Source organism: Lichenostomus cassidix, chromosome 9, assembly GCF_008360975.1.
Source record: "Lichenostomus cassidix isolate B80296 chromosome 9, HeHo_3.0, whole genome shotgun sequence".
In the NCBI taxonomy this organism is placed as follows: domain Eukaryota; kingdom Metazoa; phylum Chordata; class Aves; order Passeriformes; family Meliphagidae; genus Lichenostomus; species Lichenostomus cassidix.
Genome location: NC_139490.1, coordinates 22,434,943 through 22,646,756, shown reverse-complemented (window position 1 = coordinate 22,646,756; position 211,814 = coordinate 22,434,943). Strand labels below are relative to the sequence as shown.

Sequence of the window (211,814 nt, the reverse complement as noted above, 5' to 3'; positions counted from 1 at the left end):
CGGATTTGGGCCATTTTATTTCCTGCCCCCCCACCCCATCATTTATAAAAGAAATTACCAGGAAAGGCAGGTTTGAAGCACACTTGAACAGGGATGAGGATCTTCAGACAGTTCAAATGGCTCCAGCAATGCAGCCCAAGCCATGAAAAGCAGGAGCAGATGCCCCAAAGGCATTGGAGCCACTCAGCCTCTCCCCAACAGCCTTTGACAGCAGCAAAGAAACCCAACATCATGGTGGGGCATTGTGGGGATGCTTGTGAAGGTCACAGCTCAGCCTCTGCCCCTGCACCACCCTCCCTCCTCTCATCTTCCTTCCCCACTCCTCTCCCTCCCCAAGTGTCCACCCAGCAGTGGTTTTGGGAAGGTCCCTGGGATCACTGGCTTTGGAAACCACAGCAAGTCTGGGCAAGGAGAGGAACCACACTGCCAACAACCCATCATCCAAGCCCTCCCCTCCTCCCCCCCAAAACTGCCCTGCTCTTGGGCAGCCTGCCTCAGAACTGCCCCCAGTTCAACTCTTTTTACCCCAATTCTCCCTGCAGATGACAAGACAATCTCACATCTTGCACCTCAAGTGAACAGATGACTTTCCTCGAATAACAGGGGATGAAAAGTTCTTTAAGAGTCTCATCAATTAGTAGTGTTGTTCTCATGAATGTTGACCTCTGCCAGCAACAAAGTGCTGGTCAAAGCTACTCATCACTGCAGAACCAACCCTCAAATACTTCACATCACCATCCAACTCATTTCTGTCCACCTCCCCTCCTTCTGTGCTTCTCAGAAGTTGGGAAACCAGTAGAGTTTTCTCTTTAGAAACAAAACCTCACGAGGACCCAGCGACTAAACCCAAACCCAGTCCCTGGAAGAGACCCACTGGATTATGAGACACAGACTGGTAAAACTGGGGAAGAAATTCCAACATCTTTTCCTTCCTCCAGAAAATCGATTTTTTCCCTTCTTTTCAAGCATTGTAAGAGTTGGGCCTTGGGAAATAAACATTCCAAGGTTTAAAAACTATTTCCCACCCATTGCTTTTAATTCTGCCCACAGCACATCCTGCTGTTGTGGGACATTTAACTCAGGCTGAAGAGGAGCTGGGAGCTGTTGATTCCAAGGACAACTGGGATTAAATAATGCCAGGGGCTCATTCCCTCCTTCATGTTAGTGCTGACAGCAGACTCCACACAGCTTTGCAGGGCTGCTCTTCTAGGAACAAAACTACCTAAAAATTCTAATATTCCCACTGAAAACCCCTTTTCTGTAGCTGGAACATCAGTGCCTTTCTAAATAAAACTTGTTTTCAGGCCTTCAAATGCAGCTATTTAAATGGGGGGTTTAGCCATGGGCCAGGAACAAGCTGGCACTTCCTGAGTTCAGTAAAAATAAACACTCCCCAAAAACACTGAAGGGTCCCAAGAGCTGAGCAGAGCCACCCTGGCTCCCTCACTGTTTTTACCCTCAAAGAGGCAATAGCTAAAAAAAAAGAATTAGAAGGTTATTTAAGCTTTCACTGGGCAAGGGGTGGATTAGAGCTCCCCTGGAGCAGTTCCCAGCTGCTGGGAGAAGGCAGCAGGAACCCCAGGCAGGTTTCCCTTCCTGGGCAGGCAGGGAAAAGTGGTCCAAGAGATCCAAGAGTTAATTGTGCTTCGTGAAAAGACCTGAATCCTTAGAGTAAGCATTCACTGGGAGGAAAAAATAACAAAGATGGGTCATCCTTGGCTCTAGAAACCTCAAGGAATTCCAGGAGACATCTGTCCCAAGAAGGTCAGCCCTGCATGTCTCCCCTCCAGACCATTCTGAGGAGCTGCCCTGAGTCCCAGCAGTATCTTCCCTGTTGATCCACAGTTGTACCAAGCTGGATTCATCGTTCCCAAGCCCTCCAGGAAACACCAGGAGCTGGAGCTGTGCAATGAGCATTTTGTGGAAATCAAAATTGAGCCATTTCTGTGCCTTGGGACAGACTGTCTGCTCTTCCCACCCCACTGACTCAATACAGCTCCAAAGCAGAAGTCTGGAGGACTGTTAAATGTCTGAAGAATGAGCAACCTGTAACTGCCCACTGGGAAAATCCCATTAAAAAACCCAAACCATCAGTGTCTTGAGGCTGTTTCAACACTCAGGGCAGCTGGGATTTGAAGTCTTGATGGATTGGACTTTATGATCTTAAAAGGTCTTTTCCAACCTTATCAATTCTAAATTATGGAGGACATTCCTACTGCAGCCACTGGTTGGGAAGAGCATGAGGAGCTGTGTCAGCACTGCCCTGCTCCCTCCAAACAGGCTGCAGGTAGAGAATTCACACAAAGTCATAATTCTCACTTGGTATTTTCCCCCCTCAAGGAAAAGAAATCCTTCCTCAGGCTGGATTTGAAGTAGGGAAAAGAACTCTTGGAAAAACCTGCTTCCTCCACACATCTGGAGAGCAACAACCAGAGTTTGGCTGAGCTCAGCAAACTTTTACATTGCTTTCTCACATGACTGAGGACAGCTGTTTATATTAAAAATAATCTTGAGAGCAAAATGCAAGTTATATATAAAAAAGGGGGAAATGCAGGTGTGCAAATCCCTGGCAGGAGAGATCTATGGACACCACTGTGAAAATACTGCTGCTGAGGATCCCCAGTTTTCACCCATCCTGATTTTAACCAGTCTGTTACTGGGGCAGTCCAAACAGCTTTGCAGTAACTCACTGCAGCCAAACAGCAGCCTGGAAAAGGGAGAAAGCACTGCCTCCAAATTTACTGTCTTATAGGACTATGTTTTAAACACCCAATCTTGAACAAACTGATCTCAAACAAATGGGGCTGCTCTTGGGTTTAGTCTCAAGCAGTATGTGAAAGGGATGAGCAAATTCACTCAAGACTTCAGAGGATTTATCAAGGACTTGCAACTTTCAGCTGTGCAAACCAAAATCCTGACAATCCTCAGTTCCACTAAGCACCTTCTCCTATCCTCTTTTCTCCCCCAAAATTAAATGCCAAATCACTTAAATGCAGTGCTAGGGAACACCAGCTTCAATGCACAAAGGGTGGATTATATAGAAAGACAAAGACACTACAACAAACTGATAACCCTGAAGAGACAGTCTGTGCAAACCAACATTCTCATGTCTGGGTGAAGCAGCTGCTGGAGACAAGTGGTTTCTTCACTTCCCTTTGTCAGAGTATGAGCAAAGCTTGTACAACATGCAAGAAAGGGGAAGAGCTCCTTTCCCAACTGCACACGGGAAGCACAGGACATGCAAGTCGTTGTCATTCACAACTGAGGCAGAAACTTCATCCAGAAACAACTGACTTGGATTCAACCCCACATAAATCCCTCCATGTCCTTGGCTTTAGCTTGACTGGCAAGCCAACACCCCACAGACTTTTTGTAGGTTCAGTGGGGAAAAAAAGTGACTCTGCAGCCTTGGGGGGCCAAGAGGCACCACAGATCTCATCTCAAGTCCTCAGAGAGCTGCTGACACCCAGTGCCCTCATTTCCAAACGCTGAGCAGCAGAGATGGAGCAAACCTGGGAGCCAAATCTTCCCTGCAGGCAGCAGGACAGCTCAGCTCCCATGTTTCCCATGCTGTAACATTTATAATGTAAATAATAAACAATCATAAAATTTTAAAAGAAACAGGCTGGTATAGCATAAAATTATATCCACCATCATTAAAGCATTCATAAGGAGCTTAGTTACAAATACATTCTGTTAATCTCAGTAAAACATGAACTCTTTCAGATACTCTCATCTTCAAAGGGATAAACTCATGACAAGGAAAAGGGGGCAAAAACCCCAAATGTTTTTTAAAAGTTTATTTCTAGCCCTGAAAGAACAGTTATTAAACAAAGTCAACAAATACAGTAGTTAATATTGCAGTAACAATTAAATAACATAATGGGATTAAATTACACAAAAGGCAACATTAACATCTGAAGACAGTTAAAAAAATAAAAAGAAAGCTTGCACCTACTTCCATTCCCATCAACAGCATAAGGAACAGAGGGAAAAACAGACCAGAGAGATTTACTGACTCAATTCCAGCTGGAGAGACCCTTAATTACATTTTTGCTCCCTCCCCAGCCCCTCTGACAATGGGACCCATCTGCTGTAGCCAAACCTTTGCACCTCCCTGCACAGAGAGCCAGGGGGAAAAGCTCCAATTAGTCTCATTAACACCTAAGGCAGGGTAAAGTGCACAATCCCATGGTTGTTTTTAACAAGAACTCTGGTTTATTCTACGATAACATCATCCCAGGAATCTCACATTCCCTGCACATTTGCACCTCAGCCACAAGCTGCCCGACTGACCACACAGGACACTTCACAGGGATCACATCTGATCCCCACTCGGGACCTTGGCTGGGCACCCTACAGGGATGCAGGGAATCCCAACATTCAGATGCAGCTCATCCCTTCCCATCATTTCCTCCAGCTCTGGCTGCTCTCCACCTGCCCCAGTGACACAGCAGAGCTGAACAGAGCTTTCCCAGCTTTCCCCAGCCAGGGAAAACCCACGGCTTGGAGTTTCTAACCTTGCAGACACCCTCGGCAAAGCGATGCCCGACGCTCCAGACACAAAACCACAGCACAAAAACCTTCTCCTGGCTCTCCTCCCCTGCCAGCCCCACCTCTGATCCCCATGGAAACCTCACCACACAACAGCTGCTGTGCAGGGACAGGGAGATGCTGGCACTTCCCAGCCTCCCAGGTCACACACAGTTTGGGAACTTTGGGATTGGGCCAAGTTCTGTGCATTGGGATGGCTGAATCTTCGGAAATCGTCTCCTAAGTAGACTAAATTGGACAAATTTTGCAATATATGTTTTAAACCGTTCTCATTCACCAATAAAAGTGAACTAATAAGTTAAAATTACTTATGATTTGTTTTCTTTCTATTAAAAAAAGCTAAATTTATCTAGATTGTGCCATTAAAAAAAAAAAAAAAGAAAAAGATGAAAGAAAGAAAAGCTCCCAGTTTAACTCTGGCACAGGAGTTTCACCAAGTCCATTGCCAGCAATGGACAAAGAGGGAACCACTGGTACAACAGGTTTTTTCCTCAGCCAAGCCTCCTCACTGCTCCATTTGACCAGGGAGCCAAGACACATTCAAACCAGGGTGATTACAGCGCCCACGGCTCATAACAAACCTTTTTCCAGAGAAATGCACTTGGATTTCCTTACCTGGAGTGAGACACTTCCTCGAATTTAAAATTTAAAGCCATAACTGTTCTTATACTTACAGCTAGAGAGATTTATCCCTGTGAGGAGCAGTTAAGATAATTAACCCAACACAGATTTTTAACTCCCACACAGGAGCAGAACACAAGCTGAACCTGCCCAACAAGGCACTCTGCTGGCCCCACATGACCCCCAGGAGCTGTGGGACCCCAGCCCTGCTCCCCTCCACCAGCACCCCAAAATCTGCCTGGCTGCTCTCACCTGGACATTAGTTTTGTCATACCTTGGCTACCAGTCCCCAAAATGTCATTCTCTCTATACAGATGCTGAAATTCTCTGAAAATGACTTCTCTCCCCTGCCAGCAATGCTTGGAAAAGTGTGCAAAAATTTTTAATCAGGGTCCTCTGTCCACACCCAACCATAGCTCTGTCTGTCCCAGGCCCTGCCCCACTGGGAATGCAAGACAATCCCATTAAAATCATGGTTGTTCTTTCACAGACTCGTTTGGCACATTGGTACTACAGTTGGCTCTTCTTTAAACACTTGGGGAGGTTGAAATGCATAGACTGTAGCACTAGAAGGGGCACAGGCTCTGCCAAACTCGCCCCTGGCAACACCCCAAGAACTCAACTGCTCAGGTTGTCGCTGTCCTTCAGAAGGAGGCACTTTTTGTTGTGTTGAAGGGTTGGCTGCAGCCATCCTGGCTGGTACAACGTCCTTGGTGACAAGGATCAGTGTGACATGGCTCCTTGGCCCTGAACCAGCTGGTCCAACAGGCCCCACGATGGTCTGACAGCACTGCTTCCCCTTTGCTTCATCTCACAACTTTGGCATCTCCAGGTGTTCATCATCTTCTGTTCAGATCATGTTTCCAAAATCCTGTAACGTCAGTGTCCTCAGATCTGCTTATTTGTTCTTCTGGTTTCATTAGTACAAATGGAGCACATACAAAACTGGAAAAAAATAGCTCTAATACTTTAAACTCTGACAACTCCATAGGTTGATGCATTATTTGCTTGGCAGGGTCGGGGAAGGGGGAAATTACAACATATACAAAAATGTATTTGATACAAAGGAGGGAAATGTAAAATTAAAAAAGTCAAAGGCACCAGCATAACTTCCAAAGCCCAAGTCAGAGCACAGATACATGTTTGTGAACCACCCACTGCACCAAGCACATTATCCCTCAAGCTTCTGGCCAACAAGTCTAACAGGGAAAAAAGAGCAGACAGGAAGACAGCTGGAATTTTTTCTTGCCCTGACTAGAACTGATCATTTGATCATAAATAAAGTATCTGACCCCAACCTACATATCCATAACCCACATCCAAAGACTCGACTGATCATTATGGTTCTACAAAGAGGCCACATTTTTGATTTAAAAAAACATCCACAGAGCACAGGCATGAGAAACAGCTGAATACTTCTCTTCACCCCCCCCTTATTAATCTTAAAAAGTGAAAACCATTTCCATACATTACGACTCCTTAAGTAACCGAGTTGTCGATTCTACAGTACAGCGACAGCTACTCCGGAACAGAAACGAGGGGCAAGATGTACCTTCACATTCGCCACACCTGCCGTGAATCTGGGCATTGGGAGCTTCCCACAGGGATTGCAGGCAGAGGGGAGGAAGAGGAGAGTCAAAGAGATCAGCAGGTAAAATTAGTACTGCTCTCTGAAAGCTTGAATCTGTCATTCAAGTATTGAAAGTACCCAGAGGGTACAACGGGAGCTGTTACAGCGAAGTTGTTAAAACCCCTTAAAGCCCTGGGCACAGCAAGTGGCATTTCTGGGCTGTCTGGGAAAAAAAATAAATCAGAATAAAAAACCCCACAAAGGCCAGTAATTCAGCCCTCCATTCCTTCTGGACCCCACACAGGGATCTCTAGAGTCGCCACAATGTATTTTGGGTGTCTTCTGGATGAGAGTTTCTTCCCTTTTGCAGACGCTTCCCACCCCCACAAAAATCCCTTCCCTCCCCCCCGAAGTGTAACAATTTCATATATTATAAAGATTTGTAAAACACAAACAAACAAAAAGGAAGAAGGCCGTGGCAGGATGTTAGCGGTTACTCTTCATTGCTTCTTTGGCTGCCAGGATCAGTGGCGTCAAGCTGGACAGAGGTTTGGCCAGTTTCAAGAAGGGATGCTGCCAGGAAGAGACAAAAACGGGAAACCAGTGAGAGACACGCTTTTAAAGGTTTGATTTCCAGCAGGATTCATGTTTCTAGGCAGGAATGACTCTGCATTTGAACTGCTGACTTGTTTCACGTGTTTCCCCTGATGGTTACAAGGACAAGGTGATCCCAAGCTGGCCAGGGTCACACTGCCTTGCCCAATGGAGTTTCTCCTGGAGTATCTCACTGTTTTTTGAAAAGGTGAGTATTGAAGCTGCACTTGCAATGAGCAAAACAAAGATCTAAACAAGAAATAATCCAAGAAAGATAAGGAGCAGCAGCTGGCTTTACTGGGAAAGCCTCTACCATCTGCCTCAGAGCTACTCCTTGTTCTCCACAGGAATGGCAGGAGTGACTCTCATTCCTTCACACAGTGCTGCCCACAAGCAGATCTCATTTAACAAATCAGCAGTGCCCAGAAAGTATTTAAAATCAAAAATAAAAGAAGAAATGGTGGCTCCATCTGCTGAGCTCATAGAGCAAAACCCTGGGGAAAAGGGAAACTTTCCTTTTCAGGGCTTGAACACTGATATCAGACCAGCAAGTTATTTTATCAGGAGCTCTGAGGAGGACATTTGCAAGTAGAAGTATAAAAAGCAATGCTAATGTTATCAATGGCCACCTCCTGAAGGGAGTTCCTAAACTGCTGGATGCTTTGGCAGTGGCAGAGTGAAGGCATAGATTATGATGGAACAACTTTGGAGTGCATCATAAATATTTGATGACTGCAGTTCCTACCAACTGCTTTCATTACAGCTCTCAGGAGAAAACACCAAAAAGAAAAGGTGCCAGTCAGTGGTGTGGTTCATCCCAGGCTGGCCTGACTTTGCCTTCTGGCCCTCACACTGTGAGAAGCTGAGTCTCACCTGTAGCAAGTCTTTGGCTGATCCTCTTTTCTCCACATCCATCTCCAAACATCGGTTCAAGAAATCCCGGAATATTGGCGACAGTTTCTCGGGGTTCTGCAGCTCTGGTGTGCCATTAGTTGCTATCAAATATAAAGCCTGTAAAATGAGGAATAACATATAACCAAAAGCAAGCTTCAAAAGATGCCAAACTGACCTGCCTGGTGGCAAGACCTCAGATGAGAGGGCTCTGCAGCCTACTTCTCCTCAGCTCCAGAGATTAAAAATGTAAAAATGCCACAATTGTAGCCACTCATGACCTATTCTTGCCAGTTGTAAAATAATACTCAAAATCTTCTGGCAACAGATACTGACCTTAGCGGAGAAAATACCAGGTTGTGACACAGCAGCACTTTTTATAAACTCACAGATTTACTTTCCCTAAACTATCACGGAGGCCTGAGGTCAAAGTCCTGTGTTTTAGCTACAGACAGGCAAATCTTCTGAATACAATCACAGACTGGTTCAGGTTGAAACAAACCTTAAAGCCCATCTTGTTCCACCCCATGCCATAGGCAGGGACACCTTCCACTACCCCAGGTTATTCTGAGCCCCATCCAACCTGGCACTGGACACTTGCAGGGATGGGGAGTCAGGGTGAGCCTGACTACAAATTCAAGACAGCTTTCTTCCTCTGGAAGAATTTTCTCATACTGTTGAAGCCTGTTGGCTTTTTCATTTCATCTTCAATGCAGACACAATTACTGAACAATTACTGACAGTGGTGAACACCCAGCTCCAGCAACGCCAGGGCTTCTTACCCTCAGGGGGTTCTCGTTGAGGTACGGGGGTTCTCCTTCCACCATCTCAATAGCCATGATGCCCAGGGACCAGATATCCACTTTGGGGCCGTAGGCTTTCCGTGTGACCACCTCAGGAGCCATCCAGTACGGAGTGCCCACCATGGTGCTGCGCTTGCTCTGCTCGGGGGTGATCTGGGCACAGAACCCAAAGTCGGCTGCAGGACAACACAAGGTGAAGAGGTTAAACTGCTGCACCCCAAGAAGTGGCTTTCCTAGAAGACTTCTCTATTGCTACACACAGATTTCATTGAGAGGGGCTTGGGGGAAGTTTCTTCTTTCCTCCCCCACTACATTCTCTGGATTAAAAAAGCCAACGTGCAATGAAGATACGAAACCTGAAGGTGCTTAAGCAGGGCAGAATTCCGTGGAGTGAAGACAAGGCTTTTGTCCTCTGGAAACAAGAATTACCCTGTAGAAGAATGGTGTTTTGCCCAGTCCTTCCTTCAAGAATTCCAGAATGGTAACAGCCAAAAGAAGCAATCAAGCAGAACACAGGCAGAGCGCGTTCTGCACGTGGTGTGTTACACAGCCTGAACTAGAAGAAATCCATCCACAATCCATGGCTTCTGCCCTGCTAAACAGACTGTACTTGTGCAGCTACTGAGGTCAACATTTCACAGCACTTTGGCCATCTATACAGGTACTACAGCCGACAGACACGGAAACAAGGCTCCAGGGAAGTGCAGTGCTACCCCACTCAGCAGCAGGAACCTGGACAAACAAACCTTTCCACAAGGTAACTACCAAAGAGAACAACCACACTCAAGAAAACGAGAAAAGTCACCTATTCCTATAGCCTTCAGGTGCAGCAGCAATGCATGTCCCATCATGTTACTTTATCCAGCTGCAGCACTCCCACTTCCCAGGCATGTAAAGCATCAATAAGAACACAGTTAAGGCGACAGATATTACTTTATCATTGACACTAAGTTAGAGAAAGAGAGAGAGAGAGGGAGAGAAAGAGAGAGAGAAATTTAAATTTCGAAGTGATTTTGGAAGTGTCATGCCAAGCAGTGCTAAGGAAAGAGCCAAGTCATGGAAGTGCCAAGTTGTACCAAGACCATTTAACAAAGAACTACCCCACCCTGACAGTCAAAATGCTGCCTTAAAAAAAAACCAAAACCAAACAGAAATCAAACCTATAGGAGTCACCAAGTTCCTCCTGCACTTTTTGGCCTTATCAAGGTGGCACAGTCACCTCCCAGCACGGCTCATTTCTGTGACCAGCCCAGGGAGGCAGCTGCAGAGTGCTCTCCCAGCCTCCCAGCCAGGCCTCCAGCCACCAGCACAGAGAAAGAACACAGGCAGGAATCCAGTTTGACATGTGCAGCTGCAGTCGTGACACCTGTCCTGTCACCAGACTCCCTCAGAGAAGGGGAAGAGTTTAAAAAGAAGGTGAAGCTTCTCCCACCCTAAACTATTGCTAAAGCAGTATAATCACACAGCCCCAGAAGAGCTTGTTCAACACTGATTACACCACCTCCCCTTCACACAGGGCATTTGTGCAGCTGGCTCCTGTCTCCTCCTGTGTCTCCTTCCTCCTCATCCTCCCCCGATCTGCTGGGGTGATGATTTTGACTCAGCTGCTAACACTTTGGCAACTTTGCTTTGCTTTGACACCTCTTTTGCAATTTTGATCCTTCTCCAGCTAACTCCTCTCATCCACATCCTCTGCTGTAATTGCTCACTTCTCCTCAGCCTCTGAATCCACAGTCTGTGCACAAACACATCACATCCTTAAAAAGAAAATTCCCTATGCAAGCCAGCAGTGCATCCAACAATGCTGGTATGCAAATCAGGTTGCTCGTAATCTTTCTTCACACTCCATCTCATAAATAAAATGAGACTGCAAACCATCTAGAATAAGGAATATTGCTAAGACACATTTTCATAGCACTTCAAATTCCTACTAAAAACACTTTTTACTTCCCAACTTTCTGCCTTAACTCTTTGATTGTTATATGCTTTGTGCATTCCTGCATACCAGAAAGGCAGATCATACACCTCTTTAATACACCTCTTTCTCAACAGTCCTGACAGCTACCAGTGGTTTCACGTAATTTTTATTTACACACATCAGAAAAGGATTTACTTGTACACAAGCCCATGCATGCATAATAATTACCTGAAAAGCAAGTAGTTTCTTTTGTCATGAAAAGGCACAGGGTAAGACTAGATTGCATTAAATGACCAATAATGCCCAATTATCTTGTTAGTGGCCTTGTAATGAATGGGGCAGAGCATTTATATCAAGTCATGACATCCTAACAAAGCCATTGCAGTTTGCTGCAACTTTGCTCTTGCAATTCTTCCCATTTTGCTTCACTGTCTGGTACCAGTTACTTCCCATTTACCAACGTATTCATGGGGCCACAGGTTTGCCTCAACATCCTTCCATGGGGCCAACATGTCCACAGCCCCAGCCTGAGGGCCCTCAGAGTATCAGTACCTGCTGCCTGACACATATTTATAACAGAATTGATTGCTATTACTCATAGTCAATAAAAATCCACCTCCAATCTCCCTGCCAATTCTCTTTCTACTGATTTATACACTCTGAGCAAGAGATTGCTGGAGAAGGGAACACAGACCATGAAACAAGTGTCTGCTACTCACTGAGTTTAACTGATCCATCCATTCCTAACAGCACATTGTCACTCTTTATGTCCCTGTGGATGACCTGGTTGGCGTGGAGGAACTCGAGTGCTTGCAAGCACTGGACAGGAGAGAAAAAAAAACAACATTCAGCATCAAGGAACACAACTGCTGTATGAGAACACAAATTCAAAGCCATGTTCACACCCTCAGTCAGCTCTGAGTGCAAGAATATAAAGGTATTATTGAAAATAACCAGCAGAGGAAGCTCTTGGGCTAAAAAAACTACGCTCCAGATTTCAGGTCAAAAATCATTTCACTATGGAATTTCCCTGTCTGATGCGTCCTTTTCCCTGTCAAATGCATCCTTTAAACTCCTCATCACCCGAGATGCTCTCAGAAATTCCTGATGTTAATTTTGGTACATCCCACAGATTCTACAGTGGAACCATGAAGGATTAAGTGAGAGCTTTTTAGGCTGAGGTCACACCAAGAGGAATTGGGGAGGCTTCACTCCCAACATCCACACAACTTCTCCAGTGAAGGCTGTAAAACATCTTCATTCTGAAAGGCATTAATACTGGTTTGTATTGTTTTCAGATGAAAACTTTTCACACTAACTTTCTGCCCAAAACTGTAATGAAATTTACTTTTGTTATTTGAGAATAAAAGGCAAAAGAAAAAAAGCCAGATTTTTCTCTTTCCATCTAAGCAGAACATTTGCCATTTGCAGCTTGGCACAGATGTCCCCGCTGAGTTTTTTTTAATCTTGGTTTGCTTTAGCAAAGCAACACTGATTTGCAAAATTAAATGCATCTACAACACCAGGCAGCAGAGTTTTGATGAAGTACAATAGTTCAATATTTGACTTCTTCTGCAGAAAAGTTCATTACTGTCACAGTAAATAGTTACTCTTTTGGTTCTCTGCTTCCAGCTCCGGTTTCTCTGGAAACCATTCCCTGTCCATACATGTTCCTGTGCAAGTTTGCTTTCCCTCCCCTCCCTTGGGGTGAGTCACAAAAAAAGTCGTCATGCTGATGGAGTCAGATGGGCTTTTTAAAAGCCTCTGATCCTCCAGCACAGCAGATAACACAATCCTCCTTCTGCCATGATAAATCAAGCCCAAGCTGGATGTTGGCACTGGCTCAGGGCAGAAACCACTGCTAAGTTGTGATATCAGCTGCTTTTAATGCTTTCATTTGAAAACTTACTGCAACCTTAAAATTACACCAGCTACAACCTTCTGGGGAATTATTTTCCTGAGAAATACATAAAGAAAGCTTAACTGGCACAGAACTACAGATTTCACACATTATGGGAACGACTGAAGTGGGAAAGGAATACTCTGCATTCAGTTCATCTTTATTTTAGTATATGTTTCTTAATGTACTCCTGTTTCAGCAGCTCCACTTTCACACTGTGAGCAAACACAGCTTCCCCCTTCGTCCTTCTGGAAAACACTTCAAAGCTTTCAGGAGTTTTTTTGGTTTTTTTCTCATTTCTACATTACCCACACATGAACATGCAGATTTTTTTTAGTGCCTCTGAATGTTCTTTGTTAGTCCAAGTTAAAAAGCCATTCCTTTCAGCTCCTAAACTTCTCTATTGCTCCTCCCTGAACTTCATTCATGTTGCTCTGCTAATAATAGTCCACATTACTCATATTTTTCTATTAACATGGTCAGCAGGATGAGGCACCCCAGGTACCAAACCCATGGACTTTATTTGCTCCATCACCAAACATTCCCAAACACCCACCTCAAACACCACTGTAGCTCTTTTGTGTTACACCTTGCAAAGCCCAGTTTTCTCAGTTAACCTAATTTTGTTCTTTTCTGTAACTGTAATATTGATTTCTGCTCATGGTACCATTCATTCTTTACTCAATGGCTTCAGCAGCAATTGTTGCAATTAGTGCTAACCTGAGCATGCCATAAAAATCAGGGGAATAGAGAGCACCTTCATTCCTCAAGCCAGCACCTCCACACTCACCTCTCTGCAGACAGCAGCTATCTGTGCTTCATCCATACACGTCTCTGTGACCACATCTGTTAGAGAGCCTCCAGCCAGGTACTCCATCACCACAAACAATTCATCCCCTACGAGGTAACTACAAAGGGAAAACCAAAAGCATGTCCCTGTGCCATCACAGTGACAGTCTACATACAGACTCATTTGCTTCCAAGACCCTTAGGTACAGGAAGAGCAGGTCTGGGTGAAGGATAACCTCCTGTAACCCTCAGAATGAGCAATCAGCCAACTGGCTGCATTTACCTGTCCAGGAAGTTGACTATGTTGGGGTTCTTTAGCTCCTTCATTACCAAGATCTCATTAATAATCAGCTCCTTCTTGGGCTGTTTCTGCAAATTGATCTGTTTAATGGCCACCTGAATAGGGTGAAATAAAACAGCAATGTCAAACCTCAGTAGCCAAACCTTTCAGTCACTCTTAATACAGCGAAAAGGCAGAAGGAATCCTGTAACTCCTGTTCTAAAGGAGTTTAGAACAGTTTGTGGCTGGCAAGTTGTTTATTTATCAGCATACAACTTAAAAGAATGCAGCTTGAAGCACACAACTTCTGCTCATGGCCAACATCATCCTCTTGCAGCTGAAAGGATCCACAAACAGTAACAGAGGCCAGAACAGACAGCAAAGGAACATTCAGGAGATAAAAAGACATTCACCCAATTCCACATCAACAGTCCTGAAGCAGAAGAGAATCCTGTAGCAACTCAGAGAGAAAGTCTGAACCTTCCAATGCAAGGTGAGGCAATTTGTTGTTCTCTATTCTGGCCTAATTGGTGTTTGGGTATAAGGAACACTGGGAGGCAGAAGGAATTCCTCTGAAAGCCATTAACTCAATGAACTATCTCAGAGACAAGGGAAAATAAAGACCAAATTTATCCATGAAATAATCTAACAAGGACAAATACTACAGAGCTTAAAATGGAGAAGAATCATCCCAGCTCTGTTAACTCCAACACTCTGAGGAAGCAGTTTGGAGTTCTGCAAGACAACCTGCCCATGACTCCAAAACCAAGCACAAGAACCAGCATAATCCTGTAGAAATGACTGTTGTTACATTGCCAAGGACATTAAAGGAAGAGATTCTCATCATTCTGTGGCAAAATTACTATGACTGGAGGAGGAGCAGTTTGCTGAGGATCTCGTGGGAGTTTGGAATGGAGACCTCAGGGAGCAGATATTCCACAACCCTTCTTGGGCTCCTGTGTTGTGCCTGATCATCCTGACTGGGAGGGAAAAAAATTTCAACACCTAACTCGAATACTCAAGTATTGCTGATGCCATCAGTTTAACTAAGAGGGTCTGGAGAAACCAAGGGATAAAAGCAAAGAATAGGATTTGGAGAAGATATTCTGACTACAGCAGGGCATCACATGAGACAAGCTGCTTCCATAGAGAGACACAGCCAAGGGTGCAAAGACTAAACAAAGTTTTATTTCCGAAAACACAGGACACCAATGCCTGCAATTCCTGAAGGATAAACCATTTTCCAAACTCATTTCTGGAACACCTCACTCCCTCTGCTTTTCACTGGAAAGACAAATCTCTATTTTTAGCTTTCATCATCTGATTACTACAGAACAAGGCACACACTGTTACAGCTGACTATGACAAACAGATCTGAGAGGTGATAGCAGCAATGGGAGCCACTGAAGGAAATTAGTCAAATCATTCTGGCCACCTACAGAAGAACATTTAAACAAGAAATGAACACAGGAATCTTACCTCCTGCCCTGTTGCCACATCAATAGCTGTGAAAACTGTACCTGAAGCCCTGTGAAGAGAAAGCAAAATGTTACAGCAAGTTGCATCTCCCTGCGTAACAAACACATGTGAACAGCCAAGTCACAAACACAAAATTGTTTCAGTTTCCAGTTCAAAACTTCCACCACTGTGCAAGGCTTTCACTGTTTATTTACTTTGTTTGTTGCCCAGAGAAGCTGTGGCTACCCCATCCCTGGAAGAGTTCAAGGCCAGGCTGGACAGGGCTTGGAGCCACCTGGTCCAGTGAAAGGTGTCCCTGCCCATGACAGGTAGTGGAACTTTAAGGGATGGGCTTTAAGGTCTGTTCTCACCCAAACCAGGGTGGGATTCTATGATTTATCACTGCCAAATGCAGCCAACACCTCTGCCTGCACAGTAAGTGGTGTGAGGCAGAGAACAGCACCCTGCTGCTAACACTGCCCCTCTAGGAATAAAAGCTGGGGTGAACACTTACCCCTGCCCAATTTTTTCATATCTGGTGTATTTTTTCTTGGGATCTCCTATGCTTACAATAGTGCCTGAAAGAAAAAAAAAAATCAAAAAGTCAAGCCAGTCCCACTGTCCCCCAGTAGCAGGGCTGGCCTGGCCCAAGACAAGCCCAAGAGTGGGTCAGCTCAAGTAACAAAGCTGCTGCACCAACAGCCAAAGCTGCACAGGAACATGAACAGAGTGAAAAACCATCAACAAGATGGTCATGGAACAAGCAACAGCAGAAACTATTTTGTGTTGCTATGGTTTGCATGAAGTTCAGCTGTGATACTGTGATCTGCATGTAAGATACAAACCCAAATCTGTTCTATCATTGTTTTCCACCCAACAGGGCATTACAAACCACCAGAGCCTATGCAGCGCTCTCAGCTGCTGCTGCTGCACACAGAACTACCCGAGCACTGGGGGTAGTTACACAAAATATGGCTTTCATATTCCTCCCCAACTCCCAAAGCCTTTGTTTATCTGAAATGAAGGCACCTACGTAGTTTTTCCATGATATCTTCATCTGACATCTTGGTCTTCTTTTTCTGCTTGTCCCCCGCTTTGGTGGCACTGTCGGCGCAGGTGTCACCCGAGGGGGCAGGGATGGGGTCAATGACAGAGCGGGTGTAAATCTGGAAAGGGAGAGCAGAGACCTGAGCACCTGCTCTGCCATCACTGACCTTCAGATGAAACCCAGCACAGAGCTGCAAAGATCCCCAAGCATCATTTAGGAATAGGTATGAGGCAGAAATTAGAGCTGAGACACACTAAAATCCCATAAATCAAGATGCTGGCAACATTACTGACCTCTGAAAGAGACCCAGACATCTCCTGAACAGAGTGGATGCCAGGAGATTCCACCTCAGTTTTTTATCTGCTTATTCTTTACAACCCATACTAGTTAACAGAGCAGAAATCACTATTTAATAGTGAGATCAACTCCTACTAAAATCTAAAAGAAAAATATTCATGACTGACATGAAAAGAAGGATGAAATTCCCAAATATTTCCCAATTGTCCCCAATTTAGGTTTTTCTCAAAGGAATTTAATTTTCTCCTGAGCTGTTCACAGACATACACAGCTACTCTAGAAATAATCAGCTGTAGACCTCTCACCTTTTATCTGTCTACATCCCAAAAGTGGGAAATTATAAAGCAAAATCCCTTGACAAATAAACATAATTCACATTTTCAATCGTGGAAAAAGTGGTGAACAAAAGAGAAGCAAAAAGTACAGCTGCCACAGCCAAAAGAAGGAGCTGGAGTAAATGGGATCCCTGGGACACCACAACCAAGGTGTGTAAATCAAAGCTGCCCTAAAACTTAATGAACAACTTCTCAAGCATTTCACTGTTCCTCTAGTGCTGATGACTTTGTGAGTGAAATAAGCTTTCGAATCTAAAATTTGCATTAGTTGGGGTTTAGGTAGTGTACTTGGAGAGGCTACCACACTGCAATCCAATCAAATATAGGAAAGCAAATACATTGCTTTGTGCTGTGCAAAGTTACACAAATAGCCTACAGGGGTTTTTCAGGAATAAAAAACTTCCTCCTCACATGTTGGGGTGAAGGATAAGGACAACTGGATATCTTCAATACAAGCTGACAAACAACTTGACAAATTTCAATGACCTCAGAGGTCTTTTCCAACCTAAATGATCCTATGATTCTATTAACTACAGGATTTCTGATCCAACTGATATCCAGAAATCAAGTCTTTTCTTAGCAAATTTAAAAAAGAAAACTTTTCCCTAAAAACTTACAGCAGCTCATTGCTCAAATAAAACCTTTCCTTAAAAAGCAGAAGTTCTGCCATGCTGAGAAATGCAGGTCTGTCAATTTTACAACTGCTCACCGATTTTGTGTGATCTGGCCGTGGAGCAATCACAGGAGGAGGAGCTTCTTCATCATCCTCATCATCATCTGGCACAGTTGTTGATGGTTCTGAACCTTTGGCATTGGTCTACATTTTTACCAAAGTTTCAAAAAGACAAATAAACAAATTGTCTCTCCCGCAGTATAAAAGACTTCATAGCTTTTTTTCTTCATGTTAAGATAAAATAATTTAATGTAAATAATTTGATGTAAAAATAATAATAATTTGATGTAAAAAAAAATAACTTAAACCACTCAACCTATCCTTAAGTTATTACCTTTCATTATGAGACTCAAATACTGTTACTCTAGTGAAATATGCCATTGACCATGCAAATCTATGTTTTAGTCCACAAAAAAATCCTAATTTTTATACTTTTCTTCTTTATCCAGTTTAATACTTCAAGATTCAGAATATAACAAATACAGAAGACCTTAACTTGTATGCATCTAAGAATATCCAAATAACAGTAAATTCACTCACCATTGGCGTTCCTGAAGGGAAACCGTCTTTTTCTAAAGAGGACAAATAGCAGAATACATAAAATCATCAGAAGAAAAAAAGAAAAGTGAACTTTGTAGAGTACAGGATAAGAATATTACAAAGCCTTATTACAAAGCTACTTTCAGAAAGGATTTGAAAGAAAAGTAGGTAAAACTGCACCTGTTTGTGGGACAGTCCTTCTCTCAGCCCCCCAGCATAGGTCCCCATTGAGGAGTCCCAGATTATTCTGCATCGCTGATGTCACCAGCTGGTGACATCAAGTTCACAGACAGCTGTGAGGAGCAATGCCTCCAGCACAAAACCAGTTCATCCCAGTCCCAGCGCCCCAGCTTGATAAACACAGCCCATTCAAGTTCATTTTGGCTGCTATTCTGAATTATCCAGTTCCCTTTCTTCCCCTCTCCACTTAAAACAGGAAATTAACTGGACAACACCAGTTTCCAGTAAGTTTTAAATCCATCTTCGAATATTTGTGCCTCATTGAAATGCACCTTGCTTTCAGCACTTGAATCTGATTTATCATGCTGACAGAAAGGAAGACAGTGCTCCAAATTCCCAACTCCAGTGTCTTGCACACTTGGCTCTCACCTGGAGCAGAAAAACTCAGATATTTCTGTTTTGCTGTGTCTTTGGAGTCATAGAATTTCAGCACATCTAGTACCGCCTGGGGGTTTTTCTTCTGTTCTAGCTTGGTGATATTTGAGGTCTGAAGCAACCGAGCCCATTGTTCTGGCATTCCCTGGAAAAACAGGGGATTTTAAGCATCCTTGTTGTATTTTGAAGGTTTTTTAAAAGCAAAACAAATCTCTTCCCTCTATAAAAAGCATAACATGCACAGCCTTAGGCACACGAGCAAGTAGGATGAGGAGCCAAAACACAGATCACAGTGCCCACACAGCAGCACTTCTTCCAGGTGTGCTGGGCCAGAGTGGGAATACAAAAACTCTCAACAGATCCAGTGTTACCCACTAAAGACAGCAGACTGAAGAGGATTTGACAGGGAGGGCTCTCCCAGGGGACACAAAGCATCAAATGTCACACTGGCCCTGCAGAAGCAGTAACAGGTCACAGTGTGCTCTACAAACACACAGGAAAATTCCTTCTTTGGTGGAAACAAAGCCTAACTCCCACTGTATTCTACAGCTCTGCCTTGGCTTCACTGCAGCACCGACCCGTGGTGTTTCCTGAGCTACTCCAAGGCAGGAATACTCACAGTGAACTCTCCAGTAACAGCATCAAAGCCAACATGGATGGTATGTTCAAAATCTGATGGTGGGGAGATTTCTGGCCTTTCCTTTTCCTTCTTCTTGCTTCCTGAAAAAGACATTCAAAGATCTTGATGTTAGAAAGAAATTCTTTCCTGTAGGGTGGGGAGGCCCTGGCACAGGGTGCCCAGAGAAGCTGTGGCTGCCCCTGGATCCCTGGAAATGTCCAAGGCCAGGTCTTGGAGCAGCCTGGGACAGTGGAAGGTGTCTCTGCCATGGCAGGGGGTGGCACTGGATGAGCTTTAAGGTCCCTTCCAGTCCCAGCCATGCTGGTATTCCATGATTCCAAGAGCCAACACCTTGTTCCATTAAATTATTTATACCATGGCAGCAAGAAGAGAAGAGATTAGGAGCACTGGAGTGCTCTGTTGAGCACATGAAATCCACACATATTAAATGTTTACAATGCAAAAAAGAACATTTTAATATAGATTAAGAACAGCAGAAAAGACAACTTCAGTTCAACCTCAAGTTCACCCTAAAGACACTTAAAACTCAGTTGCCTCACTGCTTCAATTCAAGGTAATTAATGCAAAGTAGGACTTCCTGTGATGAAGATAAGAGTTTATAGCCTCAGAGCAATTACCTAATTTAAATTAAAAGGGAAAAAAAGCATGGTAAGTACCAGAAGCAGGAACAGATAATTAGAAGGACCATGTGCACAATACAACCTAGGCTGAATTGAATTTATAACATGTTTTCTAACACCTGGGGCTTCAGATTTTTGTTTGCTTGTTTTGGGAGTTTTCGACGGGGCGGGGTGGGGAGGAGGTTCAGGGGTTGGGTTTTTTATTTTATTTTTCGGCTTTGTTTCTAAATTCACCTTAAAAAGTCCTCTTGTTTTAACACAGAAAAAGCAGGTAAACCAGCACCCTCTTCATGACTCCACAGCCAGCAAAGATGGTGCTGCTCAGAGCCAGGAATTCATCTGAAATCCCCTCAGGCTGGCGGGAAGGGAAGGGAAGGGAAGGACAGGGAGCGAGGACAATACTGCCGAACGAAAAGCCATGTGGGCTGCCTGCAGCTGAACAATGCCGTGGAAAGACACGGCTGTTATAAACAGGATATCTTTAATATGGCTGCACAGGGCAGAGCCAAAAAGCAAACGGGCTGGCAGACGTTTCGGTAACAGTGCTCAGGCACGGCACAGGAGAAACTGGCTGCTGTGAGAAGCAAGGAAAGCACCAATCCTTCCCCATTTCTTGCAGCTTTTTATGTGGAAGCAAGGGGGAATGTAGATAGATAGACAGATAGATAGATAGATAGATAGATAGATAAAGTTGTATTCCTCAGGAAGGCTCCTGTTTGGGAGCACTTGACGTGCACTGAACAGGAGCACGTGCTGCGTAAATAAACCCACTCCTTCCAAAAATACACCAATCCCACGAGCAGGCAAGGCAAGGAGACTAAAACCCACTGCTCTGCCCACAGGAACAGCAGAGCAGCACTTCAAACAAACAGCCCCAGCCAGAGGCAAGCCCGGTGAGTCATGTGCTGGCAGGACATCCTCCAGCTCTGAGAACAAGGCCACTGAGAGGCCACGCTGCTCCAGGCCCTGGCTCGGCCTGCAGCAGCTTGGGACTGGAATGGGAATCCCTTCAGTGAAGGGCAGTGCTGCTTTCAAACTGCACATGGGGGGTCTTTCTGCTGACATGGATGAGCCCCAAGGAGCAAAGTCTGTAAGGAGGATGGGAAAAGCTGCTTCAGGCTGGTGGCAGCACCCCAGGAGAGACTCCCAGCCCTCTGAATTTGGGTGCTGTCAGCTTGGTGTGGTGCAACATGTCTGGAGGAGGTTCTGCCTTAGCCCTTCAATCCTGCAGAAACAGGTGTTTTACCATTTTATTATTGGTCATGGGACCCAGAATTTGGCCCTTGGGCCTACAGAGACAGCAGCATCCCCTTGTTCCCAAAGACACACAGTCCTTTGGAAGGATCTGGTGAGCTGGAGAAATGCTGTCTGATTAAGAAGGTGCCCCAAATACAACCAGATTCTTCTCTTCCCCAAATGAAGCCACAAGCACTCAGCAAGGTGTCACCCTTGGTATCTCCCGGGCAAATCCATCCTCAGGCTTCCCACCAGCCAAATTTTCTGTACACAAGGCAAGAAATGCAGCTGTTTCCCAACAGCTGGAGGTAGCAGGCTGCTGACTCCAGATGTGCACCTGGAGCTGCTGAGCCCCAGCTGAAACCACACCAAAACGTGCCTCAGGCATGTGACATGCAGGATCTGGGTGATGCCCTCAGCACCTCCTTTAATACTTTGTGCCCAAAAATTTCTGGTTTTAGGGGACTATTTTAAAGCTTTCCAAAACCACACAAGGTTCCTTTGACTTCAGAAGTCAAGCCAAGGAAACTCACGGCAATGAAGTACTCTAGTAAGAAGATGACTATCGCTTCATTTATCCTAAACAATGGAACCAGGGGGGAAAAAACCCTCCATGAGTGGTGATTAAATAATCCCTTCCAACCCTTATGATTATTTCAGCATAGAACTAGCTCAGACTTGGGGCAGAAACTGTGTAATTGCTAAATCTCTTCATCTGCAAGTCCCCCAAAGCACAAGAACCTCCCAAGAGAGGATCTGGGAGCAGATGAGGCTGGCCAGGAGGGACCTTGCAAAATCATATGGACAGAGATGTGCAGACAAAGCCAAACAACATTCCTGGATAATGGCAAGGATTTTTTCATTTTCTGAAAAGGGGAACTGAACATTTTTGTAGTGATTTTTTAATTTATGCACTGCCTGAAGAAATTTTTCCCATGACAAAATTTCTTCCCCAGGTTGACGGGTTATTTTGCATCTAGTCCCAATGCATTTTTTAAATCAGGGCAGGAAGTTAGTATTTCTGTAAAGCTTCCCAGCAGCTGAATTTAAAGAAAAGAAGGATTTAAATGGGCATTTCTGGGGAGGGTGCGTCCCAGCCATGCTAATGAACAAAACAACTAACATCTGACTATTGTGTGAGTGCCAGAAAGACAGTGTGCCCACTTCTGTTCTGCTAACATTTGACAGCCAGTTTTGCAGTCTTGAGGGCCAAAATCCCTTCTCTGGATATTTACATTAGCCTTGCTGGGGATCATCCAATAGACAAGTTTCTTCCAAATTAAAAAATATAAACTTTCAGATATTTTCTTTCAGTTAGGTAATTCAATTTCCATTTTTCCTAATATCTTGCCATGCAGAAAAAACTGCTTTTTTTCAGGAGGACATTACTTGAAATACTTTTTAACATCTAGAAAACACAAACTGACACCCATTTCCTCTGAAATGTAGTTTTCACAGCAGAAATTCTTTCTTCCATTTTAGTTCACAACACTAAGTAACAGTAGGTAGATCCTAAATAAATATGCAGAATAATTTCCCTAAATTTGGTGCATGTCAATATTTAGAGTGGTCTGAATAAGCTTGATAGGACTCCAAAGCAACTTCAGATGAGCCAATTTTAGATAATTAATTCTAACTTTAGATAATTCTTCAATCACCTCTCCATTCCTGCAACGAAGAAAGAAACCCACCATCAAAACAAGAGAAAATGTTCATGGAGAAAAAAGGTGCTATGGAATGTCACAAAGCTCTCCAGCTGTACTTGCACCCAGCACCCACTTGCTTTCATAATTCACTTGTGATACTAATTCAGAGCAAGAAAAACCTTCCTTCACATGGGGTTATGTTCTGCTTCATTATGTCCCTGTTTGTGAAAGGGCTCAAATACTCTGATGAACCACCAATGCAACAGCATAAAGACAAGTGCCATCCCAGCTCCTAAACTGCTCTCTTTGCCTGAAGATGGACAGATCTGATCCATGAGATTCCCCTGCAGAACTCATTGTGACAAATGGTGGGTATTTCCTTCCATGACCAACAAATTAATGGTAAAACACCATTATTTCTGAAGAATTGAAGAACCTGCTCCAGATATGTGGCACTGCACTGAGCTGATAGCACCCAAACCTGCCACCTTCAGCACCCAAATTCAGCACCCTCAGAGAGCTGGAGTCTCCCTTGGGGTGCTGCCATCAACCTGTAGTAGCTTCTCATGTTCTCCTTACAGACTTTGCTCTTCAGGACTCACCTAAAAGAGCACAAAGACCACCACTGCTACTGCTGTAGCCCAGCCACAGACAGGCTATTTCACAATAAATAACCTTGTGAAACAGCTATTCTGCCTCCAAAAGCTACACTGGCCAAACCTTTCCATCCTCCAAAAAGGAAAACACACCTACTGTTGAGAGCAGAAAGCCAGATTTTGGAAACAGAGGGAAGCCTGTCTCTCAGGATTTGATATCCAGGGAGAGGCATGGCTGCAGAGCTGCTCACACAGCTGAGTGAGAGCAAAAACCAGCCCTGGGGAAAACACTCAGCCAAGAGAATAATCAACCAGAGGAGCAAAATCTCTTGAAAAAAGCAAACCTGTGTCAGCATGACTGAACCAGTCCTGCCCAGCACACCAGCAGTGAGGCACAGGGAGCCAAGAGCACAACCAGAAGGCATCAAGAGCAGCAGGGTTCTCCCCACAGTGCACATTAAAAGTAATGTTAACTAGTAGATTAATAAAATGCTTAGCAGATTCAGGTCAGGCTTAAGGCCCTGTGCAGTTTTATCATCCCAGATGTTAGAAGGTATTTCTGTCTATGCACTATTTTGTTGTACACAGACACACGTTACGGAGAGCCAGGATGAAGGGCTTCACTGCTGTACATACATTTCCCACACAGCAAAGAGGACAAACAACACACAAATACAGCCTAGTATTCAATATAGCCATTTTTTCTCAGAAATAACTGTTTTCACAGCAACCTGGGTTTTTCCCCACTAGTAATCAATCCTAACAGTGCAGTTCCACAGACAAAAAGATGTAATTTCTCTCAGTTTTCCCTCATGCAACTGTACCTTCACCACTACTGACTTCTTTTAAAACTCCCCAAGGTGCCACATAAATGATCATCACCATGAAGTAACTTCCAAACCAGCTGGGTGCCCAGTTAAAACTAGAAATCTGTATTTAAGTAGCATGATCCCCAAGAATGCCAAACATCAATTAGGGTTGTTTGGAAATGCATTACTTCAAACTGGGCAGCAAACAGGGGGTGGTTTTCCAATCCCCTACACTTGGGCAGGCTGGAATCTGACATCTAAAGCACCACCAGAACTTACAAGGAGAACTTACACAAGTAGCAGTGGGGAAAAAAAGAGGCATCTTACCTTTTTCATTGCTATAGAATATGGAGATGATTTTACTCCTGGGTTTTCTCTCTTCTGGGACAGAGGGCAGGGGTTTATAGCTGTGGTTGGTCACCAACTGATCCTTGCCCCCTGCACTGAAGATAGCACTGCTCATCCGGACGGGAGGGGCAGGGGGTTTGTCTTCCAGTTCTCCGTTGTCAGACATGGTGCTCAATAGCTAGGGGAAGCCCTGCAAGAGAAATGTTGTTTTAACATAGGGAAAGAGCATGGAGTACATGAACATACCATTTCTTCTGTTGGCAGAAGGGAAGGAGGCGTGAATTCAAGTCTGAGGAACGCAGACACTGACGCCTCCACCAAAGGAAGCAAATCCCTTCCTCATTCCCATTTCTGGGCCACCCATTCATTTGTGCCAGCAGCAGCATTTGTGGGATGGAGCGACAAACATTGCCAGTGATAAAAGTAACCCAAACCAACTGAACAAATTCCCAGATCTGGTTCTCTGCTCACACAAAGGGCCTAAGTAAGACATTCTTTAAGGATAGCTCTAGCCCAAAAAGCTTCAATCTCCAGTACCAAGCAGCTTTAAAAGCCTTAGATGCTTTCCTGCTTGTCATTTATCAGACAAGATCTGGGGGACAAAGGAACAGCTTATGTTTGTCAGTCATAATTCAGCACACTCTCCATACTGTTGCATTCAGAACATCTCTACCCAAATCACACAGCCCACAGTAAAGAGCACTGAGATCCACAGGATGAACTCCACTTCTGAATGAGGCTTGCATTGCTTCCCCACTTGGTGCCAAACTTTCTCCACTTGCAGAAAATAACATCTAGTATCACCACAATCCTCTTTGAATCCTCAACAAAAACATGAGTGAAAACACGGACAAACAGCTGCTAAAGCTACGACCACAGCACAATAAAACATCTACGTGACACATTCCCCATTCAAAAAATGTCTGCTACTATTTCCTCCCTCCTTGTAGTATCTTGGAGGTTTTTCTCTGATCACCAGGAAACAGGCAGCCTCTCTGTTACAGAGTAAAGAGCACAAAGGAAGATGTACAGAAACCACCTCTCACTGACAGGTAACAAACAGAAACAAATGTACCCCCAGTTCTTCTGTTCACTCAAATAACAAGCTGCCTCTTTGGAACAGGAGCCAACACATCTGTGTTGGCCTCCTCCTCCTTCTCCTCTCACAACAGTTTGGGAAATAAATGGTCTCCTGGTGCCCACCAACTTCCCATCACATCCCAAGGCATGCCTCACATTATCAGTGTCATTCACAAGAGCCATACAAGACAGGGCAATCCTCTCTCCATTACTGTGCTCCCAACAACACAACACAACACCTGCATCCTGCCCAGCAGCAGAACTAAAACAATGTGGGATGTCATTCCCTGTCATCTCACAGGGTGGGTGAATGCTGCCAAATCCCAACAGAGGGACACAAGTCAGGCCAGCAGCCTGGACTGGAGCAGCACTCTGGTTTATGTTGTGAAGCTCAAGGAGATTAATTAGCTCCATAAATGCCCATGAAAGCACATAATTTCTGTCAAATATCATCAGAGGCACGAGGAGCACAATGCTCTGGCAGGGCAGTAGAAACTGCACATGTGCTGGTTGCTCCATGACTTGGAGATCAGGAGGAAGAGCACCCCAAGCTGTGCAGCACCCACCTACACAGACCTATCCTGCAGCCCTTTCCTGATGATGGAATTACAAACACACCAGCCTGAACGTGGCTGCAGGGATGCAGTGGTGAATCAGGCAGTGACTCCCAACACTCTTCCAAATCCGCTTACTGACTGCTCTTTCAGATGTTGCAAGTTATCTACAATGTCTTGCTTTCCAATATCTGCACTGTAATATGGGGGAAAAGAGTTAATATCCTGCAAGCCAACAGCAGGTCTGAGCAGCCAACCCACAAAGATTTTAATTCCAAATGCTTCCCTTACAAGACACTGTTTGCAGCAAGCACATGCCACCCATTTAAGATGTATAAATCAAATAAAGTATTTGCCTTATAAATGTATATATACAATACATCCACCAAACCAAACTGATATATTCATATATATGTATATATTCCTATACATGTGTATTCATATATAGAGATATAGATTGAAGTTGGGTTTGGAGTGATGGCATAATCTGTGTCCCTTCTGTTAATCAAACCTCAGAAAAGAGCAGGACACAGGGTCCTTAGCTATTCAAATGGGGACAGATGAAACAAAGAATTCCTTCTTTGGAACAAATGCAATCAGAGAGCTAAATAAATCATAGCAGGTAAATAAGTGTACCACACAACTTGTATGCCAAAATGATACACTATGTGAAGAAAGCAACATCATGAGTAGCCTTCTATATTTTTCTAAAACAAACCCTATTATTTCCTCCAGTTTTTCTGAGCTGTCTGATAAGAGCAAGAGCAGGATGTAAGGATAAACAACTCACCTGCATCTGAAACTGGACAAGAACAGACTTGGCCCTCCAAACCCACATCAATTCCCCACATGCTCCCTTGGAGAGTCCAGCCAACAAACTACCAATGCTGTAATGTGGTATTCAGGTTACAATTTAAAAAAAAAAAAAAATTAACTGCACTTCTGTTGATGTAATTTTAAAATAAAATTCTCACTCTAGTAAAGATCCTTTCCTGCTGACCCAAGCAGCTCATCACATACACATTCTTGATCCAAAACAAATTATTCCTTAGTATCCTGTGTGTCCGAGAGAAGATGGAAGAAGGATACAAAAATCCAAATCTATTTCAGACAATCAGGCACTTCAAGGAGCTGGTGTACCACAGATGTTGGTGTAGCAGCATCTGAGCAGAACCCTCAGAGCTGCAGCTCTGATCAGCTGCTGACTGCTCACAGTGTGCAGAGAGAGCCTTGACCTCTCTCAAAGAACAGCCCAGGGGCTCCACAGCAGAAAAAACAACCTGTGGGGCTGGTGGAGCAAACTGGAGTGACAGAAAGAGCTCAGGCATCAACTTCCCACCTCAGGGACTGAATCCAGCACCAAAATCCTTCCAGCTCATTAATCCTGTGGTCTAGGAAAACCTCAGCGCTAAGGAAAAATTTAAACCAGGACTTCTTTAATAACACATAGTAGAATTTCTGAGTGGCTGTTTCAAAGATCATTGTTAAAATAAAGCACTGAATTCAAACTCAGTTTGCACAAAGGCCCATTTCAATGCACAGCAGCTTTGAATTCATCATTTAGATAAATGACAACAGCTCCAGTCACGCCAAGCACGTCACGAAGCACAAGTTCCGATCCTTCAGCCATCATCGGAAGTGAAAAATCAATCATTTTGTCCAGGTTCAGATCCAAACAGCTCTCCTTCTTCTGCACTCAGCCAAAGAAGAGAGCAGTTCCCCTCTCCTTTATCCTTATCCTGCCTGCATCATGCAAGGAAAATTTTCCACGGCATCAGGAAGTATTTGGAAATTGCTACGGAGGTTTGGCTTTATGGGTAATGATGGAGGAGGGATTTTAAAAAAGGAAAATTTAAAGAGTGCAAATACCCCTCTGAAGCTCCATTTGTGCTCTCTCAACCCTCCAAGAGGAGAAGGAGCCTGTTGAGATCCCAGCAGGCAGACGGAATCACTCCTGCACCATCACCCACGTGCCTGCCCTGCTGATTCATTCCTTGTGCAGGGAATTGCAAAGACATGGGGAATTATTTTCCAGTGCCTGCCAGGAGTCTGTAACCCAGCAAAGGCGATGTCAGGTTCATATTTCTCTGACAGAATCAGACAACACAAGTAATGGTGGGGTTTTTTTAGCCTGGCTGAAAGCCATTTACTAAAATAGTTAACCCGAGTTTGAACAGCCTCACTAAAGTATGCTAAAGGTAACACATGGAAGAGGGATTCACTTTCATCTTTGCCAGTGAAGGAAATTCCAGTAATAATAATGCATTCAAGCACATCAGCAACTCCCCCACAATCACTACTCACACTACATTTAATACAAGAACTAGAAAGCAATGGATTGAACCACAGAGACGAGCTGAGAAGCTGCAAATAATACTTAACTACAGCCTTCAGACAGGCTCAGTCCCACCACAGGACACGAGTGCAGCCCATTACACTCCCACAAAAACAGACACAAAAAGAGCTAAAAGCTTTTCTCCCCACAGCTCTGCTGCTTAACCCACAAAACACATTCACAGGTGCCAGTGCTGGTGACCTCAGGGTTCATTCTCAGCCCTCACACCCACATGACACACCTCCCAGCTGCTGTCCCCTCCTGACAAAGGCTTCTTGCCCTGCATTGGGGCAGTGAAAATTAAGTGCTCTCTCCATCCTAAGCAGCCAAAGAACAACTGTGCTCTCCTGCAGAGGCAGCAGCAAGTGTCCAGCAGGGTCTGGGTGTCCTAAATCACTCACCAGCAATGCTAAAGACCTACAGCCAGGCTCCTCATAACTGCACCTCCTCCCTCCCATCAAATCATTTAGCCTGGAAATGATCTCGCAGATCATTGAGTCCAACAGTTAACTCAGCACCATTAGCCTTCCCACCTTTGCCCAGGGAGGATGAGGCAAGACATGCCCAGGTCCCTCCCAGCCCCTGAAGGGACCTGCCCACGATGCTCACGTGTGCTGAGTTTCATTTTTATAATCTACATCCGGCTGCTAACTACCTTTCCTCTTTTGGGGATGGAAAGGGCCCGAAAACTCAAGGTCACAGACAGGCCACAGGAGAGACACAGCCATTCCTGTCACTGTCACTGCCACTGATGGGAAAACACCCAGAAACACAACCCTGACAGTGACTGAAAGCTGAAGTAAAAGTGAGGATTGGGCAGTGCTTTCAGAAAGCTGACAAACACGCACTGCTGCAGCACTTCAGTCTGAATGCTTTGGCTTTGACTGGCCTTTTTTTGTTGTTTGTCCCCCTCAGTTCCCCTTGTGTGAGCATAAAGCTGGGCTGCTTCCTGGAGGACTTCCTAAGCACAGCTCTTGTGCAGGCTGTGGCTCCCTCGTGATGGGGATGGAGCCTGACACGCACTCCCATCCCTGAGCTGTGCTCGGCTCCTCTGACTCCTAGAAAAGGACAAACGTTCTTCCTCTCAAACTTGTCTGCGGACAAGGAAAGGAAATAGAAGGAAAAAAAGGAATAAGAGGACAAAAGGAAATAAAATAAAATTGCTGTCAATCATTCTCCTATCTGCTGTGGTGCATACTCACATGTTCCCCGGAGCACTCGTATTTGAGCAGATTCAGTTTTAAATCCAGATTACAGTGCACACAGATGAGCCTTATAAAGCCCTGAGCCGGGGTAGGAAGATGGTACCATGTGTCAAATCAAACAGCTGGTATAGAAAGGTCTCACATCACAATGACCTGAATTTGTCTTCTTAAGATATTCAAATTAATGTATTTGAGCAGTCTAGGCTGCACCTGTATTTCACTGCCAGGGATGTGATGGAAAACTACATTGGACTACTACTTGGAAAAAGAAACCAAAACAAAACACACCCAGCTCAGAGCTGCTTGATAACGTGTCCCTAAATTCCAGCTCCTGGCACACAATATTGTGCTTTACACTGCCACTGGCCTCTGAGGAGCCAGACCTGAATCAGCGAAATACAGCAAATAAATCTGTGACAAGAGCTTCAGAGAGCTGCAGACTGAACTCAGCTCTTTATTGCAGGTAAAGATTACTCATTTACTATCAGCAGCGCAACACAGAAGGAGCAGCACAACCATCACATTTAAGCCCATTTGGCAGGGTTGACAAAAAAGGAGAAGTAACAAATTTCAGGCTAACAAGGCATTAAGAAACATAACCCCTTTGCTTTTGATGTGCCACTACAGCTGCAGGATACTTTTGGGACAACACCTGAACTGCACAACACTTGGGCCACTGACACAGCTTGAAGGCAGCACAGCATAACTGTCTGTGGTCTGACAGAAGGAAGTGAAGAAAAGAGAACAGGCCAAAAATGAAGGAAGGGCTGCTGGTGGGTGCAGTCCCTGCAGAGGACAGCAGGGCTAAGAAGAATGAGTTATCACTGCAGCATCTCCAGGCAGCAGCTTCACCCCTTCCCACGGGGCCTTATGGGGCCACTGGCAACACTTGTCACTGCATCCAGGCCAGCCACGAGCAGGGCAGAGGAAAAGAGAAAAGATGTCCAGGAAACAGATCTCCAAGGCAGAAGGTGTCACGTGAAAAAGAGCACAGAGCCAGCAAGAACAATGCGAGAGCTACTGTGTGATGCTCCAAGAAAAGGCTGCTGTAACAAGGCAGATTTAAGATAGTCGTGTCCCATTCTTGCTTTATATTATAAAAATCCTTGCTAAAAATGGCTGGAGGCTCATTGCCATTGCCCCCAGTGGGTTTGGTAGTTTGCTTATACACAGCCTCCCCACACCACCACCTCTTAATACCTGAAAATCACCTTACTGGAAGAGATGAGACTTGATGCTTCATTATTCTGGCAAAGAGGTGAAGTTTTTAACTGGAGATTGGAGGGCTGCTCACTTCATCAGATTAATCAGATTTTGGAGTCCAAAAGTAGAAGGACAAGTCTCCATGGGTATTCTTCTTTTCTCCCTGCCCCCCTCCTTTTTTTTTTTTCAAAGGCTCCTGTTGAGCAATAGATTTCCTGTGATTAGCTCACTTAGTGCTGATTATAGCTCACTTCCTCCCAGGGATTAGCAGAAAGCAGCTTTCGGACAAGTTTTTATTCAGATGGTGCTACCTAGCCACAGCTTCCTGCCTCATCACTCTGCCTCTTAGCTGAGCAGCTCAACAGCTTGAAATTATTTCACTGCTGCAGAGAAATTCACAAAAGCAGCACATCTCAGACTGTCTTCTCCATGAAAAACAAAACAAGTCTTTGGGGACGTCTAGCTTGCCAACTTGAAGCATTTGGATCCACGAGATTTATTTAATCAGCTCCAAAAAGGAGTTTTTTGGAACAGAATGAGCCTACCTTCAGAGACTGAAAATACTTATCTCATCATTTCGACCGAGAAAACTGTGCAAAAAACCCAGCAGTGGCAGACAAAGAATTACTTTCTTGCAGACTTGGCAAACGTAGTCGCAGATCTTCTGCCTGCCAAGAGAGGACTCGAGCAAAAGCACGGACAAGAGTAACAGTGATAGCGGCCAGGAAGAGGCAGCAGGATCATCTGTTCCACCTTGGCTTATTGGAAACACGTGAGATGCTCCAAAGAAACAGGCGGCGCTCAGAGCCAGCCCTCCTCTGGAAATGCAGGCACCAACCTCCATGGGGTTGCTGAAACCTCTCCTGCCAGTTTAGGGCTCTCAGGAAAGAGGATTTGGTCAGTGCCAGACTGCACACTCGTGAAAACCAAGTTATTTTTATTTATTTTTCTTTATAGGGAGCACAGAGGAGCCCGTGCTAACCTAGAATACTCCAAACAAGCTCAGCTTCCCTAATTTACAACCCCAAAAAGGCAAGATGCTCACCCTTCAAACAATGCAGTTGAGAGAAAAGCTGCAAAAAAACCCAGAAATAAAAAATATCTCAGCCAAACCAATTTGTCATTAAGATTTCCAAAGGGATACAGTAATCAAACCAACCAGCATGAAGTTTATAAACAGGTCAGGTCCCTCCTTCCCATCTTCCCTTCACTGCTACATGTGGCAAAGGGAACACACAATATTCCCACTCTTAACAAATGTGTAAGGAGAACCTCAGACTGATTTGGCAAAACCAGTCTGGATGACACACAGAACATACCTAGCTAAATTTTTCTAATTTGTCTTTTTCCAGCCCCCCAATTTCCTTATGATTTTTGCTGAGTCACACAAATAGAAGGGAAACACAGCACAAACAACTGCTCTTTAATTGCCAAGTGATAAAGAGATTTGGGGGAAAAAAGAAGATGAAAATCATGGTCAAATGGAAGGAATAAAAAAGCAGAGAGGAAATTAGCACAGAAGGAAGAATAGCCAAAACTGTAATAGATGTGCTTACCACAAACTGAGTTACATAAGACAAATGTCCTATTGAGGGGGTATTTGAAAGGGCTCTTAAGGCTTCCTAAAGGAAAATATTCTTCAAACCCATTGCCAAAGTCCATTACAACCTGGAGCAACTACTGACTCCATAAGGCACTGAGCAGATGTGCAAAGTCTTGCACTAAAAATGAGCAACTGGGCTGCAAAAATGTCATTTTTGAAATAAAGAGATCTCAGCCTTTTGAGGATCACTGTGACTCAAAAAGATAAACAGGGAAAATCTGAGTGGGCCGAGACTAGCACCAAGATGTGCAAGAGTCCTGGTAAAAGCCCATTAGTAACAGAAAATTTAAGCAAATTAACACTATTTGGCTCACTGAACACTGGGGCCACCTGTACCTTATGATTCATCTGCCCTTTGTCCCTTGAAACCTGCAGAGCACTCAACGCCCACCTGAGATCTCACTTCTGCTTCACAAAATCAGTGTGGCTCTGCTGAACTGTGTTGGCATTTTACCACCAGCAAACCAGGAGCCTCTTCTCTGCTCCACCACCTCTGAAACCTTCAGACACCACGGGTGACAGTGCCAGATGGGCCTCAAAAGTGACTTCCCAACTGCCTGCATTTCCCATTTCCCCAAAGTCTGGCTGGAAAACTCACTTGGGAAGGCAACTGATGACACAGAAACAATCCAGAGGGATGAACTGATGGACAGGGGTGGCCATTCCCACCTTTCTCTGAGGCAGCCCTTGCAGGAACACAGAGGCCTAAGGAGTGTGGTGGAGGAGGAATGAAATCAAGAAGGATCCAAGGATCCATTCCCCCTGGGGAGTTGCCGCCTACCCACCGAATTCAGGCCGCACTCGGTTTTATCCAGCCTGCAGCCAGAGTTTTCCTTCAAGGAACCATTGTGCAAAGATGCATGATGATAACACGTGCTCCAAGGTGTCTGAACCAGCCTGTTCAGCACTCAACAAGGAAATTATCCTCGCTCTGCCTGCTGAAAATCCTGAGTCAACTAAAGGCAGCCGAGGCAGCCGGCGGCGGGCACAGCACATGCAAATCCATGAGTCGAGGTGTTCGTGCTTACTCATATTTCACCAGCGAGCAGACACTCTGCAGCTTTTATTTTTATAGCTGAGGTTTTCCAAAGATCAAAGGAGAATAGGGAAAAGGGCAAGTAGGGAAAGTTTACAAGAAAATTAAAAAAAAAAAAAAAAAAAAAAAGAAGTCTGCATCTTGTTGTTGAGATTTTCTCTTAATTAAAGCTGACATTTACAGGCAGGGAGGGACTGCACATTCCAGAGCAAAAGTTATTTGACTAAAGGCTGCCCTGCACGAGGCACCTGTAGAGTTAGGAGCACTTCTGTGTTAATAACAGCACTCCCAGCTCTTTAACCTGGAGATTCACCACACAACAGAGCTCTAAAAACGTCAGGCTGCTGGCAAAGTGCCCGAGGGTGACCAGTAACCCCGACAGAGAACAAAAGTGCTTTTTTAACCTTTTTTTTAACCTCTGGCAATATTATTGGGCCAATGTAAAAAAGTAAAACAAGGGCATGGCTTCCCCATCCAGATTAGAGGTAACTGGAAAGAGGAGAGGTAACACAAAGTGTGTATGAGAGTGGCAAAACCAGAAAGAATTCAAGGTTAAGGGATGCAGTGCTCTCTCATCACTGGTAGAGCTGTCAAATGTCAGCTAAGGGAAAAATGAATAATAAGGGAAAAGACAAAGGGGAAAGATGAAATGTCTCCCTCCAGAAGAGCTCTCTTTTTCACAGGCACTCAGAATAGAGCTCTTTGTTTCTCTCTAGTGGCTGCCCAAAGCTTGCTCCAGCCGCAGTTAACCAGTGGATAGTGGGAACTTCAGCTCAGCAGAGCAGCCTGGGGCCAAACCTTTGACTCTTCTCACAGCGAGTGCCAACCTGCCATAAAATGCCACAGTGGGGAATCCCAGGGGACACCAGTACAGCTGCCAACCAGACAGACAGTCACAGCCCCTGGTTAAGGTTCCCCAGTTTGCTGAAACCCCTGCACGACCCAAGCTCAAGATGCTCCCTTTCTCATGCCCACACTGGACACAAATTCAGCCAGAGAGAGCAAAGGCTCCAAGAAATCAAATGCAGGAGCTGTGAATACCAAAAGCACTTGAGCATGGCAAAAACAAACCCCCCACCGAGAGACAGCCTGGTGGACACGGCTCATTTCCCAAGTGTATTCCAGCAGCACCACACAGAAACTGGAGACCATTTCTCCTGGGACACTTATAGTCCATTTGTGCCACAACAAACCACACTGACTTCTTCAAACATGGAAACTTGTACAGGAGTAGGGATCCCTGCAGCATCCCACTTCTGCACCAGGAAGGTCACAGCTGATAGCTGGGAAAGCTGTTGGTGGAAGGGACATTAAAGCTCATCCAGTTCCACCCCCTGCCATGGCAGAGACACCTCCCACTATCCCAGGTTGCTCCAAGCCCTGTCCAGCCTGGCCTTGGACACTTCCAGGGATCCAGGGGCAGCCACAGCTTCTCTGGGCACCCTGTGCCAGGGCCTCACAGGGAAGAATTTCTCCCCAATATCCCATCTAAATCTCTCCTCTTTTATTGTAAAACCACTCCCTGCTCTACTATTGCAATCTGCCCATTTAAAAAGTCTCTCCTTTTTTACAATTCCCCTTTAGGCATTGGAAGGTCTCCCCTGGAGCCTTTTCTTCTCCAGGCTGGACACCTCCAGCTCAGCCAAACTGTGTCCAGAGTAGAGAATCTCCACCTCTCAGAGCATCTCTGTGGCCTCCTCTGGGCTTACTCTAACAGGTCCACATCTCTTCTGCTGAGGACTCCAGAGAGGGATGCAATATTCCCAGTGGGATCTTTTAATTACTTAATGAGAAAGCAACACACTCAGGAAGGGTCACCCCATTACTTCCCTGCCAACAGCAACTCAGGATGAAATCAGATCTTAGTAAAATACTCAAAGAGCTCAGCAGCGAAAGCTCGTTCACACTTCTGCCACAGCTGCTGCACAAGTGTCTCCAGACTGTCACATTCAGAGACAACTTCATTACACTGACGAGGTTTGAAGTTTTACAGATTTTATACAAGGACACAAGTCCTTATTTTATTTTTTCCTGGCATATTTAAGTCTATTAGGAGAGGTGAAGTACCTAGATGAGATATGCAACCAATTCTGCCGCCAGTGCACAGCACCCCAGGCAACCCCTTCCCCATTATTTCAAGACAAAATAAACAGTACAGAAAATACAAAGGCAAACTGCCACAAACTCAAATCCTCCTGAATACTCAGACACAATTTTGAACATTAGACCTGGATTGCTCAACAGAAAAATGAAATCCTATTATACTGTTTTCCTTAAAAAAGGGGAAACATGAGCAAGGCAAAGGTGCTCTGGAACTCACTTGCTCCAATTCAGACTCCAGTACTACTTTTGTGACACTGCCCAAGTTTTCCTGGTGTGCTGTTACAGATTTTCTACTTTAAAATTACTTGCACACATACAAGCAGCTAATTCACATACAGCTTAATGCAGCAAATTCCCTGAAATTTGGGCTAATGTTCTCGTGTGCCTTTCAGGGAGCCAGAGCACTCATTTGGACAGTGGAAATAACGATTTTAAAACACTGGCTGCCAGAAGGAGTTTTTAAACTAACTTTCTAATTTTTCTTTTTTAAGTCATTCCTAGTAAGACTACCTCTCTCACTCTTCTTGCACACAAACAAGTTTTTATCAAAAATGCCAAAGAAAATTAATCCAAACCAACTAGAACTGGTGCACAGGCTACAAATCAAAATATATTAAACTGCCAAAAAAGCATGAAACTATATCGTAATTCAAAATATGTAAGTAATTCTTAGGCTGATGTGGAAATTCATTTTTGCCAAACTTACAGGACAACTACAGGAGTCAGTAAGTAGGGAAAAAACATGAATAGCCCCAACATGTGTGTTAATATGACCCCATACACTTCTTACAATTCACAAATCAAATGTATGATAAAAATACCTTAAACATAGATATTTAAATAAAAGTACAATGGCTTAAACGCCAATTGAGAGTGGTTAAACAAATTGAACTTTCTAAGTGATTTAATACATCCCACCAACATTAGTACACTTTGAGGGAGTTACTATCCATGGCTGTTTATGCACGATGCTGCAGCACCACTGCCACAAAAATTGATTTTACTGCTCAAGAATGAAGCACTTTCTAAAAAATAAAAATACAAAATGAAGAGCACAGTTACCAACGGAATAGAAAACTACAACCAGGCAGGATAACCAGCACCCTGGGAATCTGAAGAGCTTCCAAAGGAAGCTGTCAAGTTAACATAATATTGAAACAGTTGACAAAACATAATATCGCACTCAGAAAGCTCCAAAAGACTTGAAAAAAACCTACTTATATTGTTGTACAAATTCTGAGTTTAACACATAAGCATAGGTAACCACCTATAGCCTGTTCAATAAACCATGAATAACATTCCTACAGGCAATACAGTAGCTGCTACCAGCGAGGGTGAACATAGAAAGAAAGGCATAAAACATTTTTTCTACAACAAATGAGCACGGAAGATTTACAATTTTTCTGTTTATGAAAATACAAATACCTGTATTTTTAAATAAAAAAGCTATTATTCTCCTCTCATAAAACTTATTGTAACTATGGAAGAAGGCCATAGCTTTAGAAGTGGTCAGCTTTCCAAGAGTTTGTCATCTAAAGGAAAATTTTCTCAGGTCCTTTCAATTGTTAAGAAAACAGGAAGCAAATTTCAGCAAGCCATTTCAATAGAGCAAAACAGAGATACAGATCTCTATGAAACTTGGCAGCAAAGGGAGAGCCCACAAAATATCAGTTTGAGCAGCCCCTGGCCACCAGTCTGTCCCACTCTGCTCACTGGAAAATGGCTCATAATGCACTGTTGACCAGCTGTGGCTGCCCCTGGATCCCTGGAAGTGTCCAAGGCCAGGTTGGACAGGGCTTGGAGCAACCTGGGATAGTGGAAGGTGTCCCTGTCCCTGGCAGAGGGTGGCACTGGATGGGCTTTCAGGCTCCTTCCAACCCAAACCATCCCAGGATTGTGTGACCAGGGACGTGTGAGCGCAGAGACAGCGAGTGAGAAACCAACAGAAAGCACTGCTGGCACCCACAGCTTGTTTAGGACATTAAAAACATGATCAAGAGAAAGGGACAATGAGGATCCTGAGTGCTGAGGATTATAGACAAGTTATTTGACAAAACCTTTCAGGGCTGGGCAGCAAAAGCTGCTTCAGCAGAGCAGGAAACACAAGCACTCTTGTTCATCAGAGCAGTACAGAATCAAAGTCACATCTACTTCCACTCTTGACCAAGATCCTCAAAACAAAGGGATTTCTCCAGTTCAGATGAGTTTGAATTTAGAAAGCTGGCATCTCGCTTTGGAAGTGCTGAGGAAGTAAAGTACACCCACCATCAATCTCTTAGCCGAGTGTGACCTGGCAAGAAGGTGCTGCGAAAGACTTATTGCCAAAGAGCTTCAATCCCAGAGCAAGGCAGATCTCCCAGGAGCCCTGCCCAAGGTGGTACAAGATAAAACTCAGTGCCAACCATGTGTCTGACAAGTAGCTCATAGCAGCAATGAGGGAATGAAAAACACTGATTTAAATCCTGATGGTGCTTGTAAAGATGTTGTTTTGCTGGAGTAACAAAGTCATCACCACCATGAATTAAACCAAATTAAAAATCATTTCATCTCAGTATTATCACTTACTCTTCATTATTTCAGTTTATTACCTAGCCCTTCTTTCTACTTTTTTAAGACACTAAAACGTTATTATATGAGATGCTCCAAGTCCTATTCAGACTGATGTGGATGTATAGGTTTACCAGGAGTCTTAACTTCTTCCACAGCAGAACTCCATCCAGATTTACCAAGACTGAGTACATTTCCTTGTGCAAAAAGACCTTCCAGGACACACACAACAAGCCAAGGAGAACGAGAATGATGCCTCTCAGAAGTAAAATATTTTACAATGGAATAATTATTAATGAATAAGAAAATAAAAGACATCACAACCACACATTAAAATACACAGCCCTCCTTGCAAAGAAACCATCCAAACCAGCTCTGCTGAACTATCCTGAATTTTTATATTCCATTTCCAGCAGCTACCTGGGAAAATAATCTACATCTAAAAATCTCAACATCTATTCCCTCTAAAAAAAATAAATATGAAATATATATATATAAAATCCATGTAAATGGGCTGAAAAGAAAAAGCAGTGGTCACAAAAGCAACGAGTCCCCAGCCAGCACATACTTTGGTTACTGCAAAATAGCCTCATCCCAAAAATCAGGAGGACGTACTTGTCTGAATTTCCTGGCTGCAGCAGTCAAGGCTCTCTTTACCACAAAGAATTACTTCCTAAGCCTGGACACTGGTATCAAAGAGCCTTAGCACGTTGGCATCAGATTAAAATTAACTGTTCCTGTTGCTAAATAGCTTTGAAAATCCTGGCTTTCACTCTTCTCTTTGCTTTTTCCACTCAGGAGTAGAAGCAGAAAATATTTCACACTTGGTGATAATGCCCCAGCTCTGACAAATTAAAGATTTCACATAATTTATTTTTGTAATAGTGACAGCTAGCATTTCACACATTGAAAATAAAAGGCTGTTTCAAAGCAAAAAAAATCATTCAACAATATTAGAGACCTATTTGCTATGCCACAGAAAGCAATGGCAGCATTTTGTGAGGAGATCTTGTTCATTTTTGTGTTTGATCTGAAGCAACATTCCCAAAAGCTCAGCAAACACATGAAAAAGGCAGGAGGAGCAGAAAGCCAGACACACTCCCAGGTTATTACAAACCATTAGTGTCAGATCACTCAGCAAGATTGCCAAGCCAAGTTTTAACATCAGGGATTCCTTTTCCAGCAGTCAATTCCCTGACGTGGATTCCAAAGGCAGGGAATGCCATAGAGGGACACTGGGATGACTGGAACAACTGGTTTGGGGCCAGGGGAGAGCAAAACTGTGGCTGGTGCCACTTGCCCAGGTGGCACCAAGTTACAACCCCACGGTCATGGATTTTTGTGAAAATTAATGCCAGCAAGTGGATTTAATGTCCTGGTAAAATCTCAAGCACTCAGCTTACTTAAAACAAGTATAAAATATCAAGTTCACCTTTTAAGTAATGGTTTTGAATTTTAAAAGTTGCTCACTTTCAAACATTAAGGTAACTTACTAAACCATCGGGTTTTTCTCACCCTAAAGCAGATAATTCACAAGCTGAAGTGTACTTTCAATTAAGCTCCTGCCAATGAGCTATTTCCACAAGAATCTCCCCAGCCAGGTCCTGCCTGGAGCCCAAATCCCCAGATCCCTTTAAAACAGGATGGCTTTTTGCTCTAGACAGGCTTAGAGGAAAGATATTGTCATTCTTCCAGATTCTCAGTTTATTGGAGACCTTTCAAAAGGAAATGGGTTAAATATTCAAAGGTGATTCTGAAAAGCATCTTCCAGAAGCAGCTGTTTCTTGCTTTTGTCCAGGAGATACCTCTGCTAGCTAAAGCAGTTCTGAAATTACTGTAAATGAAAAACTAATGCAAAATGACTCCTTCAAAGACATGAAACAACTTTTGCTAATTAGCAGAGAGAACAGCCTCTGCTGTTCAGAACTCAGATTCAAATATCACTCAACTTTGGGCTACACTAAAACCAGTGCAGGGCTCAGAACTTTTGGGAAACAATGACTTACCAATTATACAAAGCTCCCAGCATTTCCATGAATCTTAAAAACACTGTATTCCCCTAGAAAGGTGTATTCATTCAAACAATTCTGAGCACCAATACATCATTAGCAACTGAAGTGAAGATTTTTAAAAGCATTTTGAAATTCACAAACAGAAATTAGATATATCCATCTGAGAATTTTGAAATCCACTTGCTGTGCCTGAAGGGAAAGAGTTGTTGCACTAATTTTTAGAGCTTTTCAAGGTACTGTAACTTTTAGAGAGCATGAGGAATTCCTTCTGCAAATTCACAGTGTATCCTATCAAAATTTATCTCAACAGAAAAACTGAAACTCAGGTTTAAGTCATCTTCTTAACACTTACATCCCTGCCTGCCAGGTGAGACATTTTCAAAGCCTGGTTAATCCCCATTTCCAGCTGAAAAAAAATAGAAAGAAGCTGAGAAAACATTAAGAATGATCCACTTAAAACACTGGCAAGTCAGGTAGAGAACTAGGACCAAAACCAGCATTTCCTGCTCTCAGTGAGAGACACTGCCCACCGCACCAGCCAAAATACAAACACTAAAATGTGTATTTTCCCTTTAAAGGAAATAACTTTACCAGCATTAGGTAAAATCATGCCCTGAGCTCTCTTGGGCAATGAAGTAAAGACTGAACACAAACGCTGAGCTCCATCTCCTCCTCACATACCTGGCAGGTCACTAGGAGATTTTGTCTCACCTGAAGACATCTACCACCTCTCACCTGCATTTAAATGCAAATAGGAGCTTTCTAAAGTCTTATCAAGCTCAAGAAACGGGAAGGCACAGCACCATAAGAATCCTGAGGCCTCCAGGGAACGCTGCAGTGTTTCCTTGCTACAATGAGCCAGTGCCCTGCCCAAGGGTTTCTTGTCCTTTGCCCCTGGGTGAGTGCTCTGGACTCCTTCTCTCTTCCCCACCTACTCCTGACAGCTGGCAGGTGTTGCCTCCACCATGGAGCTTTCCGGGTCGAGCTGCCCTTGCCAAGAGGCAGAACCAATCCTGCTCTGCCCTAACTGGACTTTATCTTTGCTGGGAGCCAGCCTGGCAGCTCAGCCTGGCAGCCAAGTGACTGGTTATCTCCAGGAGGGCAAGCAGCAGCCTCGCCAGTGGCAACGTTCAAGGCACCTGCAAAGGTTTGGTCCCTGGTGCTGCCAAGGCAGGTACAAACACCTCTCCCAGGGGACACTGTGCCCTCCAAGCTCAGGGCCAGACAGGCACGTTTCATTTAGATTTAGGAGGGAGGTGCCTGCATGGAAACTGGAAGTGGAGCATGGTGCAGCCTTCCTGAATCAATCCGAGCCCAAAGGAGTGCCTTTGCTTTGATCACAGCAACCAGATTTCTAGGAAAAGATGGAAAAGCTCCACAACCACCTCACTCTGGCCTTTTCCCAGCTGCCAGCAGCGATCAGGATGTGTGGAATCCATGGTGCCTGGCTGCTCCAGCTCCCTCCTTCCCCCTGCTCTCCCCATCACCAGGCCTCTGCTTCCATCTCCCCAGGGATGCCTGGGAGGCTCAGCTCCCTCCCGAGCTGTCCCGGTGTGTGAGGAGCTCTGCTGGAGCTGTCCCTGGGCTGGGCCATCCCCAGCAGCCTCTGTGACTCGGGCTTGTTTGCAGAACAAAGAGCTGCTTCACGGGCACGGCAGTAACTGTGTGTGGTGAGGAACGAGAAAGTACTGGCACAAGCCTCAGAGCCCAGAAACCTCCTCATGCAGCAAGCAGATAAAAGGGGGAAAAACCCAAACAAAACCAACCCAAGACAGATGAGAGGGCGCTGAAGCAGAAGTATCTTACTAATAACACAGACCTAGATTGGGGTGCCAAAGGCTTTTCTTGTCACAAGAGCAAAACCTGCAGCATCAATCAATACCCTTAATTCCTGAAGTTATTTCTAAACCAAAGGTGCTTGAATAATTTTCCCTTTTAAACATAACCAAAATGCTGACCAATAACACAAGCACACTTGGGAACTTAAAAGGGTATTAATTGAAAATACCCCCAAGATTGAAGCTGCCATACATGGTTGAAGCATCCACCCACCTACCCCACCATCCAGAGAGGAAGCATGAGCAGGTGCTCTGGGAATAAACTCCAGCAGTGAGCCAAAGGTCCAAGCTGTATCCCAGCACAGATTTCATCCCAGTAAATCAGCCTCTGATGAGCAGCTGCCCAGCAGAGCACACACCTTGGATGCACTGAACATGCTGCATGGTGATAAAAAGTGCAAAATATGCAGACAGAGCCAATATTCCACAGTTAACAGCCTGGTATTTTTGTTTTAACAACCACATCTGTACAAGGATGAGCCAAATTCCACATGCAGCTCAGCACAGAAAAGCCAGGTTACTCTCCCTCAAGCATTTCTGTCTTGACCTCCAGAACTGCAATACCCAACCAGTGAACTTTAGAGCAAGGTTTTTCCTGCCTCTAAAATACATTACCCCGTGCATTTTGTTTAAAGTGCTCTTACTATCTCAAAGATTCTACACAAAAACTCATTAAACAAATACTCCGCATTTTCATATTTCTGCTTTCCTTCTATTTTATTTCAGTCTGTAATGATATTCCGTGGTAACATATGCCTTAACCTGCCTCCACAATATTCCTGTGAGTTTAATTGCTTTGGTCTCCAAAATGAAGAAAGTGAAGTACAAAGTAGCTAATCCCTGGTTTTTTGGGAGATACCACCCCAGGACTCCCATTATGAGGACACTCCAACTGCAAAGCAAATCTCAGACCCTCTAGAGCAGGCCCTGCTTTTTGAAGTATAAAAAACCCACCAAAAAAAGGCAAAACCAAAGACAGAAATTATAAAAACGTCACCATACACCATGTTTGAATTGCACCTAACACTGCTATTACTGCAGGACAATGTTTATATTATATATCGAGACATCACTGGCTGTAGGGCAGCTCGTGAACTGGTTTATTTTGGCTACAGCAAAGCACAGCCTTGCTCCTCGAAAGCAGCCGATGAACTCACTGCTCCCAAACCAGCCTCTGGGCAGCTGCCACACGGACCAGGCTAAAGCAACTTTACTCTCCTTGCTCCCCACTGCCATTTACCTACTAAAGAGTACATTTAGATCAGGTATTAGCAGGAAATTGTTCCCTGTGACAGAGGAGAGGCCCTGGCACAGGGTGCCCAGAGAAGCTGTGGCTGCCCCTGGATCCCTGGCAGTGTCCAAAGCCAGGCTGAACAGGGCTTGGAGCAACCTGGGACAGTGGGAGGTGTCCCTGCCATGGCAGGGGTGGCACTGGATGAGCTCTAAGGTCCTTTCCAACCCGAACCACCCTGCATTTCTGTGATTCTAACCCATCCCGCCTGGCTTTGGACGGGATAAATGCAAAAAGCAGCCACAGAACAAGGCAGAAACACAGGGAGGAGTACAGCCTGCGGGCCCCGCGGAGCAGCAGCTCTTCCCAGGGATGAGAGCCGCGGGTGCCAGCAGCGGGCAGCGGGCTCTGACAGCCGCGGGGCCCGAGCGCGGCTGGCCCGCAGGGATTCGGAGCGGAGCCCAGCAAAGCCGCGCTGCCCCGCGGTACCGGGTTCTGCCCCGCGTTACCGGGCTCTACCCCGCGTTACCGGGACTCTACTCCGCTGCCCGGGGCTGTACCCCGCTGCCCGGGGCTGTACCCCGCTGCCCGGGGCTCTGCCCCGCTGCCCGGGGCTGTACTCCGCTGCCCGGGGCTGTACTCCGCTGCCCGAGGCTCGCAGCGCTGCCGGGGGCGGGGGCCGAGGCGGGGCCCGGCGGGGCCCGCAGGAAGCGGGGCCGAGCCGCGGGGCCGCGGGCGGGGGCGGCGGGAGCGGGCCGGGGGGAGCACGGGAGAGCGAGGGAAGGAGCGGGGGGCGATCCGCGCCCCGGGAGCGCCCGCCGCAGGCCCGGCCCGGCCGGGGCCGCACAAAGGGCGGGGGGCGCGGCCGGCAGGTGGGAGCGGACTCACCGGGTGCGGCGGCGCCGCCGCCTCGGCGGACGGACGGAGGGACGGGCGGCGGGACGGACGGAGCGGGGCTGAACGGGGCGGCGGCGGGACCGGGAGCCGGCGGGGCGGCGGCGGCGGGGCCGGAGGGGAAGCGGAACCGCCGCGCGTGGCCACAGCCCGCGGGGGCGGGACGGGGCGGAGCACTGCTGCGGGGGCACCGCCCGCCGCCCGCCGGAAGCTGAGTTACCGCGGGGCATGACGGGAGTTGTAGTCCGCTCCTTGCTGGGGGAGTGGGTTTTATAAAATAGAAATAGTGTTTAGGGTTACTTATTTATATATTGTTATGTATATAAAATATTCTATTTCTTTGGATCACAACTAGAGAAAAATAAAAAAGCCTAACAGCATTAAAAAGTTAGTTCTATTTATTATATACATAATATTTTATATAAATATCATATACTATATATGTTATATACATATTTATCTAATTTATACATAAATCATATTTATATAACGTGTTTTATAATAAACTTTATACATATACACACACATTATATGTGATACAATAATATATACAGTATCCATAAATACATCTATTTCATGTACATAATCTATATAATATGCAATATATAATACATTATATAGAATTAATTTTATGCATAATATATTACATATAACAAATGTAACATTTATTATACAATACATATAATATATAAAATATATTATATATAGCATTTACTATATCATGTGTAATATATGTTGTATTATTATATATGTTATATATAAAAATGTATCTTATATATATAATATTTATCTTTTTCTAGGCTGCCCTAGGATCTCTTATTTTCCTCTGGCTGTGGGCAACAACCAGCTGCAGGGGGTAAAGGCCACCACCCTAAAAAATCCAGCATCAAATCCAGCATCCATCTAAACTGGCTCTCCTCCACGCTCCCTTCCATCTTGTGGTGTTAAATTAGAGTTTCTTTCCTTGATGCTTTGCTCTGTGAGGAAAACCAGCTCAGCCCCACGCAGAGGCTGTGGCTCAGTGTCCCCTCCAGGTGTGTCCTGGCTCTCAGAGGTACAGCCCTTCCTGCCCCAGAGTGTGGAGGTGTCAGAGCACCACAGGGCTTCATGGAGTCATGGAATGGTTTGGGTGGAAGCGACCTTAAAGATCATCCCATTCCATCCCTGCCACGGCAGGGACACCTTCCACCAGCCCATGGTGCTCCAAGCCCCATCCAGGGACACTTCCAGGGATCCAGGGCCATCCACAGCTTCTCTGGGCACCCTGCTCCTGTTCCCCTCTGTGCTCTGCTGGCTCTTCCTTTTGCACTGGAAGGGGCTCGTTTTGTATCTTTTGTATTACAGCTGAGGGCAAATTAACCCTTCTGCCACCAACCTCTCCGAGCCCACCTGGCACAGGGGTCACACTGCTGGTGACAGCAGCAGGACAGAGCCACTCTGCACAAGGCTTCCAAGGATACACAGTTTCCAAGGGATGCAGGAGGAACACAGCTGGGAAAGCGGCATACATGCCATCAAGGCTTCTCCCCCAAAATTCCTGCGATCCATTTAATCCTCCACGTGATTCCTCCATGCTCCCGCCTGCCCTGGGGGTGGATCTCACCTCCTCTGCCCGCCCAGGTTTGAAGCAACATCCCATTTTCCTTTCTGAAGGAGCAGGACACACACCAGGCAGCTCCTCCTCCCCAGGTCTTGGGGAAAAGGATCCGTGGACACCTCAGTCTTCCATGCAGGTCCAGGCACATCCGAATTTCCAGCTTGTATTTTTTTGTGTTATACCCATTTCTTTGTGATTCAGAAAGCCTTAATTCCTAACATGGCCTTTAACACCCCATCCCCCTTTTTTCCCCTGCTCTGATTCAGTCCTTACACACATTAATGATGGGAATGTTTGTGTCCAACCCTTGTAGTGGGGTTTTCTTGCCAAGAACTCCTGAACAACTCATTCCTGTATTCCAAAACTGCCAGAATTTTTGCACAGGCCTTACAGCTCCTCCTCTGGTCTCTGTGATCCCTGTGGGGCTGGCACTTCAGTCCTCCTGCATGGCACACCTGCTAAATTCTGTGCTGGCTTAGTGACAGCAGTTTCTGCTCTGAGAGAGAGATTCACTGGCAGATTCCTTTGTAATTAACACTGCTATAGTTACCAAACTTATTTATAACTTGTAAGGAAAACCGTATCTGCTATATTTATAACACAAACACTGTGGATTTCAAAACAGCAAATATTTGCCTAAACAAAACCCACCCCTTGTGAGGCTCTGCCATTCCTCTCATATTTTACATTAATCAGAATCAATTACTTAAATTCAGTTGAAAAGGTGATTGATGGGAATCTTCATATATACTTTACTTCCATATTTTTTCTCATTTGCCCAGAAGACATTCCCCTTCCCTTTCCCCAGGCTCTGTCAGGGAGATTGATTTAGCTGAGGGATTCAACCTGTGGTTTTCCACAGGTGCTACCTGGTGTTAGAAAGCAGGCAATGAACTCCTGTCACTCAGCTCTAGCAATCTGGAATGCTGCCACTCATTCAGTCCATGTCAGGCTACAACACAAAGTTACCTACGTTAAGACAGAGCACAGGAACAAACTGAGCTCTGGGAATTAAAAATACCACTTGGAGACAAGAGATACAGTGCTGGTCCCAGTACTGACAGGGTTAAACAGCCCCAAATCTCTCTTTGATTGTTTCCACCCTGCTGTGGAACAAGAGGAGCTCTCTGCTGTATTCCAGCAGGAGAAAGATGCCCAAGGGGTCCTGAGGCTACAGCTGGACAGTGATGGAAGGCTGCACACCGAGCCATTAAAAGGAATTGTCATTCACCCCCTCATGCACATCATTCCCTAAATCACCTGCTTTACTAATTTACTCGAGGTTTATCAGGAATAAAAGCTGCTCTGCACACGGGGGTTACCGTGGGCTCCCGGTGCCACCTACTGACAACTGCAGACAGCACGGAGCTCTGCTGCTCCAGAGCCTCTCGGCTTTTCCATTGGGTAATTTCCTCTCCATTTCCTTCTATTGATCCACTGTCCTGGAGACTGAATGTAGGTCTTCTAAATATTTGCTTCCAGTCACTATCCCGTCCCCCACTTTCATCTTCCAAGGGTCTCTTTCCACTCATGAAATAAGGTGAAATTTTTTCAAACTTTTAAAACTCTTTCAACTGTGACCAGTTGTTCAGCCTGGAGGAAAGGAGGCTCGGGGGACCTTGTGGCTCTGCACAACTCCTGACAGGAGGGGGCAGCCAGGTGGGGGCTGAGCTCTGCTTCCAGGGAACAAGGGACAGGAGGAGAGGAAACAGCCTGAAGTTGTGCCAGGGGAGGTTCCAGTCGGATATTAGGAAAGGTTCGTCTTGGGAAGGGCTGTCCAGGCACAGAAGCACAACTGCCCAGGGCAGTGCTGGAGTCCCCATCCCTGGAGAGATTCTAAAACCATGTGGATATGGCACTTGAGGCCATGAGTTAGGATTGGCTTTGGCAGTGCTGGGGGAATGGTTAGACCTACGATCTCTGATGGCTTTTCCAACCTTAATGATTCTGTGATTCTAATTTGACCAAGAGCAACCAATCCCTCCCAGTTATCAGAATGGGAGAGATTACTGACCTGTTCCAGGTACACACAGAATGTCTCATAATTCAGAAACTTTAATGACTCAATAATGTTTTTCATACCCTTAATAACCAATCCCTGAGACAAGAAACACAAACACCTCTGCAAGAGGCAGCACCATATCGGAAGCAGGCTTTGGGCCAGGAGGAGGGAATAGGAGCCCCAAATCCACCCCTGACTGTTGCCCCATTGCCCACAGCAGTGCTTTCAGGTTTTTTAGGCTTTTTCCTACCCTCCATCTGCTTTGGACATCGATAACACATCCAAATTGTCTTCTGGGCTGTGGAAGGCATTTGCAAGCTCTATGAGCCAAAGGAACTATAACCCATTATGGGACCCTTGCACCCCCTAAGACATAAATAACAGTAGACTAGGATCCATTCAGGAATCTGGTGTAATATCCAGTTAGTTCTGCTGGATGGAGGTCAGACATTCCTCAGGTCACTGGGAGAAGTGTCCATACTTGCAGGCAGCAGCGAGGATCAGGCCAGAGCTGAGCCCTGTGGTGAGCAGGGTCAGGGCACACACCAGGGAACTGTGCTCCCTGAGCCCCACAGGAACCCTCAGCATTGATTCCTTGGATGCCTACAAAGAAAAATAAATGGATAACATGCACTTGACCAGCTGTTTCTTTTTGACTGCAACCAAGAGGATTAGAAACCAGACCCTGATTTAATCAGCCCTTGTCTAAGGCTTCTTCTGGGATTCTTCAACATCAGAACCAGGATGAGACATCCCCTTAATTCACAGCAAACACAGTGCCAGCCACTGCTGCACTGCACAGCTCAGGAGATGGACCTGCTCCCATCTGTATCCCTGCATCTCTGCTCCTACTCCAGCTTTGCCACTGAGGGTATGTAGGGAATATTGCACAGAGAGCATCTCCCACAGATCACTGAGGGACACATTTCTCCACAGCCAACAACTATTTTCGCAGATGCAGGAAGCTGCAAAATGTTTATGGACAACAGTTGTTCCAGCTGTCTACAGGTATTTTAAATATAGAAGGCGCATGTGTTAGAATAACAACAGATTATTTTATGGTATAAATTAGTCTAGTTTCTGAATCTCTACATTACCGTGGCACTTTTGAGCACCAAAAACAGTTGTTGGCCATACTAAAGATCCAACTTTCCTTGGTTTTGAACACAGTAAGAAACTTCACCTTTTCCTAAATACTCACCCAACCAGATAACAACCAAACAAATAGAAGTGGCCTTTTTTCAGGATGCTATTCCTTAAATCTTTGCAGTTTTACCACTACTTTAGTTAGATCTTCATTTCCCACCTACCTTGCTACTCCTCTGAAGCACCAACATTGTAAAGACTTTTCTTAATTTGATCAGTGCCAATTATATCCTAGGATTCCAAGTAAACTAGTATGGAAAAAACAAAGGTCAGGAGAGCAACCATGGTAAAGAGCCAGAAGAGCACAAGGTGAGTGTGAACATGGCAGAAGGGCAGGATGACCCCCACTGAAAGCCAGTCAGAAAGGAAGAAAGGAGCTTGCCAAAGGGAGAACCACCCAACTAGTCTTCTACTGATTAATTCCTGTGCTATGAAAGGTGCAAATCACAGCAAAAAGGCAGCAGTTGTTAAAAAGAACCAGAACTCACAGGTCTGTGTTTTGTGCTGTGCCACTGACAGGGAGCAGTGTTTTCAGATGAGCAGGGAGTGTCCACTTCAGCAGGTTCCCAGCACTCTGCAGACAGGTGACCTAGGGAAGGCATTCCTGCATCACCAGGAGCCAGGCAGGATAAGCAATCCAGCCTGCAAGTCTTTTCCAAAAAAAGGATCTTTTTCCCCACAACTTGACAGAATCTATTCCCTGGGAGCCACCTGGTAAAACATCTCTACATGGTCAAAGTGATGCTGGGCAGTCCTTGCTATGAAGTTTATAACTCTTCCCTTCCTAATACAGCAGATACCCAAGAAAGAATCTCACCTGTGTGGTGTCTTGGTCCTTCTGTCCTTAACAGAATTCCTGATTAATCTATAGATCTCTCAACTTTAGCCATACAGCTAAAGTTGTAAGCCATTCTTCCATTTCTCTTCTTGGCCTCCTGTCAACTCATAAAAGATCTCTCTTCCAATACTTTAAATCCTTTCCCATTAATAATGTTTTCCTGCTCATGAGTAGTAAATGTGGCAAAAAACCAGAAAGATTTAACGCCCCTTTTTTAAGTGACTATGTAGTCTTGCCTGCCTCTGCTTATCCCAGAAAATCATCACTCAAATGATGCACAAGTGAAGAAAAAGGAGTTGAAAACCATTAGTGTGTTTGACTTGGCAGGAATGATTTTGTGAAGGGACAGAAAAGTTGTAACAAAAATAGATGATTTCATGGTTCACATAACTTGAGATATTCATTGCTAGTGGATATCAGGTTCTTGTTTCATCAGAGTTTGAGACCCTGACCATTCCATGCTTCAGGCACAGTTTCCTACATTCCCCCTTTATATAAAGGGAGAATGTTAGAAAGCATCTGAATCCTCTGATTACTCTAAATAGGTGACAGTGGATATTGAACACTGCCTGCACAGCTCCAGCTGCCAAGGGAAATATGGTCAGAGGAGGGGGCCTTTGGCAAACCAGGCCCTGCTGGGATCATGACAAACATGGATCGTGACAGCTGCCATGTCTTCCAGCTGGAAGATCCCAAGCAGCACAGGGATACAATAGCAACAGCACAACACAGAGCAGTCTCTGACAAAGCCCTGCCTTTGGCCAGGCAGCAGCACCCAGTGAGGAAGACAACGAGGTCTTTATCAGGGCCACGCTTTCCCCCCATGTTCTACAGAGAGCTCTGTCTCACACAGAACCAGATTCCAAGCTCTGAATTGCCCAAGAACATCAATGAGAATCTCACTGTGGCAGCAGCAGAGCAGCACTTCTGGGCTCTCCAGAACAACCAAGGCTTCCCCTGTCCCCTGGGCCGGCCGGTGGTAGCGCGCGTGCACGGGAATGGCAGCTTGGAAACAGCGGGAGCAGCGCGCATCCCGCTCCAGGAACAGCAGCACAACCACAGCCCTGGCTGAGTACTCTGGAGCCTCCACATCAATGTCAGCAGGAGTCAACACTGCCTGAAGGGGAGAGATAGAGGTGTGCTTGGGATTGAAATCGATACAAGGCGGGCAAAGCATTTCCCTCATTCTGTTTTCTAACACTGAACTTGATTTTGTGGTCAGGAAGATCGAGTTGGAAATTCCAGCCTTGAGCTGCTCCTTTTCAAGAGCCTTCAAAATACCTTTTCAAGACCCTTCCAGTGAGTGATTCCCACAAGTGAGACGTTTACAGTGTCACTGTGCCTACAGCCAAACCTGTGAGGCGTCAGCTCAATGATGTGTGTAAGCAAGGCCTGACCTGCACCTCAGGCATCTCAGGGGCACACAGCCTTAGCATCCATGTTTTAGCCAAATTAAGTGCTTAAGGAGACCAAAGCCACAGCCTTTGCACATCTCTCTACCTAAAATGTGAAGCAAAGACTGGAAAGCAGCATAGAAAGCTGGGATGAAAATGAAGCTGGGAAGCTGCTCAGTCCAAATGCACCACGTGTGACTTAGAGCTCACCAGCACCTCTCTGGGGGTTTCCCTTCCACCTTCTCAACCTGAGACCCTTTACCACAGCTGCTCCCCTGGGGCTAAGAGAGGAGCAGCAGCTCTCTGGTGTGAGAACATCAGCAGCACAGGGCCAGGGGATGCTGAATGAGCTGAGCTACAAGGAGACACCAGGAAGATGACACTGTTTGGCATCTCCTTCCAGTAATTAACAACCTTGGTTCAATGAGCCAGATAACGACCAGATATTACAGTTCCCTGAGTCCTTATCTGAGTCACTGCCAGATCTCCTGGCGCTGGGGGCATTACCTGTGTTAGATTGTGCTGCTGCAGTGCTGCCAGCTCGTAGGGATCCACGTAGATTCCTGGTGGAAGATGCATTCTAGCTGCCACTGCACATCCTCCTGCATCCTCCCCAAGCTCTACCTTCACCAGCAGGTCCCTTCAAACAGAAACAGAAGCAAAATGTTTATACCCACACTTCAAAAGTCAGGACAAAACCCCCCGGAGACATTTCTCAGATGAGATGAGAGGCAGTTCTCACACTGTGTGCAACTAATTCAGATCACACTTCCCTGTCCAGCCATGCTCTCCTTCACCCCAACTCCACATCCATGACCAAAAAGAAGTTTCACTTCTTTATAAATGTCTCAGAATTGTCAGTGGCCTCCACACAAGTTTTAGAAAGGGGCCTTCTATTCTCCCTCCACTACAGCCTTGATCTTGTAACACATTCCTGACACATGCCCAGGGATCATGGCTCAGGAAGTTGATACAACTGCACATGAACAGAAGACAAGCTTCTTCCCAAAGAAAACCACATGGCACATTAAGCTGACGGAGGACAGGGTGAGGACTCACCTGTGAAACCCCTCCTTCAGGAGCTCCTGGGTGACACTGGTGTCCCGACAGACCGCCTGCACATCTAAGGTGACACAGAGCCAACAGTGTAACAGCACAGTGATACCAGGGGCTGGCAACTTCAACAAGAGAGGCTTTATAACTCATGAACGCCTCATCTGCAAAACCTCTCACAGCAGAAGGCAAACAGTATTGTGATCAAAGTGCAGAACAGGTTTGTTGGTTCACTGACCGAGCCATACTTCCCAAATCCAGAGTCACAGGATGGATTGGCTTGGACGAGACCTTCAAGCCCATCTTGTTCCACCCCTCTGCTTTGAGCAGCGACTCCTTCCCCAAGACCAGGGTGCTCCAGGTCTGGCCTTGAACACTGCCCTTGAAGCGGCAGCCACAGCTTCCCTGGGCAACCTCTGCCAGGGCCTTACACCCTCACAGGGAACAATTCCCTCCCGGTAACCAATCTAGCCCTGCTCTGTGGCAGTGGGAAGCCATTCCCCCTTGTCCTGTCCCTCCATCCCTTGTCCCAAGTCCCTCTCCAGCTCTCCTGGAGCCCCTTTAGGCACTGGAAGGGGCTCTAAGGTCTCCTGGAGCCTTTTCTCCGTGCGGAACACCCCCAACTCTTTCAGCCTGTCTCCAGAGGACAGAGGCCGCCCCCGCCCTCCCTGCCCGGTCCGGTCCCGCACGGGTACTCACGGAGGGCGCAGAGCAGCGCGCCCAGCCCGGCCCCGAGCCGCACCGCCTCCCGCCGCCCGCCCGCCATGGCGGCCCGCTCCGCACGGCCCTGCTCGGCCTGCCCGCAGCGCCGCCTGACCGCGCGGGGCCCGCCTGCCCCTTGTTTCTCGGCGCAGCGTCTCGCAGGCATTAGTGTGGGCAGCCCTAAGGGGGCCTTCAGCAGAGGGAGCCTTCGCCGCCGGAGCTCCGCGGCGGCGCTGTAGCCATGGCAACCAGCCGGGGAGGCGGGGCCGGCCCGGGGGAGGAGCAGAAAGAGGGAGAAGCGGGTTCCTGTGCCGGCAGAGGTGAGGGGACGGGCCGAGGGTGAAGGGAGACAGGAAGGTCATAGAGCGGGTTCGGGGGAGGCTGCAGAGGTGCTGAAGGGTCTGCAGCATCTCTGTGCCCAGGAAAGGCTGAGGGAGCTGGGCTGTTCAGCCTCCAGAGGAGCCCAGCTGACAGAGGCCCTCAGCCCTGGGTGTCCCTGTGTGCAGGGAGGGTCACAGCAGGGACCACGCTCTGCTCCAGGGAGCTGGCCATGGCACCAGAGGAACGGGCAGAACTGATGCCCAGGAAGTTCCCCCTGGACAGAGGCAGAACTTTCCTGGGCAGTGACTGAGCCCTGAACAGAGACCAGAGGCTGTGGAGTCTCCCTCACTGGAGATATTCCAGAGCTGTCCAGACACACTGCTGTGCCATGTGCTCTGGGATGGTCCTGCTGGAGCAGGGAGGTGGGACCAGGTGAGCCACTGTGGTCCCTTCCAGCCTCACCCACTCTGGGATTATGGGAGAGGCAGGAGGGACCAACCTTGTCCTGCCCACTGCCGGTCGTGTTCAGAGTTCGGGCCTCCGCCATACCCCCCGGGCCGCGGAAAGCGGCTTTGAACAGCACCGGCCCGGCCATAAGACACCCCCGGCTGTGCTGCTGAGCCGCTGGAAGCTGCCCGTCAGCGAAGGGCTCAGCGCGGGTTACCTGCAGATCCTCTTTACCGCAGATCCAAAGAGCTGCTCACGTTTGTATTTCTCGTTTATGTAGAATCCCAGAATGGTTTGGGTCGGAGGCACCTTAAGGCTCATCCAGTTCCACCCCGTGCCATAGCAGAGACACTTTCTACTACACCACATTGCTCCAAACCCTGTCCAACCTCAGCTTGGAAATTTTCACTATTGAGGACATTACTGCAAGTTTGAACTCTTTCCTGTGTGATTTTTTACAAAGGAAGAAGAGTTTCCAGCTTTGCCTCAAAGTAGCTTCTGAACATTAATGTGATTTTTCTTGATTTGGAGAAATACATTGATTTTTTTGGGGGTAAAATATTTTATTTTGTCTTACTGCAATCTGTAGGGTAGTTGGAGATCACTTTCATGTTTGACATATTTTCACATGTGTAAAACAAAAATAAAAGTAACACGTGCACTCAGTGCTGTCCACTGAGCTGGGAAACAGGATCTGCAGCAGATTCAGATTTTTAAGTCTTCTTTAATTTAATTTCATAATTCATTTCCCTGTGTTTAAGGCCCTTGCTGGGAGCTTAAATGCTGTGATTTTGCTGAACTTTACTCCTGACAAAAAGACCCGCACTGAGAGACTCTGACACCTGTTTTCCTATTTCCCCATTTTCCAGGGAGTGGTGTCATTGCTGAGGGCCCTGATGACACCACAGCCAGTGCCACAATGACATTCACTGCACAGAAGTGTGGGATCTGCTTCCAGCCCCCATCCATCATCCTCATCTACAGAGATGACAGCCAGGAGAAGACTCGCCAGCGCATCATGCCCGTCAGGAATTTCTCCAAGTTCTCAGGTGAGGTGCATTCCTTCCCATCTGGTCCCCTCCAGACACATGGAGAGGAACTCACTGGTAACAGCATTGTTAGTAACCACTGAGTATCCTCCTAGCAGTGTGCAGGGGGGGCTGTTTTGGGGTAGTGTTGTCTCCCTGAGGAGCCCAAGGCTGCATCTCAACCTGGGCATCTCTCTGAGCCTGGAGGGTTTGGAGAGACCCCCTGGGAGGGTTTGGGAGATCTGTGTGTGGGAAGAGGTTTGTTGCAGCTGCAGGGGCTCGTGTTGGCTCTCCCCAGACTGCAGCAGGGCTGCCGAGCAGCTGAAGAACAACCCTCGGCACAAGGCCTACCTGGAAGGGGTCTCACTGCGTCAGCTCCAGAAGCTCTACAGCTTGCTGAGAGGCCATTTGGAAGGACACAGCCTGGCTGAGAGCTTGGAAAAGTTTCAGCAGGAAGAGACCATTGACCCAGAGGAGGATCTGAACAAACTGGATGACAAGGAACTGGCCAAAAGGAAGAGCATCATGGATGAGCTCTTTGAAAAGAACAGGAAGAAGAAGGATGACCCTGACTTCGTTTACAACATCGAGGTAGACTTCCCACAGGATGAGCAGCTGGAGTCCTGTGGCTGGGACTTGGATTCAGATGGAGAAATCTGATTCCAAAGATGTCCTGATGGACAGTTCAGAGACAAATCTCAGCATCCCAGCAGAGAGGACAATGTCATCGTGCACATTCTGCCCCACAGAACTGATGCACATTAGCTTAGGAGAACCTGAGGGACACAGCAATCCCAGGCTTAAGTGAGCTTTGTTTAAGAAGCCAGACTTGATTAAATGGAAACTGGGCAGCTGAAATTGTTGGGTGGTTTTAGTCTTTTCCTACATAAAAGAATTTTAAATTATTTAATCTTTCAATTTTTTTACATTTCAGTCAGCTTCAGCTGAAAATGAAGCATTAAATATTCATGTCCTGAAGACACTGTTAAAGCTGAACTGTACAAACAGGGTGATTATTATTGCCTGCTGGGAAGTTAAATATGTATCAGTCATTCTGGATAAATCAACTCTGCATTGAGGATATTACTCTCACATTTCCCTAGCGATGCTTAAATCTCCAGCTTTAGCTTACAGAAAAATAAATCCTCACATTTAAGAAAAGGAATATCTTGAAAATGAATTAGTCTTGAAAGTACTTTTGAAAACACTATGATTTCAAATTGCTGCAGTGGGATGGTTGGTTCCTTACACTGCTGAATGATGCTTCCTCAAAAGTGCTCAGTTCTGGGAAAATGTGGTTAAAGTATCCAAAAAGAACAGAGTGGTAGAAGGTCAAAGGCTGGGGGTGGTTCTAGAGTAAAGCAAAACCTTTAGTCATCCCACTGAAGGTTTTAATCCAGCTGTCTGCCTTGGCTGATCTGTACTAGATCACTCATGTAAGAATTTATCTCATGTAAGAACTGGAGGACTAAGATTAGGATTCTTTGGGAAATTTTACAACTCCAAAAGCTTCCTGGGTTTTGGCTTTCTGAGCCCAGGCAGCTGTGAGGGCTGTGGGTGGGATGGGTCTTCATCCCAAACTGAGGGGCCTCAGCAAACTGCTGCCTCAGATAACTAAGACGAGTGGCTGGAGGGGCTCTCTTCATGCACCCCAAAATTTTCACTGCTGTGAAGAACATGCAACTAGTGTCAGTTAAACCACAGTGCTTTTCCATCACTAGAGAGGACAAGGGAGCTCATCTTGGCCGAGGAGGTCTTCAGTTAGGAGACAAATGGAAGCTGATGCCTCACTTGCCATAATTAAGAAAATCTAAAGGCTGGCTCAGCTCTCCCAGGACCAGAAAGGGCATGCAGGGGTCTGGCACAGGCCTTGCCTCAACTATTGCAACATAACAGCACAGAAAGATCTCCCACCTAGGAGGGAGGGGGCCACCCCTGGGACCTCCCCTCCACTCCCAGCCTGCCCCCAGCTTCCTCCTGGCTGGGCTCAGAGGACGTCGCCTGTGCCCAGCTCCAGGCATGGCCTCCTCACCAGTGAGAGCCACCTGAGGCCAAACAAGTGCCTGGATCATGGGGTTCCTACAGGCCCATTCCTCCAGCCCACCCCAGCCCTTCAGCATGGAGCCCTACTGGTCTGCCCAGATTGGGATCCTCTGTGAACTTGACAGCAAGGCTCTTCACAGGCACCTTTAGATCATGCATAAAGACAAGAAATGGAACAGATCCCAAAACAGTCCCCTCAGCAGCCTCCTGCTAGAGCACATCCTACTGACCACAGCCCTCTGCTCTTCATTCCCACTGATCCTCACCTGCCTGGCTGCCCACCCATCCACACTGTGACATCCACACTTGGATGAAGAATGCTGTGGGACATAGTGTCCAAAGCCTTGCTGAGGCAGATGGAATCCTCCACTCTCCCCTCACCTACAGATCCATCTGTTTCATCCTGAGAGGAAAGCATGTTGGGCAGGCATGATTTACCCTCAGCAGTCCATGCTGATTTCTTCCAGCCACCCTCTTTTTCTAGAAATGTGCTCCAAAGAAAGAACATTATTTCCATGGTTTTCCTGATGTGAAGAGTGTTGGGAACATGGTTCCCAACATGAACATTCCTGGATCTGATGCTCCCTGTGATGTCCTTTTGGCTGTTACTGAAGCTGGGTGGGACCTTGGGTTCTCCACTCACCAAGGACCTTCCCTGATCACCTTGGCCTCACAAAGATGGTGAGAGCAGCTTTGTAAGGACTCTGAAAGTGGAATCTCCTCTTGCTGCCCTGACATCTCGTTCACATCACAGCTCCAGGTGAGCCTCAGCATCCCAGCCACAGTGCTGAGGGAACGTTAAGTATCCCCATCAGCTCTATACAACTGAGAACACCACCCATGCCCTGGGCAGTGCCGGGTGCCCGGGTTCCTCCCTATATGTTCTCCCGTGGCTGCACCCCACACCCCTCACCGGATGGAGCAGCAGCATTGCCATGGCAGTGAAGAGGACACACTCCCTGCTCTGAGCCCATTCCCAGCACCAGGGAGAGGGGAGCTCCCAGGGACACTGCTCACCCTGCCAACGGGGAGACGCCGGAACGCACCCAGGGGACAGTGCAGGGATGCATTTATAGGTCACTGCTGTCCCCCAGGGTGCAGCTTACGGGCAAAAGAAGGGCTGAAAGAGGCTGAGGGATTCCCCAGTTGGGGCCTGGTTTGGGTTTGCCTATTTCAGTCTAAAATTGGAGCTGAAAGTGGCCATTTCCGAGCCAGATCTGACAGCTGGGTTTCCAGAGCCTTTACTGCACTCGGCCCTGGTGGAGCTGCCAGCTGGTCTAGCAGTGTCTGACCCACACCGTTTTCCAGCCTTGCACAGCCACCAGCCACACAAAGCTCCCCTGTGACCCCAATCCCCATCCCACACCTATGCCTAGGAGGTTTGCCATACTGCCAGCCTCGGCTCCCCCTGCCTGCACCATCCCTGGCATCCTCCTGGCCCCACGCCAGCCTTGGGCATCTCCCTCCATCACCTCCCAGGACAACTCCACTGGTTTTGAGGCCCAACACACCCCACATCACCAGCTGAGCCCACCCATGGCCAGGCAAGGACAAGCCCCTGGCATTGCCACTCCAACACTGTTGCACACTTTCCTGTGCTCCATCCCCATTAAACATATTTCACTGGAAAAATCCTGATAGTGCCACAGGAATAAAGCCACTCCAGTTCTCAGCAGGGCTTCTGAGTTAACACAAACCACCATCACTTCTCCTTTTCCCTCTCAGTGACCCCCGAGGAACAGAGCAGCACTTCCCCAGGTAGAGTTTGGTGCTCCAGGAGAGCCAGAGTGTGCTGTGACCAGAGCTGGGTGGAGGAATCCCCCAGCACTGCTGGAGTGGAGCTTGCACAACAAGGAGGAAGGATGTCTCTTGCTTCCTTTGTATGTTTAATCCAGCAGTCACTGGAGAAAAATAAATCCGTGATAAAATATCGCCAAGGGACATAATTTACTCTCCTGCTTTTCAATCCAAGGGATATAATTTACTCTCCTGCTTTTCAATCAATATTTCACATCGTTGCAACTTGGGCTGGTTTTAGTGGACTTTTCTAACCCAGACCGTGACTTAGTGAAGAAAAAACACCCCCAAATGTATCTTTCAGCCCTGCTGACCATGCCTATCTTATCAGCACACACGGTGCTCACCCAGGGCTGCCTGCGAGTTTGGCAGTGTTGGGAAGAGCAGTGTGGAAAGCTGTGGCTACAGATACCCTTCTCCACAGCACTCAGGTGATGTTTGCCCCAGCCTGGGGCACTCTGTGGAAGCTGGTTGCAGATACGCAGGACATTTTGGGTTGTATATAGGTGGGAATAAATAAAGGGAACTGCCTGAAGGGGAGGAAAAACACCGCTGGAGAAAACAGTCACAGAATCCCAGAATGCTCTGGGTTGGAAAGGACCTTAAAAACCCATCTGGTTACAACCCCTGTCATGGGCAGGGACGTTTTTCTCTAGGCCAGATTGCTTCATATCCCATCCAACCTGGCCTGGAACACTTCCAGGGATGGGGCATCCACAGATTCTCTGGGCAACCTGTCCTTTCAGCCAAGAGGTTGTTTCACATCGTGTCCGCTCAGCTGTCACCAACACCAGCTCAAGGCTTCTGCTAAAGACATGTTCCTTGAGGATTCCCAGTGCTCCATCACCAGACACGGCCCCACAGCCTTTGGGGGGCAGGAATGGCAGCTCTCCCAGCACCTCCTGTCCTGCATCCATCACGTTTCCATCTTAACCATTTCAGAGGGGTTATCACCTGTAACCCTGCCCACTCATATTGACCATTCCCGAGCCTTTCCTCCTCCTCAGCCATCAGTAAGGGCCAGACGACACCCCACACCGGGTTTTCACCATTTTCAGCAGCTTCTCCTTGAGCATGAGGAAGACCACCACGAAGGCCACCAGGAGCGTCAGGCAGGTGGGCAGAGCCAGCACCAGGTAGAGCAGCGCCAGGTCAGCCGTCTGCCAGCGGCAGCTCTGCAGGACGGGCTGGGGCAGCGCGCTGGGGCTCAGCTTTTGGGAGCCGTGGCTGCAGGTCACCTCCCGCCCGTCGGGGACGTGCAGCCCCTCCGCCTGCTGCAGGGCGTCCCACCAGCCCAGCGTGCAGCAGTTGTAGGGGTTTCGGCTGAGGTAGAGCTCCCGCAGGCTCCTCCCCAGCGGCAGCTGCGCCACGTCTGGCAGCGCCGGGAGGCAGTTGTCCCGCAGGTCCAGTGTCCGCAGCCTCAGGGCGCCCAGCGAGGTGGGGAATGCAGCCAAGGAATTCCCTGAAAGGTCCAAGCACACGAGGCTGTTCAGGGCAGAGAAATCCACGGCGCTAGAGGAGAGGCTGGTGTTCCTCAGAGACAGCACCTGCAGTGTCAGGAAAAGGTCCTGCAGCCACCCCCGGTCCCCGGACAGCGCCTGGCGGTTGTCGGAGAGGTCCAGGTGCATCAGCGACGTCCCCCGGAAGGGACGGCCGCCCAGCCCCTGCAGACCACAGCCGGCCAAGGACAGATGGGTCAAGGTCTCCACACCCCTGATGTCCACACAGGGGACACTCCCAGCCTCACCTGGCTGGGGACAGAGGTCAACCCGGTTGCGGCTGAGGTCCACGGTAGTGATGTTCCTGGTGCGGGTGAAAATCCCGGGAGGAAGTGCCCGCAGCCTGTTGGTGCTGAGGTTGAAGAGCTGCAGGCTGGGCAGGATGTCCCCAACACCTACCTTCACCCCCAGCTCCACCAGCTTGTTCTGGCTGAGGTCCAGCTCTGTCAGCATGGCCAAGGGGTCCTCCTCTGGCAGGTGAAATGCTTCCAGGCAGTTCTGGTTGAGCTTCAGCTGTGTCAGGGAGGGCATCTGGGACAAGAAATCGTCCGGCAGGCCCCAGACCTGGTTCTGGCTCAAGTCCAGGAGGCGTAGGGAGGAAAGATTGCTGTAGCAGAGCTCATCCCAGAGCCTGACCGTCGTGATGTTGGTGGAGTTGCCATTGATGATCAGGAACTGCACGGTGACATTGGCCAGGGAGGTGCCATTGGGGAGGCGCTGGTAGAAGCTCATCCTGTTGTCCTGCAGCAGCAAGGAGTGCAGCTTGCTCTGCCGGGGCAGCACAGGGAAGAACAGGAGGCGGTTGTGGGACAGGTCCAGCACCTCCAGCTCAAAAAGATCATCACTTTCCAGGGTCAGAAACCATTCAATGTTGTTATTGCTGGCATTGAGCACCCTGAGCTGGGTCAGGTCGAATCCCACCAGACACGGGAGGTAGTTATAAGCTATGTTGAGCCTCTGCAGCCTCTGCAGCCCTTCAAAAGCTTGGTCAATCTCAAAGATGTAGTTCCTTTCCAGGTTCAGCTCCAGCAGCTTTGTCAGGTTTGTGAAGACATATGAGTCCAACCTCATGATGACATTCCTGGCCACAGACAGGGACTCCAAGGTAGGGAGGTTTGAGACCAAAACCGACACCATGTCCTCGGTGAGCTGATTTCCAGCCAGATCCAGCGTCCTCAAGGCTGGCAGAGCAGAAAGAGCAGCTGCTGTCAGCGAGTAGTTGGTGAAGAGCAGGTTGTCTGTCAAGGAGAGCACCTGCAGGCCTTGGCTGCTGAGGAAGGCACGGGGCTCAATGAGCTCCAGCCGGTTCCTGGTCAAGCTGAGACGCCAGAGCTGGGGGTACAGGAGCAGAGAGGCATTGCCCAGGACCCGGATAGTGTTGTCATCAAGCAACAGCTCCTCGGTATCCCCTCGGAGGTTTCCTGGGACAGAGCTCAGCCATCTCCCAGTGCAGTCCATGATGCTCTGGACCTGAAGGAAGAGGATATGTAACAGCACTCTGAGGGGCAGGAGATGGAGAGGGAGAAGTCTGGGGGGCAGAATGAGGGTGGAGGAGGTGGCTCTTTGGTTATAGCCTTGGCACACCAGTCCTCTCCAAGCCAGTGGTTGGGATGGAGAAGGTGTGGAGATGCTGAGTTGCCTGGGCTTTGCCAGACAGGACCAAGCACTCAGAGGGGTGAGGGTTCACAGCAGAGGACTTACGAGCTCACAGCCCCCAGGAGATGCTGCCCAGGCTGCGTCCACCCTGCTTCCCCATCCCACTGCCAGGAGGAGCAGAAGCAGAGAGAGACCAGGGAGCGGGGCCTCCATCTCAGTGGTGGCACTCCTGTGGAGAGGGAGACAGAGGTGAGAAGGTCAGAAGCTGCAAACTGTTCACCCCAAAAGGCCCAGGCAACCTGGGCCACCACGAGAAGGGGCAAAGGGCCTTGGGACTGAGCCCACCCACCCCAGCAGAAACCCCTGTGGGGCTCCCCTGGTCTGAGCCTGGAGGGCAGGGGCAGAGCAGGGACAGGGGCGGCAGCTCAGTCCCACCCAGAGCAGCACACGTGCTGAAGGCACTGTCAGTGCTGCACAGCTGCTCATGAAGGCCATTGAGCTGCATCCCTCAAGCAGGGTGTCACCCCAGCAGGGCTCATGTCCCCCCTGTCAGCACCAAACCCTCCCCCGGGGGCACCACCTCACCCAGCCCTCACCAAGTGCCCCCAGTGCCCATCCCTGCTGGGGGCCCTCCCAGGCAAGCTGAGGCTCTCCAGCAGGAGCTGTCCTGTTACCCACCTGGTGGGACTGGAGCTGACGGCATTTGCATCTGGGGAAAAGCTGAAACTCAGGCAAATGAGCAGCAAGGGCTCAGCGAGTGTTTGGCATGCAGCACTTCACAGCTGCCACTGTGTGAAGGAGAAACAGGGTTATTTTGGGCAGCCCAGGTAGCCAGAGCCTGGCAGGACAGAGGGAGCAGGGCATGTCCTGGGCTGTGTCCTTCCTTGGGACAGCCAAAGTATTGAGCTGGTGCCTTTATTACTCTGGGGGGGATGGAGATGAAGCCCCCCTTCCCCAGACTGCAGCTGACACACAGCACTTTTGCCCTCTCAAGTCCTTGGTCTCCAGCAGCACCTCATACCCAGGCACGCTGGCAGGAGAGAGACCCTGCTGTGTCCTTGCTGCACCCGAAAAACCCTGGGTTTGCCCCTGGCTCCTGAACCCCTCTGTAGGAACTCACATTTTCCTTCACCCAGCTCAGCCTTTCTTGGCTTCTTCCAACACCAGAAGCGCCTCCATCCCCGCAGTGCTCCCTGGAGCTGCAGGGACAGCACCTGCCTGGCCAGGAGAGCAGGCAGCAGCCCCGGCAGGAAACCCTTGCCCGCAGCCCTACACCAGAGCCCACATCCAAGAGCTCTGGGAGCTCCTGGGCTGCTCCCCATGCTTCACACCAGCCCCAGCATGGGCCCACACAGCCGCAGCCCTTCGAGCGTGGGCATCAGTGACACGTGGCCACCACACATCCTCAGACTGGCCCAGGGGCTCCCCAAAACCCCCAGGGTTTTCGGCCGGCACAGGTATTGGGGGCAGCTACTCACCGTGTGGTATGGCGGGTGGGCTTTGGCACAGTCCATCCCGCAGGCCTGGGGGGCTCCTGGGGCCAGGGCCGGGGTGACCGTGCGGGTCCCTGTGCCACCCGCGGGTCGCTGTCCCACCCGCCCTGCCCTCGCTGCGAGCACCAAGATAGGCTTTGCGGAAGGAGCCAACGGAAACTGCAGTCACATGGAGGCAGCGAGCACGGCCCAGCTCTGCTCTCTGAGCTCACTGAGCTCAGCACTCCCAGCCCGGGTCATGCCCTCGCACACGGCAAGGAGGAACCACGGGCTCTGGGTGGGCAGAGAGGGGTGTGGGGGAACCAGCCCCACTGGGGTCACACAGCTCCTGGGGACGAGCCAGCGCTGGGGACAAGCCTTGCGTGGTGACTTCTCTGTGCAGCTCCAGCAGCAGAGCCCCTGCTTGGGTTTCTGGGGATGGTTCTGCCCCCAGTCGTGTCCCCCAGCCATGCCATCGATCCTGTGGGGTGGAGAAATGCTGGGGTACCCCCACCCTGCCAGGCCGTGTGGCCCCCAAACTCCAGAAACCAGCATAAATTACCAGGCAGATCATATTCTTGCCTTCCCCCTAAATTTCATTTCTTCTCTGGGAGGAGGCCCACCTCTCCCATGTTACTCACAAAAAAGCCCTGTGGTTTCATTTCCTCCATTTTCAAGGAAGTTTGACGTATAAAAATCAAGAAGGAGAAGAGAGAAGTGAACAGGAGTGGCAGAAGCTCACAGCAGGGCAAAATTCCCATGGCATTGCTCAAGGGCACATGAAAGGCTGAGATCAGCTGATGACCACAACCCCCTCATCCCAAACCCCTCACCTGGCCCTTGAAGACATGGGAGCTGGCAGAGCTGTAAAACTGGAGCATCCTCAGCCGTGACCACACTGCACTCACTGGATCTGGAGGCTCCTGGGAGAGCTTCTGATGAGATTCCTTCTCGTGGTGCCACCATCAAGGTGATGCCCTGATGGTCAAACCGGCTTCCTCCTGCAGCCCAGCAGGAACTGGGAGAGAAAACAGCCTGCTTCATTGCCTGCTTTGCCCCCAGCCCATCCCCAAAGCCAAGCCAGCTCAGCCCCCATCCCCAGCAGCAACATGGGCTGGGAGAGCCCCCCGCATGGCCCAGCCAGGTTTCCCCCACCCTGCTGTCCCTGGAAAGCAGCCCCACTCCCGGGTTGACCCCACAGCTCTGTGCTGGGGCATCGGCAGCAGCACTGCTGCTCACACTTTCCCCACATCCTGCAGTAGGGTGGTTCTGAGAACATCCTGAAGCTGCTGCTTGCTCCCCTCCTTCCCTCACACCCCCACCCTGCCCTCCCACTAAGGACTGGGTGTGTGCTTTGAGAGGGGTAATTTATTTTTTTTAATATCAGCACAGTAAAGGGACATCTGCCAGGAGCTGCACCTCTGATCAGCTCTTCAGGAGGCTCCAATCCAGCTCGATGGCCCAGGTGGGTAAAACTGAAGGAGACTCAGCTGCTCAGAGCCATGTCCCAATGTGCAGCTGCAATTCCTGCAGCTGTAGGAGAGGACTGGGAATCCCCACATGGTTTTACATGCTGTGAGCTCCTTCCGCTCCTCCCACCTCCTCTTCCTCCAAACCATCTTTTTCCCTTAACAACCTTCAAATTGTCAAGTACAAACCAAGAGCAAAGCTGTGACAAGAGGGCAGGCTCCCGGTTTCCCCTGGAATGCTGCGCCCGGTGCAGGACCCTCGGGGAACTGCAGCAGGAAACAGCAACCCCATCGCTGAATGAGAGTTTTCCTGCAGGAAATGTGATTTATTCCTGAGTGGAAGCACCAGGAAAAGGTCACTCATGGTTCACAAAGCAGCAGGACCTGGTGAGTGGGGGAAAAGTGAAAAATAACTGTTTCTCCATGGGCTTCCTTGACTCCCACTGGGATGGAGAACTGGAGAGAATTAAACACGTGGTTCTGCAAGGGATGATGGTGCAAAGCATCATTAATTTAATTTATTTTATTTAATCGCCTGCTCTGGATAAAACAAGGGAAGCTCGAGGTCTCCTGTATGCCAGGAGCTGCCAGCAGCAGTAGCTGCCTCTAATTTAAGAGGAACTGTGAACACAAAAAAGAAAACAGAATTTGTTACATGGGCAAAAGGGAAGAGCTAAAATGGACAGCTCAATGCCTGAACTTTAAACTTGAGCTCTAGAGTTTCATGTGGCTGAATTTCCCAATGGGAATCCACCCAGTTTAACTCCATGGAGTGGCTAGGGACGTGTCCCATGCCAGGATGGTGCATTGCTGCACAGGAGCATTGCTCACAGAGCCCCAGCAGTGCAGCAGGACTGGAGCTCTGCAGGAAGCACAACTCCCCTCGGGGCAGTTCCTGCAGGGGAAACCAGGGGACAAAAATCGAGGATTTATAATCAGCCTCAAAACCACTTTTTCCCCCGAGTTGTGGCCAAACCACCACCCTGCTGCTTTCCCTGGGTCCAAGGAAAGGCACCTGCCAGCTCTTGCATTAGTCACTAAAGCTCCAGGCTCTGGTTTTGCAGTGACTTGTGTGTCTGAGAGCTCCTGGAGCCCTAGCACCCTCCTGTGGGAAAATTCCCCCACCTCACTCCTGCTCCCATTCCAGCAGCTGCCCACACTCCTGGCTCCTTCTGCTCCACAATTTCACATTTAGCCACAGCCAAGCTCAGCCTTTCGCCCCTATTCCACAGAATCACAGGATGGCCTGGGTTGGAAGGGACATTAAAGCCCATCTTGTTCCACCCCCTGCCATGGGCAGGGACACCTTCCACTGTCCCAGGTTGCTCCAAGCCCTGTCCAACTTGGCTTTGACACTTCCAGGGATCCAGGGGCAGCCACAGCTTCTCTGGGTACCCTGTGCCAGGGACTCCCCACTCTCACAGCCAAGAATTTCTTCTATATATTTCCAGGTGTCAGGAATCTCCGAGCTCTTGCCAGGTTTTCTGATGGAAAACAGGGTTCAAAGAAGACTTCTTTGAAGCCAGGATTAGTTCTGGGTTGTTCTGAGGAGAGCCCTGGGCTTGCTCGCCCACCCTTGGAGCATTGTGCTAGCTGCCAACACCAGAGGAGCTGGGGCTGTGGGGGATCAGGGAGGAGGCAATAACCCCCCAGACTGACAACAGGAAACAAGCCTGCAGGGATACAGGTGAGCTGCAGCACAAACAACTGGGAAAATGATGTCTTGGGGCTTGGAGGACACTTGATCAAGGACCTGAACACCAATCAGGAGCCCCACACAGCAAGAACTTCATAAAGGATCCCACCTCTGACCCCTCAGTCCCCAAAAGGTGTCCATTCCCACTGTCGGACTCAGAAGAAATGTAGGAACACGTTCCAGTGGGAAGCAAACCCATGTTCCTGAGAGCACAGGGTGGGAAGGGAAGAGGGGAGCTGGTCAGTGGCTCGGCCACAGCCCCTTTCCAGACCCCACCCGATTCCTTCCCGCAGGCAGGTCCAGCCCACACAGCTCCACCCGCGGTTACTGCTCTTCCCCATCAGCCTGTAAATGAGGAGGAAGCGGCAGGAGAGGGAAAGCTGCAGAAGGGATCTCATTTCCCCCTGTTCCCACCCTGCAGCCAGGCTCCAGCACCTCTCACAGCCGTTGCACAGCCACCATGCCCAGCCTAAGGTTTGAGGGCTCCTCGGGATTCACCAGCAGCAGGCTGAGGTGAACCTCCTCCTGGGAGAGCAGGAGAGCATCCAGATCACATGGTGTCCAGAGCACAGCATGCAGCAGGGTGTATCAGAGGCTGGAGCAGCAGAGCCTTGGATTTCTGAGCAACTGAAAGCCAAGTATATCCACTCCCTATGATCTGAGACAGTCCAGATGCTCTGGACAATGGCATCTGTAGGAGAAGCCAGTGCCCGAAGTCAGAAAAGACCTCTGATCCTTTGCCAAGAGTGGTTGTGGCTGCCCCTGGATCCCTGGAGGTGTCCAAGGCCAGGCTGGACAGGGCTTGGACCAACCTGGGATAGTGCAAGTTGTCCCTACCCATGGAAGGGGTGGAACAAGATGGGCTTTAATGTCCCTTCCAATCCAAACCATCCTGTGATTCCATGGTTTTCCTCCTATATCTCCTCAAGGGCTGGAAAACCCCACAACCAGGTTGCTTTTTCTACTTTGGACTTTGATTGCAGTTAGACCTGAAGGTGCTGCCCAAGCTTTTCCCGCAAGATTGCCAAATGTGTGGATAAAGTGACCTTTTTTGGTACTGTACAATAAAATAAAGCATTGAAAGCAATAAAACCCTGTGACCCATCTACTCCAGCACATTAACCAAAGTTTTTTATCATAGAATCATGGAATGGTTTGGGTTTCGGAAGGGACATTAAAGGCCATCTTGTTCCACCCCCTGCCATGGGAGGGACACCTTCCACTATCCTAGGTTGCTCCAAGCCCTGTCCAACCTGGCATGGAACATTTCCAGGGATCCAGGGGCAGCCACAGCTTCTCTGGACAACCTGTGCCAGGAGAGAAGAATTTCTTCCTAGTATCAAATCCAAACCTCCTCTCTGTCGGTTTTGAGCCTAAAACTCTCAGGGCTGGAAGCAGTAAGTCACCAGAAGGAGAAGGTTTGGACAAGTCACTGCTGTGACATCATTCAGGAATGCAAATTGTGACAAAAAAAACCTGCTCCCATCTGCAGCCCCACAAACTCCCTCCCTGCTGCCATTCTGCTTCAGAGAAGTGAGTAATTCTGTCATGAATGTGTAGGGAAGTGAAACTCTCTCAGCTCCTTGCAGAGCTCAGCATGTCCCACCCGGCTTCCCCTCTGGCCAGAAGGGCCAACATCCCTGTGCCACAGCCTGGTCTGGCAGGCAGATCTTCTGGAAGTAAATTCATGCTACAAAGTCTTCTTTTCCCAGGTTTTCAGCCGTGGGGCTCAGCATCCCTGCTTTCCAGCATGCTACCTGAGGGACAAGGGACAAAGCCTATCTGTGGGATTTGAGGTTTGGAGCACATTCTTGCACTTAGGACACCTTCCTTGGTCTTGGGAAAGAAAACAGGAAAACTACCAGGATATGTTTCTGTGGATTTAAAAAAACTGTCTAGCATATGAGATCATTGCTGTATCAGAAATGCCATCCCTGCAGCCCTACCTGGGAAACTCAGAGCAGTTCCACCTCTCAATCTGGGACCTGAATCAGCACAGGAGTGCAGGAGAGGGGAGGTTCAGCCAGATGCACAATCAATACATAGATCCCTCCTGCTCTCCACGGTCCTGCCGGGAAGAGCATCTCATGCTGCCAGTAAACAGAGCACAGCACTGTGGGGTGAGGTAAGCAAGCAAAACCACCTGCTTTCCCTCCTGCACACTCTCCTGAGTCCCACTGATGTTCCAGCTCTGATCCAGTTCTGCTCGTGTCAATTATTTTTCCAGGAATAGATAAAATCTTATGCTGAAGCTGAAATAAGATCTCTTGGCTGCTTCCAAAGCAAGATCCCACCCTCCAGCTCTGCTTTTGCACAAGACCCTGCAGAAGGGCTCAGATGTCCAATTGTCAGATGGGATCTGATATAAGGAGAGTGGCGTCTGTCACCTGAGCGCAGAAAAAAACAAAACAAAAAGCTATCAAAGAAACCCAAAAGGTGATTTGGAAGTGGCAAAGAGCCTGGTCTAGTGGAAGGTATCCCTGCCCATGACAGGGGGTGGAACTGGATGAGTCCTTTCCAAGCCAAACCAATCTGGGATTGCATGGAAAGTGTTAACCCCTGCAGTATTTTAATATGGTACAGAAAACATCTTGGCCAACATCGATTTCCTTACTAGCAGGTTTGTCCAGCACTTTATAAAGCCACATATCAGAGCTGGCAGAGTTTACTCTCTTAAATTGCTATTTAAAAATGATGGGACATGGCTGAGTTCTCCTAAGCATGGGAAGCTCCAGATTAAAAAGCCAAAATAAATCAAGCAGGCATGAAACCACTGCAGGTAACTCACAGCACACCTGCCAGTGCAGGCATGAGGGGAAAATCCATTCGATTCCTGACTTGGTAAAATTGCAGAAGAATGAACAACACTTGTAATATACAGTGAGTTTTATTTAAAAATCTCTTTTCAATTACTTTGATTTTTATTCAATTGCAATGGATTTTTTTAAAATACTCTTTTGCTGATATCACTATTTCCTCATCATAAACATCTGAGGGGAAGAAAAGCAAGTCTGGGAAAAAGTGGACCTTCAACAGCAACTCTGACATTTTGTTTGAGCCTCTCAAATCCATTTCAATCCTTTAAGGTGAACGTGGAGCTTTGGCTCAGTTTGGTGTCACTAAAAAGCATTTTCTGAAATGCAAATATTTGCTTAGTCTAATTTCAGGACCCAGGGTTCAAATGAAGGAGTGAACTTAATTCTGTGTTCATGATCCACTTCTGTTGAAGGCTTTTTGTTTGGTTTGGTTTTTGAAAACGACAAGAAGTAATTGCTAAGTGAGAAGGTTCCACATTAAAAACATTTATTTTGCTCAGTACTTGTTTGCGCACAAGTCAAACCATTTTTTCCCCCGAGTTGTGACCCACAACAGCTCCCACAGCCTTGCTCTCTTGAGGAGAGATGGGAAAGTTCCTTCAGAAGTCACACAGCATCATCCAGCAACAGGAAAAAACCTGCTTAAGGCATGAATTAGCAAGTCCAGCAGCACTGCAGGAAAAGCTGTGTTCATTCACTGCTTCATTCATTCTTCTTTAAGTCATACTCTAGCACAAGGTGGGCTACTGTCACTTATAGGGTCAAACATGTCCACTGTCAACCCTCTGAAAACCCACTTTGTAAGGAAGGATCTTAGTGCAGATTTCAATAATGCAGTTTGCTGTCTGCAGATTTCACTGCACATAAGAGAAAAAAAATTCCCTTACACATCCAAGAGCTATTTATAACATGTAAAAACTGCAATATCCACATGGAAATACATAGGTTAAGGAACGACTGAGGGCTGCTCACCTCTCAAATACTTCTGCATGATCAGACTGTGATCAGGCCCAGTGTTATTTTAACTCATTGCTGCTGTCATCAACCCAGTGAAAATGGAAGAGAAAAAAAAAAAATAGAGGCAGCCATCTGGAAACACACCCGTGTGCTCAGGGAATTTAGAAATGTAGATCAGAGATAAGCAGGGAGAAAAGTTGGGTTTCTCACTGAGGCGGGCAGGGAAGAGCACAGCCACACTGGAGGTGCAGAGCCACAGCACCAGGGCCATCTGCTCCTGCCTGGGTTTGTCACCTGAAGCGTGGCCAGGAGGGACAGGACTGAGTGGCCTTTGCCAGGGGGAGGTGCACAGTGGGCTCCTAAAAATATACACTCACTGCAGCATTTTAACTGGGATAAAAGCATTTTCCAGGAGGGAGTTTCCCATGCCATCCTGATTTATCAGTTTGTCCAGCAGCACCTGAGGAGTGACACAAGTGGCTTCGGGTCACCACTAAGGCCAGGAACAGCCTCTGTCCCCAAACAGTGACCATATTGAGCTCCTCACCTCCTCAGAGATATGACAGGGACAGAGGACCAACTGCTCAGCTCCCAACAGATTTCACTGCACACTAAAACCACAAGGAATTTTTATCAATGCTCACTTATCCCAAAATCCTGGAGGATTCTGAAGTCAAGACCTGTGAGTCTGACTGATTTCTGTTATGGGGGCTGTGAACACTTGATGTTCCCCCTGACCAAAGCAGTTAAACCCCTTCTCAAGGAAGGAAAAATACCCCAAATAACTGCTCAGATGACCCTAAGGTACCTCAGGCTAAAAAAACAACTCTCTCTTCTTGGCAAGCGAACACCACACCCCTCTGCTAATGAAGGAGGTGTCAGCCAAGATTTACTGCTTAAAAGCAAACTCTTGGTGCAGAGAATTTGGAAAGTGCCTCAGAGCTTACAGCTACAATACTTCTTCCTAAAAGCACTGTGAAATATGGAACTTCCATAGGAAAGCTAAGGAAACAGCAGGAAGCTGATGGGGGAAGATCCCCCAGTGCAGCAGCAGGGCAGTGACCACACCACCCCAACTCCAATCCTGAGGCCTCCAGCAGTCAGGAATGCCTTTCCCACAGTCATGAAAGAGCATCCCTGTTTCAGAGGATGCAATTTGCCAAGCACAGCTATCAGATCCCTGAATTTCCAAGCCCTTGTTAACCACTCATCAGACTCTCTCTTTCCCAGCAGTCACACAGCAAATCTCACAGGCCCAACACCTCCATCCTCTTGGTGGACCAAACTGCAATTCCCTTCTTCCTACCTGTGGGATTCCACAGGTGCCATTCCAACAATCCACACCGATATATCCTTCTGAATGATAGCAGAGTTTATTTTAATATTTTGTACAGCCAGCATTGGTCTCCAGGAATAAGTTATAATCTTACATAAGTGAGTCCACCCAAACCCACCCTTAAGGAATGTTCAACTTTCAGCATTTCTGATTTAGAGGGAAATTATTTAGAGGGCAAGATGCAGTCTGAAGAATGGGAATCAATCTGAATTTGTGATTAAAACTCCTCGGAATTCTCAGGGTTTCCTTGCCTCTAACTGGATCATGGACAATCACAGAGGTTGTATCTTTCAGGACTGCACTGAGAATACATTCATCCCGGGGACTATTTATTTATTTTCTTCAACTGGGCAGGGTTTTGTTTCCTTTATCCCCAACTCTATGCCCCACGGTTCTGCTCTGCAGACACACTTTACAGTCCAGTACAATCAATGCCTGTAACAGATTTGTCCGGGAGGTACTTGGATGCTCATCCCACATCCTTTATTTGGCTGTTCTCAGCACCACCTAAAACACCTCCATTGCTCTCAGCACATTCTGTCTGATGCAGCAGGAGGAACAGACCTTGATTTGCCTTTCAGCAATGAACACACAAAACAAATAAATACTTTAAAATCCTTTAAATGGTAACAACTTACACAGTTCCAGGGCAGAACCTGGTGATCTACCCAGTCAAAAGCACTCCAAGGCAAAGCCTCTCTCACCTCCTTGCACTGCTCTCTTTGAGGGACAGGGAGGGGGATAAGCACCAGCCCAAGAGGAATTCCTCTCTCTTCCATGCTCAGAGAATTGCCAGTCTCTGACACCAAGCAACTCACATTCTCTGGCGCAAAAAAAAAAAAAAAAAAAAAGAAAAAAAAGAGGTGATATAAACATTTCCTTCTCTCCAAAAAGCAGCTCTGGCAAATGCCAACCAGCACTAAACCAGAGTCATGAGGCAGCTGTGGGGCTCACAGCTTTCCTGCCCTGTTAAAGAGCCCTCCTGGGGCTCCCTACAGACCTTCCAGCCTCACAGGACAGAGGTTTGACCACAAGTTCCTCCTCACTACACCTGGCAGCTTCCCTGCCTGCACATGCAAGCACACAAACATGCCTGGGGGGTCTGTACATGGCTTTGAGAAAACTGGTGCAAGTGAAGAGCACAAACACTGAATGTGATCCAGAATCCCCATCAACGGGCTGGTGAGAGTTTTACTTGTCCTGGGCAGCTGAATGTTCGGGCACTGAGGGATTTGATTCAGTTAAGAAAGGTTCAGGCAAGCCTTAAAGCCTTATAAAGCCACTGAAGCTGAAGACAAGGTCTGGTTGCAGAAGCCCAATGCTCCTTCCACATTATTTTGAGACGTTTCACAGCAGTGATCAGCAAGGGTAAGAATGCTTTGAAAAGGTGGCATTTTGGAGGTGGAAAGGAAGGCAAGCTCAGTGCTGTGCTCAGCCTTCCCTGCCCAAGGGAAGCGCAAGTTCTGGTGAAAGGAAATTTGAGGGGAAAACGTTTTGTGTTTCCTACAGAGAACAAACCTGTCACTGAAGCCATGGAAACTTTCACAGGAAACAACCCAAAGCAGCACCGCACTCCACAAGAGCATCCCAAAACACGTCACAACAGAACTGCACTGACATGAACGCTGTACACCTGCCCCAGGTGTGTGCTCTGGTGCCAAGGAGGGGGGTGATTTTTTCCCTTTAAGAAATTCTGTCCCAGTTAGAATAAAGCAAACCCTTTCTTTTAACTGTCCTTTTCAATGTTTTCTTTATATACAACCCTTAAAATACACTTAAAAATAGCTGCACACGTGTTGTATGGTTATACCAGAGAAGGGCAGTGGCACAGAGTGTGCCTCTCAGGACATTAAAAACTGTGAATACCCCCAGCAGCCCCGCTCTGCTCCAGCCCCCACGCTGGCCCCAAGGAGGGAAGGAACAAAGGAACAAGCAGTTTGGAAATGGGAGTCTCTCACAAAACAAGCCACTTACAAATCCCAGGGTAATTTCCTCAAGCATTTCTGTATCAAGTCCTTTCTTAAATGTTTGAGGTCACACTGCCATTTTAGCAAGGAAATCTGTTGCAACATGCATGTGTCAGCTTCCCACTCAACCAACTGCAGCCCTGAGGATTTTTCTGGCCTGGTAGGAAGAGGAAATGTAACACAATTTCTGAAGTACGGCTGGTCCTCCGTTTCCAAACTCCATGTGGTTCCCTCGATGGCTCTTGGACACACCCCCAGACCTTTTTGTTGTTTTTTTTCCTCTAACACACATTTCCCTCTAACCAACATGCAGATTTCTCCTCCCAAACATCCACATCTCGACGTCCCAATGAAACAATCCACGTCATCCATCCAGAGGTTTTCCCAGGTAGACCAAAGTCACTTCTGTGTTACCATACACAGCAGAAACTGCTGGATACAGGCAAACTTTTGGCAGTCCTCTGAAGGCAACTCCCAAGAACTCATAGCCCCTCTCAAACGCTAATGTTTTGTCTTCCATGTCCAGGATAACTCGAATTCTTTCACCTATCTGGAAAACAGAGACAGGAGGGGGAGTAAAAATAATACACAGAAAGAGTCAGCATGTTCAGATGGAGACAAAAATAACACAAAGTGCAATGCAGCAGAGAATTTTGAAGCAAGGCTTTCCTGTGTCTCATGACTGATTGCTCTTATGATTGATGATGGGAATTTCTCCAGTTCACCATAATCCTGAGTGCCTCTGAAGCAGGACAGCCTGTATCCACCACCTATTTATGATAATAAACATGACCCTTCCCATATAAACCTGTGAGAAGTTTATACTTCTAACTCAGTACTACTCTCATAGCACCTGAGAGCAGATACTATGTAGCATTTGCTTTGGGAATAAGGCAGAGCTTTGGAATCTTTGCAATGGTCTCCAAGTTACCTGAACTCTCTGTTCAGCTGCAGCAACTGCTCTGTGAGGAACATTTTTAAAGACAATGGATTTGTTTAAGAAAGGCAAGTGCCACCTACAAAAAATCCCAGAATAGACTAATATGCAGGTGCTATGCTGACAGAGGTGTTCCCTCCCCAGTGCAGAAGGAAATTCCAGTATAAAATGTAAAATGAAAACCCTAATATATATATATATATATATACACACACACACAAGTGAAGCAAACATTGACCACAGCAGAGCCTTGGATCCAGGCAGGCCCAGAGCTCCCTGCATTTATCTATTACACATTATTTCAGACATCAATATAAGTCCCAGAGAACAGCCACAAGCACAGCAGGTGCCATACAAACTCCTGACTCTTCTCCAGCCAGCCCCAGCACTGGGAATTTCTTCCAGCCAACACTAACACACACATTTGTTTCCTCTAAGTATGTTTTCTATGAGCAGATCACTGCACATGTCTTAATAAACACAAAATATGCCAAAGGATCACTGATTTGAACTTTCACATAAAATTCAGGAATATCAGATACAAGTTCCCACACGGATCTTCACCCACAAGTGAAACATAAGCCAGTGCAAAGCCACAGCACTGGGGTCTGGATGATCCTAAAATCCCTTGCACTCATTCTCTGAGTATGAGATGGAAATTACAGTGCATCCAGTTTAAGTTGGAACATGATCAAACCCAGCAGTGAAAAGCAGTGAAAAGGCTGTACGACAAGACAAGCACTTCCATAAGGACAAAAAGGTGGGATAGCACCTGCTCTTTAATACCCTGAACATCAGATGCCAGACAGGGGATGTCACCCGTGGGAAGGTGGCCAGTGAGCAACACAACTGCAATCAGCACTGCTTGCAGCTTTTAGCAGGAAGACTCTCACCTAAGCACTAACTTCTGCTCAGCCTGCCAGACAACAAAGGGGTACAAGCCCTCAGACACTCACCTTGCTGTGGGGCAAGTCGCTACTTCAGAAAGCTACAACAGTCTTTTCAGGTTTTATTCCAAAAAGCACCACGATGTCTAAGCAGACACCTACAGTACAGGTTTCACACTCAGCGCTTGAGATTAAAGTGTGGAAACAGCCCAGGATCAGGTGCACTGAGCACCAGACAGGTGTAGCCTGCAGAAGCAGTGAATGAAGGGGGAAACAGGCTCACAAGGCAGAATCATCTGCCTTCTGCAGGGAAGGCAAAGAGACCTTTAAGGATCATTTCGGAGCAACTCAGCAGCCAGCCAGGACAGCAAGGGACAGCCAGCACCTCCCAGCCCACGCCAAGCCCCCTCACCTGGTATTTGGGCGCGTTATTGCACTGGGGGAAGCTGCCGTTCACCTCCCCGTTATGCAGCAAGTTATTGTCCACCAGGTTCCAGCCCCAACTCTGGTCGTCGCTGCCCAGCAGGGCCACGTAGCCCTGGCACTGCATGGCCGCGCGCTTGGTGGCGATGCCGATGACGGCCACGGTGCCCAGCGGGCCCTCCCACCACACCTCCCAGGCGTGCCGGCCCTCGCTGAAGCCGATCTTGGTGCGCGCCCCGTCCGTGCTCTGCGCGATGGGGTTGCGGTGCAGCGTGAAGCCGTTCTTCTTGATGTAGACGTTCCTCGAGCAGTCGTTGGTGCTGAAGGCGTGGTGGAAGGCACGGACCTGGGCGAGAGAAGGTGGGTGGGGGAGATGGACGGGGCCCGGAGCAGCCCGGTCTAGTGGGAGGTGTCCCTGCCCACGGCGGCTTGGAGGTCCCTTCCAACCCAAACCATTGTGGTTCTAGGAGATAAAACCCTGTCATGCTTTCCGGCCTCCCGCCCCCTTAGCTTCCAATGGCGGGTGGGCCGGAGGGCCGCGGGGATGTCCCCGAGCGCCGGGGGAGGCGGTGAAGGGGTGTCCCGGCGAGGTGGGGGTGTCCCCGCGGGTCGGGGGGTCCCGGCCTCACCTTGCCCTTGTAGGTGGGCACGTTGCAGAGGATATCGGTGCGCAGGGCCTCCTCGGCCAGGCAGCGGGCGGCCAGGCTGCGCCACACCTCGCTGTTCTCGTCGCCGTGCAGGACGCGGTGCCACAGCTTGCAGACCAGCGCGCAGCTCCGCAGCTCCCGCAGCTCCAGGTACGAGAACACCAGCTCCAGCACCCGCCCCGGCAGCCGCCAGCCCGGCCCTCCCCACGACGCCGCGGACGCCCCGGGGCCGGGCCCGGGGCCGGGCCCCGCCGCCATCGCCCCCCGCGCTGCCCTCGCCCGCCCGGTGTGGCCGGGGCCGCCCGAGGCCTCACGGCGCGGGGGCGCGCGGCGCCGCCATCTCGGCCGCGGGCACCGCCCCGCGCGTGCGCGGCGGCCGGCGAGGGGCGGGGGCGGCGGAGCGGAGCCGAGCGGAGCGCGGGGCGGCCGAGCGAGCGGAGCGGAGTGAGGGGAGCGGAGGTGAGAGCGGAGGCCTGCGGGCCTCCCGAGCCCCCGGGACGGCCCGGCAGCGCCGCGCCGCGCGGGTCGGGCCGGGCTGGGGGGTGGCTCCAGCGGCGGGCCTGCCGGGGCGGGGGCGATGGGAGCCAGCTGCCGCAGCACCCGGGGGTCGGTAGGGAACCACTCACCGCGGGACACCGGGCACCGGCCGCCGCGAAGCTGCCCCGATGGGAGCTGCGGGGCAGGTATCGGCCCTCTCTGTAGTGTTGTTGAATCGCCAACACCGAAGTTCCTCCTGTGGCATGAATGGGTTCTGGCTGCTCTGTAGATCTGGGTCAACAAAAATCACGTGTAAAACCTAACATGGTAAAAAAATAAAGAGAAAAGAAAAACCACGAGAAAACCAGGAATAAGCCATTTATTGCCCAATAGTTAAATAAATTCACTGTCTTAGGGCAGTGAAGCAGCTGCTGGGCTATCATACAAAGCCTCTTTTTCCCCACGGCATCCCAGTCCTTCCAATACTTTTGTCCTAACTTTTTTCGCCCGTCAGTGAATTTTCTGCTGATGTGCTTCCCTCAGCAGTGCTGTGACACAGGCTGCCGCGGGCGGTCACGCCAGGGAAAGTTGAAGTTGGTGAGCGCCATGGGTGTGCTCTGAGTGACAATTAAATGTGTTGCAACCTGTTTTACATTAGTAATGCTTCTCTTAAAAGGACTGCAGAATCATTGTATCATTTAGGTTGGAAAAGACCGGCCAGCGCAGCGGCTATGCCTGGTGTCAGTGCTGTTCGAGCCAAAGCTCCACTTGGGTACTGAGCTGTCCTGAGCTGTCGAGGTGCCTGTTTTAACTAGACGCTGGAGTCTCAAGCAGTTTGCAGGATGATCTAGTTGTTGGATAAATTTCTGCTGTAATGAGACCAACAACCACCTCAATTCAGGGGGTTTTTTTTGTTTGTTTCAGAGGTCTCCCTGAAGCATGGCAGTCCAGTGGAATGGTGGACATTCCTCCTCTGTCCTGTGCCTGAACGTGAGCGCCGAAGGGCTGGTGGCCTCCGGCGGGGAGCAGGGCGAGCTGGCGCTCTGGGACGGGGGAGGTTTGCCGGTGGCACAGCTGCGGCTGCCGCAGGCAGAGGACGTGACCTCGGTGGTGTTCTCCGCCCGCTGCCCCAGCACGCTATACACGTCCCACGGAGAAACCATCAGCGTGCTGGATGTCCGCTCCCTCCACGAGCCCCTGGAGCAATTCCACGTGAACGAGGAGGAGATCAACTGCCTCTCAGTGAACGACACCGACAGCTTCCTGGCTGCGGCGGATGACTCGGGGGCGATAAAGGTTGTGGACTTGGAAAGCAAGAAAGTCAGCCGGTCCTTGAGACACTCCAACATCTGCTCCTCTGTTGCCTTCCGACCTCAGCGGCCCCAAAGCCTGGTTTCCTGTGGACTGGACATGCAGGTGATTTGCATACACGTGCACGGTTGTTAGTGAAGTGAAACAGAAATTACCCACCTGTGTAGTGAGACATCCACAGACTTTCACTGAGCATGAAGGTGTTCAGCATGCAGTCACCAGAAAGCTCCCTCACTATTCTGAAGTAATTTTGACCCAAAAACTAAGTGCTGAGGCTGTTTGTGCAACAGCAGCTCCTGTCCCTGTTGTTATCTTCCTTAATATTTACAATTCAAAAGTGAGCAGGGTGAGGGGAAATCAGAATATGCTGCAAAGCTCACTCATGCCATATTAGCTCTTCGCTGGATTGAGCAAAACAAGAAGCTGTCCGTAGGGGATCAGTTGTGGCTGCAGATGAGATGCAAAGGACAGTGAGGAAAAGGCACATCTCCTGAGGCAGGCAGGTGGAGCAGTACCTTTCCAAGTGGAGCATATCACTGCGAGAACAAGTGATTTGTATAATTTGTCCTTTGTTCTGTTGACCTCTTGGAAGCATGAAATGTTCTTTTGTCATTTACACTTGTCTATCTTCATCAAGAGGAAACTTTGTCCTTTGCATGCTGAGATGAACCATGCTAGGAGTTAAATCAAGTCCAAAGCTGGTCACCCAGATGTTTTTCAGTAATTTCTTTCCAGTGGTTGAGATCTGACCACATTCCTGGTTTAGCCCAATATGAAAACTGTCACTTCTCAAAGGTTTCTGTGGTTCCAGTGGTGTCAGGGTGAAGTTTGTGTGACAGTGTTGAGCAGTTTCAAACTGTTCTTGAAACCAAAGTGCATCTCACACCCCTTAGATCAAATACATGCTGATATTTAGTATAAACTGTGTTTTTCCGTGTTAAAGCCACGATGATCCAGTCTGGGAGGAGTAAACACTCAGTCCTTCAGCTGGCTTAATTCCATTCCCTGAAATGCAGATACACAAGCTTGTGGCTGGAAACTTTTTATCAGAATTGTAAGCATTTATGTACAACTAGGTACAAGAGAGCTGATTATTTCTTGTGACGTTTTAGTATTAGTTTCATGTACTGTAGCTCAGCAAGTTGGTTTTTAGGTGAAAGTCAATGTCCCAAAGAAGATTTCATTAGTCTGTTTTTGTACAGTGAAAAGAGCATCACTGTGCATTGAGGCTGCATTTAAGATGCACCGTTTCCCACAGGGAGCTTAGCTGCAGAACTCTGAAGCCCTGTGCTGCACCATGCCTTTGGACAAGTTCTGAGCTCTACAAGCATCAAAACATGTTCTGGGCTTGCATGTCAAATGCTCAGGGATGCCATGGCTGATGAGAATTGAAATTCAGGTTGCTGAAGTTCTTTCAGGAGTACTGATGAAGCAGGGAAAATGCCACGAGGACAGAAAATACTTAGTTTGCAGAAAGCTTGTCAGCAGTTGATGGATTCCTCAGGCTGTTGCAGTGCTGTCTGTGAGGAAAACAGGAGTATTTTCTGTAAGCATCACCCAGCCCCTCTGATTTACAGTAAATCACAGTTGTTGTGGAAGTAGTTTTAATGCAGCAGCAACAGCAGTCACTGAAACAGGAGAGTGACAGGAAACATATTTCAGATGTTGTAGTGTGATTTGGATTCAAGAAATGGAGAGCCAGGCTGTTCTGTGAACTAAATTTAAAGACTTCTGTACTTCTTACTGGTGATTACTACTGAAGGAATATTTTTATTAATAACAAATTGGAGCTGAGCTTTATGAAGCAAAGAGTCACCAGTGCTGCATTACACTGATCTGTGCTTCTGGATCTGCTGGCCTTGAGAATGCTCATTGTCAATTCAGATCCTACAAAAGTCTCAAGAAAATTATTTCCAATTGGCTCAGTATAAATCTGTAGAGCTTGAACTGCCGTACAAGAGACACAGGATTCTTCATGGGGTGGGGTGGCATTGGAAAAGCAAGTCTGAAAGCACAACCTCCCCCTTCTCATCAGAAAAAGCATGCTGTACTCTATAGCACAAACCGGATCTACTCACCGGATATAAAAATAAATACAAATATGCCTGTTTAAAAACAACAGCCTCAACTGCTGTTTGCATTTTGCTGTCCCATTTTTCAGACACGTTCATGGAAGTGACTATTTAGGCCAAGCAGCAGAGACAGAACTCCAGAATGATAATGATCTCTATTCACTGCTAGTGTTTCCGTGTCCCTCCTTCTCAATAATTGATGTGCAGTATGTCATTATTACTACTGCTGAGACAAATGCAAAAGCTTTTAGAGCAGTGTTTGCATCTCTTTCGTGGTCTAAAGGTCTGAGTCATTGACTGCAGAGTATGGCGGCAGGGGTTTGGAAAACAGGCCAGAAGGACTTGCTACATTTATCAGGCCAAGTTTAACCACTCCTCCCCACGTGCCTTACACCTCCTGGAGTCATGCACAATCTTTGCTTTGCTAGGGCAAGAAGTGTGGTTGTTTATTTTTACTATTAAAAATCTGATTTTATGTAACACGCACAAATTACTGATTCATCCTGATTTTTTTTTCCAGGTGATACTGTGGAACCTGCAGAAAGCTCGTCCCTTGTGGACCACAAACCTGCAGGAGTGTGACATGGAGGAAGAAAGCCTGCAGTCAGCCGGGCAGTTTTTTAACCCACCGCTCGCACATTCCCTGTCTGTCGCCTCCTGCGGCAACATCTTCAGCTGCGGAGCTCAAGATGGTAAAGTCAGAATATTCCGAGTCACCGGGGTCAGGTTTGAACGTGAGCTGGAGTTCCAGGGTCACAGCTTGGGAGTCTCACAGGTGCTCTTTATGCCAGAGGCATACTGGTTGTTGTCTGGAGGAAACGACGGGAAAGTCTTGCTCTGGGATGTCAGCAGCAACGTCGGAAAGCAGCAGAAAAGTCCAGCAAAATCTCTGCACAGGAAGAAGGCCCAATCAGCTGCTTCCAGCAGAAAAGATGGGAAGCTCAACAAAGTGGGCTCAAATGAACACACTGGAGTTGTGCCCAAGCTCACCATTGAGCATGGAGAGAAGGTGAACTGGCTCTCATACACAGAGATCAAAGGCTCCAGGAGAGTGTTGGTCGCTGACCAGACAAGCTCTATATCAGCCTATCCATTGCCAGAACCTTAAGGGACCTAGGTGTTTACAGAAAGCTGGGGGACAAAACCACTTCTTGGAGCCAGTTACATGCACTGACAGTGAACTGGACAGTGAACCCCACTGGGATTTGCTGTGCACTCATGATGTCCCTGGCCTCATGCTGGTTCCCTGTGGCTGTTGTATTCACAGCCACTGTCTCTTGCAGGGTTGGCAGTTTGCTGCTTGAATTTAAGTGAAACGGGTCTCTATATTTAGGGGTAACATTAGTTCATGACTAAGCTGACGTAATTAAGGCTGGAGGAGGAAATTAGTGCTAAGGAGACACCCACAATGCTAAGGGAGGCTGCTGAACAGGAGCAGGGCTGTCACTGGCTCAGCTCCATGTGGTTTGGGCTGTTGCAGTGCTCTGACTTTTCCCATGAAGCTGTGTCCTAGTTGGCTTAAACTGGTCATAATGGAATCTGGTTTTCATCGCCCTGTCAGCAGCTGCATAGACTAGAGATGCATCAATTAACAAGTAATCAAATGAGTTTCCCTGTGGTTGCCAACTGTATTTTTTCTCTGCAGCAAAGGAAGGGGAAGGGGAACTCCTACACCTGTTTGCTGGGTCAGCTGTCAGTTAGTATTGTATCCCAGGGAAAAAGAACTATTACACTTGTCTTAATAAATGCTTTCTCTCTTGCCGTTCCCTTGTGCTTAGACTCACTCTAACAGTGCCAAACTCACACAAAATTGTGTCAAGAAGTGTATTGTACCCCAATCAGGGGGAATATGAAGCTTCTACTTATCCAAATACTTCCCATCTTCCCAAAGCTTTGAAACACAATGAGCACAACTTGGCTTGCTAGAAGCTTCCCTTCATTTGCAAATTGAAGGTAGGAAGACCTAAGTGGGAATACTGCAACATGTTAAGTTCATGGTGGATTTCCCTTGAGTAAGCAAATAATTTGTAAAAAAAAGGGTTTTTTTTCCCAGACTGTCCTTACCCTGTCATGGAACTGAATTCTAGTGCAGGCTGAGGACCTGCTGCACTGATGGGGGGTTTGTGCTGCAGTGTTTCACCAGCTGAGCTTTTACCAGACCCCTATTGTTATGCAAAAATTTCCAGCTCTTCTATTTGCATACCCAGTTCCTGAAAACCATTATCTGGTTGTGCTTCCTCTCTCCCGTCCTTTAAGGAAGAGATTCCAACTGTTGGTTTTGCTCAAAGCAGCTCCTTGCAACCAAACATAACTCATTCTCATCCAAATCAGATTTTACCTTCGTACTTCTTTAATTTAAAAAAACAAAGGCAATCTGCTTGTGCAGTCTTTCCCAGCAGGAGGCTTTGGCCCAAGACATGATCTGGTGGGCGCAACAGCAAAATGAAGCCAAAACACAGCAAAAAAAAACCAACAGAAAAGTGTAGTTACTCCCTTTTGTGTTATCTCTGAATTAATTTCTCTGTGAAGACACGGGGATCAGTGGGGCAGAGGAAGGGGTCAGGTCGGGCTGTGTGGTTCAGTGTGTGAAATGTCCATGAACGTGTGTTGGTGCATCCATGACCTATATTTGGATATACAGGCTATAAAAAGCCTTGGAACAAACAACCTCCTGCAGGACTCGGATCCCCTGTCCCTGCTGTTGCTGCCGGCTTCAGGAGAGAGGAGCAAGCCCGCTCTGGCTTTTATTTCTTCTGTTGGTGTTCTCCAGGAAGATGGCAAAAACCAGCATCTCCCTGCGCTCCCTGAACGAGACGCTGAACAGGTTCTGCCAGGGCTGGGAGGGGGAGAGCATGGAGGGCTGGGGAATGGGACACCAGACCAGGCAATCTGTGAGCATGGCAAACCTGTGCTTCCCTGGAAACTTCCGTGGGCAAAGGTATAAATAGACGTTGTGTGTATGCAGGGAGGGAGCAGTTCATGTGTAGGTTTCATCTCTTCTTCCCTCACTGGGGAGAAAAGAGGGACAGAGCCATCAGCTCCATGGTGGCGTCACCAGGTGAGGAGGGTACTTGGTCTGTTCAGCCTGGAGGAGACTGAGGGGAGACTTCACTGAGGTTTACAAGTTCCTGGTGAGGGGAGGAGGAGAGACAGGTACTGATCACTTCTCTGTGGTGACCAGTGACAGGACCTGAGGGAATGGACTGGAGTTGTGTCAGGGGAGGTTTAGGTTGCATATAAGAAAAGGTTCTCCCAGAGGGTGGGCAGGCACTGAACAAGCTCCCCAGGGAATGGTCATGGCCCTGAGGCTGCCATTTGGACAATGCTCTCAGGCACAGGGTGGGTTTACTAGGGTGTCTATGCAGGGCCAGGAGTTGGATCCTTGTGGATCCCTTCCAACTCAGCATATTCTGTGATTCCGTGAAATTTGGGGCTTGCTGTTCTAATGGGAGATTTGAGCTGAACTTCTGATTTTCAGACCATCGGCCTCAGAGTCTGGAGAGTTCAAGGACAGGCATTAAGTGGTTATTGTTAGCAAAAAAACAAACCCAAGAATGAACCTTTCTTTTAAGTTTAAAGAAAGCAAATCACCATCACTGGGGAATCGGGACATAGGTGACGCTGATTCATCCTCCATTTCCAAAGCCTGCACTTGGCAGAGGAACGTGACCAACAGGTTCACAGACTTCCTGTAAAACAATCCAGCCTCAGCTGCCCTCGTTGGCACTGGCCTGTGCTCAGCTGTGCAGCAGCAGGCACTATGGTGGTGGCTCAGAGCAGATAGAAAGATAAAAGCATGGATCTTAAGGAAGAGTCAAAAAAGGGTCTCAAATTCTCAGCAGTTAGAGACAGGCAGGATACTGTCCCCACTTTGATTTTCAGGTCTGGATTTTTACATTATGTGAGGGTGGTGAGTCCCTGGCACAGGTTGCCCAGAGAAGCTGTGGCTGCCTCTGGATCCCTGGAAGTGTCCAAGGCCAGGTTGGACAGGGCTTGGAGCAGCCTGGGATAGTGGAAGGTGTCCCTGAACATGGCAGGGGAGAGGATGAGGTGGGCTTTAAGGTCCTTCCAATCCAAACCATTCTGGGATTCTACGATATGTTAGCTTCAAAAGCAAACTATGCTAACAGTGTCAAGACATTTTAAAGTCAAATAAGGTGCCATACATACAACTGTGGTTTACCTGCAGTAAAAATTATCCCTATCAAGAGTGTCACAGCTGATGGGATGCAGTACTTCTGCTTAGGAAATGAATGATTATGTGTTGACAGACAGACAGCTGACACACTTGGAAAGAGACTGCTCCTCTTGTCAAGATACTGTTGATATCGTTGGTTCACTCACAGCTTTTATGACTCTGATTATTCACACAATGGTGAACACAAAAGTAGCTATTGGAGACCTGACCAGAGGGAGAAACAGTGAAACCACTCCTGGAAGAAAAAAGTAAAAATTAATTCTGTGGGAAACTGCTTGAAGAAATGTGTGTACAACATACCATGGAGTGAGTGAACAGGGAGAGCTTGGAGAAGTGTGGGGTGCTGCATTGACCTGGAAAATAAAACCCACATGACAGCACTAAAATGTCATTTTCTGTAAATGCCTGACTAGCAGAAACAAGGTTTCACATAGAACCACACTTCCAGAGAATAGGGAATGCTGGAACTTTTACTGCACAGCTTCCAAGTACGTTCTGTGTGCTAACAAGAGGGGAATTTTAAAAGCTTTCTGGTAAAGAATGGGGATGTGGTTTGTGTGGACACTAGTCAGAGGTCACTGACTCAGTGGTACCTTCACTTACACTAAAGGAAAAAGTGTTCAGAGGTCAGGATGGAAATGAAAACAGGAGGTTAAATCCATTCTTCCTCTTTTCATTCCAAACTTAGATCAAAAGGCAGCAGCACTCAGTCTATCAGAATTCAGTAACAGCTGTGGGAGATCAGTTATGATCTACTGTGGTGAAACTGAACGTTGTCAAATCCAAAATTGCAAATGCTGAAATGTTTGTTGCAGGTGATTAAAAATACAGATGATTAATTTAAAAACAGGCAATATTAAAAACAAAAAAAGTGCTGGAGCAGCAAAACTGGTCAAATACTGAAGCGCTGGACTAAAGGCTGCTGAAAAACCACTGCTGCACTAGAGTAGCATTAGCGATGAGATCTTGGATAACTTTTCTCTTGTAGAGAAGGAAGCCAGAGAATGGGCCATGAAGAAGCTTATTTACCATTATAAAAAGCTGCAAACCAGGGAGCAATTCACCGGCAAGGACACTCATTATCTGACAACTCAGCTCAGAAAGTCATTCACAGCAAAAGCCCCGACTCACCTCACCTCAGCTTCTGCACTTGCTCTCTCGGTGCTGACAGATTCGATCCAATTATGATACATCAATCCTTACAATTCTTCTGAACTCTCTCAATTTCTACATGACACCAGCTCAATTTACCAATTAAAGTTCTATTTTAGTCCCAAAATTCTTGCTGAAGCAAGAGGAGTCCTACCGCAGTAAGATGAGCTTTCACGGGGCTGCAGAGGAAGCCTTGTAGCCTCAGGAAACAACAGAAAATCTTTAGACAAGGATCTGCATAAGCGGCCAGACAATGAATTAAGGTCGGGGATACTTACTAAAATATGCTGCCGTTGATGTGTTTTTATTTTCTCCTCATTCAGGTCAGCTGCAGACAGAATCCAAAGCAGGGTTTGGTTTGGAGAAGGGGGAGGCAGGAGCAGAGGCAGGCAAGGAGAGGGAGGAGCTGATGACAGGAAAAAGTAGCATTTTTGGTCTGTCTCTTTTAACAACAGCCTTTAAAATATTTTGAGATATGTGTGAAAGAATGAAAAACTGTTTGGAGGGTTTTATTTTGTTTGGATTTTTTATTTTTAAATGTCACCACCTGAAAGCTGCTGTGTATTTAGTTCTTACAAAAAGTTCAGCCAAAGATACACATAATAGGGCCACAACAAACAAGTCAAAGACATGAAGAGCATGTTTAACACAGGTAGGTCACAATTCAGAACTCAATTCCCTGAACATTAAAATAATACAATAATAATAGTAACAGAAGCAGTGGAGCAAACTAGGGATGAAATAAGAGAAGAGAAAGAAAAAAATGCAGGGTTTTGTCTGTAATATTTGCTGATGGTATAGTTATTGTTAGCTGATACAGCGTGAAGTTCTGCCAGTAAACTAAAAAGAAAAATCACAAAAAATTCTGTAAGGAGTAGGTGATGTTCTGCTAGTAAACCACTTATTAAGTACATAGTACTGAAATAGTTTTTCAGTATTTAGGAAGAAACTTTGAATTATTTATGTTAGCTTTGAGATCCTCAGGATTCTCAAGAACACTCCTCGATGTCAATCAGGTAACTGAGGAAATTGTGGAGAAAACTCTCTTTCCAAAAACCACCCAAAGTGACAGAAGCCAAACACACCCTGTATATCCAGGAAAGAGAGAAATAATTGCATTCCCTTGTACCTTGTCTCTTAAAACAGTGAGCTCTTTTAAAACAGGCTGTTTTCTTCAGCAAAACACAACAGATACCAAATAATGAAAAAGCAGTTAATACACACAAGCCATGAAGCAGTTTTTATCACAGTTGTGCATGGAAGAACAGTCCTATAGAAAGGAAAACCAGAGCAGGATGAGCTGTTGGGAGAGAGAAACATTACAGGTGGCTTGTTTATTATTTGCATTATTTTTTTTTCATATTTTTGCATATTTTTTTGCAATTATTTGCATATTCCAGAGGAATAATGAGAAACTGTGCTCAACATTAAACGAAAATAGTTCACAAGACCGTGACATTACAAATAAAAGCATAAATCACCTCGAAGTATGTTATGAGAAAAAACTGTGTCACTAATAATGCAACTGGTTGAGAGCTGCAGATGTATCTACATACTAACTCTGCAGCTGTATTTGGACGTTGTAAGATCTCTGCACAAGGAAAGGGCCACAAAGACATGGGATGTGACAAAACCCCTTGACTTTTAGTGGTGTTTGCTATCACAAAGCTTGGGAGGATCCTCAGAACGGGTCTGGAGCTGTTCACAGTGCAATGTCACGGCAGAAAGCCCCAAACCGTTTCGAAATTCCCTTTCCCTTGTTTCCCACCGCGCAGGGTAGAAAGCAGGCTGCTGTCCTTGGAGGCTCGCTTCGCAGAGCTGGACTGCAGCCTGCAGAGCCTGGAGCACGAGTTTGAGCGGCAGGAGGAGCTGCTGGAGCAGGACCTGAGGCGGGATGTGCCCTGGGCACCGGCGGCCAGGTGAGCACGGCCAGGGACCAAAGCCAGCCATCAAACCCGCCTCCACACCCGGCCTTGGGCACTGCAGCAAACAGGGCAGCCGCGACTCAGCTGTACCAGCGCCTCACCGCCCTCACAGGGAGCAATTTGCTCCTCACATCCCACCCAACCCTGCCCTCTGGCAGCGGGACGCTATTCCCGCTCATCAGATCACCGCAGGCGAGCCCGCCTTCCCCCTGAGGACCCGCGGCCTCTGTCTCCCCGCAGGCTCGGCGGAGCAGGTGAAAGCGGAGAAGAGAGAAGAGGAGCGGAAGAAGGAGGAGAAGGAAGGAGAAGAGGAGAAGGAGGAGAGCGAGCAGGAGGAGGCGGAGCCGTGAGGCGGGCGGCGGGAAGGGCCGCTCAGTGAGGGCGGAGCGCGGCCGCCATTGCGCGGTGGCCATCGGCGGGCCGAGCGGTGGGTGGCGGTGCTGCCGGGAGCCTGAGGGGCCGGGGTGGTCAGGGGCTGCTTTCGCCCACGGCCCGGGCCTTGCTTTTTATCAATAAAAACAGCGGGAATTTAAAAAAGCCGCCTTAACGTGTATTTGTCTCCATGGCGAGTTCTCTGTGAGGAATGGCAGCCTTTCTTTCTAGGGCCTCCCGTCTGTGAAGCTGCCTGTTTAAGACGCTTGTAAGTTAAAAATCAGTGGGTTTATTCTTTTGCTATATGTGTCTTTTGTTTTCTCTCTCACAGCGTTGCTGGGCCAAGTGGAAAAATCGTGTGAGGAGGCAGATGATCCCCACAGCTTCAAGTCATACAAGAAGGTGCTGAAATCTTAATTCTTCATTTGTCTTACGAAGAAAGGTATTTTAGCTTTATAGTCCTAGCATAAGCAAGCAAATGAGTGAGAAAGAAGCTGCTCTGCTCTGATGTATTTCACCTTCAGAACGTGCTGGAAACAAGTCTGTGCCAAAAGCAGCTTTTGAAGGACACAGATATACTGCAAAAATGAGTGAATGGAAGGTTAAGGTAACTGGAATAACGTGTCCGGTATAGCTTGTCATAGGGAATGGTGGGAGAAGAGGGGAGTAATAGGAGTGGCTGGAAGAACTCTCATCTTTTCCCCCTCTCCTTACCACCACCTTGCTCTCCCTAAAGCACCTGTTACAGCTCAGGAAACGGCAGTAGGAAAACCTGGTACGGTGTTTCCATGATTTCTGTAAAGACCTGCTTCTTCCTCAGGAATTTCTCAGGTCCTGAGCAAAAGCAACCACTTTAGCAGGCTTCTAAATCCTGTAACGTTTTCTTAAAATAGCTGTAAAACATTTTGTATTTTCCTTTATTTTGCTTCCCATAGGGGACATAAATGTTTCTTTTTGCTTTCAGGTCCTGATGTTGTCCTAGTGTTGCTCCTCTGCCTCAAGTCAGTATGTCGAAGAACTCCAAAGCCCCGCTTTCCTTGTCCGACTGCCTGTGCCAGATTTGCATGGAGATCTTTGTGGAGCCTGTCACGCTGCCATGCAGCCATACCCTCTGCAATTACTGCTTCCAGATGACAGTGGAAAAGGCCAGTCTCTGTTGCCCCTTTTGTAGGCGTCGAGTCTCTTCCTGGGCACGGTACAATACCCGCAGAAATACTCTCATCAACTGGGAGCTCTGGGAGAAGATTCAGAAGAATTACCCAAAGGAGTGCGAGCGGAGGATTAACGGACAGGATTTGGATGTGGAGAGTAAGTGAGATGTCACTTGTCCTGGGATGTCTCTGCTTTGCTATGGTAATTGCTGTGGGTGGACTTTGAATATTGGGAAATAAGGAGTTGTGGGTTGGCAGGTGTGTTACTGCTGGGCAAGGCAGAGACAGAGCTCTCCTGCAAAAGAGGCAGAGAAGAGGTGGGCAGTGCCTTTTTCATTTCTAGTACAGAGGACAAAAATGGTCTGGTCATTTCAGTGGGTGTTTGTTCATGCCTTTGGTGCAAGGTATTGGTGTGTGGCTGCCTGGCCTTGTTCATTGCTCGTTTGCAGCTGTAGCATCTGCAAGCCAAGTGTTTGAGTCTTTGGGAGTGTTTCTTTATCACTTTTAAGTAAGTGAAGTGGTTATAAGATTTTTATGTGTTAATTAGTATGGTTGAAATTCCAGGGGTTCAGTCAGTGCAAGAATCTCTGAGCTGAAAATTGTGGTGTCAGAGAGAAGGAAGTGAAATCTGATTAACTTTTTGAAGAAGGATTTTGGGGTTTATTACGTTGCAAGCTCCCTGCGGGGGAGGTTTTTGGTAGGTTGGCTGTAGAGCAACTTGTTCCACTTGAAATGTTCTGAGGTCTTTTTAACCAAAAAGAGTGAAAGACACAAGTTATAGTTAATGTAATGACAGAATAAATCAGGGAATGGGTTGGGTTGGGAGGGGCCTTGAAGGTCATCCCATTCCACCTCCCTGCCATTGGCAGGGGTACTTCCACTAGACCAGGATGCTCCAAGCTCCATCCAGCCTGGCCTTGGACACTTCCAGGGCTGAGGCAGCCACAGTTTCTCTGGGCAACCTGTTCCATCATATTTGCTTTATATGCAGTGCTTGGAAAACACTGCCTCTTCATGCCACTTTGTAACACCACATTTTTCTACTGTGTAAACTTTATTCCTTGGTATTTTTTCCTTTATTCCTTTCTCTTTTTAATCATAACACTTGATTTAAGTCAAATCATTCCAATGACAGGGTGTGGTGGTCATCTGTTAAAATCCTTCATTATTGACTGTTGTGATCTTGTTTAGTTCCTCACTTTGGTTTTTTCCTCTCCTTTCTCTTGATTAGTTTGTGTCCCCAAGCCACAGCATCAGCTGAGCAAGCCTGGGGAGCTGAGGCAGGAATATGAAGCAGAGATTAGTAAGGTGAGTTGAAAAATACACTCAGAAAGCATAAATGCTTCATATCCAATTATTTGAATTGTTCCCACGAACAGTTGTAATGTTATTTAATAATAAAGATACTTAAAAGGGCACTGCAGCTATAAGAACAGACTGGTCACTCCTGAATAATGAATTAAATTGATGGAAGAGGAGAGAATTTTTTTGTATTTGACACAAGGTGACATTTCTCAAGATTTCTTGATCTATATCCCCTACCTCACTTCTCAGTCAGTGTATGTAAAAGTAGCAAATGTAGAAATTTGGAAGTGTTTGGGCTTTGGTTTTATATTTGCCTTCTTGATTTCCCTCCAAGTAAGAGACTGCAATTAGATGAGCTTCAGTAATGAACGTACATCGTTTGCTTTCTTCTTTTTTCACTCTGTTACCTGTGCTAATTTCAAAATCAGAAAAGATTCTTTTAGGGATCCTTCTTCCAATCCAAACACAGTAGTATTAAGATTTAGAGTTGAAAAATATGTGGGAATGCACCTTTCCCTGAGAGCCCCTTGCTGGTGGTTCCAGGAGCACATGAAGCAGAGGAGTGGGGGAATTTCCAAAGAAAGCTTTATTCTTGAAGTACTTTGCTGTCCTCGTGGAGTTGCTGGTAACTGATATGTCAACACACGTCTGCTGTAAGGAAGGCAGATTTAAAAATCTTGGCCAGCTGCTTTGGGTTTTGCATGCTTCAAGAGAGCAAGACACTTCTAGAAGAGAGATGTGCTGTTTGTGGGATATTATAATGATGTAAGCAGGTTGATCAAATGCTGTGGGATAGGTGGCATTCAGCTTTAGAAAGAATCCTAATCCCAGTTTCTCTGTAGATCCATGTGTTTGGAGATCTTAGTTTTTGCTTCTAACACTTTGAAAAGGTGAGGAATGGAGTTTCACTTTGCGGGTGAGCAAGGTTAATGGTATAATCTTACAGAAAGGTTTCTTACAGAAAGGTTTGTCACCATGGTCAAACCAAAGGCTCTACACACGCTGTCCATGTGATTCGTATATCTTTGAGACTTGTGCAATGAAATACTGCTCTATTTTTGTGAACAGCGAATAAGGAGTGTCAGCTGAGAGGTTCTGGTGTAAAATGTGGCTCTGCAGTAGTAACCAGGTGGATTTTTTAAAACATCTGTTTTAGGTGGAGGCAGAAAGGCGAGCACACGAGCAAGAGGAGAACAAGGCGAGTGAGGAATACATCCAGCAGCTGCTGGCAGAGGAGGAGGAGGAGAACAGGTTGGCAGAAGAGAGACGCAGGGAGATGGAGAAACAGCTAAAGCAAGATGAAGAGCTGGCCTGGCAGCTAAGTAACAGTCTGGTGAGTTAGGATTGAGGGGGACAACAGCAAATATAATGCAAGCAACTTGGACTTCTCAGAGCAAATGTTAAAATTTGGAGTAATTTAAATTTGTTTTAGTTGTAGTTGGAAGCTGTTGTCATCCCCCAGTACTTTAAAGCCTTGATTGACCATTAATTTCTGAAAAAACAGTGGGAGGGTGAAGCCTGTGTAATACACACTTGAAATCCAGCATCTGGCACATGTGCTGCATGTTTTCATTCTGACACATTCCAAAACATGGATTTTCTGCTGTATGCTTCCTTTTCCTCAGGATTTTAAAAATCCTTCTTTGGAAGAAATGAATGTCTGTAACAGGTACTGCAGAAAAGGAATGTATAGTCAAAATGTGCCTTACCTTTTGGAGGTTTTTTTTGTTCCATTAATTTGTTTTGGTTAGTTTAATTTTTGCTACCCAGTGATGAAAGCTGTGTACTTACTTGAACAAAGCCTCCTGTCCCTCTGTGCTAAATCCAGGAAGATGTATGGATCATGTAATGTTTCCTTTTCCATAACCAGCTGTTACTCACAGTTCTAGAATGCTTAGGGCAGAAGTAACTAATTCTGCAGTAAAACCAAAGTAGTTCCCTGAGGTTTTTGCAGTTTGTGTTTTGTTTCGTTTTACCTAACACTGTTTTTACTTGTCATGGAAGAATGAGGATCCTGAGGGACACATGCTTGGCAGCCTGTCACCAGCACACAGCTTCTCACTTCAGGTGTCCCCAGCCAGCTCGTGCAAGGCAAAGAACAAATCAAGCAACTCTGGAGACATTCAGAAGTAAGGGATTCAGCCAAGTGTTTCTTCTTTAATTATTGGCTTGTTTTAGTGTCCTTCTGCTCCATTTGCTTCTTTGGAATGCTGTATGGCAGCTTCTCTAGATAATTGGGGAGAATGTGAAGTGTTGAAGGTTAAAACTTTCCTCATAGGAGGAGAAGGGAAACACCTGCCCTTCTTGTTTTTGTTTGTCAGAATGAACCTGAAGATCTTGATTAATTCAAAGGACTGACAGTTCAAGGACAGCACGTTTAAAGGGGTATCCTTTTTTTTTCCTTTTAAGGTATCTGTCTCCAAGGAATCACGATGGGTTGGGATCAGCGTCGTTCTCTAGTACCTCAGGAAGAGGCAGGAGCAGCTCTGTCTCTGCGGTAACTGGAATAATTTTTTTATAAATCTCACAGTTAGTAATTATGGGATATTCCCCTTGCCTGTAGGATTCCAATCCTCTGTTCCCCATGCACATCAGAGCTGGGCAGGTTATATTGTCCTTTTTAAACTACCTTCAGTATTCATGATTCCTGGAGGAGGGTGCACCCTGATTCACATCATTCTGTGGCTAATCTGTCTAATCATCCGTGTAAGGCCCCAAAAGAAGATGAGCAGCCTTGCACAGTTGGTCTGAGTCACCAGTCAGAGGAAAATGCTGCAGTTGTGATTTCAGTCCTTTAGCTGGGCTTCTGCAGTTACTTTAATTTTCATTATTATTAAACAGTTAGGTGTCTTTTAAGAAGAGAAGTATCTGAGTTGCTATCCCAGAGCACTCATGGGCAATGCAGCCATGAGACATGAAATTGGCATTTATTCACCCTCATGGGCTTTTGATAAATTTACCTGATTAGTGTTGCCTCCCTTTTCTTCAGGAGACCAACAGCAATGAAGGCAGCAGTTCTGCACTGCAGGATGAGCAAGAGGAAATGCCAACCCTGTCTCCACAGCTGACCAGTGTACGTAAAGATTCTGGTGCTAAGGATTCGTTTTTGGAATCATGCATGAACTACTTCAGTGCCTCAGCTTCAGGTGAAACTGTCAACCAGGAAAAAACACCAGGACCAAATTGTTTAGAAGATGGAGTTCCAGATGTACTTCATGGAGCCACAGAAGGGGAAGGGTCTAGAACAGTTCTTTGTAGATCCAAAGGAGAAGATGATGGAATTGAGTCAGACAATAGCAATGTAACACATGTCCAAAGCATAAACCTTGAAAAGTCCGATGAAACTTGTGCCTCTGTTCAGTCAGGAATGAATTGTGTGATGTCTGACAATCAGACTGGGTTGTGTGAACTGGGGAAGGAGCCTGGACACTTGGATGCAGAGACACCAGAGAGGCCGCAGAACACTAAGGAGACTCCCAAAAGGAAGTTGCTGGAGGCTCCAACTGCTGATGCCATGATTGACTTGTGCACGCTTGATAAGAGGAGAAGAACCTTTTCAGAAAGTGTAGAAGATGAAGATGAGCAGATGAGTGATTTTGACTTGCAAACACAAAGAGCCTTTGAGCAGGAGTTCTATGAAAGGCGTAGGCAGGAGGAGCAGGACAGGCTGCTGGCTCTGGAGCTGCAGAGGGAGCTCAACAAGGAGGAAAGGACACTAAATCGACAGAAGGGCTCTCCAGATGAGTATCTTCTTCGCGCCAAAACACCTCGGTCTGTAAAAGACTTTTCTGCCAGAAAGGAAAGTCCCAGGATGGCAAAAAACTCAAAGGGGTCAAAAAAACAGAATGAAACCAATCAGCACAAGACTCGGAAAGGTTCCTGCAATGAAAACTGGCAGTCCCCTGCCAGGGTTCGGGTGAAATCCCCCAGCATCAAGGAAGGAAAGGTTTTGAATTGTGTGGTTAATACCAGTGACACAAATGATATTTGTTCACTGCCTAAGAACAAGCAAAAGACAATCCTGCAGATGTTTAAAAGCCCTGTTGCAGAGTAGATCAGCAGAGCCACAGACACGTGGTGGAGTGGGAATGAGAACTGTGGTGATGTTCTCCTGAGTTAGGCAAAGCTTCCCTAAGCAGTTCTGAGTTGTTGCTTTGGAGGGGAGCCACTTTGGGCAGAGTTGAGTCCTGGGAAGCTTTAGTAATGTGCACCCCCAGAATGTAACATTAATTGTTCTTTTCTTGAATATTATTTTGTAGCACTTGCAGCACTTCTTGCAGTACTCAGAGCATTTCTTATTTTCTAGCTTGCATTTACATGGTTTGGAATGTGCATACACTGGTAGTGTTGAAAAAGAGGGATAACTGATGGTCTGATCTTAAAATGAGAATCCGGAGTATTTAACGGAAAAGATGTGCATTCCGTGGAGGAAACAAGTGAAAAATGAGTCTGTATTCCCGGCTGGCTGTCAGCTGCAAGGTTGAAGCTTCCCTCAGCACAACCACTGTTCTGGAAATTGAAGCATGTTGCCAGAATTTAGGCTGTTTCTGGAATTGCATTGTTCGCACACCTATTAACACAAGAGTAACCAGTCAGTCACTCTTTCCCTCCCATGTGCTAACCCGTCCCTCGGACAAAGAGGGAGGAAAATGGTCACTCTCCACTGCCAAAGCCAACGATCTTTCATGGGTGTCAAGGCTGTGGGCTCATATTCATCTCTGTCCAGAGAGATCTCTCCTGCATATCCCATTTCCCCTGTTGTTATGAACGAGGTACTTTTGTTTTCTTACTGTTCATGTTCTGCAACTTTATTCTTATATAATAGTGTTACTATATTTAATGCTGTTTGATTTTCATACTCAAACTGGTTTGAGTGTGATTAAAACAGTAGTCCAGAAGCCATTTATGATGGAGAAAGTTAGAAGGGAAAAAAACAACTGAAAAGTGGAGTTGTCAGTAATGACATAACTGTAATTAGAGATTCACATAACTGCCTGGTTGTAACTGTTCCCCTCCATTTTTAGAGGTACCATCAAATCCTGTTCCTGTTGGGTTTATAACTAAAATAAAAAAAAATTGAAATTTAGATGTGGAGGTGCTGAGGCCTGTAGGAAGTTGAGGCTGGTGAAGAGTCAACCAGATCCTACTCCGCAGAGGACATTTTCTTGCTAATTGTTTTATGAAACCATATTTTGGGTTTTCTTTGCTTCTTTGGAGCTACTTCTGCACTGTCTGTGTTTGAAATGGAGCCAAGTGCCAGCTGCAGTGCTGAAGGCTGTGTGCTAGTCACCAAAGTCAGCAAATGTTTGAGTTTTGTCCTTTTTTTGAACTCCATTGACGACTTTAATTCTTTTCTGGGAAATTTGTAACAAAATACTTCAAATCAGCATCTTCTGATGGTTTAAGTTTAAAAAAACCCAAATTTTATGTAAGCATGACCAGCACACTCAGCCAAAACAGAATTGTTGGGTGTTTTTTTTTCCCCTCTGCCTGCATGTCTCTATCATTGGTGGGCTTCTCATAAATAAATGTTCTGTTCAGAGATGTTTTTTGGGAAAGTTACAACAGGTGTCCAGTAGCAAATCCTTTGATTTTTCTCCTGCTGCCCCAGCCATTGTTCTGGAAGTCTTCCTTCAATCTGGGGCTGTTTTTCTTTAGTCCTTACCACAGTTGAGATTATTTTCTGTCTTACCCATGATGTCAAAAACATTCCTTCATCAATTAAAGTTTTTTCTTAAGACAGAGCTAACTGTTTCCATGCTGGTGACCCTCAGCCTTTCCAGTCAGGGTAAGCCTGTGAAAAACAAACTCCTTTTTCAAAGCAGATGAGGAGAAAGTGTTTATTTGCTGCCAAAACACTTTTAAGTCTATGCCTGACTGCCAGCTTTGGTAGCCTGGGACTCGCCATGAATTAATTCTGGATGGTAAAGTGGTAGGGGAAACATTAAGGGGCAAGAGGGTGAGGGAGAAGGGACTGTTTCCCCTTTTGGCAGCACTGCACCTTGTTCAAGTGGCATGAAACCACATCCTAGTACATGGATTGCTGCATTTCACACCAGCCTCATTCCCTTTTCGTCCACAAGCTGTTCCATGGATTCTTTTTCCCTATTAGTGTGTGACTGTGTCTCTCTTTTATTTAAGATTTGAGACATGCACTGAACTAATCCCAGTTAAAAGTTCGACAGGGGGGGCTGCTTGCTGAACTTCCTTTCTCACCAGCAATGGCAAATCCTGCTGCTGTGATTCCACTGAAAATCACAACAAAAATTACAAAATCTGCCATTTCAAAGGTCTAGATAGCTCTCAAGTGTTTTTTGGGGTGTGTGTATATACGGGAGGGTGTGTTAAAGGATTTGGGGGTCTTTGTGTTTTTCCAGCTCACTGAATGTTGCCCTCAGTGTCAGAAGGGCCTCTTACATAAGAATTGTTATTATTTTTGAGCAGAATGGAAAAAAGGCAGGACTAGAAATTGGTTGGTAGATAAAACCTAAACTTTACTGCAAAATGTACAAGACCTGTCACCTATAGCAGTAGCCCTATACGAGGTGGGGTGCTGCAAGCCCTCAGGTTCCCCCGAATGATCCCATTCCTCACCACATCCATGGCACAGTAATGCTCACCAGGCATAATTTGGCCTATTCTTCTAGATCTTTATTGTTAGAGGGTGGAATTTGGCCACTGCTGAGTGTATTTTGGTTGTACCAACAGCTTGTTCCTGTCCCTGTGGCTTTGAAGGTGAAATCAGCTTTCTTTGACTGGTGTTGGTGAAGCAGGAGTCTGCATTTGGGATATCTGGGCTGGTGTAACGGTTCATTGCTGCTCACCTGCCTTCAGCCCTTGTGATTCATTTGTCCTGTTTGTGAACAAGTTCAGCTCATCCAACTGCCAGGAAAAACAAAACAAGTGCCAAAAACCCAAATACTTTACAGGCTTGGTTGCTTCCCTGGGCACCAGAGCTGGTGAGGAAATGGGAGGCAGGGACGGAATAAGAGAGGGAACCGCTGTACTTATTTCCATGGCAGTGAGGTATTAAATTATTACAGTTTTAGGGAAACCTCAGCTTTCTGTGGTACTCACAGAGTTGACAAGTGTTACTGGCAAGGTATTCAGCAGCGAGGCAGCCACATTCCTGCTGTGCCGGGAAACAGGAAAAGGAGTAAAACATTTCTTTCCTGCCATTTCTCCAGGTGACCTGGGGATCAGAAACACTTGGCACGGTGGGTGGGAACAAATCCAGGGGTTTCCTCTTCTGGCTTTGAAGAACTAATGGTGACAGTGATGGCAGGGGTACCCTGTCAGGGCTCCCTGGACTGGTGCAGAGGAGCTGTTCCTTGACCACCTCAGGTTCTGCCTCGCAGAGTCCCAGAATGGGTCAGCCTGGAAGGGACCACAGTGGCTCACCTGGTCCCACCTCCCTGCTCCAGCAGGGCCATCCCAGAGCACATGGCACAGCAGTGTGTCTGGACAGCTCTGGAGTATCTCCAGTGAGGGAGACTCCACAGCCTCTGGTCTCTGTTCAGGGCTCAGTCACTGCCCAGGAAAGTGCTGCCTCTGTCCAGGGGGAACTTCCTGGGCATCAGTTCTGCCTGTTCCTCTGGTGCCATGGCCAGCTCCCTGGAGCAGAGCGTGGTCCCTGCTGTGACCCTCCCTGCACACAGGGACACCCAGGGCTGAGGGCCTCTGTCAGCTGGGCTCCTCTGGAGGCTGAACAGCCCCAGCTCCCTCTGCCTTTCCTGGGCACAGAGATGCTGCAGGCCTTTCCTCATCTCCGCAGTGCCTGCTAGCCCTGCTTCAGCAGCTCCATGTGTCTCCTGTCCTGAGGAGCCCAGAGTGGACACAGCACTCCAGCTGTGCCTCCCAGGGCTGAGGAGAGGAACAGGATCACTCCCTGCCCTGCTGGCAATGCTCTTCCCAGTGCTCCTCTCCCAGGATCCCGCTGGCCCTTCTGGCCCACAGGACACTGCGCCGGCTCAGGGACAGCTGGTAGCCTATCAGGACGCCCAGGTCCTTCTCCGCAGCGCTGTTCTCCAGCTGGTCACCCCCAGCCTGTGCTGGTGATCATGGCTATTCCCGGGGTGTTTCTCAGGTCACAGCACCTGGACCTGCTCCGCACCCGGCCCGGGGCCTGCCCTGCCCCTCGCTGTGCCGCGGGCCGCCATGACGGGCTAAATCCTGGTGGGAGCCCCGGGCGCGTGTCCCGAGGATGGCGGTCCGGCCGGCAAGGCCCGTGGCCGCGGGAAGCGGCGGGTCGGGAATGCCGGGGGGATTCCCAGGGAAACCGCCGGGCGGGAGAAAAGGGCGTTGCCACGGCAACTCCCGCCTCCCGCGCGGCCCGAGGGGCGGGGCTCGTTACCGTGGCAACCGAGACCCCCGCCCCTCCTGGTGGCGGGCGGGAGCAGGGGCGCGCGCGCGGGCGGGCCCGCGCATGCGCAGCGCGCGCCGGCCGGCGGCGCGTGTGTTGTGGTGCGGCGGCGGCAAGATGGCGGCGCCCGGGGGCTCGGCGGGCGCCGCGGCGCTGAGGGCGCTGGTCCAGCAGTTCACCGCCATCACCGGTGGGTTCGGGGCGCGGGGCGCGCCGAGGCCGCGGGGCTTCCGCGGGAGGGTCCCTCCCGGCCCCCCCCCCGCCGGCGGACCGGGGGCGGGAGGCGCGGGCCGAGGCGGAGCGGTTCCGGGCGCGCTGCCCCTGCCCTCGGAGCGCCTCCCGCGGGGCGCCGGCGGTGCCAGGGCCTTTCCGCCCAGCGCGGCGGGGCTGCCCCGGCTCCGGCTGCGCTCCCTGCGCGGCGGGCAGCTCGCCTCCCTCTGAGCGGCGGCTCGGGGGTCCTCCCGGTTGTCCCGGCTGTGTGTCCTGCTCCCTCCCTGCCTCCTGCCCTCCCTCCCGCCTGCGCGCCCCGGAGCCGCTTCCCTCTGCTGCGGGCACCGCTGGCGGCCGGGAGGGAGCCGGGAGCTGAGCCCGGAGTCCGCCTTTGAAAAACCAGAAATACCCTCCAGCGCGGGCGACTCGCGGGGAATTGAGTTCGCGAACGGCGAGAGCAGGTTGCTTTTCCGTGCGAGTTCGCGTCAGGTGACAGCTCCTGCTTCGGGTTGTGTACTTGGGGCGCTTGACCCACTTTGTGTTTAATCTGATGGCTTTGCATGTCAGATACTGCAGGAGTGTTTAATAAGATGTATCAACTAAACAGCCAAAGAGAAATGAAACTGCTTTAATCGGGTTGTCCAGAGCAGCTCCGTTTCCGGCTGTGTCCCTGTAGCTGGACACACTCAAATCTGCAGCAGGATGTAAGCAGGGAAATTATTGATCTCTCAGCTGTTCCTTAAGAATCTTTATGCAGGAAACCCTTTGAATAAAGAGAACCTCCAGCAAATATATTTTTAGTAGTATGTGCCTGTGTGTGAGATATATGCTAAAACCTAAACCAGAACAGGCAGAGCTGTGCTGGTTTCCTCTTCCTGGCAGCTTTTTGTGTTTAGACACATATTTTATGGTCAACATAGGAGAACCCCCTCTTTATGCTTTCAGAAATTAAAAAAAGAAATAGCCTGGTGGGCTTCACCCATCCACTGTTAGGTGGAGTTTTGAAGTTTTGTTTTTCCATTTAACAGAATTTAAGGTGATATCTAGAAGTGTGTTGCCATGGAGCCTGTCTGACCAGTGCTGGTGTGGTGTGACAGGTGCTCACACCTCAGTGCTTTGTGTTAATGTTTTTTTCAGCGTGGAGTTGTAAGTGTATGCAATCCCTCCTGTCTGTGGGGCAAAGGCTGAGGGAATACTCCCCGGCATGAGGGATGAGGAGAAATAGTCCTTGATCCTTTTCTTTGATCCTGATGGCAGAATTGTGCTTCTGTAGTGCTCTCATCCAGGAAAGTACTGCTAAAAAGATGTAACTGCTACATGTCTTCCCCAAGGAAATGATGAGATATCTGTGAAGTTTTCTTTGAAATGTAACAAATATTTAAAAATTTCTGTTTTCCAGCACAAGGACTGAAAGCTTTCATATGATGGCACTTTCCTCAGGAGTGATGAGGAATCAGTGAAGGCACTTTTGGTATCAGTGTCAATTTAAATAATAACAGAGAGTTGAATTACCAGATTTCTTCCAGTTCTTGCAAGTGAATGGCTTTGCATGACTCTACGGTGAGGTGTAGAGTGGTGTGTGTGTTCCAGACTCACAGGTGTGGTTTCATTGCTACAGTTCACATTGAAAAGAGCTGAAAAAGCCAAAAAATAGCTTGAGTGAAAAACTATTCACTTCTCGTCGTTTTTTGGGATGTCACTAGTTTTTAATCTGCACTTTCTTCAGCTCAATTAAGGTCTTAAAATACAGCTGACTGCCATCCCAGCACGCTTGTTGTGGCAGGTTGGGTGTTTTGGGAAACCAGTTCCTCAGTCAGTTTGGCTTTCTCCGTGGTTTGATGTGCAGGTTATGTAGAGCTGATTGACCTCCACAGTTTCACAGTGTATTCTCTGTTCAAACCAGAGCTTCCTGAGTCATTCCCAGAAAATCTGGGAAACATCCGAAAATGTTTTGCCCAGACTGATGTTACCTGTGAGCCTGGTTTTGGGCAAAGTGGTTTTGTCATTTTGGTGACTTGCTGTGAATTTAGGAAGAATTACTACAGATCCCAAAGCTGCTCCCAGACTGGTTCAGCTGCATTTTACCACTCTTCCTCTCTACCAGCCTTTCCATAGGAAAATAAGCTCTTTGGCAGTCCACCACCTGTGGAGAAGGTAGTCAGCAGATACTTAAAGAGTTGGGTGCAGGAGAGCTTCTTTTCCTGAGGGAGCTTCTGCTGATGGAATGGTTTTTGAGAAGCTGGGAGGCTCATCCTCTGAGGAAAGACTTGCAATGGATGTTAGAAACTATTGCTTTGTCCTGAGCAGCAACATTAAAACTGGGATTAATTGCACTTTAGGTGTTCAAAGACAGGCTGAGCAGGGCCTGGAGCAACCTGGGATAGTGGCAGGTGTCCCTGCCCATGGCAGGGTGTGGAACTAGATGAACTTTAAGCTTCCTTCCAACCCAAACTGTTCCATGATTCCGTGATTTGAATAAATGTTAGTCATTATACAGAGAACTCTGTAGACAAGTACTGCTTTCTCCCTCTTGGCTGCTTTTTTTTTTTTTTTTTCCCTTCTTATATAAACTGAGCTTCTGCTGGTTTTTTTTTGCCTTTCAGCAGAATCAGTAAATCAGGGTGTCTTTTCTTCCATCTCTAAATGTCTGTTGCAAGTGGATAAAAAACTTTAGCAGCTGGTTTAATATTCTTCCTGTTAAAATGTCAAGTCAGGTTTTCATTTTTCTTTGTGTATGCCTGTGTTCGGAAAATTCATAGAATCGTGGAATGGTTTGGCTTCGAAGGGATCTTAAAGCTCATCCTCTACCTGCTGTGATGGGCAGGGATGCTTTCCACTAGACCAGGTAGCTCCAAATCTGTCCTGGAACACTTTCAGGGATTGGGCAGCCCCAGCTTCTCTGGGCAACCTGTGCCAGGGCCTCCCCACCCTCACAGGGAAGAATTTCTCCCCAATATTCCACCTCTGCCCTCTGGCAGCTTAAAGCCATTCTCCCTTGTCCCATCCATCCCTTATCCCAAGTCCTTCTCTAGCTCTCCTGGAGCCCGTTTAGGCACTGGAAGGAGCTCTGAGTTCTCCCCAGAACCTTCTCTTCTCCAGGTGAGCACCCCCAGCTCTCCCAGCCTGGCTCCAGAGCAGAGGGGTTCCAGCTCTCACAGCACCTTTGTGGTCTCCTCTGGACTCATTCCAACAGGTCCCTGTACCAGGAAAATGTCTGACCTCCAGAAGAAAATCCAGATCGTGCTAAAACCCCTCAGATGGTTTCCACTAGGGTTTTTGTGTTGCTGGCAGGAAGAAGGCTGGCTGTCCTGACTGCAGTCATTCCCTTCCCCCTGAGCTCTGTATGTTTGTCTCCTTTCACAGTTGTTCTTCAGGGATAAATGGCAGCTGATGAACCGTTCTTCCTAATTATTAATGCTTTGAGAGAGAAAGCTGTTCTGGGCGCTTCCAGTCAAAACGCTGTGATTTCCCTTTGGCATTCCAGGTGCCAGTGAAAGCGTGGGGAAGCATATGCTCGAGGCATGCAACAACAACCTGGAGATGGCTGTCACCATGTTCCTGGATGGAGGAGGGATAGCAGAGGAGCCCAGCACCAGCTCTGCAGCAGTGGCTGCTGTTCGCCCACACTCTGAGTACGTACCTGGGAACACGGCTGTGCAAACCAGCCTGTCCTACAAATGTCACAGTGTAAGGCACAGCAAATAAGGCAGTTGTCACTTTTCACTCACTGCAATACACACTGCTTTGATCTTGTTAAATTGAGTGCTCCAGCGGTGTTTCAGGTGTTCTGGTTTGTAAACCAGAAGTGAGTTTCTTGCAGGTACTTCAGAAGTTTTCTGTAGCTTTCACCTACTGTTTTTCACAAACAAAGCTCAAGTCATTAAAGTAGGGATCCAGTAATAAGAGAGTCTTATTTTTAAATTGCTTCAGCAATTTTGCTTTACACTAACTTGGCAGTTAGAGAATTCTGTTGGTTTGGTTCTTATAAATGAAGCCACATTATTCCCATTTCATAGATTCATATAATTGTTAAGGTTGGAAAAAACCTCTAAGATTATCAAGTCTAGCCATCAACCCAGCACCACTACCACGTTCACCAGTAACCCATGTCCCCAAGAGCCACATCCACATGTTTTTCAAACACCTCCAGGGATGGTGACTCTACCACTGCCCTGGACAGCCTGTGCCAGTGCTTTACAATCCTTTCTGTGAAAAAATTTGCCATAATATCTAACATAAACCTCCCCGGCGTAGCTTGAGGCTGTTTTGTCTCATCCTGTATCTTGTCACCTGAGAGAAGAGTCTGACTTGTGAGGGTTTTATTGTGATGGTTTAAGCCAGTTTGGCACTGGAAAGGCCAGACCCTGTACACCAGTATGCAGAGGAATCAGCAACTTCAACACCTTCATCAGCCTCTTACATATCAGATGCCTGTAAAGGGAAGAGAATTTCCATTAAAGCATGGCAGAGACTCTCAGTGCTGCCAATTAATGTGACTGCTTGGGATAAATAGAATATTTTGAATGGTATAAATCACATTAATTAAATATTGTAAATTAAATGTAAGCCAGGCTTTTGTCCTTAGGAAAATCTTCCTCTTCAGGAAAAAGGCAACTGACATACAGAGGAAAATCTTTGCCACTCATACTTTTGAAGCATATGTATAAATTTAAACAATTCTTTTAGTGCTGACGTTTATAGCTGGTGTGAGGTGCCTTCCTGCATGAACTTTTGACAGGTAGCAAAGTTAAAACAGGTGTATAGGTTAGTGTTCTTATTTCTAGACAACTTCTGGCACATCAGTGATTTAAGATTTTTCTTGGAATACTTCCTTTTTTTATACTTGACAACCCTCCAGGTGCAGATCAGCTTAGTGTTCCTCCTAGGATGACAGAACAGTAAATGTGCAAATGGAGAGTAACTAGCTGCACAGAGCAATCAAAGATTTGGAGGTTAAGAGCAAGGTTAATGCATCCTGCTGACATCCTGAGTTACTTCTTGTAACCTGCATGGCCAGGAGCTGCAAAGTGCACACTTCACACCTTGGAAGAGCCTGAGGAAAGAGGGAGGTCATAGACAGGATGTAGCAATGGATGAACCCTTCTCCACATAGATCTGTGGGCCAGGTGACCACACCATTGTCACAGTGATGCTTGTGATTTCCTGGTGATTTACTTTCTTCTCCTAACTGTAGTTTCACATTATTTGTAAGTCTCTGCAAGCATAGCTGACTGAGCTGTTGACACGTGAGGGAGCCCAAATGAATGAGCCCAAGAGTTGCTTCAGAAATGGGGGGAAATGGCCACCTTGACCTTGTTTTCCTTCCTGTGGAAAAGAGAGGTGTGTGACTTTCAGGTGGAAGCAAAAAATCTTCTGACAGACAAAAGCTGGTAATGAAGAAAATAATTTTTTTTCTATGTAGCTAGCAAGGAAAGGAGGATCACAAGTGAATAATTTAACAACTTTGGCTAAGTTTTTCGAAACTTTTCCAAGTTCTAACAAAGTTATGAAGAAGAAAAGATGTTTAAATAGAAGATTGACAAAGCCTGGGATCCAGCCACTCAGGGTTTTGTGTAATTTTCTATCAAAGGTCATCCATGCCAGCTGTCAGTGCACAGGGTACCAGGTCCAGCAGCAGTGCCATGAGTGGTCATAGATGCTCCCTCGAGGTCCCACTTACCCCAAACCTCTTCATTCTGTGCAGTGCTACAGCAGCATCTTTAGCTGGTTCAAGTTGCAGGAGCCTTGGAGCATAATGAGATGGGGTTTGTACAGTACTTGGAATATTATAATCTCTCTGATATTTTCTTTTGTTGTTTCTTCTCCTTTGGTAGGGATGAAGTACGAGCTCCAATTCCTCAAAAGCAGGAAATCTTAGTAGAGCCTGAGCCCTTGTTTGGAGGTAAGCTTGTGTTCTTATTTTGTTTCTGTTTTCTTTACCTTGAGATGAGCTAAGTAACAAAAGAAAATCAAAACTTGCTGGATATGAAGAAATAACACCAGTGGTATTGAAAACCTCACACATGAGAGATGCTACATTCCCAGGGGTACTAATTTGCTAAATCTTGTTTCATGAAACTTTGTGAGGTGACATCCAATTAACTTAATTAAGTATACATCTGCGTTCTGGGGGCCCAGAACTGTAGGGTACTGTTGTGGAAATGTTTGAGGTGCTGGGATGGAAGATGGAGCCTTGGCTGATGAGTGAAAATGAAGAGGACAAATGCCTGCATCTCGAGGAGATGACATCAGAAAGCAGGGCTGAACTGTGTGATTGCTCATAACCTTCTTCATTTCTCATGTAGGAATTGAATTTGCTTTTTAAGCTGTGCCATGCAGCTACATTTCTTGTCTCTGTCCTCCTCATGTGACCCAGGCCATTTCTGGGCTGGCAAAGCCATGTCTAATGGATTGAGAGCTTTGCCCTTTGCGCCAAGGAAGGCCATGCAAGTGCTTATCACTGCAGTGGTCTCACTCCCATGGGAAATGCTCTTTTTTATCATTTAGTTCCTGTGTTAGAAAGGAGAAGGAGGCCAGGCTTCAGGTTTACTCAGGAACTGATTTTGTCTTGATTCTGTTTTTCAACATCAGAGAGGATTCACAAGCTGAGGGGGGTTCAGAGGGCAGCACAGTGCCAGGCAGTACAGGTGCACACCACTTGCCTTTTTGCTGTACTTGCACAGACAGCAATATTAGCTTTTCTAGTTTTAGTTCTTGGAGCAATTTTGTTTTTCTGTTTGTTTAGGGAGCTGGAAAATTTCAACTCCTTTAATATGCTTCAGTCCCATCAGAAAATATTCATTTCTTAGGCAGAATATGAATCACTGAGATGGACTAACTTAACTTCCACTTCTACATGCTGATGTGAGATGCATAAAGTACCAACAATTTGAAATACACACTTAATTTGCATTTGGGCAAAAATGTAGTGACACATACAGAGTATCTGCCTTCACTGCTTTTGCACTTGTGTGAGCTTTATTGATGTCATTTCATGACATTTCCCTCTCTGCTGAAAGGCCACCTGGTAAGCAGCAGTGATGCTAGACTGTGAAGGTCTCAACCATAAGATGCAGTGACACGAAAACTTATGTGTTTATCTTCTCCTTGCACTTCCCATCCTACCTGGGTTTTGGAAGTGGGGCATTTAGTAGCAGAGGAGGGCAGTTGTGCAGCAGTAAATGTGCAGCCAGAGGAAGATGCCCTGTTGATGCCCCTCTAGAGACAGAGGAGCTCTCTGCACTTTTTCCTGTGGCCCAACAGAGTTTTTGACAAAGATCTATTGACTCCTGTGGGTTCAAGAATCAGGATTAAGATCTGCTGACCCTAATGCCTGGTCTTTTTATGTCTACCTGTTACACACTGATCTCAATCACACTGTCACTGACCACCACTGAGGTGACCTGGATCAGGACCCTCCTGGCACTGTCTGATCCACCAATGCCACTTGTGTTTCTGGCATGGAGCAGCCTGACAGAGGAGCTGAACCCAAAGAGATAACTGGTGTCAGCTGTAGCCTTACAGCAGAGGAGGTGGCTGTTTTTAAGGGTCATACTTAGGTGGTTGTACAAGCTCGGGTTTTTTTCCCAGTTGAAGAGGTGACCCTGTGTATTTGTACCCTGCTGGATACATGGATCCCATCATTGACTAGAAAGGATCCTCATGGACTGCTGAGAGCCTCTTCACCTGTGCTGCCAGGCTGGAGCTGAGCCTGACAGGGACATGCTGCTTCTGTTGAAGTGGTCCTTCAGCTGCTATTCCAACTGAGTTTAAGTTGTTCCCAGGTTGGCTTTAGAGGGTTGTGCTTGTGCCTAAGCACTTGGGCTGAAGGAGATCTTCCTGCCTGGAGCTGAGAGGTGTTACTCCCCAGCACGTTCCTTGTTCAGGCTTGTTTTTCCTTTTTGATGATAGTCTGTATCGTCACATTTGCACTGGCTGTATTTATCTTACTTTAATTGGTTTATTATGTCTTGTAGCAATTGGGCTTTGAAACTTGTGTCTTTCAGTTGACAGTAAAGGAGATAAGTAGCTGGAATAATGTTGGCAGGCAGTTCTGTTTGCATTCCAAGTGCAGTGGTTGTGCTGTACCTTAGGACTTCAGTGGGACTTGAGGGTATTTCTGATCCTTGCCTGGGCTGCTGTCTCTGTCCAGCTGCAGATAATCAGTTCTGAAGGTTTCCTTGCAAAAAGTGACACTGGATCTAATGGAAGAGCATGACTGTTACCTGTCCAGCCAAGAAGGTGGGACAGGATCAGGATAAGAGTTTAGAAAATAATAGAAATGCATTGTGGAAAGGCAAATGTGTTTCCATATAAAGAAAATATTTTCTCATGGGGTTTAATCTTTTGAAGTTTTCATCCACTTAAAGGCCTTGGGTAAAATCTTGACTGGAATTGTGGCAAGATGATGCTGTGGCAGCACTGCCAATACATGCTGAAGGGCCTTGGTGAGCCCGTCAGAAGGGGCTTTAAGCCTCTCTATGTTGTTGATAAATGTTTTGTTTCTGGGCTAAGGTTTGCTGGAGGGAAACATATTAGGAACTGGAATTTGCAACCTACCTGCTGCCTGTATCCATCCATCTCCAGCCCTTCCCAAGGACCTCTATTCCCACATCATCCCTGCTTTGGGTTCTTACTCTGTTTTCCTACATGTTTGATTGAAGGTACTAATATGTGTTTATTTTGATAATATACTTTTGAAATAATTCCTGAATTTTTTTTAAGCTCCTAAAAGACGCAGACCTGCTCGCTCAATATTCGATGGCTTTCGGGATTTTCAGACGGAAACCAGTAAGTGTCTACAGATCAGTAAGCCTGATGTTCTATTTTATTACTTTTAATGTAAGTAAGATGGAGAAATCATTCCTGTTGTCCCGGCTAGGACGGCTTTCAGTTGTTGAAACATTTTTAAATTGCCTGTTGCATAGCAGGGTATGTTATTAGAAGTACAGAATCACAGAATTATGATTATCACAGTATATTCTGTCTGCTTTGTTATGGCAAATATTTGCTTGCTAATTCTCAAAAAAACCCTTTTTCTGCTCCGGAGGGAACTAAAAAGGGGAAAGAATCTTAACACCCAAGGAGAAATTACGTTCATCCACTGAATATTTCTTGGCTAGGCAGTGGATGTTCTGGCACTTAAATTACATTTGAGTAGCCCTGAGGCTTCTTTCTTGGCCACACACAAGATTCTCATGACTTTAATTGCTGTTTGCCCTTGGCTGTTCATACACAGAATCTGCAGATGCCAAAGCACTGGCTGTGATTTCATCCATGAAGTGTCACAGAATGGGATTGTGTGACAGCACAGCACCAGCTATTTCACATCTGAGTTGTGGCTATTGTGCTGATGTTGCTGGAGTGTTCCAGAGGTGTAACCACAGAATCAGTAAGGTTGGAAAAGTCCTCTGGGACAGAGTCCAACCATTCCCCCAGAACTGCCACCACTGACCCATGTCCCCAAGTGTCACATCCACATGGCTGTTAAATCCCTGCAGGGATGGCAACTCCACCACTGCCCTGGGCAGCTGTGCCAGGGCTGGACAACCCTTTCCATGAAGAAATTTTCCCTAGTACCGAATCTCAGCCTCCCCTGGTGCAACCTGAGGCTGTTTCATCATCCTGTCACTGGTGACTGGGGTCCATGGATTGTGTTCCCGCATAGTTAGGAGTTGGCTGCCAAACTGAAAATAAGTGTTGATAGTTACTTTCTTTCCCCGGACAGGTTTGGTCGGGGTTTTCCACTCTTAAGACATTTAGAGATGCCCAGCATGTAAGACATGCACTGTGAGGGTTTATACTGAAACTTAATAATGGTTTTTGGCAGAACTTCATGGATGGACATCACTGTCTGGCTGTCTCTGGAAAAGCAGCCCTAGCCATGAAATTCCAGATGATCTCTTGGCTCCTAGGGCTGCTCTACAGGGTTGCTTTATTTCCTGTGTGTCTGCTCAAACATGGTTTTACATTTTGGTCCATTGATAGCTACCTTCCACACTAGAAAATTTTTGGTTGTGGGATAGTTATTGCCCATTTCAGCTGACGTGGTTCCATAAAATACACATCTGCTGCAATTTACCTTTATTGTACATGGTCACGTCTGTGTAGGAAACGTGTTCTGTATTATTTCGGATGGAATTGATGCACTTAAAGGAATATCTGGAGAGATTTTGCTGTGTAAATGAAATCTGTTTCTTTCTTTTCTGTGGGATTGCCCCACAGTTAAGTACTGGAAACACTGCAATAGAAATACTCCTTTTATAAGTTATATTGCTACAATCTAGCTCAGTTTCCCTTTTAAAAAGCATCACTGGGGACAAGTCATGGCTTTTTTTGGCTCATTTGTTTTCAAATACTGGTATGTGACCCCTCAGGTTTAATAAGATGTTGTTTTAAAGTGAAAGCATATGAGAAAGCTGAGGCAAGGAGGTTCTGCCTTACACACCAGCTAATCTGGTTCAGTGGGGTCTAACCCTGTGACTCTCCCTAAAAGATATCCTTGAATTTGGCGCTCATATTCCTCCCACTAACTGCTCGAACCCTCAAACCTCCTAGGAGATGGAGACAATGTCACCCCAGAAGTTCTATGTTTGAGCATTTAGCCAATAATAAATCCCCCTTGTGAGTATGTTTTGTCTAATTCCTCTCCCTTTCCTCTTGGGGCCGTGCAGTCCGGCAGGAGCAGGAGCTCCGCAATGGAGGGGCAGTGGACAAGAAGCTCACGACGCTGGCAGATCTCTTCAGGCCTCCCATTGACCTGATGCACAAAGGCAGCTTTGAAACGGTGAGGGCTCACCTTTGGGGTGGCTGGGGAAAGTGTCAGCATGGATCTGTGGCTGGGCAATCAGAAGGTTGCAAAAGCCTGGGTAGTGATAAATATTTGATGGACTGCGTATGGGAATGTTGGTAGTTTATTAAAGGATTTCACTGATGATGGTGGCACCTGGAAGGGACCCACAAGGATCACAGAGTCCAACTCCTGACCGTGTAGAGCACATTGTTTTATGTTTCAGTGTCAGTGTGGCAAATCACACGTGGGGAAAGACTTCAGTGAGCAAGGGAGGCTGCTCAGAATGGGAAAATGGCATCCCTTGAAGTACCTGCATGGGGGTGCTTAAAAACTAGAGTAAGACTGGTTTGGATAGGTGAGGGAGAACTTTGTGAGGGGCAGTGTGGTTTGCAGCACAGCCCTGCTGAGGTGGAGTTAACATGGCTGAGTGGCTTCTGATACCTGAGTGAGTAGAAGTATTTGAATGCAGCTTTGCCATCAAGCCACAGCTTCATCCTCAGTGGTAGTCTTGCTCTTGTGTAAAATCACAGTGGTTGTCTTTTGTTTCTGGTAGTGCTGAGAAAAGTATCCCAGAGATACAGGACACTGTCAGCTTTAAGTTATCTCAAGTGTCACCTTCACTGACCGTGTAGGCATGTGTGGATCTATTCCTGAATTGTTATGATGTGGATCAGTGACTTAACTAATGATTAGAGAACGTGCAGATTGGTACATATTGTTAATTTTTGACTCCGTTATTTCCAAATAGTCTTCATAAATTGCAGTTACTACTGAACTTTCTCCTGGTCATCTTTGAATAGATGAGCTTGGTGATGGTGATGATCATTATTGTTACTGCATGAGAATGCAAAGTAACAATTAAATGGTGCAATACCAACATTGGAGAACTGACTGCACGAGCTGAACAAAAATATTATTTACCTTGCTTTCACATGTGCCTTGACTGCTGTGCACGAATACTAGAGCACTGCTGGAGAACTTTGGGTGAAACACTGTGTGCCTTTATGGTGTCTCCAGCTCTCATCCTGTTAGCCTCATCTCTCTTTTTTATGCTTCCCAAATCACTGGCCATCAGTAGCCTTGTCACTAATTCCTGTGTTCCAAGGGTGCCCTCCACAATCTCCTAACAAAATTCCAGGTGTGAAAGGATGCTGGCAGAGAACAGCAGCGTCCACCTTGGGGAGGAACTTGGTGCAGTGGCAGCAGAGGAGCAGCCTGAAGCAGTTGGTGCTCAGTTGTCCCTCCTGCCTTGTGATCTGTGGTTCAGGGTTTGCTTCAAATGAGGTGTGTCAGGTCATCCAGCTGATGGTGCCTGCTGGGCCTGGGCTCCAGAGCTGTTGATGAAGCCAGCAAATGTGTGGTTAAAAGTACCAGTAAGGGGAATTCAGGTGGCAGCAACCAGTGCTGCTCCAGGACTAGTCAGCAAGTGCCCTCTGGGCTCTGCTGTAGCATTTGAGATGGGTGCTTGTCTTTCCTCAGGTCTTGCTGAAAACGTATTGATTGTGGCATCTGTCACAGTCAAAAGTAGTGTCAGAATGAAATAACTGATTGATGGATTTGTTTGTCCTGAAGTCTCTGCATTCTTTTTAGTCTTGAAAATTAGAAAAAAAAAAAAAAGGGGTGGGCTGGGGAAGGGTGGGCTGGGGAAGGGGTTTGTATATACTCACCTTGCTGTGTTCTGTGCAGTAGCTGCACTCTGAAGACCTGTACACTTTCTGCTGTTGGTACTCACCTTGCTGTGTTCTTGTACAGTTCCTTGTCCCCTGGGATACCTTTCATTTCACACCGATGCTCCTCAACTTCATTGCAATATAACTCCACTTTTTCAATGTGTTGACCATTTTCCCTTGCATTTTACCTTCTCTCACTACAAACTGCTGTACTGCTTCAGCCTGGGACAGTGTCAGGCCTCAGTGACCATAGTCTTTCAAAATTCATCTCTAGCGAGCTGCTGTTGGCTCCTTCCTTCTCTGTTTGCTGAGATAAATATGTATATAAACCATATGATAAATCAGAGATGCTCATCACATTCAGGGGTATCAAAGGCTAACTACTGTCATTGTGATGCTCTTGCAGTTCAGTTTTGATCTAAGTGGGGTTTTCTTTCCAGTGTGTGGTGTGTTCCAGCCTCTGGAGGGGTGTGCAGGAACACTGCCAGGGTTGAGCCATGTACGTTTATTTGAGAATCACTTAGTATTTAGGGCTTTGTTCACAAGAGTAATGACATCTGGTCTCAGGTATCTTTGGTGTTCATCAGCTGTTGCTATTCTTTGGGCACTTTAAGGTTGTTTTTTGATAATAAGTACATTTATTTATCTTCAGTTTTCCCCAAGAAACCTTAGTTTTCTTCAGTACAAAGAAATTTTGTTACCAGTAGGGTCCAAAAAGTTGCTGTTCCATTTGAACTCAGTAATACTAGCTTTAGGAATAGGTAAGGTTAACTAAAATTTTCAGGTGTTGAATGACATTGGTTTGGGTTTTTTTACTTGCTGTATATGAAAAAAGCATTCTGCTGCACATGCAGAACAACTTATGATCATTGTACTTGTCAAGTTCAGTGTGTGACTGACTAAATTACAGTTCTCTCCTGAATGTGGAATCTGCTAGGAATAAATCACTCGAGTAGCATAAATACATTGCACACCAAACATGTCTGATAGAGAACAATGTGGCTTTGTTCTCATCTCAGACCGCTTTCAAGAATTGCAGGTGTTCTCTCTTCATGCCTGTGATGTGAGAGATGATTTCATTTTTGGGGTGCACACCAAATTGACTTAGTTTGCATTTCTTGTTGCGGGAGGAGATGGTTCTGGTGTGTGCAGTTCTGTGCTCAACACTCAGTAGGGTTTCAGTGAAGTGACTCAATGTCATGTTGCAGAGTTTCAAGTCTTTCTATATGATTTTTTTCCCATTTATCAATAATCTTTTCTAGCTGCTCCCTGCTTTACAGCTGAGACTGAATTTTTTCTGTTTCTGCTTAACAAGCAGCAATAATTTGGAAGCTGATCTGGTCACTGTATTCAGATGGGGCAATTACCTGTGCATAAGGCGCTTCTAGCCTGGTTTGGGTCAGCACAGCTTCAGGTAGAGCTCAGGAGTGGCTGGGTGCTGAAAGGATCTAATCCCTGCCCCAGGTAGGAGGGGAAGTGTGGCCCAAATAGGAGATTTTTTTGTTTGATAATGTCCTGCTCTGACTCTCTGTCAGCTGTTATCTTCCACACTGAGTCACACACATGTCCAGAGGGTCACAAGGTGCTGGCTCCACTTCCTTCTTCTCTCTGCTGACTTGAAAGGATTGCATTTCAACAAAACTGAGCCAGCAGGAACCACCCCAACATTTTTAAACCATACATGTTCAGAGTAGGCAAATGAGAGGAAAAGTTATTTTTAGTAGTGCAAGAGTCAGAGTTACTCAGGGAGATGCAGCACTGAGTGTAAACCAAGACTTGTCTCACAGATTGTCTCCCCAGGTCGCTGGTTTGCTGCCCTGAGCTGTAATGATGAAATATGTGACTGGGTGGAAAGGTAAAAGCAGACTTGAAACACATTGGATTGGTTTGGTTTGATTTTTGCATCTGGGCTCCACTGGCTCTGCTCTCAAAGAGTGGCTGTTCTGTCCTGTCCTGCCCTGTCTGTGGGCTCTGTCAGTGCCTGGCACTGGCCTTTATACCTCAAAGGAGGAGGGGAATGGAGGAGCATGTGGTGTTGGAAACAGCAGATCTAAATCCATCACATCCCAGCTTTTGCGATACACAAGCCAGCTCTTGAGCCTCCCCTTGTTTTGTCACTTTCCAAAATGACCCACCTATGTAATCTCCAACCCCAGTGTTTCTTCTCCTCACGCTCTTGTCCTTCCACCCCCTCAGAAGAACCCCTGGAGCTGTGTAAGAGCAGAGCTCTGGATGTGAGATAGCAGCAGTTTAACTGTGTCCTTTTAAATGTTAAGTCCAAAGCTTGTTTTTAGAAGGAAGTTAAAAGTAGTTTCAAAAGCTCTGCCTGCTCTACAGGTGAAAACTCAGTTTTGCAAATTTTCTGTGTGGAGTTTCCTGCTTGCATCTCTTAGCTAGAACGAGGAGAGGTATAGCCAGAGGTTTCCATTAATATTGAAAGATACACAGAGGGAGTGTAGAAGAGGAAGATGCACTTTCCAGCTTTCTAATTACATATTTTTGGGAGTGTTCTTTTAACAAACAGACTACATTAGAATACCGGACTAAGGCAATCCAATTGATTTAAATAACATAAAGATTTTTGTTCCTTTTAAACTTGGGCAATACCTCTAGGCCTTGTCTTAAACTGATTTCCTAGAATTGATTCTCAAAATGCACAATTAGCTCAAAACAAATCCTTTAAACAAAAGCATGACAACTATATTTAAGAGCCTCACTGGTTCCTTAGGTGTCACCTGCCCCACTTTTCTCACCTGGTGACCAAATGCTGGAATCTGGCAGTGCAAATTAGTGGTGAGTAGTTAGTGTGAGGCCCCTTATGACAACAGTACCATTCCATGCTTCTACCTTCATTTTTTTCCCTTTGAGTAAAGCAAAAGCTGCTTTTGCAGGGCACTTGGCCATGCAGACTGACTTTGTAGGCTGAGATTCTTGCCTTGGTGAAGCTGTGTGTGTGGGATTCACATGTCTGTCTGTCCCACAGTGGACAGGCAGACTGTTCCGAACTGCACTGGCTAAAATTCTTTTCAAAAGTAAAAACTTTGGTTTGGGGAGCAAAGTAGTGCCCAAGCAGCAAAATCTTGCATAACATCCTGATTGCCCTGAATTTTTTGTCCTTTGAATTCCTTAACAGTAGATTACCAGCAGGATGGTGAGCATGACTTTTAATTTTTTTTTTTAAGCAAAGGGAGTTCCTATGCCAGCTCCAGTCTTTCCAGGTGATAAGAGCATTCCTGCTGTTGATCTAGCCCTCTTTTTTTCAACAGGTATGACAGTTCAGCGATCAGAATTACATTCTTGATCAAACTCCTACCATTAACTTGCAACCAAGCAATCAGACAGTGCCAGCTTTGTGACTCAAACCAGTAAGATTTCTTCCTGCGCCTTCCTGTCTCCCTCCCCACTTGCAGTCTGGATAAGCAGCATCAAAAAAGGATGCCTAATTCGGCAGCTGGACAGTCACAGAGTAACTCAAAACTTGGAGAGAAAAAGAAAACATGCAGAGAAGGGGTCCTGTTGAATCAATGCAAGTCCTCTGTCAATTATGCAACCTACTTCACTAGATGATCCATGGGTTTATCTTTAGACTGAGCAGGTCTTTGTTGTCAGATCGGTGGGACTGACCACACTTTTCTCTGAATAAATACTTTATTCAGCATCGCCATGTGTGTCCCCTCTCTGAGTTGCTTTTCCCACCCTGTGCTTGGCTTGTTGAAATCCAGCAGTTCTGTTCATCAAAGTGATTCTGTAATTCAACCAGGCTCATTTAAAGCAGATCCTTCAGCCCTGCCTTCTGTCTTGTGGGTGTCTTTTCACTAGCTCTGTCCATCCTCCTCACTGTGAAGGGGTTTGGTGGAAAGTCTGGCAGTGGTAGAAGCCATCTCTGGTCATTGCTGGCATCAGTGCTGTTTGGCCCTTCAGCCTGATCTAACCAAGCTTTTCCCTCTGCTTCCAGGCCAAGGAGTGTGGTCAGATGCAGAACAAATGGCTCATGATAAACATTCAGAACGTGCAAGATTTCGCCTGCCAGTGCCTCAACCGCGACGTCTGGAGCAACGAGGCTGTGAAGAACATCATCCGGGACCATTTCATTTTTTGGCAGGTGAGAAATTGCCTGGGCATGGACGTGTGGGTAACTTGGTAGGTGGGACAGTGAAAAAAAATCGATTTCGCTGAATAAGATTGAATTCTCTTAGCCAGCTTGCAGAAAAGATGTATTTCATGGAGTGGATGTGGTTTATGGATGTAGATGTAATTCATGGATATGCATTTGGAGGCCTAAACTGCCTTTTGCTTTTGCAATCAAGATGTTACCACGTAGCTTCTAATACATGGAGAGCTGGAGGCTTATTTTCAGCTTGTCAGAGTTACTGAGAACTGTGTGTGCCATTTGTAGTTTATACTGTGGAATAAAGAAAAACTGTGCATTTGCAAGGTACAGTTTGCTTGTCTTCCCTCTCCAGCCACTAACCTGCCCAATTTTCTAGGTGTATCATGACAGCGAGGAAGGCCAGAGGTACATACAGTTTTATAAATTAGCAGACTTCCCTTATGTCTCCATCCTGGATCCCAGGACAGGTAAGACAAATGGCAACTGATTATCTGGAGTTATCCCATTGTAGGCTGGAATACCTTCCACTGCAGTTTGTGTTACATTTGGCTGAAGAACCTCTTCAGGACCTTAAAGTCCTTCGAGTCCCTGAAGGACTGACTCAGTATGTTCCCAGTGGAACTAAGGGAATAAACCACCCAAAACTTGCAGAAATTTTGTGTATTTGAAGCTTAGTGAGTATTTCGCTTAGAAAGTGAAAATAGTTCCACCTGGTGGAAAAACTCTGAATTCTTTCTTTTAAGTCTTTTAAGAGCTTTTTGAAATCATGTGATGAATAACTACAATATTTGTAAGCACTTCATCAGTCTGCTTTCTGCTCCTCCCACAGAGCTTTGTGAGGCTCAGCAATGACTTTTTAAATTACATCTTAATTTTGAAATACCATTTTGCCTTCGAGGTTTTGTTTTCTTTGGTTATTTTTTACCTGAACTGTCAAACTTCTCACTCTCCCTCCAGCTCTTTCAAAGTTGTTGCTTTTTCTTTTGTATCCAGCAGTTTCTTTTATCATCATAAAATGCAGCTGTCTGGTTATATAATGCTGGTCTAGTCTCCTGCTTCTAAGGACTGAAGTGATAGTGTCTGTGATCAGAGCTGAGATTTCTTTGTAGCTGACTTAAACCACCCAAAAATACATACATATTTTTAATGTTGCAGCTGAAGTTAGGATATTCTTCTTAGCCCTTCTGGGATCAAATGCTGTTTGCTAAAGTTAGCAAGAATGGAGAAATGCTTCTTCATAAACTGAGTGGTTTGGAGCTTATTCATTTTGAAGCCAAATTCACCATTCTGTGCCCACATTCCCATAGATAAGAAAGGAATGGAAGTAAGCTGAGTCTGTATCTCTGTCTGTCCCTTTTCAAGGGCATGGAAGGAGGAAGCTCCATAACTATCAGGTGGTAGCATGTGGGAAGCTGCAGTTCCACAAATGAGGACTCTTGCAGCAGTGAGTTTAACCACTGCACTGCAATGTTTTGCTGAAATTTTGCTTCATGCCACCTTTTGTTCCCTAGGCCAGAAGCTCGTGGAGTGGCACCAGTTAGATGTGACTTCTTTCTTGGACCAAGTGACTGGGTTCCTGAGTGAGCATGGCCAGCTGGATGGCCATTCCACCAGCCCTCCCCAGAAATGCTCTCGCTCAGTGAGTATGAGGCTCTTTGGGAAGGCTGCAAACACCCCAAAACCACGCTGACCCGTGCTTATCCAGCTCTCCTGATTTCCCACACAGGCTCAATGAGTTAGTGCAAGGGCATGCAAAAATACAGCGTGCCAGGGAATGCCTTGTCCCAGGGTCACTGTTCTGTTGTGCAGTTTGTGCATTCGACACTCACTTTGGATTTAGAACTAGCAGTGTGAAAGGAAAATGGATTACCCTGTGCAGAACTCCAAGGGGAAGCCATTAAGTAATTAAGCAGGCCTAGCTTTCCCTGCTGTGTGCTCCTGACAGGTTTAGTGGCTTCCCTCCTGGAAGACTGACATGCTTTTGGTTTTCAGTGCATATTTGAAGGCAGCTGTGATATATTTGTGTTGTCTGCACCCCACAGGAGAGTCTCATCGATGCCAGTGAGGACAGCCAGCTGGAAGCTGCCATCAGAGCCTCGCTCCAGGAGACACATTTTGATTCCTCTCAGGCCAAGCAGGAGAGCCGCTCGGATGAGGAGTCAGAGTCAGAGCTTTTTTCTGGAAGCGAAGAGTTTATTTCTGTTTGCGGATCCGAGGAGGAGGAGGAATCGGAGATTCCAGCCAAGCTGAGGAAATCTCCACACAAGGACTTGGGGTTTAAAAAAGAGGACAGCCGGAGGCCTCAGCCTGAGCCCTCTGCAAGGACTGAGCCTGGGACAGCATCAAACCACAGAGTCCTGCCCTGCATCGATGCGGGGGCACTGGAGGAGTCACCTGACAAGCCTGAAAGTACCTTCCGGGGCCTGGACGTGAATGGTAAGTGCTCACTTTCCATGGGGTTTTTGTGGCTTTTTTGCCTGAAACTGTTTATAGGCTGCCAAGCCTGGTTTCATCCCTTGTTTTAAAAGTCCCTTCTGATTTATACCTCCTTGCCAGCAGACACAGGAGTGATTCACCAGCAGCACCACTTTGGCACAGCGCTGCCCCAGCCTGCAGAATCCTCTTGGTCCCTGAGCTCCTTTCTTACCCAGGAGTAAAGCACACTGGTGTAACACAGGTGCTCTGGGCATGCTGGCTGGTGTCAGTCACTGCTGCTTTGGAAGAGTCCTGAGTCTGATGTGTTTATTTTGAGCATTGTGGTAGAAATTGATCTCCACAGACTGGAACGTTGTGTTTGTCTCCAGTCCCTCACCCTGCTGTGCTGTCCCACCTAAAATCTACACAGGAGCTCGACTCAGCTGCCCTGTTGTTAACTTGTTGTAACTTCCTTTGTGTAGGACCAAAGGCACAGCTGATGCTAAGGTATCCAGATGGAAAGAGGGAACAAGTTTCACTGCCTGAACAAGCTAAACTTCTGGTGAGTGGAGTTAATGGGAATCCTTGTCTGAGTACAGGAAAGCTGAAACTGGAGTTTCTGTACCTGGGATGACACTGGGATCAGCTCTAGTGGGAGAGGTGTACCCAGGGAGTGCTTGCACTGTCATTCCTCTGATAACTAATGGCTCTGTGAGTCTCCACTGCTGCTTGGGTTCTGTGTACACTTCAGTGTCTTCCTTGATCCCCACACTGCTCATTTCCATTCTAAAATGACTCTAAATAGCTTTTGCATTAAGTATTAATTACTTCTCTAGGCTTTGTCATTTCTAGGGCTCTGTTTCTAAAGGTTTAGTTGGTTCCCATAGTAAAATCAAAAGCAAAACTCTGCATTCTCATTCTCCATCTCTCCCATCATACTTCCACTCTCCCTTCTAGACGTGGATGTCAGAGCAGACTTTAGAAGAAGTTCTCCCAAAACAAATGTATTACAATATTATTTAATTACTGTACTTCAGGTGTGCATCTCAACTGTGCTTTGGGCTCTCTTACCTTGGAGAAGCCCATGTGAGTGGCATTTCTGTCAAAATTTGCAGGTGCTTACCTGGAAACAGTGTGAAGAGGTCACTGTGTTCCTGTTTGCCATGAGTTTTTATGACACAGTGGCCAGTTAAGCTCATTTAAATGTAATCACTCTAAAAGCTGGAGTCATAGAGAGGGCAAAAGTACACCTCATCAAAGGATTTTGTGTAGATTTGGGAGAAAAGTGTCCTATCTCTTACAGAAAATGAGGCTGTTGCCTTGTCAGCAACGCTGGGAATGTACAGTATCCTCAGCTCATGTTCTCATCCTTGACTCTCCTGCTTGAAAACAAAAGGAAAAAGAAAAGCTTGCCTGCTTTTTGAATGCAGCCTGTTAAGTAAATTTTCATGTATTATTAAACACGTAGCACTTTTGAATACTTGAGCAATTTATTTAGGCATTACATAAATGTAATATTGAAATATCCCTGATAATCCTGACTTCTGCTTTAGCTCCTTTTATGGACTGTGGAAGTTCAAGGAAATTTATCTCAGCATATGATTTCCCTTCTGCTTTACAGTCAGCAAAGGAATTCAGCTGAGTCAAGGTTTGTGGCTAAAGACATCTTCTGGTTGCAGAGCTGAACAGGCAGCTTTTGTGCTCATCTCATGTGATCTTCTCAAGCCTTTCAGTCAGATCCAGATTGAGTCTCAGGTGTTCCTTTGTGAGCATCATTTCCATACTGATTTTTTTTCAATCCTTAGTTGCTTCCAATTTAAAGCTGGCCAGAACTAGCAAAAGAAATTGCTTAAGGAGACAGTTGCACTTCAGGAGTTTTAGCTGATGATACTCCCCAACACTGGTTTTAAAAATGTTTTATTTTTAGTCATTGTGTTGTTATTGATGAAGCACTGGCTTCTTTACACACATTATTTCCAAGAGCTGCTTATGCTTCCAATATTACCATGATCCCTTTTTTCCCTTGGCAAAAAAAAAAGGCAACACTGCCTTTTTATAGAAGCAGTTGCTCATTGTGTGCAAATTAAGTGGGCTTTACTGTGTTCAGCAGCTAAGCCCTTCCTCCACATCCTCAATACCTTTGGTTTGCCAGGTGTTTCAGGTGTGCAGGAAAGACTGGCCTGTGAAGGGACAGGGAGGGATGTGGGCAGGAAACTTGACTGAATATTTATATTCAGTGGTTTGTAAAGGTATTTTGATCATCTTTGCCTGAAAAGGAAATCATCCCATTCCTTGCATTCCCCATCAGCCACAGGCACTGTAATCTGCAAAGCCTTAGGAGACCTGTCCAGGTAAAGGAGGAGGTTGGGGCAACACTCCCCCCATGCCCAAGGTGTTTGTGTGGGTTTTGATGAATTTGGAAGGAACTTCCCTGCTGGTACTTGCCTGGCTGTTCTGCACCCATGAAACCTTGGAATAGCCCAGGTTGAAAAAGATCCCTGGAGATCACCTGCACCTGTTCAGAGCAGGGCTGTGTTTGAGCTGCTCTAGAGCCCTGTCAGGCTGAGTTAGGCTGGAGGTTGGGTGCCTCAGTCCCCTCTATCACAGAATCACAGGGAGGTTTGGGTTGGAAGGGACATTAAAGCTCATCCCATTCCACCCCCTGCCATGGCAGGGACACCTTCCACTATCCCAGCCACGCCAAGCCCTGTCCAGCCTGGCCTTGGACACTTGCAGGGATCCAGGGGCAGCAACAGCTTCTCTGGACAGCTTGTTCCAGAAGCGTGCTGTGGGCTGCTGTGATTTACTGGCATTAGTTGCCCACCAAAACAAAGAGAACAGTATTGATGTGACCTGCTGATTTTTGAACACTTTCTGTTTAATTATAAATGAATAATCTTTTTTGCCTCTCTTACAAAAGCTGTGACTTCTCCTCCTGCCCACATCTTGCTCTGTTGCTGTATCCTCTTTTCTTCAGCCAATCCCCACTTCCCTGCCCCTGTCTGTGCTTTAGGTTCCCATCTGCTGTGATTCCTGAACTCAGGAAATCTCTCTCACCACAGCACCAACATGGGCTCTTCCTGACATGGCTGTTTGTTGGGTGTGAGGCTGGTAGCTCCTCATCCCAATGCTCTGTATCCTGCCCCAGTTGCTTCTGTAGGCAGAGAAGCCAGTGAATTGAAAAGATCTTTTAAAAAACCTAAGTCAAACAACCCCAAACGCTCCTGCTTCTTGAAGGCAAGAAAAAAAAATTAGTAAAAGTACTGCATCTATTTTGGTCGATGCTACCTCACAAAAATACTGCTTTGGTGGCTTTTAGCTTTAGGGTAAGGGCAATATCATAAACAAATGAGGGAGCTTCTACTTTGGGGCATTTAAGGCCTTTTTTTCAGGTTCTGTTTTGCTTTGACTGTGTGATGTGGAATTCAACTCTCTTGCATTAAGGTACTATTATGTATAGTTTTATGTATACTTTACCTTGTGTGCAAAGAATCATTTAGGTAAGGGATCACTGGTAATTAATTTTGTGATTAGTCATACCATGTGTGGGCCCAATTAGATGTTAAAGTAAAAGAGGGTCTGTACTCCATGCAGAATTCCCGAATTTTCTTTGTCTGTGTTTACAAGCTTCCTTTTTAAAGGCAAATGGGATATTTTGACATTCTGATTGTTGTGACACTTGTTTGCCTTTCTCTCTCTCCAGGCTCTGGTGAAACACGTCCAGTCAAAAGGTTACCCCAACGAACGCTTTGAACTGCTCACCAACTTCCCTCGGAGGAAACTCTCCCACCTGGACTATGAGATCACGTTACAGGAGGCAGGCCTGTGTCCTCAAGAGACTGTCTTTGTGCAGGAAAGGAATTAGCACTGTGGCCTGAGTTCTCCCAGCCTTCCTCCCTCTCCTCTTTGCCTGGGACAACGAGTCGTTAAATATGCAGTTAAGGGTCATAGGATTGCAGTGCTGGAATCAGGCAGCTCACTGGCCCTTCTCCCTCCTCCTCCTCTCTCTCCCTCCTTTCTCCCACTCTAGTGACCAAATGAGAGTGTTCAGAGTTTTATTTTCTTCCTCAGCTGCAGAGAGCATTGGGAAGAACATCTTTCCTCTGCTTTCCTGGAATAAAGTAAAACAGTGATCTGTGTATCCAGCATGCTGGAGCTTGGAGTGGCCATATACACAAACCCTTCTCGCTGCTATTCTTAAATCTGTTTTGTTTAATTTATTTTTGAAAAGAGTGTGTGATAAGGCACTGAGGCATCTCTCTGTAAGGAGAGAGCATAATCTTCAGGACAGTCTTTCCTTTGTTTGGATTCCCTACAGTAAAGGTCTCCATTAACTTTCCAGCCTTCTCTTACCCAACACTCTGGTTTTGGAAAGGAGTTGGGTTGAGCCTGATAATTCTGCCCCACCTAATTCAAAGGCTTCTAGATTGCCTGCATGTTTTCCTCCTGCTTTAAATTGCCAGTGGACATAGTAAAATAACCAGCCAACCCCCCAAAAAAGCCAACTATGCTCCATATGGGATTGACTGCTTAGCTCAGAGGGAAAGCTGTGAGTCCAGTTGTGGAGCAGAATCAGCTCCTTCATGGGAGTGGGTGGGTTTTCCATGTTCTCTTCCCAGCATCCTCAAAGTGTCTCCTTACTTGCTCTCAGGATTTTGCAAATGACAAGGATGCTGTAAAGGTTTTGGATTCTCTGCCTGCCACAGAGACTTGATGGTCAGTTGGCTTTTTCCTTTGGCACAGTGGTTGTTTTTTTCAGGAGTGAGTGGTTTTGCAGGAGTTTTACAGCACTGACTGCATTGAGCATCAGTTAATGCTTCATAGAACACTTCCCAGCCTGGTGGCTTGAACTCTCTGGGACAATTTTTATTCTATTTCTGTGTTCATCTATTGTCACTTACCTCTGCATTTGGAGGGCTGCATGGAAAGCTGCTCCTTGGTTTGGGATTTCCTTCCAGCTCTGCAAGCAGGCACCAGAAGTCAGTGCCCTGTTTTTCTTCCACTGTCTTCTCCAGACATGGAGCTGTTGGTCAGTTGATAGTTCAGTAGCTATCCCAGTGGGACAGGAGTTAACTAGCACAGCCCTCAGCAGGGTGTGGTGAGTTTCTGTATTTACAACTAAAAACTGTTTAATGTTCTCTTCAGTCACTGAGGAGAAAGGCATGTGGCACCTGCCATAACTTCTGATTTTTCTGCCACTCTCAGATGGTTGTACGTGTTAAAGACTTAAGTAGTCAAAAATTTACCATATTCCAGTTTTTCAAGATGTTTTGCCTTTGGTTTAATATTAGCCTCCACATTTTGGAACCTTTAAATGTAAGAAATCACAGAAAATGTCTTGCATTCCCCATGGAAACCTCAGCTCACAGCTGTCTCCTGCTCACAATTGAGGTTTGACATGTAATCATGCAATTGTATAAACTGATTTCCCTTTCTGCTGCAGGATGTAGTGTCAGGAAAGCAGAATCTGATCTCAGTTTCCTGATCAGTGGTTAATGTGACGCCAGATGTCATTTTTGGTTTGTAAAGACACTCTGGTGTGGAGGCTGCTCCCAGCATGGGAAAGTGAGGAGGGTCTTGTGTTTGGCCTGTGAAGCAGCAGTGGCACCTCTAGACTGAAGGATCCTTCAGTTCCTGGATATCCAGATTCCTAACTCGTGTTCCCATGTAGACCTAAGGCTTCCCAAAGCAGCTCCAGCTGTCTGCTTGGAATAATAAGTCCCAGGTTGGTTTATTGGCAGCCTTCCTCCCCTGCTAGGCATACATAGGGCTGGGCTGAGCTCTGTGATGAGACCAGGAATTGCTCAAGCAGGGGAAAGAAGAATGGGAAGCTGAACATGTACATTGAAAATGGCATTTTCTCCTGGTTTCTAGTAGTTTGTTCTGTTCCACGAAACTGTGATCCTGGGTTGGGTTTTTTTTTGTTTCTGTGTCACAGTGTGTTTTTTTTCTATCACTTTTCATTTGCTTTGCTTTTCATTGTTTTGCTTTGGGAGCAAGAGACAGAATTTTTAAGGAATATGTATCCCTGCGTGTGGCTCTTCTCTTTGTTCATTCCTCTCACTCTTCTTCCCAACCCAAACCAACCCAGTGCTGTGACACACATCAGCTGTGCTGTGGGGGCTGAAAGCTGATAAGGAACTGCACCAACCAGGATACAACCTCTTCAGCTCTTCATCCCTTTGCAGGAATGTATTTTGCTGGCCTGAGGAATGTAGTTGAAAACATGAACCAAGTCCTGCCTGGGGACAGCTCATAGCAGTGAATGTGGCGGCTGGTTGGGCACTATTTAAATAGCCTTTAAACAGTCACTTCCAGATGTGAAATCTGAAGCTCAAATTGCCTTGGCTGGAAAAAATGTGTTAAATGGGATTGCGAAATAAGATGTTGAGCTGTGAAGGACAAGGAAACAAATCCTTCAAAGGCTGTGGTTTGTGGCTTCCTGCAGGCATCTCTTGGTCAGGATTTGCATGTGGTGTTGCAAGGACTGCTGGGGTCAGAGGAGCAGCAGTGCAGGTAGGCAGTGGAGGTTTCTCTGCGGGGAGAACTGGTCAGGGCTGTCGTGTTTGAAGCTGGAGCTCCTTGCTGCTGGTGGAGATGATCCCTTTGCCTGTGCTCTTCATCTAACCCAGCTTTGTTTTGGGATTTCATGCCCAAGAGTCCCAGTCACGGCCAGGATTCTGAAACTGAAGGTGAAACAAGCGCTGGCTCTCCCTGCTAGGTGCTGCTCACACATTTACTTCCCACTTCCGAGTCACACAGGAGGATTTTGGATCTCTCTGATGCTACATGCTCTTAAGTGAAGCTGATTGACTAGCTTCAACTTCACAGCATTCCCCACCGGCTTAAAAAGGACAGGTAAAGGCTGGGCCAAACGTTTCTGGCCATACTTGTGTCATTTTCTTTAGGTCGTGAACTAAGGTCTGCAGTTTTTACAGTTTCTGACATTTGTGGGCTGCAGTGTGTTGCTTTTCCTGGTAAATCAGCTCAGTTAACTAACTCCACTGATATTAGAGGAATGTCCAGTATGTGCAGGTAGCCTTGTAAAATGCAGTTGTCTGTAAAAGGCATCCAAAAGTACAAAAAGTTCCTAAGTAGATCTAAACAGGAATTTTCCATCAGCTCTTCCCAGAGCTCCCTGACCTGCTCCTCATTGTTAAGGGGAACTGACAGCTCTCCTTTGCCCAGCTTGTGTTTGACAGGGTCCACATCCTTCAGGGCTGATTTGTACACTCAGTTCCCCCTGGGACTGCTGCTGGGGTTTGTACCTCTGCAGGCACTGGGCTTGGTGCAGGTTTTGGTAACTCAGCCTCTCTGCTGAAGGGTCTGGAATTCCTGTTCCTGTCGGAGCACCAAGCTTGGCCACAGGGACTCTAGCAACAAGGGCTGAAATAAAACCAGTTTTCTTTTGGGGCAGGGCAGCATTTGGGCTGTGTTTGTCCCAAATGCTGCAGAGATGAGTGAAATGTGGTAGTTGTGGTGGTTTTTTGGTAAACCACATAAAAATGAATACACAGAGACCTGTGTGGGAATGTCTGTGTGAGTGGGAAGATCTGTGTCACTTCAGAGCCTTATCACTTCATTCTTACTCCTTTTTCATTTGTATTAAATGTCGCTACTTTCTCATGGTTTAATCCCTGTTTAGTGAAGCTGATCAAACAGGTACTCCTGTGTTCCAAGAGGAGAAGGAGTGGCAGAAGATGTGCTTTAGGTGGGTGAATGCAAAGTTGCTGTCCTGTAAGGACTGGCTGTGCCTTGTCTGGCTGTTCCCATAGACTCAAATCCAGCCTCTGCTCTCCCTCACCCTGTCTATTTATTTATTTTCACAAATGATTTTCTATAAATGGAACAGCTCCTGTTTCAAAGAGAAAACAAACTGATGCTGAGCCCTGTGCTGGCTGCGTTGTTGGAAGTCCCCACAGGCCTGTTTGGATTTGGAGCTGGCGAGGTTAATGGATGCCCTTTCTGTGATGACTTTTATTCCTGTCTCCTCTTGTCTGTGAGATGCTTGGTGTCTGTGCACTCCCAACAAATAGAGCCATATGTATTTACACACACACAGGGTTTAGTTGGACTCTGTGGCATTTGACAGCAGTGCCTCAACCTGCCCTGGGTTATCCGTTGTGTTCCACAGGCACCTTGTGAGTGATGGCAGAAATTCGGGATTTGGTCACCGTCTCTGATCACTGAGTGTCTGCAGTGCAGAGAAAAGTCACTTTGTAACTGCTTGTGAAAGGTTGAAGGTGTGGAGGTGTGGAACTGAAACTGTGTGTGGAGCAGGGGATGAGGTGCTATTTTTAGACCAGATTTATGTGAAGAACATCTGGGTAAAATTCAACTCAGAGACACCAGACTCTAGGACAGGTAATTTTTTTAAAAATTAGGCTGTTTCCTGGAACTGGGGAACATCCAGTTTCTGAGTGACAGCTTTTAACAGTGGTCACTTTCTTCCTCAGTAATGGCAACTTCATGTGGGAGGAGGGAGAGGATTAATTTGGATGTTTTCAGCTCACTGTGCTGGGAGGGACCAAACTCAAGGAAACCTCTGATCTATATACACAACTGCTGCATTTTTTATAAATATATGTAAATGTCCTATTGTAATATTTGATCCTGGAAATAAAACAAACTGTTTTCAGTAGCCTTCTTCGGCTCTTGGTTTTCTGGGGTTGGGGTTTATTTGTTGGATCAGTTCTAATGAAAGTCTGTCCCTGTGTTATATGGGGAGGTGATGAGTTTTTCCTTAGGATTACTGGGGTAGGAGGATAAGGAACTGTTGATCTCAGCACTGCATGTTCCACCCAAGAAAGCTTCAGGCTGTTGTAGAGGATACAAAATCTTGAAGTGAGACAAGCTTACAGGACCTTGGCAGGAAAAATACCCATATGAAAACTAATAAAAAGGTGGGATTTTCCATTGTTCCTGACGAAAGAGCAGAGAAAATGAGGCTTTCTATTGTGAGCTGTCAGTGGTGGTGTCAAGGCAGAGCCTCTGACTTGTGCAGTCCTTGGGACATTCCTGTCGTGGCCTCGCATGGAATGCCAAGGAGCAGAAGCCCTTCTGGACAAGGACTTGGCAGGTGCAGTGGAGAAACAAATAAAGAAATCCATTTTGGGTTATCCTTGTGTTCCTGGCTGTAGGTAGGTCTGCACTGAAACAGTGACCTCAGCCCCTGCCAGTCTTGAAGCTGGAAAACCCTGAACTCTTCACACAGCTTAGGAAAACATTTCCAGTTCCAACTGAGAAATCTTTTTTCATCAATCTGCAGGTCAAGGAACTACAGGGCTACCTCAAACTGAAAATACCTCTTGGGTTTAATTTACTTTCTTTTCCTTTGTGCAAACTTCCAACTTGTCACGGGGTTGGTTTATCTGACTATAAATTTGGGTGACATTTGTAAGCCCTAAAGCGAATATTGTACAGCATCGTGTTGGTGTTTCCTGCCTGTTTTAGCCACAAACACCCTGCAGGGCTTCTCAAAGGACATTTTAGAGAAGTCTTAGCTGACTAGTGGTAGAAATAGTTTTGCAGATGCTGCAGAGAAGGAGTGGGAGAGGCCAGAGTTGTGCTGAAAATCTTCCATCCAGGACAATGGTGGAGGCTGGTTTGACACCAAATGGTTCCTTCTCACCAATTCAAACGGAACTCAGTCTGGTTCTCCTTGAAGCCAAACCACTCTTGAAACCCAGCCTGCCATGGAATTTCCCCAGCAACAAAGGAGTCTGGGGAAGGGAAGGGTAGGGGAGCAGGGAAGTGAAGGCTGTGAGGAATCAGCAGGAGGACCTTGCCAAGCTGGAAATTCGTCACATGGGACCACGTTTGGCTGCTCCAGGACTGACAGCAAGCTCCTTGCCCATAATTGGTGTGCTGATACTTTCACAGCTGAACTCTGGTGTGAGAAAGGCACACAGCCCCTCACGTGCAGGGCTAAAGTTAGCCTTGTAGTATTATGATTGCTCTTATGAGAAGAAAATTAGCAATCCAGGGAAAAGAGTGTCACCCTGATGCTTCACACTTCCTGGCGTGGGGTTTTCTGTGGGAGATGATGGAGCAGATCATGTGTATGGTGGGAACCTCAGATTGCTGTGACGTAGGAAAGGCACAAGATGAGGTTGCAAAACATTTTCTTCCAGCAGAGTGAAGGATGGGTTCCCCTCTTTTGAAGTAAAAATAGAGAGGAAGGAGAAATTGGACTGTGCTTATCCTGCATGCATTGTATTTCTCTTCATTTTGGACACTGTTTTGTCTTATTTAAGGATGAAATAGCCTGAGATGAACTCAGGTGCTAATGATGCCAAGGTAGCAGGTTCAATCCCCTCATGGACCATTATTCACTTAGGAGTTGGACTGGGTGATCCTGCTGGGTCCCTTCCCACTCAGACTATCCTGAAATTCTGTGACTAAAATGGGAATTTCTGTCCTGGTGCCAACTCTGATTTTCCTTTCAGAGGAACTGTCAGATAATCTTCTCCTCAGCTCATTTTTCCTAGAGGAATGGAATTGCCTGCTGTAACTCAGCCTCACCCATTCATCTTTTCCCATGTGGCTCTTGGTGGGCTCCAGCTCCATCTTCTGTTTCTTCCTGTCTTGGACAGGATTTTTCCCCTTGACAGTTTCATTGATTTGAAGGTTCATCCTTCTGCCTGCACAGCCCACAAGCCATTCTTCTCTTTGCTTGTGCCACCTGTAACTCCTGTAACTCCAACAAAACTGCTCCATCTTTGCCATTTTCTCGTGCTGCAGTTTCACTGACTCCTGTTCTCTGACAAAGAGGTGATTCATGTTCTCCTGGTCCTGGTCCTGAACTTCCCTGTGGGAATTGGAGTTTCCTCATTGCACCTCATCTGACACCCATGGCAGATAAGAAGTGCAGATATCTGGTGACTAACAGTAATTAAAATATCCAGTAATAACCTTTCAATCTTATTACCAAGGAATAAGATATACACGTCATAGGGATACACACAGCACCTGAGGAACAGCAGGGACACCTGTGAGGATGCAAAGGGCAGGAAGTAGGAACCAGCCTCATAAACACGGGAATGTTTATTCTGAAGTTTTATTGAAGTATTAGAGAGAAAGGAAGGTGTCATCCCAAGATAGTCATCTCAGATTGTTACAGGAGTTCACTACTCAGGCACTGCTTGCTGCCTTTAGGGCAGATGTGGTAGAAGCCTGAAAATCTGAAGCTGTGCTTGTCTTGGTGAACTCTGCCAGTGTCAGTTCTGAAATAGGGAAGAGCAAGGCAGAAGGACAGCTGCAGCACTTGCAGAGGCTGGCTCACCCAGCCAGTCATCCTTCCTTTGGATGTGTGAGGGATGGAGGATGAGGATGTGGTGGGAGGCCCTTGGGTGGAGGAGGGGAGCACAGGCTGGGATGTTATAAATAGTCACCCGGGGTGATGCCTCCAGAACAGGACACATCCGAGGGGTGGACACTGCTGGCTCCGTGTGGCATCACTCCTGGGTAAGCTGGGCAGAGGGGAGGATTTGCTGGAATCTCTGTGCTTTTGGTGATGTGCTGGCAGAAGGGAGTGCTGCTTTCAAGGGTCCTGATGGAGACTGGAGCACTTTGGCTGTGCCTCCCCTGAGCAGGGGTTTGTCTCACTGCATTGCTGCTCACTCTTTTGAGGGGACAGAACACCATGGGAGCTTCATGGGGGAAGGAGACCTCCTGCCACCCCCAGGGAAAGAGCAGCGGTGGAGGGGAAGGAGAGTCCTTGGAAAGGCTGAGGGGAGATGTGCAGAAAGGCTCTGGCTGGTGAGAGGCCAGGCTGTGAGCTCAGAGCAGCAGGAGCTGTTCCAGGAGGTTTACTGTGGTGGGCAGGTGGGACTCAGCACTGGATACTCATGGCTGTGGGGAGAGACAACCTCACACAATGCCTGGACTGCAGGTGGGACCTCACTGAGGGCAAGAGGCCCTCAATTCCCATAACCAAGTCAGGAAATCAAGAGAGGTGGAATTCCAGGATGGGCAGAGCTGATGGTCCAGCTCAGGTGTCTTGGCTTGTGCCATCTCCACACAGGTCCCACAGCCCCATTCCCCATGCTCAGCCATCCCCAGTGTCCTGCTGGGACTGGCGTGGCTGGTCCTGAGCAAACCCACCTCACTGGTGCCCCCCAGCCCCTCAGGCAGTGCCAGGGCTGGACAAGCTGCCCTGGCTGCTCCTCCCCAGTGCTGAGGCTTCACATGAGGGAGCTGAGGCAGCTCTTCCCACGGAAACATGGAAACAGCAGCCGTGGTGCCACAGCTGCTTCTGCTTTGCGAAGCCAGAGCGAGCATGAAAAAAATCACCCAGCGTGAGAAGCAGCTCGAGCTGGGGAACTTGTGCAAAATGAGTTGCAGTCCACCAGGAAAGGGGGAAATGCATAAAGCCCAACTTGGAGCAAAAAGAACTCAGTGTAGAAAATACCTGGGAGCCAGGAGAAGAGCAAACCCTGCTGATTTCAGCAGTCCCAGAGTGACCAATGGACATCCTGTACAAGGTGAGGGTCTTGTAGGTACAGAAGAGAGGCAGTTTTGGACAAGGTATCACCTGGAGATGGGCAAGTGCTTTCTAGGTAAACTTGCAACTTGATAAGATGCCAGTGGAACTGGAGGATAGGTAATAATGTTTTCTTAATTAAATTTAATCAGTTTCAGCATATGCAGACCTGTGGAAAGACTAGTGTGCAACAGGGATGGAATTGCTGTTGGATTTGATTGGAGACTGATGTGCTTTCACTTGCTATTGTCCAAGGATTTTGTCTCTTTCTTGGCTCCCTCCTGGTTGTTGTAAACACTGAAAGCCAAACTGAGATGTGGTGGGTGGTTGGCTCCCTGCAGTAACATTTTCAAAGAACCACAGACTGGTTTGGGTTGGAAGGCATCTTAGACACCCTCTTGTTGCAACCCCCTGCCATGGTCAGGGACATTTTGGAGGAGCCAACCCTGTGCTCACACAGGTCTCGGGCCTTGGTGTGGAAACTCCACTGCCCATTCAGCAAAGAAATAGTAAGATTTGTATTGGAAATTGCCTTCAAGCAGGAGCAGTGCCAGTGGGGTGGGCTGAGAGCCAAAAGCACAAACCAGCAACTCCAGTCCACCTACAGCTGTGCGATGGGCTCGGGGTGGGGAAGCCTCGGGGCACTGCGGGGCTGAACCTCCTTTTCCTCTCCTCCTCCCCATGCCCTGCAGGCCAGCCATGTGCGTGGGGAGGTGCAGCCGGATCGTGGGGCCCTGCCTGCTGGTGCTGGGCTCGCTGTCCGTGACAGCCAGCATCCTGCTGCTGTTCCCCGGCGGGGCAGCCCGCTACCTGCTGGAGGGACACATCAGCAGCCACGCCAAGGCCGTGCCGGGACTCTGGGGAGGAGGCATCGCCGTGAGTACCGCGGGATGCTCCCGTCCAGGAGCGCTCCGGAGCGGGGGCGGGGGATGGAGCAGGCCAGTGGCTCCCCTGTGTCCCCAGCTGTGTTTTCTGTCCCCAGGTGCTGCTGGCAGCGGCTCACGTCACGGCGCTGGGCTGGCAGTGCTCCGGCTGCTCTCACTGCGGCACTCGGCACAACGTAAGGCAGCGCCTGACAGAGCCAAGGCGGGGGTGGCGGCGCGGGCGGGGGGTGGCTGTGTGCCACCTGTGCCACCTGTGCCACCTGTGCCACCTGTGCCATGGCCCTGCGGCGGGACATGGCAGGGATCCTCCTCTCCCACGGCCCCGTGGTGGATCGTGGCAGAGTCCCCCCTGTCCCGTGTCGGGTCACAGCTCCTCTTTCGTGGTCCCACGGTGGGATATGCATCCCTGTCCCTCTCCCACCGCGGATCCTGGCAGTGTCCCTCTCTAATGGCCCTGTGCTGGGCCGTGGCCAGGTGCCACCTCCCCAGAGGACAGGGCTTCCCCTGTGTGCCGGGATGGGCTCTGCAGTCACTGCCTCTCCCTGCCCTCTCCATTCCCTGCCCACCTCTGCCCAGCCCAGTGATGGTTCCATCTTCAGCCTCAGCTGGGGAGCTTTCCCCCTTCCCAAACTCTGCTGACAACCTGCAGCCACATTTTGGATCCCCGCTGACATTCTGTGTCCCCCACAGGCATTCATCTCCGTCGTGCTCTCCAAGCTGGCTCTCCTGGGTGCTGCTGCCTGCTTCGTCCTCTCCGGGGTGGGTTTGACCAATGGTCCCCTCTGCTTCTACAACACCACCGAGCTCGGCCTCAGGCAGGGAGCCCTCTGGGGTTATCCCTTCCGGGATGCCATTGACCAGGGGCCTGATGCCAGGTGAGGGGCTGAGTCACCAGGGCCACCATGTCAATTTATTGCTAATTAAGTGGATTAATTAAGGCGGTAGGCTGGGCAGGTGCTTGCTGGTGGTGATTGATGCAAGACTAGTAGCTCAAGGAGTCCTCACCTTCCATGGATTTCTACATGGTCCTTTCCATCTCCATCACCTCCTCCTGATGCTGCTCACCCTCGGGATGAAGGATGGGTGTCTGGGGTAGAAAGTGATAGCATTCTGGACCTGCTGCAGGCAGCAACCTCCACCTTCTCCCCTTGCTGTCACCCAGGGCTGAGAACTACCTGTACAGTCGGAGAACCTGGAGCATCTGCCTGGAGCCAGAAGGCATTGTCACCTGGCATGTTGTCCTGTTCGCCCTCCAGCTGCTCATCAGTCTGGCCGAGATGGTGCTGGCCTTGCTGCAGATCCTCAACGGCTGCCTCGGCTGCCTCTGTGGCTTCTGCGAGGGCAAGTAAGGCATGGTGGTGGTGCCAGGAGGCTGCCACTCGGAGGAGGTGTCACCCCAGGTGTCACTTGGCTGCTGGCACATGCTGTGGAGGGGCACAGCAGGAGCTGTGACAGCAGCCCACTGCAAGAGCCCCGTGTGAGATGGACAGAGCCCTGTGGGGAACAGACACCCCCGCTGTTGAAGCAGCACGTGGGGACAAAGTGCCAAGGGCTGCTCCTGTGCAGATCCCCCAGCCCAGGCCATATCCCTTCCCGTGGGACTGGTGGCCATTTGGGGTCACACAGTGGCTTGCTCAGGGATGGAGGTAAGGACTTGGCTTCCAGCATCCCCACATGAGCCCAGCAGCTGCCTCAGCCACTCCTTGTGTCCTGAAATGAGCCAGAGAACAATTTTGCTATCACAGTTTGAAGCATTAGAAAGCAGGCATTTTTTAATACAGCGCTGGACACATTTGGAAGATTTTTCCTGTAATCAATTTTTCCTGAAACATCCCAACAGGGTGTTTGTTCCACCATGATCAGACACACTCATTACAAGGGACTTCCTAGCCAATACATAAACATCACTTTCCTAGAATTAATTTACATGCCTTTCCCCCCTTCCTGGAAGTCATTTTTTGGTCCTAGGAGTTTTTCTAGTTGTACTCACTGAGTTCCCCAATACTGTGACCTTGCTTTGAACTTCTCTCCCAGCACGAGCTGTTGTTTCTCGTCGCACAACTTTACCACAGAAGTCACTATGTTCCTCATTACCTGTTTCCCCACTGGTTCCACTTTCACACTGTTATCTAATTTGCCAATTAGTCTTTAAGATTTATTTTGCAGCTTCAAGGGAACTGGAAATTCCTATTGTCCATGTTGTCTGTCACTTGTCAGCCTCCACCCACCCCAGCAGAGTGTGAGACATGGTGGTGTCACAGCCAGAAGAGCTGAACGCTAACTTTTGTTAATCAGTTCATATTTAGGGCAGCTGAGCTGGTGTTTGTCAGCTGCACAGGGCAGGAGAGGTGAAGGAGACCTGAGGAGCCAAGCTGGGACCCTTGGATGCAGTCGTGCTGAGGGAGGCAGAGCTGGAATTGAGGTGTAGCTCCCCAAAATTCACCCACACACAAATGTCAGGAGCAGCTGCTGCTCATTCCCAGGAGCAGAGCCCCACTCCTGTGCTCAACCACTCCCCATAACCCTTACAGGACCCTGAGCCTGCCCCTGCTGGGAGGGGCTTTGTCCCCAGACTGACCAGGGCCAGAGGGGAGCAGTGATGGCTACAGCACATTAAAAATCTGAGGCCCTGGCCAGATTAAAGAGAAACTGGGCCACTGTGGTGGTTGAACCCCAACTAGCACCTGAGCACCACCCAGCTATTCATCCCCATCCTATGGGATGGGGAGAGAATCAGAGGGGTGAAATCTTATCCTGGGTTGGCATAAGAACAGTTTAATAATTGAAATAATAATAATAAATAGTAATGAAAAGGAAATTAACAAAGAGAGAGAACTAAAGCCCCAGACAGACAAGTAATGTAACACAAACATTTCCTTATCATCAACCCAGATATAAAACCCAGCCCCATCCCAGCTACGATGAAGGAATGGAACTCTACCCCAGCCCAAACCCTCACGGTGACTTCAGAGAGACCATTGAGAAAAAGTCTTTTCATTAAAAAGAAAGAATTTAACATTATATAACATATTTATATAGCATAACTATTTATAACAAGGGGAGGAAAACCCTGAGATCAGGGTGATGGTACCAGGTATGGCACAGCTGGAGCATCATGTCCCCCTGTGCCAGCACCTGGCACACAGGGATGGCACAGGGCACCCCTGGCTGCCTCCCCCCTGCACTGCTGCTGCTACCCTCCAATGACTATTTCCAGAGGTGGCTCTCAGTTGGAGAGGAGCCTGGGACTGGGCTGGGGGCAAAGCCTCCCCACCCAACCAATATATGATATAAAAAATAGCAATAAAAATGAGATGAAACCCGTTTTGGGGACAGTAACACGCCTCTGTGTGCTGTGGCTGTGCTGGACAGTGGCAGGAGCCAGGCTGTGTGTTGATGCCCCAGGATCAGCACCAGGGAATGGGGGAGCTGCCCTGGGGGGCTCTAGGAGACAAGGCAGCTCTTTGGCCTCCTCTTGCCCCGGTGGCGCGTGGGGCCGCGGCCCGGCCGGGGAGCAGTGGCTGTCAGGGGGATGTTCTGGAGCACATCGTGCAGCGTGAACATGCTGAAGGAGATCTGCTCGTAGGGTGACCTCATGCCGTTCTCATAGAGGCAGCCGAAGGCGATGGCCGTGCCACCAGCCACCGGTGAGTCCCTGTAGGGCAGCTCCATGTAAGCCAGGTCTGAATAAGCACTCGGACCCTCGTAGATGACCCAGGGCTCTGTCCAGCTCTCGGCGTCCCTGGGGAAGGTGCTCAGGTGAACCCCCATGTTGACCCGTGACATGGAGCTGGTGGGGTGGGAGTAGAGGATCCATGTTGGTGCTTGGAAGAAGGGAGTGGGGTTGGGGGTTGCTGCAGAGTCCCTCTGGACCAAGGTGGCACTGTGGGCATCATCGTCATGCCCCGGGGTGGCACAATCCTCATTGGGCTCAGCTGGCTTGTGGTGGTTGCCCGTGGGCAGCTCAGCACCTCCTGCCTGGTGGGTGGGCAGCTGCCGAAATCCCCGCAGCACCCCAGGGAGCAGCCGGCGAGCTGAGCCATGGGAGGTGCTGGGGACATACACCAGTGGTGCGGGGAAGCCAATGACACTGCCGTGGCAGCCATGGGGGGGCTCAACCAGCCGCTGGACCAGCTGTCCCCCGTGGAAAACAGCCCCGTCATCCGTGCTGAGCGCCTGCACCCTGAAGCCCAAGGGGCTGCGGGCATTGCAGTAGAGCACGTTGGATCCATCCTCCTCGTCCACCGACACCAGCTGGCACTCGCCCGTCTGCAGGTTGGGGATGAACTCCCCGAAGCGCCAGCCGCGGCCGTGGTCGTCGCTGTAGAAGGCGAAGGAGTGCGGGGTGGTCTTGCAGAGCTGCCCGAAGCACTCCTTGCAGTCGATGTGGTAGCTGTAGGCAGGCACCAGCAGCCGGCCCGAGCGCAGCTGGATGCCGTGCCCAGGGCCCAGAGCGAACGTCGCCCAGTCTGGGAACGGAGATGGGATGGGGTGAAGGTGGGATGGGGAAAGAGTGACCACCCTGGTGCCCTGCTGTGCCCAGTGTGGAAGGGTCCCCAGGGCTTCCTCCCATTCAAGCCAAGCCAAGTGGTGGGGTGGGAGGGCAACAGAGCCCAGTGCTGCCTGGCTGTCCTCACACACGGCTGTGGGGCCTCTCCATCTTCTCCCAACCTCCAGTAAGTGACACAGATATTCCCTCCACCCCTTCTCCCCTCTGCTTGAGGTCCCCTTCCAACCTTTTTGAAGCTTGTGGGCTTCCTACCTCAAGGTCAACCCCAGCGATGCCACTGGTGGCTCCAGAAGGCCAAAACCCACACCCCTCCCCCTTGCTGACTGCTCTCCCCTCTCCTCACCCCATCCCAGCTGTACCTTTGATGGTTGCTCCAATGACCTGCTGCGTCAGGTCTGTGGCTGTGCTCCAGCTCAGGCCCTGATCAGCGCTGGTGACACAGCAGAGGCGGGTGACATTTTGGCCAGTGACAATCTGGTAGGCTTCAGGCGTCCTGCCCAGCACCGTGATGAAGAAGAGGAAGAGGGTGTCCGTGAACTCATCGTAGAGCGGGCAGGGGTTCATTGAGCGGTGGTGCTGCAGCGTTGCCGTCTCCAGCACACGCATGTCTTCCCACTGCCCAGGGAGGAGAAGCAGGGCGACAGGATGGAGAAGGATAAGGATCATCCTACTGTTGTGCCCAGAGCTGCTGTGGCTGCCCCATCCCTGGAAGTGTTGCCAGCTGAGTTGGATGGTGCTTGGAAGGTGTCCCTCCCCATGACAGGGACATGGAAGGAGATGGCCTTTGAGATCCCTTGCAGCCCAAACCAACCCGTGACTCTGCGATTCACTTCACCCGTCCCAGCCTCCCCTCCCCGTGTGGCTGCTTCCAGAGCTTGGCTGTGCCACACATAAGCCATGAGGACAGCTCCCGCTCTGTCCCCAGCCCAGCGTGTCCCCCAGCCCCCTGTCCCACCTCCACGTAGCTGCCGTAGATGGTGCCGCGGCGCAGCACCAGCAGGTTGGCGTGGGCATCGTCGGCGCTGAGCCGCTCCTCGGCAAACGCCAGCAGCTTGGCCACGCAGGGCAGGTAGAGGAGGGCGGGCACACGGTATGTGACACCGTTGGATTCCTTTTCGAAGAGCACCGTCCGGGCGGGGAAGTGCCGGGAGCTCATGGCAGCTGCGGCAGAAGGAGCCGGTGGGCTGATGGAGGTGGGGGGACCAACTGCTGGGCATGGCCAGGGGTGCTGGGGTGCCGGGGTGCCCTTGGAAGGGTTTGGGGTTTAACCTGGTGGGCTTGGGTCTGGGTAACCCGCCCTGAGCAGGGGCTGAGGGGCAGGGCTGGGGTGGAGAGGGGCTGAATGTGCCCTGGCAAGTCACCACAGCTTAGAGGTGAGTCAGGACGTAGGGTAGCAGCGAGGAGGCTGACCTGGGGACCCCAAAATGAAGTGAAATAAAATGGATTTGATCTTTAAGATGCTCTTCTAGGAAATCAAGGCCAGTGAGCAAAGGGCAGAGTGAGGGCAGAGTGAGACCTGCAGCTCCACACTTCCTTCCAGCTGGTGTTGGGGGGAAAGCACCCACAGAGGAGACCCCCCAGACCAGCCCAGGCTCATCATGAGAGGGTCAGGGAGTGCTTTGTCCTGCTCCTCTGGTGCCTCCAGTGCAAGAGACCTAGCTGGCCTCCTTCCCCCTCCTCTGTGGGGGGAACCCGAGGTGCACAGCACAGACAGTGGGGTCCCCAGCCAGGCTGTCCCTGTGGCAGTGGATGAGAGATGTCCCCAAATGCCTTTCCTTCAGGGACAGGAGTGACACCACAGTCAGCTGTCCCCAGCTTACATGTCCCTACATTTCCCTGGAGATTATCACCACAGAAGGAGATGGGCATCCACTCCAGGCTGCTGGAGCAGCCACGTCCCACTTTCACCAGTGGCTTCACCAGGAGCTTTTGCTGATTCAACACCCCCCTGGAGAAAGTGAAGGCACTCACCGGGTCCTGCTCAGCCGGAGTGTCCCCTCTGTCCCTCGGCCCCAGCACGGGGTAGCACCAGCTGTCTCCGTGGCCTGCTTTCTGCAGAGCGGTGGCCTCAGTGCTTCGCTGGCACCCCCTCCCCTCGCGGGGTGCCCCCTCCGGTGGGTCACGGGGCTCCCACGGCGGCGGTGCCCGGCAAAATCGCTGAGTCAGCAGTGGCGCTGCTGCTGCGGCGCCCGTGGCACAAAGGCACCCTTATGGGCTCGGGCAGCGCCGGGGGCACCGCGGCTGCACAGCCACCTTGCTTGGACCCCCGGCAGGGGAAGCACGGGGATCCATGGGGCGGGGATTGCATCTCCTGCCTCAGTTTCCCTCCTCCTGCAGGCTGGGAGAGGCTACACTTCCCTATCCAGGTGTTCCAGCCCATGTTCAGCACAGTGCGCCGTGCCGTGAGCTCCCCAGCCTGGGGGCTGTGGTCCAAAGGGTCCCAACCCTCCCAGGACCCCCAACCTTCCGTGGATCCCCCACCCTCCCAGGACTCCCAGCCCTTCCAGGATCATCAGCCTTCCCAGAACCTCAGCCTTCCCCGGATCCCCAGCCCTTTCAGGACCCCCAGCATTTCCAGGACCTCAGCACTATCAGGACCCCCAGCATCACAGAATCCCCAAACCTACCAGGATCCCCAACCTTCTCAGGATCCCCACCTGCACACAGATCAGCTACTGAGAAACTATTTTTATACCTATATTCCATCTCTCTCATCAGTTTAGCTAAAAAGGCTTGACAATTCCCATGGCAAGTCACGAATCAGAAGCTCCAAGGGGAAAACTGAGGCGGAGGCTGCAGAACTGCCCGGGAATGGCCCCTGGGATGGCCCAGGGTGAGCACGTGTGGCTCCAGCAGCTCCGCCTGGCTGCTACAAATGCCTCCCAAGCCTTGGGTTAATTTTAGTGATGATTCCTGTAGCAAGGGACTGTGAAAGTGTTGTTAATCTGGGTTGTTCCTGCTGGACACTGGGCTGGTTAACCCCTGCCCCAGCTGCTAGACACAGCTGAGGAAAATCCAGGCTCTGGTTCTCACCCCTCTCCCCCTGACAGCATCACTCCTGCTTCCTGCCTGGAGCTGCTGCCTCACAGCTTCACCCCCAAGGCAACATTGTCAGCCAAGTGACTCCAGATCCAATCTCCCCATCCCATCATTTGGGACCCTGCTGCTGTGGCAGTGCCAGGAAGATTTGTGAGGATGGCAGTACCAAGCCAAATGGATTTGGTGTCACTGCTTGTCACCTCTTCCCAACACACCTGTCAGTCAACAGTGACATCGCCAAGAGTGTGATATGTTTTAAAGCTGAGCCAGCAGCTCCTCCTGCTCCTGCTGGTCTGGGCAGCACTGGGGGCCTGGATGGCACCAGTGTGCCCAAAGCTGTGCCTCACTGCATCCCTCCTAATCCGTGCTGGCAAGTTTGGCCAACACAACAAGGGAAGCCCCAAAAAAGCCTCTGCTGGTAAAGGGCTTCAGGGATGCTGAGCTCAAAGGAACATCCATCCAAAACCACAAAACCTCCTCCCAGGGGAGCACCAACCTGTCCCACATGGGACAGAGGCCCTGCACCTCGTGACACATGTGAGAGGCACAGCTTACACACCATAGGGCAGCCAGCCTGCCTGGCTTTTGACTGGATGCTTGGATTCCCATCCCAAAGGCAGCCATGGCAGCATGTGGTGGTTAGTCCTCAGTGACTGTGGATGCTACTGGATGGGACACCCACCATCTCTCCTGCTCCTTTAAGCACTGCGTCCCCTCATCACACTCCCCTGGTTTCCCTCCCCATCCCCTAAACCCCCCAAACTCACTGGAGGACTTGCTCCAGTGAGCTGTGACCAGACTGGATGTAACCATGGAAATCAAATAAAATCAATTAAGGCAAATGATCACGCTCACAGTTAATCATTAAGAGGCTGGAATGTCTGTGCCAGCTGCAGCCAGGCTGGCTCTCTCCAGCTGGGAGCAGGCAGGAGGGATCACCCAGGATCCAGCCAATATCAATCAATGAGCCTTTGGCTCAAGGTCCCCCAAAAAGAAACCAACCACCAACTTGGTGACCCCAAACAAAGCCCCCACTGCCTTCCCCTCATGCACAAGGGTCCTGTGGGTCAGTTATGTGCTAGACATGGGGTGGTGCAAAGCGGTTGGAAGTCACAGTGGGTTGTGACATGTCCTAGTTGGGCACTTGGAGTTGCATCTTCTCCTGGGGGCTCGTCCACAGCAACGGCAATCCCAGATCTTTCCTCTTCTTGTTTGGGTGTTGGACAGCATAAAGGTAGGACATGTACTGGAGCTCTGGCATGACCATTTTCTGACAGGTTCTCAGAGTCCTGTTGTCCAAGTCTCGTTTGAGGTTGTACCCCAGGATATTTGCAGCCCCTGACTGGAAAGGCAGGAGACCTCTGTTCCTGATATGATCCTTCCCCACTCCCTGCTGCTCTGAGAGACAGGTCTCCATGAGCTCCTTCTGCCTGGTCCGCAGGTGATCCACCTCCTTCTCTAGCACCTCGAGCCCTATGGTCTCCTCAATTCTCCTCCAGAAGCTCTGGTTGAAGTGCAGGTAGAGCTTCCAGTCAAGTGAGCACCACGCCTTTATCCGCTCCTCGCTTTCTGGAGTCAATGTGTGGACAGTGTCGTGGCTTCTGGAATTGAGCTTGAAGTAAATCACATCATCCAGATCCCAGCACAAAGTATGCTTCAAGAGGATCATGGACTCATCAAAGTAGTCTGCTATCAAGATGAGGTGGAAGTTCTGCTCAATCTCTTCCAGGATGGCCTGGGTGTACTCTGTGTCATCCTCTGCATTGTTATCATAGCCAAAGTCAAACCACATGATATTCCTGGCATAGATGTTTTGCCTATAGTCCTCTGGGTGGTAATACTCCATGGGTGATGCCAGGAACTCGTTCACATCCTTGGAGCTCCTGAAGGCAGGGACATTGTGCCTAAAGTAGGTGTAGGAGGACTCCAGCAGATGGATGGGGTTTCTCAGGATGGAGAAGTAGAAGGTGTTGGCTGCCATCACCTTTTGCACCTATTTGTGGGAGGAAGAGGAGGTTAGTCCTGTTATCCCAACCAGGTTTCTCTGCAGGTGTCATGGCTCTTTCTTACCTCTGAGAGGTTAAACCGCAGGTGGTTGCACATGATGTTGTAATTTTGGCCTATGGTTTCAAAACCCTCCACAAAGTGGGCCACGAACATCCTTGGGTATCCCAGGTGGAAGAGCTGGCCAGCAGGGAGTGCGACAGTGAGGTTGTACCTCTCTGCAAACCTGTACATGATGTTGAGCACAGTGCTGCTGGCTGTCTTGTGGGTCTTGAGGAACATGACATTTGTCTTAGCATGGCACAGTGTGGGAGTGGTCAGCAGCTCCTCGTGGCTCTCTGGGATTCTGCAGGAAGGAGCCAGGTGGGGCAAAGAGACTCCCAGTGCAGCACCCCATCTCTTTGCCAGATCTCTGAGACCCAGCAAAGCCAAACCCAGGTGCTCCTCTGACACCACACCTGCAGCTGGTCCAAGGCTGCACCCAAACCAGCCCCAACCCTCCAGTGGAGATGTCAGACAGCTTTCTCCTCCAGATTCTCACTTACCAAAGACTTCAGCTCAATCCCCTTTTTTCCCCCCCCACACAGCTGATTTTGTCCCCAAGAGCTGTGCTTTGGCTAATTTGATTCCTTCCCCAAGCATGGATCTAGGACCTACTTTTGGTCCATCACCCTTCCAGTATTAGCTCAAGCCTCAGCATAGATAAATTGGGTGTCAGAGGTCATGTCCCAGCTGCTCCACACACATGAAGCTGTACCACCTCACTTACCTGTATTTCTTATTCTTCATATGGAAGAATCCTGAGAGGAAGCTAAGTCCCAGGCAGAAGCTGAAAATTATGAGACACCTGACATGCCTGAAAAAAAAGGAGTTTCAGTGCTTTTTTATCTGATAGTCCTTCCCCAAACCACCACATTTCACATCTTGCCCTTGGGAACTTTAATAACCAGGAGCACAATTTAACATCTCAGTGGAGACCTTTGGTCTCCAAGCTGCATCAGCAGCTCTGGCGTTAGAGGCAAGACAGTGAGAAGTTGCATTTTCACTTTTATTCTCTTCATTTTGGCCTTTGGCAAGACACAGTGTGCTTTGGGCAGAGCCTAAGCTCTTCCCACAGCCTCCTGCTCTACTTGGCTGCCTTTTGTTTTGCTCTTCTTTTGGTTTTCTAGGGCTTTAGAGCTTATTCACTATTCAAACTCCTAGACTGTTCACAAGAAAACGAGCCCTTTGTAGGGGTATAAAGACTTCCCTGGTGAGAAACCTGAGCAGCTCCTGTAATCACATCACTGCAGAAGATGGGAATCGGCAAAAAACCCTACTAAGCTGAGGCTCTTTTTCAATATAAATAAGGTTTTTCAAGACAGAAAATAAATAACCCTTCAATGGATTAATCATACCCCATTTTCAAATGGGAGGGCTGGATGATGATGAGGGGAGAGTCTTCCAGCACTAATTAAGCAGCCACTATATAGCATGGTGTCCCTACCCATGGCAGGGGGTTGGAATGGGATGGTCTTTAAGGTCTCTTCCAACTCAAACCATTCTTTGGTACCATGATCATCACCAGTGCTCTCCAGCTGGGACACAGGGAGGATCTTCTGAAGGTTTGATGCACACCTAAAAGGAATTTTTCACCACCAAATTTGATCTTACTGCTCACATCCTAGAATCTTTTCAAACTGTGTGAATTCCATGTTTGCAGACATGCCCAAAATGCAGCAGATCTGGCTCAGTCTCTACGCTGGTTTGAGAAGATATAATCCCAATGTACAGCATGGTATGGCCACACTCATGGTTTCCACTCTTGGAATCCTGGACCATACACACTCAGTTTCGAATACAATGTGACTGCTTTCCCAGAAAACAGCACAGGGCCAGTGTAAAATTTGCTATCAGACTTTGCTTCCAGTACTCAGTCCAGAATGAGTAAGACATGACAACTCCTTAGAAGTCTGCAGAGAACAACGATTACATTTCAGGCTCTCCATGCTTCAAATACATTTCAATTTCAAATATTTGGAATAATGAGAATATCAAGAAGCATTTGGACAATGCTCTCAGGCACTTGGTGTGGTATTTGGGGTTGCCCTGTGCAGGACCAGGAGTTGCACTCAATGATCACTGTGGATCACTTCCAGCTCAGAATATTCTAATTCTATGCCTGCAAAGCTGCACTGGGGTTTCACCCCTGCTTTTCTCCCACCGTCCTGGCACACCTCTGTGGGAGCCTTAAGCTGTGGTCCCTTCTTGTCACACACACCCCCTTTGTCACAACACTGCAAGCCTCTGACCTGAACAGCAGCACGGAATTGTTTAGGTTGGAAAAGACCTCTAAGATCTGGCAAACCAAAACTTAAGAGAGAAAGCTCCAACTTGAATGTTGCGCTGAAGTTACCTAAATGAGCTTGGGAGCCCTTTGAGAAGCACTTGGGAGCTGACTGCTTAGACACAAAATTCTAAGAAGCTAAAAAATCCATGGAGCACTCGGCAGGGCTGGTGCCAAAAGCTCCACTTGCCTTTCCAGCCTGTGCTGTGCCATCTCCCATCGGGGAAGAAAACATGGAAAACTACCTCTCTTAGAGGTGCAGCTATGGATACTTTTAGGCTTCAGACCCCCTTCTTATTCCTTCAGCTTAAACTGAAAATAACAGACCTCTGCACCAAACTAACAAGGCTCTTTTAATTTAAAAGACCTGCAATACACGCAATAAATAGTAATGGCAAAGTTAATCTCGTCCCTGAAGCAAACTGTAACTAACTCTATAGGTTATTAACAACTTCCAGGGGTTACTTGAACCAGACCTTCCTGCAAAGCAAGTTTTAATTTGGCACCCCAAGCACTCAGCTCCCCTCTGCCCTTACCTTGGAGTGCACCCAGGGCTTTTCATGCTGCTGCAAGCTGGGAAATATCTCCTTTGCAAATCGACTCGAGTAGCTGTTTGCCTCCTCCGGCTCCTAGTGGCCAAGTCTCTATTTCTAGCATCCCTCCTCCGCTATAAATGGCTGGGATAGGTGAGGACAAAGGTGAGGACAAAGGGAGTGGCTAGGTGCTCCCCGGAGTGGGTGGGAATTAATTCATAAGCCATAAAAAGCGCTGGTATGGCAGGACGTCAACATAGGCATAGAGCTGCCTCAGGACACGGCGTTGGCAGCAGCTGTGCCAGGAAGGAAAGGTTTAACAGGGATTCATTCCTTAGTGGGGATCCCTTTCTCTCCTAGCTGCAGGAGGGAGGCGCTGGGGGCTCTCAGCAGGATCCAGGCAGGGGGCTGGTGGAGGGCATTGCACCTTTGTCACCCTGCACAACATCACATCACCAAGGGCCACAGTCAGTGCCTGCTGTCCCTTTGTTCTGCTTCGTGCTCCGTGGGTAAGGACAGGAATTCCCTGCCAGATACATTTGGCAAGAGCAAATTTGGGACAACAGCAAAACAGGAACAGTGTTCACCTATGGAAAATTACTCTTAAAACATTCAGACTTCAAACTTTTTGGTAAAAATGCAATTATTGTAGCCAGAGATTAAGAGCTTAAGAGACTTGGCTGTATCCAGGCCTTGGGAGGGAGAACTCTTGCCCCTAAATGGGCATTATTTTATGCTTTGTCTCTGATGTTATTAACAACAGTTACAACTTGTATTATGCAGGAATTTTAGATACCACCGAGGCTGCTGTACACCAGCACTTCACAAACTGGGTTTGATGGTTGCAGTTTGCCCTGGGAGAGCAGAATCTGTCCTGCAGGTCTGGAGGTGGGGTCATCTCCCTGCTCCCCACATCGGGGTGAAGCCAGTGGTCCCCTCATTTGGACAACAAAAAGTGTACTCACATCTCCCAGCCTGGATTAGGGGAGACTGAGTTGCTGCTTTTGGTGTTTTATGGCCATGCCATAAAACCTCCTGGTGATCCCCCTTCCCTCTCCACCCTTCTCCACCTTTTTTCTCCACCTCCACACAGTGCCACCTTTCTAAACCTTGAACGCTGTTGGCCCAACATGCCCCACCAACAGCCAAATCCTCAGCACTCTGGGATCCCTCACCTACATTGCTACATTTCCAGAGCACCCAACTACACAGCATTTCTTTTTAAACCACTGCTTCCCCAGACCAGTCCCGACCCCAGCGCTTACCAAGATGCAGAGATTAGCAAGGTGTAGGGTTGCTTTCCTTGAGTTTCTTGGTAGAACCTGAGTCAATGTGCTCTTTTATGGAGAATTTCTAGGGTTACTCTTGGCATAGCACCAGCTGCTGCTGGCAGGGGGGGGCACATTTCAGCGACCTCTTTCTCCTGTTACATTACACACGTCAGCTGTGCCATTTCTCGCTCAGGAGCTGCTAAGAGCCCACAGATCACAAAAGCCCATTTTTTCCACTTTTACAATCGATTCATTGCTCTCTCCTGGGGTGTTGTACACGAATTGTCAGCTTTGGTTACACCAAAAAAAATAAATGGTGCCAGGCACAAATACTTGTCTTCACATGGGGGTGGGCTGTCCAGAGACTGGGGCAGGGAAGGTCAGCTAGGTGATGCAGGATTAGTGAGCTAATTAGGGGCAGGGTGCTGGATTCATCACTGCATCCTGCCTCGGCTTCCTGTTGGGGGTCAGTCCCTGGGGGGAGGTCAGCCCCATGCAGCAGGATGGGGAGAATCAGAAGGGTGGAAGTGTAAAAACTTGTGGGCTGTGATAAAGGCAGTTTAACAGGTAAAGCAAAACCTGCAAATGCAGGCAAAGCAACAGGAATTCATTCCCTGCTTCCTGCCGCAGGCAGGTGTTCAGCCATCCCCAGGAAAGCTGGGCTCCATCAGGCGTAACAGTGACTTGGGAACACTCCCTTCCTCCTTCTTCCAGCTTTCATTGCTGAGCACAGCGACCTACAGTGGGGGAGATCTCTGTGGTCAGTCAGGGTTGGCTGTGTCCCCTCCCAGCTCCTCACACACCCCAGACCCTCACTGGTGGGGCAGGGTGAGGAGCAGAAAAGACCTTGATGCTATGCAAGCACCACTCAGCAACAGCTACAACATTACTGTGCTTCCATCGCTGATCCAAACACAGATCCAGACCAGCCACTGTGAAGAAAATTAACTCTATCCCAGCTGTAAACCAGCACAGAGAGAGGCAAAAACCAGTAGAGCCAAGTGCTTCCTCACTGTGCCAGAAGACCACTCGTTTTATGCGTGGAGTATCCACAACGTTCTAATATTTAAGTCTGTCTCTGAAAAATTAGAATTTTGGACAAGAAACTTCTGTCACAATGATTCTTTCTGAAAATACACATACATGTAGCCACGTTATCTTTCCCTCCTACAAACAACAATGCACCACTATGTGAAAGCATCACTGAGAACACAGAACTAAGGTCTAGGAAAGATATGATAAAACAGCCCTACACTAACTGCTCCCTTGTCGTCCCTCAGGGAACTGCTCTATTGTTTAGTGAAATAGTAAAACTTACATTGAGCTTTAGGATCTTCATGTGTAAGGAAGATGGTTAAATGGAGCTGTGCCAGAACTTCCCCGGCTACACCATGGCGTTGTGTGTCTCCCTCCCTAGCACCCTCTCCATACACAGCTGAAAAAGATGAGTGTGGAAAGTTCTGCTTCCAAAAAAGAGCCTTTCATGTCGAAAGCCTGTATTTTGAACAGTGATGGTCAGTAGTTTTGGGGAAAAAGGAGAAAGAATGGTGTAGGAAAAGGGCAGAAAATATAAACAGCTTGATTTGGAAAGAACTATCAACCCCTTCTGCTGCAAGAAGACAGGCTCTGTAGACCTTATCACCTCAAGGCATCCCACAATATTCTAACAGTTGTTTACTTAAATAAAGCATCACACAGTGCCATTCAGATTCCAAATATTCAGACACATTCAGCACACCGAGTTCATTTTGCTTCACCTCAGAAGATCAGCTCCTCTCTGACTGGTCCTGAGGGATGAAGGGAGAGGTGGGGAGTGCACCATAGTGGAGAAAAAGAGTTGAATGGACAAGACTGGAGGGCAGAACTAGATACTGGCAGGCCATGTCACATATGGAGGTATTTCTGTCAAAAGCATCCACGTGGCCAAGCTGAGAGAAGTGTGATGTTAGAATTGTATTGAGAAGGATGCTGAGCACAAGCCAGCATCCTTAGTGCAATCTGCAGCCTTGCAGAGATTGTGTTCTGCCTTAAAACAGAAGAAAGCACTCGTTAGGACAGTTTTTCTTCAAAAAACAAGGCTCTGGATGGATCATTTATTTCATTGCTCAGTGGAAGAGCCAAAGTCACAGAAAAGTAGTGAAGACGGCTACTGCACAAGACAACACCTTTCCTACTCTCACGGCATCCAGTAAGGCTTCCCAAACCAGTACATGTGAGTAAAAGCCATCAGTCTGCACCCTCTGAGCACAGCCTCTGAGCCAGCTTATTACTTGTCTCACAGCCCACCCAGGCAGTCCAGGAGAATCATAGAATCACAGGATGGTGATTCTTCCACTGTACCAGGTCACTGAAATCCTTGTCCAGCCTGGAGAAGATTGTGGGAGTATCAAAGGCTTTGCTGACATCCACTACTCTCCCCACGTTAACAGAAAACATCCTTTTGTTGTAAAAGGCTGCCAGATTAGCGACACTATTTACCTTTGGCAAATCCCCTGGCCCTTCCTAATCATCACCTGCTTCATTTGGATAAAACAGAGCCTGAGTTAGGAGTGGTATGTATCAGTAAATACGGATATGACCAGGAAGTGCCAAGCAAACCAGAAGACGAATGACTCACGGCCCTCTGTAGCAGAAGGGTGATGATGTGGTTTTGTCCAAAGAACTATAAATTACGATCTCTTATCTCCCCACATACTGTAGGAAATCAAACCAACCAACCAACCAATAAAACCAAACCCCAAAACCAACAAAGTTAGAATAGAACAGTTCAGCTAGAAGGAACTTATGATAGTCATCTGGTTCAACTGCCTGACCACTTCAGGGCTGCCCTAAAGTTACACCATTGTCCAAAAGCCTCTTTAAGCAGTGACAGTCTGGGGCATCAGCCACCTTTCCAGGAAGTCTGGTGCAGTATTTGGTTAGATGATCTAGCAAGAAACATTTGCTGATGTTCAGCCTGAGCCTCCCCTGGCATTGCTTTGAGCCATTCCCATGAGACCAGCACTTCCCTCTCCATGCCTCCTCCACAGGAAGCTGCAGAGGGGGATAAGGTTGTCCCTCAGCCTCCTTCTCTTCAAACCAGACAAACCCAGAGCACTCATCTTCCTCCCAGGATGCCTTCCAGCCCTGGCAGCAGTGTGGTTGTTTTCTTCTGGACACACTCAAGTACCTTCCCATCATCTTTAATGCTGGAGCACTCTGGGTGAGGCTGCACCAGTGCTGAGCACAGCAGGACCATCCCCTGTCCTGACCCCCTGGCCACGCTGTGTCAGATGCCCCCAGGATGCCATTTAGCCTCCTGGCAGAGATTCCTACTGAGTGCTGCCAAGCAGTAGCCCCAGATCCTCTCTGCTCCCAGCCACTCCTCTCCCAGCTTACACTTGTGTGCTCAGCCTTGGACGCAGAATCCCAGCTCTTGGACTTAGTAATTCCATGCCACTGGCAATTGTCTGATGGTGCATCTATTCAGATCCCTCTGCAAGGCCTGCTGTCCGTCCAGAGAGTCTACAGCAGAATAGAATCACAGAGTGGTTTGGGTTGGAACCGACCTTAAAGCCCATCTCATGCCACTCTTCTGCTGTGGGCAGGGATACCATCCTCTAGACCAGGTTGCTCCAAGCCCTGTCCTTTTGTATTTTCACTCAGGGTTATCCCAGATATTATCCAACCAGGTTGGCAGGAATAATTTTACACCTCTCTGTGTAAAATTATGATTTTACCTCTCATGATTTGCTGTGAAAGACAGACTGGAAGTCAAGGAAGCAGGAAACACTGGCATGCCCAGAGCCTCCTGCTAGCTTGGCAAATGTCCTGAGATCCCTTTCCTCAGTCTGGCTGCTGGTATTTCTCCTCCAGTTGACAAAATCCAGAGGCTCGGTCTCCAGCACCCTCTCTTCTCTGGCCAGTCCTTCCTGCACTGCAAACCTGTATATGGGACAGCACCTGTACCTGGGACAGCCTGGAGGTGGCATCACTAAAGAGGCCATAACCAGGTGCTATTGTGGGCTTTGGGACAAGTGTATTAGATAAAACAAGCGAGGAGGAGCAACACCTTCACGGAGATTTGCACCCACAGGTTCTCCTGATGCTTCACTTGCACACCCCAAACGAGAAAATGCTTCCTTTGGCAGCTGTCACTGATAAATCAGAGCAAACCTAAGGGGAAATAAAGCTGGAATACTCATACACACCGAATCTCCATGTTTGGTTTCCATGCTCAGATTAAATAGAAAACTCAGCAGCGTGTTCCTCAGCAAGAGCAGACACCCCTGAAAAGAGCAACCACGTTCCTTTACTTGTTCCATCCTACTAAAGAAATCAAACACAGAGCACTCCACATGCTTGCTGCTCCACCAGTGTTTTTATGGCTAAAGTACAGGTACAGAGCTGGAGCTGCCCTGCTCTGCTGGCTCCTCAGCACGTGCTGCTCTCAGGAGCTGAGGGCAGTGTCTTGTAGGGGTTGAGGATGCCTTTGGGGTCCAGCATGGCTTTGAACTGCTGCATGAGCATGACTGCCTCGCTGGGTTTGCTGTACTGAATGAACTGCTTCTTCTTGAAACCCAGCCCGTGCTCTGCACTGATGCTCCCACTGCATCTCGCAGTCCACTCGTACACAAAGGGCTCAATGGCATCCAGCAGGGAATGGCTGTAGGACTCCGCTGTGATGTTCAAGTGCAAGTTCCCATCTCCTGGAAGAAAATATTGCATATTGAATCTGGGAGAAAGACTTGGTGGCCCTGCAATGGATACTCATTCCTGGCTCCTCCACGTACTCCAACAACAGGGCCTTTGTTAGTCTGCAAACTACGCAAAAAGGAGAAGCTCACTGTCCTACAAATGTCAGCCTCTCCGTGCACAAACAATTCAAACAGGATCTGTGCTATTCCATGCTCCCAGGGCAGTATTTAGGGAAGGGTTCTGAGTTAAGCTACTTTCAAACTCTGACTTTTATGATTTTAAAATTCTCACTGCTGCATTAATGATTGTGCCACGACAAAGACTTCCCCCATGGCATTTCATAATGATCATTAGATTTTAACGTGGCCCTTCATCACTTTTTCTCTCCCTATTATGTTTGTGCAATGCTCTAAATGCGCTTTGGCACCATGTCAACAGAAACAAAGAAAACAGAACAATTTCTCCTTTTGCCACTGCGTGTGCTGGTATTTGATTAAGCACAGAGTTGCTGGGTACTCTGAAAGACAAAACACACAAACATAAATAAAACTTACTCATCCTTCTCCCTCTGGAACCTCATCCTGCATCCTAGCAAACCCCCACAGCACACAGCTTAGTCCTCAACACCAAGAGCTACCACAGGGAGCCTTTGTTATGCAATGTGTCTTTCAAATGATCGCTAATCAAGCATGGTCAAGAGTGGATTTTTTGTAACAGAACACTCTGCTAGGCGACCAATTTACCTGCCTGTAAAATCAGATTAGTTTCCCAGAACGCTGACACATCTATCAGCCTTTCTGTGCATTATCATTATCACTCTCTGTTGGAGGGTTAAGGGCTCACAAAAAATTGATTTCCAGTAGGGTTAATCACTTCGGACAAGAAAGTGGTTATCTGCCAAATGTGTCTAAGTACATTAACCAAACTGATGGTCCAGCTGAACAAATTACATCTTTAAATAGAAAGTACACAGCAAGAAGACACAGATGATCAGTTCCGTGGCTCAGTAGACTGCAACCTGCCATCAGTGTATGGAAAACAGCCTGAAAGCAGTGAAATTCAAACACAAAGATCCTGATGCACCCTCCTCAATTTAAGCCTCTCACTAACAAAAGCTGCACAGCAAAACCTGCAGCACAGAAGGGCCTTTGCCTCCTTTCCCAGCACCCCCACTCACCCAAGTGCCCGTAGCCCACCACATTTTTGGCACTGTGGCCCAGCCGAGCCCTCATATCAGTCACGAGGTCATAGAGCTTTCCCACAGGCAGAGAGATGTCGTACTTGTAAACATAACCATCATGAGTGAGAGCCTCTGTGATCCTCTCCCGCAGGCTCCACAGCACCTGGGGAATCAAGGATCACAGAAATTCATATAAACCAAGTAGCTCTTGGATTCCATGCCTATAACAAACATCAGTCTGAACATTTCCCTACAAAAAATACAAATTCACATCAAAGAGATTTGTGGAAGAGGAAACACTGACTTGCCTTTATTTTCTTATCGTCCGTTGCCACAGTTCCATCAGAGACCAAACCAGAAGCCATGGCCTGTTCTAGGAAGTTATTCAATTTTTCTTGATCGTGAGTTGAGTTGGAGCCCGAAGTTTCAATTAAAACATAAAAAGGGCTGTCTGAGAATGAGGGAGAACAAAGTAAGTAGATGCCCTGGGGCAAAACAGAGGAATTTAGGGCAGGTTTTGGAGCTTTCCCCACACATTATGTGCCCAAACTCTCTGGTGCCAGAGAGGGCAGTCTTTTATCTGTAGGGGACTTCACTGACATGCTATGTCTTTCATTTAGCAACCACTTTTCAGAAAGCTAGCAGTTTTGTGAGGAAAGATAAAATTAAAAAGTCTCATCTTTCAAGATAAAAACGTGTTTGGAATGGATATACTAGATACAAAAATTCTGAGGGACACCCACACAATCACTGACTTTTTAAAAGTCAGTAAGTCAACTTATTTTAAAATGAGTCACTTCTTACAAGTGTTTAAAAGTAGTCTAAAAATCCCAAGCACTACAATGCCCCCTTTTCTATAGTGCCAATGTCATTGGTACCTGTCACTGGGCTGGACAGCTTGAGATGTCTCTCAACCAATTCCATGCACTTCTCATCCATGAACTCATAGGCAGACAGGATCTCACCCAGCATGGCTCTGCAGGTTGTGAAAGTTTCCAGAACCTTAGCAAAACTCTGGCAACCTCCAGACAGAACACAGAGAGGAATCAGGACCAAAAAACAGACACTGCCACAAACCCTTCAGAGGGTTTTGAGAAGAAAAAAAGTCCCAATGAAGGCTCCCCACAAACAACTCTGGACCTGCTGAAGGACACCCAGAAGCAGCTTTAAAGCATCTGTGCCTGGCCACGTACTCTGCTGATCCAGAACCTGAACTACAGACGTGACTTCTCAGCCTTACCTTGTCACCTTATCACTCACCTGGTGACCCTTGGATGGTGGCTGCCTCTGCCTACTGCCACAGTCTTGCCCTGCTCACCCCTTGAGCCTGTCAGACCAGACCCTTATCAGTGAGGGGACTGTCCTGCCTGCCTGCTCACCCTGCTAAGCTCCTGGCTCCACCTTCCTTACAGAACAACCTGCCCTTGCAGGTATTTCAACAGATATTAAAGATCTACACAGGTATTTTAGCACAGAGCCCTACACTATTTCCCAGAAACCAGCTGATGCTGGCAATGCAGCTCAGCAGGCTGAGCAGTGCTTTCTCCCCTCCATCCCTATTCCCAGCCTTTGAATTCAGGCGTGAAATCATTAATATCAGCTTCTACCTAGGAATGCCAGATTCACAGCCTTAGGCTTCTGAGGACAGAGTATGGAGACAGCAGTGATAACTCCCAAGGTCCCCTCAGATCCAATGAAGAGCTGCTTCAGGTCATAGCCCGTGTTGTCTTTGCGCAGAGAGGTCAGACAGTCCAGAGCTGAGCCGTCAGCCAGCACCTGTGGGAACACAGGGGACCAGTCAGAGCACCTGGGTAGGAATCTGCTGTCATGAACTTGCCTACGACCAAGCTGATGGGAAGTGTCACTCACCTTGAGCAGGGGCATACAGCTGCAGCCCATTCCCACACTGCTCCTCCATTCCCAGCTCTTCCCCCTCTCTACATGCTACCTGAGCAGGATAGAGTAGGTATTTCCCCCTACTTCACTCCTTCCATCAGGTCAAGTAATAACAGGAGATCCAGTTTGTTCTGCTTTTCTCACTAGTAGTGGAGAAGACCAGCCATTCTCTACAGCCCTAGCTCCGGTTATCCAGCAGAAACAAGGAAAGCTACTTGAAACAGTGAACAGCTAAGCAGAATTAAGTAAACCCTCTGTCACTTGAGCCTTAAATCAAGGCAGGTTATTAAAGGCTATTTTGACACTAGAGCCAAACTGAACTGAGAAAAATGCTCTCCCTTCTAATTCTACACAATAAAACCAAGCCACACTTTTGTTCCCTGTCCAATTTTTTACATTAATGCTTTGCTCCCCAGTCCTGAAAACTTTTAGAACCCCTAATCCAGCCTTTACATGCCAAGGCACTCAGCTGTAGGACAGGAGCAGCTGAGGAACAGCGGAGACTCTAGGACACAGTCAGCAGCCAAATGAGCCCAAAGAACACAGCTGTTATGGGATGGGCTTTAAACCTTAAGATGACCTTTAAGGTCTCATCCAAAACAAACCACATTGTGATCCCATGATCCTATTAAAATCTGAGTGAGCAGCCACCAGAAGAGAGGATGGATTTAGCAAGCACAGAGGTGGAAACTGGAAACAGCAGCAGCAATAACATGCTACATGCCTGAAGACGTGCTGCCCCTTCTCAAAAGATTCCAACAAGGAAAAGTTAGGAGTGGAAGCCTGGAGAGGAGCTTGTTTGTGTGCTGGATAGTTAGAAGAGCAGGAAGCAGTAAGAAGCAGAGGATTAAACAGAGAAGGGAACTGCCAGGTACTCGCCTTACCACTTCCAGGCCCAGCACTGTCCCTCGCAGAGAGCCGTATCTCAAGAGCCGCAAGCCCCCGGCGTTGGTGGCCACATTCCCCCCAATGTGACAGCTGCCTTTGGCCCCCAGGTCAAGTGGCATGATAAACCCCTGCTCCTCCAAGTACTCATTGAGTCTCTCCAAGACACAGCCAGCTTGGCACACAAGGATTCCTGGAATAGAAACGCCCTGCTACAAGCTGATGGCAGAGAAGAAGGTGCTCCCTTAAGAAGCAGATGAGCAGATGCAATCACCTATTCCTCCGAAACTTCCTGGGATTCAGCTTAAATGTACAAGGAGTCTTAGTCTCTGCTGCATGCTCCAGAGAACTGTCCCCTCCTCAAGCCTTGAGGAGCTTTGCTATTGTCTTAACATCTGCTCACCCCCAACTCTGGGCTGGTAAAACACAATCACATTAAGTGTGCCTCTGCCTGTTGCTCTCTCTCTGAACAGAGATACTCAACAGCAGCCTGACCCCTAACTCCCCAAACCCAAACAAACCTCCTTATGATGCTGCTGGGATGAACCCTGCTGATCCTGCTGTTATCTGTTCCCAGGAAAATGTCTGTTTTGGGGCCTGGGGCCCATTTCTGTGCCTTACATCTCTGGAATATTTACCAGACACCTTGTCAAAGCTGATGATCTGGTTCATGAGAGCAGTGGAGAGAATGATCTCATCAAAGACAGGAACACTGCCCCCAACGAGGCCCGTGTTACCCCCTTGAGGGTTCACTGCCAGGTTCCTCTCATGGCAGTACCTGGAAGGAAAAAGGTTTCTTAATTTTTATGCATTTTAAGGCCAGAATCAGTCTGTCAGAGAAGTTTCACCTCTACTGTTGTGACAGTGCTCCTTAAAATTAAGCAGCGTTTCACCTAAAGATTAAACTGATGCAAGGAGACACTCTCAATGACAAAGTGAGAAAGTGCAACTCCTGTCTGAACTCAGCCCAGTGCTGAGCAAAGTACCAACACTTGGGGTTAGCCCCATCTGTATTGACACACCTGGCACACAACATCTGCTTGGAAAGCACTGCTTATGTTTCTACAGAAGCTGTTTCTGCAGCAGTCTGTGTTAACAGCTTGGCCTCCTCAGCGGACTCTGACAGCCAGCCTCTGGCAGTGGTTTCAGACATGACAGCCCCTCTCCTCCTCCCAAGAAATTAATGCCCTGTTGGCAACAAAATGTGCACCTGTGCCTCAGCTGCTCCACCTGCCACATCCCTGCCAAGCACCAACCACCACATCCTCTGAGCTCACAGCAGCTCTGGCACAAGGGATGGCACAGAGCCCTACAGCACCAGAGCTCCTTCAGAAGCCTGGCCTGCCTTTCCTGCGCTCTGCATCCCCGTTTTAACACAGCCAGCAGCAGGCTCCTGCAGCTTTCAGCTCCTCAGCCAAACAGTGATCTGGCACAGTACTGCCCTTCCAGAGCTGTGCTCATACCAGTGAACCACAGGACGTGGGTAAAACAGATCTTCAGACTGCCCAGTTCTATCCTAACCTTCTTTATCTTTTCAAACAGACCCTCCTGAATCCTTCACTCAACTTCCCATCTCTGAGCACCTGTACAATAGCTAATTTTAGCCATTTATCAGAGCAGAAAAGCCATGAAGAAAGCTGCCTCAGCAACTCCAATGCTTCTGGAAATGGTATCTGAACACCTACAAGTTACTTTCACCTGCCAGATCCTCCCTGACTGAACCCAAGTCTCCTCAGCACCAAGCCCAGCAGAAAAGGCACACATTACCTGAGAACCTGAGACACCTCTGCCGTTGTCTGTGGCTTCAACACCAGCTGGCTGCAGCCTGCAATGAAAGCAAGGGACTCTCAAGGCAAGCTGTGGCTCTGCAGAGGTCAGAAAGAAACAGGTGGGAAAGCATGAGGTGGGAAATAATGCTCCCTCCACTGTTAGGCATTTCAACCACTTTGACAATACACATTTCAACAGCAGCCTTTCCCTTAAAGCCCTGCAAAAAACTTTGCATGTATTGGTAGACTTGGCCGCCACAGGGGGCAATGGGAAATGGTTTAAATTGTCATGAAATCTTTGACAGAAGCAAAAAAGAATTCACAATGCTTGAGTTAGAATCCCAGAATGATTTGGGCTGGGAGGAACCTAAAAGCTCATCTCATTCCATGGGCAGGAACATCTCCCACTATCCTAGGTTGCTCCAAGCCCTGTCCAACCCGGCCTTGGACACCTCCAGGGATGCAGGGGCAGCCACAGCTTCTCTGGGCACCCTGTGCCAGAGCCTCCCCACCCTCACAGGGTATAATTTCTTCCCAATATCCCATCTAACCCTGCCCTCTAGCAGTGGCAAGTCATTCCCCCTCGTCCTTATACACTTCAGGCCTGTATAAAAAGTCCCTCTCCTTCCTTTTTATAAGCCTCCTTAAGGTTGTGGAAGGCCCACAGTCAAGTCTCCCGAAAGTTTTCATATTCTTTTCTGATTCAAGCAAAACTGTTACCTGAATCAATTTGTCTCAGGAAAAAAAAGTTAATAATCAAGTTAGAGGGTTTAGATTTTTTTTTATGAAAGCCTGTAAGTTTACCAGATACCAGGTAATTCTTAGAGGAATATTTTTATGAGAAAAACTCATTTTGGAGGGACAGGCAGTCATCTCTGGTTACCAGTGACAGGACCCGTGGGAACAGCTGGAGCTGTGTTAGGAAAGGGTTAGGCTGGAGATCAGGAAAGGTTCTTCCCCCAGAGGGTGCTGGGCACTGAACAGCCTCCCTAGGGAACGGGAACAGCCTGAGGCTGCCAGAGTTCCGGGAGCGTTTGGACAGTGTTCTCAGGCACAGGGTGAGAGTGCTGGGGTGTCTGTGCAGCGCCAGGAGTTGGATTCGATAATCCTCACGGGTGCCTTCCAACTCAAGATATTCTACGGTCTGTAGAGACACGATCTGCCGTAAACAAAGATGAGCCTTCCTTCGGCAGACTTTTTGTTCCGGTAATTAACAGAGGCAGGAAGGAGGTCTCACGAACCGAGCACACCAACCAGCTCGCTTACCTCGCACCGACTTCAGCCAGTCCACGTTAAACGGCTTCACCTCCTCCGCGCCGGTGACGACCCTGCCGGGCATGAGGCGCTCGAAGAAAGCCACATCGCCGTCCGCCAGGCGGGCGAAGGGCAGCCGCCGCACTGGGTAGCGCTCGCAGGTCGGCACCACCTCCGTGCAGCCAGCGCAGCCCCTATCCCGGGGCACACCCGGGGATTCCCGGCTGCCGCCGCGCCGCAGGACCCTCCCGCGGCAGCTCCTCAGCCAGGCGGCCCCGCGGCTCCACAGGACTGCTGAAGCCATGGAGAAAACCGCGGCCTTGTTTATTGCGCACTGAGGGGGAGGCGCGGGGGAGAGCTCTCGCTGACCCAGCGCCTCGGGGTGCTCCCACCACACTCCCCCGCGACACCGCAGCGCCACGCGCCCTTCCCAGTGGGCTTTACCACGTAGCGGGCGGGGGCATTCGGGATTATCCCGGTGCACCGGGAGATTACAAGGACGCTCCGTGGCCTGGAAAAACCGGGACGCGCAGCGCGCCTCACCCCAAGCCGCCAGGGGTCGCTGCCGCCCGCCTGCGCTGAGCGCGAACGCGCTCAGCGCAGGCGGGCGGCAACGACCCCTGGCGGCCGGAGGTTGCAACAGCACCCCCCTCATCCTCACACCACACTTCTTCCCAAAAATACTTTATTTATAATATAATCCAACATCTCCGAGATCCAAAAATACAGATATACAATTTTTTGTTAAACTTTACATTCCTTAAATTCTTTTTTTTTTTTGTCTCTTTTCGGGTGAAAGTCGTTTGGATGAGCTGCAGTAAAGCTGGGCCCCCGGGTGGGGTTTTTGGACAAGGTTTAGTGGGACGTTCCTTTAGGGGATCACCCTTCTCCAGGAAACATTTAACGCTGTACATTCAAAAGTCAGAGGATTTAAATCCTTTAGTAAGCAAAAATGAAGGCTGCTGGTATTTCTGCCTGCAAGGAATTGTATAAAAATCTCTGCAGCCAGGTGTCGGAGGGCAGGAGATGCTCCTGAGCCCATCCAAACCCTGCAATGGCATGTTCCCAGTGGGAGAGGTTATTGCTGGTATCAGATCTTGGACGCTTTACACATCACAGATGTTGCAAAGAAGAGGAGAATGTTGTACCTCACACTATTCATCATTCCTAGCAAATTATCCTTCCTTTTGAGGGCTCTACCTTCTAGAGCTTGTTTTTCCTTTTTGCTTTGCTGGTTAAAGTGGAAAATGCTCTTCGAAGCCCCTGAAGTACTTCTAAAATTGTGTTTTGTTATCTTCCCTGACCAGAATTTTGGAGCTGAGGGAAGTCACCTCCACACTGGTTCATCACCCAGAGCTGCTCTCTTCCCTCATGACATGTTTCCAGCAAGACCTCCGGAGTGAAATTTTGAGATTGTTTCAAAACAAATGCTTAACCCATGGCAATACCAGTACTAACAAAGCCTTAAGAAAAACGGGAAAAAAAAGTTGTCTATAATACCATTGGATGGAAGGGGAAAATAAAACCTGGAACAGCATCAACACGGGTTGTCAGGACACAGCAATGCTCCAACCCAGTCCAGTGCAGTGGGTGAAGGAGGCACAACTCTCACCCACTGGTGACTGGATTGCAGGCTAGCTCATGAGGTATCACAAATTTGCTCTCACAAAGAGGCAGGAAGAAGAGGGCTCGCTGTACCTCCAAGTTCAGGTCTGTGTGACTGAGCTGTTCCTCCTCCTTCCCTTCAGCACTCTGGCTTTAATTCTCCTGCCTGCTTTCCCAGAGCTATTCCGTGGCAGCAATGATAAATGTGCATCACAAACGTGCATTTTCATACACAGAACTTACGGAAACGTCATCTCTGTGTGATGCAATGCAGTAAAGACACCTGCAACATTACACTGGGCATGACAGGACCCTGAAGACAGGGATTTTTTCCTAAAACCCATCCTTTTTTCCTACCATAAATCAATGTTTACAGAAAAGCTGCCTCAGGATTGAGAGGTTTCTTCAATGTCAGCAACAGGCACAAAGCCCCGCAGAGGGAAGAAGTGGCAGGAGCTGTGTTCTACTTTCCTCCATAGCAAAACATGAGTAAGAGGCTCAGTGTAACAGGAAAAGCCTTTTTCCTTTTGAAAACAGGTACCAGAATCTGAGTGGAAGTGTTTTTAATCTTCTGTACTGTTTATTCAGCAGAAGAAAAGTTTATCTGGAAGTTTCTTTTATGCCTTTCCAGCAGTCTATACCAAGAACTCCTGCACACTGGTATGGAAAGCAGCACACAGCCCTGCACAGAGCTGCCACCAACACCCCTCAGGGAGTACAGCCAGCAAAGTTTATGAGTTTGGGGCTTTATTTTCCTCCCTCCCCCAGCAGGGAGGAAACCTTGCTGTACCTTTCCCCACTACATCTTTCACTGTAAGCAGGTAAGCCTCATGATGCAGGAAACATCTGAAGGCAAGACTTATCTCTGCTCTTCCCTCAACTTCTGCTTCTGCTGTATCTCAGAGGAAGGAAAAAACAGAGACTTTTGCTTTCCTACTCCTGATTTCCTCTCTCCCTTCTGCTGCAGCCACCAACACTGTGCTAATGCAAGGATTCACATTCATCATCTGAAAGGCAGCTTAAAGAAGTCAAGAACATGCAAATGTGGCCCATTAAAACGAAACAAGAAGTCATGTTAGAACATTCCTGAATGGCCTTCTTCAACAGCAGAGCCACACCATCATGGGAACAAACAGTGTCCTCATGCAGCCTTTCCCTAAAACCTGATTTCCTCAGATGCCACAGAGGCAATTACAGCTAACAATTCAGGCCTTCATCTTATTTTGTGAAAAAATCTGACCTTCTCTCTCTCTCCCTCCAAGAATACTGTAGGTTTCATCTTCACAGTGATGTACTTAAAGGATCTTCAGGGAAATGGAAACAGCCAGGAAAGAAAATACCCTCTCTCTCAGTATTATTGTGCAAGACTAACATAAATAAAATCTCCGTGGCAAAAAAATCTCCCAAAGTCATTGTCTTAGGAAAGAACAGGAATTTCAACTGGCCACTGGATAATTAAATATCATACCGGAACAAGATGGAGGACAGATTAACAAAATATAATCAAAGATAATATTGCAACATGAATGAAGGAATATATTAAATTCTTCTTGCCTCAGCGGTGTATCCTCCTCTACTCCTTACTTCTTTTTCTTTCTTTCCTGAACACAACGAGGACAAAACCTGTAGGGAAAGAGGCAGTAACTAGCTCCTGAAATTAACAACACAGAGCCCAAGAACTGTTTTAACATTTGTGCACAATTAAGCCTGTTTCTGACTAGCAACTTGTGGCCATCTAATTTGATTAAAACAGTCAATTAAGATAAAACTAACAAGCCCATGATCCTTTCCAAGACTAGCACACACAGAAGTAAAACCCTGAGAAGTGTTCTAGACTTGTCTCCAAGTAAAACAATAAGGTGCCTGTCTCTCAGTTTTAAGCACAGCCACATCTGGACAAATCTCAAACCTCTGATGTTACATGTCCATGTTGACACATGCCTCAGGCCAAAACCTCCTCTATTTATCAGGCAGTTTTGTTCCCACCAGAACTTAAGACTTCTGTGGAAATGGATTTTAAGAAGAAGGTTTGTCTTGTACCTTCTACTATCAAACACAACTCCCAGTCACATAGGATGCAAGCACTCTGAGAAGAGCAAAGCTCCTCTGTTAGGGTCACAACAGGGTTTTAATTCTTGTTGAGGCAAACTGCAGCCTAATAAAAATCCCAAAGCTGAATGTTGTCACACTCACCATTTCCCTTTTGGTTTGGTGGTCAGGTCCACACATGCAAAGTGGAACCACTCGATTGGGCACTGCAAAAGAGAAAGGAAAAGCCCACAGAGGAGATTCTCAGTGACTCACAAACATTCCCATCTGGTATGACCTAACTGGTCTGGTATGACCTAACTGAGCAAGGACCTCCTCCTTGGACTGTACAGGGTTGGGAGGGAACAGACATCCAAAAATAAATAATCTCTCAAGTGCTTACATCTGGGTTGTCACAGCCAATCATCTCTCCATAGGACACCTGGTGACACAGGCAGTAGGTGGGTTCATTGGGATCCACTGGCATGTCCAGGACATCTGAGGGATGCACTGACAGGATGGTATCAGCAAACTCTGATCTGTGGGCAAGGACAGAGTCAGGACAAAACACTCCTCAACTGCAGACAACACTGTGTTACAAGGGCATGGCTTCCCACTGCAACAAGGCAGGGTTAGATGGGATATTGGGAAGAAATTCTTCCCTAAGATTGGTGAGGGTGGTGAAGCCCTGGCACAGGTTGCCCAGAAAAGCTGTGGCTGCTCCATCCCTGAAGTGTTTACAGCCAGACTTGGAACAACCTGGGCTAGTGGAAGGTGTTCCTGCCCATGGCAGGGGCTGGGATGGGATGAGCTTTAAGGTCCCTCCCAACCCAAACCATTCTGGGATTTGATGTTTCCAAGATCTAAAACTTGGGAAAATTAGTGTTTTGGGAAAACAGTATGTTCCCTGAATCACCCTGACCCTGTTTTAGAGTTTGTTACATTATCACAATCCAGTAATTAAAATAATAAGGTAGGCTGGATCAAACACAGCATGACTAGAAAGGATTAAGAGAGGGATTTGTAGATGCCATAAGTAAAGTAACAAAATTATCATCCAGATCAGTCCTGGCTGTGGGTAGAATAACCTGTTTGGGTTTTTTCCCCAGTCTGTTTCAATATACATTTTTTCTCATTGTCAGGCATGAGTGAACCCTCTTACCCTGACAGGAATGTGCTGACACATCAGTAGCAGTCCACAGAAACTATTTTTGGTTTCCTGCCCCTCCATTTAGCCAACTGAAAATATCAGAACAAACTGAGCCCCTTTAATACAAATCACATCTGAGAGAGGACATGTTTTCCTCCTTGCCTCTCAAAACCAATTTAGACTATTCAAGGCTACCCAAGACATGATCCTTTGAACACAACCCCCAAAATTCTCCACAGTTTCTAGAACAAAAGCACGACATCAGTTTTTATCCTGATGGACAAGTGCATTTCTTTTTACCATCAAGACCAAAAGCAACTGTTAAAAATAGCCCTGTGACAAAAATCAAAGCTATTTTCTCCCAGCTTGCCAACAGCAGCAGGGAGGCTGATCTTGTCCTTCCAGTCAGAGTGTTCCAAGCATGCTGAGCTTCCACATGCCAACCAAGGAGTTAATTAACAAAGCTGGCCTGTCCTAAGCAGGACATTAATTAAATGGTGTAAGACCAGAACACTCTTAACACTGCTCACCATCCAGACACAAGTCATAAATAAGGAAACATGAGCTTGTGGAAAATTCATGAAGTGTCAAGCCCAAGGCCCTGGAGCTGTGCCTGGCTCTGCCTTACCCTCCTTTGAGCTTCTTTTTCTTTGGTGTATCTTCTTCAGATGTTCTCCTGCCTCGACCACGAGAGCTTCTTTTGTCTTTCTGACTTCGTCCCTCTAGAAAGGAAAAACACCACCATTGTTTCAGCCTGTGTGAGTGGCAGAAACATCCCCAGATGTTACTCTTTTGATGCAGTTACTGTCTTGACATCCCTACTTCACACGTAATTGAGTAATCCTTATTCTATATATAATTGAATATGCTGACTGAAATGCATTTTAAGCCACAAAACCACCAAACTGGCAAGTACAACTGAGTACCAAACCCTTGTGATTACAATTTTGGCAATAAAACACTGCAGTATGTCAGCACAAGTCACAAACAGCATCACACTTGATTAGACATGCAGTATTTTTTTTAAATTTCAGTGTGTGTTTAAACTCAGTTAATAGGTTACTCAATAACTAACACAACTATTATCTCCACCTCCCTGCTTCTACCCCTTACTTCATAGCTCAAAGGCATAAAGCTGTGCTGTGCTGCTGTATCCACACTCAAATGTCCATGTAATCACCCAACATTTCAGTACATGCTACAGAAACTGGTATCTTCCTTAAACTCCTAATTTTTCCTGCTTAATTAGTATCCAAATTCTGGTAAAAGGAGGGGGAAAAAAAATCTCCTTTCAAAAAGAGCTTAGAACTCAATCAGATCAAACCTGCAAGTAAGACTATTACACACACCAGTGCAGTTTTGGCACAGCACCCTCCCTACAACCAGTCACAGCCTCAGAATGGATCTGTGAAACAGGGACAGTAAGTTTGATCCCAGCACTACATTTCTCTTCATCTCCTGCCTGCTGCAAACATTTTGAAGATAATTAAAAACAAGCAGAAAGTGGTGCATTTCTTTTGTCCTCCAGAAGTAAGAGCCTATTTTACATCTCAGCCATCCTGGTTTGATACTCCAAGTGCTGGAAAAGACTCAGAATTGTATAAAATTTATAAAATTGACCCACTTTTCAGGCTTCGAGATCCAGGGGTTTCGAAGTCACTGCCTTCCAGTTTATCTTTGAGATCAGCTTCGAAGCGCGCCAAGTCTGCGTCCAGCCGGCGGATGTGCTTATCCACCTGCGCCAGGAGGAAACCACAAACTGAATTACAAAGAAACCCAAAAAAGAGCCCCAAACGAAAACAGGAAGGGCTAAAACTTAGCTGTTATCAGCGTGAACAGAGCGTGTCGTGCCACAGAGCAAGGCATGGAAGGGGGACAGGCTGGGAAAAGGGAAATGCCACACACAAAGGGAATGAAGGAGGCAAAAGCAAGAGGACCCAATCCCTCTACAGGCATGCAGAAAGGAAGGAAAAGGGAGGTACATAAAGGAGAGTCAAAGCAACTCAGATTAATGATTTTCAGAACTGAACAAGATGAGAAATACTAAAGGTAACTGGCTTGTCCCTGTAATTTTCAAAATTCAAATGTAGTCCTTGAAATGTGTTGAGTAGAGCAGGTAGTTTTTTTCCCTGGTACTCCACTGTCATGTGAATCAAAGAATTAAGCAATAAATAGAGACAGAAGCTGACTATCACCACTATCAAGACACCACACATTAATTAAGTACCTTGTGCTACCCTGACTGCAATAAAGTGACTTTCAGAACAGGGATTTTAAGCCACCACCCCCCAAACTGTGCTGCTGCAATACTCTGTCACCAAATGAGTTCACTAGTTACCTAGGGCATTGATATTCCTGGGACACAATTTCCTTTTCTGCAGTATTTGATGACAATAAAACATCTACTGCAGCTGTAGCAAAACACAAAGCATCTCTACAAGCTGGACAACAAACATTTCATTCAGCCAAAAGGATTCCCCTCACTCAAGTTTTATCCAGGGGGTAAAACATATGGAGATAAGAATTATTCAAGGGACAGAAGAGAAAAAAAAAGAGGAAAGTTGCATCTTAGGAAAAGGGATTTTCTAAAAGGTTCATTGAGGAAATTTTGATGTCCAATAAACCAAGGCAACTGAGCAGAATTCCTGCTGTTCCTCCACAACATAGTACAGCAGCTGGCTTAAAAAATTTTGCTTTCAACTAAGACCAGCCCCAAATACATTATCAGTGACAGGGAGCTGCTGGGGAGAAGGGAGTGGAGTAAATTTGCTGGCATTATCACACAGCAGACGAGTACTACTGATAAAGCCACCTCCAAGGAGGATAAACTCACTAATTCTTCAGCGAAAGAGAAACCTGGTGCCACAGGAGAAGGGTTTTTGGGGATGGCAACAGTGAGAAATATAAGCTTGAGGATTAGTAAGTTGTTTGAGTAAGACATTTAAGAAAAAAAAAAGAGGTCAGGGAAAGCTGACACTGTGAAGTATCTCCATGTGCACAATTCCAGAGTGTGGCTATTTTCTACATCTCATTGCTCACCATCTCATAGGTCTGCATGGCCAGCTGCACTTTGTCATCACTGTACTCTTTGCACTTGCTGTAGGCACTCTGGATCTTCTTCAGGTGCTCCACTCGCTCCTCAGGTAACATGTTCTTCACTGACTCGATGTATTCTGCTGCCAGGCTGTCAATCTCTGCTTTCTTGTCTGAAAAACAAAGGAGATATCCCACATGACAGACCTGTCAGCCAAAGCTAGTATTTTTGTTCTTCTACTTCCTTACAGTATTTAGGAGACCTTTCCTGACAGCTTTTACACTCCCTTCAGTTCCTAAATGCATTTTCCTTTTTAAAAACAAAACCAGTTGAGCTAAAGGTATTCACTTTTTGACACTTGTGGTGTGATTGTGCTTTCTCAAGGGTTCTAAAGCTAATTCTACAGTTAATTTACAGTTAAGATCAGAAACTGAACCCATGGGTTCACAAGCTTCACCCTGTCTTCCCACATGCAGAACATTCTGTTTGCTGTGCAGTCACTCACTATTCTGATGGTTCAAACCAAAAATCATTAATGTGCAGCCAGATACCAACAAAAACTTCAAAAATGAAGAAGAAATGGTCCTGCAAGGCACACAGGAATCTAGAACTTGGTAGATATGGAAATACATGGAAAGAAGGCCATCAAGTGGCCACTGAGTACAGTGATCACACAGCTATCAATTAAACCTGAAAACAAAATCAAGCCCGGTGAGCTGTACACTCACAGGAAAGAAACAAACACTGCAGAACACTTGGGCTGAGGAAAGGAGCAGCAGTAGAAGGCATACACGCCCTCTAAAGCCCAGCCTCCACTGGGCTCTGCCCATTTTCCAGGCCAGGCTCTCTCAGCCTCTGCTTGCCGAAACACCTGCACACACCTTCTGTTCGCTGATCCAGCTCCCGCATCAGCTGGAAGTTCCTCTGCAGCTCGCACGGCAGGTTCTCAATACCTGCAAGAGAAATGCCACTAAGTGCTCCGAGCAGCCTGGTCTGTGGAAGGTGTCACTGCCCGTGACAGCGGCTGGAACGAGACGAGCCTTGAGCTCCTTCCCAACCCAAACCACCCGGTGAGATACGTACCGTGAGCCGCCCGTTCGCCTCAGCAGAGCTTGAGCACCTTCCTGGGGCCTCCGCAGGCCGGCACCGAGCCGGCACAGACCCGGCCGAGGGCAGAGCGAGACCCCCGCCCGGCAAACCCCCACAGCCGCCATGGCCTCACCGCCCCCCCGCGCATACTGATGACGCAGCCTGGCGCCGCCTGATGACGCAATCCCAGTGCCACCGCCCCCCCACCCCTCGGCGCTGCCGGTGGCGCAGTTTCAATTCCCGCGCTGCCGCTGCCGCCGCCCCAGCCCCAGCCCCACCGCCCCCGCCCCAGCCCCCGCCCCGGTGCCCCCGCCGCCCGCGCCCCGCGCTCACTGTCCAGGTAGTGCTCCAGGTACATGGCAGTCGCCATCTTGCGGCCCGCGCGCCGCTCCCCGCCGCCCGCCGGGCCCGCATGACAAGGCCCGCGGCCTCATCCCGTATGCACGGCCCGCGCGCCGCCCATTGGCCGCCGGGGCCGCTCCTGCTGCATATTCATGAGGGGCGGGCCGCGCGGCCATTGGCGGGCGCGGGCGGAAGGGGCGGGGCGGGGCGGCGGGCGCGGAGCGCGGGCGGCGATGGCGGCGCGGCGCGGGGCCCTGATCGCGCTGGAGGGCGTGGATCGCGCCGGGAAGAGCACCCAGGGCCGGCGGCTCGTGGAGGCCCTGCGGGCGGCCGGGCACCGCGCCGACCTCATCCGCTTCCCGGGTACGGCGGGCTGCGAGCGGCACGGGCGCTCGGGGTGAACCCTGGGGAGGAGGCCGGGGGCCGGCCGGGGCTCTCGCGGCACATCCGAGCTCCCACCCGTGCCACATGGACCCCCAGGCTCGGACAGCGTCAGCGCCCCCAGCCCTGACCGACAGAGCCCTCGCGCCCTGGCCAGACCCACCACCTCCCACCCGTGCCGGATGGACCCCCAACGCCCGGAGAGAGCGACCACCCCTCACCCGTGACTGGCAGATAGACCCCTCCCAGCCCGGACAGACAGGCTCTCATCCCGGATGGACTGACTTCCTCCTGACCAGTCACAGTCAGGTAGATCCCCATCCCCTTATGGCCTGTCTCTCACCCGTGACAAGTAAACATACCTCTCACCCTAGAGAGACGTCCCTCCACCCGTGACAGACAGACTCTCACTCTGAATGGACTGACCTCTTCCCGTCCATGGCAGACATACAGACCCTGCCCTGATCAGACCAACCTCCCAGCCGTGACTGACATACCCCCAGGACAGATGAACACCCCTCTGGGAAGAGCTGCTTAGGGCTGTCATTGCATCTTCTCCCTCTCTTTCCCACAGACAGAACCACAGAGATCGGGCAGCTGATCAGCTCCTACCTGGTGAGGGAGAAGAACCTGGAGGACCACACCATTCACCTGCTCTTCTCTGCCAACCGCTGGGAACATGTGTAAAGATGACATTTGTTCAGTTGTAAAAGAAAAATGTGTGGTGTTGAATCCCCTGGGGTTTGGGCTTGCAGTGGGTACAGAAAATACAAGAATGTGATTCTGTTTAGACAGGAAAACAGGCTGGAAATGGTGTCTCAAGGACTCTTACAGCTTTGGATTTAATCCCAAAATCCCAGAATGGGATCTTAAAGCCCAGCCAGTTCCACCCCCTGCCATGGGACACCTTCCACTATCCCAGGTTGCTCCAAGCGCTGTCCAACCTGGACTGGAACACTTCCAGGGATCCAGGGCCTCCCCACCCTCACAGGGAAGAATTCCATCCCAATATCCCATCTAACCCTGCCCTTGTAACCTTAGATCAGATCCCACAGTTTGTTTTTTTGGAAACATTGGTGCCATATTTTCAATTCCTGTGTTGTACAGGATTAAAGAATCGGGGAGCTGAGACTGAACCAGCCTAGACTGTGAATTTACTGTTTCTTGAAGATACCTGGGTTTGCCAGGCAGTCCCTGTGCATGACAGGGAATTGTGCCCAAGTTTCTCCTCTAGCCAAAGGCTACATTCAGCTGTAACTGGCTGTTCTTGCTTTAGTCACAAAGTCTGGGTGTGGAAGTGGGGAAATCAGTGTTGGCTGTTGTTTTTACATGGAAATCTAGATTTCAAAACATTCTCATTTTACAGAAAAGCTTTGCTGGCTCTGCTCTAGCGGCAGTGCCAATTAAGCTGGGAGAACAGAAGACAGATATGTGAGCTTTAATAAGAACTGTTGTGAATAAAGATGGCAGTGTATCACAAAATCTACTGCAACCCCAAATGGGAAGAGGACTAAGCTGTTCATGTCAATATAGTTCAGCTGTGATCTTGCCTTTAAGCTCTGGAGCTGCCTAGAGCAGTGTCCAGTGCTTGGCACGCTGAATTTGGATGTCATGAAAGGGTATTAAGTGAATGGTTGGTAAAGAATACAAGCAGCTCTTCACCTGTCATCTGCATCACAGCTGCCCCGTCATGATATATGTCATATATCATATTAATGATGATGTACTTGGAGTTTTAGATGCACTGCTTTAATTTCTGTCACTGTAAAGGAGTGAAACTTTATTATTTTATCTGCCACATGGTTTCAGACCAACGATGAAGGAGAAGCTACATCAAGGGATCACGATAGTCGTTGACAGATATGCCTTCTCTGGAGTGGCCTTCACAAGTGCCAAAGGGGTGAGTGAGACACCTGCAGCAGCCCCTGCCCCTCTCTCAGTTTGGAGAAGCAGCTCCAGGTAGAGGTTGGTGGTGTGAATAGCCATGGCTCCCTCCTTCTTCTGGGAAATGAGGATTGGAAATGAGGGATGGAAGTTTCAGCTCAGGTATTAACTTGGGTCTACCCTTCCCCAGAACAAGCAGAGAAATTATTTGGTGACTTTTTGTAAATCTGGACAGACTCCTGGACTGGAAGGTGACCTGTGGGACTCTGGAGAATGATTCTGGGAGTTTAAGACTCTCTGTACTTGCAGGCTGCTGTACATTTGTGAAACATAACAACCACATACGTTCAAAGGGACCTGTGGAATTCATGAAGCCAAACCTCCAGCAGGGCTGACATAAGCAGGCTGCTTGAGCCTACATCCAGCCAAGGTTTGAGTGTCTCCAGGCATGTATATCCACTCCTTTCTGGGTTCTTCTCTGCTTACCTTCAGAGTACAAGTGATTTTCGTCATTTAGCCTGAATTTCTCACATTCCCACTTGTGCCTTTTGGCCTGTCCCTGCTTTCAGAACAAGTCAGCTCTGTCAGCCTCCCTTTGGGCTACTCTGCAAAGACACTCATCCCACTCCATCAGACGTGTCCCATTCCTGCTGAGTAGCCATCAGTCCTCAAAGAGCATCCTGTGGTCACAGAAGCTCAAGCCATGCCTGCAGCACCAGCCATGACCTACATTCATTCTTGCCCAAGCCTTTCCCTGCTTCCTGGAAGGACTGAGGAGATCTGGTCAGCACCCAAGCCCTGCACCCTCTTGCTTCCCTGGACATTGTGTAGCTTGGGGCTTAACCCTGAGACAGATGCATTAAAGTGTTTAGGTGCTAATCAGGTGTCTGCAAAAGCCCCAAATTGGGAGCCAGGACGTGTAACGTGAGTTGAGTCACCCCAAAATAACGATCCCAAATGGGCACAGCAAGGAATGTTCTGCTACTCTCTGGTGGGGGGAAGAGGATGTCTTAAAGTGTCTACAATTCTTTGAATGTAGCTGGTGACCTGCAGGGCTCAGCCATGAGGATGCAACCCTTGGGAAGCTGGGATGGCATCTTTGCTGCTGAAAGGAACCTCCTCTGCTTCTTAAAAGAGTGGAGTTTGGCATGTTTTTCACTCAAGAAGGATTCCTTGAAGAAGGGGAGATGTTGTCCGTATCTAATAGAAAAGTCTACCAGCGGCCAGAGCTCACATCCAAGATGTCATGGCACTTCCAGCTTCTCTTACCCCCTCAGGGGATTGGAAAACCCACTGCACATACATCCAAAAAATACCCAGATTATCAGGATACAGAACAGCTGGGGAGAAACTGGAGAGCAGATCTGCCTGCTTCTCTTAGAGGGATTTAAGATGTAAAGAGCAGTAAGTGGACAAGCCTCTGGTCTCACCATAACATCATGGATTCAGATGCCCTGATTGAAGTCTTTCAGATCTGTCAACAAAATCCAAAAGCCTGAAAACTGCATCTCTTGTCTGGGCTTAAATGCCTGGGGAGGTGAGTATTGAAAAGGAGCCTCCATGGGCTCAGAGAGATCTGCACTGCAGCTGTGTCATGGTTGTGTTTGGGAGCAGCTTTCTTTTGGACTGAGAAAGTTTTGGAATGGTAACGGCTGTGTGGAGGCTCAGAATGTGCCTTGGTAGAGCTCAGATGTTGTTCTGCAGAAGATGCATGAAAAGCTTTAGCTCTGTCCAACCTAAATGGGCACAAGGGGTGCTGAACACCTGACAAAACCTGCTCACCGCCCAATTGCCAGGACTGAATTCCCACATGGTAAGCTGGGATATCACCTTTTCAGTTTGCAGCCTGTACCAAGTGTTTTGGGTTGCAATTCCTGCCTTCCCTGGCTGTTCCTTTCCCATCCCACTTTCCAGCCAACCTGCTGCTTTCCTGTCTTTGTGTTTGTCTCACCTCAAACTCATTTGTCTTTGCCTGGGACAGAATTTCTGCCTGGACTGGTGCAAACAGCCTGATGTTGGACTCCCAAAGCCAGACCTGATCCTGTTTCTTCAGTTAAACCCCGAAGAAGCAGCAGAACGAGGGAACTTCGGACATGAACGTTATGAGAACAGCTCCTTCCAGGAGAAAGTTCTTCAATCCTTCTATTGCCTAATGGAAGACAAGACCCTAAACTGGAAGGTGAGGAGATAACTAATGGGCTTGTGCTGGGGGTCTCTAACGAGAGCTCCCAAATTTTGCCTGTGATATCCCTGCGCTCCCCCTTCCCTCTTCTGGTCAGTGGGACACTTTGGGGACCAGCCAAAGGCACTGTGAGTTGTGGCAGAAAGGGCACTTCCCTGTTTCAGGACACCCTGGTCAGCTCTTTGTGCACCTGGGATGAATCCTGAGCTTACCTGCCTCTGTCACACACCCCAAAGACTGTCAGCAAACAACATGCAGCACCAGTTTCTTCTGTTGCCCTTCACCTACCCTCACTTCTTAAATGTCTATTCCTACATATATTGATTATTCCCAAATCCACTCCAGAAACTGAAGAGAGGAGGTGTAATTAGCTCATTATTCAGGAAGAGTAACACTATAGAATTGGGGGAACAGATGTTAGCAACAAGATTATTCTCATTTGGTGATGTCCAGTAGCACATTTCTGTGTTCTCTGTATCTATCCTGTATTTTTTTTTGTTTTGGAAACAGACAGTGGATGCTTCAAAGAGCATTGAAGACTTGCACAGAGAAATCAAGTCCATTGCAGAGGCAACTATGCAGGAGGTTCAGAATAAACCTTTGGGAGAACTCTGGAAATGAAACTTCATACAGGTCTAAAAGAGTAAGGGAAAGGTCACCTCTTGGATCTTCTGCCCTTGGATGACTGGTTAAATCCCAGCAGCTACAGCTTAGATCCTGTGTACTCTTTGGGGTCCAACAAGCTGCTGATGTCCTTGTTACTTTTTCTGCTCCTCCCTTCCATCCTGCATAGTCCCTTCTGCATTTTTTAGATGAATATGCCACAAGCATGTATCAAATTCCTTGTAAAAACCTCCCTATCCCAAGGAGGAGCTCTTGTTCCAGCTCCAGTCCTGGAGTGCAGATTGTGGGTGTAGAGTCCAGGGCCATTCCGGGACACAGACAGTTCCCATTTTTGGGGAATTGCCATGTTTCTGATCATTCTTCCTCTAGTAAATGCATCCCCTCATACTCAAACCAATTTGTAGAGGACTTGCTAATAAATTATTCTTGTATGTATTTGGCACAAGGCATTTTTTTTGGTATGATAATTTATCTTGTAGAAGGATCTATGGGAGATGAAAGTCCTGCAGCTCAGGCACTAAATCCAAGGAAAGCTGTTTGCTAGAGCTGTGGAAAAAGGAGAGATGAATTCAAGCCTGCTCCCCAGCTGTGCAGTGCTGGACACTGTGAGCAGGTAAGAGCCTGAAATAGATGCATTAGCTCATAACAAGGCCAGTTTGGAGGGCAAGTGGCACATAAATTATTTTAGACTAGCCAGGATGAGGGGAATAGTCACCTGTGGCTCCTGCCCACGCCCCAGTGCAATTTGAAGCCAGACCAGCTATGGATCACCTAAATCAGCAGTAACAACCAGCAAACTACAACAAACTGGAATGTTAATCATTTGCAAGGGGTACTGAGAGATGGGCATGGCCAGGAGAGTTCAAATCTCTCTGCTGGATGTTTAACTCACCTTCCAGTAGGGTGGACTGCTCTGATCTCCAGAGACTAAATCCTCTCTAACTTCAGAGAGGCAGACTGAACTGATTCATGAGCAGGAAGGTAAATATTTAGAACAAAATTGCTAATATAGGTATCAGCTACAATGGTAAAAGCTGCTGCCTTCCCTCCACAGCTGCTCAGCACTTGGCAGCCAGACACTCCTGGTGAAGGAGGTGAGTCCCTGCAATCAGGCCCTGACAGGAACACTGAGACAACACACTGAAAAGCTAGAAATACCTGCTAAAGATTGAAGACAGCTGAGCTTAGGGTTGTTTTAACACTCAGGTAAAATCTTGACTGGCTGAGCTGTCAATTAACATAAAACCACAAACATGAAATAAACCATGGAATCACAGAATGATTTCGGGTGGAAAGGGATCTTGAGGATCATATTTTTCTATGGGCAAGGGTACCTTCCACTGTCCCAGGTTACTCCAAACCGTGTCCAACTAGGCATTGGACACTTCCAGGGATCCAGGGGCAGCCACAGCTTCTCTGGGCACCCTGTGCCAGGGCCACACCACCCTCACAGGGAAGAATTTCTTCCCAGTATCCCCTCTAAGCCTGCCCTCTGGCAGTGGGAAGCCATTCACCCTTGTCCTGTCACTCCAGTCCCTTGTCCAAAGTCCTTCTCCAGCTTTCTCGGAGCCCCTCTACAGACTGGACTCCTCTGGTGTACTGCATACTACACCTCCACCTCCTTGTGCAAGGACATTAGGACAGGCAAAGATTTTACATCGGTTTATTCAGATAGAAATTGAAAGCAGATGAATGGAGCACAGCCCCACTTCTTCTGCTGCCTCTTCCCCTGACTACAAGAGAGAAGAAGAGAAGCAGGCAGAAAGCAGCAAATAATAATTTAGTGACAGAAGCATTGTGGTTCCCAGTTCAAACCTCTGCTTTCAGGTATCACAGGGACAGTTAGAGCATCAGTAGGTCAGTCACGGGGGACACAGGTCATTTCTAGCCCGGTGGCACCACCTTTGGGCGTAACATCATCATCTGCCAGGTTCCAAACCTGAATGCACCAACCAAAGCCTTGTAAACAGGGTTGCAGTGTGCAGCATGCACCAAGGAAACTACGGCAGCAACTTCCCTTGCAGTGTGCATGGAGACAGCTCTCCTCCACAGTTACCTTTCTCTGTGTGGAGAAGGGCCCTAGGCAGAGCTACTGTCTTAAAGTAGCTCAAATTTCCAGTATACTTGGACCTTCTCAAGGCATTCTGCCCTTCTTGGCATGGTTACCTGACAGAGGTTTCTCCAGGTTAGCTCCTACAGCACCTCTGGGCACACTCCGCAGGGAGGGGAGCTGGCAGAGGCAAGGTGCTGACACAGCTCGGAAACCTGCTCCACCTTCAGGCACCTCTTCTGCTTTGGAAAGGGAATGTCTCACAGGAGTAGCTGGAGGAACTGCTGACCAACCCACCCAGGGCACCTCAAGAGGTTTTACAGCCCAGGTTTTTGGCAGGTCACCATAACTCCCTAGTTGTCATGCCAGCATACTGGAGGACAGGCAGAAGCCTGGCACACACCTGGCAGATCTCTGCTGCCCTGTTTCACCTTTCCCAGCTCTGGACTCTTTTGTTTCCAGGGCTGTGGAATTCACTGTTCTGCTCAAAGCAGCCTTCCTGAAGGTACTTGCTGTAGACACTATTCCATTGTAGAAGCACATGGACTGACTCACTGAGCAACACACACGTTTTCTATTCTTCCGTCCTTCTGTTACTTAAACTGGGACTGTGCTGCTCCTCCCCAGCAGCACAGCACTGCTCCACACTTCACTTATTGAATTCCCAGTCACTTAGAAGTTCCCTCAATTCCCTTTCCATAGGTTGTGAACAGGAGAGGTAGTGCTGAGTGTCCTGCAGAGCATGAACAGGAGTTGTACTGTAGGGACCGGCACTCCGGAGGCTTCACAGCTGTCTGTGGGACGTGGCTGCTGTTCCTTGGCGTAGTGAGCTGCAGTCCAGGTTGGCCAGTGAGAAGGGAAGCTGCTAAAGGCATTAACTGGACGTTTCTCCTGCTAAATGACGGGTGGGCTCTACTTAAGCTTCAGAGGGGAGTCCCCATGGAAGGATTCAGCGCTCTAACGATTTCCGTGCCTCCCCCGGAAGGCCCAGCTGACCTGCTGATGTAACAGATAGGCTTTGAACTCCTAAGCACCACTGCATCCACTTCCAGCAACTGTTTGCTGCTGAGGAATTCCAACTGCAGCCAGTAAGGCTGTAACACCCGCTCGGTTCTTCATCCCGCCGCAGACACTGCGCGCTTCGCTCCGAGGCTGCACGGAATGCCAGGATGGACAGGAGGCAGGGATGGCAGCAAGCGCCTATGAAAACCGGTAGCCCCAGGCTCTCGAAGGAGCTTCCCTCCCCCCTTCTCCCCACACATACACAAATTTGCAGAGTCAGTTTCCTATTGGTTTTCAAAGGGACAGGATTTCAAAGTCTTCATCTTCCGAGTCAAAGAACCTTTCCAATCTGTCGGCATCAGAGGAGTCTGGAAGAGAAGAAGAAAGCGCTGCCTCAGTGGGATGCTGTGACTGTCAGCAAGACCAGCAGCTGGAGGGCATCACAGTTTGAGTGACAAGTGCCTACAAGTTCCAAGACTCGATGAGAAACCTGAGTGAGGGCCCTGAGGAGGGTAAGAACGTGTCAGTGGCAAGGAAAATGCACTGGAGAGAATTACATGGAGCACAGAAGTGCATCATCTTTCACAGATCCTAACCCATTTCTGCTGCCAGTATTTTGAACAACCTTCCTGTGCCTCAGCTCTGCATTTGCAGGAGACTGTTCTGCCCCAAGAGGCTCAAAATAGGAGAACTTGCCCAGGTCTGGACTAATACCCATGAAGACCTTTGTTCCTGTTAAGAGATACATTTACCACTATGTATTAGAAAATTGTTTCTGCTATAGTTGCCTTTGGTACAACTGTTAAGGAATGTAATTACAACATGCACTCTCCCAATTAGTACAGCAATTAGTACAGTCCGTTTTGTGAGGAAAGGCAACGTTAGTTGATCCTGCCTGTCTATCCTTCCAACTATATGGTAAGGAAGAAGCTCAAACCTAAAGGGAAAGCAACTTTAGCACAGGGAGAAGTAAAGGAGACACCTGTGTTATTATATCAGGCTGGACAGTCACAGAATCCCAGAATGGTTTGGGTTGGAAGGAACCTTAAGGCTCATCCAGTTCCACCCCCTGCCATGGCAGGGACACCTTCCACTATCCCAGGCTGCTCCAAGCCCTGTCCAACCTGGCCTTGGACACTTCCAGGGATCCAGGGGCAGCCACAGCTTCTCTGGGCAACCTGTGCCAGGGCCTCCCCACCCTCACAGGGAGGAATTCCTTCCCAATATTCCATCTATCCCTGCCCTCTGTCAGTGGGAAGCTTCTCCCCCATGACCTGTCACTGTGTGTCCTCTCCAGCTTTCTTGGAACCCCTTCAGGCCCTGAAAGGGGCTCAAAGTTCAATTACTGCTTCTAATGAGAGACAGGACTAACAGAAGTGGAATGGCTGTGGCGGATGGGAGAGGATCTACAAACCAGCAAAGAAGGAGAAAGACAAATAGTCCATTACAAGAACATTTTTTTAAGAGTGGGAAAGACACCAGTTAGGGACAATTAAAGACAGGCAAGGATCAACTGACAGTTTAAAGGAATTGATCACTCTTAACAGCAAAGGACAGTGCGATAAGGAAGGCTTTTAAGAAAGGAGAGAGAGAGACACCAGGAAGTGCAGTGTGCAGGTTGCCAGGAGGCTGCCTGGTGATGGGACAGGCTTGCCCACACACGCTCACTGCTCTTGGCAGAAGCAGCCAATGGCTTTATCTCCTGCAATGTTTGTGTATGTTATTAATGAGATAAGCAGAGCCCAACAGGCAAGATTAGTGCCCAGCACTTGTCCTTTTTCACACTGGTAGTGGTACATGCCAGGAAGGAGTGCCTTATGCTGGAACTAAGTGTGACCAGCCCTGTCTTAGAGCATTTTCATTACCAACAAACTTGGATTTCAGCCTTTTCAATGGACAGTTTTGATTCCTCCAAGTATCTCTTTAGAAACCATGGAGTCACATTGCTGTGACAGCCTATCAACTTGTTTTGTCTTCTGCTCAGTCCCTATCACCATTCACAGATTATTCTAAAAATCATCCTGAGACACTGTGGGATCTGCAGACCTCTAGCTGAAAGTCAAAGAACTACATCAATTGACCCAAGAGCTCCAGATTAAACTCCAGGTGGAACAGGAACATACTAGAAGTCATCATGTAATTCCACATGATTTCCAAAAACCCAAAGGGACTGACTCCCCCTCAGCTCTCCCTCCCTGCATGGCCTCACCTGGTGTGAGATTCAGGACATCAGGGTTGGAGAAGTGTGAGGGCTGGCGTTCCACCAGCTCGAACATCGGCAGCGCTCCTCTGACCAGGGACAGCTGTGGAGACAGAGCAGAGCCGTGAGAACCAACAGCTCTGCACTGCTGGTGCTCTTCAGGGGGTAATAATGATCTGTTGGGACTTCACTGCAGCTGGAAAAACGTTTTTCAAATGTTTTGACTCACATCATCAACAGAATTTCAGAGCTATGCTCCTTTTTGTAATTTAAGAAACTATTTTAATGTGCTTAAAATGGGGTCATGCTGCAGAGGATGTGGTCTCTGTGCAGGGGTTTGGAAACAAGGCAATACCTGATACTCCTTTCCCAGGGATAGAGAATCAGAGACTCACTAAAGGTGGAAAATAACTCGAAGATCTTTGAGTCCAACCATTCCCCCACCACTGAAGCATGTCCCCAAGTGCCACATCCACATGCCTTTTCAACACTTCCTGAGATGGGGACTCCATCACTTCCCTAGGCAGCCTGTTCCAATGTCTGACCAGATCTATAAACACAAACCTTTTTGATTTGCTGGCACCAGTCGTTAAAGTCTGCCTCTGTGTTGCAGAAAAAGCCCTGAAAAGAAGAAGAAAAATTTATCTTTCTGTATTTTAGATTGATCATTTTAGACTTCAGGTCCTATATTAACACCACGTAACATGATCAGGACTGGGAGCAGTTACTACTCCAAACTGCCTTGCTTTAAAAGTATGCCTCACACTGCCCTGTAAAACTGAACACTCCACAAGGGCTTGATATGAACAGGCTATCACAGTGCTGGAATCATCAATATTTGCTTTAATGCAGAAGGAAAACCAGGAGGAGCAAACCCTATGGAAACACAGGGCAGGTATCTCAGGTTCAGTAGAAAACAAGCAAAGGCAAACCTTCATATGGATTCAGGAACTGATTCAGATCTGCCCATCAAAAGGCCAAAATCAAAGTCCAAACTAAACCTGAGAGAACAACACTGCTCCATGAGGAATGGCATTTAACTGCCATGCAAGGGGGATTTCCCTGGGATAAACCACTTTCTGCATGAGGAGCTGCTTTACCAGTGTCATCGAAACCCACGGCAGCACTTGCCCAGAGCACAGCATCACAGAATACCCATCAGCACTGCCTTTGCCAGCTCCCTGTGGAACACATGGACCCCAGCACTGCTCCTGGGGGTGATGTGGAACAGGAACACACCACGGCAATGGAGGGGTCGAGCTCGGCGATGCTCATCCTGCACGGAGGGTGCTGGCAGTGGAAGCTTTCATCGGGGAGGCAGCCACTCTCACTGGGCTCCACTGCTGGCTGCGTGGTGTGGGGATCCAGGTAAATGAGCTCCTCACCTGGGCAGAGAGGCAAGGACACATCAACAGGAAGAACCATGCCAGAAGCTGAGAAGTGGTGAGTGAGAAAGAGGAGGAAGAGCAACGGCAGAGTCAGCCCTCATAACCACACAGAGGAATTCACATTCCAGGGACATCTTGCTTTCAGCCACTTCCCCAAATGCTTCTCAGCCAGGCACAGCTGCCAGCACAACCATGGTGGCCCTCCACTGTGACAGCTTGGGACTGAGGCACAGGCACTATTTGGATACTGTTCCTGCTCATCCCTTCCTGGGTAAGCTTACATAGACCCCAGAAATCTAAAGCAAAAATAACCTGAGGTCTCCAGCAGAGAAGAAACCAGAGGGAAGGAGGAGAGTAACAAGAGTTTGTAGGGTTTGAGGAACACTTAAAGGACAGTTAAATCCAGCCAAGCCACAGAGGGAGGTCAGCTCTGAATGCAGGAAACAGGCTCTATGCACTCCTCTTCACAGACAGGATTTAGTGTAACACAGTGGAAGTTTATGGCCACTGTTCAAATCTACATCACTCAGGTGACAGCTTCAGCCCACAGCAGCCTTCCACACTTCCAGCAGGAAAGCAAAACCCTGCAGCATGCACCACAGGCCAAGCAGGAAAGCTGTGCCACCCCACAAGCATTTTTTAGCTGGGGGAGATGCTCGGACAGTCTTTGCAGTCCTCTGGGCACTCACCTACATAGCCAATGAAGTAGTGAGCACTGTTTGGCTTCCCTCCGATCACTCCCAGCGACTGGGGCATCATGAAGCAGTGCTGGAAAAGCAACACAGAGAACATACAGCTGACAGACAGTGAAACAGCAGCTGGGAACAAAGGCAAACATCCAAAAATGCAGTGGGAAAGATGGACAGGGACATGGAAAATCAGCAAGTCTAGCAGCAAAACCAGCCACTTCTGGAGAAAATCTCCATCAGGCTGCAACACAGGGCCTTCTAGGAACATGGAAGCAGCTCAAAACCACTTTTAACTGCTGAAAGGAACAGAGGTGGACCAAATGAAAGAAGCTGCACTAGTTGCTCTGCTGCCATCAGTGACAAGATCCCTGGAGCTGTCATCAGGTTGCAACAGTGCTCCAGGGAGGGAACAATCATTCAGGAAATAGTGTTTCCTTAACCACCTGGAGCAGCCAAGCATGTTAAGGGAAGTAACCTCCCATGAATCTGAATCTGGAGGTCTCTTGCTCAAGCTCAGAGCTTGCTAGCATTGTGCACCCTGTCTTGTGCACACCCTAAATTTTGCAGCTTCTCAATATTCCAACCTGCAAACACCTGGCAGCTCTTAGCCTCAGTCTGCAGCACAAACTTGCATCAGAGCCATGGCAAGTGTGTAACACTGTATAAACTAGCGCTCAGTTTATGTCCAAGCAGGGTACAGCTGTGCTGAACAAAGGCTTCAGCAGGTTAGTACCATCTAAACACAAAGAGGGACTGAGATTTAAGCTGTGAAGATCCTCAAAAGAAAAAAAAACAACCAACCAAAAAGGGCCACATCCCTCAAGCCCCCCACTTTCCTGACTAGAGTTTGCAAGAACCTATATCCTGACCTTTGACAAGGATTGTCTCCAAACACATTTTCCTTTTGCAATTACTTCTGAGTAATTACTTCACTCACAACAGGATCCTTAAGCATCACACCCGCGGGAATTTAGCTCCAGATTCCCTACCTTTAGTGTTTCAATATAGGCTTCATTGATCTCGGTGAGCCCGAGGCGGAGAGGTATCAGCAGCACCAGTGGTTTCCACAGGCTGAGCCTATCTCTAAGCCCCACGTCCTCTGGGCACCCATTATAGAGCACGTCTGACTCCAGGGCAGGGCATGCTGCAGCTCCAGCACACGGCAGGTTGGACTGGCACAACCGTCCTGTGGGAAGGGAACAGGAGCAGAAAGTGTCACAAGTCACCTCTGTTTGCAGACCTTGAGTCACTCAGCTGATCAACAATTGCTCTTTACTAAAAGCCTACAGCACTTCGACCCAAGAAAAGCTTGATGAGGTGGAGTGCTGGGACTGTGTGGTTTCTGTGCAGGGCTCATGCCAAGAGCCATGTGCTCACAGCTACCAACTGCTGGGCAGAGAAAATGCAAATTCTTCCTGAAAGGTGAGCAACCACCTGTGCCAACAAGGCTGGACGAGTTGGTTAGCAGGTCAGACAACAGCCCTGAATTCACACAGCTTGTAGGCAGAAAGAGGAAAGTTCTGTAGTGTCCAGCTCTGGAGGAGTTCACAGAGGATGAATTAACTGAATGAGGACAGCATTATGACTTAACACAGGAAACATTCACCTGCAATTAAGTGTTGTAGCAAGATACAAACGTGGTATCTGTCTAGAATAGTTACAATAGTTCACAAAAACCTTCATAAATTTTATTGGGGATCACTCACAAGCTACTTCACAGACCTAAAGCAGTATGAGCATTAAACTCTGCAATTTCAGAACGAGCTTTGCCTCTAAGATATGGGGCAGCAGAACTCCTCAGGGCATACACATGACATAAGCACTCTGCATCCTCATTCTAAAGGCTTGACAAACACACAACCAGGCTGTAATGCATCCAGGTTATGTAAATTATGGTCCAGAAACAACTCCAAGCCTACCCATCTCACTGGCCAATTTCATTACTTGCTGGGTGTGTGGGGAAAAAAAAACCAAACCCAAAACCCCAAAGAAACCCCCAGCACTTTAATCATGAAGCCAAGGCAATTAGACAAAATGCCAGAGGCTCATTTAATTTATTCCCAGCCTAAACTGAATGCCAGGACACTCTAGCAGGTAGGACATGATGTAAACAAACACCTTCATCACCAGCCATTTCAGCCAGGTGTTTGTTCACTTCTGAGACCTTCAAAACCAGCTGAATGAGGACAGCATTACACCCAAATTTGGAAGAAACAGAACTTCGATCTAAAGCCTCAGGAAGAGAGACAACCTGCACAGAGGTTAGCAGTTCCTCCCTATACTGTTCCTCAAGGAAGGAGAAGGTGTATGTGTGCATCTCATGCACAGACATAAGTTACCAGAGGTTCTGAGGAAACCCAGTCATTATTTGTAGTGAATTCTCCTGTTAAAACAGGTTCTTTTGTTGCAGTAGCCTGCTGATGATGTGAAATCAGCTGCCAAGCCACAGCTGTTGCTGAATGGGGTGTCACTGCAGGTTTCCTCATCAGGCAAAGCACATGGCAATCCTGCACTGTGGTATGAACATATTTACCTCCAGTTTAAGCAGCAGAGAACTTGGCATAGACTAAATTCACCTTGATATCTGGCAGGCTTAGCAGTTCTGTGGTGCCACAGCACAGCAGAACCTGCCTAAAGCTTCCCAGCTGGATCCAAACAATTTACTGCAAACATATTCCAACAGATCTGTTGACACCTCTCCTGCTGTGGCTGCTGCTGGCAGGTTCTGGCTTTACTGTCTTGGATTCTCACCACCTTTGTGATGGACAGGATTCTCCAACACCTAGCTGAGATGCCTCTTTTCATAGAACACTGACTCAGAAGGAATAAAGATTTATGTTTCTTCACTGCTGTAGCAAAAGGCATTTCCTGTGAACCTTTGGCTGAACCCTATCAGTGACTGAAGTAACATGTATCAAACAACATTACTTCTATCCACAATGTTTGGGGCACAAGGTATCAAACACAAACCTACAGATGTGTAACACATCAGACCCATTCACACAGTGACCTTCAGGCCCTGAACAGGTACATTATGATCCACATTTGACAAAAACAAGCACACACATCCCTGCCCATGACAAGTTGTATTGACATGTCACTTGAAGCAGTAGCAGTGCTGAACAGCCACACAGAGCCTGCAGCACACCCAAGCCTTGTAGCCAGCATGCTTCAGCTCTAGAAGTGATGTTCTCAGGCTAAAGATGAAAGATAAATCCAATTTCTGTTTTAAAACTGGCCTTTGTTTAAGCCAAGGGCGTCAGCACATACCTTCAGCTAAGGTCAGACACGCACTTCTCAGATGCAACTGAGACTACCTGACAAGAGATGTGACTTTGTAAAGTGACTATCCTGCACTCCAGGCATAAATTGCCTGGCTATTGATCTTGGCTCTGTGGCAGCCACACCAGCCTAAATGATGCCAGCCACGACCTCACCTGTAACCCTAAACCAGCTGTTTCAGAGCACTGCCCTGGCAGAAACACTACAAGGTTTGTGCAGAGTGGGCTCACTGCCTCAGGAATTAGCCTAAAGCAAGCCATGGGAAGGCTGCTGAGGCCAGGACTGTGCAGGGCTGCAGCAACCAGCAATGCAGGTGCTCAGCTTTGGTGACTGCAGCTGCAGCCAGAGCAGGCAGGCTCAAGATGGGCATGAAGAGCTGCTCAGTCTCCAGAGCCACCCTGTGGGCAGGATGCACCAAAAAACAAACAAAAAAAAAGGCAAAAAAAAACACCACCAGTGAATATTCCTTAAAATGATGAGAGATCCACTCTAGTTATGGATTCCCTTCTTATCCTCTCCCTAACCCAATTTTGGTCCTTTTCCTCTTCAGTGGTCTGTTCTAGTTTTCTTACTTTGTCTTACAGCAAAACCTACCTACCAATTATATGGGAGAGGAACCAGCCATTTACTGCTTGCTCCTTGTGACCATCAGCTAGTCTGACATTGCCTCCCAAGCAGCTCCCACATGTTGTCTGAAGGTAAGCAACCCTTCTCTCTAGATCCAGAGGCATCATCAAATGAAATGAAAGTCAAACAAGGCCCCATCCTTGTCCAAGAACAGCAATTCTCACCTTGTTTTAGCACACTTGGACATAGCTTTCACAGATCATGAGTGTTGGAAGAGACCTTAAAGCTCATCTCATTCCACCCCCTGCCACAGGCAGGGACACCTTCCACTATCCCAGGTTGCTCCAAGCCCTGTCCAACCTGGCCTTGGACACTGCCAGGGATCCAGGGGCAGCCACAGCTTCTCTGGGCACCCTGTGCCAGGGCCTCCCCACCCTCACAGGGAACAATTTCTCAAAGACAGAACATGTACTTCATGCTTCTTGTGTTCTCCAGCTTTTTTCTGGCCTCTTGCTGCTGAGGATATACCACACTCTACCTCCACGTGATACTTACGGATTTCTTCCATCACTACTGTGTTGTCCATGGCTATATGTACTGCCAGGGAACTCCACGTATCGAAAGTTGCCAGTTTTCTACAGGAAAATTAAAAACAAGTAAGTGACAAAGGATTAGTACAACTACAAGGCAAAGATGGTGATGTATCAGAGAGGAGAAACTGGATTAGGAGAGAGTGGTGTTATCAATTATGATGTGAAATGTGCTTTGACCAGGGAGAGCTGCTGTTAGGCAATTCCAGCCTATTCCAGGGAGCTACCTGCTCATCTACCAACGTGAGGGGAGAATGTCGAGAGGAGGGAGGGTGTTATTAAAGGCAGGCCATGCTCCAACACCAGGCAGAGCCCTGTAAGCTCAGAGGTACCACACACCAGCCAGCCCCCCTGCCTGATTCAACAGAGAAAAGGAAAAGGGCAGCACTTACTTGAGTACCTGTGCAACCGTGTTTGGTCCGTACCACTGGCCTATGGATTTTCCCTCTCCGACTCCCATCTGGGCTGCATCACAGCAAAAAAACCAGAATAATGTAGTAAATAATTCCACCCACACTGTATCCCTTCCTAATCAGGTTTGTATTTAATAGGGAAGAATTCTTACTTGGAAACATTATTGAAAGAGAAGTGTTTACTGTTTCATGGGGTGAGAAACACATCCTGAAGGACTGCAAAGCAAATCCTGTCCCCAAAATGCAGCAGCACAGAAGTTCAAAGGGCAGTGTTGCCTCAGAAGAAGCTTTACCCAGTGTTTGATCACTAGACCACTCCTGTGACCTGAGTTCTGTTCACTGAAGCTATGCCTTAACACCCCACAGGAAACACTGGTACAGGCTGCTTCTCTTATTTTTCAGGACTTTTTATATTAAGGTGAGAGCTTTCCTTAGTCCATTTGCTACATGAGCATTTCTTTCTTCTTACCTATCTGGTGAATGGAATAGTAGCTGTCTTTTTTGTCAATGAAGGCATTAAGAACGTTGAAGTAATTATCCATCTGCCTCTTCCCTTTTATCCACCTCCAGTCTAAGACAGACAAGGGATATATGAAATAAACATGGTACTTATTAGCAACCAGAGGCTGCAAGCTGCAGCTCTCTTCCTGTGTATTGACCAACTCAATTTTCACAACATTACATTATTACTAGGCATCTGAGGCATTCCCAACAGTAAAGGGCTAGTTTTAAAATAACAGGAAACATTCTTACAGCTGGGATAAAAAGCTATCACCCACAGAAAAGCAAACAAAACAAAACACAAATAAATAAAAAAATACAAATATCCCCGGAGAGTTCCCAGTAGACTATTCTTTTGACAGCCCTGAACTTGAGAAGACTGAAGAAAAAGTTACAGAACCCTCAGCAATTCCCAGCTGTGGCCTTGTTATCTCTGCCCTTCCAAGTGCTGCTCTCGTGGGAGCACATGGCCCTGGAAGTCAGTGTGGGCTGTGCACTGCTTTACCTCTTCCCAAATGCCTGCAGACCAAGGCCTGAGCAAAGATCATCTGGCCACAGCGCAGCATACAGCCCCAGCCCGTGTCAGAGGTGGGACCAGTTCCTCCTGCAAACAAGGACAGAACATGAACAGGGAATGAATGATCAGACAGTGCCAAGAGGGACAAGAATGAATGGGCAGCAGGTTCACCAAGAAACAGGATGGGGAATGAGGACTAGCTTAGATCACACACCCAGGGCTGAGAACCAAAACTGTGGTTTTCAATGAGTAACTTAGTGGCATCTGTTAAAAAAAAAAATAAACTCCTCTAACAATAACTGAAAAGGGAAAAAATTCTGAGAGAAATCCAAACAACCCAAGAGAGAGCTGAACTTCTCAGGAACACAACAGCCCTTGAGCCTGGCTGCAGACTCCCAGCCCTGTTCAGAGACACATTTCTACACAAAGGTACTTCTTAGAGATGACTCCTGTAATCCTCATCCTGAGAAGGCAACTATCATGCAAAACAAACCAGTCCTGGGGAATTCCCACATCAGAAGTGGCTATGAATAAGATTTCAAAGTGAACCATGTAGTCAGACCAATAAAAAAAGGCACCAGCCAAAAAAAACCACTACCCAAGCAACAAAAAAAAGACACGTCCTACGTATGGTTGGAGAATAAGCTGGATATCAGCTCATTCTGGAAAGTCTAAGACAAAGGAGACAAGGCTGGAAGCATTTCCCTGACAGACCTTCCAAAGGAAACTGCTGCTCCTCCACTGCAGCTCTGGCTGTTACTACAAATAACAGAGATCAAATGTTCAGTGTGATCACAGTAGGTAAGCTGTGCCTGGGCACAGCTTCTGCAAGTCTTTGTAATGTTGCTTTCTTCTTTTGGTGTTAAACACGGAGAAACATCATCTAGAGAACTATTTGATCAGCTTCTCAATGGTCAGCAGTTGTTTTCTGTAATTCCACCAGAAAGTCATGACATGTACAAATTCCAAAAGTGATAATGCTTTACAAAATGAGCATTAGACAGTTCCCGAACCCTTAAAATATTTAAGTGGGCAAGCAGAGAGGGAAGGGATGAACAGTAACAGGGATGACTGGGAGAAAAAATACTGGAAAAGGTTTACTGTAAGACAGGCAAATCATACCTATTGTGAAATGGGAAATGACTCAGAAAATGGGGTCTGTCTTCACCTCCCAGCCTTTAATGACTCACACAGAAACCCCAACTGTATTTGTGAGCCAGTTAAACATGTGCTAACCCTTCAATCTCAAACATATGTTTAACTATGGTGCACAAGCATGAATTTAAAGATTAAACTGCATTAAAGATGTCTCAGAGCTTGTGAGGAAGAGGGCTCCCCAGCAGGGAAAGAACAGCACAAGCCAGAAGGACCAATTACAAAGAAGTCTTTTCCAAACCTGAGCCATGTTACTTTCCCACTGACAATGACAGAAGGGGGACATGGGTAGGGCTTGGAATCCATTTAGCTGCTCCTAGATCTCCTGATACACCTTGCACCCAGCACACAAACCCAAACCCCAGAAGAGGTCATGCAGAATAGCTTAAGGAACCAAGATATACTCCTTCAACTTCACTGGGAAATATTCTCACATCACTATAGCTCCTGTGTGTAGCAGACACTTCAGGCACCTAACTCCCCCCAGACAAACAAAACCCCCACGTACAGACTGGAGCAGATGCACAAAGGCAGCAATTTCTGTATCATTCTCTAGCTTTCACCATTTTAATCCACTTCAAGCCCAAGACCATAATTCAATAGTATTTCACACTAGACTGATGTAGGATGTGATGAAGTACAAAAATCCTTCCATGTTGCCTAAAAAAAGAACAGGCTTCCTAAACTCCTCCTTGTATTCTTTTAAAAACCACTGCTATCCCTCCTACCCAAGGGGATGAGGAATTCTCATTATCAAACAAACAAAAAGTCTGTCTAATCAATTACATGAAGCACATTTCAGACTCTTATGAATGGAAATGATGTCATGTCTGTGGGGACTGTTTTATTAGGGATAACCAGATTGTAATAATTTCCAGGATGCCTTCAGACTCCTCCAGAGTACATACCAATAGCAGGGAAGTTCTTTCTGTAGGTGAACCAAAGCCGAGAGGTCACATCCAACAGGATCTCTTCCTTCTCTGGAAAGTGTTCAGCATGGAAAGGCACACATGTGAAAGTGGCACCAAGACAGCTAAACTTCCCTCCCACTCACCCTCCCCAACAACAACAGGATTCTGCTCCTCACAGGCTGCAGGCCCAGAGAGGCACAGTTTGGCTGAGGAACAGGACTGTGCTGCTGTGCACAAAGAACTTCCTTTCCCCCCAGAACAGCTGCAAGCAACCCAAAGACATTAAGGCCACAGGCAAATTACGAAGCAGCAAACCATCTTCCTACCCCCTGCCTCCACCATCCTGCCCTCATGATATGTCCCAACAACAAATATACAGTAACTGTCTGCACAAAAATATTCCAGAGTCCATGGAAAGGCCAGACAGACAGAAGTATGGCAGCTAAAACCCAAGTGCAACACTAACAAAGTCCTCTGGAGCCTAAAACGTTGCACTGTGCACACCACATACCTGTAAAAACACTGTATTTCCGGCCGAGGATCCAAACGGGTTCTTTGGTCTCAGGGAAGTCTTCATATTCAAACCTGAGGGTGTCATAGGTGAGAGTAGCTAGAAAGAGAAAGGAGAAATTACAGACCTTTTGTAAGTTTTGTTTTTAAAACCAGACAAAGCTACAGAATCGGAGCTGCTGTGACCCAGTGAGTCCTCCCTGGGCTGGCAGGAAACAGTCCCAGTGCTCTGCACTCACCAGCTCTGGGAGGTACAGAGGTGACCCAGCCCTGGCTCAAGCCCTGCTGCTCCACAGGCAGAAAAGCAGTGGGATTTCCAAGTCAGACCAGCTCCAGGTTCTGCCTGGGGCAGAAAACATCTGAAACTTCAGCTGGCAGCTACACCATTTTCCAGAACAGGCACCATCAGGCACATAATCAGCTATGGAGATGATGTTGAGGGCCTCTTTTCCATTGTGCAAAGTGGCTAAAATCCTCTTGCAGAGAACATAAATTTTGAGGGAAGAATACACAAAACACAGATCACCTTAAAGTGGGAACTAAACCTTGCTCAGTCTCTCCTCAAGAGGCACCAAACCTAGCAGAAGCTTTTGCAGGTGTCACCCCAAAATGAGAGGAACACACAGCTGTGCAGATGTGCTCATCCACAGACACAGGATTTGAAAAGGTAACAGATATGATTTTAACATAAAAATTGAAGTTCTCAGGAAGGTATTCCATGGAATATTCTGTGGTTTATTTTGTCAGTTCCGAAGCTTGCCATGTATCCAACTCTCTGTAAGGAGTCTCAAATAGCTTAATGAGTGAAACAAGGATGCCACATAGGAACATCAAGCTATGATACCTCTCCTTCCCAGCCACATTCCCTGACCTGCTCAAATATCACAACCTCTGCAGCCCCACAGTTTGCAGGGCATCAGCTCTTTAACAAAGACAGGATTTGCAACTGGACACTTCACAGCAACTGGAAAGGGACTGCTGGAGTCATTCCCCTTCCAAAGCTAAGGGAGGAAGGGGTCAGCAGGCAGAGGATATCCCCAGCTGCCCAGTGTTCAGGGAATGCAGCACATGTGCCATGACACTGCATATTGGGGAGGGGAGTTCCAGGCTGGCAGCCCTTCAGCTGAATGGCCAGCATCTGGCTCTGGACAAGGCCCTGTGTGTCTGGCTGTGCATCCCAAAGAGGTGGTCAGACATTCATTTGGGATTCGGGGAGAAAACAGTTGAAAAGGCATAAGTATGACATAGGAGTTCAGGTTTCCTGTTGACAGGGAGGAAAATTCAAGAGGCTGCTCCCAGTCAGAACCAAGGACATTATAATGGGAGCAGTAAACTCACCACAAGGGTTGAGGTCACTGAGTGTTTCCTTTACAAGCCTCCACCTTCATGTGCTCCAGCACTTTTCCAAAGTCCATCTACTGTGCTATTGCCCAGATGGGTTAAATACGAGCCAGTGGGACCCAAACAATTCAGGCAGGACACAAGGACTGTCACAGCCTGCACAGGAGCCTTTCTCTCCTTCTTAAAGCCAGAGATGAAGAGAAATACATCTGGAAATTCACCAAGCAGAAATCCTGTTTGAAGCTGCTTCTCTCCGAGCTGCAGAAGCTGGGTGAGATCAGCACATTTCTCAGGCAGTGCTCCAAAACTTCACCTTCAGAAAGCCCTCGGTCTATTTTAATTACCGACCTCTGAGCATCCAGGACAGCGGAGCAGCCGTTTCCGCAGAGAAGGATGTGCAGTCTCTGCACATCAAACACAACACTTCCACTTCACACGGATTTATAGCTTAAAAGCAGACTATCAGCCCTGCACAGCTCACCCTGAGAAAGGCAGCCTTGCTTTCCAGGAGCTTTGGACACACTGGGAATGATGGGAGGCCGGCTGGATTGCTGCCCCATAGGCCCACCTTCCATGAGATCTGCAGAATACCTCATCCCAGAAAGCCTCAGCAGAAGAGGCAAAGCTTTGTACATGTCACAAAAGAATCCCAGAATGGTTTGGTTGGAAGCAACCTTCAGGTTCATCTCATTCCACCCCCTGCCACGGGCAGGGACACCTTCCACTATCCCAGGTTGCTCCAAGCCCTGTCCAGCCTGGCCTTGGGCACTTCCAGGGATCCAGGGACAGCCACAGCTCCTCTGGGCACCCTGTGCCACGGCCTCTCCACCCTCACAGGGAACAATTCCTTCCCAATATCCCATCTATCCCTGCCCTCTGGCAGTGGGAGGTCATTGCCCCTTGTCCTGTCACTCCATCCCTTGTCCAAAGTCCCTCTCCAGCTCTCCTGGAGCTCCTTTAGGCACTGGAAGGGGCTCTCAGGTCTCCCCAGAGCCTTCTCTTCTCTAGGCTGAACACCCCTAGCTCTCCCACCCTTTCCTCATAGGAGACATGCTCCATCATCTCAACACAAGAACAATTCTCCAAACACACAGAATCAGGGCAGAAAGTTTCCCTCCCTTCTTATATTCTTAATCAGCACAATGAAACACTCAAGATAAAAACATTATCCCAGCTTGTACCAAACACACCCAGAGGCACAGCTGGGTGCTGGGAGCAGCCCCTGAGTGCTGCTGTCAGTTTGCAAATGTGCTGGAGCCCTGTGACAGACACCAACTTCATCTCCCATACCACAGCCAGAGCCATTTGTTTCCCCATCAACTTTGGGAAACAAATAACAACAAGTGAAGGCTTCAGTGATTCAAACAGAAACACGGCAGGTTATTTTCCCAGCACCAGCCACCTTGGTCACAGTCTGCCTGCTGAAAAACTTCTCAGACAAAATACTGAAGCTGAGCTTTGGAGAGTGGCACTGAAGGAAAACCAGGCTTTGCCACACCTCCCCTCCCAAACTGGTCCTGGGGCTTCTTTGTTCTCTGGAAAAGCCTGGCTCTCACGCCTCCCCAGATTCTTTGGCCTCCAACTAAGGCCACCAAAGAAGAATCAGAAGTGAGAACGATGATCTCTCCTTTGGCTGATACAGGTACTTCACCCAAGGCAAAGGGAAAGGAGGAATGCAATTGGATGTGGAACATTTCAAACAGAGTCAAGAAGAGAAGGTAAACTTACTACTTTAGTAAAACACACTGCTGGAAAACACCAAACAGCTCAAACCTTTACTTCTGCCCTTTGCAGAAAAAAGATTAAATCGTTTTATTTCCCCTAAGCTCTTTCAAGCAAGACAAATCCTGATTATCTAAGCACCAACAAGGAGTTAAGAGACAGAGAGGAAAGTCAGACCACTGGAGCGTGGTGCTTTCTTGGAGGCCTGGAGCAAGCAGTTCCAAGTTCTGCTGTCAGGTCCCCAACCATCTCGGGAGCAGGGCTGAACACGAAGGGGCTTGAGCCCAGAGATTGTCCTCCTCCTCTCACGAAGGAGATCCAGCCCCACCGTGCACCACAGAGAAGCGTTCCTGCCCTTGAACAGCTCGCACCAAGGGAAAGCAAACCCATCTCTCGGATCGAGGGGTGCAAGTTCACTCGGTGGAACGTGTCCGGTTCCCAGGTGTGACACTGGATCCGAGCACGCTTCGGCAGAGCCGGGACGCTCTCGGCCGGAGCACGCTGCCAACGACAGCGGCACGGAGGGCAAACCAAGGCAGGGCAGCCGTGAGGAGGGACGGGAGCTATGAGTCCCGGCATAGCCGCGCTCGGCCATGCGGAGGAGGAGCGCACCGCGCACAGGGCAGCGTTTGTTTTTACGGAACAACACTTATCTCTGCGGAGGGGGTGGAAGCTGACACTACGCTAAGGCTGGAGGGAAGCGGGTCCCAACACAAGTGCCAAACACTTATTTCTACTTTTACCTGCACGAACCCCAAATCGCTACCACAAACAGCTTTGCTTGCGCCCTGAGTAGCTGAGGCGCCTTCTTACCCCTCGAGAAAGCCTTCTCACCCCTCTAAAGTCACCTTCTTACCCCCAGGCTGCCTTCTCGCCCCTCGAGCCCTGCCGGGGAGCGGGGCACAGCGACACCAGCCCTGTCACCGCTCCCCGCCCCGTTTCCCCTCCCGGGCAGCCCCGACCCGCCGGCAGAGCTCCGAGCTTTCCAGGAAAGACGCCAGCAGGGAGGCTGGGGAGGGCAGGAGGGACTCGCCGCCCGGCTCCGGGCTCTGCCGGCCCACCCCGGCAGCCGCGGAGCCACCGCGTTCCCCTTCGCCCCGCCGGGGCGGGCGGCCGGGCTCCGGAGGGCCGCGGCTCCCAGGGCCGTGCCCAAGGCGGGGAGCGGCGCCTTCCCCGCCGCCCGTCGGGGAGGCCGCACCGGGGAGCCGGGGGCCTCGAGCGGCCGCCGGGCCGCGCCAGGCCGGGAAGTCCCGAGGGGAAGCGCGGCCGGCGCGCCGCGGGCAGGGCCCGCCCGGGACCCACCTGCGTCCATGGCGGCCCCGCCGAGCCTGCGGCCGCCGCCGACACTCACGCCCGGCGCGGCCCTGCGCGGCTACTGGCGCGACGTGTCTGGCCCGGCCAATGGGAGCGCCGCTCGCCGCCGGCCTCCGCCCCGATTGGGTGTCGGTGGCGCTCGTCACGACTCGGCGCGCGGTGCAGCTGTATCCGGGCTGCGGGAGCTGCCATGTTGCCGTACGGAGAGGCAGCGCGGAGCGCGGGGAGGTGATGGGCCGGCGGCGGGGCCGGGGTAGGGGCGAGACGGCGGTGCGCAGTGTGAGAGCTTCGTTTCTTGCGCAGAGCGCTGGCGGGAGCGTCCCGTGACACGTATACCTGGGAAAGATGTGCTGAACCGGCGCAGCCATCGTGTTGTACGGAGCCGGCCGAGCCCCGCCCCTCTTTCCTCGTCAGGGTTACCCCCTCCACCATGCACGCCCCGTTCGGAGAGACCTTTCCCTGCTCAGCTGCCACGGACCGAGCGGCTCGTCGGGAGGCGGACACCCAGCAGCGTCGACGAGGCAAGCGAGAGGCGCCCGGAGCGAACCCCCCCTTTCCCCACCTGCGCCGCGCCGTACGGCTGCACCTCGGCCAAAATGGCGGCGGCCGTGTGGCGGCTGCCATGTTGTGCCGTACAGAAACCCCTTCCCCAGCGGCGAGGGGCGCCGGGGTGACCCGGCTCCGCCATCTTGCCGTACGGCGGCGCGGCGGGGCCGGGGCGGGGGCCGGGGCGGGCCCGGCCGGCCGAGGGCGGCGGCGGCGGCCGGAGATGGTGATCTGCTGCGCCGCCGCCAACTGCTCCAACCGGCAGGGCAAGGCGCGCCGCGGCGCCGTCTCCTTCCACAGGTAAGGGCGGCCCGCCCGGCCCGCCGCAAGTGCCGTGGCCGGGCCGCCCGCGTCCCGGTCCCGCTCCCCCCGCCGGGCCCCCGCGGCAGCGGCTGCCCTTTGTTTCCCTTAGGGGAAAGCGGCTCGGTGCTCCCGGAGCCAGCAGCCCCGGCCGGGCAGCGGCAGCGCCTCTCGCCGCGGGGCCTGGGCCCTCCCTGGCCTCTCCCCCGACCCTCCCCAGCTGAGCCCCCCGCGGCCCGTCCTCCGCCTCATCCCTCCCCGGGGATGCTGCCGGAGGTGAGTCCCCGGGGAAAGCCCCTAGCTCGGGAGTCCTGTCGGCAGCGGAAGCTGGTTCCCCTACTCAGGGGCTTTCTTCCACCCCAGGCATTTCTATATCTGATGAAATGTTATTAAACACCCCCGGTGTAAGCAGCACCCGGGTTACGGAGGCAGCGCTGGGCAGCGTGTTGGCTGAGCTGGTGTTTTGGTGGTGGTCACATCCCCCTTCCTTTTGGACAGGGTGTTCCTCGAGGGCTGGTGAGAGGATTAATGGGTTGATTGCTGATGAAAATGGAAGCAACACCTTTTAGTCTTGTGTGAATAAACATCAAATATTTCAGCCCGAAGTGAAATAATTCTTAAATGAGTGCAATTTCATTCATAAATGAGTGTAACTTACCAAAACGCAACTTTCCCCAGAATCTCCTAAACCTAACCGTCACCTTGGACTTGGTCATCTTAAAGGTCTTTCCAACCTCAACAGTTCTGTGATCCTACAGTTCCGTGATTCTAAAAGTACCAACCCTTCTGATTTCCAAAACGTAGCTTATTTTTTCGTCTGTTCCTTTAGATTCCCTCTGAAGGATTCCAAGCGCTTGATTCAGTGGCTGAAAGCTGTTCAGAGAGACAACTGGACTCCCACCAAGTATTCCTTTCTTTGCAGTGAGCACTTCACCAAAGACAGCTTCTCCAAGCGGCTGGAAGACCAGCACCGGTTGCTGAAGCCCACTGCTGTTCCCACCATCTTCCAGCTCGTGGAGAAGAAACACGACAAGCTGGATTATGTCAGGAGCCGAAGGAAAATAGCCAGGCAGGTGCCGGTGCGGGATGGGGAGGCCCCGCGGGAAGGAGGAGGTGAGGTAGCATCTTCTGGCCAGGACTTCATGGTGATGCAAGGGAAGAAAGAGATGGAGGAGGCCACTCTGCAAGAGGAAATGGGATCCATGTCCGAGGAGGAAGAGGCCCTCCACAGCCAGCTGGACGGCCCTCGGAGAAGGACGTTAGGGGATAATTTGGGTGCAAAGCCTGGAGCGCAGAAAAAGCCCGAGAGGTCTCCTGTGGAGGACTGTGCCCGGGGCAGCTGGGCGGGGAGCTGGGTGGCAGACAGAAGCGGTGTGTCGGTGGACGACTTCACCCCTCCTGCCTCTGGTGCTTGCAAGTTCATCGGCTCCCTCCACTCATACAGCTTTTCCTCCAAGCACGCCAGGGAGAGGCCGTCTCTCCCCAAAGAGCAGCTAGAAAGGAAAAGACCAAAGAGAGACGTGGAACCGAGCTGCAGCAGCCAACTTTTGGGACACGATAAGGCCGTGGCAGAAGTCTCCTCGACGTCATCCCTCACCGCGACCCCCCAGAAACCCTGCCAGGGTCTGTCGGCGTCCCCGGCTGACCTGACCCCTCGGCCCGCCACCGAGGCCGTGGTGGGGCGGAAGGGTGACACGGACGCCAACCCCATGTCCATCAACGAGGTGATCATGTCAGCCTCGGGGGCCTGCAAGCTCATCGACTCCCTCCACTCGTACTGCTTCTCCTCCCGGCAGAGCAAGAGCCAGGTGTGCTGCTTGCGGGAGCAGGTGGAGAAGAAGAATGGAGAGCTGAAACTTCTGAGGCAGAGGATCAGCCGCTCCGACAGCCAAGTCAGGAAGCTGAAGGAGAAGCTGGATGAGATGAAGCGGAACAGTTTCCCTTACTTGAACAGCCCGATATCCCAGGACTGTGGTCAGTATTCCCAGGGGTGCTGCACTGAAGTGGAATGCCCTGTTTTCTTAGGGGCTGTTTAAGTTGGAGGCTGTAAAGCTGTGATGGGGAAAAGGTATGAGAGAGGGACGTTTTGGGAAGGAGAAGTAGCAGCTTGTGTCAGACCAGTGGATACAGATTAAAGAATTCACTCTGTGCGCACACAAGTTAATTCTTATACCCCTAACCTTTCCAAGGTTTGGAATGGGAAGTTAGGTCATGGTGTTGCAGGCAACTCTCTTGACGAGTTTATTTTCTTTTCTTTCTGGATTATTTTAATTTGTTTGTGACTCAGTGGCTCCGGTTAGGATTTTCCTTCTTCGTTTGGACCATGCCTGTGATATTTTTTTTTTTGGTGTGTTTAATGAGCTGTCCTAGCAGCAGGTATGGAAAGCTGTTGTTGTCTTCAGTGGCGTAAGATGTAGTTTTGGTCTTGGATTTCATATTCTGCACTCAGTACTCAGGATACAGGAAATGTAAGTGAGGTGGGAGGTATCAAATACGACAGTGTCGTGATACACATTGAGGTCGTGATTTGTGAGCAAATGTCTGTGTTTGCTTTGATCCTTTCCTCCTTCGGAAGACAAAAGAGGTCTAGAAACATCACAAAGCAGGGAGCAATGAAGAATGCTTCTCTATTCCAAAAGTAATCAGCACCTGAAAACATAGGGGAACTCAGTGAGGGATGAGGTCACATTAAAAATTTGTTGCGTAGAAGTCAAATCTGGCCATAACCCTTCTTGCAAGAAAAAGTGTCTGTTAAGGTGCAGTTTGTGTACAGTGGCTGTGGTTGCAAGGTGCAATTCAGGGCAAGAGTTTAGGACCATCTAATGGTGGTGTGTGTGTGGCTGCTGAGAAAACACTGGGTTGCCTTGGGAAGGATTTGTGCTGTAGGGCTTGCTTGGAGAAGTCATCACCTTTGGAGTGTTGGGTGTCTCTTGGTGGGTAATTCTTACCTTTCCTGTAGGAGAAAAACTTCATGGCTTCTTCTGGAGCTGTTGGACACAGTCAGAAAAGGTGATGCTGGCATAGATGGGCTTATTCTCCAGGTTGTTGCAGCATGGCCAACTTCCTCACTGAAAGAGGAAAGTAGACCCTAACAGAATACATAAATTCATGAAGGTCTACACCCAGTGCTACTTTTCCCATATGTATCTAATTTTCCTAAGTATGGGAAAACTCACACTTTGATTTGGGTAGAGGGGAAGAAGTTTTCCCCTGGGAAATCCACATAGTCTTGTTTGTCCCTTCTGGTCTGCGTTTTTGTAGTGTTTAGATGTCAAACTGAAGAAAATAAATACAATTTTAGGTTTCTATAGCTGTTGTTTATATAAAAAATATTTTTATATTTTAAAAATTTATATTTTTATTTAAAAAATATTTATATATATATGTACATATACGTATTAAAAAAGATGTCTAGCTTTGTTGTAATACCTTCACTGAAATACTAGTTGCAGAAAGAATATCTTTAAGGATGTTTTTCTTTATTCTGGTAAGCACTATGATTTTTCTCCTTTTGCCCAAAATTAATGTTTTTGTACATATATCTTTGAGAAGTGAAAATTTTATGTTCTTGTAAATTATATTCTTAATATATGCGTTACACAGTCTGTTTTATAAGGGAAGAAGTAATTTTCCGTAATGGATTGACCAATTTGTTACCCTCTCTGCCATCTTTTATCAACAAAACTAGAGAACAGTGTGTGAAAATGAACCATTTTGGCAATTGTAGCTTAGTGTGATGGGAGGTTTATATTGAATCCTTTGGCTGGGAACTTTTTTAAAGGGTTTTTTGGTGGCTGACTGGCTTTTTTTTTTATTATTTATTTTTTAGCTTGATCTTGGTGCTCTTCTGTTTTAGACTCTTTCTCTTGTGCTCATAGTAATAGTTTATGGCAGTGAAAATAGCTGATGAAGTGCAGCCAGCTGCTGCCAGGCAGAGACTGGTTCATGCCCAGACACTGAGTTTTACTTAAATACAAAGCTGTGTTACGAAAGGCTTTTCATATTCATAAAAATACAGTCGGGTAGCACATTAGGTTAATAATAATGATAGTCTTTGTTAGTAGCTCTGTCTCAGCTGTCCCAAGTCATCTGATGTGCGGTTGAGGTGATGGTTTTAGCTGTGAACCTGAGCCTGCATATTTTTTTTTCTGCTGAAGGCAGTTCCTTGAGTATAAGTACCTGACTGGACTGACTGTGCAGGTTGCTACCTGTCTGCATCCCTGATGTTCAGCCATTTCCACAAAATCCCGAGCACCAAAAACCACCTTTAGGCCCACACCCACTATGCAGAGCTTCATTTCGGTGCTAGTTCTCACATATTTTCCTCTAATGAGACAAATAAATTTCTGCTGTCTGTATCCAAGCTGCAGCCGGCTGGGAAGAGCAGGTTCCTGCAGGATTGCTGCACAGCAGTGCCTGCCAGCCACGCTCAGGGCTGGGTGACTCAGGCTGGGCAGGTGGCTCCCACCTGCAGCTGTCACCATGTGCTCAGGGGTGTTTCCCAACCTGTCCCACCGAGGGGGATTGACTCAATGCTTTGGGACAAACCCCATGCTGTCTCCTGCACAGCACAGCTGCCATGGTGGCCTTTTCCATCTAAACTTTCAATTTGGGCACTTGTTTGGTAGGAAAATGTTTCCTTCTGTTTCACAGGCTACTTCTGAGGTCCATGGACCAAAGGCTGAGGAATGCTGTTGGCAGAGGAGCACGGTTAGGCACGGTGCACCAGGCAGGACATGGTTAGATGTAGCTTCTGGAGGACAGCAGGATGCACTGGGAGAAATTAGGGAGAGCCAGCAAGCAACCAGGGATGTGTCCTGGGGAAGGCATGACTGTTCTAACTGCACAAGTGCTGTCTGACCGTCTTGTTCTGCATGAAGCTCTCACAGCTCTGCTGCATCAGGTGTGCTCGCTCAGCCAGGACATCCCTGCTGCTCCTTCCAAAATATCACCTCCTCTTACCGTGGCCCAGTTTGGTCTGGTTATAAAACTACATCTCCCAGCAGGCAGCAGGACCAGTGTCTTACCCAACCATGAGATCACTTCCCTCATAGCCATCTTACCACCCTGCGCAAAGCACCTTCTGGGGGCAGGGGGGGCTGGTGGCAGAGCAAATAGCAAAATATCTGCGAGTATGGCTGGGCATGGAGCAAACACAGGTAGGATTCCATGGGATTCGAGTTTCTGTGTTCATCAGAGAGGTAAAGCTCGTAGAATTCAGCTGCTTGGGCATGTGAGGAGCCTCTTCCATGGTGCATGTCTGTTTTCATGAAGGTCATATTAAAGGCAGGAGAGTTTGCAAAATGAGTTCATGTGAAAAATGGTTAGAGCTCTGCTAGGAATCTACGGGAAATCTTAATTTGTTCCAGCTTGGATTTGTCTTTGAGTATTTGTGCAAAGCCAGTGTAGAAATGGGGTCATTTACGGTACTTTTTACATGCAAATGAAGCATAGTTGGTGAACTTTGGGAACAAGGAGAAGGATTTGGAACATTTAATGTGTGGTTTTGTGCTGAGATGGAGTCCTGATGCCAGGTCTGTCGGGCCTGAAGTGGCGTTTCCCATCGAGGTGGTGACAGATTTTCATTCACGTTGCAGAAAACAAATAGCAAAATTCCGTTCCTCATTGGCAATGGTGGAGATGCTATGCTTTTACCTGTCTGAGATCTGGACCAGCAACAGGCCCATGTCCAGTTCAGCTTGAAAATGAAATGTGTCTACTAGGTCACTGAGATATGCTTGTCAGGGAAGTTGCCTCTACCAGGTCAGGCACTGCTAGCCTGGCAGCTCCATGGTAACTTGGAGATAGATTTTGGAAAAAAACCTGCTCTTATTCTGAGACAGCAGGTGCTGTGTGTGATTTTTTTGTGCCCTGTCTGGGATGGGAACGGCCAGGATAGAACACTGGTCCATAGGGTGGGACGTTACAAAGAGCAAGGGAGCTATAAAGAAGACTGAGAGCGAGATAAGGAGTAGGAATATGTGTGCATAGGTTAAGAGTGGGGCTGAATCCATGGCAAAAGGTATCTTGAAAGAGGCTGGGTGAGAGTTTACCAAATGGCCAGAGCACTTGAGTGGGAGGTGAACTGTTCTGTGCTCTGCATGGGAGCAAGCAGTGTGCAGGCATTCCAGCTTTGGGACTTGGTTGAGGAAGGCGGCTCCTTGACCTCTCCCTTGGAGAGAAAGGTAGTTGGAAGGGAGGAAACAAGACTTTTTGCACTGCTGTTGGTTTCATTTTCAGCGGGATGGTCTTGTTCTTTCCATGTTTTTTGCCTAATAGTCTATAGAGTTTGTGCATTAAGCATTTAATTCTGCAGCGAGTCTGCAATGACTCACAACAAAAACCCAGCTTGCAGCTAGGAAGCAATGAAACAGCAAACTAAGGAAAACTCGAGAGAAAGTCAGACTGCGTTCAGGTAGGGTGTTTGGTTTCTCATAATAGAGTGTAATTTTAAAAATGTTTTCTCTGTATTTTGTAATGCAGAACTCTGGCAGTGTCTGCAGGCACTGGAGCATTTACCACAGAGGCAGTACCACCTTAGTACTTGGCTATGAAATTAATTACTGAGTCTATAACATGAAAATTTGTGAATATAACCACATTCCCAGCTTTTGGAGCAGAGATGGGATGATCTGTTCAACACCTGATGGGATGCATCTTTCTCAGGGGAAAAAGAGTTCTAGCACAGGAGCTGACAGGCCTTGTCAATAGGGCCTTAAACTAGCTTGGAAAGGGGAAAGAGACAAAGCCAGAGTCACCAGTGATGAGCAGTGACATGGAGTGCCAAAATTTGAGGAAAGGAGCACTAATAGGATGCGTCAATCTGTTTCACCAGGTGTTGGCTACAATGTACCACACCTGAAATGTTTTTGCATTAATGCAACCAGCATGAGGGACCAGTGAGGAGCTGGAGCTTTGGCCCAGTCCCAGAGATCTGACATCATTGGCTTTAGTGAAACCTGATGGGATGAGTCCTGTGGCTGGAGTGTACTGATGGACAGTTCCAGAATCTTCAGGGAGGACAGGCAGGGCAGGAGAGGGAGAGGGGTGGCATTGTATGTAAGAGAAGGGTTGCAATGTCTGGAGCTCACAATTGGCAGTGGCACAGTTGAGAGCCTTAGGCTGAGAATGAAGGGGAAAACAAATAATGCAGATGTCACTGTGGGAGTCTACTGTGGACCTCCCAGCCAGGACAATGGCACTGATAAATTATTCTTTGAAGAACTAAGGGCTGATTCCAAGTCAATTGCCCTTGTCCTTATGGGGGACTTCAACCTGCCAGAAATTAACTGGGAACATCACACAGCTGATACAACCTGGGCCAGAAGGTTCCTAACACACCTGCATGAACAGGACCTCAGTAGCTGACTTGGAAAGATGATCTTCTGCTTGTCAACAGAGAGGATCTCGTGAGCAAAGTGAACATTGGGGCTATCTTGGCCACTGCAGCCATGCAGACATCAGGTTTAAAATATCCGGTGAAGGACAGCAGGAAAAGTGTCAGAAAAACCTCCACTCTGGCCATGAGGAGGAGAGCAGACCTCATGCTGCTCAGGCAATTAGTGAGTAAAGTCCCCTGGGAAGATGTTTTTGCAGGTGCTGGGGTCCATCAGTGCTGGTCAGTTTTTAATCATCATTTCCTAAGGGCGCAGGAACAGCAATTCCTAAATGTCAGAAGTCAAGCAGGTGAGGCAGAAGGCTGGCTTGGCTGAACTGGGATCTTCTCTTGGAAATAAGATGGAAAAGGAAGGTATGTGCCCAGTGGAAGCAAGGTCAGGTGACATGGGAAGAATATAGAGATGCTGCTCTGCACTGTTTGGAGAAAATTCATACATGCAAAGCTCAGTTGGAGTTGAAGCTGCCAGAACTGCGGAGAACAATAAAAACATTTTTTTCAGATATATAAGTGGCAAAAGGTAGTTGAGAAATAACAGTGGCCCATTCCAGGATGAGGATGGTCGCCTCACAAACAGGGACAGGGACATGGCAAAGGTGTTTTATGCTTCTTTGCCTCTGTCTTCAACATGGATGATGGGGCTCCGTGCTGTGAACTAGAGGACCATGACTGAGAATGGTCACCTCCCAGTTAACCTAGAAGTTCTGTGGGATCAGCTGCTCCAGCAGGATCCCTGCAAAGCAGTGGAGCCTGATGGGATTCATCCACAAATCCTCAAGGAGCTGCTGATGTCATTGCAATGCCTCTCTCGATGATTGATTTTTGAGCAGTCTTGGGATTCCAGAGAGGTTCCAGCTGACTGGAAGCTGGTGAGTGTTGTCCCAATTTTCAAGAAGGGCAAGAAGGAGGACTCTAGGGACAACTGGCCTGTCAGTCTCAATTCCATGCTGGTAAAATAATGGAAGAGATTATTCTGGGAAGTATTGAAAAACACCGAGAGTACAACACAGGCATCAGTCACAGTCAGCACAGCTTCATGAGGGCAAGTCCTGCTTGTCGAACCAGATTTCCTTCTATGACAGGGTAACCAGTCTAGGAAAGCCAGGAGGTGGAATCATTTTGGACTTCAGCAAAGCTTTTGCTCTGTTTCTTACAGGGTCCTTCTGGACAAACTGTCCAGCCCCCAGCTGGATAACTGTGTTACATGATGGGTGAGCAGGTCAGGCACAGTGGGTGACAGTGACTGGGGTGACACCAGGCTGGCACCTGTCACTGGTGGGGTTCCACAGGGCTCCATCCTTGGCCCTGTTCTTTTCAGTGTCCTCATTAACAACTCGGACACAGGGCTTGAAGGAATACTAAGGGAGTTTGCCAACATCACTAAACTGGGAAGAGCTGTCAACTCCCTCAAGGGCAGGGAGGCCCTGCAGAGAGACCTCGACAAATCAGGGATAGTTAATCACCAACCATGCTCCTTAATTACCAGAACCTTGATGATGATGGTGATGATGATTTAAACCCAGTGAGCAACTGTGCTGAAAGAAGAACTGCAGGGAACTGCCCAGTTGGTGCTGCAGAACTTGCACTTTGAAGACTCTGGGAGTTAGTTTGGGATTTGTTTGGGGTTTTTTGGTGGGTTTTTTTGTTGTTGATGTTTGTATGGTTTTTTTTCTTTGTGTTTTCTGCAGGAAGTGTTGTTCCCCAGCTCAAGGAAATAGGTTATGTGCCTTGTTAGCAACCAGCTGGCTGCTCACCGTGTCTTTGCTGATAAAGCTGTCTAGGAATTTGTGCCAGTGTAGCTTTCTGTGCCTAGGATCCCACTTGAGAGCCATGCTGGCTGTGTAGACATGGCCTGAGGGGGCTGTCCAGCTGCTCTGTCTGCTTTGTGTCATGGCAGGGAGAACACAGTATCTGCTGTTGCAAAGCCTGGACAGCCAGTTCCAGTCTGTGTTACTGTGCAGGGTGCGATTTGGTTTGTATACCCCCCGGGAATGGAAAAGATGTAGAAACAGTCTGAATTTGGAGGGATGGAGCGGGGTCAGGTGGTGAACTGGAGCTGACCTGTGTGTTCAGGGCCTGGGCACAGTGGCAGTGGCTTGAAGGCTTCCTGAAGGAAACAGATCAAGGTGATCAGACGTGTGGTTTTTGTCTCCCAAACTGTTACAACTCATGAATGTCACAGTTGATTTCAGTGAGGTTTTGTAGAACCACAGGATGGTTTGGGTTGAAGGGACCTTAAAGCTGATCTTGTTCCAAGCCCCTGTGATGTGCAGGGACACCTTCCACTAGACCAGGTTGTGGAGGAGCGGTGTCTTGGAGGTGCTGGATCCCTAATAGCTTCCAGAAAGCATGTCATCTGGTAGGGGAAGGTGATTCCAGGAATGTTAAGAAAGAGGATGCAGAGAGAGCTTCCCTGTTATTAGGTAAAAGAGGAACTGTGCATATGAATGCAAGAGAATGAAGAAGACACCATATGAGTGTGGAGCTTTAAGCATGCAGAAGGGTGACCAGGGTCTCTTGCACTCCAAATTCTCAGATGTCATTTGTATTCTTGATATAGTCACGCACTTACATTTTAAGCCACATTAGTAGGTTTTTTGCAAAAATGGTGTGCCAGGAGTTTAGACCTTTAAAAATAGACTTGCAGGCCCTGTTCATCAGTGTCAGATGAGTTTCTCTTGACATCTATAAACCTGAAGTTTGAAACAAAGCAGCTCAGCAAAGAACTTTTTTGCTGCTGCAATAATCTTGCATTTACCTGCCCCAATCATGACATAAAAAAGCAAATTTCTTTTCAAATGGCTACTTTTCCTTTCGGATGAATTCAATCAGACTCTCTCCTGTCTGCCTCCCCTCTTGCTTTTCCACTCTCCCAGCTCAGAAAGCTGCCAGGAAGAAAAAAAGTCTTAGTCCACCAGTCAGAGACCAACACTGAAGGTAAGAAGAGCATTGCATGGGATGAGATCAGGATGTCTGTACTTCCCTGCACTTCACTGAGTCCCTGGTCCTTATTCATTCTGCCACATGAGAACTAAAGAACTCATTGGCTTTGCCACCATCTAGGTAGTTTGGAAAAGTAATAATGTCACTTGGCCATTTTGTTTGCCCAGGTGCCAGAGACTTCAGGATATACAGTTACAGCTTCACTGTTCAGCTGGCTAGAATTCCAGCTCTTTGGAGTGAGATGTGCTCCTTGGGTCAGGCACCTCCAGCCAGGCTGAACGCTGCACAGCAAGGCAGTGGAGTCAAGCTGGGGGTACTGGAAACGATCAGTTGGCTTCTCTTGGCTTATAACCAAGTCTAAAGAGTGGCAATGGGTAAAGCCATTTCTTCCATCTGTTGTTTTGATGCTTTTCCCTGAAATGCAAGCAGAAGAAAAGGAAGTGTCGTGTGAAAGCACTGTGGTGACAGAAAGCATCCTGCTCCTGGGATGCTGACCCAGGAGAGGGCAGCAGCAGCCCAGGCTGCAGGCCCCTGCAGCTTTTCCAGAGCTTTGCTTTTCACTTGCACGGTGGGAAATGAGGCTGCAAAAAGCTTGGAAAGAAACGCAGTAAGGAGTGAAAGGCAAACAGCAGTCGGAGGGAGGAGCAGCACACTCCTTATCCACAGAACTGTGTGCTCTTCTCATGGAATTGGAAAGGTGAGTACAAGGAAATACTGTCTGGTACACTGACAGTGCTGTACAGATTGTGAGAAGCCCTTTTCCAAGTCCTGGGTAAGCTGCTGGGGAATGCACAGGGTGACAGGATGTTCTACAGATCCTGGCTCTGATGCTGTAGACTTTTATCATCTATTTCCTAGTGAACTCTCATGTTTCCTCATGATGCTTCCCTTGCAAAATACTTCAGGATAAAGCAGAGTAAGTAGCAGCACTTTGCTGACATGGGCTGGCTTTTAAAACCTGCTGTCTGTGGGAGTTGAGTACCACAAGTGGTCTCTTTTACCCAGGAAAGCTGCTGTTCCTTCTTTGGCATTTCAGATGTGGACTGTGTTCTTCCTCCTTGCTCAGCTTTTTAGCCTGACATTTTGTAAAGAGCACTGTGAAACTCAGACTGGTCAAGCAAATTTTGACCACAGCCTTATGCTTTTAGGTCCTGATTTCTCCCTGCAGTTGAGTGTGTGCCTTTTAGATTAACCAGACAGGCAGCTTATTCTTGAATTCTTGATCTCACTAGGAGTGGAAAACAGCCCCCTGGAACGCCCACCTTGCCAGTGCAAAACATTTATCCCATGAGGGGGAGGAGGACATGCTTTAAGCATACTTCAGTCATATTTGTCAGCTTAATAGACTACTACTGGAGTAGCAAACAACACATTTGTGTGGGAATCTGTCTTTCCCAAGATCCCATAGGTGACGTCTTGCTTTCTCTACTTACACCTTAGTAATGGGTCTGCTCTGCTCTTCACATAGCTTTAAATTGTCTCCATTTTCCTGATTTATTTTTTTCAGGTCACAGCCTCTGAAAGTAAGATGCGAAAGTATTGTTTATCAAAGCTCTCCCACAGCACCAAGCCTGACAGAGTTCAAGAAGCATTTGGACAATGCTCTTGGGCACATGGTGTGACTCTTTGGGATGGTCCTGTGCAGTGCCAGGAGTTAGACTTCATGATCTTTGTGGTTCCATTCTAACTCAGCTTATTCCGTGATTCTGTAAAATGATTCGTCAAAGAAATTTTAACTTTGTGAAACAGACCTTGGTTGCTTTTTAATAACTGCAGTGACAAAGGGAAGTATCTTTCTCTTCCCTTTACTTTTTAACTTACAGGCACCCAAATGTTTCTCTTTGTCCAGAGCCTAAACAGAACAGCTTCTGAATGATTCCTGCTTGTCTCTTTGTATGAGTTCAGGCCATTGTTAACCTCTTAAAAAAAGAAATTTAGCCAAACTTTCATCTTGAATATGTGCACAGCCTGATTTTCTTTTGAAGTGAGGACTCATTTCCTTGGCCTCTGAAACAAACAGGAACAGTATGTACTCAGTGCTTGAGAAAGATCAGCCCACAGCATTAGAGATTTCATTATCATTTAATGATTATTCTTTATGCTGAGATTTCAGTCATCTTCTTCCTTGCATGTAGATGGGAGGAGGCTTGATCTGAAAGAAGAGAGGAGTCAGAAATGGACCACCTGCAAGAGTGCTCTGTGTGCAGCTGGGGGCTGGTTTGGCAACCGACCTGCTTTCCATGACTGTTCATTGTTCCCCATCTGCCCTACCACCTTGGAGCTGGCACTGCTCTGAAGAAAAGCATTGCTGTAGTGTTGAACCATTTCTGAGGTGTTTTGTGTTCACCTCCAGCCAGCTGGAGGCAGCTCACAGCAAGCTGCAGAGCACAGCCCCCTGAGTTTTCTTTGTTCCTTCTTTCTTCTTCCTCCACAGAGACTCCCCAGCTGAACCCTGTGATGGAACCCCTGTCCTGGATGCTGGGCACCTGGCTCTCAGACCCGCCAGGAGACGGCACCTTCCCTACCATGAAGCCCTTCCAGTACCTGGAAGAAGTGCACATCTCTCACGTGGGGCAGCCCATGCTCAACTTCTCGTAAGTCCAGGGTCTGTCTGTGTTGGCAGCAGCTGCTGGATTGGAGCAGGCATGGCTCCAGGGGGAGTTGTTTGTTTCTTTTCCAATGGCAAAGTACACAAATTTTCACCTACCAAATGAGATGATGTTGCATTACGTGACTGCGTGGTCTGACTTCTATTTACCTTGAGAACTTATGTTTAATTGGCATTCTTTGTGGAACTCCCACTTAGAGACAGAATAAATGAAGGAGCTATGGCATGGCCGCCAGGCTTGTCCATTTTAAGCTGTGGTTCTCAATCTTCACCATTGTGAAAATCTGAGAAAAATTAGTGCTTATCAAACCATATGGGACAGGAGGCAGGTAGCTTAACTACTTGCTTTGGCTGCAAGTGATTGTTCTAACAGAAATCAAAAGAAATCTGGAGGGAAAGAAGTGACAAGTTGGCTACTGCTCAGTGCTGCTCCAGTGCTCATTTGAGAGGGTGAGTTGGAAAATGTGTTGCTTTGAAAACGAAGAGAAGAATTAGAAGATGGAAGTGCTGTGTGAGAGATGCTCTGTGCTCCTGGAGTGGGATGGAGCTGCCAGCTCAGCCTGTGACTGCTTTAGTCCTGTTTCCAAAAGAAACAAAGCTCTGACAGTCTTGCTCTGACTACACCTCCCTCTCCAGCTTGTGAACAGTTGCTGATTTGAGTCACCTTTTATTTTATTCCTCCTTTTTTTTGTGCCAAGGAGTTAGATAGCTGTGAGCTGCTGAGCTTTGGGAAGCACCAGGAAAATAGGCAGCAGGCTTGGAGGACAGAGACCCTGTGCTTTCCTGCCTTCTGGAGCAGTGGCTGTTAAAAGACAGTCCCTGTATTCCTTGAATACTCTGAGCACTGAAAGCTGCCTGATTTAAGTTTGTTTTACTTTTGATAATCAGCCATGGTATGGGTGACAAAACCTACAGTTCTTAAGGCCTCCTGAAGAATAAATAAGAATCTGAGGTGAACTTTTTATATTTTTGAAGGGGGTGATGGGAGAAATATGTCTGCTCTGTTGCTGCCTGCAGCAAGGAATATACAGGAAAAACTGACTTGCCAGCTGTAAAAGTAAAATAAAGATGATACAGTAATTTCAGATATTTATTTGAGAAAAGGAAGCTTTTGAGACAGAGTGTGGCTTCAGCATCTGTGAAACATCTGAGTTCCTGAGGGGTTTCTGAGCTAGTTCCTAGAAAGACCCAGAGGTTGTGGGAAATCTGAAGCTTGAAATTAAAGACTTAAATCCAGCTCTAAGAAATATCTGTGCCTCTGTAAAGTAACTGTATTTTTCGAGGTTTACGTCTCTCAACTGTGAAGCGTTGTCAGTCTTCTACTCTTCAAAGAGTACTGCAGGCACTCATTTGGTTAGATAAGAGTAAACCAGGCCAAAAAATGTCTTTTGAGTGCAAAATACATCAGCTTTTGTGCTCTGATTTCTCCTCAGATTCAACGCCTTCCATCCAGATACCAGGAAGCCCATGCACCGGGAATGTGGATTCATCCGCCTCAAACCTGACACTAACAAGGTGGCCTTCATCAGTGCCCAGAACACAGGTACAAACCTGATATCCATGCTGGGGAAAAGAAGAGGTTGTTACCTTGCTGGGCCATCTCATTACTATTTCAGAAAGTTCTCGCACCTCTCATAGTTTTATTGAATTAATTTTCCAGGTCGGAATTGCTGCTCTTTGGCACTGAACCCACAGTGGTTCCTAAGCTAGGAGAACCTCCCAGTGTCTGGATGTAGCACCTTGGTTCTTGTTACCTTAGGGGGACTGAATGAGAAGGAACCACATCTCAGTTGCCATAAGTGAAAGTGTTAAACCCCAGCTGATGCTTTAATTTGTATCTAAAATGGCAGGTGCTGAAGGGAAAAGTGCCAGTTGTGCTGTGATACTCGTCCCACACGCTGTGAATAAGTCTGGCTGGATTTTTCTGAGCAGCATTCCATGTCTGAGGTTGTGTGGATCTGCAGTTGTCAATAGTGCTAGGGCAAATAAAACCATTCTTAACAGGGCGTGATGCTCTGTTATGTAGCCTAATAGATCATGGAATGGTTTGGGTTGGAAGGGACCTTAAAGCCCTTCTCGTTCCACCTCCCTCTAGACCAGGTTATTCCAAGCCCTGTCCAACCTGACTTTGAATATTTCCAGGGATCCAGGGGCAGCCACAGCTTCTGTGGGCACCCCATGCCAGGGCCTCACCACCCCTTCACAGGGCCTCACAGGGAAGAATTTTTTCCTAATATCTAACCTAAATTTCTCCTCTTACAGATTAAAACTGTCCTCCTTGTCCTATCTTTATCTGCATGTGTATCTTCCTCTTTTATCTTCCTCTTTTTTATAAGCCCCTTTTAAGTACTGAAAGGCCAAAATTATAATTGTCACATGCTTAAATAACATTTGTAGCCTAATAATATGTATGTCCTTGCTTCTCCCTAGGTCTGGTGGAGGTGGAGGAAGGGGAGGTGAATGGACAAGAGCTGTCTATAGCTTCTCACTCCATAGCCAGGATCTCCTTTGCCAAGAAGCCCCATGTAGAGCAGGTGAGTGCACACAATGAGCCATTCCTGTAGCATTGCTTGCCCCAGAAGGAGTCTAGTTGAGAGGATAGGTTAATTAGCATGCTTTAATTACAGAATGCCATCAGGAGTTCTTGGAAATACTGCATGGCATCCTGGCTTATTCTTTCTGTAAGAGCCTTCGGAAGATATTTTGTACATTACGAGACTCAGAGGGATCATTATGATAAAAACTGACAGGCTGGATCAGAGCAGCTAACCCAGAATCCTGTCTCCAGCAGTGGCCAGTAGTAGGTCCTTGGGGAAGAGAATAGGAAAGTCTTTGCTAAATACTCTTTTATTAATGCTGGTTTTCTGGATTGATTGCAGTATGAGAATGCACATTTAAGGTACGGTCAGTACTGGGCCTCACAAGGATATTTTAGGAACACCTGCAGATCTTGCTCACTTGCTTTTCAGAGCATTCACACCTTCTCTGGGCTCTTTTCCCATCTGTAGCTGCAGGGCAGGCCTGGCACTTGCTGTCAGCTCCACCTTTGGCTGGCTGCTTTTGGGGGGTTTGACTTTTTTGGGGGGTTTGACTTTTTTGGGTGTGTAGCAGGGGTTTGTTGACACAGCTGGAAGGGGTACAGCCATATGTGAGTACAGTGGCACTGCTGGAGTCAATGTGGCATCCTGAGGTCACCACTGGAAGTGTTGCTGTGACCTCTGAAGCTGTCGTGGCTGAGCAGCAGCTGAGAGACAGCAAGGCTGAGCAAGATCTCACAACCTGGTTTTTGTGTGCTATAAAACTGACTCACAGACAGTGGAGAGCACAAGTTTGTGTAGATGTAGACAAAAATTTTATTTGCCTACATACATAGTGTCCAATCTTTGGAAAGTCCTAACTCCCCTGCCTTTGGATGCATGTTTTCAGTTGTTGGGTTTCTCCTTTCCCAGGAACAGCTGTATTGCCTCCTTTCTGTAGCAGAAGTAAAGCCATTAGATACTGTGGATGTCAGCTGGGGAGCAGAGCTCTTAATTGCAAATATTTAAATAAAAGGAGCTGTCCTCTTCAAGTCACTGCATGAACTGTGGGCAGAGAGACTGGCAGGAGGAGAGGGGAAAGCACAGAACACCAGCAGATTCCATCCTAGTTGAGAGCTCCTAGGCTGGCTTAGGCTGGAAGAAGGAAGCTCTGGAGCTGGAGGTGGAGCTCTGGCAGCTCAGGCCCAGGGAATGGTCCTAGTGAGTATCTTGGAGACCCTTGCTGGAAAAGGAGGGTTTGGAATGAGAGGGGGTGTCAGGAATAGCAGCAGGACCAGGGAAGTGATAGTTCCCCTGTACTCAGCACTGGTGAGGTCACAGCTTGAGTGCTGTGTCCAGTTCTGGCCCTCCCAATTTAGGAAGGGTGTTGAGATGCTCAGACACATCCTGAGAAGGGACACCAGAGAAGGCTGGTGAAGGGCCTGGAATACAAGCCCTATGAGGAGAGGCTGAGGGAGCTGGGGTTGCTTAGCCTGGAGAAGAGGAGGCTCAGGGGAGACCTTATCACTCTACAACACCCTGACAGGAGGATACAGCCATGTGGGGTTGGTCTCTTCTCCCAGGCAACAGTGACAGGACAAGACAACAGCCTTAAGCTGCAGCAGGGGAAGTTTAGACTGGACATTAGGGAAAAATTCTTGACTGAAAGTGTGATTGGGCACTGGGATGGGCTGCCCAGAGACGTGGTAGAGTCACTGTCCCTGGTTGTGACACTCAGTGCCAAGGTTTAGTTGATAAGGTAGTGTTAGGTCATAGGTTGGACTTGATCTCAGCAGTCTTTTCCAACCTAGTTAATTGTGTGATTCTGTGAACCTGCCTTGTTCCATGGCTAATGGGCTTGGAGCTGCTATTACGGAGAGGACCACATTCTTTAGGAGAGAAAACTTGTTTATTCACCTGCTGTAATCAAAATATCCTTCCTTGGTGGTGTGTTGACAGCAGGCATACAGATGGCAAAGAGAAGAAAGCCCAGGTAAGGAATTTCACCTGTGGATGCTCATCGCTTGATTCCCTTATTTCTTTTCCTACTCTCCGTTTAGATTACCAGAAAATTCAGGCTCAATTCTGATGGGAAGCTCGAACAAACTGTCTCAATGGCAACCACTACGCAGCCCATGACTCAGCACCTCCACATCACCTACAAGAAGGTGACGCCCTGACGCCAGGAGTGCCAGGTCTCCTCGCCGAGGACAAGGAGCAGGACATCATGCACCAAGAGCAGCAGCAGCTCAGGAGCACGGCGTGGCAGACCCTGGAGCAGGCTGCCTGCGCTCGTCCCCAGGGCCCTGGAGCTGCCCGTCCTGTTGAGAATGTTACTCAGATGTTTCTGTAATGGTATATAAAAAAAAATAAATAAAATGCTTTTATTTTTATGGCCGCGTCTTTGGCGTGATTGCAGGGTGGTGTGTGCAGCCTGCTGCTCAGCAGTGCTCCTGGAGGGGCTTTGTGCTGCCTGTTCATTAGCAGGGGCTGGACTGGAGATCCAACCTCCTGGGGAAGCTGCATAACTCGGGGGAAGCTGCAGGTTCTGGACTGGATTTGCACTGTAGGAAAAGACTCTGAGAGCTGCAGAGCCTGTGCAATGAAACTTGGCTTAAATATCCCACACCTTGCTGTGGGACAGCAGAAGCTGTCACAGGCTCTGATCCCAAAGGTGCTGTCCAGCAGTTTGAAGGGAATTGGTGCAGTGCTGGAGGTCAGGGCCAGACCTTGGCAAGCTTCAGTGCAGAGTAGCACAAGAGTGTGGGGGACAGCAGAGAGTCAAAGAACAGAGAGAAACTGCCAACAGTGGGCATGGATCTCAGCAGTTTCCGACTGGAATCAGGATGCAGCCTTTGACCTTCACGAAATGTCTTTGAGTCCCTCAGCAATGAGGGAGGCAAAGGACTTGCATCACTGCTGCCCTACAGCAGAGACCACATGCACCTCCTCCCTGTGATCCCATTTGAAGTGAAGCCTCTGTGGCCCATCTGCAACGAAAACTGGGATGCTGAGAGGGGCCTTGATGGTTTCTTTGGCCAGTTTGCTCATTGCTGCAGGACTGGGGGAATGGGAGCTGTGGGAGAGGGAAGGATATGGCTGTGGGAACGTGGGGGAGAGGGTGGGATGTGGCTGAAGAACTTGGGAAGAGGGAATAATGTGGATATTCCAAATGGGAGGGGCTATTCCTGGTTGCTTCTGTGCTGCTTTGCTTATTGCTGTGGGCATGTAACCCAGAAGGAGAAGAGGAAAGGGGGAGTCCCCTGGAACTGTTAGCAGATTCCAAAGGGAGCAGTGTCTGCTCTTCCTGAGGGCCAGGGCGAGGACAGAGACTGAGGTAGAAGTTTGAGGCAGAACCTCCTCCTCTCTCCTGGCCCCACAACAGCCCTGTGGTCCCAGGGAGGCTCTCTGGGCTGGAGGAGGCAGCCCTGGTACAGCCACTGGCTGAAGGGCCCTGCCTGTGGAAGAAGTGGCCCCAGATGGGATAAACCTGTTTAGGGGGTCTCCTCTGGAGAAGCCCAGAACCATTCTGAGGCATCCCCAGGAGCTGTGAGGTGGCTGTGTGTCCCAAAGGGTACCAGGCCCTCACTGCCACCCTGCTCCATCCCCTTCCACAACCCAGGTGGCTGCAGAGCTCCTGGCATTGGGGCTGAGCTCCTGCCCACCCCTCCCTGCTGCCTTGGCAGACCTTGTTTCCCAGGAGTAGCCCCCAAACCGGTGTCAGGAGTGTTGGGGGCTGTGTCTGCCCCATTCAGGGCAGCCAAGCACAGGGTGAGATTGTTCAGGGTGACCATGGCCTCAGGGTGCCTTCTGCCCTGGAGATGGATGGAAATCTCATGGAGGTGTAGGTGGGAAACCCTGGCAAGCAGGAGGTGACCCTTTGGTCCTTCCCAGCATCTCCCCCTGAGCAGCACCCTCCTGTTGGAGCCCCCAGGCTGTCTGTAATGGATCCCTTGGAAGGAGGCATCCTTCATGGCATCTCAGAGACAGGGGTCCAAACCTTGTTTTTGGGGCATGGTTTGGAAAGAGCCAGGAGGGACCACCTTCCCCTGGTGGTGGCCAAAGCAACACCACGATGGCTTCTGGGAGGATCGAGCTCCAGCCAGAGAGGGGTCATGCTTAAGAGAGACTTGGAGTAAGGGGCTGATCCCATTGGAGGCTCTGCAGCACTGGCAGGAGGTTTGCTGCTCTTTGGCACGAAAAAGCATCCTGGATCACAAACATCAGTACGGCTGAATGTGACTTGGGGCATGGCACATGTGTGCAGGCACAGCCCAGAGCTCAGCCAGAGTCCTCCATACTCCCAC

The 211,814-nt window shown here is 48.0% G+C and overlaps 16 protein-coding genes and 1 long non-coding RNA gene across 33 annotated transcripts; 7 read left to right on the top strand and 10 right to left on the bottom strand.

Annotated features, from left to right (window-relative positions):
* Positions 1-3,785: 3,785 nt before the first annotated feature.
* PAK2 (p21 (RAC1) activated kinase 2) lies at positions 3,786-44,582 on the bottom strand. Its single transcript, XM_085069911.1, has 15 exons — positions 44,417-44,582; positions 24,761-24,971; positions 19,506-19,606; positions 18,881-19,031; positions 18,272-18,303; positions 17,768-17,875; positions 16,412-16,544; positions 15,893-15,956; positions 15,400-15,448; positions 13,924-14,036; positions 13,642-13,759; positions 11,671-11,770; positions 9,013-9,209; positions 8,213-8,350; positions 3,786-7,318 (listed from the first exon to the last, which is right to left on the bottom strand). Exons 2-15 carry the CDS (start codon positions 24,945-24,947, stop codon positions 7,232-7,234), a joined length of 1,578 nt encoding a protein of 525 aa, XP_084926037.1. The 5' UTR covers positions 24,948-24,971; positions 44,417-44,582; the 3' UTR covers positions 3,786-7,231.
* A 3,480-nt stretch (positions 44,583-48,062) lies between these two features.
* On the bottom strand, positions 48,063-53,271 carry PIGX (phosphatidylinositol glycan anchor biosynthesis class X). The gene is made up of 6 exons (XM_085069908.1): positions 53,152-53,271; positions 52,459-52,522; positions 51,907-52,039; positions 50,909-51,122; positions 49,656-49,756; positions 48,063-48,624 (listed from the first exon to the last, which is right to left on the bottom strand). The coding sequence occupies exons 1-6, from the start codon at positions 53,216-53,218 to the stop codon at positions 48,481-48,483; spliced, it is 723 nt and encodes a 240-aa protein (XP_084926034.1). The 5' UTR covers positions 53,219-53,271; the 3' UTR covers positions 48,063-48,480.
* Positions 53,272-53,343: 72 nt separating this feature from the next.
* Positions 53,344-56,111, top strand: CEP19 (centrosomal protein 19). Of its 2 annotated transcripts, none has more exons than XM_085069909.1 (3): positions 53,344-53,474; positions 54,792-54,971; positions 55,249-56,111. In XM_085069909.1, the coding sequence occupies exons 1-3, from the start codon at positions 53,396-53,398 to the stop codon at positions 55,608-55,610; spliced, it is 621 nt and encodes a 206-aa protein (XP_084926035.1). In that variant the 5' UTR covers positions 53,344-53,395; the 3' UTR covers positions 55,611-56,111. The 2 variants fall into 2 exon arrangements, with proteins under 2 accessions (XP_084926035.1, XP_084926036.1); XM_085069910.1 differs by lacking the exon at positions 53,344-53,474 and adding an exon at positions 53,628-53,907.
* A 2,749-nt stretch (positions 56,112-58,860) lies between these two features.
* Positions 58,861-64,606, bottom strand: NRROS (negative regulator of reactive oxygen species). 4 transcript variants are annotated; one of them, XM_085069904.1, is made up of 4 exons: positions 64,513-64,606; positions 62,564-64,375; positions 61,991-62,114; positions 58,861-61,759 (listed from the first exon to the last, which is right to left on the bottom strand). In XM_085069904.1, exons 3-4 carry the CDS (start codon positions 62,096-62,098, stop codon positions 59,801-59,803), a joined length of 2,067 nt encoding a protein of 688 aa, XP_084926030.1. In that variant the 5' UTR covers positions 62,099-62,114; positions 62,564-64,375; positions 64,513-64,606; the 3' UTR covers positions 58,861-59,800. The 4 variants fall into 4 exon arrangements, with proteins under 4 accessions (XP_084926030.1, XP_084926032.1, XP_084926033.1 ...); XM_085069906.1 differs by lacking the exon at positions 64,513-64,606 and having other exon boundaries at positions 62,564-62,667; positions 64,184-64,426; XM_085069907.1 differs by lacking the exon at positions 64,513-64,606 and having other exon boundaries at positions 62,564-62,673; positions 64,191-64,426.
* A 7,040-nt stretch (positions 64,607-71,646) lies between these two features.
* On the bottom strand, positions 71,647-76,857 carry FBXO45 (F-box protein 45). 2 transcript variants are annotated; one of them, XM_085069901.1, is made up of 3 exons: positions 76,475-76,853; positions 75,835-76,191; positions 71,647-74,148 (listed from the first exon to the last, which is right to left on the bottom strand). In XM_085069901.1, the coding sequence occupies exons 1-3, from the start codon at positions 76,748-76,750 to the stop codon at positions 73,963-73,965; spliced, it is 819 nt and encodes a 272-aa protein (XP_084926027.1). In that variant the 5' UTR covers positions 76,751-76,853; the 3' UTR covers positions 71,647-73,962. The 2 variants fall into 2 exon arrangements, with proteins under 2 accessions (XP_084926027.1, XP_084926028.1); XM_085069902.1 differs by having other exon boundaries at positions 74,106-75,668; positions 76,475-76,857.
* On the top strand, positions 76,077-82,118 carry WDR53 (WD repeat domain 53). Of its 3 annotated transcripts, none has more exons than XM_085069899.1 (3): positions 76,077-76,205; positions 77,894-78,385; positions 80,873-82,118. In XM_085069899.1, the coding sequence occupies exons 2-3, from the start codon at positions 77,909-77,911 to the stop codon at positions 81,458-81,460; spliced, it is 1,065 nt and encodes a 354-aa protein (XP_084926025.1). In that variant the 5' UTR covers positions 76,077-76,205; positions 77,894-77,908; the 3' UTR covers positions 81,461-82,118. The 3 variants fall into 3 exon arrangements, with proteins under 3 accessions (XP_084926025.1, XP_084926026.1, XP_084926024.1); XM_085069900.1 differs by lacking the exon at positions 76,077-76,205 and adding an exon at positions 76,502-76,642; XM_085069898.1 differs by lacking the exon at positions 76,077-76,205 and adding an exon at positions 76,846-76,951.
* Positions 82,119-83,013: 895 nt separating this feature from the next.
* RNF168 (ring finger protein 168) lies at positions 83,014-96,199 on the top strand. Of its 3 annotated transcripts, none has more exons than XM_085069895.1 (10): positions 83,014-83,176; positions 87,478-87,621; positions 87,868-88,054; positions 88,331-88,401; positions 88,964-89,307; positions 90,382-90,458; positions 91,612-91,788; positions 92,460-92,584; positions 92,865-92,952; positions 93,445-96,199. In XM_085069895.1, exons 5-10 carry the CDS (start codon positions 89,007-89,009, stop codon positions 94,507-94,509), a joined length of 1,833 nt encoding a protein of 610 aa, XP_084926021.1. In that variant the 5' UTR covers positions 83,014-83,176; positions 87,478-87,621; positions 87,868-88,054; positions 88,331-88,401; positions 88,964-89,006; the 3' UTR covers positions 94,510-96,199. The 3 variants fall into 3 exon arrangements, with proteins under 3 accessions (XP_084926021.1, XP_084926023.1, XP_084926022.1); XM_085069897.1 differs by having other exon boundaries at positions 87,868-88,094; XM_085069896.1 differs by having other exon boundaries at positions 87,868-88,203.
* On the bottom strand, positions 95,379-98,841 carry LOC146433493 (uncharacterized). Its single transcript, XR_014854137.1, has 2 exons — positions 97,533-98,841; positions 95,379-97,337 (listed from the first exon to the last, which is right to left on the bottom strand). It is a non-coding gene; the product is annotated as an uncharacterized LOC146433493 (long non-coding RNA).
* A 39-nt stretch (positions 98,842-98,880) lies between these two features.
* Positions 98,881-126,656, top strand: UBXN7 (UBX domain protein 7). Its single transcript, XM_085069894.1, has 11 exons — positions 98,881-99,007; positions 102,512-102,659; positions 104,862-104,929; positions 107,752-107,817; positions 109,701-109,813; positions 115,445-115,591; positions 115,977-116,067; positions 117,112-117,239; positions 117,643-118,036; positions 118,498-118,577; positions 121,719-126,656. The coding sequence occupies exons 1-11, from the start codon at positions 98,881-98,883 to the stop codon at positions 121,878-121,880; spliced, it is 1,524 nt and encodes a 507-aa protein (XP_084926020.1). The 3' UTR covers positions 121,881-126,656.
* A 4,541-nt stretch (positions 126,657-131,197) lies between these two features.
* TM4SF19 (transmembrane 4 L six family member 19) lies at positions 131,198-132,732 on the top strand. Its single transcript, XM_085069893.1, has 4 exons — positions 131,198-131,375; positions 131,482-131,559; positions 132,074-132,258; positions 132,546-132,732. The coding sequence occupies exons 1-4, from the start codon at positions 131,199-131,201 to the stop codon at positions 132,730-132,732; spliced, it is 627 nt and encodes a 208-aa protein (XP_084926019.1). The 5' UTR covers position 131,198.
* Positions 132,733-134,138: 1,406 nt separating this feature from the next.
* NEU4 (neuraminidase 4) lies at positions 134,139-138,408 on the bottom strand. Of its 2 annotated transcripts, XM_085069890.1 has the most exons (4): positions 137,865-138,408; positions 136,849-137,054; positions 136,253-136,508; positions 134,139-135,852 (listed from the first exon to the last, which is right to left on the bottom strand). In XM_085069890.1, exons 2-4 carry the CDS (start codon positions 137,047-137,049, stop codon positions 134,828-134,830), a joined length of 1,482 nt encoding a protein of 493 aa, XP_084926016.1. In that variant the 5' UTR covers positions 137,050-137,054; positions 137,865-138,408; the 3' UTR covers positions 134,139-134,827. The 2 variants fall into 2 exon arrangements, with proteins under 2 accessions (XP_084926016.1, XP_084926017.1); XM_085069891.1 differs by lacking the exon at positions 137,865-138,408 and having other exon boundaries at positions 136,253-136,386; positions 136,849-137,038.
* Positions 138,409-139,777: 1,369 nt separating this feature from the next.
* Positions 139,778-149,198, bottom strand: GAL3ST2 (galactose-3-O-sulfotransferase 2). Of its 2 annotated transcripts, none has more exons than XM_085069889.1 (4): positions 143,799-149,198; positions 141,706-141,792; positions 141,003-141,282; positions 139,778-140,925 (listed from the first exon to the last, which is right to left on the bottom strand). In XM_085069889.1, exons 1-4 carry the CDS (start codon positions 143,822-143,824, stop codon positions 140,065-140,067), a joined length of 1,254 nt encoding a protein of 417 aa, XP_084926015.1. In that variant the 5' UTR covers positions 143,825-149,198; the 3' UTR covers positions 139,778-140,064. The 2 variants fall into 2 exon arrangements, with proteins under 2 accessions (XP_084926015.1, XP_084926014.1); XM_085069888.1 differs by having other exon boundaries at positions 148,786-149,198.
* A 137-nt stretch (positions 149,199-149,335) lies between these two features.
* D2HGDH (D-2-hydroxyglutarate dehydrogenase) lies at positions 149,336-157,280 on the bottom strand. Its single transcript, XM_085069887.1, has 9 exons — positions 156,740-157,280; positions 155,472-155,529; positions 154,343-154,482; positions 153,704-153,897; positions 152,531-152,699; positions 151,802-151,945; positions 151,232-151,374; positions 150,921-151,086; positions 149,336-149,754 (listed from the first exon to the last, which is right to left on the bottom strand). Exons 1-9 carry the CDS (start codon positions 157,029-157,031, stop codon positions 149,480-149,482), a joined length of 1,581 nt encoding a protein of 526 aa, XP_084926013.1. The 5' UTR covers positions 157,032-157,280; the 3' UTR covers positions 149,336-149,479.
* Positions 157,281-157,395: 115 nt separating this feature from the next.
* On the bottom strand, positions 157,396-166,123 carry ING5 (inhibitor of growth family member 5). Of its 2 annotated transcripts, none has more exons than XM_085069883.1 (8): positions 165,967-166,123; positions 165,426-165,497; positions 164,550-164,716; positions 163,135-163,246; positions 162,139-162,232; positions 160,764-160,899; positions 160,526-160,587; positions 157,396-159,955 (listed from the first exon to the last, which is right to left on the bottom strand). In XM_085069883.1, the coding sequence occupies exons 1-8, from the start codon at positions 166,001-166,003 to the stop codon at positions 159,913-159,915; spliced, it is 723 nt and encodes a 240-aa protein (XP_084926009.1). In that variant the 5' UTR covers positions 166,004-166,123; the 3' UTR covers positions 157,396-159,912. The 2 variants fall into 2 exon arrangements, with proteins under 2 accessions (XP_084926009.1, XP_084926011.1); XM_085069885.1 differs by lacking the exon at positions 165,967-166,123 and adding an exon at positions 165,628-165,785.
* An 85-nt stretch (positions 166,124-166,208) lies between these two features.
* Positions 166,209-171,481, top strand: DTYMK (deoxythymidylate kinase). The gene is made up of 5 exons (XM_085069886.1): positions 166,209-166,338; positions 166,931-167,039; positions 168,166-168,256; positions 170,222-170,419; positions 170,933-171,481. Exons 1-5 carry the CDS (start codon positions 166,209-166,211, stop codon positions 171,041-171,043), a joined length of 639 nt encoding a protein of 212 aa, XP_084926012.1. The 3' UTR covers positions 171,044-171,481.
* Positions 171,482-172,693: 1,212 nt separating this feature from the next.
* On the bottom strand, positions 172,694-191,339 carry ATG4B (autophagy related 4B cysteine peptidase). Of its 4 annotated transcripts, none has more exons than XM_085069879.1 (14): positions 191,187-191,239; positions 186,823-186,921; positions 186,309-186,380; positions 184,234-184,332; positions 183,697-183,798; positions 183,207-183,279; positions 182,780-182,859; positions 179,365-179,561; positions 178,376-178,454; positions 177,538-177,683; positions 176,863-176,919; positions 176,308-176,401; positions 174,361-174,466; positions 172,694-174,095 (listed from the first exon to the last, which is right to left on the bottom strand). In XM_085069879.1, exons 1-13 carry the CDS (start codon positions 191,194-191,196, stop codon positions 174,393-174,395), a joined length of 1,182 nt encoding a protein of 393 aa, XP_084926005.1. In that variant the 5' UTR covers positions 191,197-191,239; the 3' UTR covers positions 172,694-174,095; positions 174,361-174,392. The 4 variants fall into 4 exon arrangements, with proteins under 4 accessions (XP_084926005.1, XP_084926006.1, XP_084926007.1 ...); XM_085069880.1 differs by having other exon boundaries at positions 172,694-174,092; XM_085069881.1 differs by having other exon boundaries at positions 172,694-174,466; positions 191,187-191,339.
* A 421-nt stretch (positions 191,340-191,760) lies between these two features.
* Positions 191,761-209,900, top strand: THAP4 (THAP domain containing 4). Of its 2 annotated transcripts, none has more exons than XM_085069878.1 (6): positions 191,761-192,044; positions 192,967-194,018; positions 204,818-204,977; positions 206,425-206,534; positions 207,422-207,525; positions 209,568-209,900. In XM_085069878.1, the coding sequence occupies exons 1-6, from the start codon at positions 191,821-191,823 to the stop codon at positions 209,685-209,687; spliced, it is 1,770 nt and encodes a 589-aa protein (XP_084926004.1). In that variant the 5' UTR covers positions 191,761-191,820; the 3' UTR covers positions 209,688-209,900. The 2 variants fall into 2 exon arrangements, with proteins under 2 accessions (XP_084926004.1, XP_084926003.1); XM_085069877.1 differs by having other exon boundaries at positions 191,885-192,044; positions 192,874-194,018.
* Positions 209,901-211,814: the final 1,914 nt, after the last annotated feature.

What these genes read in the sequence shown, in the direction of transcription:
- WDR53 (XM_085069899.1), top strand. Translation starts at nt 77,909, where the DNA reads ATGGCAGTCCAGTGGAATGGTGGACATTCCTCCTCTGTCCTGTGCCTG. An exon ending in CCTGTGGACTGGACATGCAG is followed by an intron (nt 78,386 to 80,872) that starts GTGATTTGCATA and finishes TTTTTTTTCCAG; the next exon opens with GTGATACTGTGGAACCTGCA.
- ING5 (XM_085069883.1), bottom strand. Translation starts at nt 166,003, where the DNA reads ATGGCGACTGCCATGTACCTGGAGCACTACCTGGACA. An exon ending in AAAAAGAAGCTCAAAGGAGG is followed by an intron (nt 160,900 to 162,138) that starts GTAAGGCAGAGC and finishes CCTTGCCCACAG; the next exon opens with ATCAGAGTTTGCTGATACCA. An exon ending in TTGGCTGTGACAACCCAGAT is followed by an intron (nt 160,588 to 160,763) that starts GTAAGCACTTGA and finishes TCTCTTTTGCAG; the next exon opens with TGCCCAATCGAGTGGTTCCA.
- CEP19 (XM_085069909.1), top strand. Translation starts at nt 53,396, where the DNA reads ATGGCAACCAGCCGGGGAGGCGGGGCCGGCCCGGGGGAGGAGCAGAAA. An exon ending in GGGTTCCTGTGCCGGCAGAG is followed by an intron (nt 53,475 to 54,791) that starts GTGAGGGGACGG and finishes CCCATTTTCCAG; the next exon opens with GGAGTGGTGTCATTGCTGAG. An exon ending in GAATTTCTCCAAGTTCTCAG is followed by an intron (nt 54,972 to 55,248) that starts GTGAGGTGCATT and finishes GGCTCTCCCCAG; the next exon opens with ACTGCAGCAGGGCTGCCGAG.
- THAP4 (XM_085069878.1), top strand. Translation starts at nt 191,821, where the DNA reads ATGTTGTGCCGTACAGAAACCCCTTCCCCAGCGGCGAGGGGCGCCGGG. An exon ending in CAGCCCATGCTCAACTTCTC is followed by an intron (nt 204,978 to 206,424) that starts GTAAGTCCAGGG and finishes ATTTCTCCTCAG; the next exon opens with ATTCAACGCCTTCCATCCAG. An exon ending in AGAAGCCCCATGTAGAGCAG is followed by an intron (nt 207,526 to 209,567) that starts GTGAGTGCACAC and finishes CTCTCCGTTTAG; the next exon opens with ATTACCAGAAAATTCAGGCT.
- TM4SF19 (XM_085069893.1), top strand. Translation starts at nt 131,199, where the DNA reads ATGTGCGTGGGGAGGTGCAGCCGGATCGTGGGGCCCTGCCTGCTGGTG. An exon ending in ACTGCGGCACTCGGCACAAC is followed by an intron (nt 131,560 to 132,073) that starts GTAAGGCAGCGC and finishes TGTCCCCCACAG; the next exon opens with GCATTCATCTCCGTCGTGCT. An exon ending in GACCAGGGGCCTGATGCCAG is followed by an intron (nt 132,259 to 132,545) that starts GTGAGGGGCTGA and finishes GCTGTCACCCAG; the next exon opens with GGCTGAGAACTACCTGTACA.
- GAL3ST2 (XM_085069888.1), bottom strand. Translation starts at nt 148,844, where the DNA reads ATGCCAGTGTTTCCTGCTTCCTTGACTTCCAGTCTGTCTTTCACAGCA. An exon ending in TTCACAGCAAATCATGAGAG is followed by an intron (nt 141,793 to 148,785) that starts GTAAAATCATAA and finishes CTTTTTTTTCAG; the next exon opens with GCATGTCAGGTGTCTCATAA. An exon ending in ATGAAGAATAAGAAATACAG is followed by an intron (nt 141,283 to 141,705) that starts GTAAGTGAGGTG and finishes TCCTTCCTGCAG; the next exon opens with AATCCCAGAGAGCCACGAGG.
- NRROS (XM_085069904.1), bottom strand. Translation starts at nt 62,098, where the DNA reads ATGGAGGCCCCGCTCCCTGGTCTCTCTCTGCTTCTGCTCCTCCTGGCA. An exon ending in CTCCTGGGGGCTGTGAGCTC is followed by an intron (nt 61,760 to 61,990) that starts GTAAGTCCTCTG and finishes CTCTTCCTTCAG; the next exon opens with GTCCAGAGCATCATGGACTG.
- RNF168 (XM_085069895.1), top strand. Translation starts at nt 89,007, where the DNA reads ATGTCGAAGAACTCCAAAGCCCCGCTTTCCTTGTCCGACTGCCTGTGC. An exon ending in GGCAGCTAAGTAACAGTCTG is followed by an intron (nt 91,789 to 92,459) that starts GTGAGTTAGGAT and finishes TTGTCATGGAAG; the next exon opens with AATGAGGATCCTGAGGGACA. An exon ending in AACTCTGGAGACATTCAGAA is followed by an intron (nt 92,585 to 92,864) that starts GTAAGGGATTCA and finishes TTTCCTTTTAAG; the next exon opens with GTATCTGTCTCCAAGGAATC.
- FBXO45 (XM_085069901.1), bottom strand. Translation starts at nt 76,750, where the DNA reads ATGGCGGCGGGGCCCGGCCCCGGGCCCGGCCCCGGGGCGTCCGCGGCG. An exon ending in TGCCCACCTACAAGGGCAAG is followed by an intron (nt 76,192 to 76,474) that starts GTGAGGCCGGGA and finishes TCTCTCGCCCAG; the next exon opens with GTCCGTGCCTTCCACCACGC. An exon ending in ATAACGCGCCCAAATACCAG is followed by an intron (nt 74,149 to 75,834) that starts GTGAGGGGGCTT and finishes TCTGTTTTCCAG; the next exon opens with ATAGGTGAAAGAATTCGAGT.
- D2HGDH (XM_085069887.1), bottom strand. Translation starts at nt 157,031, where the DNA reads ATGGCTTCAGCAGTCCTGTGGAGCCGCGGGGCCGCCTGGCTGAGGAGC. An exon ending in CTGGCTGAAGTCGGTGCGAG is followed by an intron (nt 155,530 to 156,739) that starts GTAAGCGAGCTG and finishes CTTTCATTGCAG; the next exon opens with GCTGCAGCCAGCTGGTGTTG. An exon ending in CAGCTTTGACAAGGTGTCTG is followed by an intron (nt 153,898 to 154,342) that starts GTAAATATTCCA and finishes TTTCTATTCCAG; the next exon opens with GAATCCTTGTGTGCCAAGCT.
- PIGX (XM_085069908.1), bottom strand. Translation starts at nt 53,218, where the DNA reads ATGGCGGGCGGGCGGCGGGAGGCGGTGCGGCTCGGGGCCGGGCTGGGC. An exon ending in CTGAAGGAGGGGTTTCACAG is followed by an intron (nt 52,040 to 52,458) that starts GTGAGTCCTCAC and finishes TTCTGTTTGAAG; the next exon opens with GGACCTGCTGGTGAAGGTAG. An exon ending in AGCAGCACAATCTAACACAG is followed by an intron (nt 51,123 to 51,906) that starts GTAATGCCCCCA and finishes TCTCCCCTTCAG; the next exon opens with GCAGTGTTGACTCCTGCTGA.
- NEU4 (XM_085069890.1), bottom strand. Translation starts at nt 137,049, where the DNA reads ATGAGCTCCCGGCACTTCCCCGCCCGGACGGTGCTCTTCGAAAAGGAA. An exon ending in TCTACGGCAGCTACGTGGAG is followed by an intron (nt 136,509 to 136,848) that starts GTGGGACAGGGG and finishes CTCCCTGGGCAG; the next exon opens with TGGGAAGACATGCGTGTGCT. An exon ending in CATTGGAGCAACCATCAAAG is followed by an intron (nt 135,853 to 136,252) that starts GTACAGCTGGGA and finishes CTCCGTTCCCAG; the next exon opens with ACTGGGCGACGTTCGCTCTG.
- DTYMK (XM_085069886.1), top strand. Translation starts at nt 166,209, where the DNA reads ATGGCGGCGCGGCGCGGGGCCCTGATCGCGCTGGAGGGCGTGGATCGC. An exon ending in GCCAACCGCTGGGAACATGT is followed by an intron (nt 167,040 to 168,165) that starts GTAAAGATGACA and finishes ACATGGTTTCAG; the next exon opens with ACCAACGATGAAGGAGAAGC. An exon ending in ACAAGACCCTAAACTGGAAG is followed by an intron (nt 170,420 to 170,932) that starts GTGAGGAGATAA and finishes TTTTGGAAACAG; the next exon opens with ACAGTGGATGCTTCAAAGAG.
- UBXN7 (XM_085069894.1), top strand. Translation starts at nt 98,881, where the DNA reads ATGCGCAGCGCGCGCCGGCCGGCGGCGCGTGTGTTGTGGTGCGGCGGC. An exon ending in ACCATTTCATTTTTTGGCAG is followed by an intron (nt 115,592 to 115,976) that starts GTGAGAAATTGC and finishes CCAATTTTCTAG; the next exon opens with GTGTATCATGACAGCGAGGA. An exon ending in CCGGGGCCTGGACGTGAATG is followed by an intron (nt 118,037 to 118,497) that starts GTAAGTGCTCAC and finishes TCCTTTGTGTAG; the next exon opens with GACCAAAGGCACAGCTGATG.
- ATG4B (XM_085069882.1), bottom strand. Translation starts at nt 188,848, where the DNA reads ATGAACCTGAAGGTTGCTTCCAACCAAACCATTCTGGGATTCTTTTGT. An exon ending in CCTATATTGAAACACTAAAG is followed by an intron (nt 178,455 to 179,364) that starts GTAGGGAATCTG and finishes TTGCTTTTCCAG; the next exon opens with CACTGCTTCATGATGCCCCA. An exon ending in CTACTTCATTGGCTATGTAG is followed by an intron (nt 177,684 to 178,375) that starts GTGAGTGCCCAG and finishes CTCTCTGCCCAG; the next exon opens with GTGAGGAGCTCATTTACCTG.
- PAK2 (XM_085069911.1), bottom strand. Translation starts at nt 24,947, where the DNA reads ATGTCTGACAACGGAGAACTGGAAGACAAACCCCCTGCCCCTCCCGTC. An exon ending in TCTGAGTTTTTCTGCTCCAG is followed by an intron (nt 18,304 to 18,880) that starts GTGAGAGCCAAG and finishes TGTCCTCTTTAG; the next exon opens with AAAAAGACGGTTTCCCTTCA. An exon ending in TAGCTGCTGTCTGCAGAGAG is followed by an intron (nt 11,771 to 13,641) that starts GTGAGTGTGGAG and finishes TCTCCTGTCCAG; the next exon opens with TGCTTGCAAGCACTCGAGTT.